The sequence below is a fragment of the Pan paniscus genome, chromosome 8 (genome assembly GCF_029289425.2).
Source record: "Pan paniscus chromosome 8, NHGRI_mPanPan1-v2.0_pri, whole genome shotgun sequence".
Classification (NCBI taxonomy): domain Eukaryota; kingdom Metazoa; phylum Chordata; class Mammalia; order Primates; family Hominidae; genus Pan; species Pan paniscus.
Genome location: NC_073257.2, coordinates 29,160,001 through 29,397,921, shown reverse-complemented (window position 1 = coordinate 29,397,921; position 237,921 = coordinate 29,160,001). Strand labels below are relative to the sequence as shown.

The 237,921-nt window shown below is 41.6% G+C and overlaps 2 protein-coding genes, 1 non-coding gene and 1 pseudogene across 6 annotated transcripts; 2 read left to right on the top strand and 2 right to left on the bottom strand.

Moving 5' to 3' along the window:
* Window positions 1-33,226: 33,226 nt before the first annotated feature.
* On the top strand, window positions 33,227-43,012 carry C1QL3 (complement C1q like 3). The gene is made up of 2 exons (XM_034930048.4): window positions 33,227-34,630; window positions 40,425-43,012. The coding sequence occupies exons 1-2, from the start codon at window positions 34,043-34,045 to the stop codon at window positions 40,602-40,604; spliced, it is 768 nt and encodes a 255-aa protein (XP_034785939.1). The 5' UTR covers window positions 33,227-34,042; the 3' UTR covers window positions 40,605-43,012.
* Window positions 42,598-118,034, bottom strand: PTER (phosphotriesterase related). 4 transcript variants are annotated; one of them, XM_034930047.3, is made up of 6 exons: window positions 117,892-118,034; window positions 87,744-87,822; window positions 70,089-70,568; window positions 68,307-68,572; window positions 49,972-50,112; window positions 42,598-44,075 (listed from the first exon to the last, which is right to left on the bottom strand). In XM_034930047.3, the coding sequence occupies exons 3-6, from the start codon at window positions 70,518-70,520 to the stop codon at window positions 43,865-43,867; spliced, it is 1,050 nt and encodes a 349-aa protein (XP_034785938.1). In that variant the 5' UTR covers window positions 70,521-70,568; window positions 87,744-87,822; window positions 117,892-118,034; the 3' UTR covers window positions 42,598-43,864. The 4 variants fall into 4 exon arrangements, with proteins under 4 accessions (XP_034785938.1, XP_063463353.1, XP_034785937.1 ...); XM_063607283.1 differs by lacking the exon at window positions 42,598-44,075 and adding an exon at window positions 76,735-76,862 and having other exon boundaries at window positions 49,480-50,112; window positions 117,892-118,010; XM_034930046.3 differs by lacking the exons at window positions 42,598-44,075; window positions 87,744-87,822 and having other exon boundaries at window positions 49,480-50,112; window positions 117,892-117,982.
* Window positions 78,765-78,926, bottom strand: LOC112441114 (U2 spliceosomal RNA; annotated as a pseudogene).
* Window positions 118,035-156,066: 38,032 nt separating the features above from the next.
* Window positions 156,067-156,171, top strand: LOC112441103 (small nucleolar RNA U13). Its single transcript, XR_003029079.1, has one exon. It is a non-coding gene; the product is annotated as a small nucleolar RNA U13 (small nucleolar RNA).
* Window positions 156,172-237,921: the final 81,750 nt, after the last annotated feature.

Below are 237,921 nucleotides of genomic sequence, written 5' to 3'. Positions count from 1 at the left end.
AGCTATGCTATAAGGCCATAGTCACCAAAACACTATGGTACTCGTATAAAAATAGGAACAGTGGAACAGAATAGAGCGCGCAGATATAAAGCCAAACACTTACAGTCAACTGATCTCTGACAAAGCAAACCAAAACATAAAGTGGGAAAGGATACCCTATTCAACAAATGGTGCTGGGATAACTGGCAAGCCACATGTAGAATGAAACTGGATCCTCATCTCTCACCCTATACAAGAATCAACTCGAGCTAAATCAAAGATTTAAATCTAAGACCCGAAACCATAAAATTCTGGAAGATAACCTGGAAAATCCCTTCTGGAAACTGGCTTAGGCAAAGACTTCATGACCAAGAACCCAAAAGAAAATCCAACAAGAACAAAGATAGATGGGACTTAATTACACTACAAAGCTTCTGCACAGTGAAAGACATAATCAGCAAAATAAACAGGCAACCCATAGAGTGGGAGAAAATCTTCACAATCTATACATCTGACAAAGGACTAATGCCCAGAATCTACAAAGAACTCAAATCCGCAAGAACGAAACAATCCCATCAAAAAGTGGGCTAAGGATGGGAACAGATAATTCTCAAAAGAAGATATACAAATGGCTGACATGAAAAAATGCTCAACGTCACTAATGATCAGGGAAATGCAAATCAAAACCACAATGAGATACCACCTCACTCCTGCAAGAATGACCATAATAAAAAAAAAAATACATGTTGGAGTGGATGTGGTGAAAAGCGAACACTTCTACACTGTTGGTGGAGTGTAAAGTAGTACAACCTCTATGGGAAACAGCGTGAAAATTCCTTAAAGAATTAAATCTACTATTTGATCCAGCAATCCTACTCCTGGTTATCTACCCAGAGGAAAAGAAGTCAATGTACAAAAAAGATACTTGCACATGCATATTCATAGCCACACAATTCCTACTTGCAAAAATAGGGAACTAGCCCAAATGCCCATCAGTCAATGAGTGCATAAAGAAAATGTGGTCTGTATGTATATATGTGTGTGTGTGTGTGTGTGGGCCATCTACCATGGCCCAAGGTAATACACACACACACACACACACACACACACACACCATGGAATACTACTCAGCTCTAAATAGGAATGAAATAATGGCATTCACAGCAACCTGGATAGAATTGGAAACCATTATTCTAAGTGAAGTAACTCAGGAATAGAAAACCAAACACCGTACGTTCTCACTTATACGTGGGAGCTAAGTTATGAGCATGCAAAAACATAAGAATGATACAATGGGCTTTGCTGACTTGGGGAAAGGGTGGGAAGTGGGTAAGGGATAAAAGACTACACGTTGGTTACAGTGTACACTGCTTGTGTAATAGGTGCACCAGAATCTCAGAAATGGCCACTGAAGAACTTATTCATGTAACTGATCACTACCCATTCCCCGAAAACCATTGAAATTAATAAAAAGTTATTACCTAAATCTGCAAAGGAGCCACTCATATCATTGACAAATGAGTGAAATTCCTATATATATTTCCTTTGTTGTTTTACTTTCCTTTTTTACTCATTAAGGAAAACATCAACCAACATTCATGTCAGAATTATGCTCCTTTGTCTTTCACACAGCACGGCCACAGATACAGGTATTCCTCAAAAGGCAACATTCTGAACAACTGGTTGGCTCACATTAGAATCCATTGTTGTTTCTGTCCACAGCATCATCATAATCTTGAAATGAAAAGACAGAAGGGCAAATGCTCTGCATTGCTTGTTGGTTTGTAACCAAACATCTACCATGGCCCAAGGTGAGTAATGGCAGGGGCTGAATAATGCAGCAGGGTTAGCAACACTGGGAAGACTGACCAGGATAAACTGTACAAAGTTTGGGGGACACGGCTGTGTGTATAGCAGATACTCACATCCCCACATCAAGCTTCCAGCTTAGTGATTAATGCTAGAGGGTTACACACTAACATTTACACCATGGAAACGGGCAAACCCTCCAAATCAGAGCTTGATTTTTAAAATTTTAAATTTAATTTTTTTTTGAGATGGAGTCTCTCACCCAGGCTGGAGTGCAGTGGCGTGATCTCCGCTCACTGTAACTTCTACCTCCCAGGTTCAAGCGATTCTCCTTCCTCAGCCTCCCTAATAGCTGGGACTACAGGCATGCGCCACCATGCCTGGCTAATTTTTGTATTTTTAGTAGAAACAGGGTTTTACCACGTTGGCCAGGCTGGTCTCAAACTCCTGACCTCAGGTGATCCACCTGCCTTGGCTTTCCAAAGTGCTGGGATTACAGGTATGAGCCACTGTGCCTGGCCCAGAGCTTGATCAATTATTTGATTTTTTGAGGCTTAAGAGAGTGATCGAGAAAGTGTTAATCGTGCCAATTAAACTAAAAACAAAATTTTTTTCAACTTGCATCTGAGAAGGTACCTCTAGTGAGCCTCCATCATGCAGGTTTACTCCTGGCTCCTGATTGTGAGACCTACTGCATTGAATTGTTCTCTCCTCTTTTTGCCTAAGGCTACCATTGGGCTACTGATAGGTGTGGCAACAAGCTACACCTAAGGATTAAGTCAGCACTCATAAAACAGTGTTACCTCTGTGAGAAACAGGGCCCACCTAGGGCACTAATCCACAGCCTAGGCTAACTGGCTCTTTAATACATATTCATACACAAATGTTAGATAAAGAGCTGGAATAGCAGCTCCACTTTTGTGGGTTGAGCCTTTGCATTTGAGCATCCCTTCCTCAACATTTTCCTGCAAACTCCAGCCATAAATGGCATATTATAAAAAGGGCGAGAAAGTTTATATTCTGTAACAGTCTAGGAATTCACTCCTTTGAGGAAGTATCTCTACTTTATACCAAGGTGTGCCAAGGAGACCAAATGAATGGGTTTCTGAATAACTATGGATAAAATATGTGTTTGAATGACGAGGACACTCAGTATATGCTTGTTCTCAGTGCTTGCTAATTCTGGGCTTTGTAGATTTAGTGATGCCAAGTACCTATTGAATGCATGACCTAACGGTAAAGGAGGAGGAAGTAGAGTTCTTCAGAGTCTCTGGAACTGGATCAGCTCCTGGCCCAGAGGACCAAGCACACAAAGATTTGTGGCATCATGGATTAGACGGCAAAGCTGGATTTGGGATTCTCAATTAGGTCAATGATCTGTCCAGCAAAACGTTTAACATGTTGTTTTACTAAATGCAAGAACACGTTTTCCTTTAGCAATTTATTAATGAGCTAAAAGCATTCTTAAAGTGGTGGAAGCTCACCAGATGTGCTTAGGGTCATTGTTTAACTAAAACAAAGTTATATATATACAGATTTATTCACGCACACATATATTGAAAGTGTCATATATATTTACATGCACGCAAATAGAGGCATGCATGACTCATGGGATGCTCTTATGGTTGGGATCTAACCAGGAATCAGAAACCATTTGAGTTTTTAAAAAAGAAGGAGTTTAGGCCTGGTGCAGTGGCTCACATCTGTAATCCCAGCACTTTGGGAAGCTGAGATGGGAGGATCACGAGATCAGGAGATGGAGACCATCCTGGCTAACATGGTGAAAACCCATCTCTACTAAAAGTACAAAAAAAAAAAAAATTAGCTGGGCGTGGTGGCCGGCCTGAAGTCCCAGCTACTCTGGAGGCTGAGGCAGGAGAATGGCGTGAACTGGGAGGCGGAACCTGCAGTGAGCTGAGATCGTGCCACTGCACTCCATCCTGGGAGACAGAGCGAGACTCCGTATCAAAAAAAAAAAAAAATAAATCAATTAAAGGGTTAAACTCATGCCTAGGTCGTAACACACTGTGCCAATTTACTGATTGGATTGTCCAGTTGCATGTCAGGGTCATTTTTTTTTTTTTTTTTTTTGAGATGGAGTCTCACTTTGTTGCCCAGGCTGGAGTGCAGTGGCTTGATCTCAACTCACTGCAACCTCTGCCTCCTGGGTTCAAGTGATTTTCCTGCCTTAGTATCCCAAGCAGCTGGGATTACAGACACATGCCACCATACCTGGCTAATTCTTGTATTTTTAGTAGAAACGGGGTTTCACCATGTTGGCCAGGCAGGTCTCGAACTTCTGACCTCAGGTGATCTACCCACCTTGGCCTCCCAAACTGCTGGGATTACAGGCATGAGCCACCATGCCTGGCCAACAGCCAGCATTTTAAGTTGATCAAAGTAGATGTTTCTCCTCGTTTTCCTAACTCAGGCCCAGGAAGCTGTCCCTTCACATTGTGTGTGGCCAACTTAGACTGGAGACCATCTTAGACTGGATTAAGACCATCTTAGACTGGATTAAGGCTGTGATCAGTTTCTGCTGCTTCCCTGCTTTGCTCTTCTTTTTCCCTCCGTGTTGCTCAGTGCAGTTTCCAACACCTTCACAAAGGGGGCAGAGAAGTGACGAGCCTTAAAGAGGGGCATGGAGGGTAGGGCAGGAAACTTATTTGACCAGTGCTGTCGAAGCTTGGCTTCATGTTTTCTGGGCCTGGCAGATGTTTAATGCTTCCTTTCTCTTGTAGACATGTGTATGGGTTTCTTGGAGACGTTTCCAGGGTTGGGCATCTCCTACCTACAGTTCCCTTGTATTTGTCTGTTTTCACACTGCTATAAAGAACTACCTGAGGACAGGCACCATGGCTCACGCAGGTAATCCCAGCACTTTGGGGGCTAAGGTGGATGGATCACTTGAGGCCAGGAGTCTGAGACCAGTCTGGCCAACATGGCAAAACCTCGTATCTACTGAAAATACAAAAATTAGCCCAGTGTGGTAGCAAGTGCCTATAATCCCAGCTACTCGGGTGGCTGAGGCACAAGAATTGCTTAAACCCGGAATGGGGAGGCTGTGGTGAGCTGAGACTCGGTAATTTATAAAGAAAAGAGTTTTAATTGGCTCACAGTTCTACATGACTGGAGAGGCCTCAGGAAACTTACAATCATGGCAGAAGGCAAAGGGGAAACAAGGCACGTCTTACATGGCAGCAGGAGATAGTAAGCACAAAGGTGCAAGTGCCACACTTCGAAACCATCAGATTTCATGAGATCCCACTATCACCAGAACACCAAGGGGGAAACTACCCCACGATCCAATCACCTCCCACCCCTGACACATGGGGATTACAATCTGAGATGAGATTTGGGTGAGACACAGAGCCAAACCACATCATCCCCTAATGAGGGAGAACGAATTTCTTTTCCCGCTGGTCTCTAAAAGGCTCCTTTCTCAGCCTCTGTGAATCTGCACTTCACCTCCAGCCTCTTTGCACTGAAGTTCCTTCACATTGTGTGTGGCCATCTCAGACTGGATTAAGACCAGCCCATCAGCACCCTCCCACATGATCCATTTCCAATCTGCAAGAAATCTTGTTGCATCCTTTGCTCCAGTAAACTCTCATGGAGCAGGGAGTGCCCAGCTCAACTGTTCCACCTTCTACTTGCCAGCCTGCTTTCCACTCTCAGGAGTTGCAGTCAGACACTGGGCCGCTGGGCCCCACCGTGCCACTCTAACTGTGGGGTCCTGATGGAACTCCACTGGGCTTGAAGTACAGGGCAGAGCCTCTCCATCTGCTCCTTGGGTGGGTGTGGTAGAAGGGGACACCTAGCACCCTAATTGCTCCTTTTACTCCTTCAATGTGGGTAGGGGCTTTGGAATCTTATAATACTTTTTGGTTTTCTCTTTTAAAAACTTGCAGCTTGGCTTGGCACTCAACTAAGCAATATCATCTATTTTATCTCAGTGCATCAGTTGAAATTTATTTTTTCCAGATGGGGAATCTTAGAACTAAGGGAATCTCCCGATTGCATGAAGAGAACATGCCCACATCTTGAGAGAAACGGATGGATCTTCCAGTGTCTACTTTTTTCTCCCATACTGAAACTATCCCAGATACAGCCCTGGGGATATCACTTGACTTTAGAGACTAGAATCCAACACCACACTCAACAACTTTCCCACCTATACGGGAATTCTAATAAACTTAGTAACTCGGATAAATGTCTGTGAGCATTGTAAAAATCACGTTTCATCAGCAAGCTGTCATAAGCAACTTTAGTTGACTTACAGCTCAAAAAAAAAAAATCAACTTCACTTTCCCTGCAGCATTCATGTTATGCCTTGGTGTTTCAAAGATTTCTCATGTCTCAACACTGAAACATCCATCTTGACTAATGGCAAAATTATACCCACAGGGTTTTACAAAAGACAAAAATCTGTCCTCATTTTCTATCAGAGTATCTCCTACAATGTTTCAGTCCAGTATCTTTGAAATACCATGTTTCATCAACTGTATTTATCCTTATGTAGCTGGTAGACCCCTTACATTTTATTTTCTTGTCTTACTGATGCAATTGCATATGAAGGCATTTTGTATGTCACAAATTAAGAGGAAAATAGCAAAGTTGTATCAGGAGAAGAGAAACAAGTTGTTCACAGAAGAAAACAAAAAGCCTACATAAACAAACTGCGCTTACTAAGTGGTTATCATAAAATACATGATTTGTTAACCTAGGCACAAATCCCCCTTTCCAAACTTGGATTCTGCCATTGTCCTATACATTTATTGTCACTCACATGTCATATTTTCCCCAAATACCAATTTTCAATCGGAGTTCCCCAATTATAAACACATTTCTCTCTGCTTGGAAAGACTTTCTCCTTTGTGGCCTGATATCCAGGGATTAATTCAAAAGTCTGTTTCTCACGTTTGGGCAGAATCGGTTTTTCTATTCCTTGTAATCCCCTAGAACAGAGGTTGACAAACTACAGTCCTGTGGGTCAAATCCAGCTGACCACCTGTTTTTATAAAGTTTTATTGGAACACAGCCACCTCATTCATTTACATATTATTTGTGGTTGCTTTCTTGCTGGTATGTAGAGTTAAGCGGTTGCATCAGGGACTGTTTGGCCCACAAAGCCTAAATATTAATTATGTGGCACTTGACAGAAGAAAACTGCTGACATCTGCTGTATTAGTCCGTTCTGGCATTGCCATAAAGAAATACCTGAGACTGGTAATTTATAAAGAAAAGAGGTTTAGCAGGGACATGGATGAAGCTGGAAACCATCATCCTTAGCAAACTAACAAAGGAACAGAAAACCAAACACCGCACGTTCTCACTCATAAGTGGGAGTTGAACAATGAGAACACATGGACACAGGGAGGGGAACATCACATACTGGGGTCTATTGGGGTGGGTGAGGGAAAAGGGAGGGAGAGCATTAGGACAAATACCTAATGCATGCAGGGCTTAACCTAGATGATGGGGTTGATAAGTGCAGCAAACCACCATGGCACATGTATACCTATGTAACAAACCTGTATGTTCAGCACATGTATCCCAGAACTTAATGTAAAATAAAAAAAGAAAGAAGAGAGGTTTAATTGGCTTACAGCTCCACAGGCTGTACAGGAAGCATGATGCTGGCATCTGCTCAGCTTCTGGGGAAGCCTTAGGAAACTTACAATCATGATGGAAGGCAAAGGAGGAGCAGGCAGTTCACACGGCCAGAGCAGCAACAATGCAAGTAGGAGGGAGGTGACACACACGCTTTAATGACCACATCTCAAGAGAACTCACTATCACAAGGACAGCAGCAAAGGGATAGTGCTAAACCATTCATGAGAAATCCAGTCACCTCCCACCAGGTCCCACCTCCAACACTGGGGACTACGTTTCAACATGAGATCTGGGCAGGGACACACATCCAAATGATATCACCTGCCCTAACACATTGCTTATGTACAATAGGACCCTTGTCATCCTGGATGGAGACTGTTTGCTAACTTACAAGTTCACCCCCACCCCCACCCCCAACAGTGATAGTCCTTCCATGTACAGACCAGGAAGAACAAGGTGTCTGAAAGTTTCAAGTTTTAGCTCTGCCACTTATGAGCTGTGTGGCCTTGAAAAAACTATGTAATCTGTCTGAGATGCTGGTTTCTCACTTGCAAAATAGGGATAATAATAACCACAAAGGTTTACTGAGAGGATTAAATGAGATATACCAAAAGTGCTTCCAATACTGTCTGGAACAACAACAAAAAAATGTTAGTGATAAGTAATCTTTTTATCCCACATACCATGGAAGTAGCCCACACTAGTAGAGTGCCTGAAATCTAGTGTCTTCTCCATAAAGTTTCCTGCATTTGTTGGCAGAGTGAATGAAAAAAGATATAAATATTCCTGGAAGATTAAAATAATGGAAAATATCCAAAGTCATAGACTGATTCCATGCACAAAGCAGAAGCTTCACTCAACATAAAGGAGGTACAATAAAGCAAAGACGTAAAAATCTTCATAGAAGCATGTCTTACTCCATTTGCATTGCTATAAAGAAGTACCTGAGGCGGGGTAATTTATAAAGAAAAGAGGTTTATTTGGCTCATGCTTCTTCAAGCTGTGCAAGCATGGTGCCAGCATCTGCTTGGCTTCTGGTGAGGGTTCAGGAAGCTTAGTGGTAGATGAAGGGGGAGCAGGCATGTCACATGGCAAGAGTGGGAGCAAGAGAGAAGCCAGACTCTTTTAAAGCACCAGTTATTGTGTGAACTAACAGAGTAAAAATTCGCTCATTACCATGAGGAGGGCATCAAGCCATTCATGAGGAATCCACCCCCATGACCCAAACACCTCCCACTAGCCCCACTTCCGACATTGGCGGTCCCATTTCGACATGAGATTTGGAGGGGACACATAACCAAATCATTTCAAAGGAGAAAAACAGGAAAGCTTTGTTAAAGAATATAAATCCTCCTTGAGTTACATGGTTAGTTTGTGTAAGACGGAAATCACAGAAATGTAGTAGGAAAGTCTACCCTCCACCCCGCTCTGCTATTCTGTTGAATTTGAAAGAAGGAAGACAAGACACCAATGTAATTCTCACCTGCAGTTCATGCTAAGTGAGGAGACTCCCTAAATCCTTATGTACCATGACTTTTTTTTTTGAGATGGAGTCTCGCTCTGTCGCCCAGGCTGGAGTGCAGTGGCGCGATCTCGGCTGACTGCAACCTTTGCCTCCTAGGTTCAAGCAATTCTCCTGCCTCAGCCTCCCTAGTAGCTGGGACTACAGGTGTGTGCCACCATGCCCAGCTAATTTTTGCATTTTTAGTAGAGATGGGGTTTCACCATGTTGGCCAGGATGGTCTCGATATCTTGACCTCGTGATCTGCCCACCCCAGCCTCCCCCATGACTATTGAATTAACCAAGTACATGTTATACAAGAAATACCCACAACTTGGCCCCCAAATGGGACTAGATACTCCTCCAGCTTGTGCTACACCCAGGGCCTCACCTGCCCATCTCTTTCCTAAGTCTATGGGTCCTATGCTCTTAATTCTGCAGCCTCTCTGCAGAACCCCAAGCCGTAGCACTGTAGCTGTGTCACTGGTAAGGGGAACTGTGCTCATTTGCCATGATTAGAAGATCTTTGAAGGTCTTTGGTAGTTTTCATCAAGGCATAAAAAGCAATTATTGCAATTAATGCAATTTACCGTGTGTTACTCTTCCAGAAAAGCTATTTCAGGGTAGGTCTGCCATCTGTCCCTTTCAGAGCGATAAGCCTTATCATTTAACACTGTCCAGAGTCTCAGGGTTTGCATGTAAAACCTCAGGGAGTATGCTCAGAAAAACCCACTCCAGCATTTCCTGTGGGGCTCTTCCAGGTCTCAGGTTCATAGACAGTCTTCACCTCCAATAACAGAAAAGCGTTTGTGTCTGGGTAGGAAGAAGAAAGAACGCGGTCTCTAAATGGATATTCAGACATTCGTTTCTGCAGAGGGAGCCCTCAACCAGCAGAGGGAGCTTACTTTTTGCCATCAACAACCCTTTCCCTTAACACAACGCTGATGCTTGAAGATGTAGTCTACCAACATTGCTTCTGACAACCAGGAAATACAGAGGAAACACCATAACTGGCATATGTTGTTGCACAAGCCAAGGGGAACAGAAGAGTTCTTGCCAAAGAGATCCAAGCTAAACAGGAAGGAAAGGAGACAAAATCACGACTCATAGTTTATATTGGGTGATTTTTCAAACATAAAAAATAATGGACATTGAAGACCAAAGTCCAACTATCACAGATCAAGTTAAAATCCACCTGCTATTTTTATTCTTTTGAAAAAAAAAAAAACCAACCAAATACTTGATTCCTGTCTTTGTCTTTTTTAGATGGATGATGTGGGGTTCTTGGGAAATATGAAGTGGTATAAACCATTTTAAAAAGTACAGTGCCAGCCAAATGGCTGGAAAACTCGTACTTTGCTTCTCACCAATCTCCCTCATTCCTCTCTAAAAAATCTGGCTGCAGGGCTGCTAAGTGTATCGTGAAAAGAGAAACAGGGCAGGCTTTCCCCCGTGAAAATAAGATTCACGAAGGCAATGAGAAGCAAACCAGCTTTTCTCCTCATTCACACATTTGGTAGAAGCTGCCATTTTCCAAGTTTGGCACCTTTTTCCTTTCCAATAACCAAGAAGATTTTATGTATAAAATATTTATGTATCTATCAAGTACTGCCTCTATGCTTTTTAATGACTAAATGTTTCTATAATTCTTAAAATCCTAATGCTTTGGTTTGTACACTGTCTTTTTTTTTTTTTTTTTTTTTTACTGTCAGCCATGTAGCCCTTGGGTTTATGAAAAGTTGCTGCCAAATAAATTTGGCTCTTTGAGATGATATTTGGAACCCTCTGCACTTGTTTATCAGGAGACAGGCTGTTCCCTCCTTGCCTACCTTCCAATGAGCCCAAGGGACTGGGGCAACAGTGTTTGTCTGAGGTGTAACGACAGCGTGTCCTTCTTCAGTGGAAAGAGCAGGGGTGGGGCAGAGAGTTATGTTGATTGTTCCTGAAAACTTTCCATTTTTCTTCCAATCGTGAGCTAATGCAGAGCTCTCGTTTACTTTTTAGATTTTTTTTTTTCCAAAAGATACTTCTGTACTAAAGGCTTTTATTTATGTGGTAAGGGAACTAGAGATGTCAGTTTCATTGTCAGTTTCTTAAAAAGACGGTTTTCTTCACAATGTTTGAACAGCGTGTCCACTGTAACATTTTATATTTGCTATCAGGCATTTGTTGACAAGATAGATATTTAAAAATTACTACCAGGGTTGGGTGTGGTGGCTCATGCCTGTAATCCCAGCACTTTGCGAGGCCAAGGCGAGTGGATCACCTGAGGCCAGGAGTTCAAGACCAGCCTGGCCAATGTGGTGAAACCCCGTCTCTACTAAAAATAAAATTAAAAAAAAATTAGCCGAGTGTGGTGGCGGGCACCTGTAATCCCAGCTACTCGGGAGGCTGAGGTGGAAGAATCGCTTGAACCTGGGAGGTGGAGGTTGCAGTGAGCTGAGATCACGCCACTGCACTCCAGCCTGAAGGACAGAGTGAGACTCTGTCTAAAAAAAATTACTACCAAGATGTTGCATTGAAGTTATTGGAATATTTGAAGCTTTCAAATTTTAAGTTATTGAATACTTGAAGTTTTCAAACAAGATTCAGTTTTGCATATCTGATGTGCAAATGAAATATAAATTGCAAAGTAGACTAAAGTTAATAGATATGAAAAATAACCAATGAAGAGATCATTATTGTTGTTACAACAATGACCCGCCTCCCTGCTTTTGTTTTCTTCACACCCTTCTGCCACTTCAGACTGATGAGCTTTGAAGAACACAGGTGATAACTGAGATTCACGTAAACAGAGTACGAAAGCAAGGCACCCCACATGTGCATATCATGGTCGCAGACAACTCAACCGTTCCTTCTGCAAGAGCAGCCACTGACTGGACCAGTGGCTTATCGGGGGCCCCACAGACAGCCCCAGAGCCACTGGGCACAACCCACAGAGTCCCACAAAGTGCCCTAGACAGCCTGGCCATAAACCTGTCCAATGACCTGACATGGCCTCAAACAAAGCACTCTTCCCAAAGTCGCTGTGGTAATGAACTAAACAAAGGAAATGAATTCTCTCTGGAATCGAAGAATACATAAAGGCAGGGTCAGTTAGGACCTACAGGAGAACTGAGAATCAGCGAAACAAGAAGCCATGCTTAAGAGAGAACATACAGACCAGATGAGAAAGCCAGCAGAAAGTCTATCTTTGAACACGCCTCACTTCCTAATGGCTTTTGCTCTAGCCCACGTGTGTTTTTATGCTCTATGCCACTTGGCTTAAGTTGCTTGAGGGAGGCTGTGTTCTTTCTTTCCAAATAATCCTAGCACCACAGGTGAGGACTACTGTAAATAACTCAATTTACTCCCTGGAACAGCGAGTGCTGTTATTCTTAAATATCTCATAAACGTGCCTTTAAACCTGTTGTATTAGTTCGTTTTCACACTGCTATCAACATACTACCCGAGGCTGGGTAATTTATAAAGGAAAGAGGTTGAATTTACTCACAGTTCCACATGGCTGGGGAGGCCTCAGGAAGCTTACAATCATGACGGACTGGGAAACAGACACCTTCTTCACAAGGTGGCAGAAGAGAAAAAGGAAACCTATGGAAACTGCCATTTATAAAACCATCAGATCTCGTGAGAACTCTCTCACTATAACGAGAACAGTACAGGTGAAACCGCCCCCACGCTCCAATCACCTCAACACCTGGGGATTACAATTTGAGATGAGATTTCAGGGGGGACACAAAGCCAAACCATATCACCTGTATAGAATAAAGACCACTTTTTATTTTCACTTAGTACTCTGTAGACTCGACTTCTGGTAATAGGGTATTTTTTGCTACACCAAGCCTATACAGATGATTAAACAGTTCTCTAAAGAATACAGTTACCTGGTGCATACCCACCTAGAGAACCAGGTGCCCCTAGAGACTTCTCTAGTGAGAATGGTGAGAAAAAATATGATATTTGTTTGCTTGCAGCTGTTTTTTTTTTACTTAGGTGATTTCAAAAATAAATTCGGAGGCCAGATGCAGTGGTTAACACCTGTAATTCCAGCGCTTTGGAAGGCTAGCTGGGAGGATCCCTTGAGGCCAGGAGTTCAAGACCATCCTAGGAAACATACCAATACCTTGTGTCTACTAAAAATTCTTTTTAAAAAATTAGCTGGGCATGGTAGCACGTACCTGTAATCCCATCACTCAGTAGGCTGAGGCAGGGGGATCACTTGAGCCCAGGAGACCAAGGCTGCTGTGAGCTGTGATTGTGCCACTGCACTCCCGCCTAGGCGACACAGTGAGGCCCTGTTTTGAACTCCTGACCTGAAGCGATCCTCCCACCTTGGCCTCTCAAAATGCTGGGATTACAGGTGTGAGCCAGCATGCTAGGCCCTCAGTACGTTTTCTTATAGCAGGTCTTCACAGCTGTTATGAGTTTACCAGGGCTGCCATAACAAAGTACTACAGACTGGGGGGCTTAAGCAACAAAAATATATTGTCTCATGGTTCTAGAGGCTGAAACCCGTAATTCAAGGTGTTGGCAGGGCTGATTTCTTCCAAAGGCAGTGAGGGAAATACCTGTTCAGGGTCTCTCTGTAGGGCTTGTGTACGTCCATCTTCGGGTTTATTCAGTATCTTCCCTGTATATGCCTGTGTTCCTATTTCTCCTTTTTATAAAGACACCAGTCATATCGGATTACAGCCCACCCCACTCCAGTATGACCTCATCTTAATTATATCTCCAATGACCCTATTTCCAAATAACTTCACATATTCTGAGATACTGTGGGTTAGGACTTCAGTATAGGAATTTTTTGGGGGGGGGGGTGGGGAATAGAATCCAGCCCCTAACAACAGCTTTTGTGAAGCTGGGTCTTCCAAAATTGTACATCAGACAAAGTCAGTTCCATTCTCCACCTACACTAAGATCCCTTCAATGAAAGAGTGAACCCTAATGTAAATTATAGAGTTTATAATAATGTGTCAGTATTGATTCCCCAATTGTAATAAATATGCCCACTAACGCAAAGATTAACATCTTTAATAATAGGGGAAACTGAGGCAGAGGAAGAGGGGAGAAGATACCTGGGCACTCTGTACTCTCTGCTCTATTTTTCTGGAAAGCTCAAACTGCTCTTAACAATAGTCTATTAATTTTTTTTTTTTTTTAGACAGAGTCTCCCCGTGTCACCCAGGCTGGAGTGCAGTGGCGTGATCTTGGCTCACTGCAGCCTCTGCCTCTTGGGTTCAAGTGATTCTCCTGCCTCAGCCTCCTGAGAAGCTGGGATTAAAGGTGCACAACACCAAGTCTGGCTAATTTTTGTATTTTTAGTAGAGATGGGGTTTCACCATGTGGCCAGGCTGTCTGGAACTCCTGACCTCAGGCAATCCGCCCGCCTCAGCCTCTCCAAGTACTGGGGTTAGAGGCGTGAGCCACCATGCCCAGCCCATTTTTTAAAAGGGAAAATCCTATGTTTTCCTTTTTTTAAAATGGAAAAAAAGAGCCCTTTGACTGGCTACAATGACTAGAGCCTCCAGGGACCTTGGGGAGTTGCTCCCTTCCTTCTGTGACCCCTCCTCCCGTTCGCTTCACTCTGCACCAACCATACTGACTTTCCTTCTGTTTCTAGAGCCTGCCAGTCTCGTTAAAAATCAAGTGCCTTACACGAAGTTGTTCCCTCATCCTGGAATCTTTTTCTCTCCTCAGATTCTCCAGGTCCCAGTTTACCTGTCAGTCTTCCCAGAGGACAATGCCCCAGCTCTCATTTTCCTCACTGAATTCACCATTGCTAGGTTTGATTCCTTCAACTATTACCTGTTTCTTCCTTTTCTGTCTCTGATTCTTGCTCTCATTGGGCCCCCTCTGTCTTCACCAAGACCTCCTGGTCTAAGCCACCATCTGACTTGATCCACAGCAACTGCCTTCTCACTGGTTATCAATAAGAAACTAATGAAGACAGGTGGAAGTCCTTGAAGATCTGTCCAACAATTTTGTTCTTTCACTGCAATCTGAACTTAATGAACAAGGATTTTTTTCCTCCCTATTTTCCTCTTGAACAGTGTTGCTGTAAACACACACACACACACACACACACACACACACACACACTCTGAACGCCCTTCTTCACAGAAAGATCTTCGTTCAGCATTTCCGATTGAGCATCTTGGAACTGTCAGGGTAACCGCCTTAGTTGATCTCAGCTGGTACAGTTGAGAAAGGTGATCCTGAGAACAGCAAGAATTTATGAGGCAATTTAGAAAGAGATAGATTTAAAAACATTGAGTGTTCCTGGTAGATTTGGGAGCACAGGTGTACTATCTTTGATTTGGAAAGAATTGCAAAGAAATGCTGTCCAACACTGTACATGAGCTGATGTGTTGGAACAGCTTCTACATTACCGTGGAGCAAATGGGCTTTAATAGGCGATCAGAGAGGTAGAGGAGGAGGGCAGAGTTTTTACGCTTTGTTTTCTGTAGGAAATCACCTCTATTTCTCAAAATACAATCACAGGGATGAGTGAGTTAATGGTTTTGTTTTGGTTTTTGTTTGATGTTTGTTTTGTTTGGGGTTTTGTTGTTGTTGTTGTTTTTCAAACAGCAGAAACAAACTCAAACCAGTTTAAGCAAACAAGCGGGGGTTGAAGGCAGGGACTCAGGAGCATCTAGTGGAAAAGGACAGAGATGGACATTGGCTCCAGGAAGCTCCCAAGCCTGCTCCCCTCTGCCCGACTGTCTAGTCCTCTTTCTCTGTGAACTGCCTGCCTTCCTCTGTTCCACAAGGTAGGCATCTGCTGCCCCTCTTCTATTGCCTAAATATAAAAATATAAGTCTTGCAGCCAGAAGAGGATGCCGTGAGTCTCTTGGTCTCAATCCAAGTTCCTGGAAGAAGTAATCTGCATGGTACAGTGTCCATCTGTGGTCCAGTCTACTATAGCCAAGATGAGGGGTGTGCAGAGACTCATGGTACAAACACTCCTACTTTCCCTCCGTGCTTTGCACGCTGTGGAGGAGAAATGAAGAGACAGGGAAGTGATATGATCCTCAGAGAAGGGAGCTGTTGGGAGCTCAATTAATATTCCCCAAGGGTCCCACAGAATGGGTATATGTGTCATTCATTCATTAAAGATTTATTGAGCCACTACTACAAGAGGGCAGAATTTCAGGCCTTAGGGACAACTCTCCCCTTTAGAAGCTGAGATGCTAGCTGGGAATCAAAACATGCATGCATGAAATTGTCAGGAAACATGTAAATAGGACCTTATTTAGGAAAATATTCACCAAGTCTCTGCCAATGGCAAGATACTGCAGGGTGTTAGGGAGCAAGAGTACTAAGCACTAGCACCCCTCCTTCTTGCCCAAGTTCTAAGCCAATTGAGAAATGAGAAAAAGCCAACAGAGACGAAAGCACTACCTCTATGACCAACAAAGGCTAGGTTGGAGGATGTAGTTTATAGCGGCAGGCAGATGGGCTTCCTTTTCTAAACCCCAGAATGAGGCAGGGATGGGCAGAGCTGGGCACAAATGGATGGGCAGAGCTGGGCACAAAGAATGATCTTCCAAAATCCATTCACTGAGCACCTTCGGCATGCCAGGCACTACTCTAGGTAAGGAGACACTGCAGTGAATAAAACTATGTTTCTGCCCTTGTGAACTTGATTTCTAGTGAGGGAATATAAACCCCTCTTCAAAAAAAAAGTTAGATAGTGATATATACAGCTGTGTTACTTTGCTCAGGCTGCCATAGCAAAGTAGCATGGACTGGGTAACTTAAACAACAGAAATGCATTTTCTCAGCTGGGTGCAGTGGCTCATGCCTGTAATCCCAGCACTTTTGGAGGCCAAGGTGGGTGGGTCCCTTGAGGCCAGGAGCTGGAGACCAGTCTGACCAACATGGCGGAACCCCATCTCTACTAAAAATACAAAAATTCACCGGGCGTGGTGGTGTGTGCTGTAATCCCAGCTACTGGGGAGGCTGAGGCACAAGAATTACCTGAACCTCAGAGTCGGAGGTTACAGTGAGCCAAGATGGCACCACTGCACTCTAGTCTGGGCGACAGAGTGAGACTCTGTCTCAAAAAAAAAGAAAAGAAAGAAATTAATTTTCTCTCAGCTCTGGAGGCTGGAAGCTGGGACCAGGGTGCAGGCAGGGTTGGGTTGTTCTGAGAGTCACGAGGGAAGGTCTGTTCCAGGGCTCTCTTCCTGGTGTGTAGATGGTCTTCTCGTTGCATCTTCACAAGGCCTCCCCTCTGTGCATGTGTGTGTGTGCTAATCACCTCTTTCTCATAAGGACACCAGTCATACCAGATCAGGGCCCACAAGAATGACCTTATTGTAATTTAAAGATCACCTCTCTGAAGACCCTGTGATCAACAAAGTCTAGGTTGCAGGATGTAGTTTTTAGCTGCAGGCAGATGGGCTTCCTTTAATAAACCCCAGAATGAGGCAGGGATGGGACACAGCTGGCACATAGAAGGGTGTGCCAAATACAGTCTAAAGACCCTACCTCCTTTACTTCCAAGATTGGGTTATAGAAAAATAATAATAAATAAAACAAAAAATAAAAATAAATAAGAAAAGACCCTATCACCAAATCACCTCCCTTCTGGAGGCTGTGAGTCTGAGATTGAGGTGTCTGTGGGTTGCTTTCTTGTAAAGTCCCTGTCCCTGGCTTGCAGACGGCCACCTTCTCCCTGTGTCTTCACACGGTTTTTCCTCTGTGCATGTCTGTGTCCTAATCTCTTCTTCTTAGGAGGGTACCCATATGACTGTATTTGACCTTAATTACCTCTCTAAAGACACTTTCTCCAAATACAATCACATTCTGAGCTAACTAGAGGTTGGGACCTCAACACACAAATTTGGGGTGAGGAGGTACAATTCAGCCCATAACATCATAAAGAAAAAGAAAGCAGTGTTATAGGATTTTGGCTGACGGAGCACTGTTTTACACGGAATGACCAGGGAAGACATTTCTGAGAAAGAAACATTTGAGTAAAAGCTTTCTTTTTGGTCGAGTGCAGTGGCTCACGCCTGTAATCCCCACACTCTGAGAGGCCGAAGTGGGAGGATTGCTTGAGACCAGGAGTTCGAGACCAGCCCGGGCAACATAGCAAGACTCTGTCTCTACAAAAAATAATGAATGAATGAATGAATGAATGAATGAAAGTTTTCTTGTGATGAATAAGTGCCTTGAGATCTGGAGCTCTTGGAGGCATTCTAGGTGAGTAGCATAAACAAGAACCTGGGCCTTGACATGTGTGAGAAATGCCATGGAAAGTAAGAAAATAGATCTGGGGGGCATAGAAGAGTTTTATTTTGTTTTGTTTTTAGTAGCAATAGAAATTAACGTCCTATGCAGGGTGATATGCTAAAGGTATAGCAATAGAAATTACAGTCAGAAGTCAAAGACTAAACAAAGTCATAGTTAGGTGATAAAGTACAGTTAATGAGAAGTTAGAGATTTGGGATTAATCTTGAGACAACTGGGTTGAGAGAGTCCTTTGAAGTTTCAGGGAAATGGGAGGAATCATGAACATGGTCTCATGGGAAGAAGAATCTCAACTCGGTACACAGAATGAATGAGAATTGGGGTAAACTGAAAGGCCAGGTGACGGTGCAGGAAGCTATTCTGAGGCCCTGTGTACGTGGTCATAAAGGGCTGCTTTAAATCGCAACGGTAGCTGGAGAAATACAAAACTGGAGATAATTTCAAAGGAAGAATTGACTGAGTCAAAACTGGCATTGACATCTCTTAGTTACGTGAACTAAGTCACACTCATTAAACTCCCTGGAAATGGTAACCTAGAAAGGAGCTATGCCATATCTACAGCTCATCTGATGCCACAATTAAAATGCATGAGGCACAGCAAAACTCGGATTGGAAAATGCTGAACAGGTCTCTGGTCTCAGGAGACTGCAAGTTCCCGGCCATGCTGTGATTGGAATTTTCATCATTCCTTCATCTCTCAGGCATATTCACACCTAAACCGCTTGTTATCGGCTAAATTGTGTCTCTCCCAAATGCATGCATTGAAGCCCTAACCCCCAGTACCTGAAAATGTGACTGTTTTTGGAGATAGGGTCTTTAATGAGGTAATTCCAGTAAAATGAGGTCCTATGGGTACCCTTCTAAGAAGAGAACAGGACACAGACACGAACAGATGGAAAACCACATGACGGGGGACACGGGGAGAAGATGGACATCTACAAGCCCAGAGATGGGCCCTAGAATAAACCAACCTGCTGACACCTCGGCCTCAGACTTACAGACCGTAGAACAGTGAGAAGATTAATTTCTGGAGTTAAGCCACCCAGTCTGTGGATACTTTGTTAAGGCAGCCCAAGCAAAAGATTACACCATTCTACTCAGTGGCCACTTCTGAGCATGCCAGGGGCTTCCAGGAACCTTTCTTGATCCTCTTTTCCAGTGATTTGGCTCACGGCCAATACATAGCTTCATTGCTTCCTCTTAAATCCATTTTCTCTTGCTCTGTCCTTTAGTAGAGAAAATGAATTCATATCATCCTCATCATACTGCATCATCTAATACATAACCACTGGTCACTTATGGTTATTTATTTATTTATTTTAGACGGAGTTCTGCACTGGTCGCCCAGGCTGGAGTGCAGTAGCGCGATCTCGGTTCACCGTAACCTCCACCTCCCAGGTTCAAGTGATTCTCCTGACTCAGTCTCCCTAGTAGCTGGGATTATAGGAATGTGCCACCATGCCTGGCTAATTTTTGCATTTTTAGTAGAGATGGGGTTTTACCATGTTGGCCAGGCTGGTCTCAAACTCCTGACCTGAAGTGATCCACCCGCCTCAGCCTCCCAAAGTGCTGGGACTACAGGTGTGAACCACCACACCTGGCCCACTTATGGTTATTTAAATTCCACTTAATCAACATGAAATACAATATAAAATTCAGATTCTTTCTTGCAGCAGCTACATTTTAAGTGTTCAATAGCCACATGTGACTAGTGGCTAACTTATTAGATGGCACATATAGGACATTTCCCTTATCGTAGAGAGTTCTCTTGGACATGCTATAGGAGAAAGCTTAAATCCCCTCTTTTAGAGCCCCAACCTGGTTGTATTTGTTAAGGTTCTTTCAGTTGCAAGCAACATAAACCTGCTTGAGGTAGATTTTTCTACTTTTTTAAAGGTGGAATAGGAAGGTAGTTGTGGGCCTTATTGGAAGATATAAATACCCCACAAGATCAAAAGGACAGCTGGAAGAACCAAGGGCAGCTCTGATGACTTTGGCAGCAGGCTCTTGTGGCCTTTCCTCTATGGAGCTGCCAGTGGTCTTCAGTTTCCATGTTTTTTTTGTTGTTTTTTTTTTGTTTTTTTTTGAGACAGATTCTCACTCTGCCGCTCAGGCTGGAGTGCAGTGGCGCGATCTCAGCTCACTGCAACCTCCACCTCCTAGGCTCAAGCGATTTTCTTGCCTCAGCCGCCCCAGTAGCTGGGACTACGGGTGCCCGCCCCCACACTTGGCTAATTTTTGTGTTTTCAGTAGAGACGGGGTTTTGCCATGTTGGCCAGGCTGGTCTAGAACTTCTGACCTCACGTGATCCACCCGCCTCGGCCTCCCAAAGTGCTGGAATTATAGGCGTGAGCCACTGCACCTGGCTAAGTTTTCATGTCTTTTTGTTCCAAGTCTCAAAAATCAGGAAAGAGAATCTGATCGGCCCACATTGGGACAAGGGTTCACTTGGTCAAATGTGGCTGGTGAAAATGTGGCAACTGGGTCCTCAAGGACAGAGGACAGCATGGCTACCGGTCGCCCATCCCAGTGTCTTCCCAATGATCCTGGAGAACGAGGAGTCACTCTGAGTGGGACCACAACCCCCATAAGGATCCAGGATACTGGATGAAGGTGTCCCTTTAGCGGCTGATCTAGAACCCTCCATTGTACCATAAGAACTGCAAATGCTTTGATCTTAGCTTTACACAAACATGCCATTTCTTTTTACTCATTTGGAAACAAACAATTATTGTGGCCTTACTTGGTGCACAGGTGCTGGTATAGATGTTCTGGGACATATAAAAGGGAAGAAGATATGTTTTGTTGCAAATATATCCAACCCCTGAATACAGACTTTTTCTATCCAAAACTGAATAATTTGAGAACTGAAAGGAGGCTGGCTTCTTTGCTGCTTCTTTCTTTAACAGCCTTAAGAAATATTTTTATGATTTTGCTGCTTCATCATGATGGAAAATGAAACAAAACAAACAGCCCTCGAATCTGAGGCCTTCCTTTCAAAGAATCCCGTTTACTTGAACAAGATCTTATTGTCAGAATCAGCGATGGTGTTTATATTATGCTCCTATAGCCCCAAATTTTTTGTTACTGAGAAAAATCCTATCGTTTTTCACTTTCATGAATAGTTCATCCAAAAAGATTTTTCCAACTCCAATCATGTACATTTTATTTAAGTCCATGAAGACACGCCTCAATCATCCCACTACCTTGGACTCTAGGATTGCAGCAAAATTCCTCCCAAAGACTTCGAGTCCCCTTAAAACAGGCTATCTACCACAAAGAAGCCAGTTCATTTCAGAGAACTGTTTAGATTAAACTCTCTCCTACTTTAAATTTAAAAATATTACACATGTGAGGGCAGGCACGGTGGCTCACGCCTGTCATCCCAGCACTTTGTGAGGCCGAGGTGGGTGGATCATGAGGTCAGGAGATCGAGACCATCCTGGCCAACATGGTGAAACCGCGTCTCTACTAAAAAATACAAAAATCAGCTGGGTGTGGTGGCGGGTGTCTGTAGTCCCAGCTACTCAGGAGGCTGAGGCAGGAGAATCACCTGAACCGGGGAGGCGGAGGTTGCAGTGAATGGAGATCGTGCCACTGCACTCCGGCCTTGCGACACAGCAAGACTCTGTCAAAAAAAAAAAAAATTACACATGAATAATTAAAATGATTGCATTTGTGGTTAAAAAATTAAATTATGAATGATTCCAAATTTAATAATCAGGAACCAAAGGGAGGAGTATATAAAGAGGATGACAGCCAAAATGAATCTCCTGGCTAACGAAAGAGTGGAGATTTTAATTTGGAGTTGCCCACTCCCAGCCCTCCACTCAGAGCACACATCCATCAAGTTTCTGATGAGTAAAAAGGACCGTGGTTTATCATGCCACCAGGGCGCTCATTAAAGATGACAGTAGATTTTGAGTTGGTGGAAGAAACTGGCACACAATAGCATGGCAGACTTTCACATTTCCTCTCATGCCTCCCTTCTGGCTAGTTCCTTTATTTCTTTCTCTCTTTCTTCTTTCTTTCCTTTCTTTTTTTTTTTTTTTTTTGAGACAGAGGCTCCTGCTGTCACCCAGGCTGGAGTGCAGTGGTGCGATCTCAGCTTACTGCAACCTCTGCCTCCTGGCTTCAAGTGATTCTCCTGCCTCAGTCTCCTGAGTAGCTGGGACTACAGGTGCATGCCACCATGCCCAGCTAATTTGTATTTTTAGTAGAGATTGGGTTTCACCATGTTGGCCAGGCTGGTCTCGAACTCTTGAGCTCAAGTGATCTGCCCACCTTGGCCTCCCAAAGTGCTGGAATAACAGGCGTGTGCCACCATACCTGGCTAATTTTTTGTATTTTTAGTAGAGACGGGGTTTTGCCATGTTGGCCAGGTTGGTCTCAAACTCCTGGCCTCAGGTGATCCACTCGCCTCAGCCTCCCAAAGTGCTGGAGTTACAGGCGTGAGCCAGCGCACCTGGCCTCCCTACTCATTATTTTTAATTGCACTGAAATATAGTGTAACCGTCGTTTCGAAGAGGTTCCAATTTTTCGATACGCTCACAGTGCTTCAACATCTTTCCATGACCATGACGGGATTCAAACACTGAACTTGAATATGCTGCCATGTTTGAAACTTGAGTTATTCTGAGAAAGCTTGTCTGTAAAGCCCTCAAATACAGCAGCCAAATCATTTTTCTCCCTCATTTAGATTCTCCTTTACTAATGGAAAGTACCCATATTTATTCTTGTATTTTCTTTTTTTGAGACGGGCTGGTCTGTCACTCAGGATGGAGTACAGTTGCACAATCATGGCTCTTTGCACCCTCAACCTCCCAAACTCACGCAATCCTCCCACGTCAGCCTCCCAAGTAGCTGGGACTACAGTCACATGCCACTATGCCTGGCTAATTAAAAAAAAAAAAATTCTGTAGAGACAGAGTCTCACTGTGTTGTCCAGGCTGGTCTCGAACTCCTGGACTCACGCTATCCTCTTGCCTCGATCTCCCAAAGTGCTGGGATTACAGGTGTAAGCCACCATGCCTGGCACATTCCTGCATTTTTTTCTCCCTAGCTCCATTCTCTTTTGTGTTATGTAAAAGTATTAACTTCCCCTGTTTGGACACGTAGTTTATTATTTTGTTAGAGCAGTTTGCCTGCTCTCTTTTGCTGATGGAAGAGTGTTACCTTTTGAGCAGTTTTTGGTCCTGGGTATTAATGCAACCATCCCAGGGATGGCAGTACCTTCCACTAAACCCATTTCCAGTTCATTTGCATTGCACAATATACATTTCCATATTTGTGTCTAGATCTAAGAGGAGCTGAAGATCATTAAAATTCTTACTATACTGAATGCTCAAAAATCTTCAGAAAATTCATTGGCTGTCTCAAGAATACCGTGATGCCTTTACCTTGCATATCCTTGTCTGTATTTTGGAGACTTTGAGCAATTATGCAATGACTTACTATAGGGCAAATTAAGGAGTTACTGGGGTTGAAATACATTTTCTAATTATAAGTTACAAATTAAATGTGAGGGGAAATGGCTTTTATATTTGCAGTAAGTAGATCAGTGCTTGCATATTCAAAGAGGGTGCATACAATTGTTAATTTTTTATTACAGTAGTTCCCAGCAGTGATGAATATCATTATCAAATAGTGTTGACAATCATTTTCTGTTTTCAAAATTGAAGATTTCATTGTGATTTCGTTAACTTCCTATTTGCTCAAGGTTGTGTTTTTATAATACAAGTAGTAACATTTTTATATCTGTAGTAATTCATGGGTCAAAATATTGTAGGCATGACTTGGGAACAAATCTGCCAAATTGTTTAATTTTTTTTTTCTGCAGCTAGTCACACACATTTGACTGATCTTTTCAAATTACTTACTGAAAAGAAACAGAAATGTGGAATTTATTTGCATTCGTTCTAGCTGAGTCTCATCACTCCAGTGATAGCATTTACTGCACTTTTGCTTTTTATTTGAAAACGAGTTGTCACTCCTTCTGGTGAAAAGTTCAGTCTCTGCTCTTCAATCTATCCCATCCATTCTGTTCTTGCTAATTGTGCATTTTCTTGGGGTAGTATTTGCCTCTTATTCAACATGTCAGCTTTCTTTGAATGAATTTCAAGGTGTTCTAGGAAATGGTGAACTGGGTAAGACTTGAACTGCTTTAGTTCCTCATTGAGAAACAATGAGCAAAAGCAGAATGAGGTAAGTGTTTTCAGGAGGAGACATTCAACGTGCTTGGGAGCACAGGGAAGAAAGATCCAGTGGTTGGCAGTTCAGGGCTCAGGGTGGAGAGATAGGGGAAGGAGGTGACTTTGCAGCAGGGTCTTGAAAGAGTGATAAGATCAGGAGGAGTGAGAGCCGAGCCTGGTAGCTGATGTCTGTAATTGTAGCTGACGTCTGTAATTTCTTTATTTTCTATAAAGCCACCTTTAATTAGTATCCATGATATTATTTTATATCCCTTACTTGATAAATTCTTCCCAGAATTCTGAGATAGGAAAAAAATCTCCTGTCTCATGAAAAACTGGAATGTTTATTTTAAAAAATCATAAGATAAGGGTAACTTGTAGTGTTTCCCTTTTTGCCTTGGCTATTGGGAAACTCAGAAAGTATTTTTATTTCTTATATAGCAGCTATCATCCTTGACATAGCACTTCTGGTACAATTCTTTCTTTTCCATGGCCCTTCTTTCAGCCACATAACTGTAGGTCTCTTATTTTTATTAAAAAAAAACTATTTTGTATGTCTAGGGTATAGACAAAATACTTGTCCACAAACCTTAAAGAGATGAGGTGAAGAACCTCATAGAATATCCACTGAGGTACATAATTTAGGTGGTTCATACGGCCACCATCTTGGGCAGAAATCTGTGAGAAAGTCATGTTCTCTTCCAGTGACCACAGTGCAATTTCTGCTTCCACCACACACATGGTGTGAGACATTTAGAAATCACAATAGTTAAACAAATCTCATCATATATTTAAACTATTAGAACCAGTTCCAAATATCAGCGGGTCTGCAAGCATCCCTTCGCATCACATATAAGGTCTGACCTCCAAGGCCCTAATACATTTTAAACTCCAACTCTTGTGCAAGTTATCTCTCTGTTCTTATCTTTACTTCTTTTGTAAAGAATTGACACTAAGCTGGCTCTTAATCTAACCTCTCTGGCAGAGTTGAAAGAGTGTCCATTCCTTTAGGGAAAGTGGGTCATAGAAATGCCTAATTTTCAGTCCAGGCTTGTTCACTACATCTAGGTTTCTTAAGTTTATAGAATATTTTGCAAGCTGGGCTATTTGTTCCCAATTCAGCCATTCAAATAAACAAACAAGTATTTAGCCCTAGTAAATGTGTGCTTGGTGCCTGGGTGTGGGAGTGAGGGTGGGGTTGGAGACCAGAGATTAAGAGACTTCGTATTTCTCTCAGTAACAGGAAAAGGGATGAGGGTATACGGCAAAAGGAGAATGAGGTAAGTGTTTTCAGGAGGAGAAATTCAACGTGCTTGGGAGCACAGGCAAGAAAGATCCAGTGGTTGGCAGCTTGGGGCTCAGGGTGGAGAGATAGGGGAAGGAGGTGACTTTGTAGCAGGGTCTTGAAAAAGTGATTAGATCAGGAGGAGTGAGAGCTGGGCGTGGTAGCTGACGTCTGTAATTGTAGCACTTTGGGAGGTGGAGGTGGGAGTATTGCTTGAGGCCCGGAGCTTGAGACCAGCCTGGGTAACATAGTGAGACCTCATCTCGACAAAAAAACAACAAAAAAAAAGAAAATGCCTGGTGAGGTGGCAAGTACCTGTGGTTCCAGCGACTTGGGAGGCTGAGATGGGAGGATTGCTTGAACCTGGATGCTGGAGGCTGCAGTGAGCCATGATCACGCCACTGCATTCCAGCCTGGACTGCAAAATGAGACACTGTCTTTAAAAAAAAAAAAAAAAAAGAGAGAGAGAGAGGGAGGAGGTGGGTTGAAAGAGTTAAGGGGAAGGCAAAATGAGAAATGACAAGGTGATTTAAGGTGTAAATACCCGATAACTGAACAATGGAGTAGAAGAGAGGGCCAGTTATGAAAATGAAGCCTGGGAATTTAGAGAAGCTTTGCGCCCATGGTGCAGGGCCTGGCACCAGGGAGTTAGACTTTCTGACAATGTGGACAACGAGGAAGGATATCATTGTTTCTGAGCTGAGTGGGCACAGGCTGTGAGCAGTTGATACAGGAAGATGACCACTGATGCCCTGTGTGACACAGTTTGGAGATGGGAAAGGCTGGAGGAAGGGAAATAGACAGCAAAGTCCACTTCTTTTCTTGCATGTTTTAAATTAAATTGAATTAAACATTACACATTAATGAGAAGATAATAGAATGGATATACCCAGAGAATTCATTCTAACCAGTGCAGTCAAACATCAGATTAAAACATTGGATTAGGGCCTTCTGGCTCTTTCAGAATTTCTGAAGGAAAGCTTGATTGTGTAGTTTAGATTTAGTGCATGATGTTTTAAAAAAATGTTTTATTTTTGAGACAGAGAGGGTCTCAGTTTGTTGCCCAAGCTGGAGTGCAGTGACACCATCACAGCACCAAGCCTGGCTAATTTTTTATTTTATTTTTCATAGAGATGAAGTCTCCCTATGTTGCTCAGGCTGGTCTCAAACTCCTGGACTCAAGTAACCCTCCTGCCTTGGCCTCCCAAAGTGCCGGGATTACAACCATGAGCCACTGTGCTTGGCCCAGTGCATTTTTGCTGAGGACACTTCTCCTAAAATCCCTTTTAATTCGCTCCTAATTTTTTTTCTCTTATCTGTTCAAGAACTTTTACAAAACTGCCACTGAGGCTGAATGCACCCTCATTCCCGGGGAACATGGGCAGAGGGCCAGTCGGTTGTCTGTTTCATGACAGAACAATGTTCCTATGTACTGGAGCTTTGGACAAAAAGAAACCATCATGGGTACTCAATATCTGACCCTCATTATGTAGCCATTGAGACACTCTTCCCACCTACAAAAACAAATTCTTAAGAGTAAGTGTAAAAGAAATAATATACGTATGTATAATGGAAGGCATACACACAAATGTAAACACATAATGGATAATGGATATTCTATTGGATAATAGACATGTTCAGGTAATCCCTTAATTTAATCGATAGTTTTAACTTTTTTTCACCCATTGATAACAAAACAAAAACCAACCAGCCAAAGAAACAAATCTTACCTCTGTCCTTGTCCCTGCAAAGTTGCTGGCTTACTGGAATGGTTCAAACACCGCAGCAGCAGGCAACAAAAGGCTAAAACTCCCAGGATCATTAGCATCTTAGAAGTGGCTAGAAAGGGGAGAAACCTCTTAACTGCTGATATGTAATTAGAGGGGCCTGTGTGAAAACATAGATGCCTTTGTGGGTATTGGCAGGTGTAAGGATTTCTACTTGTATCTTGACTAATCCGGGACAAACGAAAACTCCAAATCTCCACTTAAGTAGGACCAGCTTTCATGGACTTTTTCCACTTTCCAGAGCCAGAGATTAAGTTATTGATTAATGAATTAAAGCATGAATTGTTACAGCTGCTTTCAGTGGGAAACACTGAGGTATACAACTACTTCTATGGAACATACAGCCACTTGCAATAGGTTACTTTTGTCTTCTCTCTTCTCCTCCTGCAACTTATTACAAATCTAAAATACCTTACTTTTAGGATTATGGTTTCAAATTATATCTATTTTTACATGTTACAGAACTATCCCCAAGAGACTGCCTGCATTAGGGAAAAGCTGATACGTCTATTTGCACATAAGTACCCAAGAGACACGGTGTCTGTTTACAGGATGTGCTGCTCCTCGTTGAAGGTAACTTGCTCTGAAGCTACATTCACGTAGGAGTGGGGCTGAATACACTTTCCCATGGTGTTCATGTCTCCTCCAGCCTTATTATTTTAAGAGCCAGATTCTAGAAATATCAGTCGCTCTTGGCAAGTTCTGGCTCTGTTGGGGGCTCTCTGCAAACTCTGCTTTCAAAATGCGTGATGCTTCAGGTTTTTTGAACAAAACAAAAAAGTACAGTAAGACAACTACGATTCTCATCACTGCCTGCACAGTTGACAGCTTCTCACCTGACTTCCTATGATGTATCTTTTGTTTGAAAGTTCCCTGTAATCTAATGGCAGCTGCTTTTAGTTCTTTCAATTCACTTATTTTCCTTGTATGATGAGTTATCATGGCTATAGCTTAGGAGGACTTGCTAAGCTCTCAGATCTCATTCTTGGTAACTTTTCCTTTAATTCTACATCAAGTAAGGTCATACGGATTGAACATTCTATGTATGGCAGGTATAAAGTGTCACATCCATACTTGAGATTTCATCCTTTTCTTGACTGATATAGTTAGAATTTTGGACCAACATGAAGCCATACATTGTACATTGAGTCTTCTGTAATGTGCTGGTAACCATCTCCATTTAGCGGTTCAATAATTTTTGACAATACACCTGCCAAGCTAGCTTTCCAACTTGCCTTCTATAGAGAGTTTCGTGTTGAAAATTCCCTAGAGATGTGGCTATGACTTAGGTGTCTTTCAGAGTGACTGCTCTTCTGGTTCATGTACAAAGTGGGGCCGGGCTCAGTGGCTCACTCTTGTAATCCCAACACTTAGGGAGGCCAAGGCAGTTGGATAATTTGAGGCCAGGAGTTCGAGACCAGACTGGGTAACATTGTGAAACCCTGTCTCTACTTAAAAAAATTTATATATATATATAAAAATTAGCTGGTATGGGGTGCATGCCTGTAATCCCAGCTATTTAGGAGACTCAGGCATGAGAATCCCTTGAACCTGGGAGGCAGAGGTTGCAGTGAGCCGAGATCATGCTACTGCACTCCATCCTGAGTGATGAAGTGGGACCCTGTCTCAAAAAAAACCAACTCCCAAAACAACAAACAAACAACAAAACAAAGCAGCCCTCTCTGGTATGTTTGCTTTTTTGAGAATTGTTATCCACAGAAACAGTTCCTGAATAACGACCTCAATATTTTTAAGTACATTTGCAACTTGTCGACTTGCGGAATTCCCAGAGGACAAAAAGCATGTGTTAATACATCCTACTAGGTCTTACATCTGAAAACTTGGGCTATCAAAGCACAATGAATTCAAATGACCTTGATATAAAACTTTGTCTTCTTACTTTGGAGAAGAGTCATGTGATCCTTGTTTTGAGTTTTGAGTTTTGTTTTGCTTGATATTACAGGAGAGTACACCTTGGCAACTCTCCTGGAGAACTTTGGTGTTCCCCTCAGTTTTATCTAAGTCTAACATACTTACCGTTCATTTTATGCCATTTGTCTTAAGTCAGGCCCTTTGGTTTCAGCTTCCTTTACTAAGCCTTGCATTCTTCCATTCAATTCATAGGCATACACTACTCATTAGTCCTACAATATACTAAGTTGACAGTTGGCAGTTATTAGGCTCTTATTATAAATTGGGTACCATTTTAATTATATGCATTAACTCACTTACTCTTCACAACAACCCTATAATTTAGGTATTAGTGTTATTTCCACTTTACAGAAATGGAAATGGAGTCTCTGGGAGATTAAGTCACTTTCGCAGCTCCTAAATGAGGAAGCTAGTATCCAAATTAAGACCCATCTGATTCCAAAGCCATAAGGATATACAACTTCCCTACATAACTCCAGGCAGACTCTTTCTGGTTAGAAATGTACAATTCTTCAGTCAAAGGAGTATATGTTCTGAAATGAAATTTGGAGACCACAAAATTAAAGATAAATAGCAGATCTAGTCCCAATTTTTTTTTTTGTATTTTTTATGTCTGATTCTCTAGACAGTCCTTGGGTTTGTTAATTTATTATTATTTTTTCCTGTTCTAAGAAATGCTATTTCTGCTTAAGTGCTGCTGGATTTGGAAATCATTTTCATGACTAAATATTTGTCTGCCTGGTGAGAGCCCAGCGTAGGGCTGTGCTGTCCGTAGATACTCAACACTGATTAATGGATGGCCGTGCACGTCTGTGTGGGAGTCGTGTGCTTAGGATCTGCTCAGCTCTCCGAAAGCAACAGAAATGATGTGGGGAAGAAGAAAATCACAGGACTGTGATCCAACCACGATCACGGCTTTCTGGATTGGACTTCATCTTCTGGAGGGTCCACAAGGTCCAGGTACGGGTGCAATGGGAGTAGGGAGCCTGGTGTTTTCTTGAGAGATGGTTGGGAGATGCTGCAGAAATGAGATTCCAGGGCCCACTTCCAAGATTCTTATCGAATATGAGAGAAAACTTGGTTCTCTAATGAGGACTGAAGAAAATCAAATATTTTTTTAATTGACACGTTTTCTATTATTATATATATAAAGATGATGAGTAATATGCCATATCAGATGGTTTATCCAAACTGTTAGAACAAGAGCTGAAGCGCGAGTAACTTTGCAGAGAACCTTCTGGGAAATTCAAGCAGTAGAAAGTGTCAATAACCAGCCATAAGTTCATTTACTACCAAGTCATCCTTGAAAATTGTGGGGGAACCAAAATGTTCCCCCAAAGTGCACAGTGAGATACTTCTGGAGGAGAGGAAGGAGACCAAGAATTTAAATTTGCTTCACTACAGAGCCAAATATCCATGTGTTGCCCAGGCTTGTGCAGTTAATAGAAAGTCTGGGGTCAGCCACGTGGCCTGGGAGGGAGTGACTTCATGATGAATGATGACTGCTGAGTGCCTTTCTAAATCTCAGCAGAGCTTTAAAATGTGAGGGCACTCACTTGCAAAATCAAATTTGCTTTGGCGTCAGAGAAAGTAGGAGGAAAGCCTCAGTTACTAGAACTAGTATAGCCAGTCTCGGGCTGGGATGGAATATATCCATATTGTGTAGAGGGGAGTACAGCAGCAAGCTCATTGAATGGCACTGATCCTCCTGGAAGCTCTCTGTTTCGGTCTCATCGTCTGCATGAACAGAGGGTCCATTTCAACTCTAATATTTTATAAGCATTGATGAGCATTTTATGAGCATTTGACTCCAATATATCTTAAGCGTTAGTCAATGGGAAAACTCCACATAGCTTGAGGTTTTGATGAGAACTTCTCTATACATCTCTACCTTTTAAAAACTCCTTTTGTGTCACCTACAGAACTCTTCATAGCAATAGAGAGGCCTTATGAAATTTGATAATCTGGTGCATCCGAGTTTTATTAATATCCTACCCCCCCAGTGCTGGCAGCAAACCTCACCATTTTGTCCTCCAGAAGGAAGGTGACTTTTAAGAAGCAATCCAGAAGGTGTGTTAGGAAAGTAAGTATTATGGCCAGGAGACAACTTATTATGTGTTTGCTCCTTAAACATATGAAAATAAGGCAGCTCATGTGAACAAAAATATTATGGAAATATGTGTATAATTATGCCCAAGCAATAGGCGCACATTTATAAAACCACTACCCTAAAATAAAAGTTAAGGGCTTGAGAAGTGGGAAGGCCTATTTTCCAATACCAGGAGCAGTGTGGCTCTCTCAGTAGCCAGGAGGTGGAGACCCCCACCCCGCTGAGCCACACGGCACACCTTTTAGGGTTGATTCTCCCAGGCAAGGCCTGAAGGAGCTACTGACATTTCTCTTAAAAGAATCGATCAGTCTTTGTTTCCTTCTGTCTGCTCATTTGACCTTATTTTGTTTTGAAACAGAGAAGAAAGAAAGAAAGAACTAAATTGGTGGGGTGGACTGGAGTAGGCTGGGGGGCGGGGAGATTGAGGCACAGGGAGGAAAGGAGAAGTCCATGCTGTGACACCCACAGACAAGATCACAGGCTGCTGATCGTCACCCAGGATGTTACTGTTTGCTTGCTGTAGTCTTATTTGTTCCTGCTTTTCTCATTTCAGATTCTCACCCTGATGTAATAAGTCACCGTCTTCCCAGCCATCATCCTCGTATTGACAAGCAAATGTCACCCACGTTTGACTGACATCTGTTGCTCCTGAATGCAAAAGTATGATTTAGGAATCAATTCTACTTATTTATTTAAAGCCATTCTTGTGTGTCTTATGTATTTGTTGGTGGGGTAACTTGCCTGATATCTACCCTGGAGGCCTTCCAGTAATATGATAAACCATGCTGTTCCTTCTGCAGCTCACCCACTGAGAATGGGGGCTCTTCTTTCTTGTATTTCTCCTACTTCTCCCCTCCCTCAATGTACATTCGGGAAATCTGCTATGGAGCTTATAGAACTCTTTCCATACGCTAGGAAAAGACCTTGCCCAGCACTTGTGCAAAAGCTTCTTGCTTGATCTTTTGACGCCATTTTGACAAGTGATTATTTCTTGTACATTTAGCGACTTTAAGTAAACGCAACTTCAGGGCCATTGGCGGTATCCCCCCAAAAGACTGCTAGAACTGTAAGACTGTAAGTAGAGTACGTATGTATGCACTCACCAGAGTGCAGCATTTGTAAAAAGGACCAACCCCCTCCTCCCCCAGATGCGGTGGACATGTTCATTTAAAATCATTCAGAAATGTTCTTTGGCTTTTCAACATACCTCACTGTTCTTGGGGTAACATCTTATTCATTTAGAAGGCAGAGGAGGAAACCCATCAGGTTGAAAGAAAATCACATCTACCATCTGGAAAATTCTAAAAGGCCCTCCTTCTGTTAACAGTGGCATTTTGAAAACACCTGAAGCACTGATTGTAGAGGAGCTAGCAAAGAAACATTGTCAACTCAGCCACCCTCCTTTCAACCTTCACCTCCACCCTCCAACTGGGGCTGCTGGCAGTGGGGAAATCCGGGATTTAGGTGTGACCCTTGAGCTCTGAAAGCTGTCGCACAGCTGTCTCCCTCCCCCAGGTGGGTCCAGCAGGACCTGCCATCGCTTGGTTCAGCAAGGGAGTATTCAGAATCTCACTGTTCATCCATGTGCAGAGAGAGAAAAAAAGAGAGGCCGAAAAAAAAAAATCCCACATTGTCAGAGTAATGCCAAACTCTCTCTGAGTGGGATGAGCAGAGCAGATGCTGCAATGAGATGCCAAAGCGGCTCCCCTTCCTCTGTGCCTTGGGTGCCTATAAATTGCTCCGGCGCGCGTTTGTCAGCCTCCTCTTCTCCTGGCAGGTGGTACCCAGGCAGAATTCTGCCTTCAGTCTCTCTCTCGCTCCGCTCCCGGCCGTGAGGCGCTCGCCGCTGCTCGCTCGCTCCTCCGCCCCAGCTCTGAGCCTCGCCGTGCCGACCGTGCCCGCCGCCGCCGCCGCTGGGCGCACCCGGGGGACGCCCGGGCCCACGCGGGGCTTTGGGGTGCGCGTCTATTCGAGTTGTGGTGGTGGCAAAGGAGGAAGAGAGAAAGGAGGCAATAAAAAAAAAAAGGCAGCGGACGGGCGAACTGAGCGAGCGAAAGAAGAGGAGGAGGAGGCAGAAAAAGGCAACTTCAGACGGAAAGTTGGTGCGAACTGGCGCAGTCTGCAAAAACGGAAAAGTCGATCGCAGGCGGCGGCGGCATAAAAGTGTGAGCTGCCCGGGCGAGCTCAGGAGGCGGCGGCTGGCTCTGCCCTCCCGGTGGCCGCGCCGGCGCCGGCTGCAGCCACAGGTGCGAAGGAGCTCGCGGGGGGCGAGGGCGCCCCGCGCACCCCTCCCCCGGCCCCCACCCCGGGCTCGGGACTTCGGCTCAAGTCACTGGGCGCCCGCGCTCCCTCCCCAGCCGCAGCCTCCGCGGGGGGAGCAGGAGTCGGCAGCAGCGGCCGGCGCACGCACGCCCAGGGGAGTTGGGGTTCGCAGGGGGTTGTTTTCGGCTCTGAAGAGGTCCCCGCCCAACCTTCAAAATTCTGTCCAAAAGCAGACAAGAGGATCGCCCCGCGCTGAGCCGGCTGGTGGGCAGCAGGAGGCGCCTGATCGCCGCCGGGGCGCTGGGGGTGGTGATGGTGCTGCTGCTGGTGATCCTCATCCCGGTGCTGGTGAGCTCGGCCGGCACGTCGGCGCACTACGAGATGCTGGGCACCTGCCGCATGGTCTGCGACCCCTACGGGGGCACCAAGGCGCCCAGCACCGCTGCCACGCCCGACCGCGGCCTCATGCAGTCCCTGCCTACCTTCATCCAGGGCCCCAAAGGCGAGGCCGGCCGGCCCGGGAAGGCGGGTCCGCGCGGGCCCCCCGGAGAGCCCGGGCCACCGGGCCCCATGGGGCCCCCGGGCGAGAAGGGCGAGCCGGGCCGCCAAGGCCTGCCGGGCCCGCCCGGGGCGCCCGGCCTGAACGCGGCCGGGGCCATCAGCGCCGCCACCTACAGCACGGTGCCCAAGATCGCCTTCTACGCCGGCCTCAAGCGGCAGCATGAAGGCTACGAGGTGCTCAAGTTCGACGACGTGGTCACCAACCTCGGAAACCACTACGACCCCACCACCGGCAAGTTCACCTGCTCCATCCCGGGCATCTACTTCTTCACCTACCACGTCCTGATGCGCGGAGGGGACGGCACCAGCATGTGGGCTGATCTCTGCAAAAACAACCAGGTGAGCGCGGGCGGGCGGCGGGGAGGGCGGGGAGGGAGCGCGGGAAGGTGCGGGCGAGAGGGAGGAGACCCCGGAAATGGGGGTGGGAGCCCGCGGAGGAAGGGCGCGGCGGCCGGGCTCCCTGGAGCGACGGCAAGGGGGGACGCCGTCCCACCCTGGAGAGGCGGGGGTCGTGCGCGCAGGAGGGCGCCCCGCGGCCTGGAGAGGGCGGTTCTGGAGTCTGGGACCCTCGATCGGTGCGCGCGCCTGCGAGCGCGACCCTCGAGGGGCGGGAAGCCGGGAGCTGGGTCCCGGGGACAGCTCGTGCGCTGGGGAGTCCCGGCGCGGGAAGCGACCCCTGGCCGTGGGATCCTCCGCAACATAGGGTCGCTTACGGGCTTTCTGGGGAGTGGAGAGGCCTGGGGGAGTCCGGAATGGGCGTGGCAGGGTGACGGACTCGGGGGTGGTAGACAAAGGCCGGAGGGAGAAACAAGGGCCTCGAAGGAATGAGTCCAAGCAGGGCTCAGCCACAGCGGAGGAGCGACCGTGGGGCTCGCCGTCGCCGAGTCTTTGCGGTGTCCCAGGCCGTGAAACTCACATATAGTCAATTTCAAGGCGCAAACTCCAGTTTCGTTTTCAGCCAAAAAATAGCGGAGGGGAGAGGCAAGGAGTGCTGTTAACAAAAAGAATAGTTGAGATTCGGGGGTTCATGCGGTGAAACACAGCGCGCAGCCAGACTCAGAACCCAAACTCTCTATGGAGTCGGAGGACGCTCAGGCAGGTGGCCTGGGGGGCGACTGGTTCGAGCCCAGCCCCGGGTCTATCGGCCTCTGGACCAGCCGGCCAAGAGGATTTGATTCCCTGAGCCGGTCGGCGCCGCTACAAGGGCTACGCATGGGTCTGCAGTATTCTGCTGGGGCCACTTTACTGTGGAGAAATTCGAGGTCATTGCAAAACCGAAGCTTGTTTGATCTCTTAGTCAAAGGAGGAAAATAATATTTGTAACTACCTAAAAGTGTAATGGGACCTTCTGTGCACGCTGAATCAGTAGCCACTGAGGCAAGGCCTTGCAGCCTGCAGCCTGCGGTGTGGGCTGAGTTTCTTGGTTTTAACTTTGCTTATTGAGTGGCATAGGGGATGGCCCGCGACCCTGGCATCGCCATCAAGAGACCTCCTCTCCTGCAGCAACTTTGACTTAACGAGGTCTATTGGGCTTTAGGTAACTCGACCCCTGGACATTCAGAGATTCTTAGCTATAACCCAGGTTTCTGTTAAGCACCATTCAAGCAGGATTCGGAAGACCTACTTCAGTGTCAGAATTCTTTCAAAAGTGAAAGACCAAAAAAAAAAAAAAAAAAAAAAAAAAAAGTCCTAAATGCGTAAGAGAGAAAAAAGACAAAAAACGTCCTGTTCTCTACCCTATCCTACAAATAGCTTAAGGGACGGACCCTCAGGACACATAGAACAAAAAGAGGAAAAATGGCCACCAGGAGGCACTGACAGGGTTGTTTATTATAGTTATTATGCATGAAAATAATATTAAGATAAATAAAAATTATTCACAGAACAGTAAAACAGTTATAGGCAAATGGCTAAAACGGGCAGGACTCACTGTACCAGAATGGAGCTATTGAATCACCCTCACAAAAAGGCTTATGAACAGTCCCTCAGCAGGCAGCCATGAGACACCCCTTTATTTGCAAATTGGCTCTCTTCTGACTCAAAGGTCAGGTCTGGAAAATACAATCGGGCTGAAGAGATGATTTTTAGAGGTATCAATTAAAATGAAATGATTCCAATTTTATCAGCAAATGTGTAAAAATGCTCACATCTTTAAATATCTGGAAATTGCAATTGCATGAAAAAAGCAGGGATTAATACATTTAAATTAGTTTAAATGTTGATGTCTAGACTGCTGAGCCTGTGTATATTACACTGATTTGAAGAAAATAACACCATGTAGGTGTTCTATGTGCGTTTTGTTTTTAAAATTATTTCATTGTTTGGGGTGTAAAATCTTCCTTTGTATCACACTAGCACACACATTCCATGAGGATCAGGAAAAATAGTAAGGTAAAACAGCTGACCTTATAATGTATAAGGCTTTTCATTGGTAATATTAAGCTGCTACTTCTGCAAAAGGTATGCAACAGGTAATTCAGAAAAATAAATGTATAGTGGTAAACATTTTTTTTTTAGTTCAGTGTGGACTATTTTGGAAAATGGTTACTACACTACTACTGTTAAGGAATTTTATCTCTAGATGAGAACTATTTTGTCAAGTCCAGTCTGCAGGCAGTTACAAATGAGAAATCTTATAAAATCTTTTTATTAATTTTAAATAATACTTCGCTCTTGCTTTTCAATTATATTCTGGTCTGATCACTTCTTAGAATGGCACGTTCCCTCTCTGAGCTGACTTAATTTTTCATAAAACAGAAACTCAGAGATCCATGTCAGTGTAATGTTCTATGGATTAAGTGGATTTTGAGAAGCACAAAAATTAAACTAAAAATGCAGTTCCCTCTAAGAGAGAGAAATGCTTCTGGACTGTAACCATATGAGAGCCATTTTATTTATGCTTTGTGTAGAATGTAAGATCACAGATGGAAACATCAAAGACCAGTAAATTAACCTGATGTGCCACTTAACCTTTTGTTTATGATTCCACAGAAGTACAATTAAAATGAAATTACGAGAACATCAGTAGCAATTAATTAAATTACAAATGTCACCATAAATATGATCTCTAATGATAGATCCTCACTAATAAGATAATGCTAAAACTATGCAACCTATTGCAGACACAGAAACATACCCCTAAAATGACCGCAGCTCTCATACTCCCCATGAAGCCATCAACCTAAATTTAATCCTACCATTTGTTGAAAGCCCATGACAGTGCATATTAAAGGTAAAAGTTCAACTCAAATAGCTTTACATTTGGAAAGAGGAAATCTCTTTAATGTTGGTAATCCTTTTAGCAGAAAACGTGAAGAAAAATTGCTATTTGAATACAATCACTCTAATGCCACTATAATAAATAAGCCACTCGAATGAAAACTAATACTGTTTCAGGATTAAAAGCATAAAATAATTAAAGACCAGTTGGTACTCTTAAAAATTTATTAGTTATGGCACCGATGCCCATGAAATATTTTTAAAAGGATGAGTGGTTTGTGGGTTGGTATTCGCTTATTAGAGAGATCAATGACATGTCAAATTCATAATCTTTTTAGGGTTAAAGAAATATGGACTAAACACAAAGCAGAATCTAAATAGTTATCTTGTAATAACAAAAGATATTAGAGTAAATTCAGGTAGAAATCGGTCGATTGCGCTGAAGAAAGGATGGATCTTATTCCCAGACGGAATGCTGAAATCACTGTACATTTAGGAATCTGGAAACAGCCTCCAGGGTGAACACATTGCCTTCCTCAATAGTTTGATGGCTTGAAAGAATTGTTGAAGTCACTGAGCTGAATACTAGAGCTTGAAATTTCAAGTCCTGTTATATCTTTAGAGTATGATCAGGTGAGCAGCCATACCAAAATCATGCCAGGTACACTGGAGTATGGCAATTATTTAATTGGGACAGTCTTACGGTACAGTATAGGTTAAAACCTTAGAGAATTACATTCATTAAAAAGCAACCACACTGGCTTGATCCAACAAAGGTGGTGGAAACTGTGAGGGTAACCTTTCAGTCTGTGGAATCACTCTAATGCATTCGCAGGTTTTTGTGGTTACGCCTACTGAATAAAAATGGTGACGTTCCCTCGGTTTTGTAGTTACACCCTGGAGAATAAAAATGGCATTATATTTTTAAAAGGATTATTGTGTCTAAATCAAGTAATTTTGGTATGTCCTGTTTCTCCAATACCTTCATGTAGAAAACCATGTTAAAGCCCAGTAACCCTAGAACATGTCCTAAATACCCAAAGCACTGAATAAAATATGTCTGGTTATTAGTAATAGCTGAGGAGTATATTATGGGTTGATAACTAATGTATTACTAATATAGCTCATGAATACTTTGTTTTTAATTTTTTTCACCATTAAAAATCCAAAGATGAGAAAAAAACACAAGTCATAATAGCAATATCCTTCTTGTAGATTTGTTTCCCTGGGAATTAATGGCTAGATGAAATTAATGAATCAAAGCATTCAACTCCTACAAACTCATGATTAATCTTTAGAAAATATTATGAAGTCAAACTGCATCATTATTTAATGGTCAAAACGGACCACTTTACTAAATTGGCATATATATTGGAGTCAGTGCTTCCAAGCATAATTACATGGTATATTGCTTTCATTATATTAGTGCCTGTTAGTACAGTGTTAAGCAATTCTAAACCCTTTAAGCCATTTTCTCCTTTTGCTATGTGATACCCAGAAAGACATTTTAAAGATACTACTCAAATGACTTTACAAGTTCAGCAGTGTTAAAGAGTCTTCTCCTTTTTTTTTTTTTTTTTTTTTAACATTTCAGCATTAATGTGAGACTATATCACAAGAAAATTTAATTGGAAAACTCATCATTTAAATTTTGAAAGAAATGCATGGAAATTCTTGACTTCTGTCTCATTTCTCTCATTTTGCCAAGTGATAAAATCCAGCATATTGTACCCCAAATCATGCATTATTACATAGTGCAGGTTTACAAAACCACTAAATCACTTGCTATGTTATTCAGGGAAATATCATTATAGTGGAATAGAAATGAAACAAGCCACAAAGTAGAAGATGTTTCACTGAAATAAATCAAATCTAAGTCTGCCTGTTGAAAGATTTTCCAAGGCAGAATCACAATATATCTAAATGAATATGAAGCCTAATTTGAGCTAAGGATCTGACAGAATGTCCACAATGCATGAGATGATAGGCAATTTGACTGTTTGTAAATGTCTATCAACTCACTAATGAGATCACAGGCTTACCATGGGCAGATTATAAGCAGCCTCTGTCCTCAAATCAAGCCACATATTTAGAATCTCCTAAGTGTAAGTGGATATTCAACGAAATCATTCAAAAATTCTTGAAACTTGAGAGGCCTAAATGAAAATTTAGTCCTTTTTTTAACTTTTAGATATGTTGAGGTTAAATCCTTGATTTAAATGCACATGTCATAGTTAAGTAATAAAAAGACACGATGGAAAAAAGAACTCTGGAAACTCAGGTGATATAATCAAAGATGTATAAATGAGCTAAGCTTCTGAAGCAGCCTGGTAAAGGGGGCTTTACATGAATTAGATTTGGAAAGCCCTAAATCAAAAGACTTTTTCTTTTTTTTTTCTTTGTAAGTAGTAGAGGAGTTGGTATTTTCCTGGGTATTTTTAGCTATTACATATCTCAATTTTCTAATAATTGTGGTGAACAGCTGAACTTAGACTTGAACTTCTGTACTCATAAACAGCTGATTAGAATATTGTTATTTGGCTTAAATTAAAATGCAAAAAATACTATTAGTTTCATTTCAAAATGTGATTGGGCATAGGGATCGAAGGAGTTAGAAAAACGAGTGATACAGGAAGATAATAAATTGTATGCATAGTTTAGAATGTGTAGTTAGATAAGACTGCCAGAATGGTCCCCACTGAAGCACTATTTTGTCCCTTTCTGTCCTCCTTCTCACTAACGTAGCGGAAACTGCCACAGCACTATCCTCATAAAGCTCTGAGGTCAACATGGACTTTGCTATGCTAAATTCTGTACTATGGCAGCAAGTCAGCTTGTGATGCTACATGAATGGCAAAAAAGAAAACTTGAGAATTCTCGTTTACGCATCCTAATTCTTGTCTGTTTCACATAGGTGCGTGCTAGTGCAATTGCCCAAGATGCTGATCAGAATTACGACTATGCCAGTAACAGTGTGGTTCTTCATTTGGAGCCGGGAGATGAAGTCTATATCAAATTAGATGGCGGGAAAGCCCATGGAGGAAACAACAACAAATACAGCACATTTTCTGGATTTATTATTTATGCTGACTGATAATGCAGAAACTAAGCTTATTATTCTGAGTTTGAACACTGGATTCTTATGGCTAACGTCAGTGAATCAAGGATCCCAGGGGATGCCAATGGCAGGGCACCTCAGTTGTGTATATGTGGGGAAATCAAATGCTACCTGACTCACATCTGTATCACTCAGAAACATTATGTAAAAAATATCAAAGCAAGATAAGCAGATGTGTGATCCACTACCGCCAAAGCAAATACTCCTTATCGTTAGTGTCCATGTGAATGAAGTCCTATATAGATCACAAATTTTTATAGACAAATCTAAGACATTGAATTATTTCTTCTATATATATGATACTTTGGTGTACTGTGATCTTGCTGCTTTTATCCATATGTCAGCTTTGGTTCTTGTGAGTTTACCTGCTTATTATGATACTTGGAGTCCATTCATAGTGTGGGGAAGAATGATTTTTGCCCTGCAGGAGAAGGTCTAATTGAAATAATGCTGCTTGTCCCCAAAGAAATTGTTTGCCTTGTACTCTTGTTAACTTTAGAGCTAGACCTGGGAATGATTCAACTTCAAGCCTTAACCTGGAATTTTCTGGATTTGAGGGAATTCCCAAGCCTATGATCATTTTCACATTTTCTTTTTCTTATATGAATTTTCTTTTCTCTCTTTTCTGGTGATAGTCTTTAAAAATAGAGATTGACAGTGTATCATAGGATTACCCTCTAAGTGTGAAAATGTGTAATTATGTACGGTATTTAGAAAAAGCCCTTATGTGTCCATTTTGTCAACTGAATACATTTAGATTCACTGGGAAAGTCAGAGAAATTTATTCTTTAGTATCAAATCAAACCGAGGCTTTTGCCGTCTTTGGAAGAAAAGATTATTCATAACCCAATGCACAAAGGTTTAATTTGAGCTGCTGCATACGTCACCAAGGGGACACTAGGTGAGGCCTTCAAATGATTACTACAAGTCTGTGGCCTGAGGTTATTTTAAAATTAACAATTTCACATATAACCAATATGACAACAGAATGTTTATATTTTATACAAATATCTGCTAAACATGCACACATATACTCACACACACATATATATATTAGATGAAATGTTTTATATATGTATAAAACATATACATATAAAACATTTATATATATGGCTTTATTCCACAGGGCACAGTGGCTGTATAGCCTCAAAATTTTAATATAAAAAAGTGTATGCATATATACACACATAAACATGCACAAATTATTTAACTTATTTTGGGTTAAAATATATTTTGAATGACAATATATGGAGTAGCAAAAACAGTTAAAATGACTTCTCTTTAAGAGTTATCCAGAAAATTAATTGTATTAGGTCAAAATGCCCTTTATTTCACAAGTCTGTAAGTTAAGGCTATGGTTGCTCTATTACCATATGCCAATCAATACTTTAACTGCATTCTGTGACAGACTGTTAATATGAGGACTGCAGACACCAAGTGGCTCTCCTTTGCAGTGTTTATGAATTACATGCATTTGAGCTATCAATTTTTTTTTCTTTTTTCTCAGGTGGAGTGAAGCTGACAGTACAGTAGATTTGGAGAGTAATACAAATCCTTTCTTTCTGGTTAGAACACACTGCCAAAAGCCATCTCTCATCTAAGGAAAAGATTAAAAATGCATGTTGATATCTCCTAACTATCACACAACTTCCACTATTACAATGAAAAATCTGTTCCCCTTTCATTGCCTCTGAAAACTCTTTGACAAGTAGATTTCAAAAACAGAGATTTTAAAAATTTGCTTGCTTTACTGGTGAAGGACATTTGCATTTTTTAAAATTTATTTAAAGGAATTAGTTTGTTCTCCTGGCTCATTCCTCTTTGTTACTTTCTGTTCCAATACACAGAAAGCTTGATCATCTTTGATCAGCAGAAATATCTTTTATTTAGCAAAGCTCAACTTCCCAAGAGTTATGCATGGTGTGCCTATCTGAAGGTGGTGTTAGCTCTGTTGAAATGCCTGGGTCTGAGTAACTGTCGTGATTTTTATGATTAAAAACAGACTCTTCATCAAGAATAATGACTAATTCTAACTGGCCTTTGTGATATGTAAGATAACTCATAAATGAATTGCAATGGATTTTATTTCGAATTAACTATATATTTATCAAAGAGGAATTGGCAGCAAGGGTTTGGAGAATATTTTTAGGTACCAAATAGCATAGTGAGGATTCAACCAAAAGATGAATTTACAAGCAGCAGTGCCCATCACCTAAGTGTTTTAACTAACAGTTTTTAAAAATGTTTTATTTACACAAAATATCAGGGCTGGATACCTTTTAAAGAGGAGGCTCAAGTATCGGGCTGTCATTTCCAATAGATCTGACCTTTTCTTCAGATACATAAGCATTATTTTCTCTGTTTAGGTCCAAGGAAAAACAAAAGGTAAAGGAAATAAAGGGAATATATATAAGGCAAACATTTCTCTTTTTTTGCATTATATCTTACCAATTAATTAAATTGTGGCCTTTGTTATTATAAATGTAATGATTCATTAAACTATATTATGTAATATATTTTGACTTTTATGATTGAATTTTTATAATTCAGTAGTGTTATGTGTTCTTATACAAACTTTGCAAAACAGCAAAATGTATGGCAAAAATAGATACCGGAAAGCCAAAGATATCAAAATCATTTCATTAGAAGAATATAGAGATAGGTGAACAGTATAAAATTAACCTTTCAAAATATTTTTATCATTGTGAATTGGTAATTGTATTAGTCAGTATCCTTTGGGGAAAAAAGTCTCAAAATTTAACTTCCCTTGTTGCAGAAGCTATTTTACAGTGCCATATTATTCATTAAGCATTAATTAAAGAACAGCAGGATAATTAGTAGGATCATCAATATTACAAGAAACATTAGATCGCTCAAGAAGGAAATAATTTAACTAGAAACAGTTTAAATTTTCTCAAGTAGTGCAGCTGATAGATTAGGGAGAAAAACAACAACTCCGCTTAGGGGATATAGACTTTAAATCATTGTTTAGAAATAGGTACTTCTGTATTTATTTTGTTAAGGCAAAATAACAGGGCTCAATTAGGCTGAGTAACTCCCTAGAGGCACAGTTGTAATAGCTGGTCTCAGAGAAGGCAAACCCTCCTAGTTCTCATCAGAAGGAAATGATCTGTCATTAGTCCTAGGTAACTGATTAATATCTCACAGTGGACTGGAAACCGCTGAATGTTCTCTGCAAGTTTTATACTCAAGGTGTGAATTCATAAGCAACCATCCTATCTGAAAGTTAGCCATTGCTTAGGGTTCTCTATTAGAATCTTATCAAGCACATTCTCAGTTATACCTCTCAGCAACATTTTAGGAACAACATTGGTGAGTATATGAGAATAGCCGTGACCTCCATATTTCATCAGCCGGGTTTTCGTATGTATGTCATGTGCTACGAGAATTCGATCTTCATAGCCCTCTTCCACCAGGAGACGCACCCTGTGAAAAATGTTAACTCATTAGATGTCATTTGTCTTTCATTTTTGCTTTTCAGGATGCTTTCGACTTTTTACTCATTAACCAATTGTGCTTGTCGTAAAGATACTGCCTTCTACTGTGGCGTGTGTACTGAGAGACCTTTAATAAATATTGTGTGGTGACGATAAAAATATTGCTGCATCCTAGCAGGAACATATCCTTATTCCATGCACACAGAAATTTCTAACCTGTGATATTTATGACAATGCCTGGCAATACCGCATTAAAGATAGCTTCTAATAGGATGTACCAGTTTGGATGAATGACCATTTTGGCATTTCACTAAATAACTTTGTTCTGGATTTGTATTCAGCAATCCTCTCTCAAATGCCTCTCCCTGTGGGCCCATTTTTCAGATCTCATTCTTGCTCTCTCCTTTTATCTAGCAAATAAATATCAAGGACTATTTGCGATTAAAATAGGGAAACAAAAGGAATCTCACTACAAGTAAAATATTCTGAGAGCAAAATCAGTTGGTCTGCAAGTGAGGGGCATTTGATAAGCTACAAAGCCACTGAAAAAAGGTTGGTCAGTATTTTAACCATTTGCCCCTTTGAAGTCTATGGCAATTTTGATTTAGTTGTAGCCTCTTGAGCATTGGATTAAACTGACCAATACAAATATATTCTGTCTTCTTTCCGTGTCAGCAAGATTGCTAAAATAATAAGCTGTTCCTTTAAATTTATAGTCGGTGGACTAAAGAACAGCTTCCTGACTATTCTCTAAAAATGAAATCCTCTTTGCTTTGTTAAATGCTGGAATCTGTAGTGTGAGTCACCTCCTGACAGCCACCATCTGTACGTGTCTGGACTCTGGGCAGTGTCTGTCGTGACTTCCATGGGTCTTTGATGGTAGAAGATGCCACTCGCAGACAATGGCTCTTCTATGGGATTCTCTGAATAGTTTTTTTGGCGTCTAGATTCTAAAGTGGATCTAGACGGACGGACAGTGCCTTCCTCCAGAGGCTGATTATTTGAAAGGTATCTTTTTTGTTTCAAAAGCATTTCTTGGTGTCCTAGTACATGAGTCATATTTAATAACTACTACAGTGAGCAAAACGTGGGGTACTACACACACAAAAAAAACTCATGCACAAAGCCCTGCCCTCTGAGAACACATATTTTAAAATAAATTATAATGGAAGAATAGACTTTGTATCTGCAGGTCAAAGGAATGCAAGCACTAGCAGAGAAGAACCATGCCTGTCCTATAAGTGCATGTAATGACTTTTGTGCCACTACGATTTTTTGCCTCGTTGAAATTTGTATACTATCCTGAAGTTCTGATCTGCAGTTACTTTTGGAACACACTCAGTTTAGGGGAATTATCTAAGATAAGTTATACTATCACATAAAAAGACAAAGATTTGACAGAATGCATACACAATGCTGAAGCTTAGGGTGACAAACCTTGATCCACAACTGCAAAGAAGTATCACGGTATAGGAGGTTTTAGGAAACAGTTTCTCCCTGATATTTTCTGGGCATTTTCCAAAATTTTTGCCTATGTTTCTTATCTGATAAATATAATTTCTCACACTATAAAGGCAGATCGTGTGGATAAACAAATTCCTCTAAGATGTCTTGTGTCAGACCTTGAAACACAATGTTATCAAATCATGAAGTAGAATGAAAGAGTATAGAGGACAAGATACTCATACTTAAAACCGGGAATCCTTAGAACCCATTAAGTCAAGAATCTGGAGACTACTTATCTCATGAGAAAGATAACGTTATGGCTCTGGACACACAATCATATCCTGACTATGAAGAAAACCTGCCCTGTCCTGCTTACACTAAAAGATCATCTCTCCTGTTGTGCCATTATATGGAAGAACAGGAGTTACAGAGATGCTGCCAGAAAAGGGGGAGCCACTACAGACAAGAAGACAAAAAATCACGGTAATTATAGAAATACAAATGAGTTAGTGTTTGCAAACAAATATTAGAGAGAGACTACAAAGTGTGAAAAGGCAGAGATATAATAAGATTTGAGAAATGGAGCAGAAGATTGAAAACAGGTGTTAGACACAGAATTTCTGGTGCTGAACACCAGAGGTAGGCAGAAGCGTGCTTCTGTGTTCATGCACTTCAAGGTTTAAGACTACGATGGCTCAGAAAAGGACCCTGTGGTCCTTCCATGCATGATGAAAATCAAGTGTGCAAGACAGTGGGTACTGGAGCACACGCAACCCAAAAGGGCATTCAGTGCTTAACATGGGCTGTCCTTGGGTCAAGCGAGAATGCATGGTTTAATTTAAGGAAGATTAAGCACACACACATACACGTACGTATGGAATAGCACACAGGCATTATATATATACACACACAGATTTATATTATAATAATTTTTATTATTTCCATACATCCAGAATAGCTATACTTAGCACAGTAAAGGATAAACAAATGGCTAAAAGGAGCTAAGAAGGAATGCTGGGGGAGCCATCGGTCATCTGACACTTCTATCTCCTTCACAGATGCCCCTTTACGGATCTTCTTTCTCTTGTTCTAGAAGGTCTGGGAGCCTCATGCGAGACACAGGTGTGCAAAAGATGCACCTCACTACCACAAAGGGGCTTTGGAAAAGGAAGCCAATCCAGAGTGCAAAGTTCCCATTTCCAAGATGATTTAAAAAACATGCGTTGAGGCCGGGCGCGGTGGCTCACACATGTAATCCCAGCACTTTAGGAGGCCGAGGCAGGCGGATCACAAGGTCAGGAGATCAAGACCATCCTGGCTAACACGGTGAAACCCCGTCTCTACTAAAAATACAAAAAATCAGCCGGGCGTGGTGGCAGGTGCCTGTAGTCCCAGCTACTCGGGAGGCTGAGGTAGGAGAATGGAGTGAACCTGGGAGGCAGAGCTTGCAGTGAGGTGAGATTGCGCCACTGCACTCCTGCCTGGGCGACAGAGCAAGTCTCCATCTCAAAAAAAAAAAAAAAAAAAAAGAAAAAAAGAAAAAAGAAATAAAACATATGTTGAAGGCATTGATCAGGAAATCATGTTTTTGAGATTGTGAAAGATGAGAATGACTGAATGCACTGCCCTATTTTAAATTCCAGATGCCCTTAGGCAAGGAATAGTCTCCTCTGAGTATAAACTAACTACTAGGGCTTTAGGGGAACAGGTTCACCTGTATTGAATCGGGTTCCTGGGCAAGTAAATTAAAATAATAAAACAAAAAGAAACAAAGAAACAATACATCTACTTGTCAAATAACTGATCTGAGTTTTAAAAGAAAAGACAGAACTTCATTGTTCAAGACAGGTGAAGTCATTTGCTCATGTAGAGTTGAGAGTTGCCATCTTACTTAACTAATGCAACACTGATTAACTAGCTTTCCCTAACGATACTAAACTTGAAGCATAGTACTATTAATGAGGTGATCAAGGCAGAATGCCAGTACTTGGAGACAGCAGAAGGCATACAGACGTAAATGTGACTTCCCAGGGAAAGATCCTCAGGATGTCCCAACTATGACCACTGGCTCAAGATCTTCCCCTCAACCCAGTGTGCCTTATTCAACTAGCAATACTTGAATCTCACGGTTCCTGGACATCACTTCTCAATTCCAGCTTTGCTACTTCCATTGCAATCACTTTTCTGTTCTCATAATTATATTCTAGTTCTTGTTATCATAGGGAACTACTGCTCCCCCTCTGAAATCTCCATCTTCAGTTTCTCACTCCGATCATGTTACATTTTTCTACTTTTTCCACTCACTTCTTCTACTGTGTATATATATACACACACACACACACATATATATACACATACACATACAGTATATATATTTGAACATATATATATATATATGCTCCACCCACTTCATTAAAGCCTGCAGTCCAGTTATTTGCCCTGCTATGCTTTTCCTGTCTATCTGCCCATTCCTCTCTATGCTTTCTTCCCTCCAGCTTGGATCCCATGACCCTCATCTCAACCCCTCCATTGTTATCCATCTCTTTCAGATAGAATCCCAACCCTCAATCTCTTGAACTGTTCCCATTTTCTGCTTGTATGCACACAACTTCTCTGGTTCCACTACCAAAATGCAAAACAGTTTTGCTTTTGGAAAATAATCACCAAATCGTGTGCATTGGTGCCAATACACAGGCATGCAATCATGATTTCTAGACTCAACTAGGTCTCGCTCATAACAAATCCATGTCAAGATCTCTCTCATTGACCTGACAGCCATTCCTAGCCTTTCTCCTGCTCTACATGGTGCTGCCCTAAATCCACTCTTTGTTTCTCAGGAGATAACCATGTCCACCTCACAGAGACACTAGAGGACATGTGGCCATGTGTCCTCAGTCTCCTGTTTCCCTCACTAAGACTTCTGTTTGCATTCACCCCATCGCTGTGTCATGCCCTCTCATTTCCATGGAGAAAGCATCCTTTCAACCGACTTTTTATTTGTTCCCCAGATTCCATCTATTTGTCGCCTTAGGAACCTTGCTCTATATTTCTTATCTATCCAGAGTTTTTAAAGTCAACATCTATTGAACACTTCCATATTCTGCACCAGACACTCAGACAAAAACCTGGAAAACATTATTTCATGTCAATTCTATAGTAACCCTGTGGAATGGGCACCACTTCCCTGGACTCATTCTCTCTGGCTCTGTCTCTGCTCTTGCTCTTAAGTCACATAAACATTGCTCAACTCTTACTAGAAGCTTCCCTTGATCCTTTATTGACTTCTAACTCCAGACCCATCTCCTTGCTTCCCTCCACTGCCACGCTTCTTGAAAGAGTCACCTCAACATCCTCTCTCCTCTTCCTCACGGCCCACCCATTTCTCAAGCCTTTTCCACTGAGATTGCACTTACTGTTTATAAAATGTGAGCCTCCTAATTGTGAAATCCAATGGATGCTTTTCAGTCTTTATTTCCCTTGATATTTGTCACTTATTACCGGCATTCAAGCCCTTCTGCCCTGAGACTTCCGCTCTACTGACTTCCATAAGAATATATATCTCTCTTGTTATCACTTTGAAAACTTCTCCTCGACCTTTCCTTGAGCAACGGTTCCTACTCCATTCCTTAAATGTCTCTGTCCCCAGGTCTCTGTCCTCATCTTCTTCTTTGAGTGATGTCATTCATTCCCACGGTTCAACTATCACATACAAACCATATCTTAGGGCTTCACTGGGTAGCAACACTTAGATATTCCCAAACGAAAGTCTTCCTTGTCAATCTCCAATTTATTTCTCCTCCTAGGTATTCTAACTTGGTTCATTCAATCTTCTTATCATCATGTGACCAAGACCAAACTAGGTAGCTATCATTGACGCCTAAAATTTTCTACTTGATTACAAAGAATGACTCCTACAATTATCTGCTAGCATCACACATTATACAGTTTTGGAAGGTTGCATTCATTTTACATAATATTTAGTCTTTAGACCTTATACTTTTAGCATTTAACTTGAAATCACCTTTTAATGAAAACTTTTGATAAAGCACTTCAAATATTACTTGTAGGAAGTTATGGCTTTAGTGTGGTCAACCTGAGAGAGGAACAGCTTATTTCATGAGGGGTAAATAGAGGAAAATGTCTTTTGTTCTCTGATTTTCATGGCAGGGGTTGGGTATTATCTGTGTTTCCTGTCAGCTGCCCACCTGCACTGAACTTCTAAGGCTCTGCTAAGCTTTAGCCTACTTAGGATGACTCATTTTCTCCTTAAAATAATATAGAGAGATTTTCTCCCTGAAACAGCATAGATATATTTTTCTCTGCAAGTCTGTGGTTCGGCCTGCTTACTGTTTTCTGAATCTTTGCTAATACTTCCCTAGATATGACAATCAAAAAGGGCTAGGGAAAGGGAATGCTATGAGAGACTTTACCATATTTACCTTCTAATTCTTTTGTTATCATCAGGCATGTCAATATCTGGGCCGAGTTGGTAATGAAGTAGTTCAGTACCAAAGAGATCATATTCCAAGTAGCAGCCAAGTTGAGCAAACTCCAAGAGCTCCTTCTTATCAAGTATAGTCCTAGAAACAATGCGACAGATGAATTGTTATTATGAAGAGCCCATTTTCCACATGTACATACTAGAAGTTTTAAGCACACAATGTACAAGAACATAGTTGAAGTCAAGTAACAGACACTTCTGAAATGGCTCTTAATGATGTGAGTATAAAACAGTAAGTTCAATTTGTTACTAGAAATAACAGAACTTACTCATCTAAAAAGGAGTTTTCCCCTCTAAAGTACTTGGGTACTACAGACTTAGTGTAATGATGCTTCCATTTTTCCAAAGCAAGTTTGGAATTCTCCCTCAGAACTGTGTTCAGAATATGCCCCCACACTATTTTGAGAATCCTTAATGGGGTAAATTTTCATCCTCTAAGGACTGCTATGAACTGTGAAAACTATCAAAGGAAATCTGGCCTCAGGTCTGGTGAATTAGGTGAGTAATGCTAATCTGGGTAACACATGAGGCTTTGCCTTGTGGTAGCAGGGTGATTTTCTTGTGAAGATTGTAAAGTGGTTCTAAAATTAATTCTAAAGCCTTTAAAGAATATCATTCCAACATTTTCTTTAAGGCACAATACTCATACAGATATTTATGTTCTGGAGTGCTTATTTTTTAAATAAAATTTATTATTTTATGATAAATTTTATGGATATCTTCTCATTTCAATAGATGTCATATAAAGAATGTAACTATTTTAGGATGTAAGATTATGTAAATGAAAGGGAAACGAGAGAAATGTAAGACAAGTACAGGCTACAGACAAGCGTAGAGTACAGAGCAAGAGTAGATTATATCAAGAAATTTGCATTATAACAAGTAAAAAGAGATGCACTAAGGTAACCCCAAAATACCACTGTAGAGATCCAATCACACAGAGAGCTAAGAAGGAATAAAAACATCCTAGCAGAAGACAATATGGGAAAAAAAAAGTGAAGGAAAAATATACCCCATTAGACATTTCATGAAGGGAAGGAAGACATTGCATGAAGGGAATGAAGGAAAAATACACCCCATTAGACATTGCATGAAAGGAATGAAGGACCTAGAGAAATGTAAGGGATCGTTTCGGATCGGAAATTGGCGGGGAAATGAGTTGGGAACATTAGACAGTCATTGCCTTACTGGCTTTTTATCCATGCTGATATTTCTATTACTTTGGCAACTCCACGATGTGAGGATTAAAGCATTATTTTGTGGCAGGGTGCGGTGGCTCAATCCCAGCAGTTTGTGAGGCCGAGGTGGGTGAATCACTTGAGGTCAGGTGTTCCAGACCAGTCTAGCCAACATAGTGAAACCATGTCTCTACTAAAAATACAAAAATGGCTGGGTGTGGTGGCTCACACCTGTAATCCCAGCACTTTGGGAGGCCGAGGTGGGTGGATCACCTGAGGTCAGGAGTTCAAGACCAGCTTGGCCAACATGGCGAAAACCTGTCTCTACTAAAAATACGAAAAATTAGCTGGGTATAGTGGTGGGTGCCTGTAATCCCAGCTACTTGGGAGGCTGAGGCAGGAGAATTGCTTGAACCTGGGAGACGGAGGTTGCAGTGCGCTGAGATCACACTATTGCACTCCAGCCTGGGCAACAGAGTGAGACTCCGTCTCAAAAGACAAAAACAAAAACAAAACAAAAATTAGCTGAGGGTGGTGGCAGGCACCTGTAATCCCAGCTACTCGGGAGGCTGAGGCATGAGAATCGCTTGAAACCAGGAAGTGGAGGTTGCAGTGAGCTGAGATCGTGCCATCGCATTCCAGCCTGGGTGACAGAGCAAGACTCCATCTCAAAAAACAAAAAGCACTAATATGTGGCTGGGCGTGGTGGCTCACGTCTGTAATCCTAGCACTTTGAGAGGCCAAGGTGGGTGGATCATTTGAGGCCAGGAGTTTGAGACCAGCCTGGCCAACATGGTGAAAACCCATCTCTACTAAAAAAACAAAAAAACAAAAAAACAAAAAAACAAAAAAACACTATCATGTGTCCATGAATCTACTTCTAAGAGGTCAGAAGTATTTTCAAAGTTTTTTTTTTTTTTTTTTTGAGACAGAGTCTCCCTCTGTCACCCAGGCTGGAGTGCAGTGGCGTGATCTCGGCTCACTGCAACCTCCACCTCTCGGGTTCAAGTGATTCTCTTGCTTCAGCCTCCCGAGTAGCTGGGACTACAGGTGTGTGCCACTACTCCCGGCTAATTGTTGTATTTTTAGTAAAGACGGGGTTTTGCCACGTTGGCCAGCCTGGTCTCGAACTCCTGACCTCAGGTGATCCACCTGTTTCAGCCTCCCAAAGTCCTGGGATTACAGGCGTGAGCCACCGCACCTGATCAAAGCTTTTCTTATAAACCACAGGAGAACCAATTAAGCCTCCATGTGCCACAGGTGCAGGAAGTTTCTCCTTTCCTGTGAGATTCCTGGGAGTTGACTACTGACTTTCATTCTGAGCTATCATACCCTGGCTGGCTCCTTTTCATTTATTCACCAAATTAGCATAACTTAGAGTTCACGATGTTGTTTTAGGCAGGGAGGCTAAAAAATCTTTCCTTTCTACTATAAAATGTACATTAGTTCTGTGCTATCTTCTATTAATACTACTCATTTTCCATCTTCTTACCATGGAGACCATCTTTTGCTTCCAAAATTACTAGGCTGAAAGAATATGTGTTTTTCTATAGAAAACATATTCTGTTTTCCCCAAAGAACCATACTTGAAAAAAACAAAATATACACAATTAAAGTAACGTAAGCGGGAAGAGGTGAGTTTAGTATTTTTCCTTTTGAGTAAATTCAGTGTGTTAATTATCCAATATGGGCAGGGTACTGGGGGAGGGGAGGAGTCAGCATGGAAATGGAGCCACCAGTTACAGGTTGGATCATACTCTTATTTCTGCTCCTAATGTCTTTTTCTGTCCTTTGACCCAATGCCTCGAGAATAACTTTCCTAAATTTTCAGTGCTATATCGAGGCATATACTTAGTGAAAAGTCCGTGGTAAATGTAAAGCCTTAGAAAACTCTTTAGCCTTAGCTCCAATTGAAAATAAAAAGTAAAGTCACTTAGCATCATTATCATCATGCTGACAATTATGAGAACTTACTATGTGTCTGACATTGTGCGAAGTGCATTATATGTATTATCTCATTTAATACCCTCCATGATCCCAGCAGCTCTCAATTTTGAAGACTGAGAAACTGGGACTTGATTAGATAGTCACTCAAGGTGATGTGCTAGAATTTAAATTCATCTCAAAGTTAGAACTTACGCTGTAAACCACCATACTGTATGGCTTCTCCTATTGCTAAATATTGTTTTTTACTCAAAGGACATTTTCCAGAATTACAATGACTGAATGTGCACAGAGTGTGCTTTAATTTTTAATTTGAAATTTCCTCCCCGTGGTACCCTCACACTGCACTTGAAAAATGGAGAATTTACCATCAAAGGGTAGTATGGGGGGAAGAAAGTGAAAATCCCAGAAAGGTAAGAAAGGATTCACTTGTGGAGATTTTTAATTGCTGAGTCAGAGGGTAACTATATATAGTAAGCAGGATTAAATCTTTACAGTTATTTTAGACAATTTGAATGACATGATCAAAGAGAAAGGAACTATGGTAATCATGATAACTGCTTACTTTCTTACTATGGGGCGTGCGTGTGTGTGTGCATGTGTGTGTGTGTGTGTGTGTAGTTATTCATTTTTTTAACTGACATATAGTGATATGACCCCTTCTGGATAACTAAACACTAGTGTGAAGTCAACTAAGAAATGAATATTACAAATATTGGCTGAGCATGGGGGCTCACACCTGTAATCCCAGCACTTTGGGAGGCTGAGGCAGGTGGATCATTTGAGGTCAGGAGTTCAAGACCGGCCTGGCCAACATGGTGAAACCCTGGCTTTACTAAAAATACAAAAATTAACTGGGTGTGGTGGCACGTGCTGCAGTCCCAGCTACTCAGGAGGATGAGGCAGAAGAATCGCTTGAACCTGGAAGGCAGAGGTTGCAGTGAGCCGAGATCGTGCCACTGTACTCCAGCTTGGGTGACAGAGTGAGCCCCTGACTCTAAAAAAAGAAATATAAACAAATAAAAAATAAAAGATGAATGGGGACTGTAGGGACCCAATTCTCCAGATGCAATGAAATATAAATGTTACCCACGTTATAAACGTTAACTGAAGAATCTCACAATAAGCAGAGATGTCTTTCTAGAGGAAGACTAACACTGTCCCATAAGATTCATCCACACATGTAAGTTTCAAAAGTAACTCCTGGCCGGGCACATTGGCTCACTCCTGTAATCCCAGCACTTTGGGAAGCCAAGGTGGAAGGATCCCTTGAGCTCAGGAGTTTGAGACTAGCCTTGGAAACAAAGCAAGACCCTGCGTCTACAATGAAACTTTAAAAATTAGCAGGGTGTGGTGGCGTGTGCCTGTGGTCCCAGTTGCTCAGGAGGCTGAGGTGGGAAGATCATTTGAGCCCAAGAGTTGGAGTCTACAGCGAGCTATGATCGCACCGCTGCACTCCAGCCTGGGTGACAGAGTGAGACCTTGTCTCAAAAAAAAAAAAAAAAAAAAAAGTAATCCCTATGAATTCTTATCCGCTCAAAAACTTACATAAAGGGGCGTGACTTTGGGGAAGCTGGTTCCTCTGTTAAAATGCTCTTAAAAATTTCATGATCACACGTGAGGGGAGATTGCTTCAGAAGGGAAGCAATTAGGCTGATACTTTAGACATCAGGAAAATGCAGTTGAAAAAAGGGGCAAGGCCAGATGCAGTGAGTGGCTCATGCCTGTAATCCCAGCACTTTGGGAGGCCGAGCCTCTGGGAGGGTTGCTTGAGCCCAGGAGTTTGAGACGAAACACAGAGAGACCCTGCCTCTATAACACAAACAAACAAATAGAAAGAAAAAGAGGGGAAGAGCAATTTGCTGTCATAAAAAAACCAAGACATACATACATATATATGCAGTTTTTTTTTTCTGATTTTTTAACTGACATTTATTGATATGACCTCCTTTGGGTAACTAAACATTAATGTGAAGGCAATTAAGAAATGAATTCAGCTGCACACAGTGGCTCATGCTTGTAATCCTAGCACTTTGGGAGGCTGAGGTGGAAGGGTCACTTGAGCTATGAATTCCAGACCAGCTTGGGCAACATGGCAGAACCCCATTTCTAACAAAAATACAAAAAATCAGCCAGGTGAGGGTGGTGCACACCCGGGGTCCCAGCTACTCGGGAGACTGAGGTGGGAGGATTGTTGGAGCCCGGGAAGTCGAGGCTGCAGTGAGTCACGATCAAGCCACTGCACTCCAGCCTAGGTGATAGAGCAAGCGAGACCCTGTCTCCAAAATATAAATAAATAAATAAATAAATAAATAAATAAATAAATACATAAATACATAAAATAATTAAATTAAAAATAAAAAAGGGAATGAATTCCTTTAAATTCTTATTGACAAAGCAAACTGAGTGCAAAATTCAGGGGAAGAAAATAGTGTGAGTGATCACACAGGTTTTCAAAGGAAAGTCCTGAAAATAAGTAGTATGTGGTATGAGATATTAATAAGGGGTGGGACGGGAAACAAGAAAATCAACACCTGATAGTCATCAGGTATTTAATACAGCCCCAGCTCGTTTAATCCTTACAGAAGCTCTATGAGGAAGGTGTGACTGTCCCCATCTTACAGATGAGGACTTTAAGTCTCAGAAAAGATAAACTCAGGTCTCAACCTGAAGAGCTTCAAACAAACCCAAACTGCTTTTGTGTTGAGGCCATGTTCTTAAACCAGGCTGCCCCTCCAGGGGTAAGAACACCCAGGCACCAGGGCAACTCCGTTCCTCCTCCAAGGCACTCACACTGCGGAGACACACTCACCATCGTAGTGACATCTAGGAACAAGCACCTTGCGCCGTGAACCTCTTAACAAGGTGACTTACCCATGTGAAACTGACATTCAGCTGGATGGCTTCCAGGGACTGCCAAAGCACTACTGAAGTTGCATTTATGCAAGTGACTTTCTTTTTCGCTTGGAGAGGGTTGACCCCTAATGTCAGTATATTACCATGGGAAAATGAACTCTGTGTGCCATCCAGCAGATGAGGATTAAACAGAGGTCCTGTCCCTCCCAGTCACCAATGATCTCATAGCACATCTTAGAAGAGTGGAGGTGCTAACCTCAGCCAGTTTTCCTCATTCTGCATTCTATATCCATGAATACTTCTTGAGAGTTGTTTTTTATTTTATTTTTTTGAGACAGAGTCTCGCTCTGTCACACAGGCTGGAGTGCAGTGGCGCGATCTTGGCTCACTGCAGCTTTCATCTCCTGGGTTCAAGCGATTCTCCTGCCTCAGCCTCCCGAGTAGCTGGGATTACAAGTGCCCACCACCACACCCGGCTAATTTTGTATTCTTAGTAGAGATAGGGTTTCGCCATGTTGGCCAGGCTGGTCTCAAACTCCTGACCTCAGCTGATCCGCCAGCTGATCTGCCTGCCTAGGCCTCCCAAAGTGCTGGGATTACAGCGTGAAACACTGCGCTTGGCCATCCATGAATAATTCTATTCTTTCTTACGCCAATCTTTCCCAGCTTTTAAGGTCGGTATTTTTCACTTCTTCCCCTGAAAAGTCAGTGAAGTGATTGTGACACACAGAAGAGCTACCGCATTTCACACTGAAGAAAAGTCCCATCTTCAAGGTGGATGAAATGATTGCAATGTCATTTACAAAACATCCTGGGATTTCCCAGAAGGAAGACCAGATTTTGGTATCAAGTACTTGTTCATGTCATTCATATGATATCATTTCCTCTGCTGCATATTTTATACTTTTGCTCAACTAGTAAGTAACTTTTCTGTATATAAGAAACAGGCATAAATTTAGGGAAAATAAATTGTCATCAGCTAAAAAAAAAAAAAAATGGTGTCCAAAGTGATTTGGCTCTTTATTGTCAGAATACAGTTATCATATACCCAGTTTCTTAAGGCTGGTACTATAATGCAAGACAGGTGATTCTATTTTCAACCCCCTTTTATATTCTAGATCTTATCCATATGCTGAGGGGTTTAGTTTAATGTCAAAATGCACCCTGTGTGGGAGAAAGGAAGTCTGCATGAAGTGATAATTTAGACAAGGGTCTGTGGGCTCCCTAGCTAGAAAGAACTAAGGAGCAGAGGAAAGAATTTGATCCGTGGGTAGGATCAAGATAACAAAAGCACCTACCATTTGTCTTGGGCTTTACAGTTTCAAATAACTCTCAGGTATATTATTTCATTTCACACATTGAAACACACCTTCATAAATTAATTCAGTGAACATCTACTATCAGCTATCTTGTGCTATTCTCTGTGTTAGGAATATAGACACGAATAAGAAATTTAAGATGCTGTCTCAAGGAAATTAAAGTCTGCAGAAGGAAGATATTTAAGCTAATAATTATAGTTAAATGTGCTAAAAACATTTAAGTACAAATAAATACACAGTATTGCGAAAGAAGAATGAAGCACTTAATTTTTTTCACTTGATTCACTTTGATTCATTTGAGTTGAGTCTTAAAGGACACCATTTAGACAAATGTTGGTAGGGTTCAAGATGAATGATCCAGAGAGGCTGGGCATATGGCTCATGCCTGTAATCCCAGCACTTTGGGAGGCCAAGTCAACTGGATTACCTGAGGTTAGGAGTTTGAGACCAGCCTGGCCAACATGGTGAGACCTTGTCTCTACTAAAAATACAAAAATTAGCCAGGCGTGGTGGCAGGCGCCTGTAATCCCAGCTACTTGGGAGGCTGAGGTAGGAGAACTGCTGGAACCCAGGAGGCAAAAGCTGCAGTGAGCCGAGATCGCGCAACTGAACTCCAGCCTGGGTGACAGTGTGAGATTTCATCTCAAAAAATAAAAAAAATCCAGAGAACCACCTGCTGAGAGGCAAAAAGGGAGCTTGCTCTTCCTGAATATAAGGGTGTAGTTTATCAGAGGAAGGGGAGAAGAGAGGGGAATCATCCATCCATCTATCCATCCATCTATCCATCATTCCATTTAACAAGAAATTGTTGATCACCTACTTGCAATCAGCCATGAGCTGGGAAAGCAAACACAAATAACACCAGTCCCATCTTGGAAGAATTTCAGTATCTACTGTGGAAAAGAGACACGGAAACAAATACTTGCTATACAGAATTTACCAAGTGTCATGGTAAGAGTGCTGCTAGGAACTAGGTTGGCAAAGAGAAGGAGATATCAAACAGTGGTTGGCTGTTTCTGGAAAAGCTTCATAGAGGAGAAAACCCCTGGTGAATTGCATTCTGAAGAAAGATTCTGCTAAATAGATAAGGGGAAATAGAACATTCCTAGCAGAGAGAATAACATGTGTGAGATGCATATAAGGACAACCAATACAGGGCACTCAAAGACATGGTCAGTGTGGCTTTGGCCCAGAGACTGTGTGCATACTGGGAATAACGAGAGATAAGGTGGAGGGAGGCAAGGGAACCAGAAGACCAAGACCTTCGGATTTTGTGCCTGAGGCAAAGGTGACCCATTGGAGGCTTATAAGTCAGGATCAGGGATATAATTAGATTTGCCTTTGGAAAGATCTGGTGGATTGTGGAGGCTAGATCTGGGACCAAAACTAAGGGAGGGATTTGTGTTTGGAGACTTATGATAATTCAAATGATAAATGAGGGGCTGAATTCAGAGAACACCAGAGGAGTGGACAGGAGAGCTTGTATCTGGAGGTCTTTAGGCTAACAGCTGGGTAAATAGCGCTGTTATTAGCCAGATTACGGAGCACAGCAGCAAGAGTGAAGGATGAGGCATTGGCACCACAGGGACAGCCATGCAGGAGGAGAATCACAAGCCTGTCTTGCTTGGGCAACTGATTAGATGTTGGCACCATTAAATAACAAGAACAAAGAGCAGGTTGTGAAACTCACAATAGACTGGTGAAATAATTATGTCACGTATTAATGTCACTGCACAAATAAAGAAAGGAAAGCATGGGTGTTCTTTAAAGTGACCCACAATGCAGGTATTCCAACTCCTAATCCAGTGCCCTTTCCATTGTGCTGAGCTTTGATTTAATTGTAACTCATCAGCCATTTGACTCTGTGAATTCCTTGGGCAAGTGGTGGGCCTATGAGGGCAGCTCTATGTGGCTCATGGAACTAGCTCAGGCCCTGACATCTGAATTTATGCATCATAAATTGCATTCCCTGATAAAACTTACAGACTTGATCAAGTATGTTTTAAAAATGGGCATACAAATAAAATAACAACAGAATGCTTATATATACAACTGATTTATTGAAAAAATTGTTGAATTTCAATGACTGATCATTAAAAATTGCTTACCAAAAAAGTAATTGAAGGTTGGGCACGGTGGCTCACGCCTATAATCCCAGCACTTTGGGAGGCTGAGGTGGGTGGATCACTTGAGGTCGATAGTTTGAGACCAGCCTGGCCAACAAGGCAAAACCTCGTCTCTACTAAAAATACAAAATTGGCTGAGCGTGGTAGTGCACGCTTGTAATCTCAGCTACTTAGGAGGCTGAGGCACAAGAATCGCTTGAACCTTGGAGGTGGAGGTTGCAGTGAGCTGAGATGGCGCCACTGCACTCCAGCCTGGGTAAGACAGCAAGACACTGTCTCAAAAAAAAAAAAAAAAAAAAAGTAATTCCAAAAAATCTTTGTACTCCTCCCCCTTGAGTTTACCAATTTAGAACCAACGAATATTTGTATAGCTATGTGGAATTCTTATTTTTTTAAAGTTTTTCAACAACTACTTAAAATAATTACTAAACTCAGCTAGAATTATACACTTAATAACCTAAAATTAATTTTAAAATGTTTATAATGCAATATTTAAAAAAAGCAAATTACTATAATTGAGTGATTGTAACCTAATTTACTATACTCTAATTTGATATTAACATAATTTTAAAACATTATTCATGTATATTCTTACACTGCTAATGACAGCTCCACTGCAACTATGAGAGCTGAGAAATTCTTAATTGATGAAATTTAACTGATCTCAATTAATTAAAAATAAATTTAAATGTCAAAAATAGAAAGTAAATAGAGATGATGTAAGTTTTTAATGTGTGGTCTAAATATCGCCTATGATTAAAAATATGTAATTTGCTACTTCCACTAATAATTTGCCAAGAATTTTAGTTTGATCCAGACCCAAGCCAAAAATGAGAGTGGTACGTTGGCATTAATGTACTAGTTTATGACCAAATACGTAGGTATTTTAAAGATTTATTTTTTATGGGATTCTTTTTGCACGGAGGCATGACTTTTATTGAACAATATTTTTGATATTGGAGAATAACTGGGAATGAAAAATAAAAAAATTCAGTATGCTATTATCTATATTTTAACAAGCATCTCCCCCAATCACTTATTCAGTTCTCTGACTGCTTGGGTCGCTAAAGAAATGTTTAATGACATCATAAGGAAGGAATGACGTCACCCTTTCAATATTATGACTTAAGTGTAGGCTTAAGCAAAAGGAACAGATGGCTGCAAGAGAGAAAAACCCTTGTTTAAATTAGACTAAACCCAGAAGTTGGCTCCGAATTACAAAGTGTAATTAAAACTTTATTTTAGAATGCATTTCACAGTTTATACATCCCAGGAAGAGCTTTTTACCATATGAACTCTTCAGCTACCACATAGCACAAAAGAGGTTGCGTTTTTCATGTAAGGCGATACACGGTTCAGGGAATGACGGTATTGAGGAGAGTGAAGATAAATCTTATAGACCTGGCAATCCTATTTGTTAAAATGTCACATTTCATGGGAATGGTGTCAGAGTTATGAAAAATTGCTTTAGAAAAAAAATTACTCCTGGAAGGCTTTGGTGGGTAGAATGTACTGGATAGAGCACATGGCCAGCGTTTCCCTTTCACCAGGAAGGCAAGTCTGCCCAAAATAGTATAATTTGGGATACTCCACAATTAATTATTAATTATCACTATAACTTTATTGCATTTTATTTGGCACTATTTATGAATATAAAGAATTTTGGTGCATTTTACTTTGTCAAATATCTGCCTGGATTTCTTTCTGTTTCCTTTTTTCCTTCTTTCTTTCTCTCCTTTCTTTCTCCCTCCCTCCCCTTCCTTCCATCCTTTCTGCCTCCCTCTCTCCCCTTTTCCCTTTCTTCCTTCCATACCTTCTACATGTTGAGAGAAAATACATAGTAAGCAATAATTAGGGCAGGGGTGGGGAAAATTTGCATAACACTTTAGGGTTAAAAATAATTTTTCTGGCCGGCTCAGTGGCTCAAGCCTGTAACCCCAGCATTTTGGGAGGCCAAGGCAGGAGGATCACTTGAGGAAGGAGTTCAGAATTAACTTGGGAAACATAGCAAGTCCCCATCTCTTTTATTCTTAAAAATTAAAAAAAAATTGTTTTTAAGAATAAAAGAAACTCAGTGTCATATTCATAGGATTCTAGATGTTACAAATACATGCACATAGCATTCCAATTATTCTTAAACACCACTGTACTACTTAACTATATCACGATGTTTTGCTCAGTTTCAGTTTGTCAAACATTTGCTTGGAATTGTTTTTGAATGACTTCCCATTAATTCACGAATATTCACAGGGATTAAATGTGTGTAAGTTCCAAGGAAACCACATGATTATTTTTTGTGGCTTTTCACAGAAAACCTTAAGGTTAAAAATCACCATAATTATAATTAAATAATGACTTTGAAGGCAGAGAGTGGGTTGTTCTTCAGGCTACAACCCAGCGTCTGGTATATGGTAATTAGACATGCAAGTATTTGTGGAATGAATGAATGATGTGATATCCCACTCTCTTATTTCATCTAATTAAGAGCATGAAAAAAATATCAAAATTATAGCTTTCCAAGAGTTTGGCCAATTTGGCACGAATGATCAGAGGCAAAGGGAATAAAATGTGCTGTTGGCCGGTTCCCTAAATGTTTCCCTCTTGTTGTCTTTCAGAAACCCTTAGGTCAATTCCTCTACCTTCCTCAGCTAGGAATTTTCAAAGACAGTGATGCGCTATTTTCCTTCACTTAATTATCATTGTGCCCTTAATCAAACTCTAGGCCCTGGATTTCTATCAAAGCCCTTTGGCTTGTTGAATAGATAACCAAGTAGTAAAAAGATTCAGGCACACAGTACCTGTCTGTTGCCCCTCCAGGGGGCTCAAAAATTTAATCAGTAAATAGTTGCTACCCAAATACCTGCCAGCCATGCTATTTTACTCAGCTTTCATTGGTAAAGAATTTTGTTGTCATAAAAATACCTACAGCTACTCTAATAGTCCATTAAGGATAAAATCTCCTTGAAGATGAATGGCAAAAAGGATATATGTGGGGTGTTGTTTTTTTTAATCGCATCTAGCCTGTATTAGACAGGAGGCCAAGGCAGTGCTATCATTACACGTCACCTGGACACGTGGGTAGAGTTTTAACAGGTAGTAAAATTATAGTAAGTGATTGAAAGGCAGAAAGCCTTCATAGATTAAGACCAAGCAGCAACACTTAAGTGCCAGGTGCTCTTTTCCAATAAATGTTGACTTTGGGTGGCTGTAACCATCAAGGGCAGCCCCCTGCAATGTTCCCTAGGGTTAAATTCACAGCAACCAACAGGCCCATGTTTCTTAAAGGGAGCAGATGGTTAGGGGACGGCCTAGACACAGAAGCAGATTTATCTTGTCAAGCTGTTATCTCCTAGTAAATGACCTTAAGCAGGTCACCTATGGTCACATGACAACAATGTAGTTCAGAGGTCTCCTAAGGTGATGGCCATTCATTAACTCTTCCCTCTCAGGGTCCCAAATGCCCCTTTTGGATAGCCATGTAGCAATTTGTTGTTGTTGTTGTCACAATGAGTGTATGTGTGTGTGTGTGCACCCATACAAATGCATGAATCCTAATGAAGACTGTATATCTTCAAAAATATTTACCTGCTTCGATGTGATTGGGGGCACACTGTAATATTTTATTTTCGTATACTGAAATGATGGAAATACTACTTTAAAGGGGAAAAATAAACTGATCATGGGTAGGTAAGACTGAGGGTCAGTCCCATTGGAGAGTCCCAGCATTCTGGAGGGGGCTATGAAGCACAGCGATGGCCTGATTATCTTCCAATCACAAGGTAGCCTCAGATCTTTTTTTTTGGTTTTTAATGTCTGAAAAGGCATGATGGGGGAAATGAAATGATTTGCCCTTTTGTCTTGGTTTTTATTTTTTGGAGGCCTTGTTTTGGGGATGCAGGTCTGTTTTGCGAGGCTTCTGTGCATTTCGTTGCATGAAATACATGCCCTTTGTGATTTGCCCCCGTTACAGAAAGCTGAAGTCCTTGGCCTTTCAGTACGGCTCAGATTGTATGCACAGCCCTGCAGACCTCAGAGAGTCTGTGAGAGGCTGACCCAGTCAAACTTCAGCATGGCCACTGTCTTGCTGTGAACAGCCACTTCAAAGAGCTAACAATGCCTGCATCTGCCTCCCTGATTATTTTTTTCTGTTACTTTATTCGGTATGTTTTTCCGAATGCACTGCTTTTTCTAAAGCCATGTTCCCTAGCTGCCTCCCTACTGAAATGCTCATACTTTCATGTATGTCTTTTTCATGCACTGGAACCCTGAATAATCCATCAGATAGGTACAGAATGGATGGCTGCTCTAGCGATGGTCTCAGAATTTTCTAGAATGTTCTGAGTTTGATGTCAGGTCAACCTTTCCATTCTGTTCTGACCCATTCTAGAGAGATATATTGAAACTGCAGCCAAATGGAAATCTGGTAATGTATCTTTATTGTTTAACAGAAAAAAAATACATATGTGTGTGTATATACATAAATATATACATATGTGTATATATAGGTGTAGTGTATACATATATGTATATCACTAGGCAATAAAGAAAACATTTGCAATTTATATATTGTTTGATTTTATCAGCAGGGAAATACTACTGTGGTAGAAGTAAGGGTTTATTTCACATTTTCCAGTGAAAGCTTGTTTTCTATTTGTGCCAAGCATAATTTTCTAACTTACATACATGTCTAACTGTAAATAGATGGAGATAGAAAGCTTCTTCTTTACGAATCATCTTGAGCCAGTTTCAAGCAGTATGGCAGACTAGATGTTCACAGAAAACCTTTCCAGCAGAATGCATGTAAAATACTACATTATATTGAAGAGAGAGAAAAAAAACACCCTATTTTGAAATGCTTGGTTTAGCTGGTGGGAAAGTAACACTTACTTGCTCGCGGGACAGAGACAACAAGAGAGCTGAGAAAATGAGGAATAAGTTGAGACCTAGAGATAGCATTTGCCTAAAAGGTATTAATGAACCAAGTAAGACAGAGCTTGGGCTTGAACTGAGTAGGAGATCAGACTGGAGACATATAAAGGGCTACTCCCTTTATATGGAAAGCAACACCCTTGAGGATGAAGTAGGTAAAAACTTGCCCCATATACAGTTTTTGGAGATTACAGATGGTCCCTGGCTAGTTCGCCTTAATGCTTTTTGGACTTTACAATGGCGTGAATGCAATACACATTCACTAGAAACCGTACTTCAAGTACCCAGAGAAACATTCCGTTTTCCACTTTCGGTACAGTATTCAATAAATTACATGAGCTGTTCAACACCTTATTATAAAATAGGCTTTGTGATAGATGATTCTGCGGAAGTATAGGCTAATGTAAGGGTTCTGAGCATGTTTAAGGTAGACTACGTTAAGCTGTAGTGTTCAGTAGGTTAGGTATATTAAATGCACTTTCAGCTTACAATATTTTTGACTTACAATGGATTTATTGGAACATAACCCATCTTAAGTCAAGGGGTATCTGTATGTATCTTTCTCAGTCTTGTCTTCTAGTGAAAGGAAGGTAAGTTGAGAAAAAGTCTCCCTTGAGAATCCATAGCCCCATTCCTGCACTTGCTAAGCTGAGGGGTCAGAACTCATAGCACCTGTGTGGGTCTAAGTCTCTCAAGTCTAAAATTTAGTTTAAACAGTCACAAAAAGCTTTATGTGATTCCATCTACATGAGGTACCCAGAGTAGTCAAATTCATAGAGACAGAAAGTAGAATGGCGTTTGTCACAGGCCATGGGGAGTGAATACACTCAACATTACTGAACTGTACATTTCAAAATGTTTAAAAGATGATAAATTTTATGTTATGCACATTTTACCACAATTAAAAAATTTAGTATAAAGTGTCCCATGTAAGTAGTGCCACAACTGCCTAACAGAAATAAAAAATAAATAACCAAAAAAAAAAAAAAACAGGGGTAAGAGGAAACCAACCTAACACTCATAATAATTTCCAAGATGTCTGATCTTACAACAAAAAATTGTACTCTAAAACATAAGGAAATAACCTCCTATCAATGACAGCCAGAAGAACTAGTAAACTATATCAGAGTAAAAAAAAGGCAGTAGAAGTTAGATTTATCAATTACAAGTTATACATTGTATGTTTAATATTTTTTTAAAGGTTGAATTGAAACCATGTTGAAAGGAACATAAATGATCAAAATTAACCAAGCAGATTTGAAAAGTAACCAACTAGAACTTAATAGGTAACAGAAAAACTATGTAGTTCTCAACATTATAAACCAAATATATTGGCTAAGTGACAGATTGATTCCGTTGGAAAGAGAAGTAGTAATAGGAAGATCAAACTGAAGAAATTATAGCTCAGTGATGCACGTGGATGGAAATATGAAAGAGGTGTTAAGAAATACAGAGTATAGGTAAGAAAGCCCTACATATATCAAATTGGAGTTTGTGATACAGATGATAAATAACAAGTGAGTGAAACAATATTTAAAGAGATAATGGCTGAGGCTTTTCAGAAACAATGAAAGGTACATCCTTACATTCAGGAATCCCAAGGAATGCCAAGCACGCAATTAAAAGAAATTTATGACCAGGTACAATGGCATATGCCTATAGTCCCAGAACTCTGAGAGGCCAAGACGAGTGACTTGCTTGAGCTCAGGAGTTTGAGACCAGCCTCGGCAACAGGGCAAGAACCTATCTCTACAAAAAATATAAAAATTAGCCAGGTGTGGAGGCACATGCCTGTAGTCCCAGCTTCTTGGGAGGCTGAGGTTGGAGGATCACTTGAACTTGGGAGGTTGAGGCTGCAGTGAGCCAAAATCATGCCACTGCACTCCAGCCTGGACAACAGAGAGAGAGACTCTCTCTCTCTCTCTCTCCGTATATATATATATTTAAATTAGTAGAAATGCAGAATACTTGAACATGATAAACGATTATGTTCTAATAGACATATAGAACACTTACACTGTATAATAACTGCAGAATGCAATGCTTTTAAGAATCTAAAACATTTTATAAAATTTAAAGGTATTAGTGAAATACATTTTTGAAGGTATGAGATACTTCACAATGTTTAAAAAGTATCATCCTTACTCAGTAAATGTGCTACATATATCCCATATCATACAAGGCAACATTATAAAATACATTGTTTTAAATTCAAATTAAGCTGTCCAAGATGTTACACCAATGAGAGTTAGAATTCAAAGTTCTCACTGGGTCCAAAGAGTCTAGTTTTCACAGTCTGATGCATTGCCTCTGTGACCAGTATATAGAAGCATGCCTCTACTTTATCAGTGCAACCAGAAGATTCCTCAAGATAGCCAAGTATGGATCCTGATACCAACCCGGTTGCCAGGAGAATTACCTTTAATCCTATTGTGCCTCAGTTTCCCCATTAATACTGACTTCTCTGTTCTGCTATAACTACAACTTGTTTATATTTCCTGCACATGATTTCACAGTATTTTTTATTAAGTAAAATAATTTTTTTTTTTCTTGAGACAGGGTCTTGCTCTGTTGCCTAGGCTGGAGTGTAGTGGTATGATCATGGTTCACTGCAGCCTCATAAGGAGAGGCATTTTATCAATACATTTTGAAGGACTGTTAGTCTATGAAATAGCAATGTGTCTGGTCTGATAATCAGGATTTATCAATATGTTAATATGGCTTTACTCCAATAGGCAAGATAGAAGTAACTATAATATACTATTAGTCTCACTGGTGCTGCATTAATTCTATAATAAATTCAATTGAAGGCTAATGAGTAGCCTTAGCAACAGTTAGACTTGTTCATAAAATTAACAGCAGCTGGCATTTCTTCATTTAGTCATTCATTTTACTGTCCCCTATGCATCTAAAATAATATGTAGGGATTAAATGGTGAACCCCAACAAGATAGGTCCATATTCTAACTCTTGGAACCTCTGAAAGTGACATTATTTGGGGAAAAGGTCTTTGCAGATATAATTAAGTAAATGATCTGAGATGAGATTATTCTGGATTATCTGGACAGGCCATAAATCCAATGGCAACTGTGGTTGTAACAAACAGAGGAGAAGACATAGACAGTGAGGAAAAGGCTATGCGAAGACAGAGGCAAAAACTGTAGTTATGCAGCCACAAACCATGGAACAGCTGGATCTGAGGCTATGGAAGAAGCAAGGAAAGATTCTCCCTGCAGCCTTTGGAGGAAGCGGGGCCCTGACAAAGTTTCATTTCAGACTTCTGGCCTCCAGAACTTTGAGAGACTAAATTTCTGTTGTTTAGGGGCACCCAGTTTGTGATAACTTGTTACAGCAGCAATAGGAAACTAATGCATTATACTACCCAACACATGCTATACTTATTACTATTATTTTTTATAATTGCATTTTCCAAAATTCAGATGATTCAAACCACAAGTGACACAAATGTGAACATTTATATTTGTGGTTTTCTTCTCTGGGTGAAACCATTGACATTCCCTCCCTTTACATGTGTGATAACTTTATTACTCCAACTACTGGTAAACATTGAGCAAGTGGAATTGGCAGCTACTTTGATAGCATCCCATGAGACAAAGAAATGAAGTAGACAGTGACACCTGTTATGAGTTATAAAGGATTGAGTAAATTAAAGGAAATGACTTATGCAAAATATCTTATGTGAAATACCTAGGATACTATCTGACACAGAGGAGGGACACAAAAATGGCAGCATTGACTTTTATTCATGTCAGTTGTGAAACTTTATAAATACTACCTTCCATATAGTTAGTGGTTTTCTCTGCGTGATTAGTATTGCATTGACTGATTACTGTAGATTCTTAATTTGATCATGCATTAATTATATGGCGGTTTGCATCCATTTGTAAGACAGCCTGCTTACCTATCCAGGTGTGACATGACTGTTTTGGAGATGTCTGCACCTGCTTCTTGCAATATTCGGATAATCTGAAATGGTGCCCTGGAGCTCCGTCCAGGATGGATAATAACAGGACAACCAAGCTGAGCCTGGGCATGAGCTGTGGCCTGGAGAACCTTTCTTTCACTCTCAGTCAAAGGCCAGGAGCAACCAATTTCTCCAATAACGCCACACTTGATACTGGTTCCATCAGCTCCATGGAGAATTTCATCCATAAGGACATCGGTAAGCTAAGGAAGAGTGAGAAGGAATATATTTTATAGGTTGTGAAATTTATCAAAATAGATCCACCACAATATGTGAATGAATTTATTTATTTTGTCATTCATTCTTTTAAAAATGTATTCAATATTTATCAATTAATATTGGCCAAGGAAAAAGGCATTTTGCTGGCCAAATCAAAAATCAAAAGATTAGATAATATCATACCATGATTATTTAACAAGAAATTTATAGCTTTAGGAAGCTGGAGGGGGACAAAGTGACTTAATGAGAGTACATTCAGGATGAAGCAAAAAAAAATCTGTAACTTAACCTGGGGAGCAGCATCTAGAATATAGAAAGACCGCCAATGAATTGAATCTATGTCCCGTGTATCAAGTCATTCTTTTTCTTTCTTCTTTGTTTTTTTTAAAGAAGCAGAGGTCTCACCATGTTACTCAGGCTGGACTTGGAACTCCTGAGATCAAGTGAACCTCCCATCTCAGGCTCCCAAGTAGCTAGGACTACAGGCTTGCATCACCGCACAAGGCATCAAGAAATGCTTTAATTCTCTCCTATTTATTCCAGTCTTTTATCATAGACAGCATAGAAAATTCACAGCACACTATACTACTATTAGACTTTTGGGTTCACATGTATAGTTACCACTAAGAGTGGTTGGAAGAATATATAATCATCATCAGCATAGTCTTTAAACAACAAAAATACATTAAAAAAAATAAAGTCCTGGTTGGAAAATAATGCAGAAAAAATTTTGAAATACAAAATACTCTAGAGAGTAAGTGATCTTTTGCAAAGACTGAGCTGACACCCTATGCCTGTCATGCAGACAATGGAAGATACATACGAATATATACATATATGTGTAAACATGTATAAATAGATACATGTGTGTTTAGAAAGAGAAAACATACACGTGCAAAAAAGGTTTTGCACCTTATTCTTTTTGTCCCTAAACAATTTACTTCCTTCTGCCCATTCTTAAGACCATATTATGACAAAACACAGGGGAATGAATTTTCTTCCACCTCTCCTGTTTTGTGAAAGGAGACTGAAACATATTCACAAATGTGCCAAGTCTTTGACTGCCAAGTTTCACCCTACAGTGAATCTTCATTGCTGGTTATTATAAAATCCAGGGTGAAAAAAAATCGAGGTAGCATAACTGAAGATGGAAAAGTGAGGTTTACAAATAGACTGTGGTGCCAATACTGAGGACAGATATGATATACACAAATCTAACTATTATCACGTTGGATTTTCCAATGACCAGTGCACTAAGATCTCTTCCCTTGACACTTATTATTATTATTTTCTTTTTTCTTTACCACAAGGCTTGCTTGCAAAATTGGCACTTTCTTTATGAAATACAGTGTTACTAACTGGGGCCCCAACTGGCAGATGTCTTTGCTAGCTAGCAAATTTCCGTAGCATGCCCAGCTACCTCTGAACCCAGGGCATTTCCAAGGTTCTGGCTGTTCTGAATTTATGAACAAATATTGTCAAAGAACTTAGGCTTTTTACCTGCTCCACTGACATGGCCCTGGTCTCTGAGGAGTGAGTTGCATCCACATAAAACCCGGCTCCAGATATGATATGGACGCCAGTCTCTTCTGCAAGCCTCTTCAACGTCTGTGTGTCTCGGCTAATCCCAGTGGTTGTGTTTTCCACCAAAGCCCCTCCACCATTAGCTTTAAAATACAACAGTTCTTCCTTTATGGCTTCTGTCTCCTGATTTAATTGAAGGTTTTCTTTATGGGAATAGGCATTTTTCTGAATCCAATATAAATTTTTCATCACGATAGGTTCTTTGGAAATAGCTTCCTGGCACGGGGGAGGTGGACAGTAACAGCAGTCAAAGTTCATGGCCAAGTGTTCATGGGTCAGGGTACGGCCCAGTTTGCTTGGCTCTACAAGGCCCAAAACAGTTTGGACTTTTCCACTTAAGGAAGACATTTCTGATGGTACCACCAAGAGATGTTCTAAAAAGAGGATTTCTTTTTTCTAAAAACAAACAAACAACTACAATCAGAATATTTAACACACACATAAAGTCTTGTCCGTAAGGGGTGGGAGGCTGTGAACATATACCCATGTAAGAAGGCAAATCAATAAAACTGGAGATACGATCTTACGATCCTGCCGACTTCAGAATCTATCCCCACTGCAGATCTAAGTGACATGCGTGGTGTTAATTGCCTCCCACCCCTTCTACTGGGAGTCCTCTGCCTGAGTTAGTCCTAACCTTATCTACTGGAAATATTCTTTGATATTCAGTTCACTTTTCTTTAACTTAATTGTATCTCTTAATCATAGCTATGCATTCTTGGATAAATCAACAGTAATTGTAATTAAAAAAAAAGTATTCAGAATCAATAACTTACATCCAAACTAACCATGTATCAGTACTGTTTCATTTGTCACTTTTTAGCTAAATTAAATATCCTGAAGCAACTGATCTTTCCTCCTTTTTTTTCTTTTTGAGGGAGAGTCTTGCTCTGTTGCCCAGGTTGGAGTGCAGTGGTACGATCTCAGCTCACTACAACTTCCGCCTCTGCCTCCTGGGTTCAAGGGATTTTCCTGCCCCAGCCTCCTGAGTAGCTGGGACTACACACATGTGCCACCAAGCCTGGCTAATTTTTATATTTTTAGGAGAGGTGGGGTTTCCCTATGTTGGCCAGGCTGGTCTTGAACTCCTGACCTCAGGTGATCTGCCTGCCTCGGCCTCCCAAAGTGCTTGGATTACAGGTGTGAGCCATCACGCCTGGCCACAACTGATCTTTCTACTGTTCCACCACTACCCAAGCAAACAAATTTCTGTTGAAGGTCCATTATGTGTCAGAAATTAGAGCCATAAAGAAACAAAAGACAAGATCTCTGACTCACATGACTTCATAGAATATGCCCCTCCCCAAAACAACTGAGGAGCACACTCGGTTGAATAATGAAATAACAACAAGAAACGAACCTCTTCAGGTTGAATGCTTGATTATCTTGGGCACACAGAAACACAATCAAAAATACTGAAAAGCAAAGATTCTTAGCCATAATGAAAGCGATTGTGATTTATCGAAACTGAAATCAGCTATCTCTAAAAAGAGCAAAGCCCTCTCTATCCTCGATTTGCTTTCATTTGTAGCACAAATTAAGTGTTTACCAATGTCTATCAGTGATACCAAGAACTCCAATTCCAGTACTTTCCTTTAAAAGTACATTTCCTTTTAAAAATTTTGTTTAAATTAAAAATTAAATGGCCAGGTGCAGTGGCTCATGCCTATAATCCCAGCACTTTTGGGAGGCCAAGGTGGGAAGATCACATAAGGCCAGGAGTTTGAGACCAGCCTGGCCAACATGGTGAAACCCCGTCTCTACTAAAAATACAAAAATTTGCCGAGTGTGGTGGAGCATGCCTGTAATCCTAGCTACTTGGGAGGCTGAGGCAGAAGAATTGCTTGAACCCAGGAGGCAGAGGTTGCAGTGAGCCGAGATCGCGCCACTGCACTCCAGCCTGGGAAACAGAGTGAGATTATGTCTCAAAAAAAAAAAAATTTAAGTACATTTCCTAAATGAAGGGTTTATAAAGGAACAAGAGCTACTGAAAATAGTGAGGACAAACTCCTGCATGGCCAAGAGCAAAATCAGGACTCGAGTCCCAGACTCTGGGAACTGAAGAAAAGGAGCATCACGTGTTTCCAAGCTCTCAAACTGTTCCTTCAAATAATGTTCTGAAGTCATCATTTCCCCCATATCCCTTGAAAGCCTTCTTTGACTTCCATTTTTGTCATCTGTAAATTAAAATAACAAAGCACATTTCATAGACTGTCGTAAAAATAAATTAGATACCACAGGTAAAAATACCTGTAGATGCATTTGGCACACAGCCCATATTCAACAAATAGTAGCTTTGTTTTGCGAATTCTAGGAACTATTCATGTATTTCCTAGATTATTTCTTTTCAGAGGAAGTGGCTGATGAGAGGGGAGATGATTTGGGGGAACAACGGGAAAATTCGTGAAGGGTATAGTACACACGTAACACAAGGTGAAAACAACATCAGAGGTCAGAGGGTGACAGAATTATAGGCCAATTTATAGCAAGCCACTGCAATTATCTGGAACTCAGGTGTTTGTGATATATTGGCGTATAAGGCATAAATGATGGATTTAGACTTTTGGACAGAACTTAGGACTTGTGGCTAACATGGCCATTGATTTTGTTTGATAGTGCCTTTCTGGAAGCCAAACTTCTATCAGCTAGGCAATTCAAATGGTGGCTAAGAGAAAAGCAGGCAGTGTCTCTTCAGAGAATCACCACAAAGCTGCCAGGCACTATACAGGGCAATATTTTCCAATGATGATGGATAGGAATTTACTGTTCAGTGTCTTATTCCTTGCTACTGAAAGCAAGGAGTATGTCGTTCATGCCTTCCGTTGATGAAATCACAGTACCATTAATAATAGATGCAAACTTCCATATGGGTTAATTTGCCGTTTCTTTCCTTCTGGCTGACCATCTTACAGACATGTTCCAGAGAGTCACAGAGGGGCAGAAACTGAGCTAAATTGATAAAATGCTACCATTTTTGCTAGAAAAGTACCAAACTGCATATTCAATTGATGCATATTTGAAAGAGCAATGTTGGTACGTTTCAAGCTCACAAGCTGTGAGCCTTTCTGAAAAAAAAAAATCACTTAAGAAATGCCATCCCTTCTGGGAGATTCCTCTAATGCTCTCAGGCAGAACTGGCTGGCACTTCCTATGATCGCACACAATGTAACCTCCACTCAAAGGATAAGAAACGATTAAAGAACAAACTGTAGCCAACACTGCTCTAAGCTGGAATGTCTTTGAGTGGGGTGGAGTGTGTATCTAGAATACACGCTTCCTGTGCAGTGAGGGAACCCTTTTCCCTCTGCATTCAGCTTGGAGGTTGCTCTCTTCTCAACATACAGGCAAGGGGCTATTCATGGCCTTCCCCGATAGAGAAGAGAGTTCACAGAACAAGGAGGAAGGTAAGGAACGATGAGAGCAGCTATACCCAATGGTGCAAACAGGACTGGTTACCAACAAACAAAGCAGGCTTCTGGTATTTTCCAGAGTATGTCTGAGAAGCTTAAGCATCACTCACATACACCGGCACAGAAGCTAGTGAGAAAGTGGTAGCCAGAGCTACAAACACATGGGTCAAAAGTTCTGTTGCACTTCAAATGTGAAATTTGAACAATCTGAGGACTGAGGATAGACTGCAATTACTATTACAGCCTAGCCAAGGGGAACAACATTTCTAATTCTGATGCATCTAGAACTGAAAAAGCACAGAGGGTTTAAAGACAAAAAATAAAAGGGATAAGAGAAGAGAATCAGAGGGCAGTCCTCCACCACAGCTGAAAGCCAGAAACGATAAATAGGATTTGTCTTATTTAAAATACGCATGTTTAAAATATGTGTATTCTAAAACCATATGCATAAATCAACTTCTACAAAATATTTAGACAATTCACCTAATTGTTGAAGATTTGGTGTGCAGGACGGTAGTTTGGGGGCAATTTTAGTTTAGTTTCACTGAGAGTTCCTCACAGCTATTTCACCCTGGCCATTATACTTAAGATGATTCTGTCTATGTAGATTGAATATATTTTTCAGTGGCATTTTGAATTGCAGAGGGTAGGACTTTCCAGAACTCTATTTTACCTGTGAATGAGGAGAGCTTCTCTTAACTGCAATACACTGTCCTTATTTCATAAACATAGGCTCTTCTCCCACCCCTGACTCTGTTATACCCAGCCCTTGACCTGGTTGAAGGTACTCGTCTAACAATTTTAAATGCAATGGTCAAATCAGGTCAGGCACAGTGGCTCACGCCTGTAATCCCAACACTTTGGGAGGTTGAGGCAGGCAGATCACTTGAGGCCAGGAGTTCGAGACCAGCCTGGCCAGCATGATGAAACCCTGTCTCTATAAAAAACACAAAAATTAGCCGGGCCTGGTGGCACATGCCTGTCATCACTCGGGAGGCTACTCGGGAGGCTGAGGCAGGAGAATTGCTTGAACCTGGGAGGTGGAGGGTGCAGTGAGCCAAGATTGCGCCACTGCACTCTAGCCTGGACAACAGAGCGAGACTCCATCTCAAAAAAAAAAAAAATGCAATAGTCAAATTAGAAAATTGAGTTTTGGTGGATCAGTTTTCAGTTGACTTTCCCAACTCCTCCCCCAACCATGAAAGGTCTAATTCTTATCATATATCCCTTGTTTCATTTTACTCATAGTATTAGGTTGGTGCAAATGTAATCACGGTCTTTGCCATGACCGTGATTACATTTGCACCAACCTAATACTATGAGTAAAATGAAGTGATGGTGAAAACCAGAATTACTTTTGCACCAACCTAATAGTTTTGTGGCTCTGAAGAAACCCTAACTGACAAAAAAACGGGAAGGCATCTCAGGGTTTTCTGCAGACAATATGAAGTGAAGAGCCTGGCAGCCGTGTACGAATGGATGAAGGGAGGGGGCCCGTTGTACCTGCAGGGAGCCCCATAGGATGTCGCTATTATCCAGAAAAAATCAGGTAGTGTCTTGTCTGAGATGACACCAATGTAGATGGCAAGAAACCAGAAGCAGTAAGAGGCAGAGCAGATGGAACTTTCTAACTGGACTTGCTGGTACTATAAAAGTATCCTCCAAATAAATGGACTTCTAAGAAAAAAGTGCTGTCTGGCCCAAATAGATCAGCACTTCTATTTTTTGAAGTGTTACATCACAGAGCGCGGCTGCACTCTAGAAACACTGCACTTAACACTGACATTTGATTTGTGACAAAAATATTTTTTAAATGCATCCTTTTTTTTTTTTAAAGCTTGTTTGAATACTTTCATTGTGCATACAGGTTCAGACCTGCAATATATCTTCTTTGAAGCAGCCTGGGCCTGGACGCTGACCAACGGTGACACCAGGAGTCCCTCCTCGGACACAGTCATCATGCTTCTACTCTCTCAGCTATTTATGGTGTAATGGCCCTACTGCATGTGCATTTATAACTTTTAATATTAAACACTGTCAAAAGAATCAGTAACCATGCCTGAATGAAAAGAAAGAAATCCCACCACTTCAGGATACAGAGCAATAATGGGACCCAGCAAGTTCTTTAAACTGTGACATAAATAAAGCAAAACTGCTCAGAGACACAAATGAGCAGCTTGTCGTTGGAGGAAAATGTTGGGTTTCATTCCCAAGCTTTCCTTTTTTTTTTTTTTTTTTTTTTTCAAATTGACTAAGAATGTAAGAAGAAAACTTGAGGAAATTTGCAAATTCTAAACAATTACGAGGACTATGGCAGTGACGCACCCAGGAAGTGACAGTGCTGGGAAAAGGCCTTTGCAGACAGGTCAGCCTGGGAAAGGTCTCCTCCTCTGGGTCAGCTCAGGCTTTTGCCATCCTGCATTCCTTGATGTGAGCTGTTCATCTTAAACTGGTAAGTAAATCCATTGAAGCCATTTGAAAACCCAGAAAACACATCAGACTCCTTGAATAAAAAAAATCGGCTTGTGGCTTCATTAACTCTTCAATTTAACTTGGGCCAGTCAACCTCAAGTCACCAGGGTTGAGCAGATGGCCTTTGTGTAGACTGTGGTCTACAAACTTCTAACTGGTACCAGTGGCTTCCCAAATTTCTCTGTTTAGTGGCCAACTGAAAACATTTTTTTTTTTTCAAATGGGGCTGGGCACGGTGGCTCACGCCTGTAATCCCAGCACTTTGGGAGGCTGAGGCAGGCAAATCACCTGAGGTCAGGTGTTCGAGACTAGCCTGGCCAACATAGTAAAACCCCGTCTCTACTAAAAATACAAAATTTAGTCAGCTATGGTGGCAGGCACCTGTAATACCAGCTACTCGGGAGGCTGAGGCAGGATAATCGCTTGAACCCGGGAGGCGGAGGTTGCAGTGAGCCAAAATCGTGCCATTGCACTCCAGCCTGGGCAACAAGAGCAACACTCCAACTCCAAAAAAAACAAAAAACAAAAACAAAAAAAACGGAAACGAGGGAGGAAAAGGGAGAGGGAGGAAGAAAACAGTATTTCAACCCAGATCAAAGTGCAACATTACTCACTATAGTATCATCCTAGAGTTGGGACAAGTGCAATATTATTGTCAAGACACTGTCGGAATAACTGACCTTTAAATTTTACTTAATTTGAAAAACGGAGATCTCATCTCTGCCCTTTTCATTCTCAGAAGGTTCCACACTCAATGCCTTGAGAATGTTTGATGTAAAATTCTTGATTTTACTAGCAACATATATTCCTGAGAGTGAAACATACACCAAGTTACTTGAATACAATGGTTATCACCTGCTTTTCTTCATGAAGAACTCTCCACGTTGAAGTCTGTCCTCTGCTTTTTCTACAGGGGATTTTCTGTCCCATGAAACCCTAGTCATAGGTTGCCTCCCAGAAATAGTGATACTTTGAGCCAGCTGCACAACTGGTCTTTAGCTGTATTTGATCAGTAAAGCACTTAAAATTTGTATTACTTTTAAGTCCTGGCATACTACAGACAAATGTTTTAAACATGTAAAATATCTATATTCCTCTCATAGTTTCATCCGGAAGGCTATTCTTGAGGTGGTGTGGTCTAGTTGGTAAAATGATGGGTTCAGAGGTAAGAATCCATGGCTCTTCACTAAATAGCTGTGTGGGTTTGGGCAACTTGGTTAACCACTCCACACCTGTTTTTCCCGTCTGTGAAATGAAGGGGTTGACCAGATAACTTCCAGATGGCATCCATGCATCGGTGATTCCTTTAGCTTGAAATGGATATTACTGACCACCTATAGATCACTAACAAACAATGAAAGCTATACTTGCACAATGGATTTTTAAATGTATATTTTAGGCTGGGCACAGTAGCTCACGCCTGTAGTCCCAGCACTTTGGAAGGCCAAGGTGGGTGGATCATTTGAGGTCAGGAGTTCAAGACTAGCCTGGCCAACATGGTGAAACCCCATCTCTAAAAATAAAATAAAATAAAATGTGTATTTTATATGCATGTGCAGACATCTATCTATCTATCTATCTATCTATCTATCTATCTATCTATCTATCGAAAGACAGAATGAATTTCCATTTCACATCCTTCAAAGTTTAAAAGAAAACTCTAGGCCCAGCATGGTGGCACATGCCTGTAATCCCAGCACTCTGGGAGGCCAAGGCAGGCAGACTGCTTGAGCTCAAGGGTTTGATACCAGCCTGTGCAATATGGCCAGCCCATCTCTACTAAAAACACAAAAATTAGCCAGGCATGGTGGTGTGTGCCTATAGTCCCAGCTACTTGAGAGGCTGAGGTGGGAGTATTGCTTGAGCCTGGAAGCCAGAGGCTGCAGTGAGCCCAAATCACACCATTACACTCCAATCTGGGTGACAGAGTGAGACCCTGTCTCAAAAAAAAAAAAAAAAAGAGAGAGAGAGAGAATTCTAGGATGGAGGGGTGGTTTGAATAAAATCCCAATGCCAGGCACAGCAGCTCAAGCCTGTAATTCCAGGACTTTGAGAGGCTGAGGTGGGACAATTGCTTGAGTCTAGAAGTTTGAGACCAGCCTGGGAAACATAGCAACACCTTGTCTCTACAAAAATTAGCTGGGCATGGTGGTGCACTCCTGTGGTCCAAGCAACTCTGGAGGCTGAGGTGGGAGGATCACTTGAACCTGCGAGGTTGAGGCTGAGGCTGCAGTGAGCCTTGATCACACCACTGCACTCCAACCTGGCCAACAAAGTAAAACCCTGTCTTAAAAAAATAAAAAAGGAAGAACCCAAAACTTGGAGTCTTGGCTCCAGTGTTTTCTGGCTGTGTGACAGTGTAGCATTTAAAAGCTTCTCATGACTTAGTTTCCTCACTTGAAAACTGGAATATCTGCCTGATTAACCACGTAAGACTTGAAATAAAAAGCAAGTAAAACGATACCCAAAAGCACCACTTAAATAATAAAGTACGAAGTCGGGCATGGTGGCTCAGGCCTGTAATCCCAGCACTTTGGGAGGCCGAGGTGGGCAGATCACGAGGTCAGGAGTTCGAGACCAGCCTGGCCATCACAGTGAAATCCTGTCTACTAAAAATACAAAAATTAGCCAGGTGTGGTGGCACGCGTCTGTAGTCCCAGCTAGTCAGCAGGCTGAGGCAGGAGAATCGTTTGAACCCGGGAGGCAGAGGTTGTAGTGAGCCGAGGCTGTACCAATGCACTCCAGCCTGGGCAACAGAGCGAGGCTCCATCTCAAAATAATAATAATAATATACAAATGTTCAGGATTATGATTATTAAACTGATAAGAACAGACACTACACTTGATCTTTGCCAAAAGGCCAAGAAGCAATAGGATTATGATTATACATTAAACTTTGAATTATTTTCCAAATATTTGCTGAGTATCCTTGGACAAATCAGCGTAAACTTGTTCTTTCAAAAAAATTAGCAATAAGGGGCTTAAGTTTATGAACCAAACTGAAGCTGTAATTTGCTTATCCTCTAAATGAATTTCTTCATTTGAGGCCTGTGATTAAAAGTAGATTGACAGCTGCAATTGACATCACAACTCATTAGGTTTTTGGAAATGATGCACCAAAGTGACTACAGCTACCGGAGGTCCTCATTATCCATGGATAAGCAGTACTGGAAATGACGTTTTCGATGAATGTGCTTCCTACAATGGGTTAGTCTCCATGATGACCTTCAGTGCATTCCAATACTCAAATCCTTGTGTAGCCCCCTTCTACCCTGTACCAGAGCTGGTCTGTGAATCACTTTAACCAACAGAATGTGAATAAAGTGATGCAAAGCCAGTTTGGGACCCATATCATTGGAAGCAGCTTCTGCTTTTGTGCCTTGCAAAACCCGAGTTGCAATGTAAGAATCTGGCTACCTTCCTACATGGAGAAGAGGCCCTGAGACAATATGGAGAGAAAGAGAGAGTCTCCAGCCATCCCAGGGCCCCCAGTCATCTCAGCCTTGAGGCCGTCCCTGTGAAGGTAGCAGATAAGTGAGTTACCCTGGACATTCTAGTCCAGCCAAGATCCCAAATGATGTCAGGCCCAGCTAAATGCAACCGGCAGAATCTGACCAACCCACAGAATGATGAGGGACAATAAAATGGTGGTTGTTTGTAACCTCTGGCTTAGGGATGGTGCTATAAATGTGTGTGTCCCTCCAAAATTCCTATGTTGAAATCCTAATCCCCAGTAACAGTATTAGCAGGTGGGGCCTTTGAGAGGTGATCAACTGATGAAGGTAAAGGCTTCATAAATGGAATTAGTCCCTTTATAAAAAAGACCCCAAAGAGCTTCCTCCTTCCTTCCACCATGTGAAGACACAGCAAGATGTGTCACATCTGCAAACCAGGACATAGGCCCACCCAGACACCAAATCTGCCAGGGCTTCAATCTTAGACTTCTCAGCCTTCAGAATCATGAGAAATAAATTTGTTTTGTTTTGTTTTTTGAGATGGAGTCTCACTTTGTCACCCAGGCTGGAGTGCAGTGGTGCGATCTTGGCTCACTGCAACCTCTGCTTCCTGGGTTCAAGCGATTCTCCTGCGTCAGCCTCCTGAGTAGCTGGGATTACAGGTGCATGCCACCATGCCCAGCTAATTTTTTGTATTTTTAGCAGAGATGGGGTTTCACCATGCTGGCCAGGCTGGTCTCGAACTCCTGACCTCATGATCCACCTGCCTCGGCCTCCCAACTGCTGGGATTACAGTTGTCAGCCACGACGCCTGACCAAATTTCTGTTTTTTTTTGTAAGCCACCCAGGCTATGTTATTCTGTTAGAGCACCCCAAATGGGTAGGTGGTTTGTTATATAGCAGTAGGTAATCAAAATATAGAGACTAACGCCGAATAATACGTCATTTTTAAAGGGCTTAAGATTTTACACTAAAAAAAATCAAAATAAGTCATCATTATAAATATGCCCTAATGGTTAGAACAAAGAATTAGTTGAGTGTTAGATTTGGTGGGGAGGGAAGATCATTTTTCTGACAAAATTATGTGAGATGACATTCTTTTCTTGACTTTTGTACCCCAGTGATGAAAAAAGTTTTGCAAAAATATTTTTGAAGACTATCATTTTTTTTTAACCAAGATCCTCTATTAACTGGTTGTTATGCAGCTTCTTCTATTCTGAAGCACTTGTCTTGATACCATTCCTACCAATTTCTCCTCTTGGGCTGTTAAGGGTCTAACTCCCAGGTTCAAACAATTTTCCTGCCTCAGCCTCTCAAGTAGCTGGGATTACAGGCACATGCCACCACAACTGGCTAATTTTTTTTATTTTTAGTAGAGATGACATTTCACTGTGTTGGCCAGGCTGGTCTCGAACTCCTGACCTTGTGATCTGCCCACCTAGGCCTCCCAAAGTGCTGGGATTACAGGCCTGAGCCACGGTGCCCGGCCAGGTACTTTATTATTTAAGTAGTGCTTTTAGGTATCATTTTACTTGCTTTTTATTTCAAATTTCATGTGGTTAATCAGGCATATATTATTCCAGTTTTCAAGTGAGGAAACTAAGTCATGAGAAGCTTTTAAATGCTCCACAGTCACACAGCCAGACTTTGGCTTTGAAGGTATTTTGGCATTTCTCCAATATCTCTTTCAGCAGCTTCATGACAAACTGCATCTTTAAGGTTTTCAGTTTTAGTCTGCAATCTCTTTGCATCTTATTACTTGATATTTATGAGCATTTACAGCATTCGGCCAGAGACGAAGAAAAAGATGAGGAGATGCAAGGCAGGAACAGAAAGTGATATTAAGGACATAGGAATGCTTACAGGAGAACTAACTTTTTTTTTTTTTTTTTTTTTTTTTTTTTCAGACGGAGTCTCACTCTATCACCCAGGCTGGAGTGCAGTGGTGCGATCTCGGCTCACTGCAACCTCCGCCTCCCGGGTTCAAGCGCTAGGAGAACTAATTTTTAATAGTGAGTTCATTTGTGCATAGATTTGGTTTATCTAAGTAACTTACTAACTGGGGTGTGGTGGAGAGGAGGACTCATAATGAATATATCATGAGGTTCCACAGTGCATCCCAGCACTGCGTGGATTTATCTTCCTTTGACTTCATCAGGGGCTTCGTCAGGTTAGAGGTGGGGTGGGCAGAAGGCCTCCTTTCTTCCCAATAGTTACATAGTATCTAGTGTTTATTTTGCATCAGTGAGACTCAACTGAGCCGAATAAAGAGAAGGAAAGTATCACAACTAGTTTATACCTTAATTAAAGAATGAAAGAGCCAAACGGTTTATTCCAAAGTGAATAAAGTACAATGTGCTCTAACTCTAAAATTCCAATAAAGTTTTTTCCTTTTTTTTTTTTTTTGTTTTTGGTTGAAGTTTGCAAGGAAATTGGGTAAGTAATGTGGAGAGCTACGCCCTAAGACCTACTCGATTAAATTACTCTACAAATAATTACTTTATCTTTTATGTCCAGACAACATGAAGTCTGGTTTAAATGTTGACTTCTTAGAAATGAAGAGAATAGAAGCTAGGTACATAAAATTCTCACTTCTACAAACTAAACCTGAAGCACAGTGTATTTTATTTGTATAAATTCCAGAAGGCATAACATAATAGAAAACTGTTCAAATTTCAAAAAGCTGTCCAGAGGTCCAAATGCCAAAGAAGTAAAGTATTTATTAGGAATTACTATCCTCAGATAAACCCCAAAACATGGTGGGGGAGAAGGACTGTATTAGTCTGTTCTCAGGCTGCTAATAAAGATATAACTGAGACTGGGTAATTTATAAAGGAAAGAGGTTTAATGGACTCACAATTCCATATGGCTGGGGAGGCCTCTCAATCATGGCGGAAGGCAAATGAGGAACAAAGCCATGACTTACATGGCAGCAGGCAAGAGGGCTTCCACAGGGGAACTCCCATTTATAAAACCAGCGGATCTCATGAGATTTATTCATTACCAGGAGAACAGTATGGGGGAAACCGCCCCCGTGATTCAATTATCTCCACCTGGCCCCACCCTTGACACATGGGGATTATTACAATTCAAGGTGAGATGTGGGTGGGGACACAGTCAATCCATATTGGGCATACATGATTCCAGTTTTATCATGGGATAAATGCTAAATCATAAAAATAATATCTATATAATATTTAAGGAACTTATACTAGCAATGCAAGAAACGCCAAATAACCAATTGCAATTTTTTATTTATAGATATCCAGCTTCACATTCAAGAAAAAATCTTTCCATTTAAAATGGTAACTTAGTCCTTAAAAGTTAGCAGTAGTCATATTGTGGGAATCCAATAGAAAGCATCACTTGAGAGACAGTTACAACAAATCCAGCCCGTTCATTGACTCGTTTGTGAAAACAGGAAGATTGTAGTGAGCGTGGAGGTATGACAACCTCCTAGCCACACGCTGGCAAAAGTGCAAATTTGCCCAACTTGTCTGAAAAGTAATTTAGCAGTAAGTATCCCAAGTCTTAAAAATGTTGCTCTGCTGGTGAGAATCTGTCTTAAGGGAATATTTAGACATGTGTAAAAAAGATTTATACTCAAAGAGTCCATTATGGCATTATATAGAATGGCAACAAAATGTCTTATAACATAGGAATGTTTACATATAAACAGGATGGAACATTATGCAACCATTCAATTATATTTGCAAAGAATATTTAATGACATAGAAAAATGCTCTTATATTCTGTATGCTCTTTGATGTGAAGAAAAAAATGAGGAAAATAAAGAAAAATGCTCTTATTACCTGAAAAAGTAAAACACAAAACTAGTTTAAGTATTTTAAGTACAATAACAATTTATACGGAGTGTATGTATCTACACATAAATAGGACTTAACAGCCAGAGACACTAAAATGTGAAGCTCATCTTTGAGCAGGAGGAGTGAAGATCGACCATTTTTTTTCCTTCATTACAATTTAATGTATTTTCCAGTTTTTAATGTTTATAACATTTATAATCAGTAAAAGGGAGTAAAATGGGAAAAGATCAATGTTACTAGTGTAAATCCATCAGATGCTTATACTAATGTCACAGGTAAAATAGTAACATATACATTTTGAATCCCCCAACCAAAACACACAGGCAGGCAACGAGTTATGAACTCAAGAGCTATTTCAAATTCTTTATTATCACAAAGTTGCTAATTGCCTGTCTTGCCTGAGACTTGATATTGTTCCTGTGCAATATTTCAGGTCAAATTACATGCCTTTCTAGTGCTATGGTTCATTTTAATTCAATTCAAGCTGTTTGAGGTAGTCTATCGCCGACTGATTTTGACTTTGGTGGAAGTCTTGAAGCCCAGTGACAATTCTGGAAAAAGCTCCATGGGCTGAATAATTCTTATCACAATTAAGCCAGACCAGGAACAAGATCTCATTTGAACACACTCATGTGAGGGGTTAGCAGCGGAAATGGAGGCGGGGGTGTTGTGAAGGGAACTTCCTAATCATAAATTAGGAAGTGTCAGTCATCACTTTTAAGTTAAAAAAAAAAAGAATTAAGAACAATAAATTTTAAGTAAAGATAAACCATAAAAATAGAACCATAGAAAGAAACCTTTTTAAAGAACAGAACCACAAGAAGAATTTTTTTTGTTTTTTTTTTGAGATGGAGCCTTGCTCTGTCGCCCAGGCTGGAGTGGAGTGGCACAATCTTGGCTCACTGCAACCTCCACCTTCCAGATTCAAGTGATTCTCCTGCCTCAGCCTCCCAAGTAGCTGGGATTACGGGCACCCGCCACCACACCCAGCTAAGTTTTGTATTTTTAGTAGACATGAGCTTTCACTCTGTTGGCCAGGCTGGTCTTGAACTCCTGACCTCAAGTGATCTGCCTGCCTCGACCTCCCAAAGTGCTGGGATTACAGGCATGAGCCACCGCTCCCTCCCAAGAAACCTTTTTAATGGAGGGCGAAAAGCCTCAACAAGATGAAATAAAAAGTTACTATGGATTTGATAAATATGTATTAAGCAGTTAATAAGTGTAAGATGTTATTCGAGGCAGGCAAGGTCTATGGGAGATATAAAGATAGATAAGAGTCCTGTGGCCTCACTTGGAGGCTGGGAACCAACAATAATGCCTTTTGTTCATTGACTAAGCTTCTACTATGTGTTGCTTAAAGCACTTTACATCTCTTATCTCAAATTCTCATGAATGCATTTCTGGCTTGATATTCTATGAGGAAAGTAAGGCCAAGAAAAGTTAAGAAACTTGCCCCTGGACTGAAAGTCTGCAATTCCAACCCGAGTCTGTTTAGAGAATGCCAAATATTGACTACGAACAGCACTTCATACACAGTTCTGTTAAGATTAATTAGACCAGTTTAGCCGACAATGACAATAGATAGCAACCTTATTGTAAAATTACCATGTGCCAAGCCCAGCACTTGGTAATTTACATGACATTTCTATATTTTTCACATTCTCTCTGATGCAACATCTACAAATGCTCTTATTTAAATTAAAAAAAACAAACAAACAAAAAACAGCCAGGCACGGTGGCTCATGCTATAACCCCAGCACCACTTTGGGAGGCTGAAGCCGGAAGACTGCTTGAGCCCAGGCGTTCACAATCAGCTTGGGCAACAAAGTGAGACCTCATCTCTAGAAAAAAAAATCCCAAAATTAGCCAGGCATGGTGGCATGCACCTGTGGTCCCAGTTACACAGGAGGCTGAGGCAGAAGGATCACTTGAGCCTGGACTCGAGGCTATAATGAGCCATGTTCATGCTCTCAGAAACAAACAAACAAACAACAAAATGAACTCAGATTTCATCCAAGACTCCTGCCTCACCCACACCCACTCAGTTTCTAAATCCTGTAAATTCCACCACTTTAATAGCTCTTTGATTCATCTTTTCCCCTTCATTCTCACAGTCACGATCTTAGTAGGAACCACCATCATCTTACAGATGGATTCCAGTAAAAGCTTCTCAGCAGTCTCTCTGGCTTTGCAATCCACCTTAGGAAGCCTATATAGCGCTCTTTCTAAATCGCAGACATGAATGTGTGTCTCCCTGAGTCTTCTTCTAATCTTAAAAAACAAATCTGAACATAGAGCCTGATAGTACCCTGTGAACCCACTCTGCACTCACCTGCCCTTTCCTGGACTTTTCATCTTCTCCCCTGTCCCAAGGTCTCTGAGCAGGTTTCTGCCTCTTTGCTCTCAGCTTGCAAATCCAGCCCACTCCCACTCTGCCTCCCTAACCCTTTCCCAGTCCTGGCCAACTTCTACTCGGCCTTCAGCACTCTTCCTAACTAGAAGATTGTCCTGTGGTTCCTCCTTGTTGCTCAAGCAATACAGGTAAGATGTCAATTCTAGGTACTCTCATAGCACCTCAATTTCACCTTAATAATGCACTTCTTCTGATTTTTGTTTTTTGGCTTTTTTTTTAAGAGACAGGGTCTCACTCTGTCACCCAGGCTGGGGTACAGGGGTATGATCGTAGCTCATTGCAGCCTCAAACTCCTGGGCTCAAGTGATCCTCCCACCTCAGCCTCCTGAGTAGTTGGGACTACAAGTGCACGTTGCCACACCCAACTATTTTTTTTATTTTCTATAGAGAAAGGGGTCTCCCTGTGTTGCCCAGGCTGGTTTTGAACTCCTGGACTCAAGGGATCCTCCCACCTTGGCCCCCAAAGTAATGGGATTATAGGCATGAGCCATTGCACCTAGCTACCTTCTTCTGTTTTATGTCTTTTCCATCAGACTTTGAGCTCGTTGCGGTGAGTCACATCTTCCTTGCTCTCAGTCCTCAGTTCCCTGCAGTGCCTGGTACATAGTATGTATTTAGCGAACATCTAGATGCTTGCTTGTTTTAGTCCAGCTTTATCCACAAAGGGTTTGAGGAGACTTGCACAAAGGAATCATACAATAAAGTAAGAAAACAAAAATTAAAGCAGAAGCAAAGAATTATAAATAGAAGTGGAATTAGCACTAGAAAAGAACAACATAAATGTGTAGTTAATAGAGGTTAAAAGTTATTAAAAAAAAAAAAAAAAGAGCTAAAGATTTTCCTGGAAGTTTTTTGTTTTGAGATGGAGTTTTGCTCTGTCACCCAGGCTGGAGTATGGTGGTTTGATCTTGGCTCACTGCAACCTCTGCCTCCCTGGTTCAAGTGATTCTCCTGCCTCGGCCTTCCGAGTAGCTAGGATTACAGGTGTCTGCCACCACACTCGGCTAATTTTTGTATTTTTAGTAGAGACGGGGTTTCGCCGTGTTGGCCAGGCTGGTCTCAAACTCCTGACCTAAAGTGATCCGCCTGCCTCAGCCTCCCAAAGTGCTGGGATTACAGTCATGAGCCACCATGCCTGGCCATTTTCTTGGAATCTTTATTTAATATATTTCTGACAATAGATAATTCTGAGATCACAGCACAGCCCTTTTATGGAATATCACATTATTTTCCCAAATCGGAAGAGCTAAAAATTATTAAAAAGCATGGAAAATGTTTTTCCAAAAGTGTTTGGGCTCTGGATTTTGAAGCCAGGTTTGTTTTTTCAACTTTCCTGTATCTTCACACTCCAAGTTCTCAGAAGGCAGCAAATATACTATTTTATTTTACTATTAATATTTTTTGAGACATAATTTTACTCATGTAACCCAGGCTGGAGTGCAATTGCACACTGCAACCTCCATCTTCCAGGTTCAAGCAATTCTCCTGCGTCAGCCTCCTGAGTAGCTAGGATTACAGGCACCCACTACCACAACTGGCTAATTTTTGTATTTTTAGTAGAGACTGCATTTCACCATGTAGGCCAGACTGGTCTCGAACTCCTGACCTCAGGTGATCCACCCACCTCAACCTCCCAAAGTGTTGGGATTACAGGCGTGAGTCACTGAGCCCGGCAGCAAATGTGCTATTTTAGATTATTCTCCTGTACCCAACTACATAGGAATACATAGCCTTTTTATGTTTTGTTTTTGTTTTTTTAACTTTCCCTTAATATCCACAGTAGTGCCCTCTTATCCAAAGAAAATCTGTTCCAGGGCCCCCAGTGGATGTGTGAAACCGCAAATCGTACCTAACCCTGTAGAGACTGTGTTTTTGTCCCATATATACATACTTATGATAAAGTTTAATTTATAATTTAGGCACAGTAAAAGATTAACAACAATAACTAATAATAAAATAGAAGAATTATAACAATATGCTGGAATAAAACTTACGTGAATGCGGTTTCTCTCCTCTCTCTCTTTCTGTCTTAAAATACCTTAATATTTTCAGACTGTGGTTGACTACACGTAACTGAAACCACAAAAAGCAAAACCATGGATAAGGGGAGAGTAGTGTAAGAGCCAGAATCTTGAGCATACAAAAAAATAACAGCAAGTGACTTCATCTCCAAAGACATTTCCTATCTGCATTGGTGAAAGTCAACTGAAAATCAGAAAACTAAAAATACTTAGTAAAGTTACTGCAGGTGACTCATGGCCATAGGTCTTCCTTTATAAGAAGTAAAACTGGATAATGGCTCTTAGGTAAATGTTTTAAATGTATAGACCATCCTCAGGAATTTCTTGCTAAGGCCGTTTAATTTTTAAATAAACTTTGAATCACAGAAAGGCTGTATGATTCAGTTGCACAAATAACAATACAGTATATCTAAAAGGTATTTCCTACACAAGTCTCCCCAGGTCCTTTGAAGATCACACGGTAGACTCTCCAAGAAAAGTCTTGATTTTGGCTACTATGTTTTGTTAATCCAGAGTTGAAAAGAATCAGGCCAGGTGCAGTGGCTCATGCCTGTAATCCCAGCACTTTGGGAGGCAGAGACAGGCGGATCACTTGAGGCCAGGAGTTTGAGACCAGCCTGGCCAACATGGCAAGACCCCATCTCTACTAATAATACAAAAATTAGCTGGGCGTGGTGGCCCATGCCTGTAATCCCAGTTACTTGGGAGGCTGAGTCACGAGAATCACTTGAATTGGGGAGGCGGAGGTTGCAGTGAGCTGAGATGGTGCCACTGCACTGCAACCTGGGTGACAGGGCAAAATTCTGTCTCAAACAAACAATCAGTGCAGATACCTGTTTTTAGATGGTCTAACCTAGCCTGTTTGGTGTAAAAAAAAAAAAAAAAGGTAGTTATAACAGAAAAAGGTCTGACAGCCACTAGCAGGGAGCTCAGAGACTTTTCCATTCTGACTCTAGCCCTTGCCTTGCTCTGGTCTGCTGCCTGCCTGGACACCTGCCTGGGAAACTCAACACCATAATTGATGAAAAGGAGAGTTGTACTTGTAACTAGATTTTGTTTTGATAACTAACTCCATTCCCATACTTGGAACACTAGGTACAACTCTAAGCTATAACAGTGATATGGTTTGGCTCCACGTCCCCACCCAAATCTCATCTCAAATTGTAATCCCCATCATCCCTACACATTGAGGGACGGAACAGATGGGAGGCGATTGGAGCATGGGGACAGTTTTCCGCATGCTGTTCTCATGATAGTTAGTGGGTTCTCATGAGATCTTATGGTTTTATGAGGCAGTTTTCCCTGCTGTCACTTGCCCTCTCTCTCCTGCTGCCATGTAAGACATGTGTGATTCCCCTTCCACCACAATTTTACGTTTCCTGAGGCCTCCCCAGCCAGGCAGAACTATGAGTCAATTAAACCTCTTTCCATTATAAATTACCTAGACTTGGGTAGTATCTTTATAGCAGTGTGAGAATGAACTAATACAAACAGCAATTGCACAGAGGCAGATGCTCAATAAATGTCTGCTCAACCAATGAGCAAATATTTAGTTCTGTTCTATCCACCCTTCAATTCCATACTGATGGAATGTAATTTCAGCCACAAGCAAACCTATATTTTCGTTGGCATTATGTCCTCTTTATAGGCTTGTGACCAATGATCTTTATGCTCCTGAAATATTAAGAAAAACTGCTTTGATTTACAGATCTGAGGGGGCAACTTCGGTCTTAAGTTCTCAGGGCATAGGAAGGGAATTCAAGGAAATCAGCTTTCCAAACATGTGCTAATTTCACCTGCATACATTTCAATTTAATGTTGCAAATGTTTCCTGAGGATCTACTAACTTCAACTGAAGCTATGCAGGGAAACAAAGATGAAAAAGAAACAATCCTGGCTCTAGGAGAGGAGCCACCAACACAGTGCCTAGCACATATATGGTAAGCATTCAATGAGTCACTCATTGTTTTTATATATTCATAGGATACTTATGATACAAAGCAGAGTGCAGTAAATGTTAGGAGAGAGGTACTGATATGGTTTGGCTGTGTCCCCACCCAAATCTTATCTTGAATTGTAGCTCCCACAATTCCCATATGTCATGGAGGGACCCAGTGGGAGGTATTTGAATCATGGGGGTGGGTCTTTCTCATGCTATTCTCGTGATAGTGTTTAAGTCTCACGAGATCTGATGGTTTTATAAAGAGGAATTCCCCTGCACGAGTTCTCTCTTCCCTGCTGCCATGTAAGATGTGACTTTGCTCATCCTTCCCTTCCCACCATGACTGTGAGGCCTCCCCAGCCATGTGGAACAGTGAGTCAATTAAACCTCCTTTCTTTATAAATTACCCAGTCTCAGGTATGTCTTTATCTGGAGCATGAAAATGGATGGATACAGGTACAAAGCAAGTGCCCTGTGAGATCGGTATGGACAACATTCACTGATACTGGAGGAATGAGAAGGCTTCCTGGAGGAGGTGGCTTGTCACAGAGACATTCTGATGATATGAGCAATAAGGAGCATGTTTCTAGACTTTAAAGCATCCCGTAAAGGCTGATTGTAGGTTGTACATTAGCTTACAGTGAAAAATACTGACACAAGGGCTTGGCCCAGAGGATGAGAACTACATAAGAGCGATCATTAAGTAGGCAGTTGGAATACAGGTTGAAAGCTGGAGAAACCGGAGACCAGGAGACGAGTCAGGAAACGCAAGCCTAAATAAATACTGTTTTCCCCCCTGCTCCAACTTACAAAAGTATTGTAATAATTATAGTTTGAAAACAAAATAGGAAAGCCTTCAAAGCTGAGTAAAACCAGCATGACCTGAATACTTAACTGATCTCTCGAATGTGTTTATTGACAGGAAAAAAGTTAAATCAAAATGCTTGGAACAATTAGAAAGTTCCTAGGAATTGAATTCTGAACTCTCAGGGCCACAATGATGACCACTATTAATAAAGTATTGTATGGATGTGTCTTCATAAAACTCTGACTATATTAAACCCTCAGCTTTCTATATTGCTGGTTTCATTACCTTCAAGAGATTATGGAAGATCAGAAGTGTTATCTGCCATAATAATGCTGTGTGTTTCTCTGAAGAGCTTAGATCCTCTACACACTTTAATTAAATCTCCTAATGTACCGGTGAAGTAGGCAAGGGATCAACAGAAGGTGAGTCATCAAAAACAGTGGAAGACTGGACCATCGGATGTACTTTGAGATGAAATCCACTTTTATTATTATTGTTCCCATTTCACCTATGAGGAAATGGGGTTATTATTGAGACAAGGATGATGAGCTGTATTCCACTTTCACTAAAGGCAGAATCCACTGCTATAGGTTCCTTAAGCATCCTGTGGGAGACCTTTAAAAACAGTATAACAACCATGACCTCTGAGATTTCTCCTTTGGGCGTCGACCAACACTTATTAATAAACACCTAAAATGTGGGCCAAAGAAAATATGCATTGCCCGGGCGTGGTGGCTCACGCCTGTAATCCCAGCAGTTTGGGAAGCCGAGGTGGGCGGATCACCTGAGGTCAGGAGTTCGAGACCAGCCTGGCCAACATGGTGAAACCCTGTCTCTACTAAAAATACAAAAATTAGCCGGGCATGGTGGCACCTGCCTGTAATCCCGGCTACTCAGGAGGCTGAGGCAGGAGAATTGCTTGAACCCGGGAGGCAGAGGTTGCAGTTAGCCAAGATCGCGCCTGCCATGGCACTCCAGCCTGGGTGACAAGAGCGAGACTTGGTCTCAAAAAACAACAACAAAAAAGAAAATATGCATCACCTGTTTCTTATAAAAGAACACAGGACAAGAACCCCAATTTATCATGATAATCCCAATTAACATTTATCATGATAATCTCTTAGCTTTAATTAAGTGGTTTATCAGGAGCTTGGCTGAGTTCTTCCCTCTGTCTCCAAGTTTCCCTCAGCTAGAGAGATAAGTGAGCAACAGTATTTTTTTTTTTTTTTTAGACAGAGTCTCGCTCTGTCGCCCAGGCTGGAGTATGGAGTGCAGTGGAACAATCTTGGCTCACGGCAACCTCCGCCTCCCGGGTTCAAGTGATTCTGCTGCTTCAGTCTCCCGAGTAGCTGAGACTACAGGCGCCTGCCATCAAGCCCTGCTAATTTTTTGTATTTTTAGTACAGATGGAGTTTCACCATGTTAGCCAGGATGGTCTCAATCTCCTGACCTTGTGATTTGCCCTCCTCGGCCTCCCAAAGTGCTGGGGTTACAGGCATGACTCACCACACCCGGCAGGCATCAATCTTAAGGAGGTAATGTTAAGAGTAGATTATGTGGCCGGGCATGGTGGCTCATGCCTGTAATCCCAGCACTTTGGGAGGCTGAGGCAGGTGGATCACTTGAGGCCAGGAGTTTGAGACCAGCCTGGCCTACATGGTGAAACCCCGTCTCTACTAAAAATACAAAAATTAGCCAGGAATGGTAGTGCATGCCTGTAATCCCAGCTACTCAGGAGGCTGAGGCAGGAGAATTGCTTGAACCTGGGAGCCGGAGTCTGCAGTGTGCTGAGATTGCATCACTGCACTCCAGCCCGGGCAACAGAGCGAGACTCTGTCTCAAAAAAAAAAAAAAGAGTAGTTTATGTGGAAGACACAGCACAAATCGCAGGGCTGGAAAAATTGCAAAGACGAGAAAACTCACAACAAGTCTTAACTCTTGGTTCTACCCTTAGGATACTGCTATAAACAAACCCTAAAGTCAGACTCAGAAAAACAAACACACACGCCACCATCATATATGATTTAATTTGTAAACCAACTGTACTTCTTATAAAGGAAATAAATAAAGGAAGTAAACCACTTTGACAGATTATCCACTGCTCTCTCAATCCAACCACCTCTCATAAAGTCCTAGGAAAAGGCTGGGCATGGTGGCTCACACCTGTAATCCCAGCACTTTGGGAGGCCGAGGCGGGTGGATTGCTTGAGGTCAGGAGTTCAGGACCAGCCTGGCCTTCATGGGGAAACCTGATCTGTACTAAAAATACAAAAATTAGCCAGGCGTAGTGGCAGGCGCCTGTAATTCCAGGTACTCGGGAGGCTGAGGCAGGAGAATCGCTTGAACCCGGGAGGCAGAGGTTGCAGCGAGCCGAGATCATGCCATCACACTCCAGCCTGGGTGACAAGAGCAAGACTTCGACTCAAAAAAAAAAAAAAATCCTAGGAAATATGGTCATGGCTTCCAGTAAAACAGAGACCCGAGTTTGAAAAAAAAAGTCATGAAAAAGATAAATGTTGTTATTTTAGGTAATGATTTGGTATCACTCAAGTCTTAAAAAGTAATGGAAATGCATATAATGAAACCCTAGGGCAATATGTGGTTATAAAATAGGTATATTGATTCAGAATATGCTTAAAATGGTTTGATGATTACAAAAATGAAAAGACAAAATCAAAATTTTGTTGAGAGTTTGTGGAACTCCAAGTTTGAGAAAAATTGCTCTAGAGGTCGCCTTTATTAATGGTCTAGGAAAGAACTCAAAGTAACAAATTTTGTCTGGTCCTAAGAGAGTGCGGCACCTGACAGAGAGAAGTGTTTTGGGGAAAGAATAGTATTTGATGTACTAAAAGTAAGGTAACAAACAGCTAATTTCAACTCCTGAAAGCTGATTTACTACAATGGGGTCAAGGGCAAATGTGTAATGACTACATGTGTCATAGAGCAATAATCACTCTTTCCTGGTCTTTGAGATGGCTGAGAAAATACTCTAACTGAATTGTAAATTCTCTAGCAAAAAAGTCTCGCAAAAATAGAAAAAATCTCCACTATCAAATAACAAATTTTAATTAACTCATATGTATATATAATTATATATGTAATTAAATATAAAGGAATTTAATTATATTTAATTTGCTAAAATTTCATTTGCTTATATATTTTCCCCATAAAAATAAGCTGCAGTAAAATATTTGGAAAGGTTCCTCTAGTACCATAGCTTAATTGAGCACCTCAATCATTGCTATCACCTGCTTCCTAAGAATTCACAGAAAATCACATATTTAAAATATTATTTGACACAATGATTTATCTATATACTTATATAATTATGCAAGTGCAAAATCTCCTTTCACTGTAGTTTTAACTGTAATTTAACAATATTGCCGATATATCAAATGACTGTAATTTTCGGCCAGGCGCGGTGGCTCATGCCTATAATCCCAGCACTTTGGGAGGCTGAAGCAGGTGGATCACCTGAGGTCAGGAGTTCGAGACCAGCCTGGCCAACATGGTGAAACCCCGTCTCTATCAAAATTACCAAAATTAGCCAGACGTGGTGGCGGGTGCCTGTAATCCCCGCTAATTGGGAGGCTGAGGCAGGAGAATCTCTTGAACCCAGGAGGTAGAGGTTGCAGTAGGATGCCTGGGCAACAGAGTGAGACTCTATTTAAAAAAAAAGACTGTAGTTTTCATCTCTTTTTGATTAGACTTATATCTGCAACTTTAATAATTTTAATACATTTCTTAAATAAAAAAAGAAAGTTTAAGTCAAATTACAAATCTACTGCTAAAAAATGTCAAATTATTAAATGTCATCCAAGTAAGGACTGGTTTTAAATTTAGGTTAATGGTTTTTAAAGTAGGTAAAATATATTATTAAGTATTAAAATGTATAATGCTTAAAATAAAAATATTTGCATTTCAATTAATGTTAAATACTATTTGACTTTAGAATTTTTGAGCTGGAATAAACTATGGAGATCGTTTAATTTGATGACTTCATTTTTAGATGCTAAAATGGAATCCTTAATCTTTTGAAGGTCAGATAGCCTAAACTAGAACCCAGTCTCTCAACTTGTCCAATGTTTGTTTTACTAAGCTATGTAGGTATTTACTATGAACATCAAAATTAGTTATTCTTGTCTCTATTAATAAAGAAGTATTAACCCAAGGTAACATCACATCTTAGCCTAAAAAAGAGGCTATGCTAACCCAGGACCAGAAGACCTAATCTCAATTCCACTGTTCACTGAATGACACGAAACAAGCCCTTTAACTGCAGTGTGCTTTCCTTTTCCCAATTAGAAAAATAAGACTCTAGTAATTTAAATTGTCTTCTTCATTTAGTCATTGCAAGAAGGGGTAATAAAAATAACCCTGGGCTGGGTGCAGCAGCCCCTGCCTGTAATCCCAGCACTGTGGGAGGCCGAGGCAGGCAGATCACCTGAGGTCGGGAGTTCGAGATCAGCCTGACCAACATGGAAAAAACCCCATTCCTACTAAAAATACAAAATTACCCAGGCATGGTGGCGCATGTCTGTAATCCCAGCCACTCAGGAGGCTGAGGCAGGAGACTCGGTTGAACCCGGGAGGCCGAGGTTGTGGTGAGCCAAGATGGTGCATTGCACCCCAGCCTGGGTAAGGAGAGCAAAACTTGGTCTCAAATAAGTAAATAAATAAATAAATAAATAAATAACTCTGAAATATACAGCATATCTAAGTGCAAAGCAAATACTTACTAACAAAAACTCAACTATATTTAGACCAAGGAGCAAGAACTAGTTTGAGTCATAATTAGGAGGGAACACATACGAGCTGCTGTGTAACCTAAAAACGTCTGAACTAGCAGATGCAGGGGTGTATCTAACAAGTCCTGTAGTTCCTAAATGTTCCTAGTTTTTAAAAAATAATCAATATTTATCTAAACCGTACAATAATTATCAGTTTGAGAACAAATTAGAGCCCTATGATTTCTCAAAGGCCCCATTGATTCCTTAAACAGAGACAAACGTGGAGTAGCTACAGCACTGCTGGTAGAATCTGAAGAATTTACTATAGACCCACCCTGTAACTGATATATGCAGAGTATAAACCTTTGCAAGTACGGTTCTCTAATAGTAAAATATACTTGCCCAAGTGACACGTAAAATCGTCCAGCTTGAGCTGACCTTTAAAAAACAAACAAAACTTATCAACTGGAATATCTTGGATAAGAAATAGATCTTGCGACTGGAAGGGGTGAGAAGAATCACTAAGTGGGTTTTAAAAGTGTTGTAGAATGCAAATTTTTGAAGAAAAATACATTGATACTATGCATGGAGAATAGTCTGAAAGAAAATACCCAGAGATGCTAATATAGGTCATCTCTGGGGGTAGAATTTTTAAGGCTTTTTAAAAATCTTTTTTCCCTTTGCACTTATCTGTTCTGTCTGATTTTGAATATGGACTAATTTTGTTGTATATAAAAAAGGTTATTATTCATGGAAAAAATTGTGCTTTAGTCTCTCGTATTGAGGGAGGTAAGGTGCTTTATGCTCACTTCAAAAATGAAACAAAAAGGCTGTCAATGTTAGTGGTTGTGATAGGAATGGAAATTGGACTCACGCTTCTTGTGTCTTGGTACTGTTTTTGGTTGCTTTAGAGGACCAGCAGAGAGGGAGCAAATCTGGAGAAGCAGCTTCAGTGACAGCTTTCACACCCAGTAAATACTAAAGGGCAGAGTTGCAAATGGTTTCTAGATACTTCTAAGCTTACACTCGCCATGCACTCCTTCCCCACAACTTTCATTCCTGGATTGCACGTCTCCGTCTCAAATTTAAACAAGCATTGCTTTCAGTGTTTAATTACAATTTAATGGAAATATGACTTGCATTCCAATTAGCTTTTGGTTTTCACATCACGAATGTGCATCCAAGTTATTGTGTCATTATAATCTCATGTTCTAATGGCTTCATAATGCAAGTCCCTGCAGGGTTGAATTAGTAGTTTCCTATGGTAATCGCCCATCACTATAATATCATAATCGCCTAAGCACAGTCCCCACATGCATACACTGCAATCACTTTGACATTGTAAGAGCATTTTAATAGTATTAGCATAGATTCTCCAGAGAAATCATCTCATTGTCACTGCATTACCACGTAAGATTAATTGTGATGGAGCCAAGTTGTGATATGAGAGCTTAAAAAAAAAAAGTGCTGGGCAGCAGCAAAACATTTCACCTCTCAAAAGTTCAACCCATTTTGCAGTCAGGTCTTCCTACAATCCTTAATTGAATATAAGGTCCTTCCACAAGATAATAGGGTTTCTTTTGTTTTGTTTTTCTTTTTGTTTGCTGACAGTTCATACAACAGTAATAAATTGGGTCAGACCCTCTCTACCGTAGAGACAGGAAAAGCAGACATGGTGCCTGTCTTCAAGGAGTTTGCAATTTAATCAGGTTTCTAACAAATTTTATACAGCATGTAGGTAAATGGAATGAATACACTTATGATAAACAAACTACTTTGAGGGCCCCGCGTGGCGGCAGATGCCTGTAATCTCAGCACTTTGGGAGGCCAAGGCAGGTAGATCACCTGAGGCTGGGAGTTGAGACTAGCCCGGCCAACATGGTGAAATCCCGTCTCTACTAAAAATACAAAAATTAGCCACCACACTACAGGTGTGGTGGCACGCACCTGTAGTCCCAGTTTCTGGGAAGGCTAAGGCAGGAGAATCACTTGAACCTGGGAGGCAGAGGTTGCAGTGAGCCAAGATCAGGCCACTGCACTCCAGCCTGGGTGACAGAGTGAGACTCTTTCTCAAAAAAACAAAAACAAAGTACTTTGAAGTAACTGGCATTACATAGCGGTGAGAGTAACTAAACACGGCTTTCCTAAAGAAAAAATGCTTAATAATCAACTAAAGGGGCCGGGCACGGTGGCTCATGCCTGTAATTCCAGCACTTCGGGAGGCCGAGACGGGCGGATCACGAGGACAGGAGATCGAGACCATCGTGGCTAACACGGTGAAACCCCGTCTCTACTAAAAAATACAAGAAATTAGCTGGGCGTGGTGGCGGGTGCCTGTAGTCCCAGCTACTTGGGAGGCTGAGGCAGGAGAATGGCGTGAACCCGGGAGGCGGAGCTTGCAGTGAGCCGAGATCGCGCCACTGCACTGCAGCCTGGGCGACAGAGCGAGACTCCATCTCAAAAACAAAAACAAACAAACAAAAAACAACTAAAGGGTTAAACGTATTAAAGGGTTAATGACTATGAGGCAGAAATGAAGCGCATGTAACTCGCTGAAGCCTTTGTATTCACTAATTCACTCTGGGAAGAAAGAAGGGTGTTTTCATGCTGCTGATAAAGACATAACCGAGACTGGGTAATTTATTTAAAAAAAGGTTTAATGGACTCACACTTGCACGTGGCTAGAGAAGCCTCACAATCATGGCAGCAGGCAAGAGAGAATGAGAGAGCCAAGTGAAAGTGGAAACCCCTTATAAAATCATCAGATCTTGTGAGACTTATTCACTCCCACGAGAACAGCATGGCGGAACCCCCCCCCCACCCCGCCCCATGATTCGGTTACCTCCCACCAGGTCCCTCCCACAACATGTGGGAATTATGGGAGCTACAATTCAAGATGAGATTTGGATGGGGACACAACCAAACCATATCAGCCACCAAAGACACTAGCAATGGACACAGCCACAGCCCTATCCAAGAAGAGAGCAACAACAGGTAATGCGCAGAATTCTTCTCCCCTGCGGGTACCTCTACTGCTTTCAGTGGAGAGAATGGAAGGTGGGACCTTGTTCTTTATTGCTAAGAGAAGAACAAGCAGAGCTATTCTTCTGAAGCCTGAGACCAAGAGCCAGAAAAAAGGAAACTCCTATGCAGAACAGCATTGCCCAGCTTCCAAGAGTCTCCTTGTTTGCTTTTCATAGTTGCAACAATGGTGCAAAATGACTACCCTATGTCAATGACAAATGATGCACACTGCGGAGACTGGCAGGATATTGTGTTCATCTGAGGGGCCTCTAATCTCCTGGCATTCTCTGGGGACACCACAGGAGAACTACAGAAGGATTATCGTAACTCTTAAAGAATCATCTCTGCTCAATGTTTAAGTGAGAACAGGATCACAGACAGCATTAAGTACAATGGATGGCCCATAGCAGGATTCTGTAAATGTTTATGGATGGATGGATAAATGAACTTGACTGGAAAGAATGTACATATTTTAGAGCTGCTTTGAGTCTCAAAACACAGGTGAACAGATTTAGAATATGTACTCTCTGGTAGCATTAACAGAAGAATGAACAACTGGCAACGTCTTTTGCACTGTGAAAACTCACTTGCCTTCTTGGTTATGGCAAATCACAGCATTCCGGGGATGATGGTTGTTCATTTTCCCTGTCTCAGTTTCTGTTGGCCTGGGAGAATTCAGAATTACTTGGATGCTCGGTTTCCAAAAAAAAAGTAATAACACTTTTTAAATTGGAACACACTAAGTATAAAGATGTGTTCTCTAAGTGCTCAAAGTGACTTTTACCAACAAGCTGTGGAGCAATCCAGTATAAACCTATTACAAACACAAAATTAGCTGTCTTTCCTTTGAAATTATTTTTCACTTCATAGGTAAAGTCTCTATGGCACTTGCTATTTTATTCTTGAGTTCTTGTTTAGGTATCAGATGAAGTTAAACCTTTACCTCTTGGCTTGCTCTTTTTATTTTTTGAGAGGGTCTCGCTCTGTTGCCCAGGCTAGAGTGCAGTGGCATGATTGTGGCTCACTGCAGCTTCAGCCTCCCAGGTACAAGTGATCCACCTCGCTCAGCCTCCTGAGTAGCTGGGACCACAGAAATATGCCATCTCACTTCACTAATTTTTTTATTTTTAATAGAGACGAGGTATTGATATGTTGCCCAGGCTGGTCTCAAACTCCTGGGCTCAAACGATCCTCCTGACTCGGTCTCCCAAAGTGTTGGGATTATAGGCATGAGTCACTGCACCTGTTAATTTGTCACTGACACATGATAATCGTTTTATACCACGGTTGCAAATATGGAAAGCAAACCAAGGAAACTATTGGGGCCAGGGCAGTACTTTTCTGCTCAGAAGTTTCTCTTTTTTCTGGCCCTTGGTCTGATGCTTCAGGAGAACAGCTCTGCTTATTCATTTTTGTTTGTTTGTTTTGTTTTGAGACAGGGTCTCTCTCTGTCATCCAGACTGGAGTAAAGTGGCATGATTATAGCTCACTGCAACCTCTGACTCCCAGGCTCAAGTGATCCTCCCACTGCAGCCTCCCTAATAGCTGGGACTACAGGTGTGTACCACCATGCCCAGATAATTTGTGTATGTTTTGTAGAGACAGGGTTTCACCATGTCCCCCAGGCTGGTCTTCAACTCCTGGGCTTAAGTGATCCACCTTCCTCAGCTCCTCAAAGTGCTGGGATCACAGGCATGAGCCACTGCACCTGGCCAGTTTAGTCTTTAGGTAACTTATTTCATACAGTTTTCATTATGCATTAATATGAAAATGTTCTTTTATTACATTTGATTATCAGCTTTTATTATTTCATTACTATATAGTACTTATTATCAGTTTATTATTATATATTAGTATTTATTGTTCTATTATTTATTGTTATTAGACATAATTGTAGATTAAAAATCAAGAACTTGGAATGTTTAAATGTACATATACTTACTTGCCATAAAAATGGAAATTATATTATGTATGTCTTGACATTGCTTAGAAAAATATGTTTTTCTCTCTTGTTCACGTATATTAGAAACACAAATAATTCCTGATTCAATAGGCTAATTCTCTAATTCAATAGGTTAATTTTTTTTTTTTTTTGAGAGTCTCACTCTGTTATCCAGGCTGGAGTGCAGTGGCGTGATCTTGGCTCATTGCAACCTCTGCCTCCCGGGTTCAAGCAATTCTCATGTCTCAGCCTCCTAAGTATCTGGGATTACAGCTGTGCACCACCACGCCTGGCTAATTTTTTGTATTTTTAGTAGAGATGGAGTTTTGCCATGTTGCCCAGGCTGTTCTTGAACTCCTAGCCTCAAGCAATCCACCCACCTCAGCCTCCCAAAGTGTTGGGATTACAGGCATGAGCCACCGTGCCTGGCAGGTTAATTTTGTATTTATACGAATAATAGTAGTTATAAAGTATCTTCTGTGCCACCAAAAATTAATGTTAACTTACTGTATTTCAAAAATGGCTTAGAAGTGGAGTTTGTTGACCATGGAATTTCTGTAATTTAAAATAAAAGTGGATGCTATTTCATTGTACTCCAAAAAATTGTCTCTCTCACAAAAAAATGGACACAGATGGGATGACATAATGCTTTCTGAACATATCACTATTTCCCCAAGAGGAAGAAAAGCTAAAACTTTACCAACTGCATAAATGTGACAAAGCTGATATGCCAGAGGCACGTATTTGGGCAAATCATTTAGTCTGAGGACCTCACTTTTCTCATTAATAAAACAAGGGAGTGGAACAAAGTGATTTCTAAGCTTCCTTCCAGATACAAGTTCTATGAGTCTATGTGGAGAGATGTTACATGGGCTCTAAATGACCTCTCCAGAAGATTCTCCATTTGTTCACATCTGTTTAAATATTAAATGAATGGGGATATATGTATAGTAGAAAATCAGACAGACCATTTTGTTACAAGGAATGTGAAAAGTATTGATATCTTTCTTTATATGAATTTTTTCTGATGTCCCATTAGGCAAACCATACTTAAATGAACCATATTCCAGTATTTACTTTACTATAAACTTAGTATAAACAACAGATTATTACTAACAGATGCATGAAATAAAAATACTTCACAACCCAGAAGTTCCAGATTGTTAATTATTTATTATCATTCTTCATACTGCTTGTGAGTAAGAATAGAGGCAGAAGTATACAATAATGGTGTCTTTATAGTAGCCCTCAAATACGTGATGCTGACTGCCTAAGCAACTGAAGACGGCTGGCTATATCCCAAATAAAATTTCATATAATCCACTATCTAGGCATATATGTATTATATATATGTATATATGTGTGTCTGTATATATGCACAATTTTTAGTTTCCAATAATCACAACACAACTACAGAAACTACTCTGAAAATTTTGTGCCAACTTAACCAAGAATAATTTTATTCTTTAGTAGATGGTGAAATAAGTGTTAAAAAAAAATCAATAACCTGGCCAGGTGCAGTGGCTCATGCCTATAATCCCAGCACTTTGGAAGGCTGAGGCAGAAGAATCACTTGAGCCCAGGAATTCAAGATCAGCCTGGGCAACACAGTGAGACCCCACCTGGACAACATAGTGAGACCCCATCTCTATTATATTAAAAAAGAAGAAGAAATGGCTGGACGCAGTGGCCCACGCCTGTAATCCCAGTAATTTGGGAGGCTGAGGCAGGCAGATCACTTGAGGTCAGGAGTTTGAGGCCAGCCTGGGCAACATGGTGAAACTCCGTCTCTAAAAAAGTACAAAAATTAGCCGGGTGTGAGGGCATGCCTGTAATCCCACCCACTTGGGAGGCTGAAGCAGGAGAATCACTTGAACCTGGGTGGTGGAGGTTGCAGTGAGCCAAGATCATGCCACTGCACTCCAGCCTGGGTGACAGAGCAAGACACTGTCTCAAAATAATAACAATAATAATAAATGAGGAAGAAGTAGAAGTAGAAGAAGAAAAGGAAGAGGAAAAGGAAGGAGAAGGAGAATCATCAGCAGCAGCAGCAGCAGGAGAAGAAGAAGAGGAAGAAGGAGGAGAGAAAACAAAAAGTCACAGCTGGGCGCAGTAGTTCATGCCTGTAAATCTCAGCACTTTGGGAGGCTTAGACAGATGGAGTACTTGAGGTCAGGAGTTCAAGACCAACCTGACCAACATAGTAAAACCCCATCTCTACTAAAAATACAAAAATTAGCTGAGCTGAGCATGGTCATGCACACCTATAGTCCTAGCTACTTGGGAGGCTGAGGCAAGAGCACTGCTTGAGCCTGAGAGGCGCAGGTTGCAATGAGCCGAGATCATGCCACTGCACTCCAGCCTGGGTGACAGAGTGAGACTCAATCTCAAAAAAAAAAAAACAAAAAAAGTCAATAATCTGCTTGGCTTTTTTCAGTGCTTTCAAAAACTGTGATATTATATATATGTATATGTATATATGTGTGTGTGTGTGTGTGTGTGTGTGTGTGTGTGTGTGTGTGTGTATCCCACTGGTGGTTCAAACTGATTTTAGGTGATATATGGGCATTTAAAACTTTTTTAAACAAGTTGTTATTTATTTTAATGTGTTTTAGAAAAAAGAAAGTAATCAACATTGCAAGCCTGTGATTTCATAGATATTATTGTTTAGGATGGACCTAAAGTAAAAAAAGTGGATTGGTTTAAAGAAAAACTATTAAGTAATTAGTGGTAAAGGTAGTACACAGGCATAGCCAACACTCTGGAAGATGATACGAGCATAAATCAAGTTTCACAAGAACTGATGAAAATTATACTGAGTTTCCAAAAATTAAAGGGCTTAGCAACATCTCCACAATGTCTTGTAACGAATTCATTTTATTTCATCTATTAAAGAAGTCCTTTTCTGGGGGGTAATAACCCTCCCAACACGTCAGATATATAGACTGACTTCTAATTAGGCAGAGAAAACTATTGTCCAATTTTATTTTATTTATTTATTTACTTTTGAGATGGAGTCTCACTCTGTTGCGCAGGCTGGAGTGCAGTGGCACAATCTTGGCTCACTGCAACCTCTGCCTCCCGGGTTCAAGTGATTCTCCTGCCTCAGCCTCCTGAGTAGCTGGGATTACAGGAGTGCACCACCACACCCAGCTACTTTCTTTTGTATTTTTAGTAGAGACAGGGTTTTGTAATGTTGGCCAGGCTGGTCTCAAACTCCTGATCTCAAGTGATCCACCCACCTTGGCCTCTCAAAATGCTAGGACTACAGGCGTGAGCCACCACGCCCAGCCTATTATCCAATTTTAACTCTCAAACCTTGTGATGGTTAATATTGAGTGTCAACTTGATGGACTGAAGGATGCAAAGTATAGTTCCTGAGTATGTCTGTGAGGGTGTTGGCAAAGATTAACATTTGAGTCAGTGGACGGGGAGTGGCAGACCCACCTTCATTCTGGGTGGGCACCATCTAATCAGCTGCCAGTGCAGCTAGAGTAAAGCAGGCAGGAGATGACAGAGCAAGCTTGCTGAGCCTTCTGGACTTCATCTTTCTCCCGTGCTGGAGGCTTTCTGCCCTCAAACATTAGACTCCAAGTTCTTCAGCTTTCGGACTCTTGTACTTACACCAGTGGTTTACCAGGGGCTCTTGGGCCTTTGGTCACAGACAGAATTTTAAGCATGGAGTTCTTTAGTGCGTTTTGGGGTTTCTGCAGTTGACTGCTTAATCTAAAGACATCCAAAAATGCTAAGTACTCTACTTCTAATAGTATGGAGAATGCTGATAGTCCTTAGTGCAAACTGTTTAAAGAGTTATGCAAAATAGATGCATTTGATACTCCTGATTCACCACTCATGAGGGGCAAGGGGTTTAGTGACTCTGTACATAATACCTTTGACCATATGTGGAGAACCAAGGAATACAATAAAGTTGGTTGGTTGCTACTTAGTTCGCTGGACAAGGTAATGAAAGCAAAGGATGAGTTCAGGGATTCTAACTTCCAGCTCCAGAAGCACATACTGAGCCTCTTCTAAGATTGCCCTGAGGGAGAGTCTTATCTCCTGTAGACAAAGGGCTGAAATTGTGGAAAATCAGACACAAGCTTTTATCATGTGAGTGGCTGATCTGCAATGAAAGGTGGATGCTCAGTCTCATCAGATGTCTCCTGTCAAAGTGAGGGCATTGACTGGAAAAGAATGGGACCCTGCAACTTGGAATGGGGACATGTGGGATGACCCAGATGAAACTGGGGACACCGAGCTTATAAACACTTATGAGCCTTTTTTTTTTTTTTTCAACCAGAGGAAACAGCTTCCCCATCCCCAGTGATGGCAACATCCCCTCTTCCACCCATACTGCCATCAGCCTTTCCACCTTTGTCTGAGGAGATTAACCATGCACTACCTGAGGCAACAGTGATGGCCTCTCCTGAGGCAGTTGCCAGGCAACACAATGTCAATTCTCCTCAGGACCCACTCCCAATACCCGTTTGCTTCTAGATATGTAACTAGACTAAAGTCCCAGTAGGCCCCTAGAGATGAGGTTCAGAGTATGACCCATGAGGGGGTGCGCTACATTCCGGAAGAATTGCTTTACTTTTCTGACTTATATAGGCAGAAATCTGGAGAACAGGCATGGGAATGGATGTTAAGGGTGTGAGATAATGGTGGATGGAACATAAAGTTGGATCAGCCTGAACTTACTGATTTGGGCCCACTAAGCAGGGATTCTGCATTTAATGTTGCAACTCAGGGCGTTAGAAAAGGTTCTAATAGTTTATTTGTTTGGTTAGCTGAAATGTGGATCAAAAGATGACCCACTGTGTGTGAGCTAGGAATGCCTGATTTCCCTTGGTTTAAGGTAGAGGAAGGGATCCAAGGGCTTAGGGAGATTAAGATGCTAGAGTGGATTAGTCACTTTAGACCTACCCATCCCAGCTGGGAGGGCCCAGAAGATATGTCCTTCACCAATACCTTGTGAAATAGATCTGTGAGAGGAGCACCTGCATCCTTGAAGAGCTCTGTGATTGCTCTTCTTTGTATGCCAGATCTTACAGTAGGAACAGCAGTCACTCAACTACAAAATTTAAATGCAGTGGGAAAAACTGGATCCTAAAGTGGCAGAGGGCAAGTGGCAACACTCAACCATCAAAGACAAGGTGGGCATTGTTACTGTAATGGACAGCAGAAGCAAAGAGGCGGAGGTTGCAGTGAGCCGAGATTGCGCCACTGCACTGTACCCTGGGCGACAGAGTGAGTGAGACTCCGTCTCAAAAAAAAAAAAAAAATTATTGTTGAATCCCTTATCCAAGAGTAGCTGGAAGAACATCTTTTAATAGAGTTTTAGCTCAGGTCTGAAATACAGTGGGTCCAGTGGATCCCCGGACTCATCAAGAGGTAATTTCCCTAGTACCAGAATGCAGAATTGGCTTAGACATACTTAGCACCTGGCAGAATCCCCACAGTGGCTCCCTGAATGGTAGAGTGAGGGCTACTATGCTGGGAAAAGCCAAATAGAAGCCATTAGAGCTGCCTCTACCTAGAAAAATGGTAAATCAAAAACAATACTGCATCCCTGGAGGGACTGCAGAGATTAGTGCCACCATCAAGGACGTGAAAGACACAGGGGTGGTGATTCCCACCACATCCCTGTTCAACTCTCCTATTTGGCCTGTGCAGAAGACAGACGGATCTTAGAGAATGACAGTGGATTACTGTAAGCTTAACCAAGTGGTGACTCCAATTGCAGCTGCTGTACCAGTTGTGGTTTCATTGCTTGTAAAAATTAATAAATCTCCTGGTACCTAGAATGCAGCCATTGACTTGGCAAATGCCTTTTTCTCCATTCCTATCCATAAGGCACACCGGAAGCAATTTGCCTTCAGATGGCAAGGCCAGCAATATACCTTTACTGTCCTACCTTAAAGGTGTATCAACTCTCTGGCTTTGTGTCATAATCCTGTTCAGAGGGACCCTGATCGCTTTTTCCTTCCATGACGTATCACACTGGTCCATTACATTGATGACATTATGCTGATTGTACCCAGTGAATAAGAAGTAACAAACACACCGGACTTATTGGTGAGATATTTGCATGCCAGGGGATGGGAAATAAATCCGACTAAAATTCAGGGGCCTTCCGCCTCAGTAAAATGTCTAGGGGTCCAGTGGTGTGGGGCCTGTCGAGATATTCCTTTTAAGATGAAGGATAAGTCGCTGCATTTGGCCCCTCCTACAACCAAGAAAGAGGCACAATGCTTAGTGGGCCTATTTAGACTATTGGAGGCAACACGTTCCTCACTGGGTTGTGTTACTCCCACCCATTTATCAAGTGACCTGAAAGGCTGCCAGTTTTGAGTGGGGTCCAGAACAGGAGAAGTCTCTGCAACAGGTCCAGGCTACTATGCAAGCTCCTCTGCCACTTGGACCACATGACCCAGCAGATCCAATGGTGCCCGAGCTGTCAGTGGCAGATAGGGATGCTGTTTGGAGCCCTTGGCAGGCTCCCATAGGGGAATCACAGCAGAGGCTTCTGGGATTTTGGAGCAAGGCCCTGCCATCTTCTGCAGATAACTAGTGTCCTTTTGAGAGACAGCTCTTGGCCAGTTACTGGGCTTTGGTAGAAACTGAATGTTTAACTATGGGTCATCAAGTCACCATGTGACCTGAACTGCTTATCATGAACTCAGTGCTTTCTGACCCACCTAGCCAGAAAGTAGGGTGTGCACAGCAGCATTCCATCATCAAATGGAAGTGGTATATAAGTGATTGGGCTCGAACGGGTCCTGAAGACACAAGTAAGTTATATGAGGAAGTGGCTCAAATGCCCATGGTCTCCAATCCTGCCACCCAGCCTTCTCTCCCCAGCCTGCACCAATGGTATCATGGGGAGCTCCCTATGATCAGTTGACAGAGGAAGAGAAGACTAGGATCTGGTTCACAGGTGGTTCTGCACAATATGCAGGCATGAATATATGCAGGCATATATATAAATACGATGTATGGTGTAAAGAATATGGACCAAGACCTTATAGTCAGAGATAGTATAGCCACTTACAAAGCTTTCCCATATTTATAGATAAAAAGTCTAAAATTTAATACATCATTCTTCGTATAGAAACAACTTATAAAAAATTGTCCTTAATGCTAATGTGAAATTGTTATGTTATATAGTAATAATGAATGTAAACCTATTTTGACCAAGGTATTACTAACACAAAAATAAAAACAGAGAAGTGAAAACAGGTTAACAAAAAAACTGGTGTCACTACATAATGCATTACGAAAATTCCACATAAAAAATATTTTACAGGCTTAGTGCAGTGGTTCACACCTGTAATCTTAGCACTTTGGGAGGTTGTGGCTGGAGGATCACTTGAGGCCAAGAGTTCAAGACATTGACCTGAGCAACACAGTGACACCTTATCTCTACAAAAGTAAAAAAAAAAAAAATCAGGTGTGGCATGCGCCTGTCGTCTTAGCTATTTGAGAGGCTAAGGTGGGAGGATCGCTTGAGCCCAGTAGTTCAAGGCTGCAGTGAGCTATGATGGCACCACTGCACTCCAGCCTGGGCAACAGAGCAAGACTCTGACTCAAAAAAAAAAAAAAAGAAAAGAAAAAAAGGCCGGGTATGCTATCTCATACCTGTAATTCCAGCACTTTGGGAAGCCAAGGGAGGCAGATCGCCTGAAGTCAGGAGTTCAAGAACAACCTGGCTAACATGGCAAAACCCTGTCTCTACTAAAAATACAAAAATTAGCTGGGCATGGTAGCACATGCCTGTATTCCCAGCTCCTTGGGAGGCTGATGCATGAGAATTGCTTGAACCCGGGAGGCAGAGGTTGCAGCAAGCCGAGATCGCACCAATGCACTCCAGCTGAGTCAACAGAGGGAGACCCTGTCTCAAAAAAACAAAACAAAACAAAACAAACAAACAAACAAAAATGTCTTACAATCTTGGTGGTCTATCAAAATAAAAAAGAAAGAATTTAAAAATTAAGCCTTTTGACCTCACCATGGCAACAATAACGAGTAGCAACAGTCCATGAAATGTTTCTAATGCTAAGAAACTGCATATGTTCTATAATATATATAACAAATCTAACAATTAAATTCAATACACAAATGGGACTATGTAGAGTCTTCATGGAGAACATTTTAAACTTGAACTTCTAGCTTGAAATAGTTTGATCTCTCTATCCAACTACACTAACAGGCAAAGAGTGAAAAGATAACACTTGAGAGGAATGAACATCAACAAGGGGCACTGCACCAGCCTGACCAACATGGTGGAAACACGTCTCTAGTAAAAATACAAAAAAATTAGCCAGGCATTGTGGTGCATGCCTTTAATCTCAGCTACTCAAGAAGCTGAGGCACAAGAATCACTTGAACCCGGGAGGTGGTGGAGGTTGCAGTTAGCCGAGATCACACTGCTACACTCCAGCCTGGGCGACAGACCAACTCTGTCTCAAAAAAAAAAAAAAAAAAATGTTGGGGTGGGGTGGCGTGCATTGCACCTCTATTTGTAAGAGCCTTCTCCCCACCCCCGAACATTCAAGATCAACTATGGTTGCAAGTCAAAGTCTCAGTAATGTCAGTATTGGAAATAGCAAATTCTTTACCACTTATGCACTGAGCTGCTCCAAAATATCTGGCACACAGGAGAAAGAGAAACACTCTTGAAGATGCACTTTACTAAATGATAACGGGGCAAGCTCAAAGCAGCACCACAGCAAAAGGGAATCATCTATGCCAGGCCTGACACTTATGCAGAAATGTGAGCGAGACTCACAGGCCCAGGACAACTTCTCATCCTAGATATGGAGGCTGAGAGGACTTGGATGGGCTTTGGCCATGTCAGCCCCTCAGGAGGCAGTGTCCTCTGAAGAACACCCAGGAGAGAGCATGGCTTCCTTGGTGTCAGCCTGTAGGATCCTTCCTACAACAGCAGGGAATGTTTTCAGAGAAGACATTGGGCAGAAGGCACTAGCCACGCATGGTGCATCAGTGCATCGGAGACAAGTGGCCTCTTTGTAAGTTTCTGTGTTCACTGGATTTGTGCCATGGCTAATAGGCTCTGAAATCAAAGACTGAACTTGGAGACACTGCAGCCTGAGAGCCTGGGAAATGCTAACTGGGAGAAAGGCACTGACTCATGGAAGTAATAGACATGTCATATGCCAGAGAAGCATAAATAAAAAATGTCTCAAATAATCTAGGCCAAAACTAGGAAAGATGCTCTTCCAGCTACTCTTGGATAAGGGTTTCAATAATAATTTTCTTTTTTGTTTTTGAGATGGAATCTCACTCACTCTGTCGCCCAGGCTAGAGTGCAGTGGCGCGATCTCGGCTCACTGCAACCTTCGCCTCCCAGGTTCAAGCCATTCTCCTGCCTCAGCCTCCTGAGTAGCTGTGATTACAGGCAGGAGCCACCACGCTCAGCCTCAACAATACTTTTCTACAGAGCGATTGGTAGTTAAAACCATACTCGACTTAATATTGTCTAACATAGGCATGCATACCTCATTTAATGTGTCCCTTATAGAGGTATCGAATTTTGCCTCACAGGAGGCCATATATTTCACTCATTTATTCTCCTTTTTAAAAAATAACTTTTATTTAAACTTTTTAATATGGACATTCTCAAAAATTCGCTAATGTAGAGAGTGCAGTGTAGTGAACCCCTACTCATCCATCACACAGCTTCAATAATACATTTCCACTTAAAACAGTTTTAAAGAGAAAAGTGTTTTACAGCCCATTCAAAACCCCAAGTTTTACTTATATACTCTTACATACCCACGTAACAACCCTCTAATATTTCTGACTACCAGTTTACTATGTAAGATTCTTTTAAGGATTAAAAAAAACCCTATTATTCTATTCTGAGGGAACATTGTAAAAGCTCGTCAGAAGCAAAGATAGTATGCATTATAGATATGGACAGATAATGTCAAACTGAGGCCTTCTGTGCCTTCACATTCCCCAATATTTCTTTGAATATAAGAGCTTTGCTAGCTGGGTGTGGTGGCTCATGCCTGTGATCCTAGCATTTTGGGAGGCCGAGGTGGGAGGATCACTTGAGCCTTGGAGTTGGAGACGAACCTGGGCGGGCAACAGAGTGAGACCCCATCTCTAAAAAAAAATGTTTTTAAATTAACCAGGTGCATCCCTGTGCCAGGAGCCAACCTGGTCTTCCCGAGGGGTAGTGCCCCAGTGAAGACAACAGCACGAGAATAAAGTTCCCTGTAGGTCCTCTGTCCAAAAAAAAAAAAAAAAAAAAAATTAACCAGGCGTGGTATTGAGGTATTGAGCACCTGTAATCCAGCTACTTAGGAGGATCGCTTTAGCCCAGAAGCTCAAGTGAGCTATGATCACCACCACACTCCGGCCTGGGTGACAGAGCAAGACACCATCTCAAAAAAAAGAAAAGAGGCCGGGTGCGGTGGTTCATGCCTGTAATCCCAGCACTTTGGGAGGCCGAGGCGGGTAGATCACGAGTCAAGAGATTGAGACCATCCTGGCCAACATGCTGAAAATATACTAAAAATATAAAAGTTAGCTGGGCGTGGTGGCACGTGCCTATAGTTCCAGCTACTCGGGAGGCTGAGGCAGGAGAATCGCTTGAATTTGGGAGGCAGAGGTTGCAGTGAGCCGAGATAGCGCCAAGGCACTCCAGCATGGCAACAGAGCGAGACTCCATCTCAAAAAAAAAAAAAAAAAAAAGAAAAAAGAAAAAGTTTTTAGCTTCCTAGGCTCACATCTTTTCTCAGAGATCTTTCTGTTTTCAGTTGATAGTATCGTGATAATTGTAAGACACAACATATTTAAGCAAGATAAGCACAAGATACCACTTTATAGAAAGAGCAGATAGGACCACAGCATACTCTAGCGATCCTCTTGCCCTTTTTGATGGTACATGTAAGTACATGGACTCATCATAGTAAGTTTCTGATTCGGAGAGGAAATTTTTGGTAAAAATATGTGCGAGTTGTTACAGCAAATATTTGGATGTTTGTCATTCAGACTGCAAGGTACGCTTGATTATGTACATTTTTTTCTTAACTGCTTGATGAACTCTATCCAATTCATTTAATAATGTTGCTTCCCTTTTTACCTAATTACATAAATGTTTAAAGTCACAAGCATTAAGCTCTCCTCCAAGTAATGTTAGTTAAAAAGAAGTTCCTGAACTGAGGAGATTCTCCAAAGATGTGTAGTCATCACTTGGAAGGTCAAATTTAACAATCAAAGAAAATAACTCCAAAAACAGTAGCTTCCAAACAGACCATTACTATTGCAGGGTAGCATTTTGGGCTCAGTTGTATCTCCCTGCAAAATTTGTCTGTTGCAGCCCGAACCCTCAGCACCTTAGGATGTGGTTGTATTTGCAGATAGTCTTTACAGAAGTAATTAAGTTAAAATGGGGTTGTTAGGGTAGGTCTCAATCCAATAGGACTGGTGTCCCTATAAAAGATCAATACACAGACATGCATAAAAGGGAAGACGGCCATCTACAAGCCAAAGAGAGAGACCTCAGAAGAGGCCAACACTGCTGACACCTTGATCTGGGACTTCCAGCTGCCAGAGCTGTGAGAAAATAGATGTCTGTTGTTTAAGCCACCCAGTTTGTGGTATTTTGTGATGGCAGCCCTAGGAAAACAAATATAGTGAGTAATCAAGGTCATCTAATCTAAGCTACAGAAATGGCCCTTAATTACACCTGGGGGCTCTAAATTTTATTTCATCTTATTTTTATTTTTTTTGAGACAGAGTCTCACTCTGTCACCCAGGCTGGTGTGCAGTGAGTGGCACAATCTTGGCTCACTGCAACCTTCGCCTCCTGGGTTCAAGCAATTCTCCTGCCTCAACCTTCTGAGTAGCTGGACTTACAGACGTATGCCTGGCTAATTTTTGTATTTTTAGTAGAGATGGGGTTTCACCATGTTGGCCAGGCTGGTATCGAACTCTTGACCTCAAGTGATCCGCCTGCCTTGGTCTCCCAAAGTGCTAGGATTACAGGCATGAGACACCACACCTGGCCTGCAGGCTATGAATTTATAAAGTGAGAAGAAAATCTGTCAAAAGAGCTGGCCAGGCACATGCAAGTCAACCTAATTCTTATTTACTTATTTAATAGAGATGGGAGTCTCACTGTTGCCCAGGCTGGTCTTGAACTCCTGAGCTCAAGCAATCCTCCCGCCTTGGCCTCCCAAAGTGCCGGGATTACAGCATGAGCCACCGTGCATGGACAACCTAACACTTTTAAACAAATTCTGATGGCAATCAGATGACAGCTCAGGGCATGGGCTCTGACCAAATAAATCTTTATTTCAATTTCTCAATTACATGGTCGGGCTTTATCTGTCCTCCAAACTGTTAGAGAGCAAGACTGATAACATCTAACCTTTCAGATATGCAAGAATGTAGGAGATGAGACATGTCGAATTGTCAAGGCATAAACATGAGATAACTTTGAGAATTTATGAAAATTTAAAAAATGTTTTTAAAAATCAACAAACAAATAATTTTGAAAATAGTAAGCCACATCAGGAAAGAAATTTTGTGGGTACACAGTAACACCAAGGATTTTGTGGTCGCAATGGGCTTTCAGTTACATAAAAGAGCACGAAATTAACAATATTTACCAATATTCTCTTCAAAGTGCTCTTCACACACCAAATAATTACCCAATTAAGCCACTGCAAGATAAGTTGCTATTACTCTGGATTTAGTAAAAAGAACTAATAATTACTCTTTTAACAGTTTCTGTGAAGAAAGAACTCAGTGTTTACCATACACAAGTGAGCACATCCCACCTGTTTAATAAGTAGGGAACAGGAAAAAAAAAAAAGGCTGATTATGTAAGTGAATTCAGTGGAGGACACAGATGACTAAGAACCACCACCTGTGAAAACAGAGAATTTAATATGTAAAGCAGAGACCACCATTGGCAAAAGGCTATTTATGAATACTGCCAATACTTAGCATTGCCAGCTGACAATAGAAGATCTTCGGTCATGCCCCGAACAACATAATTCATCACACTAGTGCTTGGGCCAGTCATGTCCAAGCAATTTATCATCATCATATCACTCGCCTGACTATAATAAGGGGAGAACTTTGATTGTTAACCTCTAGGGAGACTGGATTTATAGCCAGTGTCCCCTAAGAATGCAGCACAGCTCTGTCCAAAGCACAATGCTCCCGGCTTGCCTTCTGTTTAACTCAGAATAAAAGAGTGAACACACTGCCCCCAGGACATTAACAGCAAAACCTAAGTCTGATACTCTTAGATCCGAAATCAGATAGCCAGGAAATCATATTTAAAATACTCTTTGAAGCTGCCTGAAAAAAAACTATTAGTCAAGGGTAAGTACGGATGATTCATTTCAAATGTCCTTCAGTGACAAAATAATTTCTGAAATGTATCCACTGATAACTGCATTTGGGAAGAATCATCTTTTCACAACTCACCCACGAACATTCCTCTGTATTGGAAAACTTGGAAGTGCACTGAAAATTGTTAAAAATATATAAATTGTGTTTTTCAAAGTAAAAATGAAAGCCTTGATTCTTATCCCTTCCAGGCATACAGCCTTTACCTATTTTACACTTTAACATGGTCTGCCCTTACAGAATGCAATTAAACATCTAAATGCCATTTTTGCCACTTTTGATTAAAATCACAAAGCAGACTGGAGCATGATGGGAACAGCACACCTGCCATCTCCCACACAGTAAAAGGAGCATGATTCACAGGACAAGCCTCTTTCAGGGCCCTCCCCACAGCTCCCAAGGTATCTGGTAAACCAGAGCCAGAAATCCCCGCATACATGCAGCTTATCTGATAATATTCATTACGCAGGCTTGACCAGGCTAGGCCACAGTAACACTCAAATCCCCTAATCTCAGGGTCTGACCACAACAAAAGTTTATTTCTAGCTCATCGAATATGTCTAACACAGGAAGGCAGGGGGCTCCGCTCACTGTCCTCTATGACCCAGGCTGAGACCGCTGCCTCTATCTGGATGGTCACTGTGGCAGAGGGAAAGTGATTGTGACAAATCTTTCACTGGCTTTTAACACAGTTTTACCTGGAAGTGACACAGGTCACTCCACTTGCGTTTCATTAGCCAAACAAGTCACATGGACATACCTGCCTGGAAGGAGACAGGGAAATGGCTAACATTCACAGCTCTCACGCTGAGCAGGCACAGAGGTATTTGTACTCAGGTGGTTATTGTTTTGACAAATTAGGTACAACCACAGAGCCAGTTTATGCCAAATGGAACCAGATATTTTATTTTTCTTATTCTTTTTTCTTTTTTTTTTTTTTTAAGAGATGATATCTATGAATGAGAAGCCTTTTGTTATAAAAGCGTTATTAAGGGCCGGGCGTGGTGGCTCATGCCGGGAGGCTGAGGCAGGTGGAACACCTGAGGTCAGGAGTTCAAGAGCAGCCTGATCAACATGATGAAACCCCATCTCTACCAAAAATACAAAACAATTAGCTGGGCGTGGTGGTGCATGCCTATATTTCCAGCTAGTTGGGAGGCTGATGCAGGAGAATCACTTAAACCCGGGAGGCAGAGGTTGCAGTGAGTCAAGATAGGGCCACTGCACTCCAGTCTGGGCAATAGAGTGAGACCCTGCCACACACAAAAAAAAAAAAAAAAAAAAATCTTGTTAGGAAAACCTGGACCACTGAAAATACACTAGAAAGAACAGCTAAAGAAAACAGAACAAAGCCACATTTGATGTATGAAAATATATTCAACAACTACCTCAGTCAAGTTCATAGGGATACTGAGCAGACTCGAGCTTGATCAGAAATTCTCAATATTATTACTATATGGCTTACTAGGGCATTTAATAGATTTGAAGTTGGCTGGGTGCTGTGGCTCACGCCTGTAATCTCAACAGTTTGGGAGGCCGAGGTGGGAAGATCACTTGAGCCCAGGAGTTTAAGACCAGCCTGGGCAACAAAACAAGACCCCCCATCTCTACAAAAATAAATAAACAAATAAATATTTTAAAAAGAAGATATTTAAGGATAAACATTCCTCCTGTATGAACACTTTAAAGCACATGGAAGCAAAGGTGGACATTTACCAAGCTCCTCTCATGCTATACAGTTCATCATTTTGTCTTTAAGCTTAAAACTGAGACAATCTCTAAAATCCTTGCATCAGGGCTGCTTACTCAACTTAAAATAGTCACAGGGATCCTATGGCCAAGTCCTGGCACTGAGTACACGGTCATGTACCTCTCCAGATTCTAAATGATCTATTTTTGTGTTCTCTTACTCTCTGCTTCTATTTGGCTCAAAATTTACTGACACTTCAAAGGATATTAAATTGCATTTTTTTTCAGAAATGCTTCTCACTTTAGCCATATTCAAGGTATTTTCTGTCCTTCACAGGGAAGGGGAAATTTGCCCGGTGAAACTGATCTTTCCCTAAGTCCCTCCAGAAAAGCCACTGTCCTGATTTTCCTCCTGTCTCACTAGCCACCTTCTGGCTGGATACTCCGCTACTGACCTCCAAAATACATATTTATTGATCTTTGATTGAATAAACAGACCCTTCCTGACTACCTTGTAATTTCAGCAGCAAATATGACCCAAAACTGGAAGACCCTCTCAATCTATTCTGGTTTGAGGGCTGCCCAATTAAAAAGGAAAAAAACTGGCCCAAAATATCATTAAATGGTAAAATCAGGATCTTATCCTCATAAATCCATAGATTATTACATCCACTAGCGACCTAGAGACCACTTACCTTTTTTTTTTTTTTTTTTGAGACAGTCTTGCTCTGACACCCAGGCTGGAGTGCAGTGGTGTGATCTCAGCTCACAGCCGCCTCTGCCTCCCAGGTTCAAGCAATTCTCGTGCCTCAACCTCTCCAGTAGCTGGGATTACAGGCATGCCCACCACCATGCCCAGCTAATTTTTTGAAGAAAAGAGGTTTCACATGTTGGCCAGGCTGGTCTCGAACTCCTGGCCTCCAGTGATCCACCTGCCTCAGCCTCCCAAAGTGCTGGGATTACAGGCGTGAGCCACCGTGCCTGGCCTGAGACCACTCACCTTAATGTGTCTAGAAAAGAGGCAGGCCAGGTGCAGTGGCTCACGCCTGTAATCCTAGCACTTTGGGAAGCCGAGGCAGCCATATCATTTGAGCCCAGGAGTTTGACACCAACCTGGACAAAATGGCAAAACCCCGTCTCTACCAAAAATACAAAAAAATAAAATAGAAAATAAAAACTAGCCGGGCGCGGTGGTGTGCACCTGTGGGAGACTGAGCTGGGAGGATCACTTGAACCGGGGAAGTGAAGGTTGCAGTGAGCTGTGATAGCACCACTGCACTCCAGCTTTGGTGAAAGAATGAGACCTAGTCTTAAAAAGCAAGAGGCCGGGTGCGGTGGCTTACGCCTGTAATCCCAGCACTTTGGGAGGCCGAGGTGGGTGAATCACAAGGTCAGGAGTTCGAGATCAGCCTGGCCAGTATGGTGAAACCCCGTCTCTACTAAAAATACAAAAATTAGCTGTGTGTGGTGGAGCGCGCCTGTAGTCCCAGCCACTCAGAAGGCTGAGGCAAGAGAATCGCTTGATCCCGGGAGGCGGAGGTTGCAGTGAGCCGAGATCGCACCACTGCACTCCAGCCTGGGCAAGGGCGAGACTCTGCTTTAAAAAAAGCAAAAGAAAACCAACTTGTAGAAAGTCACTGAGCTGGAACCAGAACTAGAATAGGGCTCTACTCTTTCTGGGTCCAAAGTTCTTTAAATCAGCAACCCCTCTTACTGCCTATGTAAGGGTATACCTTTAATTCCTGTTGACTTGTGATGTACAAAGAATGAGGTAGTCTAAGAGAGTAACAGCACACTGGCTGTGGAGTCAGAAAGACTCCACCTCTAAACTTTGTTTCCATCTCTAAACTTTCCAGCAGTGTGGCCTAATTTTTCTGTACCTTAGCTTTGTCGTTATCACTAGAATCCTTCACAGGGCTGCAGAGTGGATTAAGCAAGAGTGCACAGGACTCAGACATATGACCGCTGGTAATTAGCTTTTACAAACCGTCAAAAAATATAGACCTGTAATGGCAGTACTTTGGGAGGCCGAGGCAGGCAGACTGATTGAGCCCAGGAGTTCGAAACCAGCCTGGGCAACATGGCGAGACACTCTCTACAAAAAATACAAAAATAACCGGGCATGGTGGCACGTGCCTGTAGTCGCAGCTACTCAGGAAGCTCAGGAGGCTGAGGCAGGAAGTTCGCTTGAGCTCAGGAGGTCGAGGCTGCAGTGAGCTGTGATCGCGCCAAATGCACTCTAGCCTGGGAAGCAGAGCCAGACCCTGAATCTTAAAACAAAAACAAAAACAAAACAAAACCGCTTATTAAAGGAGGCTTAGCACAGCTACCCGATGACGCCCCCGGGCATTGCTGTCGAGCCGCAGGGAGCTGGCGCCGCACGCGACTGGCGCTCTTTGCAACGTCCCTCAAGCACTTAAGGAGAGGCGGCAGGGCCCAAGCGCAGCGGTTAGAAAATCCTTCCTTCCGGCAGGACCCTCGCGTGGAGCTCTGCAGCGAACCCTGGCCGCGCGGCCTCCGCCGTCGGGCCCCACTCTTCCTACTGAGCCCACAGTTCCGGCTCCTGCTCTGACTCCAAGAAGCCTTACCTCGGGTACAACGCGCTGCCTTCTCCCTGGGAACTTCCGCCAGACCAACTTCCCTGGCCTTTTTAGTCTCCCCTGTGCCCTCCCACTTCGCCCTCTGGTTCTCTCCCCGCCCCTGGCCCGAGGTCACGCCCTCACCGAGTCCTAGGACACGCCCCGTGGGTCCTTGCCAAGCCCTACCTCTTCGTAGGACACGCCCTTCAAACCCTTGCCACGCCCCACCCTGGTCCGGGGCCGTTCCCCGCGTTTTTGCCTGGCCACACCCTCCTGCAGGCGCTGTCTGACTGTCGGTAGTTTGGCTGAATGAGAAAAATTCGGGGCTAGATCCCCAAACGGAAAGAAACTGTTGCATTTTCCCCAGATCCCAGTTCTCCATAGAACAGTCTGGAACAAGGGAGCATTCCGTAGCTCTTTTAGTTTTCCCCAAGAATAAATCGGAGGTGGTGCTCTGGCAATTTGATGTCACAGTGGGTTCTGGATCCTCATGCTGCATACGGAGAACTTTGGTTTTTGTGCTCCCACTTGTCACTGTTTCCTGCCCCGGTGCCGCGTTTCCTTCTCTTTAGAATTAGAGTGCCGTGCTAGAGCACTTGAACTGGCCCTGGTACTTGCTGTGACTGAAATAAACTTAGTATGTGTGAGTCTGTTGGCAAAACATGATGCTTGGAGCAGCTGCCACAGTAAAGAGTCATACCTTTAGGTATTGTAGGGGGCCAAGGGCAAACCTCTCCTTCGTCCTCTGAAGGTTTGCTGAAAATCAACTGACAAAAGGCAGTTTCACAGTAGAAAAGGCATACAAATATACTAGATCTTAACTTTATGTGATCCGGGAGCCTTCAGAATGAAAACCCAAAGATGCAGGGGAAACGGTCCATTTTTTCACTTAGGTTCAATAAAGTATGGACCGCCATGTATTCAGCTGGTGCAAAAGTAATTGCGGTTTTTAATGGCAAAAACCGCAATTACTTCTGCACCAACCTAATAGATACTACGATGGCATAAAAAGGGTCTGATCTAATGCCAATAGACTAAGTGAGCAAGCCCTGTCTGTTTAGATTCTTTTTGGCTTTTCTGTGCAGTGTTCCTTCCTTCTGGGTATAGAGCAGGATCCTTTCTGGAATGGGGGTCTTATGACCTACAGTCAAACAAAGCAGGGCAGAGAATTTCTTTACGGCCAGTTTTGACACAGAAAGGCAGGGGACACGCAGAGTCAAACTTTTAGGTTTTATGCTTGGCTTTGGGGATGGGGGGTTCTGGCTTCTGTGAATCACCTTGGGGAAGAGGGATTCCAGTTTCTAGAATGAGGGGCCAGAGGCAGGAGGACATGAGGTTAGAGAGAGCTGCTTCTAAGGCCTTCATTTTGGGGTATCATTTTCTGAACCCCAACCATATTACGCTGTCATCAATTATTATTATTATTATTTTGAAATGGCTCTGTTGCCCAGGATGGATTACAGTGGTGCAGTCATAGCTCACTGCAGCCTTGAACTCCTGGGCTCGAGGGATCCTCCTGCCTCAGCCTCCTGAGCAGCTGGGACTACAGGTGTGCACCACCACACTCAGCTAATATTTGTAATTTTTGTAGAGATGGAGGTCTCGCTATGATGCCCAGCCTGGTCTCAAACTCCTAAGCTCAAAGGATCCTCCCACCTCAGCCTCCCAAAGTGTTAGGACTACCTGCATAAGCCACAGCACAAGGCCTAGTCAATTAATTTTATCCTGAATTCTGAGAAAAAAGAGAATAGGTATGCAGATGGGCAGAAGCTACAGATGTCATTTCAAAGGAAAGTAGAGTTTTAATAATAATATTAATAGATGATGTTTATCGGGGCCAACTCTACCAGGTTTTGTAATAGGTGTATGTTATTTTGTTTAAGATTTTGAGCAACCTGCATGTGGCAGGAGCTATTTCCCTCCAATTACAGACAAGAAAACAAACTTAGACAAGCACCTTGTTCAAGGATAGGACTAGGGACCCAGATTAGTTGATATCAGTCACTACACTTGCCTTCTTAGTAAAGAATGGGGAATTTTTTTGGTTTGTTTGTTTGTTTGTTTTTGAGACAGAGTCTTGCTCTGTTGCCCAGGCTGGAGTGCAGTGGTGCAATCTCACCTCACTGCAGCCTCCATCTCCTGGTTTCAAGGGATTCTCCTGCCTCAGCCTCCTGAGTAGCTGGGATTACAGGCACGCCCCACCATGCTCAGCTAATTTTGTGTAATTTTAGTAGAGATGAGGTTTTGCCATGTTGGCCAGGTTGGTCTCGAACTCCTGACCTCAAGTGATCCACCTGCCTTGACCTCCCAAAGTGCTGGGATTACAGGCGTGAGCCACCGCACCAGGAGAGAATGGGGTGCTTTGATAGGAGATTAATAGAAATAAATTAATTCATTTAAATCAGAAAAAAAGGAGGAGAAAAGGATATACAGGTCTCGTTCTCTGTTTTTTGTTTTTTAAGGGTAAAAGTACAAGAAGTCATTTAGAAAAGGGGTTGGTTGGTAAGGGACAGTCAGGGAGAAGATACTGAGGAAAAAATTGGTTCTTAAGGAGGGTGGCTGGGTAAATCCTAGAAACAGAAAAGGGATAAAAATAGGGCCCAAGAGTAGGAAAGACAAGAATAACTGTAGGGGTTAAGAACTGCAGAGGCATGAGTGCTGGGACGGTTGGATATTAGTAGCAATGACGGGCTCACACTGAGATTCTGTAATGAGGAGATGGATCCAGGGAGGCTTCTGGAGTGATTTCAGTGCTGGCTCCCACTTTGTGTGTGCTACAAGCATGGAGCTGTATAAATGTGTACCCGACAGTGGGTGGTAAGGAGAGGCTCGAAAGTCCATTATTTATAATGTTACGTATTTTAGTAGTCTATGCTGCTAGATGTTAAATGATACATGATGTCCTTGTTAAAAAATGACTTCAGGCCAGGCGCAGTGGCTCACGCCTGTAGTCCCACCACTTTGGGAGGCCAAGGTGGGCAGATCACTTGAGGCCAGGAATTGGAGACCAGCCTGGCCAACATGGTAAAACCCCATCTCTACTAAAAATACAAAAATTAGCCGGGTGTGGTGGTGCATGCCCGTAGTCCCAGCCACTCAGGAGGCTGAGGCATGAGAATTGCTTGAACCTGGGAGGTGGAGATTGCAGTGAGCTGCGATCATGCCACTGCACTTCAACCTAGTGACAGAGAGAGACCCTGTCTCAAAAAAAAAAAAAAAAATTGAAAAGTAAACTTTAGTTTTTCTTTATGGAAGTTACTAAATTCTCCACTGCCCACAGTAAATCCACTGAGCAAGATTTGTGATGGATTTCAAATGCAGGCTCTTATTTCTGTGGCTTTACTCCTTAAAAAGATACTAGTAAAAAGATTTTATTTCTTTCTTGAAAGAAGCAGCTACAAAGAAACTTCAAATTAATATGCAGGAGATTTATTTCAGGAACTTTCTCAAATTATTGCCTACAGGTGTGTTCAAAGAAAGGCAGAGGCCAGGTGTTGTGGCTCACGTCTGTAATCCCAACAATTTGGGAGGCCAGGGTAGCAGATCCCTTGAGGCCAGGAGTTTGAGACCAGCCTGGCCAACATGGTGAAAACCTATCTTCCCTAAAAAAAAAAAACAAACAAAAAAAAACAGGCCAGGTGCAGTGGCTCATGCCTGTAATCCCAGCATTTTGGGAGGCCGAGGCGGGTGCATCACAAGGTCAGGAGTTCAAGATCAGCCTGGCCAAGATGGTGAAACCCTGTCTCTACTAAAAAACACACACACACACACCCACACACACAAAACTAGCTAGGTGTGGTGGTGGGTGCCTGTAATCCCAGCTACTCGGGAGGCTAAGGCAGAGAATTGCTTAAACCCGGGAGGCAGAGGATGTATTGCACCAAGATCACGCCACTGCACTCCAGGCTGGGCAACAGAGCGAAACTCCATCTCAAAAAACAAAACAAAACAAAACAAAAATTAGCCAAGGGTCATGCCGTGCACCTGTAGTCTCAGCTACTCAGGAGGCTGAGGCAGGAAAATAGATTAAACCTGGGAGATGGAGATTGCAGTGAGCCAAGATCGTGCCACTGCACTCCAGCCTGGGAGGTACAGCGAGACTCCATCTCAGAAAGCAAAAACAAAAACAAACACAAACAAACAAACAAAGAACAGTAGAGAAAATCATGTAAATCCAATGCACAAGAATGGAAAACTTTTTAGCATATAGCACCTGTGTACATACTGTAATCCTATTTCACTAAGCACTGTTGTTAGTTAAGCACTAAATGCTATTGAATCTTTTAGAAAGTAAAATAAACATTCTTCACTACTGGACTCAAAATCTACTAGCCCTGGGATAGGCAGACAAGAATGGGTGAAAAGGGTTCTTGAGGACGTTCTGCTGTTAAACATGATAATCTGGCATCAAGCTTGTGCCCAACTTTATTTTTCAGTCTTTCTTCCTAGAGAAGCTTAACTTGGAAATAATTTTTGAAACCGAGAATATCAATGTACTGTCGTATGTCTGTGATGAAGTAGCAAAGTTGAAAATCACATTATTAAGGAACCGAGTTTCCAAATCGATCTCTCAGTTAAAGGTTTAGTTCAAATGCACTCTCATTTCTACAGTACTTGCTTCTCATTTTCATAGTATCTTTGAATTTTGACAGTACCTGTACCCGGGAACACTAAATTGGCAAAAAGAATGAAATCAAAAGCAAACCTCCAAATCCCCTGCTATTTGGGTTAAACTTCTAGAAAACACCCAGGTTTTCATCACCCTAGTTAGTTGTTTTAAATATTTACACAAAAGTAGTCTACAGAAACAATCTGGGGAGGGCAAAATAGAAAATAATCCAGATAATTATCAGATAAGCAGCAGGAAAAAAAAGCAGGACCTATGATGTCAATTCTATCAGTGATGTTGCTGTTAGGTTTTAATTGTTAATTGGAAGCTGAAATTTACAGTGCTGCAGAGATTTTCTTGGTTTAATTTTGAGTCATGGTGTGATAAACCATTCCTATCATTTATAGGACACCTATTAGATACTAATGTCACAAGAGAACTAGAACAGAACTTTGAACACACAGATCGTTTTCTATCAAATTCCTATTCTTTGTACCCCCCAGAAAATACAACTAAGTATTCAATGTATATTATTACTTCACTTAGAAGCAAAGGAAAAGTGAAATTTAAATCATTCTAGATCTTTTTTTTTTTTTTTTGAGATGGAGTCTCTCTCTGTCGCCAGGCTGGAGGGCAGTATCGGCTCACTGCAACCTCCGCCTCCCGGGTTCAAGTGATTTTCCTGCTCAGCCTCCTGAGTAGCTGGGACTGCAGGCATGCACCACCATGCCCAGCTAATTTTTGTATTTTTAGTAGAGACGGGGGTTTCACCATGTGGGCCAGGATGGTCTCGATCTCTTGACCTCATGATCCGCCTGCCTCAGCCTCCCAAAGTGCTGTGATTATAGGCGTGAGCCACGGCGCCTAACCTCATTCTAGATCTTAAAGAGCCAGATTGAGAACACACAACCCCGATACTGAGTGAACCTTTCATCCAGGACTATGTCTCCATCAGTACGTTTTTACAACCTTTTGTAGAAGCCAACTACAAGTTTGTCTTAAAAAATATTTTGACTTTATAGCTGCTGTGGATAATGGGCAGGCAATTCCTCAAAAAAATCCATCATAATTGCCATGTGATCCAGCAATTCCACTTCTTAGTGGAATTCTACCAAAGAAGTAAACGCAGGAGCTCAAACAGTCTTTTATAGCATTATTCACAATAACCAAAAGGTGGAAGCAACCCAAATGTCCAACAGATGAGCAGATTATTAAAAAAAAGGGGGCATATAGGCACAATAGAATATTATTTAACCTTAAAAAAGAATAAAATTCTGGGCCAGGCGCGGTGGCTCATGCGTGTAATCCTAGCACTTTGGGAGGCTGAGGTGGGTGGATCACCTGAGGTCAGGAGTTCAAGACCAGTCTGGCCAACGTGGTGAAATCCCGTCTCTACCGAAAATACAAAAAATTAGCCAGGTGTGATGGCGGGCCCCTGTAATCCCAGCTACCTGGGAGGCTGAGGCAGGAGAATCACTGGAACCCAGGAGGCAGAGATTGCAATGAGCTGAAATCACACCATTGCACTCCAGCCTGGGCAACAAGAGAGAAAATTCATCTTTAAAAAAAAAAAGAAAGAAAGAAAGAATAAAATTCTGATAATGCTGGAGCTTAGATGAATCTGGAAGACATTTTGCTATGTGATATAAGCCAGACACAGAGCAGACATTGTATTATTTCACTTCTATGAGATACCTTGAGTAGTACACTTACAGAGACAGAAGGGAGAAAAGTGGTTACCAGGGGCTGAGGGAAGAAGAAAATGAAGAGCTGTTATCTGTTTGGGATGATAAAAAATTTCAGAAGAGCAGCAGTGTGGGTACTTGTACAACAATGTGAATGTACCCATATTGAACCATACTTCAAAATGGTTAAAAACAAAAATAATAAAAGGTTAAAATAGTAAATTTTATGTTGTGTATAGTTTGCCACAATAAAAAATATTTGACTTTAGATGGCTGTGTCGATAACCAGCAATAACTCGAATTAGAACACCTATTACTCTCACTAATATTTGCTAGTGTTAAAGAAAGGGTCAGAATTTTAAATTATATCATCATTACTTAAAAAAACTTGTTAATCAAATCACTTTGTTGATATATATATATCTATATATAATATAGATATATATAGACATATACATATTATATATATTATATATAGACATATGTATTTTATATATATATAGACAGAGACTCACTCTGTCACTCAGGCTGAAGTACAAGGCTCAATCTCAGCTCATGCAACCTCTGCCTCCCAGGTTCAAGCAATTCTCCTGCCTCAGCCTCCCGTATAGCTGGGATTACAGGCACGTGCCACCACGCCCAGCTAATTTTTGTATTTTTAGTAGAGACAGGGTTTCACCATGTTGGCCAGGCTGGTCTTGAACTCCTGACCTCAAGTGATCCACCCACCTTGGCCTCCAAAAGTGCTGGGATTACAGGCGTAATCCCCACCTAAGTATTTTTTAGCTTAGCAATTTCTTTGGGTATTTGTAATTGTGGCCAGCCTACATATTTTTTAGCTTAGCAATTTCTTTTGGTATTTGCGACAGAGACTTAATGGTATTTGGTGACTGTGCTCACTGAACCCGTTTCCCACTACTCCTGGACACATAGCTATACTACATTTCCCAGTCTCCCTGGCAGTTAGGTCTGTGTTCCTGCCACCACATTCCAGCCAATGGGATGTGGGAGAAGTAGACATATTCCTTCCAGAACCAGCCCATCAAAACCATCCTTCCTCTCTTTGTTCATCTGTGGGCTGGCTAAAGAGAATTCTCTAGGACCTGTAGAATGCAGCTGCAGGAGGGCAGGGGGCTATATTTGAAGAGCTGTGTAGAGCAGAACCCTCCTACCAACCCTAACATCTGATATAAATATAAATGATATAAATAAAAGATGTAGGCCAGGCATGGCAGTGCACACCTGTAATCCCAGCTACTCAGGAGGCTGAGGCAAGAGAATCGCTTGAACCCAGGAGGCAGAGGCTGCAGTGAGCCAAGACCTCACCACTGCACTCCAGTCTGGGCAACAGAGAAAGACTCTGTCTCAAAAAAAAAAAAAAAAAGAGAGAGAGAAAGAAAGAAAAATGTAGTTTTATTGTGGTAAGTCACTGAGATTTGGGGATTATTTGTTACAGCAGATAGCCTACCCTAATTAATATGGTATTTGTCCTAGTAAGAGAATTTGAAGAACCTGTATGCAAATTGAAAACCACCTTTCTTTAGCAAGCCATTAATAACTAATATTAAATAGGTCCCAGGATGACTTCCAAATCCTTGGGAGAATTATTTAAATACTAGAGGCATCTATTAGCACACAATAATGTGATTATTGGTCTCTAATAAATACAATGTTGAGAGCTGGATTAATTAAACAGAAGGAATTAAACCCTCAAAATGATGGCCGGGAAGCTATTTATTAACTGGAAGCTCGAGCATGTGTGTCTGTGAAGAACGCCAAATGGTGGTGTTCTCATTGTTGAAAAACAATGTGGTCTGCAACCAAACATTGCAAGGATAACTTGAATTTCTAAATCAAATTCCTTGACTTTTTATCTTTAAATAATATGAATAATTTGTTTTCATTTGAAGGTCTTCTAAAGAAAGTTTTCTGCCATGGAGTCAGTTAAAACTTCTAATCAGAAACTTTGTTTAATACTGTTTTTAGGCCGGGTGCAGTTGCTCATGTCTGTAATTCCAGTGCTTTGGGAGGCTAAGGCAGGAGGATCACTTGAGTCCAGGAGTTCAAGGGCAGCCTGGGCAACATAGGAAGAGCCTGTCTCTACAAAATGGAAAAACTAGACATTAGGCAGGCATGGTGGCACGCACCTGTGATCCCAGCTACTCGGGAGGCTTAGGTGGGAGAATCTCTTGAACCTGAAAGGTCAAGGCTGCAGTGACCCGTGATTGTGCCACTGCACCCCAGCCTGAGCAACAGAGCAGAGACCCTGTCTCTTAAAAAATAAAAAAAAGTCCTGTTTTTGATTGCACTATGTAAGGAACACAGGTCTTGGCAGCTTTAGTTACTAAAGAACTCCTCTGCATGTGTAGTTTGCAAAATTGTGTCACTTAGTAAATATTACCAGGATATATAAAAATATCTGGGATATATAAAAATATCTAGGATATATAAAAACATCTAGGATATATAAAATTATATATAAAAATAAAAATCATAGATACAATATATAAAAATTATGTTGCAGCTAAAATAACCAAAGAGTTTGATTCAATCTCCTAGCTAGAATAAAGGGGAACTATCAGAGTCTTGTCTTTGGAATGAATCTCCTGCCAGGGTGTGCTGCATCACATGGATTCTCTGTGAACACGGGGGACCAGGCGGTGTAGACCAGTCCATTGGAAAGTAGCTCTGCCGTCAGATAGACCTGACTTCAATTTCTGGCTCCTCTCTTTTCTTGCTATGAGAACTCTTAATATCTCTGAGCTATGGTGTCTTCATATAAAGTGGGGATATTATTACATTGCCCTGGCCAACTCCAGGTTGTCTCAAAGATCCTTTTCCCTTTTCTGTCACACAACTAATTTAGTGAGGTTCATGGCCTCCCAGTTAAAGATGACATTGCCCAGCCTCTCTTGCAGCTAGGCATGGCCCTGTGACTAAGAAGATTAGGTGCGTATCCCACCCCACTGGGAGACGATGAGAATTGAAGAAGCTGCCTGGAAGCCAGAGTTTAAGTGTTGAGGATGGCAGAAACCCTGTACCTTCGTAGGACTGGCGTGTGAATTAAATGACACACAATATGAAAGTGTCTTATTTGGGGTCTTTAGAAAAACACTGTGGAGTTTGCCAGACAAGAGAGGGTAATTAGGATTTAAGTACAGAGAAGTCAGAAATAGCAAACAGAATTGAGTAAATAATGTGATTTTAACCGAGGTCAGGAGTTCGAGACCAGCCTGGCCAACATGGCAAAATCCCATCTCTACTAAAAATACAAAAATTGGCCAGGTGTGGTGGCACGCAGCTGTAACGCCAGGTACTCGGGAGGCTGAGGCAGAAGAATTCCTTGAACCCAGGAGACAGATGTTGCAGTGAGCTGAGATCGCACCACTGAACTCTAGCCTGGGCAACAGAGCATGGCTCCATTAAAAAAAAAAAAAAGCTGGCTCACACCTGTAATCCCAGCACTTTGGGAGGCCAAGATGGGCAGATCACCTGTGGTCAGGAGTTCGACACCAGCCTGGCCAACATAGTGAAACCCTATCTCTAGTAAAAATACAAAAATTAGCCAGGCATGATGGTGCCGCACCTGCAGTCCCAGCTACTCGTGAGGCCGAAGCAGGAGAATCGCTTGAACCCGGGAGGTGGAGGTTGCGGTGAGCCAAGATCATGCCACTGCACTCAAACCTGTGCGACAGAGTGAGACTCCGTCTTAGAAAGAAAAAAATAGTGCTTTTAGACAGGAGGGTAGGTGGGACTCAGGGTGTGGTAGCCTCAGCGATCACCATGCAGGGAGCATCTGCCAGAAGCCCAGGATCCAAAGGTCGGAAGAAAGGATCCAACACCGCGACTGTGGGCAGGAAAACCAAGTTATCAGGGCCCTGAACCGAGAGTCTAGGTGCAATGATTTAGGAATCTCTGTCAATATAGTGGCAATAACAATAATAACAGTGACAAAAATAACTATCATTTATTAACAGTCTGTGCGCCAGTCTCTATTCTAGTAGTGCTTTTGTAAACATTTTAAAAGTTTACAGGCACATAATCCCCGTTTTACTGACGCTCAGATATGTGAAGTCTTTTTGCTCAAGGTCTCATAGCTAATAAATGGCTAAGTCAAGATTCAAATTGACATGGTTTGGTTGTGTCCCCATCCAAATCTCATCCTGAATTGTAGTTCCCATAATCCCCATGTGTCATGGGAGGGACCTGGTGGGAGGTAATTGAGTCACGGGGGCAGTTACCCCCATGCTGCTGTTCTCGTGATAGTGAGTGAATTCTCACAATACCTGATGGTTTTATAAGGGGCTTTTCTCCCTTTTGCTCAGCAATTCTCCTTCCTGCCACCATGTGAAGAAGGACATGTTTGCTTCTCCTTCACCATGATTTTAAGTTTCCTGAGGCTTCCACAGACCCACGGAACTGTGAGTCAATTAAACCTCTTTCCTGTATAAATTACCCAGTCTTGGGCAGTGCTTTGCAGTAGCATGAGAACAGACTAAGACAGTAAGTCCAGGACGAGCTGACTCTAAAACTCAAACTCTAAGCACTGCTTAGTAGTCCAATCCCAGTTATTTGGGAGGCTTAGGCAGGAGGATCGCTCAAGATCAGGAGTTTGAGACCAGCCTGGGCAACATAGTGAAACCTCATCTCTTAAAAAAAAAAAAATTAGCTGGACATGGTGGCAGACTCCTATTGTTCCAGCTACTCGGGAGACTAAGGCAAGAGGATTGCTTGAGCCCAGGAGTTCGAGGCTGGAGTGAGCTATGATCACGCCATGGCACTCCAAGCTGGGAAACAGAATGAGACCCTATCTCTTAAAACAAAACAAAACAAAACAACCCAGTAATCTAAGTGAAGTGTTTGGCACAGGGCATAGCAAAGGGATCAACAGATGTTAGCTGTTATCTAGACAAGGGATTGTTAGGTACAGATCAGCAGAAACAGAGTGGAAACTCACCTGGAGACCCTGTGAAGCCAGGCTCCTTATATACTGGTGTTTGCGTGTGCGTCTGTGTGTGTGTGTGCGCGCATGCAGTCATGTGTGCATGCATGGGTGTGTGGAGGGGAGGCCAGTGTGTAGGTGGAGGGACACAGTGGGAGGTGTTCTGGTGAGTAAGGAAACTTGACTCATATCAGAGAGTAAAGAAGTGAGGAGTCAGAAAGCAAAGGTATTCCTAATTTCAAGCATTCTTTTTTCTCTCCAATTGTGCAGAGAAGGAACCAGATGCTTTCATAACAAGGAAGCTGGAAAGAAAAGCTAACACTCTTCCTGATTATCACAAAATGAGAGATGTTTAGAGCCAGAAGAAGATCTTAAAAACAATCTAGTGTCCAACCCTTTCCTCTTGGAAGGAGGCAAAGGACATTCACTGGGATTTTTAAAAATCACCATCTGCGGAGAAATAAGCAAACTCAAAAGGGCTTTTAATGCAAAGAGCCTGAAGTCTCAGAGAGAGGTTTTAGAGAAGCAGGGTGAGTCAGAAAGCACTTCATAATCACAGCATATGTGTGAGATTAAGGTTAGAATACGTGTTAATAGGAACAGATGTAATAGGAAAACTTTCATATTAGGCTTTGGCATGCTTTTTCTTAAGATTCGTTAAACTGTTTAAAAATAGAGTATTTCATTATTCTGATATTTAGATGGTAATAGGATGTGAGGATGATTGGGTCATTTTCATAAAGAACTATCTTTGGCTGGGTGTGGTGACTCACACCTGTGATCCCGGCACTTTGCGGGGCTGAGACGGGAGGATGGCTTGAGCCCATGAGTTTGAAACTAGCCTGGGCAACATAGCAAAACCTCATCTCTACAAAAAATAAAATAATTAGCAGGGCTAGATGCAGTGGCTCATGCCTGTCATCTCAGCGCTCTGGGAGGCCAAGGCGGGCAGATCACCTGAGGTTAGGAGTTCAAGACCAGCCTCACCAACATGGCAAAACTACGTCCCTACTAAAAATACAAAAATTAGCCAGGCGTGGTGGCACATGCCTGTAATCCCAGCTACTTGGAGGCTGAGACAGGAGAATCGCTTGAACCTGGGAGGTGGAGGTTGCAGTGAGCCGAAATCACACCACTGCATTTCAGCCTGGGTGACAGAGCGAGCCTCCATCTCAACAACAACAACAACAACAACAACAACAAAACAAAATAATTAGCCAGGTGTGGTGTTGCATGCTGTAGTCCCAGCTACTTGGAAGGCTGAGGTGGGAAAATGGCTGGATCCCAGGAGTTTGAGGCTATAGTGAGCTATTATCGCCCCACTGCGCTCCAGCCTGGGTGACAAAGCAAGACCCGGTCTCAAAAAAATAAAAAGAAAAAAACACTATTTTTTTAATCTAAGGAGCATAAATGTGGCAGCTCTTATTTGAGGGCAAGCACACAGGTTTTTTTTTAATTGATACAGATGAATAATGCAATATATATTATGTAATTTATAAGGCCTAGTAATAAGGTAAACAGCTGTGAAGCCAACCCAGCATCGTTAATGCCATTGATGTTCTTTGCATATCTCCCCACTGCCACATTTCTCACCTCCCCATTGCAGGCAGCCACCCCCCTGAATTTTATGTTAATTATTCTTTTTTTTTTTTTGAGACAGAGTCTCACTGTCATCCAGGCTGGAGTGCAGTGACGTGATCTCGACTCACTGCAACCTCCGCCTCCTGAGTTCAAGAGATTCTCCTGCCTCCGCCTCCTGAGAGGTTGGGATTACAGGTGTGTGCCACCATGCCCGGCTAATTTTTGTATTTTTAGTAGAAATGGGGTTTCAACATGTTGGCCAGGCTGATCTTGAACTCCTGACCTCAGGTGATTCATCTGCCTCGGCCTCCCAAAATGCTGGGATTACAGGCAGGAGCCACTGTGCTCAGCCAATGTTAATTATTCTTCTGTTATTTTTAGAGACATCCGGTACTGCAGGCCTTTCACCACTACCACCTCCTGCAGGCAGGACACAGAATAGTGGGAAAGTGTTACCTTTGAAAATCAGACCTGCAAAGTGACAGCAAATGCCATTTTTCTTAACACAGTTTTGCTCAAATTTAAGTTGTCTTTAAAGTTAATGACGGTACTTTGCAGACATGGAACATAAGACATAAGTCACTTATAAAAGTTCCTTCAAGCGCTAGAATCAACAACAGTATTCAACACATAGTATGTCAGTTAGCCGCTATAACAAATCAATACTCTTGACTTTTTCTAAGCTTTTTAGGGATAAAAATTCCCAAAGGGCTAATTTCTAGAGTAATTACCTATTGAAAGACTGTTCTGTGTTTGTCAGATTTTTTTTTTTTTTTTTTTTTGGTAAAGGTGGGGATCTCACTACATTGCCCAGGCTGGTCGTGAGCTCCTGAGCTCAAGCGATCTTCCCGCCTTTGCCTCCCAGTGCTGGGATTACAGGTGCCAGCCACGGCACCTGCCTACGTTTGGCAGATTTTGAATGATTGAGAAGAGTTCCTGGCTCGCTCCTCTGCTCCTTAAGTTAGAGATCCCAAGGGTTTAGTGGTGAAACTCTATATTGTAGAAACAGAATGACTCTGTTTTTGTAGGCACAGCGTGGGCTGGGAAAATTCTTCAAAGAAGGTAAGACCTTGATAGGGGCAGTTCTGGCCACACTGGCTTCCCTGTTGAAGTTAGAACAGGGGCAGACCAAGAGCCTAAGCACCAAGACTTCAGGATCTATGGGATCCACCGCAAGTCCCACTGAACCTTCAGAACCACAGTTAACCCCATGGTGTCCAAGGAATATTGCGGATAATAGATCCTCCATCTCAATACTGCTTGGACTCTCCCAGTGAAACATCTTGACTCAGGTCATTCAACAGAAAGAAACCTGAGAACTAGAGTCCGAGAGCAAATGATGATTTGGGATAAGAAGGCAGGTGACTGTCAGAGTGTGGAGTGCAAATGAAGAGGAGAAGAAAATGGAAGGCAGTCCTGGCTTTGTCTTTCTCTCCAAATAGTAAGTCAGTAACTAAAGACAATGATGTTAAATAACTTGCTTTATTCTTTTGAGTATTTTGATATCAATGGTTTGAAAAGGAATATTGGTTGTGTCTTATTTTGCAGCTAATTTTGGCACATTTCTCTCTGCCTCTAGTTTTGTGTTCCAGTAATAACACTGGCAAAGGTGTCAGAATGCAGATGCCGGTGGCTACTACGTGCCTGCTCTGAGACAGTTGTTTATGTTGTGCTCTGTTGAAATGCTACCATGAGCTGCTGAGTGTTGCCGTAGAATTTCTGTACCTGATTAGCAGGTTGGATAAGTTTCCTTTGCCTGGCTTGAGAGTTGCGCTTTGCTAATGAATTGCATGAACACCTAATGTGGTTCTTAATGGCTCACACCTGACCTTGTAGTTGCACCTGTACCGAGTGATTCCTGTGGTTCTGTTCACATTCAAAATCCTTAACCAGCCTTATTTAAAGATGGCTTCCTGATTGGTAGGGGCATAGACAGAAAGGCAAGGAGAGAAAAAGGTGGAAAAGACAGGATTTGAAATTAACCAGGGACTTCTTTAAAAGGACAAGCTATTATTACTCACATTATTTATTATAGTAATAGAAGACAACCTAATTTTGTTTGGACATCAGGCAAATTCAATATTTTACAAGAAATCTTGTAGGAATAAGGTATCATTTGTACCCCTCAGAGATGGGATTATTGCTTTCCTTCTGGCATGGATGCAATCATAGAAATGTTTATTTCCCTAAATTTTTTGCTTGCCTTCTTTCCTCTTTTAGATAACAGGACAGCCTGGCTTATCAGCATAAAAAATATTTCTGTCAGCATCCAGAGAACACCAAGTAAGTGTAAAAGGAGAGCAGTTATGTCAGCCTGCACTTTTAACCTAAGCCTAGACACCAAGGGCTGCCGTAAATTTAAAAAAAAAAAAGTCTCAGTCTGTCACACTAATTAACAGATGATAAGGTACAAATATGTTAGCACATCATATAACAGGCAAATTGTGCCTCTCGACAGGTGATAGAAACCGCACATGAAAATATTTAATTGAATGTGAGTATTAAGGTGGAAAACATGACTTTAGGTGGGAAGAAGAAAAAAAACCCTCTTGCTACAGCAAGTCACATTTTCCCTTCATTTGGAAAAGGATGCAGTTCAAAATAACAGTCCACGTGTGTATCACGTCTTCGTTGAATTATGATACTGACATGATCTGCTCATCTCCCAAAATAAAAGTGCTATCACCACTTTCTTTTGAATTTATTCAGTTATACTGAGAGGTGATGTTGGAAAGTTCTCTTAGGATCAAGTGAATCCCTAATCTCTTTAAACTGAGAAACTTAATTTTAAAATTAGAATGGTATTGACATGTAAATTCGGGGTCTTGACTAACACTTCACTTTACAGAAGAAATTAATATTTTCTGGGGGTTCTATTACAGGTGCTTTTCCTTGGAGGCAAATCTGAAACTCTCGTCATAAGAATAAATTCCAAATACAGAATTAAAAATTGTGTGCTTTTGAGTAATGGTTTTAAAATAAGGAAATTAACCCATTCTCCATAGAGAAGCCGGGGAATTAAAATGTGGTTGTTAAACTTCAGAGCACTGGAGAGTCACAGAGTATTGTTAGGCTGTAACTTCATATTTCTGAAGGTCTCCACTATTTTGCACACTGTAATTACATCAATTGACAGTGTGCTGCAGGAAGAATCACATTTGGGTGACTTCCTTAGAAGCAGCCTGTTATAGCTGGCTGCCTCTGGAAATGAAAAATGGTGGATTTTACTTTTCTGGTAAGGGTAGTTTTAGGCAAAAGATTTGCATCCACAAAAAAATGTCTTTTGACTGGGCGTGGTGGCTCATGTCTGTAATCCCAGCACTTCTTTGGGAGGCTGAGGCAGGAGAATTGCTTGAGCTAGGAGTTCGAGGCCAGCCTGGGAAACATTGTAAGTCCCTGTCTCAAAAAAAAAATTGTTTAAAAAATTAGCTGGGCATGTTGGTGCAGGCCTGTAGTCCCAGCTACTCAGGAGGCTGAGGTGGGAGGATTGCTTGAGTCTGGGAGTTTGAGACTACAATGAGCTATGATAAGCCCACTGCACTCCAGCCTGGGCAATGGAGGAAGACCTTGTCTCTATTTAAAAAAAAAAAAAAAAAAAAAAAAAGCCAGCCAGGCACAGTGGCTCATGCCTGTAATCCCAGCACTGTGGGAGGCCGAGGTGGGCAGATCACGAGGTCAGGAGTTTGAGACCATCCTGGCCAACATGGTGAAACCCTGTCTCCAGTAAAATACAAAAAATTAGCCAGGCATGGTGGCACACGCCTGTACTCCCAGCTACTCGGGATGCTGAGGGAGGGGAATTGCTCAAATCCGGGAGGCGAAAGTTGCAGTGAGTTGAGATCGCGCTACTGCACTCCCGCCTGGCAATAGAGCGAGATTCCATCTCAAAAACAAACAAACAAACAAACAAAAAACCTTTAATGTCTCCCACCATTTTCCCAATGCACTTCCATTTCTGTCTTTTTGATGATTCTCACACATGCTCTCTGTTCTCCATTGCATGCTCTCCTCACTCTGGGATTTCTTGTAATTTTTACTGGGTAGTGCTGTACATGAGTTCAGCTGCTCAGCAATTTTCCTCGTCGACGCCCCAGCGCTCACTAGGTATCACCATTCTCTCTTAATCACACCAACATGAAAATCCCCTGTTGCTGCAAGTTTCAAGTTTTTTTTAATGAAAAAAAAAAAAAAAAAAAGCCTTTTACCTGTAATCCCAGCGCTTTGGGAGGCTGAGGCGGGAGAACCACTTGAGGCCAGTAGTTTGAAACTACCCTGGACAATATAATGAGATTCGCAAATCTACCAAAAAAAAAAAAAATTCGTGCTCAATTATTTATGCAGGATAATGTATTCAGGAGTTGCCCATCTAGTTAGGATATTTGCATACTGCCATGGTCTGAATAATTGTGTCACCCCACCCTCAAATTTATACATTGAAACCTAGTCCCCAGTGCAATCGTATTAGAAGGTGGAGATGTTGGAATGTGACTAGGTCATGAGAATAGAGCCCTCTCATGTGGGATTAGTGTCTTTATAAAAGAAACCCCGAAGAGCTAGCTAGCTCCTTCCACTGTGACAGGTGACAGTGAGAAAGTGCCATCTATTAACCAGAGAATGAGCTCTCACCAGACACCAAATCTGCTGGTGCCTTTAATCTTGGACTTTCAGGTCTCCAGAATTGTGAGCAATAAATGTTTTTGTTCATAAGCCACTCCATTTATTCTGCTTTTGTTATAGTAGCCCCGTCAGACTATGATACATACTCTCAGTTGTCACCTGGGAAAGACGCCTTTTTTAATCTGAGTAAAACCAATCTCATAAGACATATTATAAAACAGTGTCCCATTGCCAATCAAGTTGGAAACATACTGCCTATTATGTCACATTTTTTGGAGATTTGTAATTCTTAGTTTTTCCAAACGCCAGTAAGTTTTACAGTAAATGCAACTATTTCTTTAAATCTAGGATTTCTTTACATTCATGGACATTAATGAACATCTGTCTGTGTGTTGGTTTTTTTCTTAGTATGACATAGATTAATGCTCTGTGGAGTACACACTTAGAGATATATACTGCCTTCATTCAAAGTAGTGATTTGTCTGATGGTATGGGTTTCAGATACTGTGATGACAACTTGGGATAAAGTTTTTTTTGTTGCGCAGGCTGGAGTGTAGTGGCACAATCTTGGCTCACTGCAACCGCTGCCTCCCATGTTCAAGTGATTCTCCTGCCTCAGCATCCCAGGTAGCTGGGATTACGGGCGTGCACCACAACACCTGGCTAATTTTTGTATTTTTAGTAGAAATGGGATTTCACCATGTTGGTCAGGCTGGTCTCGAACTCCTGACCTCAAGTCATGCACCTGCCTCAGCATCCCAAAGTGCTGGGATTATAGGTGTAAGCCACCATGCCCACCAGGATAAAGTTGTTTTTTGTTTTTGTTTTTGAGACGGAGTCTTACTCTGTCGCCCAGGCTGGAGTGCAATGACACGATCTCGGCTCACTGCAGTCTCTGCCTCCTGGGTTCAAACGATTCTCCTGTCTCAGCCTCCAGAGTAGCTGGGATTACAGGCGAGCGCCACCACGCCCGACTAATTTTTGTATTTTTAATAGAGATGGGGTTTCACCATGTTGACCAGACTGGTCTTGAACTCCTGACCTTAGGTTACCTGCCCACTGCGGCCTCCCAAAGCGCTGGGATTACAGGAGTGAGCCACTGCGCCATGCCAGCATAAAGTATTTTGAAGTTAGAGAATCTTTCAATACTTCTAAAGTCAGACTGTGTAAATAGTTGTCTATTCCATAAATGTGGTGTTAGCTTTCTTATCCAGTTTACCTTAATCAATAATCACTTCTGTTTATTTGGTTAATTCAAACAAATCATTTACATATCCTTTACCCGTTCTTTTAGCTGCTCATTCAAGACAGAGGACTGTGTGGCCACAAAGAAAAGCCTCGTCATGTTTCTTCCAGCCAAATGTTGACCATTTCTTTTCACCCAAAGGAGACAATCTGTAATAACAAGGATCGTTGCTCAGAGTGTGTCACTCCCACGAAACATAACTCTGAAGGACCAGCGATCATTGTTGGAATCTGGAAGACTGAGAGAGGCAATCTGTTTCCCTTTGCCCTAGATCAGCTCTGCAGGAGATGCTCTGTGGATGTGAGCTGGGAGCTATCTCAAGGACTCCAGTTGCCATTGCAAAGCTGCACTGTCCGAGCATGTATGCATAGGAAATGGCTTGCTTTTATTTAGAGGCGTTTCTTCATATAATTTGGGATTAGGAATAGAGAAGTGACATACGGTGTTGACGAAAAGAGTCAAACTCTGTAAAACGTTTGAAGAGATTTATTCTAAGCCAAATAAGAGTGACCATGGCCAGTGACACAGCCCTCAGGAGGCCCTGAGAACATGAGCCCTAGGTGGTCAGGGCACAGCCTGGTTTTATATATTTTAGGGAGGCATGAAACCAATCAAATACATTTAAAAAATGCATTGGTTTGGTTCAGAAAAGTGGGACAACTCAAAGTGTGGGGCTTCCAGGGTATAGGTAGATTTAAACATTTTCTGGTTGACAACTGGTTGAGTTCATCTGAAGACCTGGGATCAAGAGAAAGGAAATGTTCAGGTTAAGATAAAGGATTGCAGAGACCAAGTTTTACTGTGCAGAGGAAGCTCTCAGATAGCCGACTTCAGAGAGAGCAGGTTGTAAAATGTTTCTTATCAGACCTAAAAGGGTGCCTGTCTCTTAGTTGATTATCTCCTGGACCTGGAAAAGAAGGAAGAAAAACAAAGGGGAAAGGGGATTCTCTATAGAATGTGGATTCTTCCCACAAGAGACTCTGCAGGGCAATTTCAAGGTATGGCAAGGAAATATATAGTGAGGTTAAATATTTTGATTTTTTTCCTTGTGTCATAATGGTATGCCAGAACCAGATTGGAAAGTAAGTCACGATATATAGGATCAAATAAAACCCATCTGGCTGGGCACCTGTAATCCCAGCAATTTGGGAGGCCAAGGCGGGCAGATCACTTGAGGTCAGGAGTTTGAGATCAGCCTGGCCAACATGGCGAAACCCCGTCTCTACTAAAAATATAAAAATCAGCCAGGCATGGTGGCATGTGCCTGTAATCCTATACAATTTGGGAGGCTAAACAGGAGAATCACTTGACCCTGGGAAGTGGAGGTTGCAGTGAGCCGAGATCGCGCCACTGCACTCCAGCCTTGGCAACAAAGCAAGACTCCATCTCAGAAAAAAAAAAAAAAAGACATCACTTTGGAGATTCCCAGGATTTCAGGAGTTGCAGGACAGGAAACAGGGTTGAAGACCAAATAAATGTATATTTCATAATATCACATTCTCTCTCCAGCAACTCTGTCTGGCACATGCTCGCACTCTTAAGAGAATTAGAATCAACTGGTCCTCACATAAGATAGCATCAATAATTTTATTCCTCTATAAATTGGGAAGAGATTAGAAATAAAAACCTTAATAGAAGCACAAGCATGTGTTAGTTTAAATTACTCTAGGGTGTGTAATTTCTAGTGAAAAGTAAATAGTATGTACTGGTTTACAAAGGAAGTAATCATGGAATAGTTTACTAAAGAAAAGTAGATTCATCCATCACACAGTACTTTTCTTGAACATTATTTAAGAATTTATGGGGAAAGATATTGTTCTCCAAAAACCACAACAAACAAGAAATGGTAAAAATGGCACACATTAGAAGCTTAATTTTGTTCTAAAACAATGTAAAAGACATTAATATTTGTCTGTATTTCCTTACACTTTAACATGACTTTCCTCAGGCCTATAATCCCATCACTTTGGGAGGCCGAGGCAGGCGGATCACTCGAGGTCGAGAGTTTAAGACCAGCCTGGCCAACATGGTGAAATCTTGTCTCTACCAAAAAATACAAAAATCAGTCAGATGTGGTGGTGCATGCCTGTAATCCCAGCTACTTGGGAGGCTGAGGCAGGAGAATTGCTTGAACCGGGGAGGCAGAGGTTGCAGTGAGCCAAGATCACGCACTGCACTCCAGCTTGGGTGACAGAGTGAGACTCTGTCTCAAAAAAAATAAAAAAAAAAACAAATAAATAAATATGACTTTTAAAAAATATTGCTCAGAACTTTCAAATATTGCTCATAAAAACCTTAATTTTAAAGATGTACAGGTCAAATTCTGCTAAGTGAGAGTTTTGATAAACTCCACTCAATCTGTTTACTGGAAAAATATACTGGGCATATAGTAAATTTTATGGATTATCATAGTGTGAAAGTATTATATAACATAAATACGAAGCAGATCAAATTGCTATTATTATACTGTAATTCAAATTTCTTTTGGGGGAAAAGTTATAAGAAAGCAAGCTATTCTGATTAGAAAAGGTAGGTCAGGTGTGGTGGCTCACACCTGTAATCCCAGCACTTTGAGGGGCCAAGGCGGGTGGATCACCTGAGGCCAGGAATTCGAGACCAGCCTGGATAACATAGTGAAACCCCGTCTCTACTAAAAATACAAAAATTAGCCAGGCGTGGTGGTGCATGCCTTTAATCCTAGCTACTCGGGAGGCCGAGGCAAGAGAATCTATTGAACCCGAGTGGCGGAGGTTGCAGTGAGCTGAGATGGTGCCACTACACTCCAGCCTGGGCCACAGAATGAGACTCCATCTCAAAAAAAAAGAAAACATAATAAAACGTAACTGTGGCCCCATGCCATTATGCCAACGAGCCTCACAGTGCCTCTGTCTCCATGCTCCGGTGAAAGAACTGGAGTTTTGAATGCTCATCCTCAAACACTGGCTGACCCTAGATTCATGAGAACAAGCTAAATAATATTTTCTACCTTCTAAGAAAAGAGTTAATGCATTTGGGAAAGTTGTTCAATAACAAGGATTGAAATGAAAATGTTTTCTGTTTAACCCAGAGTTAAACAGAAGTTTATCATTGTTAAAAATTACAAAGCACATTCAAACTGACCACAATACCTTTTAGTGAATATTTATACTAACCCAGGGGAACAGTGACTTTTCAGAAAAAGGATACCACAGGAAAAAGGGTTGGCATAGGATCACCTGGGCCTATGGGTTATAATGCATATCAGTGGGTTCTGCACCAAGAGATTCTGATGCATTGATTTAGGCTTAATAATTTTCCCAGTCAAAAATCATGACCCCTTGGCCAAGTGTGGTGGCTCATGCCTGTAATCCCAGCACTTTGGGAGGCCGAGGCAGGTGTACCACCTGAGGTCAGGAGTTCAAGACCAGCCTGGCCAACAGGGCGAAACTTCTTTTCCACAAAAAATACAAAAAAATTAGCCGCGTGTGGTGGCCCATGCCTGTAATCCCAGCTACTCGGGAGGCTGAGGCATGAGAATGGCTTGAAACCAGGGGAGGAGGGAGGTTGGGGGAGCTGGGGGTCAGAGGTTGCAGTAAGTCAAGATCGCGCCACTGCACTCCAGCCTGGGTGACAGAGGAAGACTCCATCTCAAAAAAAAAAAAAAAAAAAAAAAGAAATCATGATCCCTGACTGGGGCTGTGACTTATGTCCATAATCTGAGCACTTTGGTAGGCCAAGGCAGGAGAATTGCTTGAGGCCCCAAGTTTGAGACCAGCCTGGGTAACATAGTGAGACCCACCCCCCCACCCACCTCCTCACCCTCATCTCCACAAAAAATACAAAAATTAGCCAGGCACAGTGGTGCATGCCTATAGTTCCAGTTACTCAGTGGGCTGAGGCAGGAGGATTGCTTGAGCCACAGAGGTCTAGGCTACAGTGGGTCGTTATTGTGAAACTGTACTCCCAGGCTGGGAGGCAGAGGGAGCTCAAAAAACACACACAAAAAAGCAAAAACAGATGAAGCTACCCCTCCTATCCTCACCCCCACCCCAACTCCCTCTGATGGTTTTCATGCAAGAGGTCTGCAAATGCACTTTGAGAAACTCTGCCTGTATCTTATTGCCAAGTTGTTAATATTTATCTTTATAAAATGTATCCTAAATATATGCATGCAGAATTCTGGATCAGAGATAGATTTCATATCAAACACCTCATAGTAAATGTAATAAGTGCGCTGGTACCCCTAGCTTCAGTCTTACTCCTGAGGTAACGTGATGAGAGCCAGGTCAATTGTCCTACAGGAGAAGGCAAGAACAAGGAAACTGATTTCTCCTGTTCCTAAAAGGGTAGGAGGCAGTTGCCCCCTCCGCTCCTGAGAAAGTCTCCTCCTTATCCAGTCCTTTTGTGTGGAAATAAAATCTAGCCAGAAGCTGGATAGCTTGGGTGTCTCTGCCTTAATGATCTTGAGACTTCTTTAAATTCCCAGCCTTGGCAGGATGTGGTGGCTCACACCTGTAATTCCAGCATTTTGGGAGGCCAAGGCAGGCTGATCACTTGAGACCAGGAGTTCGAGACCAACCTGGCCAACATGGTGAAACTCCATTTCTACCAAAAATACAAAAATTAGCTGGGCATGGTGGTGCAGGCCTGTAATTGCAGCTACTTGGGAGGCTGAAGCATGAGAATTGCTTGAACCCTGGAGGCCGAGGTTGCAGTGAGGCGAGATTGCACCACTGCACTCCAGCCTGGGCAACAGAGAGAGACTCTGTCTCAAAAAAAAAAAAAAAAAAAAAAAAAATTCCCAGCCTTGTTTCTCTCTGAAATGCAGATACCTAGAAATGCAGTATTGCTGCTTCTCTTGCAACTTGGGCTCAGCCTAAGGTACCTACTCAGGCTGTAACTCTTTGGTTCACCTGGGGAGATAAGAGAAGTTAGTACTGTTTCAGATCAGAACAATTAACTAGACAAATGGCTACAGATGAAGGCTAGGGCTTCTTATAGAAACACTGAAAAAAATTCAGGGAAGTTTTCTTTTTCGCCTCTTATTTACCAGGAGGAGAAGGAAAGAGAAACTTTCTAGCTGATCAAAGCTGCAGTAGAAGAAATTCTTTCACGTGGACCTTATGATTTAGCAAATTCAATAGTGCCTGTGCTCTATTGGGATGGGTTATGGAACTTGTGTAAAACCCTGGTGGATTTAAGCTGTAAAGCAGCCATTTTTATGAATGGATATCCAGTAACAACAACTGTCAGGAAGGCAGGAAGGCAGGTAAGAAGGTCTAAATAGGAGGAAAAGGAGACTAAGCAACAAAGGACAACGGAGCCAGTCCAGGGGCCCAGTATGGTGGCTCATGCCTGCAATCTCAGCACTTGGGAGGTCTGATGTGGGAGGGTCACTGGAGCTCAGCTCAGGAGTTCAAAATCAGCCTGGACAACACAACAAGACCTCATCTGTCTTTTAAAAAAAAAGAGCCTTTTCTTTCTTTCTTTCTTTTCTTTCTTTCTTTCTTTCTCTTTCTTTCTTCCTTCCTTTTTTTCTTTCTCTTTCTCTCCCTTCCTCCCTTTCTCTCTCTCTCTTTTTCTCCCTTTCTCCCTCTCTCTTTCTCTCCCTTTCTCCCTTCCTCCCTTCCTTCCTTCCTTTCTTTTTTTTTTACAGGCAGGATCTCACTCTGTCACCTAGGCTGGAGTGCAGTGGCAAGATCTCAGCTCACTGCAGCCTCCTCCCCCCAGGTTCAAGCGATTCTCCTATCTCAGCCTTCCGAGTAGCTGGGACTATAGGCACTCACCACCATGCCAAGTTAATTTTTGTATATTTTGGTAAAGACGGGGTTTCACCATGTTGGCCAGGCTGGTCTCAAATTCCTGACCTCAAGTGATCCACCCACCTTGACCTCCCAAAGTGCTGGGATTACAGGCATGAGCCACCGCGCCTGGTCTGCATTTTCATTTTCATTTTCACTGCCACTGCTGTTCTTAGGCAAACAGCCATTTACGCCAATGAATGCTATGCTCTTAATGCCACTCAGGCCCCAGGAAAACACTTCTGGACATCTCCTTCTCTACATCCTTGAAACAAAATGCCACTCTACCCAATGCCGTGAATGTAGGTAGCATCCCTGCCAACATTAGAGATGAATACTGCTTCAGAGCATACGGAAAAGAAGGAGCAAAAGAACTTAGGTAGGAGAAGTGCAGAATTAACTAGTCAGATCCACCTCAGACACTATCAATGCAATTTATTCTTACATAGGAAACGACATTTCTTAGCAGAAATGTTGACTATCCAAGGATCAGGCACGGTGGCTCATGTCTGTAATCCCAGCACTTTGGGAGGCTGAGGAGGGTGGATCACCCAAGCCCAGGAGTTTGAGACCAGCCTGGGCAACATGGTGAAACCCCGTCTCTACAAAAAAAAAAAAAAAAAAAAAAAAAAAAAAAAAAAAATTTGAACATCTGCTTTACTTTCCTGCTTCTTTTCATGTTCTAATTTGCACTCCTGAGGATGCTCACAAATTAGTGTGGTCTTTGCTATAGTGACACATGGCAGTTGAGGACATGTTTGCTTTATGAATTCATGTTACTCGTAAATTTGTAAATACTTAGGTCTAGTCTGCCGTTGTCATCTCCGGAAATTGGATGCTACTGCCATTGCCACCAAAAATTTTGAGTCATTTGGTTCTCAATTCTGAGTGAAGAGTTTATGTATTGATAGATCAAGGACCAATAGACCCAGTGCCTACCTGCAAGGGATTTGGTATTGTGGGGCTTCTATAGTAGAATGTGGACTTTTTCTCCTACCAGTTCCCAAATGGTGCCTATTGCCCAAGTATAGAAAAAGGCCCAGATAGTGTAGGCAACCAAAAAAGCAAAATGAGACAAAATGAAAAGACAGTAACAAGTCTGCAGCACCCTGTAATTCACATTGTGCTATGTGAGCAGTAGGACTGTGCTGTAAGTAAGAGTGGTGGGTATATGCGTAGATATTGATTACTTTTCTTTTAAAAATCTTACCAGGAGGGCCAGGTGCAGTGGCTCACACCTGTAATTCCAGCACTGTGGGAGGCCGAGGCGGGCCGATCACGAGGTCAGGAGATCGAGACCATGTTGGCCAACATGGTGAAACCCCATCTCTACTAAAAATACAAAAATTAGCTGGGCGTGGTGGCACGTGCCTGTAATCCCAGATACTTGGGAGGCTGAGGCAGGAGAATTGCTTAAACTAGGGAATCAGAGATTGTAGTTAGTTGAGCTCGCACAACTGCACTCCACCCTGGTGACAGAGCAAGACTCTATCTCAAAGAAAAGAAAAAAAAAAGATCTTGCCAGGAAAGATTGCTACCATTGAAGATAACAGGTTTTACACTTTTTTGATTCTCTGCTTCCAGTACATTTTTTGAAATTAAGCTTCTAGCTGGTCCTATCTTTTCTTTTCTTTTCTTTTTTTTTGCTTCATTTTCTTTATTTTTATTTTTAAAATTCTATCTTGGGAACCATGAATAGTCTTCGTAACCACTTTTCCAACACAACGCACAAGCTCATTTGCTTTATATATTTTCTCAAGGAAGTTACTAGGTGATATGTGTCTGTCATCTGGGCAGCTGTTAAAAGTACAGATTACTGATTTACGGACATGAAAATTTAAATGTTATATACAATTATGCATCACTTAATGATGGGGATGGGTTCTGAGAAATATGTCATTAGGCAATTTCATCATTGTGTGAACACTATAATATACTTACACAAAACCGAGATGGTGTAGCGTACTACACACCTATGCTAGATGCTACAGCCTGTTGCTTCTAGGCTACAAATCTGCATAAACTCCTGACCTTAAGTGATCCAAGTGCCTCGATCTCCCAAACTGCTGGGATTATAGGCATGAGCCACCGCACCTGGCCAAAACATGCATATCTTGATATACAATGAATCTCTCTCCTCTATTGTATGCGTTTTCATGCTCCCTCTCTATTTCTTTGCAGACTTCCATGTTTAAGTAAACAGATGTTTCATGAGACACATGAAACAGAACCTCATACTTCTGTGGTTCTTCATATAAAAACAAAACAGCATCAACAACACAAGGTAAGGTAAGAGAACATCAACAAATATGTAACAGGTACCTTTGCTAATGTAAACCAGAACTGTGTAAATAGGGATGGTGTGAGCTATGCATTTCTACAAACACAGAAATTTGGTGCCAGATTTCCATGGCATCACCCTCTAGATCTATTATTATTCCCTTCCATTTGAAAAAAGCAAACATATTTTTTAAATTCACAAATATTGAAAATTTGGACTTACTCTTCCTTATCTCCTCCATCATGAATGCAGCTGTTCATTTTAAAACATCAACATCCAGGCACTGCTTTGCAGCAACTGTTCTTCAAAAGAACGCCAGGTTGTATGAATGTTGAGTGTGGATTTCCTGGGCACACTGTTGATCACAGGAATCTTCCACCAGCAGATTGGTGGCTTTTGAGGCTTTAGAAAATGTGAAATTAGTCCAGGTTACTTCCTTACTGCAGTTGGTGAGGCTTTTCAGCTCATAGGAGATAAGATGTTTAATGAGGCAGGGCAAACAAAGAAACAACATTGAGTGCTGAGGTTTCAGAACTTCTCAACTTTTCCCAACTTCAAGGAACTTCACCATCAACAATGCTACAATGTTCCCAGCACACAATCATATTACCTCACTCCCTCCTTCACTCCTTCACCAAATCCCAGACATGATTCAGATTCTGCAGGTCATATAGCTGTGTGTGTGTGCATGCGCATGCGTGTGTGTGAGACAGAGACAGAGAGAGAGAGAGAGAGAGAGCAAGAGCGAGAGAGAGCATGCAGGCACTGGTTCCTTAATCATGTTGATAACTTCTTTTTTTTCTTTTTTTTTGAGACAGTCTTGCTCTGTTGCCCAGGCTAGAGTGCTGTGGTGCAATCTCAGCTCACTGCAACCTCTGCTTCCTGGGTTCAAACGATTCTTGCGACTCAGCCTCCTGAGTAGCTGGGATTACAGGCGCCCGCCACCATGCCCAGCTAATTTTTTTGTGTTTTTAGTAGAGAGGAGGTTTTGCCATGTTGGCCAGGCTGGTCTCGAACTCCTGACCTCAGGTGATTCATCCGCGTCAGCCTCCCAAAGTGTTGGGTTTTATCTCATGTGAGTACACAGAAAAAGAATTTTGCTTCCTTGAGATTTAGTACCTAATATTAGTCATAATTAAAATTAAAGTGAGAAAATAGAAATAATTTACCCAGTTGGTTTTGAGTCACACACAGTCAATTTTGGGGTGTGTCCTACTTGTGAATATTATGGGAATACATTTTAAAAGCAAGAATCAAAGTAGCTCACAGCCATTTATCCTAGAAAATGTAAAAGGAAGCCATATTCTTTCAAACGCCTTGTTGCTATGGGAAGTTTCGTGGTGATATGCACCCTAAACTGTTTTCAAAAATGAAACAGACAATGCAATAAAAGTGAAGTTCTTTGTTTTTCTACACATTTTAAAAAGAGGTAGCGTTTGATCATAAAATGTCTAGGATTTCTCTTCTATTAACATGAAAAAGAAGTTGTCTTCATTTGTGATTTTTCTAGAGGCAAGACCTCCTTTGTAGCTGTTCAAAAATAGAGTGATAAAGCTGGATATAACAGAGATAACATACATGACACCTAAAAACAGGCACAGAGGGAGACACACACAGGAACTGAAGTGCCAGGGCTGAAGACACGTGCACAGAATGCTGACTGCAGGAAGTACAAAATTCGATGGATTATTGCCAGATTCTCATTTGTTTAAACTGAAACAAAGGCAGAGAAACATTTAAGAGAGTAGAGAAACAAGATACTATCAAGTAGGAGCCCAACCTTATGTGCAAGGCAAATGAAAGGACTCTGTGACCAACATGATCAAAAGCAGCTGCCATTTTTAACACAAATAAGATCCGAAAATGTTGGTGGAGCTGCTTATACATCTATTCTGACTCCCAGAGAAAGACCCTATTAAGTCAAACTAAATTATTCCAAGTGCCTTAAAGAGATGGCTGTCTGTTTTAATTTTCCTGACATTCCTCGGTGTGGCTTGGTCTAATAGTGATTGTATGGAACTATTAGGAATGCATCTGATAGAAAACTGCAGTTGTCAGCTACTGCTTTATTATTCTGATGCTATACAATAAGTTTTCTCTTGACCATTGTTACAGTAAAAGGATATATTGACCTATCGTCTTACACCCTAATTAAGCAACAATGAAATTTTATAATAATATTGGATTCAAAGGGAAGATTGTATTGAAGATTGCATTTATCTTCAAACCTTACCCCATTATCGTTAGTGTGCTATTCTAGACATAAAGAAGTTCACTTTAAAAATGGATTTAACAATGCAATGCATTTTGTTCATTATTTTTTTAAAATCTAATTCCTTAAATTAGCTGAGTTTTTAACACTTACTTTCCCTTTAAAAATGAAGGCTAGAAAAACTTTATATCTGGCAAAGCCATTTGGTAGGCACCTTTTTTTTTTCTTGTATTACATAAATAGATGCTATAGAAATGTCACATTGCCCTAATAATATATTTTGATTGTTTAAGTGATGAACCAATCTCAGCAGATACAAATTAACCTGAAAGAAATGAGGGGTTCTTTTCCAAACAGAGAGACCACTTCGAAATTAGTAAGAAAATCGATGAGGTGAAATTAGTCAGCTAGTGAAACACAATGAAGCAAAAAAAGGATTGATCACAGCTTGATTCATTTGTATTTATTTTAGGCACACATACTTTTATTTCCATCTTTGTACTTTCATAATTTGGTATTTCCTGGCCCTGACCGTCATAATCATCAAGCTCCTTGCAAGAGCCAGGTGATCTGTGCCCACTGCGTTCCTGCCTGCTTCTCCTGACCACTCCTTCTGTCTCAGTGCCGTCAATTTTGATTCTTGTCCTAGTTTATCAAATACTATTTCAGCTCCAACTGGCCCTCTGTTTTTCCTTTCAAATTGGAAGCAATATATTTTCAATTTCTGGTGAAAACAGTACCTCCAGCTGCTTATAGGGTCTTTACACACAATATCATTTAAGCAGCAACATTTCTATAGGGAAGTTATAATTATTCTAATTGTTTTCATGTAAGAAGCCAAGAGTCAGAAAGGAAAATGACTTGCCAAAAAAAAGTATCTCATTGCTGCTAAGTGGCAGGGGTAGGATTTGAACCCAGGGCTGTCCAACTTTGCAATAAATGCTCTTTCCCCCTTGTAAGCCACACCTTCTAAATAGAGACCCTGAAAACATTTTGGTGGATGTCTCGGTCTGTTTGGGCTGCTATAACAAACTCTCATAGACGGAGTGGCTTATTAATAGCAGAAATTTATTTCTTGCATTTCTAGAGGCTGGAAAGTCCAAGGTCAAGTCTCTGGCCAATTCAGTGTCCTGGTTCTTAGATGGCCACCCTCTTTCTGGGTCTTTCTATGGTGGAAGGAGTGAGGCAGCTCGCTGGGGTCTCCTTGATGAGGGCACTAATCCCATTCATGAAGGCTTCACTCTCATGCCGTGATCAAGACCCAATCACCTTGGGGATTAAGCTTCAATCTATGAATTTTAGGAGGGACACAAACAGTTCATTTATAGCAGTGGAATTGTTGGACAAGTGCCTGAGAAAACAAAATGGTCTGTGGAGGGACCATGTAGGGGGGAAATAATGCTTAGGGTGATTGGCTAAGGATAGGATGGGTTAGCACATTTGGAGGTGAATCCTGAGATATTCAAGAAGTTGGTGGTGATAGCAGCTGTGTCTTTTGGGCTACCTGAGTGGATCGCAGAGTGCCCAGCAGTGAAAACCAGAATCAGCTCTAGTGCAGCAGTCCCCAAATTTTGGCACCAGGGACCAGTTTTGGGGAAGACAATTTGGGTGGGGAGAGACAAGGAATGCTTTCAGACTGATTCAAGTGCATTACATTTGTTGTGTACTTTATTTCTATTATTATTACATACTCACCATAATGTAGAATCAGTGGGAGGCCTGAGCTTGTTTTCCTGCAACAGTCCCATGTAGGGGTGATGGGAGACAGTGACAGGTCATCAGGCATTAGACTCTCATAAGGAGTGCACAACCTCGCTCTTTCATATGCACAGTTCACAATAGGGTTCACACACCTGTAAGAATCTAAAGCTGCTGCTATTCTAACAGGAGGCAGAGTTTAGGTGGTAATGTGAGCAATGTGGAGTGGCTGTAAATACAGATGAAGCTTCTCTCACTCACCTGCCACTCACCTCCTGCTGTGTGGCCTGGTTCCTAACAGTAACTGGTACTGGTCCCTGGCCCAGGGGTTGGGGACCCCTGCTCTAAGGCAGCCGTTCTCAACCAGGGGTGATTTTGTGCCTCCCTCCCCCTGCCCTGGGAACAGTTGACAATTCTAGAGACATTTTTGGTGTCTTAACTTGGGTGGAGGGTGCTACTAGCATCTAGTGGTAAAAGTTCAAAAATGCTGCTAAACATCCTACAATGCACAGGATAGCTCCCCATAACAAACACTCATCCAGCCCAAAATATCAGAAGCACTGAGGGTGGGGATCCCTAGGCTAGGGTGATCCAAAGATATCAGAGTAAGAGAATGGTGCTTCAATACGGTCCATTTCACTGCCCTAATTTTTCTATGTGTGGACAACTGATTTCATTATTTTCAATGAGTTGGATTTAAATTATTTTAAAATGAATGAAGCCATTTTCAGCTTGTTCATTTCTGTTGGGTTGATAGCTATTTCACTGCTATGCTATAGATGCAAAGTGTTTTCTAATGTATCTTGCTTCATTATTCTTCAACCCTAATGACTTTGAAGTAACTACTAACTTAAAAACAGCACTTTGGGTGGGCGTGGTGGCTCACGCCTGTAATCTCAGCATTTTGGAAGGCCAAGGCAGGAGGATTGCTTGAGCCCAGGAGTTCGAGAGTAGCTTAGGCAGCATAGCGAGGCCCTATCTCTACAAAAAATGAGTGGTGCATGGTGGCGCATGCCTGTAGTCTCAGCTACTAGGGAGGCTGAGGCAGGATGATTGATTGAGCCCAGGGGGTCCAGGCTGGAGTGAGCCGTGATCGCACCACTGCATTCCAGTTTGGGTGACAGAGCAAGACTGTCTCAAAAAAACAAAAACAAAAACGAAAACTCAGCACTCCACTTTGTCTGTGATGGAGGCAACATCTTCACTCTTTGCATTGTTTTTAAACCAGAGGTAGAGCGATTTTGAGAGAAAGAGAGACTGAGAGAGAGAGAGAGAGAAAGTACTTTATTTGCAACCCTCCTTCAGTTTGTGTCAAGTCCCATAAAAATCAGGGAAGGCATGATGGCTTCTGACAGGAGACAACTTCTCAGAATGTGGTATCACGCTGTCCAATCTTTAAGAGAAGATACTTCTTCATTCTCTGTAGGTTTCTTTTCAAAACACCACAATGAAATCATTCCTTTCTCCCTCCAAGATGGAATCTAAGATCTAGCAGGGTATCAGCGGCTCATATATTCATCAGCCTCTTTTATTTTTTGAAGATAAGGTTTCTTCTGTGTCGAGTATGAAAAGGCATTTTAATGCTATCTCTCTGACTTATTCTCCTGTGCACTTCCCCTTCCATGCTCACATTATTCTCGGTAATATCCACTCTTATTTCTTTTTAAATAGTGTGGCTTTTGATCAGGGTAGACTCTGGTGGAAATGATCAGGGAGGATTTCATAGAAATATTGCTTCTAGCGAAGGCTTTAATTCCCCCTCCTAACAGACTGAACGAGAACAGTGTTTGTCCTCTTTCAGTTCCTCGGCCCAGAGAATATTTACTGCTCTTCTTTATCAAAATCTCCTGCTCTTGAGGTTCTTGAAAGATGAATCTGAAATAAAGTATTGTTTTCCCATTCCAGCTATTGATAGGCCATTCCGTGTGAAAGGATATTGATTATGATCTTGGATAGAGAATAGTGCAGAAGAACAGAAGGAGTGATTCTCTGCTACTTTTTTTTTTTTCCCTGACAATTTGCTGCCTCCACAAAGCAGTCACTTGGCAGCGTCTCACTTGGGGCCCCAATGTCCTCATTTGCTAGAAGTAATGCAAGCTGCCCCTTCAGTCCCCCACCTCTATGCAAGGTACCTGATGTTCCACAGATAATGGCGCATAGTAACTACAAGATTCTCAGGAATTTCAACTACCCAACACAGTTTTACTAAGCACTCATTAATAACCAGATTAAAGAGGCTTGAACACAATTGTTTACATGCATAGAGTCTGCTCCAGGTCTGCATTAGTGAATATTGTTGTCATAATTAAGTTCAAAAGGCCAGACCATTAACCCATATTTTAAGGATCAAAGGTCAAGATGAGGCACATTGCAGTTAAGAGGAAAACTTCTTATTTTTAGGTAACCCCCTAAACTAGAACTGAGCCTGAGGGAACCACAGCCTGGCTGGAATTGTCACACTTTGCTCTTCTATGTAACTACGGTAAAGTTCATGGTAAAGTTCGTCTCTTTCTGCATTTCCCTCCTACCCACCTTTCTGCAAAAGGATTTGCTGTAATCCGATAGGCACTCTATCTCCATATACAATCTCCCCCATTTGACCTTTCTCTAGCGATGTTTCATCTTTGTTCTTCTCATACTTATTGGGCACTAATTAAATACTAGGCTTAAACATTCTGACATTTCCAGAATGTAGGTACCAGTATTAGCTCTCATTTCACAGGTAAGAGGCTGTGATTTGGATACTTAGCACCTTGCCCAGAGTTACCCAGTGAACAACTGGTGCCACTAGACCTTGAGCCCTTAGACTTTTGAGGTAGGAGCCAGGACTTGCCTCAGGAAGTGGGACTTGACTCTGAAGACAGGGTTCTAACACTGGGCCAAATTGAGGACTAGTTAAAACAGTGACAGGCCGGGCATGGTGGCTCACGCCTGTAATCCCAGCACTTTGGGAGGCCCAGGTGGGCAGATTACTTGATGCCAGGAGTTCGAGGCCAGCCTAGCCAACATGGTGAAACCCCATATCTACTAAAAATACAACAACATTAGTCAGTCATCGTGGTGTGTGCCTGTAATCCCAGCTTCTTGGGAGGCGGAGGCACAAGAATTGGTTGAACCCAGGAGGCGGAGGGTGGAGGTTGCAGGGAGCCGAGATCGCGTCATTGCACTCCAGCCTGGGCGACAGAGCGAGACTCAGGGACAGAGCAGAGGCAGCTTTCCATAAAGCACACCCACCAGTGTGCCATATCAGTTTACCATTGCTATGTAGCACCCAGAAGTGATCGCCCCTTTCCATGGCAATGACATAATGACCCAGATGTTATCACCCATTTTCTAGAAATTTCTGCATAATAGCTCCTTAATTTGCATTTAATTAAAAAGTAGGTATAAATAGGACTGCAGGACGGCCTCTGAGCTGCTACTCTGGGCATGCAGCCTATGGGGTAGCCCTGCTCTGCAGGGAGCAGTGCCTCTGCTGCTGCTGTGCACTGCTGCTCCAATTAAGGTTGTTAAGACCCCTGTAATCCCAGCACTTTGGGAGGCTGAGGCAGGCAGATCACAAGGTCAGGAGTTCAAGACCAGCCTGACCAACGTGGTGAAACCCTGTCTGTACTAAAAATACAAAAATTAGCTGGGCGTGGTGGCACGCGCCTGTAATCCCAGCTACTCAGGAGTCTGAGGCAGGAGAATCGCTTGAACCTGGGAGGCAGAGGTTGCAGTGAGCCGAGATCTCACCATTGCATTCCAGCCTGGGCGACAGAGAGAGACTCCATCTGAAGAAAAAAAAGTTGCTAAGACCACTGGTTCACCTTGAATTCTTTCCTGAGTGAAGCTAAGAACCCTTCCAGGCTAAGCCCCAGTTTTGGGCTCACTTCTCCTGCATCAGCTTAGCTGCAGAGTCACTTAGGTCTACTGTATCTGACAGACTGCTGTATTCTTCCGTCACCAGAGAAATGAATCAGTGTTCGATGCACATTTGTTCTCTGAATGATCTTTGTCATTATGGCTGTGGAAACCTAGAGACAGTATGAGCCACCTGTTTACCCTTGTGGATCGCCAAAGATCACCCTCCCAACTATAGTGAATGGACAGTTCTTTATGTTCTTAGTAAAAAGAACTGAGTCCCAACCTCCTTATTCTGAGGCCTGCAACTATAGTAAAGAGTTGTGAATGTGGAATCGAAATAAAAATTTTGGGAGAATGGTAAGTTCTTTAAAAAAAAAACAAAGTGTGGACCAGGCTCATGCCTATAATCCCAGCGCTCTGAGAGGCCAAGGTGGGAGGATCATTTGAGCTAGGAGTTCGAGACCAGCCTGGACAACAAAGTGAGACCGCATGTCTACAAAAAGTAAAACAATTAGCTGGGCATGGTGGTGCACACCTGTAGTCCCAGCTTCTCAGGAGATGGAGGCAGGAGGATTGCTTAAGCCCAGGATATCAAGGCTGCAGTGAGCTATGTATGATTGTGCCACTGCACTCCAGCCTGGGCAATAGAGTGACACCCTATCTCAAAAATAACAACAATGACACAGTGCATGATACATTATGGATAATTCTGTTTATTTACAAACTCATACTTAACATGATATAATGGAGAAACATGTTACTATCTCTAAGAGAAGTATGAAGTAGCTTTCTTTTCCACTTCCTGACATCACTTACCAGTGGTTTTGACATTTTAGTTTCAGAGAATTTTACTGGGCCCTAGGTTAATGTCTGTTACTTCACACACATGTTTGTTGTCTCATGGTGCTTGAGTAAAGCGGTTTTTTTTTTTCTTCTCTGGTCCCTAGATAGACCTTCATTTTGTTTAGAGAAAATTGAAGGCTCCTATTGCTAAAAATAAGAGAGATGACTTGATAGTTAAATGTATTAAATAAAAACATTATACTTGGCTGAAAATGAGACTAGCAAGACATAAAAAATACCATTATAATATTTTCCACTTCTCTTAATTTGACACTAAACGGCTTGCTTTCCTTTATACATAGTCAACATCAGCTCACCAGAAGGTTTGGTAGTTAAGAAACAACCTGTTAAATATTAAAGCTGTATCTATGTAATGGAATGTTTTTGGTGTGGCTGTGTTCTAAATATATCCTATTAAAATACTGTTCTACAGAGATATTTAATTACTGACATCTAATCATGCTACTGCTGCTTCTTTAACCAAGCGAAAATATGAAGTGCTAGAAAGAAAACAGTTTCATTTTAAACAGCAACATTTTATTAATCTCAGCCATAAAAGCAAACTCAGATCTCCAAATGAAATCAAACCATTTTTAAAGACAGCATTTTTCAGTTTGGTAATCCTTGTGTAATGCGGAGATATATGGCTATACTTCAGGCGTTAAAACATTCTCACAAATAATGCACACAATAAAAGTTAATTATGCTCATTTATTACATCAAAATAAAATCTAAACTATGAAATTCACAAGGGGAATTTCGCAGTCAACTATGGAAGATTATTTTAGATGTTTATGACCATAACAGTTTTAACACCGTAGACAATTTAGGAAGACATTAAGACCATAAACAGACAATAATAATGTCTTTCACTTGTGGAGTGCTTTCACAAATTCACGAACATTACCTCATTTTATCAAAACAGCAGTTCTGTGAATTAGTTGGGGAAAATATTGTTATAATCATTTTGACATATGGAGAAATTGAAGCCATGGAAATGTGTGTGTCTTGTTTTAGTTCACAAAGTAAGTAGCAAAAGTGGAATTATAATCCAAGACTCTTAATTTCAATTTTTGAAAATTAGAAACCATGTTAAATGTTAATAGTTTTTAATAGTGGTTTCTGGTGTTCAATCTTATGCTTTTTAAAATTAAGAAGGTACTATTTAAAGTGATGTGGGCTGGGCGCGGTGGCTCACGCCTGTAATCCCAGCACTTTGGGAGGCCGAGGCGGGCGGATCATGAGGTCAGGAGATCGAGACCATCCTGGCTAACATGATAAAACCCCATCTCTACTAAAAATACAAAAAATTAGCTGGGTGTGGTGGTGGGCACCTGTAGTCCCAGCTACTCGGGAGGCTGAGGCAGGAGAATGGTGTGAACTCAGAAGGCAAAGCTTGCAGTGAGCCAAGATCACACCACTGCACTCCAGCCTGGGCGACAGAGCGAGACTCTGTCTCAAAAAAATACAAATAAATAAATAAATAAATAAATAAATAAATAAATAAATAAAGTGATGTGGCAAAAATGAATTCATCAATAAATATTTTCCCTCAGTGCAACATACTAGAAGTTCTAACTTCATACAAAGACCACAAAACAACTACAAAGCCATTTTGGTTCGAAGGTAGTATTGTGGGGGGAAGAAGCCTATTTATTGATTTTTCTCCTCATTCTCACTAAATAAATTTACTCTTACAAACACGTTAATTTTTCCCTCTGTTTTTTAATTTTGGATATGGAATCTTGCTCTGTCACCTAGACTAGAGTGCAGTGGCATGATCATGGCTCATCATAATCTTGACCTCCCAGGCTCAAGTGATCCTCCCACCTCAGCCTCCTGAGTAGCTGGGACTGCAATCACGTGCCACCATGCCTGGCTGATTTTTGTATTTTTTTTGTAGAGATGGGTTCTCAGTAAGTTGCCCAGGTTGGTCTTGACGTCCTGGGCTCAGTAATCCTCCTGCCTTGGCCTCCCAAAGTGCTGGGATTACAAGCAATAGCCACCGCACTTGGCCAAACAAGTTAATTTCTATCAAAGAGAAGAGAGTGACTCTTTCTTCCTAGTGTCTGTGAATACATTCACAAGAGGCAAGTAGGAAGGAGAAATGATGTACCTTCAATGCTAAAAGGAAAGTTGCCCCTGTTAAATACTGACATGATGATTTGGTCCATGTTCACAATGAAGGAGTCAGGAAATTTAAAGTTTGATCTTTGAATAAGAAATGGGATATACCACTCTCTTATCCCAGCTATCAAGATATTCAAAATAAATAAACTGACCAGCTTTATAATTTCATGACTTTGGATTAAAATGTCACCCACTAATCTACTGGGTAAGAGTAAGAGACAGCCCAGCCAAAGAGATGGACAATCAATCAATATCCATGATAGTGAAATACGTGAATTCAGCTTTCTGATTTTTGGGTTTTTTGTTTGTTTGTTTGTTTTTTGTTTTTGGTCACGCCGCACGTGAACCCATGAATTCCGCTTTCAGAATGTTTAATCTAACCTGCTTTGAACAAAATTGTGAATTTTATTTTTTTGAGACTGAGTCTCGCCTTGTCACCCAGGCTGGAGTCCAGTGGCGTGGTCTTGGCTCACTGCAACCTCCATCTCCTGGGTTCACGTGGTTCTCCTGCCTCTGTATTCTGAGTAGCTGGGATTACAGGCGTGTGCCACCATGCCTGGCTAATTTTCATATTTTTAATAGAGACGGAATTTCGTCATGTTGGCCAGTCTGGTCTCAAAATCCTGACCTCAGGTGATCCACACACCTCGCCCTCCCAAAGTCCTGGAATTACAGGTGTGAGCCATTGCACCCGGCCAAAATTCTGATTTAATGATGCTTTTGTAGTTCATGGGCATGACCATCGAGTGTTTACATGCATGTGTGAGATATGACACCTTCTGAACCTTGTTACGGAGTTGGCAAGTTACCCATCTAACCTGAAAAAAAATTCTTATTTAACCTTTCTAATTATCTAGACCAGTAGTCAACCAATATCTTATGTAAAGTGCCAGACAGTAAATATTTCAGGCTTGCAGAGCCTAGAGTCTCCATTGAAACGACTCAACTCTGCCATTATAGTGCAAAAGCAGCCACAGCCAGTGTGCTAACAAATGGATCCCTCCGCCTTTCAGTAAAACTTTTTTTTTTTTGAGATGGAGTTTTGCTGTTGTCGCCCAGGCTAGAGTGCAATGGTGTGATCTCGGCTCACCGCAGCCTCTGCCTCCCGCCTCCCAGGTTCAAGTGATTCTCCTGCCTCAGCCTCCTGGGATTACAGGCGTGTGCCACCACACCCAGCTAATTTTTGTATTATTAGTAGAGACAGGGTTTCATCATGTTGGCCAGGCTTGTCTCAAACTCCTGACCTCAGGCAGCCACAGGCTGCAGTTGGCCAACCCCTGATCTAGACAGGTTGGATTTTGTTGTTTTATCTATGAAACTTTATGACAAAATGATGAATTTCATTGTGCTTTTTCTTCCAACCATTTACTTTGGCCTGTTGATTTTACTTGCTTGTCAAATAATAGCCTTACAGCAAAATTGTCCTTGCTCTCTTTTTCCCTTAGTTTTCTTTGCCACGAATATTCAGTTTAATTTATTGAACATCTGCTAAGTCATAGGCAACATTCTAGGCCCTGAAGAAACAACTTGAAGACCCAAGATACCTCGCTCTGGGGGATAATAGTCTTTTCTTTTCTTTATTGAGCTGGAGCCTCGCTCTGTCACCCACTCTGGAGTGCCGTGATGCGATCTTGGTTCACTACAACCTCTGTCTCCCGGGTTCAAGCAATTCTCCTGCTTTAGCCTCCTAAGTAGCTGGGATTACAGGTGTGTGTCACCACATGTGGCTAATTTTTGTATTTTTAGTAGAGATTGAGTTTCGCTGTGTTGGCCAGGCTGGTCTCCAACTCCTGACCTCAAGTGATCCACCTGCCTCGGCCTCCCAAAGTGCTGGGATTACAGGCGTGAGCCACCGTGCCTGGCTGATATTAGCCTTTGAGGGTGACTTCTGTAAACAAATTGTCCCTTAGTGTTATGCAGCTGACATGGACATTTCTAAATGGAACACTGGGCTCACAGCGGGTAGACAGAATTATGGCCCCCAGAGATGTCCATGTCCTAATTCCCAGAGCCTGGGAATATGTGACTTTACGTGGGAGAAGGGACTTTGAGATGCACTGTGGATCTCAAGATGGAGAGATTATCTTGGATTATTTTGGTGGGTCCAGTATCATCAGAAAGGTTCCATTCAGTGAAAGAGGGAGGCAAGAGAGTTGCTGCAGAGAGGGAGATGAAACTTGGTAACAGAGATCAGAGTGATTTGAGGAAGGGACCACAAGCCAGGGAATACAGGCAGCCTCCAGAAGGTGGAAAAAGCAAAGAAACACATTTTCTTCAAAAGCTTTTAGAAGGAACACAGTCCTGCCAACACTGTGATTTTAGGACTTCTGACCTCTAGAATTGTTAGGTGAGGCGAGATGGCACCATTGCACTCCAAACCTGTTAAGTCATTAGGTTTATGGTAATTTGTTACAGCAGGAGTAGGAGTAAAGACGGGGGCCAGGGAGTGAGGTAATTCTGCTGAGCAGAATGGGAAGTAGATGATGGGAGACCAGCACAGTGGTTAACGCCTAGAATCCAAGCGCTTTGAGAGGCCGAAGCGGGAGGATTGCTTGAGCCCGGGAGATCGAGACCAGCCTGGGCAACATAGTGAGAACCGCTCTCTACAGAAAAATTTAAAATTTAGCTAGATGTGGTGGCGTATGCAGGTGGTCTCAGCTACTCAGGAGGCTGAGGTGGGAGGATTATTCGGGCCCAGAAAGTCGAGGCTGCAGTGAACTGCGATTGAGCCACTGCACTCTAGCCCAGCAACAGAATGAAACTCTGCCTTAATAATAATAATTATTATGTAATTATATTTAATTTAATTATTTTTAAATTATTTTAATTATTATTATTATTATTATTCTTGAGGGAATGGTTCTTGAACTAGTTTTGAAAGATAAGGTTGTGTTCTAGAGGAGAAAAGGGTTTGGGTGGCAAAGGCCTTTCCAGGCAGAGTGAGCAATTCAAGAACAGATTCAGAGGCACAAAATAGGCTGGTGTCTTTGGGTAGTTTTGAGAAATTTGCTAATTCACTTGCTAATTTAACATCCTGGTTTTGTCCAAGCCGGGCTACAGAGACAAAACCTGGAGAAGGGGATCAACTTCTAAGTCACTGTGAGTGGGAAAGCAGTACTTCCCTCTTATGCCCAAAATCCCCTGATGTCACAGCTGGAAGAAAGCGGGCCATGCCCATGCCTCTGTCCCCTGTCACTGAAATTTTGCAGCTAGAGGCTACTGCCCTCAGCTGTGTCGCTCAGTCCTCCCACCTTGATCATCTCTCAAAGGAGCTTGCAGAAATGATAGGGAGAAATGTTGCAAGAAGTGTATTTGTAACTGTAACGTTAATTCATTTAATAAACTCTTTTGGACCAAAAAATAAACTCTGGATGCCTACCTTAAAAGAAAATACAGCCACATACCAGGAGAGTGCTTACATGGCTAAACTGCTGCTACTTTTCCAAGTGGATTGCTGTTCCTTCAATATAAAAGGCAAAAATGGGCCAAGCATGGTGGCTCAGGCCTCTAATCCAGCACTTTGGGAGGCTGATGTGGGCAGATTACCTGAGGTCACGAGTTCGAGACCAGCCTGGCCAACATGGTGAAAACCCATTTTTACTAAAAATACAAAATTAACTGGGCATGGTGGCACTTGCCTGTAATCCCAGCTACTGGAGAGGCTGGGGCAGGAGAATTACTTGAACTTGGGAGGCGGAGGTTGCAGTGAGCTGAGATCATGCCACTGTATTCCAGCCTGGGCAAAAAGAGTGAAACTTGGTCTCAAAAAAAAAAGCGATTGGTGTTTTTCATTGAGCACATTATCAGCTCTTTGCCAAAAATAACTATGTACCTTATACTGGGCTCATATGTGAGATTTTTCCCACCAAAGAAAGGCAATCTAGAGTTTCGGTCATGCAGGTAGAGGTGTTTGTTTTCAGAGTTCTGCCACTGACCATTGGTTGTTTCTGTTTTTGTCATGAAAAAAAAAATGCATGAAACAAAGATTAATCGCTCATTTGAGCAATGACTTTGCTCTGATGATACTATTTAAGACACGAAAGTGTATTTGAACTGTCGCATTTCGAACAAGGGATCTGGCTCCAGGAAAATACTTCTCAAGTGGGACCAGTTCTGATTCAGGCAGACACCATCAAAATAAGGAAGCATAAAGAAGAATAAAGAGCCAGGCTCAGTGGCTCACACCTGTAATCCCAGCACTTTGGGAGGCTGAGGCAGGCAGATCACCTGAGGTCAGGAGTTCCAGACCAGCCTGGCCAACATGGCAAAACTCATCCCTACTAAAAATACAAAAATTAGCAGGGCATAGTAGCACGTACTTGTAGTCCCAGCTAACTTGGGAGACTGAGGGAACAGATCAAAACCCTGTCTAAAAAAAAAAAAATAATAAGGATAAAGAAAGAGATAATTTATGAGTGTTTAGCTCACACATATGCTCACTTTTCCTTTCTTTTTTATATATATTTTTTGAGACGGAGTCTCACTCTATTGCCTGGGCTGGAGTGCAATGGCGTGATCTCAGCTCACTCCAACTTCCGCCTCCCGGGTTCAAGCGATTCTCCTGCCTCAGCCGCCAGAGTAGCTGGGATTACAGGCATGCACCACCATGCCTAGCTTTTTTTGTATTTTTAGTAGAGACAGGGTTTCACCATGTTGGCCAGGCTGGTCTCGAACTCCTGACCTTGTGATACACCTGCCTTGGCCTCCCAAAGTGCTGGGATTACAGGCGTGAGCCACTGTGCCCAACCACTTTTCCTTTCTTAAATTGAAATTCTCCTGTAATTCCAGAACTTTGAAAGGCTGAGGTGGGAGGATCACTTGAGCCCAGGAGTTTGAAACCACATTGGACAACATGGTGAAATCCCATCTCCCCAAAAAAAAAAAAAAAAGAAAAAGAAAAAAAAAATTAGCTGGGCATGGTGATGTATACCTGTAGTCCCAGCTACTTGGGAGGCTGAGGTGGGAGGATCACCTGAGTCTAGCAGGCAGAGGTTGCAGTGAGCTGAGAAGGCACCACTGCACTCAAGCCTGGGTAACAGAGTGAGACTCTGTCTCAATAAATAAATAAATAAATAGTTGAAGTTCTGCTTGCTAAGGTTTAGTCCAGAATGCTGTATTTGAATGGAAGCTACTAGAAGATAGGAATCATACCTATTCATGGTTGCATCTCCCATAGTTCCTAATACAGTATTTTACACATTCTAGGTGTTTAAGACAGTGAACAAATGATGAGTGAATGAAAAGATGAATTAGGAATAAAGAAATGAACAGGTTGTCCTGCTTTATCCTGGTAGATTTGGATTGGAGAAAATAATGGAAACATCAATGGCATTTTAACCCTGCTACTTATTGCCATATTTTATCGCATTTACCAAATTATCCTGTTATATTAGATTTCTTTTGTGCTGATTATCCTGTTGTATTAGATTTCTTCCATCACGTGCTGACCCGCTGGTTAAAAGACGAGCACCATTTTTTCTAGGAATTGCTGAACAAAAGCCCACCAGATTCACATCAGGTTAGTAGGTCTTTAAACAGGAATTCAATCCGACCCTGGCAAACCATTGAAATTCTGATGCCTTTCCCCATCCAGGTCTGTGCTGTGAGGGAGGATATCACATTGCTGAACTTGTAATAAGATTCAGTCGTTCTGATAAATATAAATTATTTATCACTTACTCCCCATGTTATGGGCTTGATGGTATTTAGAATTATATTACCCAGCATCATAAGGCTCCCTTTCCCGCATCTCGCAGTACTGAGCCCCTCTGGTAAAGGGAAAAATTGGCACATGTGGTATAAGGGTGACAGGCTTTCCAACAGATAGATGAAGTGATTGTATCATTTAATCCCAGCCACTTACTGCATCAGCCTTTATGAAGGAGAGAATCACAGTAGCTATTTTTCCCCTTCAAGGACATAAGCCAAGGGATAGTAATCTTTGATGATTGAGGTATCGGTTTGACCGGTTGGCAAAAATGCAGCAACCTTCACCAAAAGCAGAGTACCGTAGGAGCTATGTGGGTTGTTATTCTTCCACGACTGCCTCATGAGGAACCTTCTGCTAGTTCAAATCAGAGGGCATCTGGAAAGAGGTCCCCTGGCAGATAGCTGAGCATCTAATTCCAGGGAGAGAAATATGAGTGCACTAGGAAAGTAAAGATCAAGGTACAGTGACTTGCTGAGCTTATTAACTCCAACACCCTTATAGTTGACCTCCAGAGTCCAGCAGCTCTATTCCTGGAGGTGAGCAGCATTTAGCAGAAACTAGACATAAAGCAGAGAGAAAGTTGGGGGTTTTGTCTGATAATTTAAGACTCTTAGAGCTGGAGCCATTCACCATCAAAGATGCTTGTAGGTGACAAAGAGACATTCGTACTTTTAAAAAATACAAATGTAAACTGAAGCAATCCTGGGCTTGGGACTTGCCAAGGTATTTACATCTCTCCTAAAGAAAGGCAAACAGGATCAGGGTTCAAGATCATTTAAGCAGAGACAGAAAACAGCCGCCTCAGGAATCAGGGAGCTGCATATGTAATTCAGGTAGACAGTATGAGCTTGTGCATGTCCAAGATGTACACACTGATAGAACCAAGGATAGATACATTAATTAGAAAGGAGGTTCTGGCTAAAAGACAAGAAAAATGAAATAATCAATATGTCAAGGGGAACTTGTTTGCAGTGATGGATGGAACATATGGTAAGTGGTGACCCCTGGAAGGCAGTCAATATTGATGGAGTTAGACGGTCATTTGGGCGCTGTTTACAAAGAGGGTGGGGCAGAAAGTTGCTGCCCTCTCTGAATGAATAGACTGCAATGCTTTGGAGAAGCCAGTCAAATCTTGATGTGGAATAGATTTCACGAATAAGCAATCTTGGGATTTCTCTAGGCTGAAACATATTCATTCTAATAAGTCCTTCTTGGCACAATTAGCCTTTCCTTTCCCTCCTCACATTGTCTTTTATTTTATTCTGTGTTCTTGTAGCAGGAGAAAATTACCCAACTGCCTCTCATAATGCTCTCCTTATAGAATGTAAGCTCTGTGAAGGTGGGGGGATTTGGCTTGATTTTCTTCTCCCCTGCTTTATCTCCAGTGTCTAGAGCAGCATCTGGTGCTTAGTACATGCTCCACCCATATTTATTGGAATGTCTGCCTTTCCCCTCTTGGTTTTTCTTTCTACTCCTCACTGCTTTTCCCATGAATTTTATTTATTTATTATTTATTTATTTATTTATTTTGAGACAGAGTCTTGTTCTGTTGCCCAGGCTGGAGTGCAGTGGTGCAATCTCGGCTCACTGCAATCTCTGCCTCCCTGGTTCAAGCGATTCTCCTGCCACAGCCTCCTGAGTAGCTGGGATTACAGGCGTGCGGGCGCGACGACACCCAGCTAATTTTCGTATTTTTAGTAGAGATGAGGTTTTACCGTGTTGGCCAGGCTGGTCTCAAACTCCCAACCTCAGGTGATCTCCTGGCCACAGCCTCCCAAAGTGTTGGGATTATAGGTGTGAGCCACCGCGCCTGGCCTCTACTCCTCATTGCTTTCTACTCACTTTCCTGTTTCAACTTGCTTCCAGAAACCTGAGCTAGCTAGGATAAAAACAAATAATAGAAACCTTTCTATGGTGCTGAAAGCATCTCAGATTTATTGACTCCCTTCCCTAAACACTCTCAGTAGAAAGAATCCATTGGGTAACAATTCTGGCTGAGTCATCATTCAGTCTGTGCTTGATTACCTCCACAACAGGGAGCTCACTTCTATTCTGAATTCTCTATTGCATTTCTGGAGATTTTGAACAGTTTCATTGTCTTGTTTTACATTTAATGTGATATGCCTTCTTACAACGTTCACATACCCGTGATCTTACCTAGCATCAACCCAGTAAGTCTATGGACAATCTATTATTTGAAGAAAGACACGTTCCCATCCCCCACCCCCAAGCTAAACATAGTAGTTTATGGATTCCTCATCATGCTTGAAATCCACTTTTGGCTCCATGGTAACCTGAGGATGTCTCCTTTTAAAGTGTCATGCTCAGAGATGAATCTGTTTAAATAAAACAGTGGTTTGACCAGCATAGAATAGAGTAGGATTATTTCCTTTCAAGAACTGAAAAATCACACATATATGAATTGCAGTACCAGTAAGGCTCAAACAAAACTTTTTTGCAATGACATATTAAAAAGCATCCTCAGCCAGGCACGGTGGCTCACGCCTATAATCCCAGCATTTTGGGAGGCTGAGGCGGCCAGATCACTTGAGGTCAGGAGTTCGCGATCAGCCTGGCCAACATGGTGAAACTCCGTCTCCACTAAAAATACAAAAAAAAATTAGCTGGGTGTGGTGGTGCATGCCTGTAATCCCAGACACTTAGGAGGCTGAAGTGGGAGGATTGCTTTAACCCAGGAGGTGGAGGTTGCAGTGAGCCAAGATCATGCCACTACACTCCAGCCTGGGTGACCGAGTGAGATGCCATCTCAAAAATGAACAAATAAACAAACAGAAACCATCCTGATGCTTTTCCTTTTCATTCATGCTTCTGTCCGTTCCATGATCTTACTTGTTTTTGGTTCTTAGGCCAGCCTGTGAGGGTTACTTTGCAACCTGATCATTATCTATTTCTGGGTATTTATTCCTTCTAGATTTATATCATCTGCATAGTCCTAGGTCTGCATTTTCCTAGGTAAGGTGAGCACGTATACTAGGTGTCCATCCAAGCTACTGATAACAGGGTTGAACAGGACATCCCCAGAAAGCAGCATCTTGCCATCCCACTAGAAACCTTGTTTCAGGGTTTATGACTGTTATCTACTTTCTTCAGGAGGGTAGTATCTCTCTGTGCAATAGATACACATTCAGCTAACATTAGACCATCTCATACACCTGATCTTGCTGAAATTGTGACATGTGTTTGAATAGCATGTTCTTCAGCTACAATTGTAGTGTATCTATCAAGAAAGAAAATGTGGCGGGGTGCGGTGGCTCATGCCTGTAATCCCAGCACTTTGGGAGGCCAAGGTGGGCGGATCACTTGAGGCCAGGAGTTCAAGACCAGCCTGGCCAAGGTGGTGAAGCCCCGTCTCTTCTAAAAATACAAAAATTAGCTGGGCAGGCTGGCGCACACGTGTAATCCTAGCTTCTCGGGAGACTCAGGCAGGAGAATTGTTTGACCCCAGGAGACGGAGGTTGCAGTGAGCCCAGATCACACCACTGCACTCCAGCCTGGTGACACAGCAAGGCTCTGTCTCACAAAAAGAAAAAAAAGAAAGAAAAAGTAAAAGAAAGGATGAAGTCCAACAGAGCTTAAAGGGGAAAGGAAGGAAGGAAGCAAGGAAGGAAGGGAAGAAAATATACAAGCCAGACACTTGCCCCTTACTATGGAAGAGAGGTGAAGGGTGGAACTCTCAGTAGAAAATTGGACTTCTGGCCACGTGTGGTGGGTCACTTCTGTGATCCTAGCACTTTGGGAGGCCTGATCACCTGAGCTCAGGAGTGCGAGACCAGCCTGCTCAACATGATGAAACCACATCTCTACAAAAAACACAAAAAAATTAGCTGGGCATGGTGGCATGCACCTGTAGTCCCAGCAGGTTGAGGCTGCAGTGAGCCAAGATCATGCCACTGCACTCTAGCCTGGGTGACAAAGTGAGACTCTCTCTCAAAAAAAATAAAAAAATGGACTTTTTCTGAGCCAACTGGAATATATATGGAATCCTGAAAACTATTTGATCAGTTCTTCATTTCAGGTTGCATCCATAAGCAGGGGCTCTTAAACTAAATGGAATTCAAAATCAGTTGGTGGAGAGCTTGTTTAAAAAGCAGAATCCTGAACTCCACCTCCGAGGTCCTGAGCCAGTGGGCCATGGTAGGCCTGGGGAGTTTGTGTTTTCATCGAGGTTCCTTAGGTGGTTCTGTTGCTGAATGCCAGCGGTTCATTCTAGGTTTGGTTGCTCACCACACAGAAAGCCAATTGCTGAGACAAGGAGACTTGCCAGGAAGAAAGGCTTTACTATGGGTGACATTAGTTGGAGAGACACGGGAGGTGAAACCTTAAGACCCTCTCTACTCTGCAACCCCTCTGACTACAGGCAGGTGTTTATATAGTGGGGAAGGAAAACAGGAGGGGTAGGGAAGACAAATTGGCCAACAGCCAGCAGTTGCATCTCATTGTCTGGGTGCTGTGATCTGGAAAGCCTCAGTTTCCTGATACCATCAGGGAGGCCTGGTCAGTTTCTAAGACAGGAACTCAAATTAGGCCGGGCGCTGTGGCTCACGCCTGTAATCCCAGGACTTTGGGAGGCCAAGGCGGGCAGATCACGAGGTCAGGAGATCAAGACCATCCAGGCTAACACGGTGAAACCCCGTCTCTACTGAAAATACAAAAAATTAGCCGGGTTTGATGGCGGGCGCCTGTAGTCCCAGCTACTCGGGAGGCTGAGGCAGGAGAATGGCGTGAACCCAGGAGGCGGAGCTTGCAGTGAGCCGAGATGGCGCCACTGCACTCTAGCCTGGGCAACAAGAGCAAGACTGTCTCAAAAAAAAAAAAAAAAAGGAACTCAAATAAGACAAATGTAAGTTTCTCAAACTTCAAGTCTATGGGAGGATTGGGCCCTGTTCAGTTCTGATGCAGTTGGATGATAGACCGCATGTGGACAAACAGCCACACTGAGCCATGCAGTGCTTCACACTTGGCTCTTGCTCTCTAGCCCCCCAGTCCCCACCCTGCTCTCCATGATGAGGCTCCCCCAGAACCCTTGCAAATGCTATTGTGTGTGTGTGTGTGTGTGTGTGTGTGTTTTTTTTTTTTGAGACGGGATCTCTCTCTCTCACCCAGGTTGGAGTACAGTGGCATGATCCTAGCTCACTGCAGCCTTGAACACCTGGGCTCAAGGGATCCTCCCTTCTCAGCCTCCCTTGTAGCTGGGACCACAGATGCTCACCACCATGCAGGCTAATTTTAAAATTTTTTGTAGAGACGGGAATCTCACTATGTTGCCCAGGCTAGTCTTGAACTCCTGGGCTCAAGTGCTTCTCCCACTTTGGTCTCCCAAAATATTGGGATCACAGGCATGAGCCACTGTGCTCAGCCCATGTTTCTGCTCTTCGCTTTTACAATTCTTTCTCCACATTTAAGTTGGCCCATCCTGTGATCTGTTCATTTGCAGCCTACCTTCCTAATACACCTAAATGAGGTTACATGTGTATAATTAAGGCTTTTTTTTTTAAAAAATTTTTTTGAGATGGAGTCTTGCTCTTGTCACCCAGGCTGGAGTGCAATGGCATGATCTCGGCTCATTGCAACCTACACCTCCCAGGTTCAAGTGATTCTCCTGCCTCAGCCTTCCGAGTAGCTGGGATTACAGGCACCTGCCACCACACCTGCCTAATTTTTTTTTTTTTTTGTATTTTTAGTAGAGACGGGGTTTTGCTATGATGGCCAGGCTGGTCTCAACTCTTGACCTCGTGTCCACCCACTTCCGCCTCCCAAAGTGCTGGGATTACAGGTGTGAGCTACAGCGCCCGGCTGTGTATAATTATGGCATAAACTACAAGTGTTGGTAGAGATTGGGCCAGGCATCTCAGCAGGCTCAGGTGTGGCATATTAGAGGATGGGTTAAATTTTGTATAACCTGTAAGCAATGCCATTATGTGGTTGCCTTCTCTACATTTACCCAGGGACAGATCCAAACTTATAGCCTGTGAATCTGGTGACATTCATATCGCTTATTGGACAATGACTACTGGCCAGTTACCTTACATTTATTATCCTTTTTAATCATCATACAAGGGCACATCTGGGATTTGTAGGGCCTGAAGTTTGTACGATTTGGGAAGCTTGGTTTAAAAACACGGACAAAGCCCAGGTGTGGCCACTCATACCTGTAATCCCAGCACTTTGGGAACCCAGCATGGGTGGATTGCTTGAACCCAGGAGTTTGACACCAGCCTAGGCAACACGGTGAAACCCCGTCTTTACAAAAAAAAAAAAAAATACAAAAATTAGCTGAGCATGGTGGCACATGCCTGTGATCCCAGCTACTTGGGTGGCTGATGTAGAAGGATCGAGGCTGCAGTAAGCCATGGCCATTGCACTCCAGTCTGGGCAATAGAGTGAGACCCTGTCTCAAAAACAAATAACTTCCCCCTGCAAAAAAAAAAAAAAAAAAAAAAAAAGAAAAGAAAAGGACAAATACAGGATGAGGTACAAGGCCTTGGAAGAGACCCATGTAAGTGCGCAGTCCTGGTGATTAAGTTTCATTAGCATCACTGCAAAGTCCCCTGGGTCTTTGACCAATGCTAAGAGGCAGTGGCGTAAAACCTGTGGTGCAATTAGCAAAACTGACTCAGCAAGCTTGAACACCTTGCCGGGTATCATGCAGTTGAATATGGTAGAAGTGGGAATTGAAGCCAGGTGTGCCTCACTCCAAAGGTTACACCCCTGCTGCCCTGACAAGTAACAATGGGCCTCTTCCAGTGAAATGCTTCCGTGGTTGCCTGCTGCTCTTGGTTTTGGTGTCATCTTGTTTTACGACTTCCCTACACGTCCTGATTTGAGGACAAGAACGAACGAGAAGATTTAAAGTGAAAAAGGACATTGAGTTGATTTGAATGAGAAATATATCTGCAAGGAGGTATGTAGATGAGTGTGTTCTGTCTCAGTCTCTCTAATCAATTTCCAAAGGATTCACTAAATTATGGGTCCAAGAGTTTATTTCTTTTCTTTTCTTGCTCTATCCCAGGCTGGAGTACAGTGGTGCAATCTTGGCTCACTGCAGCTTCAACCTCTTGGGCTCAGGCGATTCTCCCACTTCAGCCTCCTGAGTAGCTGGCACTACAGACTTGTGCTATGAGGCCTGGCTAATTTTTTTTTTTTTTTGAGACGGTCTCGCTCTGTCGCCCAGGCTAGAGGGCAGTGGCGCAATCTTGGCTCACTGCAACCTCCACCTTCTGTGTTCAAGTGATTCTCCTGCCTCAGCCTCCCAAGTAGCTGGGACTACAGGTGCTCACCACCATGCCCGGCTAATTTTTGTATTTTTAGTAGAGATGGGGTTTCACCATGTTGCCCAGGCTGGTCTGAAACTCCTGACCTCAAGTGATCCACCCACTTCAGCCTCCCAAAGTGCTGGGATTATAGTCGTGAGCCACGGCGCCTGGCCAGCTAATTTTTTTGCCTTTTCTTGTAGAGAGGAGGTCTCACTATGCTGCCTAGGTTGGTTTTGAATGCCTGGGCTCAAGGAATCCTCCCGCGTTGGCCTTCCAAAGTGCTGACATTACAGGCGTGAGCTACCTTGCTCAGCCAGGTCCAAGGGTTTAAACACTATTGTTTTCTTTTGCATTTTGTTTTGATGAAATAGCAATTAGAACTAAAATAGAATTTTGTTATTTAAGAATATTTAACACAAAGTCTTGATAAAAAGATTGCTTGTGAATGGGAGGGAAGGGAGAGATAAGTAACTCATATTTTTTGAGAGATTATTGTGTGCTAAGCATATAATCCTCAATGTGAACCTTTGGGATAGACACACAAATCTCAATTTCGCCAGTGACTGAGGGGACTGAGACTCAGATTAAGTAAATAGGTCAAATCTATACTATCACAGCAGGGAAGAGGCTGCTATTTGTTTTAAGACAAAATTTCTACAAAACACCATGTCAAATCCACATGTATTTTAACAAAAGTTAATTTAACCCAAGATAGTGGTTTTCTGCAAAAGAAAAAAAAATGAGTCTCATTTTCAGATATGAAATATGATTTATCCTGTATGGTATTGCATCACTGACATTTTTAAATTGCAGTCTATTTAAGGGGTTAGTTAAAAAGAATTTGAAGGACCTATTAACACACGCTACAAAAATGTGACAGAAGACTAAGAGAACAGACAATCCCAATTTCTAATTGTGAAATCAGACCCTGCTTGGGTTCAGTGCGGATTTGCAGCAAGCTCATTAAAGTCCTGTAAGGGACCATCTCTCTACTCAGAGCTGACTGCGTTGAGCCCCTCTGAGAAACGATGTGATTGTTAGCCCAAGTCTGACATATAGGGCTATATGTCAACCTCTGACCTTACAAAGGTGGGAAGTTTCCTTGAGGGCTTAGAAAATATTTCTCTGCCTTGATCATCGGTAGAGAACTGTTCCTAGATTATTCTTGACACAAAAGGAAAGTAATCGTTGTGAATGCAAACTGTGAAGTTCTTTGAATACACAAAGTAATAAAGAATAGTATGTCTGAGCCATACAATAGGTAATAATGGGAATGCAAACCTTAACTTCTGCCTGGAACAATTTTATTCCAGCCTTATTCAGTGAGAACATGCCAATTTCACACAATAGTAAGAAACTATAATTTTGGTCTCTTTTTGGCACACTGGACATATACATTGTATTATAAAAATTATACGATAGAGGTATATTTTCTCTTACAGATTTCCCCGTTTATATTTCCTTTTCTTTTTTGGAGACAGAGTCTAGCTCTGTCGCCAGGCTGGAGTGCAGTGGCACGATCTTGGCTTACTGTAACCTCCGCCTCCCAGGTTCAAGCAATTCTCCTGCCTCAGCCTCTCCAGTAGCTGGGAACACCAGCATGTGCCACCATGCCCAGCTAATTTTTGTATTTTTAGTAGAGACGGGGTTTCACCATGTTAACCAGGCTGGTCTTGAACTCCTGACCTCAAGTGATCACCCACCTAGGCCTCCCAAAGTGCTGGGATTACAGGTGTGAGCCACTGTGCCCAGCCCCCTTTATATTTTCATCTTTTCAGAGGATGTCTCAAACAAAAGTCACCAATTTACTTAGGGTCAATATAGCAGAAAAAAATAAAGAGTTTGTCCCTTAATATAGTCTCTGCAGAATTACTGTCAAATCTAACAATTCATAATGATAGTAGTGTTGTTTAGGTTTCTATTGCTTTCTTTTCATCATTTTCGTAGGATCATGCTTCCTCGATTTTTCTCAGACTGTGTTGCTAGTGGTTCACTGATTTCATCCCAGCTGCAATTCTTCGGATATCTGTCAGGACCCTTTCCAGGGTCTGAGCAGGTCTTATTTGCAGAGTGCTCACTCGGACCAATGAAGCAGAGGCAGCCAGCTGGGCGCATCAGCAGTTGGCATGCCTTCCCCACTCGGTTTCTAACCATATGCCTCGTTCCACGTTTTGGCACGGGCTCCGCGCGTGTGTGTAGGAGCAGCCTAATGGACAGCTGCAGCCTACTCGAAGGAGGTAACCCTTCTGAGATAATCAGATCTGCTTCCTCCACAGCTCTGTGAATTTTACCTTGCCCCTCCACAGGGCGAGAGTCTGTGATGATTGCCATGGTGATCAATTTGTCCCCTGGGAACCAGCTAGAGACCATCACACTGATTCTATGTAGGCCATTAGGTAATGCTGAGAATCTTGGAGAGAATTGCATTTTTCTATGAAAAGAATCCCTGTGGACGACCGGTGCGAGGTTTAATTGGACTGTATAGTTAATGCTGACTGAGAGGGGACAAAGGGTCCGGGGAAATAGTCACAGAAGTGAACTGACTGATGGGTTAGTCATATTCCGCTCCATTGTTCTTTTTTAGATATTTAACAGGAAGGAGGTGAATCTCAGTGTTTTAGGGCCAAAAGCGAGGACCTATTTGCAAGTAATGGATTTGCAGATAACAAATAGTTGGGAAATTTTTAGAATACAGCATGCATTTAGGACTTCATTGCTAGGACACCTGAAAAGTAATTGTTGCTTCTTAGAGACAAATTACTAGACATCAGCTCGGCTGGAGACCACATTCCCTTTCTTCCCAGTTCTTGCTGAGATTTTGCCATAGACCAACTAACCACTCATGGGCAGCTTTCTGGACCTTAGGAACCTCATCTCTGTCTTTGCAGACATTGTTCAATCAACCTTGTTCTGATACTGGGAACTCCATTGTGGGGTTGAGCACCGCAGTCCTCTGTGAGCTCCTTCTGAAGTCTTCAAACGTGATTTTAGGATGGCTACCTAAGCCATTAATGAGAGTTATGTGGATTCATAGGCATGACCAATTTGTTAATATCGCTACAATTTGGTGCATGCTGTTCTATGCTGTGTCTGTAGGCCCTCAAGTAAAAGTCATCAAGGCGACTTGCCCTGAGTGGTCATACAGTCGATTAGAGGAGGGAGGCAAGACTAATATTAAAGTCGTCTGGCTTAAATTGAATGCACTTTATGGTTACAGGCTTGCATTGGCTTTGCTTGCTATTCTTGGCTGTTCAGATTTTCTAACTTCAATGTATATTGGACTAGTCTTACAGAGTTCCATCTATGCTAATTCCTATCTTCAAACTCTCTTTTTCCACTGGGATTTCCATGCCTAGAAAATAAGAATGTCAGCAGAGAAGAAGAGCATCCCATTCTGGAATATTCTAATCCAGTGCCAAAGCCTCTCCCTACCACGCAGGTTTCCACAGTCACCTTAATACCATTTCTATTCAAGGCTCTCCACACTTCACCTTCCTTTATACCTTCCTGTACCTCAGCCCGTGGTTTATATTTATCTCAGATGCACACATACAAGGTGTTATTTATTAAGAAACAGGGTCTTGATCTGTCTCCCAGGCGGGAAGTACAGTGATGTGAACATGGCTCACTGCAGCCTCAACCTCCTGGACTCAAGTGATCCTCCCACCTCAGCCTGCGCGTAGCTGGGACTACAGGTGCATCCCACCAAGCCTGGCTAATTTTTAAATATTTTGTGGAGACAGGAGTCTCACTATTTTGCCCAGGATAGTCTTGAACATTTGGCCTCAAGTGATCCTCCTGCCTTGTCCTCCCAAAGTGCTGGGATTAAAGTTGTGAGCCATTGCACCCAGCCCACAGGGTGTTATTAAGTTGTCTGAGACCCTGCTTGGAGACTTCTTCTCCCCCAGAACACTGAGCTGTTTCTCTTCCATCTATCACTAGATGCTGTTACATCCGCTAGTTTTCCCTGCAGCCCCCCTCAAGAGATGAGAGTAAAGCTGACCATTCCCTTTACAGGGAGCAAGTTAAACTCAGCGGCCCCTTTCCTTGATGCCATCTTGATAATCTATGTCTTAATTTATGTTATCAAGATGTATTCATTTGAACAGCTACTAAGCAACATGTTTTAGACCATTTCTGATAAAGTTTTCCTCTTCTATATTCCTATAACTGATGATCTTTGTCAGCCTAACAAAACTAGCAAAGTATTATGCACTAAATGTGTAACAAAGTAATGTGCTAGGTAAAAACTAAGAACATGTAATCACTGCAAATGCACATATACACCAAATAAACAGGACCTAAACAGTCACGCTTAATGGACATTTAGTAGATGCTTCCAGAAGATGATGGTGATGATTCATGAGATTTGGTTAAGCAAATCACAGCTGCTCAAAATATGATTGAAAATTCCTTAATTTTAGCTGATGGCCTCAAAACTATTTGGATTGTAGATTTTATTACTATTACTTTGTTGTCTAGCAACTTTTCTGAATTTGTCTGTGAAGTTTTATTCTTTCTCTTAAAGGTCAACCTTTTTTTTTTTTTTTTTTTTTTTTTTTTTTGCATTTTCCTTCTTTTTTTGAGATGGAGTTTCATTCTTGTTGTCCAGGCTGGAGTGCAGTGGCCTGGTCTTGACTCACTGCAACCTCTGCCTTCCCAGGTTCAAGGGATTCTCCAGTTTCAGCCTCCTGAGTAGCTGGGATTACAGGCATGCGCCACCACTCTGGGCTAATTTGTATTTTTAGTAGAGACGGTGTTTCACCATGTTGGTCAGGCTGGTCTCAAACTGCTGACATCAGGTGATCTGCCCACCTCAGCCTCCCAAAGTGCTGGGATTACAGGTGTGAGCCACCATGCCTGGCCTCCTCTTTCTTTTATTTTTGATTCTTTTTCTTTCTAAAACTTAATTTCTGTTTCATATTCATTTTCCCATAGCTTCAGTAGTTCCTGCAAAATGTTGTTGTCATAACTCAGCAACATCCGTTCATCATTTGTCTACATTCTGGTTGTGATAGCATTCTCCCTTGGTGCAGACACTATAAGAAGCAAAGGAGAAAACAAATGCTTGACTCATTAATCATTTTCTCAGTCTCCACGTCAACTGAGACCATGACAAAGGTTAATCATAAAGCAGGTGTCCATCTGTACCGGTCAGTGCTCATGAACAGCAGTCATCAATGAGTCATCTCTGAATCAAGAACTTCTGTAGGTGATTGTGTACTTTTCAAATAAAGGTCAACCATTTGGGCTAGGTTAAAACCACTGGTGGAGCCAAGGTGCAGAAAGTCATGTACAAGTCCAAAAAATGGACATAAACATTAGCTTACAGTTGTTTTGAACCTTTGCACTCTTTTAAAATAAGGTTCCTTATTAAAAGAAGCCTTTTAATGGGGAAGTTTAGTAAAGTTTCTTTAACACATCTATTTCTTTGCCAAAGAACTTGATGGACTAAGGGTAGTTTCAGATGGCTCTAAAATTTCACTTTCAAAATTCGTTAAATTGTATTCAAGTTTGTTTTATATCTTATGAGACTCTCCACCTTATGAAAATTTCATCACTTTTTAAAGTTAATTCCGTTAATCTTCCAAGTCTTTCTTTGATCTTATGAGATATGAACTAATGTTATAAGTTCTCTGAAAAAATGTTTATATCTGTTTAAATTCCTCATTAATTTCTATTGAAATATGCTTAAAATGTTATAGAAAAATTTCATTTTTTTAAAGAAGTACATATCAGACAAGGCTGTATTTATTTTTAACAGGCTTAAACATTGTATCTGAATTAAAAATTTTAAAAGAATAATTGGAATGGGTTAAGAGTTGAGATAGGGCCAGGTGCAGTGGGTCACACCTGCAATCCCAGCACTTTTGGAGGCTGTACTGGGGGGATTGCTTGAGCCCAGGAATGGTTGAGACTAGCCTGGGCAACACAGTGAGACCCCATCTCTGAACAAAATTGAAAAAAATAGCTGGGCGTGGTGGTGGTGGTGCATGCCTGTAGTTCTAGGCTGAGGAAGGAGGATCATTTGAGCCTGGGAGTTCAAAGCTACATTGAGCTATGATTGCACTGCACTCCAGCCTGGGTAACAGAGCCAGACCCTATCTCAAAAAAAGAAAAAAAAAAAAAGAAAAAAGAAAAAAGTTGACTTACAAATGAAGTTAATGGAGGAAAGCTGTTTGAACCAAAACAGCAGGCACAGGTATATCCAACAAGCAAAAAAGGGAATGATAAGGACAAGGAGTTCTGAAACTAGCAGACCTGATCTGAAGTCTAGGCCAAGCTCTAACTGGCTGTGAGACTTGGGGCAGGTGGGTGCGCTGCTCTGAGTTGTGCTCACGTGTGTAACGGAGGTGGTGATGATGATGCCGCCTGGCTACCTTCCTAGGGTCTTTCTGAGGAACACAGGAGCAGAGTGCTTAGCTGCATGCTGCACAGCATGGACTAAATATTTTATTTTTTAAAGTTTGCTTATTCACTTTCTGCTTTCATGTTTAAAAACTAGAAAAAAGCTTTTTCTTTAGAATGCTCACTAGAGGGTCAGGCGTGGTGGCTCACGCCTGTAATTCCAGCACTTTGGGAGGCCAAGGCAGGCAATCTCTTGAGGTCATGAGTTTGAGACCAGCCTGGGCAACATGGCGAAACCCAGTCTCTACTAAAAATACAAATATTAGCTGAGTGTGATGGTGCATGCCTGTAGTCACATAGTCCCAGTTACTCAGGAGGTTGAGATGGGAGGACTGCTTGAGCCTGGGAGGTTGAGGCTGCAGTGAGCTGAGATCACAACACTGCACTCTACTGTAGCCTGGGCAACAGAGCCAGACCATGTAAAAAAAAAAAGATGCTCACTATGGGTGGAAGATATGACTCAAGATACTCCCATGCTTAAGAAAAAAATGTAATGATACAACTAAGGCCTGAGATGTAAAGGAATCACCATTTTCGTCTACTCTGGGTGAAATTGAACCTAAGTCTTTTTTTGTTTTGGTTTTAATTGACAAACGAGGATTATATATACTTACCAGGTACAATGGGATGTTTCCATACATGTATGCCCTGTGGAATGAGCAAATCAGGCTAATTAGCATATCCATCACCTCAAATATTTATCACTTCTTTGTGGTGAGAACATTTAAAATTCCTTTCTATTTAGCCTCAATACTAGAGGACAACTAACTAAAAATCTACCCCCCCAATTTTTTTTTTTTTTTGAGATGGAGTTTTGCTCTTGTTGCCCAGGCTGGAGTGCAATGGCGTGATCTCGGCTCACTGCAACCTCTGCCTAATGGGTTCAAGCGATTGTCCCACCTCAGCTTCTGAGTAGCTGGGATTACATGTGCCTGCCACCATGCCCAGCTAGTTTTTTATTTTTAGTAGAGAAGGGGTTTTGTCATGTTAGCCAGGCTGGTCTCGAACTCCCTACCTCAGATGATCCACCTGCCTCAGCCTCTGAAAGTGCTGGGATTACAGGCGTGAGTCACCACACCCGGCCTAAAATCCCCGTTTTAAGATTTTTATTTATTTCTATTTTTTTTAAAATATAGATGGGGTGGGGTGGGGGGTCTCACTTTGTTTTCCAGGCTGGTGTTGAACTCTTGGGCTCAAGTGATCCTCCTGCTTTGGCGTCCCAAAGTCACGGGATTACAGGTGTGAGCCGTTACAATCTGCCTGTTTTTAGGTTTGAATGCCTTTAGGTGGACCCAGCCTTTCCAGTTGGCCACAGGCTCCATCACTTCCTCTTGTCTCTCCTTTCACCCATTTCCCACGTTTCTCCAATCTCTTATCTGTTCAGACAAAGATAAGTTGTGGATTTAGTTACATCAGTTTAAACATTTTTGTTGGTGGGGGTAGTGGGGCGAGGTTCTCTGATCTAAGCCCGACCGTGAACTTGAGAGAAAATAATCACAAATCTATGCCACAAATAAATGTAGGTACTCAGAATCCCCAAGTCTACATCCACAATCATAAACAACTGCAGTGATGGCTAACACACGCCCTTCAGGCCCCAGCAAATTTTACCCACTTTTTTTTTTTTTTTTTTTTTAAGACAGAGTCTTGATCTGTCACCCAGGTTGGAATGCAGTGGTGTGATCGTGGCTCACTGCAACCTCTGCCTCCCAGGTTCAAGCAATTCTCCTGCCTCAGCCTCCCAAGTAGCTGGGATTACAGGCATGCACCACCACGCCCAGCTAATTTTGTATTTTTAGCAGAGACAGGGTTTCGCCATGGTGGCCAGGCTGGCCTTGAACTCCTGAGCTCAGGCAATCTGCCCTCCTTGGCCTCCCAAAGTGCTGGGATTACAGGCATGAGCCACCACGCCCGGCCACATTTCTTGCTGCTTCACCTTGAAACAAAAGGGGGCTGTATTTGATTGCCCTCGAGGATTGCCTATGAGATTTGTGGGTTTGCTGACTGTGCAGCTGGTTGCTGCTTGGGAGGGCTGGGTTGGAGAGGGACCTGGGTACTTGGACTGTGCTTTACGGGTTTTTTTTGTTTGTTTGTTTTTGAGACGGGGGCTTGCTCTGTTGTCCAGGCTGGAGTGCAATGGTGCGATCTCAGCTCACTGTAGCCTCCACCTCCCGGGTTCAAGGTATTTTCCTACCTCAGCCTCCTGAGTAGCTGGGATTACAGGCATGTGCCACCATGCCCGGCCAATTTTTGTATTTTTAGTAGAGACAGGGTTTCACCATGTAGGCCAGGCTGGTCTTGAACTCCTGACCTCATGATCCACCCATGTTGGCCTCCCAAAGTGCTGGGATTGCAGGTGTGAGCCACCATGCCCGGCCAATGGGACTGGGCTTTGAATAGTGGATGTACCTAATTAATGGGAAGACAAAAGAATTAAGTTACCAAAGTTTTCCTCTCAAATGGTATACACCCAATAGATTCTTGTATAGCAAGTAGAACCTAAAAACTGAGAACTCAAAGCTAAAAACTGAACCTCAGTAGAACCAAGAGGTTAGTTTTTAGTTTTCCTTCCTTTCCCCACTCATGGTTCTAAAGGTACTAAGCAGTATGGAATTTACAAGACAGGCGGGCATTTGCAGAGGAGCATTTTGTTGCATTAAATGAGTCATGTCATTCTTCAATTTCTACATATAGTACGGGAGCAGTGGCTCACACCTGTAATCCCGGCACTTTGGGAGGCTGAGGTGGGCTGATCGCTTGAGCCCAGGAGTTCAATACCAGCCCGGACAACAAAGTGAGACCTCGGCTCTCCAAAAATAAACAAAATTAGCCTGGCTTGATGGTGTGTGCCTGTAATTCCAGCTACTTGTGAGGCTGAGGCAGGAGAGTGGCTTGAACCCAGGAGGTGGAGGTTGCAGTGAGTTGAGATAATGCCACTGCACTCTAGCCTGGGCAACACAGCAAGACTGTCGCTAAAAAATAAAAAATTAACTGGGTGTGGTGGCACATGCCTGTAGTCCCAGCTACTCAGGCTGAGATCAGGGTGGGAGGATCCCTTGAGCCTAGGAGGTTGAGGCTGCCGTGATCTATGATCACACCACTACAATCCATCCTGGGTAACAGAGTGAGATCCTGACTCAAAAAAAAAAAAAAAAAAAAAGTTTCTACATGTATGTAGGCTTAGGAGTGTAAAGCAGATATAAATTCTTTACAATGGCAATTAAGTGAACATTGAAGTCTAGAATTACAAGTAGTTTCATTTTTATGAGTATACTTAATGAGATTGAATTAAATTTTCAAAAACTATTTAAATTTAGTTAATTAAAATTGTCATATACATTAATTATAATGTGTATTTTCCCTTGATTTTAATTAATCTCTATTATGGAAGAAAACACCTTTTTTAAAAGAACATACAAATATTTGATTTTTTGCATTTATATTAATTTACCTTTTAGATAAAATATGCTCAAGTTTTGGACACAATTAAAAAATTTAAAAATTCTTTAGGTGATGACTGATAATTGAGCAAAAATTATGTAAATATCTTCATTATAATAGCATAATTATTGATTTTTGTGGAAAGGCAAAGAAACTATGAAATTATAATTTATGAAGTATATATCATTATATTATTACTCATCTAATCATCACTGGTGCATTGACAAAATATTTGGACATATACAAAAATAATTAAATTCAGCCACCTTCTGTTTTACTGACTTTTAGTTACATAAAATTCATAGCTTAATATACTGTTTTTTATTAAGATATATTTGTGAAGGCGGGGGAACAATAAATAATTTTGTAGATTTTTGGCTGGATTTTTAATGTGAAAATATTTAAACAAATGTTATATCTGTCTACATTTGTCAACTTAACCTTCTATTTCCCAGATGTTAGCAGCAGGTCTAGAATGAGGCAGAGTAGAGCATCTAAAGGGAGACAGTTACTCTCATTTCCCTACTGAATTCTAGAGAAGATTTTATAGAAACATGGCAGAAATTACTTTGTACTGACCTCACAGAAATTGACCCATGTATTTCTGTTTGGTTAATTGTGGTTCCATATTCAAAGTTCCTTGACTCAAGAAGTTGCTGTGTCTCTCATATTCCTTGTCTATAAAAACAGACACTCTGATAGTAGAATTGCATCAAATACTGATCAAGAAAACAAAAAGGAATTAGAGGGTGGAATTTATAATAACCACTCTTCTTAAAAAAAAAAAAAGTGGGGTTGATGTCTTACTGTGGGGAAACTTAGAGACATTTTAGAGGTGTCATTTTTACTAAAATTGTGCTTAGATTTTATGTCATTTTAGCGATGAACATATTTATGTACTCTTTCTCTACAAAAATGTTATGTACATACTTGGGTATTTACATGAAAATGGAAGCACTCTAGATGAGTTAGTAACCGTCTTATCATATGAGGTATGCATCATACTGTTATTATGTGAATTTGGGATTAAAATACATTCAAAGTTCGTTCTTTACAGAACTTACCAACTCAGTTCTATTTTTTCCTTGTAAGTATTTAAAAACACACAGCTTTTTATACTATGAAAACACACATTTGTAAAAATGGGATTGCGTCTGTGCTGATGTTAAAGTTTACTGAATTTTTCTCACTTGACTGTGAGTGAAATTAATCTGGAGAGTTTTACGTGGGGGCCATGTGACTTACCTCTGGGGAAAAGTCTTGAACTTTTCTCCCTAGAACCTGAACACGAATGTCTGTCACTCTTGTAGTTATTTCGAGACCCGCCTCTAAAAGATAAAGTGTGGCTTTGAGCAAAACTGATCTCTTTTCCTAACAGCTGCTGTATTTATGGGAAAATGTCCCTGCCTGTGACTATCCGATGATTCTGTCATCTTATCTGTTGAACACTTGAGTAGCTTGACATTGATGATTTCTCATGTTTCTTGTGACCTTCGGGGCTTCCTTACTGGAGGCTTCAAGGATAAAGACCTCAGTTGTAAGCTCCTTAACTCCTAGAGAGGAAAGAGCCTGCTTTTATCTTTCCATGTGTTCCAGATACAATACTTTAATTTTCTAAGTGTCCAACAGTCAATGAAGTGCCTTTGCCTGCAGTATTGATTCCATCAGACACCCAGAAAGCATGATTTATAAATACGCAATGCCTTTTTCTATTCTTAGGCGAATGGAATCTACAGTAAGTATAATGAAGATTAGACACTCATGAGACTTGGTGTCCAGGTAGACATATTACACATTTTAAGTGCTGATGATCAACTCAGAGCAGAAGTTTTGTGAAGTGATCCAAGGACATGCACTTGTCGTCAGGATCACCCATATCACTTTTGTTTTACTCTCTTTTTTTTCCTTAAGCTCTTTTGGACTTGACCTATATAGCATTTAAAGATATAAATTCCTGGCAGTGTGCTGTGGCTCACATGTGTAATCCCAGCACTTTGGGAGACTGAGAAAGGAGGATTGCTTGAGGCCAGGAGTTTGAGACCAGCCTGGGCAACGTAGGGAAACCTTGTCTCCACCAAAAAAAAAAAAAAAGAAAAGAAAAAAGATTCAAATTCCTAAGCCCACTCTTTATCTACCAAATAAAAACTGGGGGGCAGTGAGAGGATGGAAAGAGCTGGAAGTTACACTCTTTATGTTCTACTTGCCTCTCCACATTCATGCTTCTGTCCTTACTTGGTACCCAAGAGGCTGGTCTGTATGGACATGACTGAGCACCTTGCCTTCTGGCTTCCAGGTGTGTTCAGCAAAGTGGGAGGCAGAGCAGGAGACAGGAGGGAGTGGGGAGAGTGAGTCTGGATATTTCTCTCTCCTCCCCGCACCTCTCCCTGCAGGTCATTTCTAGCTGGCTGTCTCCCTCCTAAAGATTCTATCAAGGTAGTACTCTCTACAAGACTCCTTTTTAAATTAAGACAGAGTCTTGCTTTACTCGGGAGGCTGGAGTGCAGTGGCACCATCATGGCTTCTTGCAGCCTCCATCTCCTGGACCTAAGCTATCCTCCTGCCTCAGCCTCCCAAGTAGCTGGGACCACAGGCATGCACCACCATGCCTGGCTAGTTTTTCAAACCCTTTTTTTTTTTTTTTCCATAGAGATGAGGTCTCACTATGTTGCCTAGACGGGTCTTGAACTCCTCCACTCAAGTGATCCTCCCACCTTGGCCTCCCATAGTGCTGGGATTGCAGGCATGAGCTGCTGCACCCAGCCTACAGGACTCTTCTTTATCCTGGTGGCCACTTCCTTCCTTGTGCCTGTGGTCTTGGGGCTGTTAGCCCTCTGTTACTGCACTTTCTCGTACAGTTTTCTTACACTCTGCTTGTGTCTTTAAAATAACCCCTTTATTAAATTCTCCTCAAATGACCTAATTTGTGTATGTCATCTCTTGGTACTTTCTGCTGGAATCCTGATACAGAATTTTAAATATTCATTTAAAATTTGCAAGATCTCTTTGTTCCTGAAGATAGCATGTTGCTATATATCTTCTGAGTACACTGAGTTTATGTAGAATGAGTTCTCATTCTGTGCATGCCTATAAATGGTAATTTTTAAAAATTTTTACTTTTGAAATACAATTTATTGCACCCATTTTAAGTGTACAGTTTGAGTTTTGAAAATTGTATATCGCTGTGTAATCATCTTGACAATCAAGTTAAAGAACATATCCATCACACCAAAGAGTTCTCTTCCCTGCCTAGCTCCTCTCTATACCAGCCCCAGGCATAAACTGATCTGCTTTGTCACTACAGATTAGTTTTGCCTGTTCTAGAATTTTATATAAATGGAAATGTATAGTATTTATTCTTTTAATTTTTTTGAGACAGTGTCTGAAAAGACCTGTAGGTGACAGGTGCACTAAAACCTCAGACTTCAGGCCAGGCGCGGTGGCTCACACCTGTAATCCCAGAACTTTGGCAGGCCAAGGCAGGTGGATCACCTGAGGCCAGGAGCTGGAGACCATCCTGGCCAACATGGCAAAACCCCGTCTCTACTAAAAAATACAAAAATTAGCCGGGCATAGTAGCATGTGCCTGTAATCCCAGATTCTTGGGAGGCTGAGGCAGGAGAATCGTGTGAACCTGGGAGGTGGAGGTTGCACTGAGCCAAGATTGTACCACTCCACTGCACTCCAGCCTGGGCAACAGAGTGAGACTCTATCTCCAGAAAAAAATAAAAATAAAAATAAAAATAAAAAAACTCCTCAAACTTTACATTACACAGTTGATCCGTGTAACCAAAAACCGCTTATACCCCAAAAGCTATTGAAATAAAAACATAAAAAATAAAAAATATATAAATACCTGTCTGTGCCCAGGCTGGAATGCAGTTGCACAGTCATTGGTTCCTCTAGTCTTGAACTCTTGGGTTAAGAAATCCTCGTACTTCAGCCTCCCAAGTAGCTAGGACCACAGGTGTGTGCCACCACATCCAGCTAAATTTTTAAATTATTTTGTAGGAACAGGATCTCTCTATGTCGCCCAGGCTGGTCTTGAACTTCTGGGCCCCAGGGATCCACCTGTCTCAGCCTCCCAAAGTGCTAGGATTATAGGTGTGAGCCACTGCACCCAACCTATTTATTCTTAAGTCTGTTTTTCTATTCAGCATGTTTTTGAGATGTATCCTTCTTGTGTGTCTATCATTGGTTTGTCTTTTTTTTATTGCTCATTAGAATTCCAGTGTATAAACAGATCACAATTTGTTAATTCACTTGGCTATTAATGAATATTTGAATTATTTCTAGTTTTTGGCTATTATAAGTAAGCTGGTATGAGCATTCATGAATGTGTTTCTGTGGGTATGTTTTTATTTTTTTCCATAAGTATCTGGGAGTGGAATGGCTATATCATAAGGAAAGTATATATTTAGCTTCATTAACTGAAACTTTCATAGTATTGTTCTTACAAACCATAAATATATTTATCCATTGACTTAAATCCTATTTAATTTCTCCCAGTAGCATCTTACAATTTTCGGTATCGAACTTTTACACATCTTTTCTTAGATTTATCTCTAACTTGTTATGTTTGTTGATGCTATTTTAAATAGCATAATTATTTAGACTCTATTTTTTGTTGCTGATCTTTAGAAATACAATTGATTTTTATAAACTAATCTTGGAACCAGCGACCTTGCTGAATTTATTTACTATTTCTAATAATCTTTCTTTCTTTTGCATGTTGTCTGTGAAAATCATTTTAACTACAAATAATGAACAATTTTTTTTGCTTTCTAATTCTAATGCATACTTTATTTTTCTTGCCTTATTACACTAGCTAGACCTATATGATTTTCAATAAAATTGCTATTAACATCTTTGTCTTTTTCTCAGCATGGTGAAAGCTTTGAATATTTCACAATTAACTATGGATTTGGAGGAAACATTGCCAGATTAATGAAGTCTCTTCTATTAATTTGGTAAACGTTTCTTTCTTATCATAAATGAGTATTGAATTTTCACAAATGCTTTTGGGGGTTTATTTACCTGATTATCTTTTGTAGAACTGTAATCTGTAGATTCATTTAAAAATTCATTTTTTAAGAACCTACTGGTACTTTATGTCTCCACCATCGTTTGGATAATTATTTAATTTGCTTTCTTACTTATTTGCACATTTTCCCCAAACCACTGAGTAAACTCTTATTACGATCCTGAGTTTAAAGAAAGGTATTTTTTTTAATTTACATTTTATAATTTTTATAAACTTTGACTAAAATCACTTTTCGATTTTTTTTTTTTAATAGAGTCTCACTCTGTCACCCAGGCTGGAGTGCAGTGGCAGGACCTTGACTCACTGCAACCTCCGTCTCCTGGGTTCCAGCAGTTCTCCTGTCTCAGCCTCCTAAGTAGCTGGGACTACAGGTGTGTGTCACCTTGCCTGGCTAATTTTTGTAATTTTTTGTTTTTTTTGTTTTTTTTTGAGACGGAGTCTCGCTCTGTCGCCCAGGCTGGAGTGCAGTGGCGCGATCTCGGCTCACTGCAAGCTCCGCCTCCCGGGTTCACGCCATTCTCCTGCCTCAGCCTCCCAAGTAGCTGGGACTACAGGCACCCGCTACCACGCCCGGCTAATTTTTTGTATTTTTAGTAGAGACGGGGTTTCACTATATTGGTCAGGCTGGTCTGAAACTCCTGACCTCAGATGATCCACCTGCCTCAGCCTTCCAAAATTTTGGGATTACAGGCATTAGCCACTGAGCCCAACTGCTTTTCATGTTTTTTTTTTATGGGTAATAAAAGCATATGTTTTGCAAGGTGTGGTGGCACACGGCTGTAATCCCAGCACTTGGGGAGGCTGAGGCTGGAGGATCACTTCAGCCCAGGAGTTTAAGACCAGCCTGGGTAACATAGCAAGACCCCTTCTCAAAAGAAATGTATATCTAAGCTCTCAAACCTATTTATATTTTTGATTTGTTACAATCTGTATGAGTTGTTTTATTACTGTGAACCTACAACTCAAATAATTATTACACCTAATTGTAGAACGAGTGATTAACAAAGTAAGTGTGAATTATATGTAACCAAAAATAGGGAGATAAAAATTGGTAAAAATATTCTTTCAAAAATATATTGTTAAGTTCTTATTTCTAGTGCACTCAAAATGTGAAATTATTTGACCTTTGGGCTCAGTCTGATGCTTATTTTCAGAGGCCCCATTCAATGGTAAACAGGTTCTCAGATGGAGATGAGCTTCCAGGAGGTTTATTAGGAAATTTACATGTAAGAAAGGTAGGGAAGCCAAATGGGATCAATGGAGAAGTCCAGCTGCAACACAGCCATAATAGAGAGCTCAGTGATTCCCACAGGAACTTCTAAACTGAGATGTCTTCAGTGTCACCCCACCTTGAGGCAAGGAGTCAAGACTTGCCACTCCTCTTTGGGGCAGTCACTGGAAATGGGCTTCCCTCTGGAAGGCATGCAACCTTTGACCAAGGGCAGTTCCTGGAAAAGGATCAGTGCTGGGGATTATGTCATCAATATTTCCAGCAGTTGGACAGTGAGTCCTTCAATTCTGATGGGGAGATCTGGGTAGCACAGCCCAACGTCCACTACACCTCGGTGTTTAAGAAGATAGTATATTAGGCTTGGCATGGTGGCTCTTGCCTGTAATCCCAGGACTTCGGGAGGCTGAGGTGAGAGAATTACTTGAGCTTAGGAGTTTGAGACCAGCCTGGGCAACATAATGAGACCCCATCTCTACAAAAAAAAAAATTGTTAAAAAGAAGATATGATATTAAACTAAATAATTTAGAATTGGGTTAATCCATCTTTCTTTCTTTGTTTTTGAGATGGAGTCTCGCTCTGTTGCCCAGGCTGGAGTGCAGTGGCTTGAACTTGGCTTACTGCAACCTCCGCCTCCTGGGCTCAAGCGATTCTCCTGCCTCAGCCTCCCGAGTAGCTGGGACTACAAGCACACGCTACCGTGCCTGGCTAATTTTTGTATTTTTAGTAGAGTTGGCGTTTTGTCATGTTGACCAGGCTGGTCTCGAACTCCTGACCTCAAGTGATCTGCCCACCTTGGCTTCCCGAAGTGTTGGGATTATAGGCATGGGATTATCTTTCTTGATAATGCTTTGATTTTGTTTATATAGTGACCTACAATAGTTTCTACTGTGCTATGGTATAAAGAGGTGGAAATGAGAGTTGGAAGGCTGTTTTTTTCATTTTGTTTTTTTCATTTCAGTTCTGCTATTTTGCACCTCTCTGTGTACTTTTAAGTATGAAGTATGGTTACTTAAGGCATCTGCATCTTGGTTTTTCTGTTAAATGAAAAGAATAGTATACTTTAAAGTCGAGAGGCATGAGAAATTCGTAAACTGTTACCTTATACTTTGCTTTTGTATTTTTGCCAAAGAATTTTCCAATAGACGTTTGTAGATTATTTACTTTAGTTATTCACAAACCAAATCTCATGGAGCGACTTGAAAAATATTTAATTGCACTATTTTAGAAGCTGGGTGAGATGGCTGATTCTAAGGACCTCTGAATAACTGAATTAGTCTCACATATTGACTTTCTGTATAATACATAGGAAACTAAAAGGCAATGGCCATTTTAATAGGACAGCTACTTGAACTCTGAAGAGCCCTGCCCTAGGGGTTAGTATTCTAGTTAGTTTCACAGGAAAGCTATGTCCTTAATAGAAGACCAAATGGACTCTGAAAGTTGATATTATTACTATTCAGGGATGCAGTTTTGCACTCAAACACAAATATCAACATAAATAGACACATGGAGTAGTCCATGCTAGTGAGTTACTAATTTCCAGGAAAACCTCCTAAAATTTCCCTGCTGAAGACCGCATGGCGGCTCTTCTTTGAGTAATCTTTTCCTTGTCTTATATTTGCAGTAATCACTCTTTTCCAATGGGACATATGTGGTCGTCTTTCTTTTTCTGTGGCATGATTATCAATTCATAAGCAGTGGCTGTTTGAGGCTGAATTTTAATTTCCCCTGGACTAAGCTGGATATTTTTCCTGTAGCTGATCCTTAAAGAACACAGCGAACCTGGAGGCTGCAACTAGGTTCAGAAGGTGAAGTGCAGTGGGGGAAATCCACCTGGAGTTAAAAGAAACAGCTAGTTGATTTGTCTTCCTCGCTTTGTTATTCTATGTGACTGTGAGATGTGTTACATCTCCTAAAATGTCCACTACATGTACTTTCTCTCCCCCTCCCTGCCCCTGAAATGACATTATGAGATTTCCTCTTGTATGCGAGTTAGTTAATAGCTAAATTTCATCAAAATCAATTTGTGAATAAGTAAACACCTCATAATAAATAACCCACTTTCGAAGTACATGTTTTCTGGGATTGATCTAACAGCATCCAATAAGTTCTGCCAATATCATTTCACATTAACTTCTGTCATATTTAAATGCTTTTATAGGCTAATGGAGCGGTTTGTAATTTTGCCATACCTACGCTATTACTCAGATACATGGCATATGATGGATAAATAAGACATCCTCAAATGTATTTGCAGTAAATGTTCGCTGGGGTTTTCCTGTCTTACTGCCCCCCACTCCCAGAAGCTACCCTGGGAGATGAATGTGCCAGGATAAGTTATCTGGGGCTCATAAAGTCTTTTCCAGAAGATTGAAATAAAGTCAGTGCTTGCAGAAGACAAATCAATTGTGACATTTCTGAATAGAGTGCGATGCATTTAATTAGCACAAGACATACTAGCAAATGCTGAATTACCCAATAAATCACTGGATGCTGGAACCCATACAGAGCGGGGAATCAGCTGTCTTGTGAGATGTACAGCAAGTGATAATAGGGAATCTGGCCATTTGTATTGTCACTTAGCCTCATTTTCTGCTAATTTTTTCTGTGTAGACATTTGCTCATAGAGCCCCTGTAATTATTCTAAACTATCAGCAAACTCTGTCCCCACCCAGTCTGAGAACATTTTACAAATATTTGCATTTGCAAAGGACATTCACTACTGTTGATGTGATATGGCAGATGTGGCAGTAAGGTCCTCTGTAGAGGGAGAGAGCGTGCAGGTAAAAATCTTCAGCACGGACATACTGAAAAAGCAACTAACGGGGTCATTGTATTGCAGTTCATTGAAAATATTGAAGGTGTTGCTTCAGTCATTTTTAAGTCTCACAAAGATATCTATCAGTTTAGGCAGAAAAGTGGCTCACTTTAATGTTTGACACCTTTGGATTTTTTTTTTTTTTTTTAACCTGGAACTTAGATGCTACTTCAGTCTGTCTTTGAAATGCTGCAGCTCGGGAGCATTAAGGCTTAAATCCAATGTTTTGGAGATAGAGAATCTGGGAGAAAATTGAAAATGAATTCTAAATGAGTCTTGCTGGCTCTGGAAGGCAAGGTGAAATGTTCCCTCCGGTGAGGGGCACTTTATGGATAAATTGGTGATTGTCCTAGTGAAGCTTGAATTGAGTAGGTTGCTGTGATGGAAACATTAAGGTAGCTTACCTAATGAGCACCAGATCTTACAGAAGATGCCTGCTACATACCCATTGCACTCTGCTTTGATACCAGGTTAATTGGTGACATTTCATAGGTAGGTAAAGGTAGATCCAATCAGGTTTTCATTTATAAAAAAATCTCAGGTCTGCAAAGCTGGAGTCTGATATTCTGGAGAAGTGAGACTCCAGAAATACCAGCATCATTTATCTGAAGGCATGGGAGTCTAGCTTGTGTTATTGGGGCTTATGATCACGATGCAGAGAGGAGAAAAAAAACTCTCAGAATAACCAAAGAAGGCTTTGCAAATTATGCAACGGCCCTTTCCTCCCCGCCCGTCCCCCGCACCCATCCCAGGCATCCTAAAACATGAAAGGGAAAGAGTTCTCCTTACCCCAAGGAATCAACAGGGATGGAGAGGCAGACAAAACTAAAAAGATGGAATTCGTAGGCAACCAACAATAACTGCTGCATGGACACTGTCCAAATGCATCATCACCCACCAGTACCTTTCTTTGTTTTTCTTTCCTTATGTTTTTCTTTCCTTATGTCTTGCTCTGTTGCCCAGGCTGGAGTGTAGTGGCACCATCATATCTCACTGCAGCCTCGAACTCCTGCACTCAAGCAATCCTTCCGCCTCAGCCCCCCAGTAGCTAAGACTATAGGCATGCACCACTATGGCTGGCTAATTTTTGTATTTTTTCTAGAGACAGAGGTCTTACTGTATTACCCAGGCTGATCTTGAACTCCTGGTCTCAAGCGATCCTCCTGCCTTGGCCTCTTTTTCTTGTTTTCCCCATCACTGCTTGGGGAAGATGACGTCCACATCCCCAGGCAGCTGAATCTTGATTAGGGTACACCTGTCCTGACAATTCCCTTTCCTTAGCCAGTGTCTGGTTGAGGAAAGGGGACGTCAGATAGTTCCGACCAATGGGACGTCTGGGGAAATCTGTTGGACAGTTTCTAGGACAGTTTAATGCTTTAAAATAGAGGTACAGAAAGAGAAATAGTCTTTTCTGTCTCTGAATGAATTTGAATATAGAGAACTCAAGCTGATGTAGTCATTTTTAGCAATGAGAGCACAGGCCCCAGGACCAAAGCTAGCACCCTGAGGGTAAAAGGACTCATAGGGTGACCAACCATCCAGGTTTATCTCAGACTAAGGGGGTTCTCAGGACTTCTCATTTGAAGTGCTAAAACCAGGAAAGTCCTAGAAAACTGGGACAAGTTGGTCACTCCAGAAAAGAAAGCGTTGGATGTTTGATGATATCATCACTGCTAAGTTAAGCAGCTCTGTGGAAGGTCTACCTCTAGGCTTCAATCCTTGTGACAAGTGTCTTTATTGTTCATGCCATTCTGAGCTGTGTTTTATTTTATGCAGCTGAAAGTGTCCTAATGGCCAATATAGAAGGAATTGTGTTTCAAATAAAAGCCTACACAAAGAGCTGGATGTGGTGGCTCATGCCTGTAATCCCAGGACTTTGGGGAGCTGAGGCTGTAGGATAGCTAGAGCTCGAAAATTCATGACCACCCTGGGCAACATAGTGAGACCTTGTCTGTACTAAAAAATAAAAATAATTAGCTGGGTGTGGTGGTGTGACCCTGTAGTCCTAGCTACTGGGGAGGCTAAGGAGGGAGGATCGTTTGAGTCCAGGGGTTGGAAGCTGCAGTAAGCTATGATGGCACCACTGCACTCCAGCCTGGGCAACAGAGCGAGACCCTGTCTCAAACCCTACAAATATGAGTGGTGCTATAGTAATAGGAAGATAGGGTCTTTCACATATGCTCTTCTTAATCTTAAACATTTCCTTTATAGTTAACTAATACATGGATATTTATTAAAATGTGTTTAATAGAGATTAATAGTTCATCACCAGCCATATTATGTTGCCTTATTTTAAATTACTACTCTCTGCTCTTAGAGTGTGATGAATCCTTAGACATACAAATGACCATAAAGCAGAACAAGACTGTATTATTGGTGAAATATCTTTTACATCAGCAGCAATAAATGTCAAATGAGCAGGTACGAATTCAAAATGTGAAATAAAGCTTTCATTAGCAGCTTCAGATGATCAAAGCAGCAAGCAGCTTAAGCACTAACAGAAAAGAGACCTCAATATTATCATGTTTGAAAACTTAGATTACTGTCGATTCACCATTAGCTTTCTTTCTTTTGAGACAGAGTCTTACTCTGTTGCCCAGGCTGGAGTGCAGTGGCAGGATGTCAGCTCACTGCAAACTCTGCCTCCCAGATTCAAGTGATTCTCCTGCCTCAGCCTCTGGAGGAGCTGGGATAAAGTGCCTGCCATCATTCCTGGCTAATTTTGGTTTTTTTTTTTTTTTTTTTTTTTTGGTAGAGATGGGGTTTCACCATGTTGGTAAGGCTGGTCTTGAACTCCTGACCTCAAGTGATCCTCCTGCCTTGGCCTCCCAAAGTGCTGGGATTACAGGTGTAAACCACTGCACCCAGCCACTATTAGCTATTAATTGTCTGGAGATTTCTTACTCTGTGCTTCCAGGGAGAAGGGTGCTACTAGAAGTCTGTCTCAAAGTCTAAGCAACCATGAGGCAGAGACTTGTCTTCTTCAATGTGTCCCTTACTTAATTTTATCACAAATACTGAGGAGTTTATTTGTAGAGTGATTGTTAAGTACTGGCCTTGCACATGACCTCAGACAACCAATTTCATCATCTCTTTAAACACAGAAGAATAGTAGAAATTCACGCCAACAGAATTGCTTAATTGCCTAGGTATCATTGTAACTGCAACTTGGAAAAAGCCCTAGAGATAATTGGGCATTATAACATTTGACAATAGAAATTCTGTTCAGCCTGGTGCAGTGGCTTATGCCTGTAATCCCAGCACTTTGGGAGACTGAGGTGGGAGGATCACTTAAGCCCAGGAGTTCTAGAGCAGCCTGGGCAACATAATGAGACCCTGTCTGTACAAGAAATCATGAAAATTAGTTGGGTCATGGTGATGGGTGGCTATAGTCCCAGCTACTAGGGAAGCTTAGTCAGGAGGATTACTGGAGCCCGGGAGACCGAGGCTGCAGTGAGTCATGATCATGCCACTGTACTTTAGCCTGGGTGACAGAGTGAGACCCTGTCTCAAAAAAAAAAAAAAAAAAGTTACTAGAAGTTTTGGTCCAGGATTCTATCTTAGTACCTTGGGATCCATTTCCATCCATTGCTCCTATAAAATGTGCGATGATACCACTCGAGAAATGAGGAAATGGTGTTGGCAATAGGACCATCGGCACACTGACAGCACTCAGCTGTTAATGTCCCTTTGTCAGAGCTGGATGGTGGCAGATTTCAACGCCTGGTGAGTTGAGGCTCTGAATCAAAGTGAACCGCTAGGACTTGTGATCCACAATCAGGGATGACAGCATCTAGGGGAAATCCGCAGCGGACAGAAGGAGGTCTCACGCTCGGCAGAAGGATATATAATTGTACCTTGTAATTTTTCCAACTTTAATTGGACAATTCTCCTTTTAAAAAGATAAGAATGTTTAAAGGAATCCAAACTAAGCCTTTCTTGTGTCTTCATATTTTCCTTTTTCAGACCAAAACAAACCGAAACCTGCTAGCAAGAGTATCTGATTTCCACAATAATGTTTTCAAAAATTGCTGGTTTTTTTTTTTCTTTTTTTGTTTTTTTTTAAGATGAGGTTTCTCTGTGGGCTGGTCTCAAACTCCTGGGCTCAGTGGATCCTCCCGTCTCAGCCTCCGTAAAAGCTAGGGCTATAGGCACTCACCACGCCCAGCTAAGTTTTATTATTTTATCTTTTATTTTTATTTTTTTATAGAGATAGGGGACTTGCTATGTTACCCAGGCTGGTCTTGAACTTGGGATAAAGCAATCCTCCTTCATCAGCCTCCCAAAGTGCAACAATTACAGGCGTAAGCCACTATGCCTGGCCCAAAATTGCTGCTTTGTTATTATTAAATTTATGACTTGCCTTGCCTTGCAGTAAGGCTGTTTCTTGCAAAAACTTTTCTCTGATTAAAAGATGTGGTTACAAATGCTTGATTAATTTGTCATTCTTCACTTAATGTTTCTGGAGAAGCTTCACTCTGCCTCTCTAATTCTCTTTAAGAATGAACCCACCAAGCACTCTGGGTATACCCCATAATAAGAACATATTCCTCTATAAAAGAACCAGAAATTAAACATCAAATATCAAATCAAATGTCACTTCTGGAAATATTTAGGAAAGGATCATATAAATCATTTATAATAGCCTCCAAAAAAAATTAGAAGAATTCTGAATTTTCATCTAAACCAGCATGCCCTTTTTTCCTTGAAATGAGATAGTGATGCATAGATGCTTAGACTTAGAGCATGGCTTTTGAGATCCTGCAGACTCTGAATTCAAATCCTTCACCACTTGCCTGTGTGACATGCGTCAAATTACTTAAATTTTCAAATCTTCACTTCTGCTCATTTGAACATTGGAGTCATAATACCAACCAAATGGGGTTTTAAATTAGATGATGTAAAGGAATTAGCAGTGTCCAGCACATAGTGGTCAATAAATGGTATCAATGTAATAATAGTGTAACCACCCAGTGGGTTCACCTTGCCTGCTGCCTAGACAGAGCCAATTTATCAAGACAGGGGAACTGCAATAGAGAAAGAGTAATTCACACAGAGTCAGCTGTGCAGGAGATCAGAGTTTTATTATTACTCAGATCAGTTTCTCTGAGGATTCAGGGATTAGAGCTCTTCAGGGTAACTTGGTGGGTTGGGGAAGGCCATTGAGTTGGAAGTACTGATTGATTGGGTCAGAGATGAATCACAGAGAATTAAAGCTGTCCTCTTATACTGAGTCCGTTCCTGGGTGGAGGCCGCAAGATCAGATGAGCCAGTTTATCGATCTGGGTGGTGTACTTGATCCATCAAGTACAGGATCTGCAAAATATCTCAAGCACGGATCTTAGGAGCAGTTTAGGGAGGGTCAGAATCTTGTAGCCTCCAGTTATATGACTTCTAACCCATAATTTCTTTGTGCGTGTGTGTGTGTGTGTGTGTGTGTGTGTGTGTATGTGTATGTGTGTGTGTATGTCAGGGTGTTTCTCTGTTGCCCAGAGAAGTGCACTGGTGTGATATCAGCTCACTGCAACCTCAGCCTCCCAGGCTCAAGTGATTCTTCTGTCTTAGCCTTCTGAGTAGCTGGACTACAGGCCCATGCCACGACGCCTGGATAATTTTTGTATTTTTGGTAGAGATGGGGTTTTACCATGTTGGCCAGGATTGTCTCGAACTCCTGACCTCCAGTGATCTGCTCGCCTTGGCCTCCCAAAGTGCTGGGATTAGAGGCGTGAGCCATTGTGCATAACCCAGATTTGTGCTATCTCTAACTCCACAACCTGTTCACTTGACTCCATGTTGCTCTCTCAAGCTCTGCACGTTGACCAACCAGCTAATCTCCTTGTGAAATCGTCACCTTTATCACATATTTTGGAACATTTTTCTTATTGTTATGAGTCTTGTAGCCAATGCATTTTGCTATTGCCATTGGCTATTTTTGTTTTCCTAGTTAGAGATTCGATTATCCTTTTCAGATACATGTGATAAATAACACAAACAATTCTTTCTCCCCATGACAAGTCATTATCAATATCAGAGAGATAAGAAAAAAAAACAATCAGAACTTTTTCTTGCTTTTCTTCCCCTGGGTCATTTTAAAGGAGAGAATTAACTACTCTGTTAGTTGCCTGGGACAGCCATAACAAATGAACAAAAACTGAGTGGCCTAAAACAACGGAAATGGATTTTCTAACAGTTCTGGAGGCTGGAAGTCCTAAGTCAAGGTGTTGGCAGGGTTGATTCCTTCCAGGAACTCTTAGGGAGACTTTGTTCTAGGCCTGTCTCCTGGCTTCTAGAGGTGGCTGGCAGTCCCTGGTGTCCCCTGGCTGCGGATGCGTCACTCCAATATCTCCCTTCATCTTTACCTGGCCCTCTTCCCTCTGTATCTCTGTGTATCTTCTAGTCTTCCTCTTCCTCCTCCTCCTCTTCTTCCTTCTTCCTCCTCCTCCTCCTCTTCTTCCTCCTCCTCCTCCTCCTCTTCCGTTGTTGTCATCTTGCTCTGTGGCCCAGGCTGGAGTGTGCAGTGGCGGGATCATAGCTCACTGTAGCCTTGAACTCCTGGGCTCAAGTGATCTTCCCACCTCAGCCTCCCAAGCAGCTGGGACCACAGGTGTGCACCACCACACCCAGCTAGTTTAATATTTTTTTGTACAAATGGGGTCTCACTGCGTTGCTCAGGCTGGTCTTGAACTCCTAGGCTTAAGTGATCCTGTTGCCTCAGCCTCCCAAAGTGCTGGAGTTACAGTTGTGAGCCACAGGCCGAATCTCCCTCTCCTTCTAAGGACACTAGTCATTAGATTCAGAGCTCACCCTAATCCAAGATGACCCCGTTTTAGCTTCATTACACCTACAAAGAATTTATTTTTAAATACCATCATTTTATGACTTTCCTAGTGGACATTAATTTTGGAGGGACACTAATCAACTCAGCACAACCACAAACAAATGTTCACTTTTTAAGAAGGGTAAGTAATTAAAGTGAGTTGGTAGCAGTTTTCTGAAGAATCTGCCACTAAAGTGGCCCTTTGTATTTGCCTCTATTATAGTCTGGCCATTGTACCACAACGTAGCAGTCTCTCCTTGTGAGGTATCACCCAGAGTTCTTTGTCTCATGACCAAGAGAATTAAGAAGCCAGGACACAAAGGGTGAGGTTGGAGCAAAAGTTTAATATGCAAAAGAAGAAATCTCTCTGCCACAGAGAGGGCACCTGGAAGATGGTTTCCATTTTTACAGTTAACTGCAAAGGCTTTTTATAAGAAACCAATGAGGGTGGGCATCTCATTTGCATAAGGTGCAAGTTTCTGGTAGCTCCACCTCCTGGTGGGCATGTGGGCCCTTAGCTTCAGTTACTCTATATTGCTTTGTTCCCCTTACCATGCGTGTGTTAGGGGACGGAATTTTCCAATGTGGGCATGTCTGGACAACTCGTCTGTGTAGCCTTTATCTGTGTGGCTCTAGGCAAGTCTTAGGCAAGCCCCCCTGTGAAAATTCTCTTACCTGTGCCTGCAAGCTGTTCTTTTGTTTAAAGAATTCAACCAAGGACCCGCCCTCACTGCCTGACCAGTTTCTTCTTTTCTCCTCTCTCAACCCCTCCCCCATTCTCAGATTCCCATTGTCATCATTATCACCCCACATAAGATTATAGTGTACAGAGCTAATGTTTTGAAATGTGTAATTTGATCTGTTTTGCTTTCTCAAGTACATACATAAATGTGGCTCTAACTGGCTTGGGGCATGTATCTTCTGGGGGTGGGAGATGGGAGATAGAGAAGAATTAGCAGTTGTTGGCTGGGCGTGGTGCCTCACGCTTGTAATCCCAGCACTTTGGGAGGCCGAGGCAGGCGGATCACCTGAGGTCGGGAGTTTGAGATCAGCCTGACCAACATGAAGAAACCCCATCTCTACTAAAAATACGAAAAAAAATCCCGGGTGTGGTGGCTCATGCCTGTAATCCTAGCACTTTGGGAGGCTGAGGCAGGCGAATCACTTGAGGTCAGGAGTTTGAGGCCAGCGTGTCCAGCATGGCAAAACCCCGTCTCTACTAAAAATACAAAACTTAGGCATGGTGGCAGGCACCTGTAATCCCAGCTACTCGGGAGGCTGAGGCAGGAGAATTACTTGAACACGGGAGGTAGAGGCTGCAGTGAGCCGAGATCGTGCCATTGCACTCCAGCTTGGGTGACAGAGCAAGACTCTGCTTCAAAAAAATAAAATAAAATAAAATATAAAAAAAAAATAAAAATGCAAAAAAAATTTGCTAGGCATGGTGGCGCATGCCTGTAATCCCAGCTACTTAGGAGGTTGAGGCAGGAGAATCGCTTGAACCAGGGAGGCGGAGGTTGTGGTGAGCCGAGATTGTGCCATTGCACTCCAGCTGGGCAACAAGAGTGAAACGCTGTCTAAAAAAAAAAAAAAGGTTTGTTAAAGGAATAGAAATCAGGTCAGCTTTTGACTTTCAAAATAGGCCTTTATAGTCAAAATTGTATTGTTAACTTACTTACTTGTTGGAAAGGAAATTACTAAACTCTTTTTGCACTAATCTTTTTATATTTTGGCACATTAATTGCTAAACCAGGGATTCAGCTCACAGAGTACTTGTAAAATACATAGAAAATACCAGTATCTGTGATTAATGCTTAGCTAGGCATCTGGAATTGGCAAGAAGGAGGTGTATAAAATCACCTCTGTTTCCTGTGTTATAGGAAGAAAATTGGGAGAGAAAGGAGAGTTAAACAAGATACTGGTCAAAAATATCTTTCAGGTAGGATGAAAAAGTTTGTGATAGACAATCATTTCTGCCATAATAAAGTGGGCAAATTTAAAATCTAAATATTTTAAAAGCCAGCAGAGGGTGCAAAGAAATGTAAAGGAACGGTTACTGGATGTCACCACTTACCCAAAATTAGCCTTTGGGTTGGAGGTTTCCTTAGTATTGTCTCTTCCATGGTCCTTAGATGTTACTGAAAAGGGGTCCCAATCCAGACCACAAGAGAGGGTTCTTGGATCTCAAGCAATAAAGAATTCAGGGAGAATCCGTAAAGTGAAAGCAAGTTTATTAGGAAAGTAAGGGAAGAAAAGAATGGTTACTCCATAGGTAGAGCAGCCCTGAAGGCTGCTGGTTGTCCATCTTTATGGTTATTTCTTGACTATATGCCAAACAAGGGGTGGATTATTCATGCCTTCCCTTTTTAGACCATATAGGGTAACTTCCTCATGTTGCCATGGCATTTGTAAACAGTCATGGTGCTGCTGGGAGTGTAGCAGTGAGGATGACCAGAGGTCGCACTTGTTGCCGTCTTGGTTTTGGTGGGATTTGGCTGCTGCTTTTCTGCAACCTTTTTATCAGCAAGGTCTTTATGACCTGTATCTTGTGCCTACCTCCTGTCTCATCCTGTGACTAAGAGTTTCTTAACTTTCTGGAAATACAGTCCAGTGGGTCTCAGCCTTATTTTACCCAGTCCCTACGCAAGATGGAGTTGCTCTGGTTCAAAGACCTCTGACAGAACCGCATTCCAGAGAAGGGTAAACCTTTTCTTTTTTTTTTTTTTTTTCTTTTTTTTTTTTTTTTTTTTTGAGACGGAGTCTCGCTCTGTCGCCCAGGCTGGAGTGCAGTGGCCCGATCTCGGCTCACTGCAAGCTCCGCCTCCCGGGTTCACGCCATTCTCCTGCCTCAGCCTCCCGAGTAGCTGGGACTACAGGCGCCCGCCACCACGCCCGGCTAATTTTTTGTATTTTTAGTAGAGACGGGGTTTCACCGTGTTAGCCAGGATGGTCTCGATCTCCTGACCTCGTGATCCGCCCGCCTCGGCCTCCCAGGGTAAACCTTTTCTAGGTGAGAGAAAGCTGTAGCCAATTTCATCCCAGGGCAAATTAACAAATTAGGACATGGACAGGCCAATTATTTGATCTGCCACAGGCAGAGGACTTTCTGGGGGTAATGAAATACCAGCAGAACTGGAAACCATTGTGGGTAGGCTGGTGACAGATTAGAACATAAAGGAACTTCAAATGCACAGCTAGTTTTTCCTCATTCCTGTTTTTCCCCCTCCCTCAGAATTTTGCTGAGTGTGAGTGGCTGTGGGAAGCTGAGGAAAGAGCTGGAAAACAGAGATTGATTGATAAACACGGCAAATCTTGCTGTTAAGATATTTGAAACCAGGAGTGAACCAAAAATAAAGAGGCAACCCAGCCTTAACCCAGCGCAGTTCCTGATTGGATCAAAGTAATCAGTTCCTCACCTTGGTTGCCAGACAGAAGAAAGGGTATGTCCTCTCCAGGGGAAAATATTACTTAAGTTTCCACAGTTTTAAAATAATAATGTCTGAGATACAATTAAAACAGTATCTGAGACATGCAAACAATGATGAGAAATGAGCCAAGAGGAAATATAGTTAAGGGAAGTTGACTCACAGATGATCCAGATGTTGGAATGAACAGATTAAAGACTTGAACAATTATAAATATTTTCAAGAAAATAGAAAAAATGAGATAAATGAATGAAAACGTGGAGAGTTTTAAAAACTATGAAATGCTAGTAAAAAACCAAATTGATACTTTAGGATTAAATATGCAACATCTAAAGTTAAGGATTTATTCAATGGACTTCACAGCAAACCAGACACAGCAGAAGAAAGGACCAGTAAACTTGAAGATAGAGAATAGAAATGATCTAAACTGAAACAGACTGAAAAGAGAATGGAAGAAAATAGCATTTGAGACATGAAGGACAGTAACAAACAGTTTAATACATGTGACTGAAATCACCAGGGTGGTGGGTGAGGGAGGAGAGAGAGAGAGAGAATAAATACAAAGAGATAATGGCTCAGCCTGGGCAACACGACAAAACCCTGTCTACGACAAATTAGCCAGGCATAGTGGTGCACACCAGCTACTCAGGAGACTGAGGTGGTGGAATCACTTGAATCTGGGCGGTCAAGGCTGCAGTGAGCTATGATCCTGCCATTGCACTCTATATTTTGTTCAATGGTTTGGGCAAACCAAACCAATGGCTCAGGGGCAATAGTTTGTTGCCCCTGAACCTGGGCATCAAGGGGAGACCCTGTCTCAAAAAGAGAGAGAGAAAAAAAAGAGATTTATGGCTGAATATTTTCCAAAATTGATGAAACATACTAACAGACTGAAGATGCTTATCTAACCCCAATCTGGACAAATAGAAGGAAAACTACACCCTGGCAAATCATCAAATTGCTGAAAGCCAAAGAAAAAATCTTAAAAGCAGTCAGAGGAGAAAAGATATATTTTATGCTGGGGAACAACAAATGGTTGAAATAAACCTCTCATCAGAAGCAGTGGAAGTCAGAACACAATGGCATTGCTTCTTCAGAGTACAAGTTAAAAAAAGCCCCCAATCCCTGCCCATCCAGAATTCTATATCCGGCCAAAATAAAATTCAAAATGAAGATAATGATTTAGAGAAACATGAGCTGAGAGAATTCTTTGTCAGCAGATCCAATACTACATGAAATAATATAGAAAATATTTTAGGCTAAATGGTAAATATTCCCATCTGTTGAATAACAGATGTACAGGAATGAATGGAAAGCAGCATAAAGGTAACTTGAACATATTTGGAAGATTATTGGCTATTTTAAGCAATGATAAAAATGCAATGATAAAAACATATTATGTAATTTATAACATATAAAGGTAAAATATATGATACCAGCAGCACACAGGGCAGGTGAGTGAAACTATAGTTTTTGTATTGTACATGAAGTAATAAAATAATTCAAGGCAAATAAATAAGGATACATATAATAATGTCAAGAGTAACCATTGAACAAAATAAATGTATAGCTAAAAAGTAAAAGTAAAGTAAAAAAAAAGTTTTTAATCCAAAAGGAGGCAGAAAAGGTTGAGCAAAGGAACAAAGAACAGAAGGGATAGCTGGTAAACAAATAGCAAGATAGTAGGCCAGGCACAGTGGTTCATGCCTGTAATCCCAGCAGTTTGGGAGGCCAAGGCGGGTGGATCACGAGGTCAGGAGATCAAGACCATCCTGGCTAACGTGATGAAACCCCGTCTCCACTAAAAAAATACAAAAATTAGCCAGGCGTGGTCGTGGGCACCTGTAGTCCCAGCTACTCAGGAGGCTGAGGCAGGAGAATGGTGTGAACCTGGGAGGCGGAGCTTGCAGTGAGCCGAGATCGAGCCTCTGCACTCCAGGCTGGGTGACAGAGCGAGACTCAGTCTCAAAAAAAAAAAAAAAAAAAAAAAGCAACATGGTAAACTTAAACTATATCAATAATTAATTGTATTAAGTGCAAAAGGAATTAATACTCCATTACCAGATTGTGTCAGTCCGAATAACAAAACATCACCTAACTGTATGCCGTTTACAAGAGGCATACTTTATTTAGTTTTTTTTAAGAGACGATGTCTTGTTCTGTCACCCAGGCTGGCAAGCAGTGGCGTGATCATTGCTCGCTAAAGCCTTCAACTCCTGGGCTCATATGATTCTTCCACTCCAGCCTCCCAAAGTGCTGGGATCATAGGCACGCACCACCGTGCCCAGCTAATTTTTAGCTTTTCTGTGGAGATGCAGTCTTGGTATGTTGCCCAGGCTGGTGTCAAGCTCCTGGCCTTAAGTGATCTTCCTGCCTCAGCCTCCCAAAGTGCTGTGATTACCGGCGTATGCCACTGCACCTGGCCAAGAAGCACATTTTAAATATGAAGATACTGATAGGTTGAAAGTTAAAGAATTGAAAGTAAAAGCTATGTAAGCACTAACTCTAATAAAGTTATTGTCTGATATGGCTATATTAATATCTGACAATACACTTCAAGATCAAGAACATTGTAAGAAATAAAGAGGAATATTTCAAAATAATAGCATGGTAATTTCATAAAAGTACCCATAAGGACCCCAAATGTGTTTGCTCCTAATAACATACCTTCAAAATTCTATCATCTCATGTGAGCCATCAGCAGGATGTGACATAAAGTATCACACATTCCGATGTCAATTGAGAAAAATGACGAGACAAGTCTCAATCATTTTAGGAGGTTCTTTTGCCAAAGTGAAGGATGCATGCCCAGGAGACAGATCTATGCCTTTCTCCAGACATGATTCTGAGGACTCCAAATTTAAAGGGGAAAGGGCGGGATATTGAGAGGTATACGATTTTCATGTAAAAGGGGAATAGGGAAAAATAGTAATTCCTGCCTTTGGTTCAGTGAATCTGCATTTTTTTTTTAGCATAAGATGACATAGATAAATGGGGCAGAGGAAAAATGCAGGGAATCTGCCTTTTACATAAGATGACCTAGACTACATGGGGCAGGGGAGCAATCAGATATGCATTGTGTCTGGTGGACTGGAGGTGACTGCACCTGTAAGGATAAGATGCCAATTTACATTGCCATGGTGAAGTTTTAACAGAAACACCTTAAAAGATCTTGCAGTTCACTAGGAATTGCCTTGTGGGCAAAATATGGGGGAGGCGTGTAGCTTTTCATCTCGTAGCCATCTTATTTAGGAACCAAAAGGGGGTGGGCAGGTTTGCGTGACCCAGTTCCCAGCTTGACTTTTTCCTTTGGCTTAATGAGTTTGGGGTCCCGAGATTGAATTTCCTTTCACATCTCCTTGATACCTTTTCTTCACATAGCTTGCAGGGCAGCGTGTGTGTTCATGGTTTCCTCACTGGTTAGTACTTTTCAGTCTCTTTTGCCAACATCTCTTCTCTTAGACTTTTTGATACGAGTGTGTTCCAGGGTTCAGTCCCTATTCCTGTTCTCTTCTGAGTCTACATTCACTTCATTGATATTCTCATCCTGGGTAACAGTTTTAACTATTATTGTGACACTAACAACTTCCAAATTTTATATCTATAGCCCAAACTTCTCTCTCAAATTCCTGACTTGTATAGCCAAATACCTATTTAAATCTCTGTTCAGTGATCTTATATAATCATCTTAAACTCAACTCGGCCAAAACTGAACTCCAGTTCTTTGGCTCCCGCTGCAGGCTTCCCATATCAGCTGAAGACAACTATATTCTTTCAGTTGCTACATCTAAAATCCTTGGAATTACTAGTGATTTAGTTTCTTCCTTTCACAGCTCACATGACTCTATAATGAAAATGTATTTAGAATCACACTTGTTACCATCTCCATTGTTACCATCGTGGTCCAACATACCATGAACTTGAACTGGCTTTCTGCAGTAGGGTTTTAGTTGACTTCTACCCGTATACCCTACTACACAGAGTTCTTTCGATATAGAAATATATTTCTTTTTCTTTTTTTTTTTTCTTTGAGATGGAATCTCTGTCTGTCACCAGGCTGGAGTGCACTGGTGCAATCTCCGCTTGCTGCAACTTTTATCTCCTGGGTTTAAGTGATTCTCCCGCCTCAGCCTCCCAAGTAGCTGGGACTACAGGCATGTACCACCACATCCAGCTAATTTTTGTATTTTTAGTAGAGACAGGGTTTCACCAAGTTGGTCAGGATGGTCTTGATCTCTTGACCTTGTGATCCACCCGCCTTGGCCTCCCAAAGTGTTGGAATTACAGGAGTGAGCCACTGTATCTGGCCAGAAATATATTTCTATATATAAATATATAAAAGTATTTTTTTGAGATGGGGTCTCACTCTGTTGCCCGGGCTGGAGTGCAGTGGTGCAATCTGGGCTCACTGCAACCTCTGCCTCCTGGGTTCCAGCGATTCTCCTACCTCAACCTCCTGAGTAGTTGGGATTACAGGCACATACCCACCACACCCAGCTAATTGTTGTATTTTTAGTAGAGATGGGATTTCACATGTTGGCCAGGCTGGTCTCGAACTCCTTACCTCAGGTGATCCACCCACCTCAGCTTCCCCAAGTTCTGGGATTACAGGTGTGATCCACCATGCCCAGCCTAGTTCTAGTATTTTTTTATTGAGCTGAAATAAACATGAAACTAGATATTTTAACCTGTACAGTCCAGTGGCATTTAGTACATTCACAGTTGTATAATCACAGCCTCTATCAAGTTAAAAGATATCTTCATCTGAAAGGAAAACCCTATACCCACTGAGCAGTCACTCTTCATTTCCTGCTCCCTCCAAACCCTGGAAACTATCAGTTGCTTTTTCTTTCTGTGGTTTTGGTTATTCTGGATATTTTATTTAAATAGAATTAGACAGTATGTGATCTTTGTGATTTATTTCACTGATCATGTTTCCTTTTTCTTTTTTTAAAGTTTTATTTATTTTTTTTTGAGACAAGAGTCTCACTCTAGCACCCAGGCTGGAGTGCAGTGGTGCCGTCTTGGCTCACTGCAACCTCTGCCTCCTGGAATCAAGTGATCCTCCTGCCTCAGCCTTCAGAGTAGCTGGAACTATAAGCGTGCACCAACATGGCTGGCTTTTTTTTTTTTTTTTTTCTTTTTGGAGAGATGGGATTTTGCCATCTTGCCCAGGTGGGTTTCGCCATCTTGCCCAGGTTGGTCTCAAACTCCTGGGCTTCTGCCCGTCTCAGCCTCCCAAAGTGCTGGGATTATAGGCATGAGCCACTGCGCCTGGTCTTCACTTAAGTTTTGGAGGCTCATTGATGTTGTAGCATGTATCAATACTTCATTCTTTTTCACGGCTGAGTGATACCTCAGGGTATGTCCACACCACATTTTATTTACCCATTCATCACTGATAGGCATATGGCTTGTTTCCAGCTTTTGACTATTGTGAATAGTGCTACTGTGAACATTTGTGTACAAGTATTTGAGTATCTGTTCTTAATTCCTATTGTTAATATTTTCTTATTTTGAAACCATGACGAACATATAGAAAAATTTAGGCACGTACAATGAACATGAATTTTCCTGAATCATTTGAGAATACATTGCTGTCCTTATGCCTCAACGCTCCCTAATATCTTAGCAAGTATTTGCTACCAACAAGGACACTTTCCTAAGTAACCATGGTACAGTCACTAGTCCTCAGATCTCATTCATATTTTCCTGGCCAGGTGCGGTGACTCATGCCTGTAATCTCAACATTTTGGGAGGCTGAGGTGGGTGATTTCTTGAGTCAGGAGTTCGAAACCAGCCTAGGCAACATAGCAAAACTCCATCTCTAAAAAACAAGAAAAAAACCCCACAAAAATTAACCAGGCATGGTAGTGCTCCTGTAGTTCCAGCTACTTGGGGGGCTGAGGCAGGAGGATTGCTTGAGTCCTGGAGGTCAAGGCTGCAGTTAGCCGTGATTGAGCTACTATACTCCAGCCTTGGCAACAGAACAAGACCCGGTCTCAAAAAAAAAAAAAAAGTTTTCCCATTGTTCTAGTAATAACCTTTATAGCAAAATGATTCAGTGCAGAATCAGGTTGTATTTATTTGTCACATCTTTTTAGATTCTTTCAGTCTGAAACAGTTTCTTTGATTCATCTAACTTTGACACTTTTGAAGATTATAGGCAGGTTATTTTCTAGAATGCCTCTTAACTTGGGGTTCTGATGTTTCTCCATGATTAGACTCAAATTATAAATCTTGGTCAGGGGCTGGGCGTGGTATCTCATGCCTGTAATCCCAGCACTTTGGGAGGCTGAGGCAGGCAGATCATGAGGTCGGGAGTTCAAGACCAGCCTGGCCAACATGGTGAAACCCCATGTCTACTAAAAATACAAAAATTAGCCGGGCGTGGTGGCACATGCCTATAATCCCAGCTACTCAGGAGGCTGAGGCAGGAGAATTGCTTGAACCCGGGGAGGTGGAGGTTGCAGTGAGGCAAGATCATGCCACTGCACTCCAGCCTGGGTAACGGAGTGAGACTCTGTCTCGGTGGCAGGTGGAGGGGTGCGGGGTGGAAATCTTGGTCAGGAATGTCCCAGAAATGGTGTGTGCTCTCAGTTGACACATGATCTCATTTTCTTCCATTGCTGATAGTGTGCATTCTTTTCCCACTTGCAATTAGCAAGGATTTTGCAGGGTTAATTACTGTAATTAATAGTTTTAAAACTATCTTAATATCCCAATAATCAAGCTTTCATCAATTTATCTGTATGGACTTGTGATTTCCTATTTTATTCAATGGGTTATTGATTCTTACAATTATTATAATACTCAAATTGTCCCATATTTGGCCAGTGGGAACCCCTTCAAGTTAGCTTCTATGTCCCTTTAAGATGTCATTCTTTTAGTGCTTCTGTGATCTCTAGTACAAGAAAAATGTTCATTTCTTTTTTTTCTTTTTAACTGTTTGTTGAAGTTCTTTTTTTTTTTTTTTTCTTTCTTTCTTTTCTGAGACAGGGTCTGGCTCTATCGCCCAGGCTACCATGCAGTGGCGTGATCTCATCTCACTGCAGCCTCTGCCTCCCAGGCTCAGGACATTCTCCCACCTCAGCCTCCCCAGTAGCTGGGACTACAGGCACATGCCACCACCTCCAGCTAATTTTTGTATTTTTTATACAGATGAGGTCTCACAGTGTTGCTCAGGCTGGTCTTGAACTCCTGGGCTCAAGTGATCCACTTGCCTAGGCCTCCCAAAGTACTGGGATTATAGGCATGAGTTACCATGCCTGGCCTCCAGATTCATTTTACCCATTCCTTGCACCAACCCTGGAATCAGCCATTTCTCCAAGGAGCCCCCCATTCCTTATAGTGAAATATAGTACTTAGCACTTAGAACCCATGATCTGGGTACTCGGAGTACTCATTACTACTGGGGTGTCACTGTTCCTAGTTGCCTCAGTGGACAGAGTCAGGGGATGTATGTATGTGTATAAACACACACATAGGTACCTTGTTTATTTCCATTACCATATATATTAAAAACCAAGAGCCCATACTAATTACTTCTAACACCACGGGCTTTATTATCATTTTCTCCCTTTCATGTTTTTTACTCTTTTCTGTAACCATGAGAAACTTGGCTCCCATTATCTATAATATATTTCACTGTTTGTAACCACTTTTCCATCTGCATTTCCACCTGCTCCCTTCATAAATACCCTCCTTACCCAACTTGGGCTTAATTCCACTTTCTGGGCTGCTCTCCCTCCCACCCCTCTCCCACACACAGATGCTCTCCTCATCCAGCTTGGGCTCTAATTCCCTGCACCAGACCACTCCTCTATAGAGATTCTGTCTGCAGATTCCCTCTGCAGACCTTCAGCCTCTGCTTCCTCATACTGGGCCACCCATGTGGTGGTTGCCACCTGCTTGGACGCAATGCCAAGGCAACCCTCCACAAAGCAGCCTTCCTGGTTCTACTTCACCTCTGGCAGCCCGGGTTGGGCAGACTTCCAATCAGCATGCATACTGTCTTCACCCTACTTGGGCTATGATACCTGTCCGGGTCACCAAGAGTCCATCCCCCTATTCTTTTTTTTTTTTTTTTTTGAGATGGAATCTTGCTCTGTTGCCCAGGCTGGAGTCCAGTGGTGCAATCTCAGCTCACTGCAACCTCCACCTCCCGGGTTCAAGCTATTCCCCTGCCTCGGCCTCCTGAGTAGCTGGGACTACAGGTGCGTGCCACCACACCTGGCTAATTTTTATATTTTTAGTAGAGACGAGATTTCACCATGTTGGTCAGGCTGGTCTCGAACTCCTGACCTCAGGTGATTTGCCTACCTCGGCCTCCCAAAGTGCTAAGATTATAGGCATGAGCCACCATGCCTGGCCCATCCCCCTGTCCTGCTGGTAGCAATGCCTACCTTGCTTTGTGTTACCTAATGGCTTATGGACTGAATTTTTCAAGATGAGGAGGAAAGAGGGAGAGGCATCAGAATGGTCCTTTAAAAACCCACATCAAATCAAAACTGTTATAGTAATTTACATTGCTATGAGGCATCTCATTCCTCTGTATCTTCCTGAAACGGTTCCCTTCTTCATTCAGAGCAAAAGCCGAAGTCCTCATGATAACATGCGTAACCCCCCTGACTGTTGCCTTTTATCTTACTAATGTCCTCCTGCCCCTCTACTCTCCACATGCTTTGCTTTCAGACACCTGGCTTCGTTCCTGTTCCTCAAGTATGTAAGGTAGACTCCTAACTCAGAGTGCTTTGCTGTAGGTGTTCTTTCTGCATCAAACATTCTTCTCCCAGGTTCTCTTTCAAATACCTATGCAAATCTTTTTTTCTTAGTGAGACCTAACCTGATGTATTTGTTTGGTAGGGCTTCCATAATAAAATACTGCAGACAGGATGGCTTCAACAACAGAAATTTATGTTCTCACAGTTCTGGAGGCTGCAAGTTCAAGATCAAGGTGCCAATGGGGTTGGTTTCTCCTGAGGCCTCTCTCCTTGGCTTGCAGTTGGCTGCCTGCTTGCTGTGTTCCCACACAGCCTTTCCTCTGTGTGAGCATCCTTGGTGTCTCTGGTCTAATCTCCTCCTATTGTAAGGAAACCAGCCAGATCAGACTAGGGCCCATCCTAATGGCACTATTTTAACTTACCTTTTTTAAAGGACCTGTCTAAATAACAGTCACACCAGGAGCTAACTACAGCTTCACATATGAATTCTATTGTGTCCCCTTTAAGGGGACACAATTCTGCCCATAACAGCTGGCCACCTAATGTAATGTTGAAATTTACATAAAGCTGGCACTTGTAATTCCTGTTGCCTTGTATTTTATTTTTATTTCTATAGCTCTGATCAACTTCTACCATAGTATATAATTTGATCAATATATATGTATTTTTATGGTCTGTTTACCCCTACTGGAATATAAGTTCTACAGAGGCTTACAACAGTGCTTAGTACATAGTAAGCATGCCATGCATAGTGTTGAATGAATGAATGTAATTAACATATCCACTTGCTGTTGATGAGCATTTGGGTTATTTCCATTTAGTGCTATTATGAACAATGTGCTGTGAATATTATTTAAAATGTATCCAGGAATACATATGCACAGGTTCCTATGTAGTTTATCTGTATTAGTCTGTTTTCACACTGCTGATAAAGACATACCTGAGACTGCACAATTTACAAAAGAAAGAGTTTTAATGGCCTTACAGTTCCACATGGCTGGGGAGGCCTCACAATCATGGTGTATGGTAAAAGGCACGTCTCACGTGGAGGCAGACAAGAGAAGAGAGCTTGTGCAGGGAAACTCCCATTTTTAAAACCATCAGATCTCATGAGACATATTCACTATCATGAGAACAGCATGGGAGAGGCCTGCCCTCATGATTCAGTAACCTCCCACCAGGTTCCTCCCATGATATGTGGGAACTGTGGGAGTTACAATTCATGATGAGATTTGGGTGGGGACACAGCCAAACCATATCAATATCCAAGAGGAGAAATTGCTGAGTCACAGGACATGTATATTATATTAGTTTTTTAGAATTACCTTAATAAAGTACCACAAACTATGTGACTTAAAGCAACCAGAACTTTATTTTTTTCACATTCTGGAGGTTACAAGTCTGTAGTTAAGGCGTCAGCAAGGTCATGATCCCTTTGAAAGCTCTAGAGAGGAATCCTTCCTTGACTCTTCCAGCTTCTGGCACTCCTTGGCTTGTGGCAGTGTCACTCCAATCTCGGCCTCTGTCTTCATGTGACCTTCTTTTTCTCTATGTGCCTGTGTCTCTACATCTGTGTCTCCAAACTTCATTTATTTACTCTTTTATAAGGATATCAGTCACTGAATTAGGGCCCATTCAAATCCAGTGTGATGTCTTTTTAACTTAATTACATCTGCAAAGACCCTATTTCCAAATAAGTTTATATTCACTGATACCCAAAGTTAGGACTTGAACATTACTTTTTGGGGGAAATAAATTAAGCCACAACACGTGTTTATCTACCTTAGTAGATAATGCTAAAATATTTTCTAACGGTTGTGCCAGTGAACACTGCTACCAATGATCCTATTCCTCCATACCCTTGCCAACACTTATTGTTATCAGACGTTATAAGTTTAGCTCATGTGATGATTTTGATAGTATCTCATTTATGGTTTAATTCTAGAATTAGGTTGTCAAGTTTCACAAAATAACTGTTGTATTTTGATTTTGATTATATTATAAACCAGTTTGGTAACAATTAATATCTTTATATACTGTCTCCCAATTCATGAACATAGTATATTATGCCATTTATTTAGCCTTCTTTAATGTTGCTCAATAAAGTTGTATAATTTCTCCATTAAAAATAATTTAGGCCCAGATACTTCTTTCTCTAGTTTAGGTTCAGGCATTGCAGGCAGATCTGCCCTGCAATGCAGCTAAAGTATTACCTGGAACTAACCTGCAGTTAACCTGGAGTGCAGCCACAGAAAATTAAAATACGTGGCATGCCATTATCAGACAGAGGGGAAGATCTGAGGTTTAGGGTTCTCATGCCTTTCCATAGCCACTCTCATTTTTATCCTGGTTCAAATGCTGGTAAGCCATGGCTTGTGACTGGCCTACATAGTAGGGAGAAGGGGCTGGGAAGCACAGGTGAGGGGCAGGCAGGTCACTTGGCAAGTGGATTGAAAATTTGTAGCTGGAGCAAGTCAGAAACAAGGCCAAGTGGACTGGAGTGTCTTCCCAGGTTCTAAATAGGCTCAGAGAGATCACATAGCACATTAGATGCAGAGTTCAGCTGCAGATTTTAGCTGAGGAAGCAACCTGTAGGTGGACAGAGGACATTGGCTCTGAGATTAGTGGATGCAGGCCATTGCCTACCTGAGGACTGACATGAAGCCCTTCCCTCCCTTCCCAACACATAGGGCACTCTCCTCCCCCCACATACCTGAACATCAGCTTAGGAAGAACAGCAGAAGACAGGGAAAGTATCTGAGAGATTCAGTGTCTTCATCCTGGAGATACTAAGCAATAGATGTAAGAGCTGTTTAGATTATTAAATAGGCCTACTTTTAAACCAGTTTAGACATTTAGTTTATTTCTTCCCTGGTAACCTGTGGGTGCGGGAAAAAGTCTAAATTAAAGACCAAATTTAGCAAGACATCATCTTTGCATATATGAGTTATAAGCTCAAAAATTGGAGCCCCACTACTAAATCTTCCCACCACTCTGCCTCTTTTGCCACTGGCTTTTTCTGCAGATTGAAGAATTCATTAAATGGGTTTATTCTGTTGCTCTAGCTGAGTATATGGAGAGGCTCCCTTTTCTTAATGAACGGTGCATCAAATGCAAGCATTCAGTGCTCTTCATAACACTGCCCTAGGCAGTGCACATAAGTGCAGTCCCCACTACCTTGCAACAGGACCCTCGCTCTGTATCTAGTCAGACTCCACTCCTTCTGCACCAGTGTCCCAGAATATTCCATGTTGTTTCTTTCCAAGTCTATGGCCATAATGTTTTCCTTGCTTAGTATTCTCTCCTACTGAAACACTCTGGCTTCATTTGCAGCCAATTTTAAAACCAGGGCTGGGCATGGTGGCTGACACCTGTAATCTTAGCACTTTGGGAGGCTAAGGCAGGAGGGTCTCTTGAGGCTAGGAGTTCGAGACCAGCCTGGGCAACATAGCAAGATCCTATTTAAATAAAACAAACAGGAGGAAAAAAGAAGTAAAAATCAAAAGGGACTTTCCAATAAGTATAATTTGTTCTAAAGTCTTAGCCACTTTAGAACAGGGCTATTGTTTTCTAGTATACATGAACTTTATCTTCTCTTTTTTTGAAAACCATCTTAAACCATTTTCTAATTCCCTAAAACAGCATAGGAGTATGTAGAGGATAGAAATTCAGTATGTAGCTAAAAGTGAACTAGACTCTTACAGCAGTAGAAAAGACGGGGAAAAAAGGAGGCTTGGCTGGGCATGGTGGCTCTTGTCCATAATCTCAGCACTTTTGGAGGCCAAGGCAGGAGAATCCTTTGAAGTCAGGAGTCCAGGAACAGCCTGGGTAACATAGTGAGACCCTGTCTCTCGAAAAAAAAAAACTTCAGAATTAGTCACCATGCTGGTAGACACCTGTAGTCCCAGCTACTTGGGAAGCTGAGGCAGGAGGATTGCTTAAACCCGGGAGTTTGAGGCTGCAGTGAGCTGTGATTGCACCACCACTCTCCAGCCTGGGCCACAGAGTGAGACTCTGTTTCTAAAAAATAAAGTTAGAAAAATTAAACAAAAGGTATCTTCTACTTATTAGGTGTAATTTTAATTTTTTCATTGTTGCTGACTTTAACTTGTAATGAGCGGCATAGAATTGTTTCCACGCTCCCAGGAACATCTGTATTTCCATGTGCCCAAGTAATGACAAGATTGTCCTTGACTTACCTTCATTATCCAAATAAAGTATTTGGATCATTTATACCTGTGTCCCTTAACCAAGGGGAGATGTTAATATTATTATTTATTGAGTATTCACAACACTCTAATGAGGTATTAGTCACCTTTCTTACAGATGAGGAAAACTGGTATTGATTCGTTATTTGTTGAAACTCATACAACAAGTGAGGAGGAATAAACATTTGAACATAGGTTGTTTAACTCTGAAGCCTTAGGCTACAAAGTGCCTATATAATAAACTAACATTGAGAACTTAAAAAACTCAGACAGAGGTTGGGCGCAGTGGCTCATGCCTGTAGTCCCAGCACTTTGGGAGGCCGAGGTGGGTGGATCGCCTGAGGTCAGGAGTTCGAGACCAGCCTGGCGAACATGGTGAAACCCTGTCTCTACTAAAAATACAAAAATTAGCTGGGCATGGTGGCAGACGCCTGTAATTCCAGATACTCAGGAGACTGAATTTCTTGAATCTGAGAGGCAGAGGTTGCAGTGAGCGGAGATCGCACCATTGCACTCTAGCCTGGGCAACAGGAGGGAAACTCTTTCTCCAAAAAAGAAAACCAAACAAAAAAACTCAAAGACAAGAGTGCTAGTGATTGCTAGAAACTAAAAGAGGGTTCAGGGGAGAAGTGGGTCAGCTGAGCAAAAGTTCAGCTTTGTTTGCTGTGCTCTTTGGTCCTGTAGTTTCACTGGGTGTGAAGGTTCTTGTGTGAGTTTTGAAGGCACAGAGTACTCTGCTGAGAAACTTTTTCTTAAGACTGTGTTAAGTTTTTCCAGACTCCCTTTTATTCTTATGAAATAAATGGAAATAGGAGGCCAAGTGCAGTCTCTGGTGTCCAAATCCCAGCACTTTGGGAGGTGAAGACAGAAAGATGCCTTGAGCCAAGGAGTTCAAGATTAGCCTGGGTGATGTAGCAAGACCTCATTCTACAAAAATTTAAAAGCATTAGCTGAGCATGATGGTGTTTGCCTGTAGTCCCAGCTCCTGGGGAGGATGGGATGGGAGGATTGCTCGAGCCCAGGAGTTTGAGGCTGCAGTGAATGATGATTGAGCCACTGCACTCCAGCCTGGGTGACAGTGAGACACTGTCTCTGGAAAAAAAAAAAAAAAAGAGAAAAAAGAAACAAGTAGAAATAGTCTTATTCGTATTTGAGGGCTAATAAGCCTGAAATAGAAAGGCATCCAGTGATTTTGTGATATGCCATTTCATGATGAACAGTTAAGTGAGAAAATAAGAATAAAATCTAGATGTGACTCTCCACTGTCCTACATCCAGGAAACTCCTGCTCTCCCCATGCTAAAGCTAAAGATTCACAACAGGGTCTTTCTTCAAGCTAATATGATATTGTGATTTATTTGTATACTCATAAAGTTAAACATTAAAAAAATAAAAGTAGTGAATATTTATGAAGTAACTAAGCAATTTTGGCCAATGTGGGTGCATTCAGAAAGACGTCAATAAAAGAAATCATTCATGACAGTAAATGAATCTCCATGACTCAAGAGAGTGGTAGAAACAAAATTAGATGATGGTTTCGTTGTGTTAGGATTCACATTAGTTTTTCTGCTTGTTAGATATACGAGGTTCAAGACTGTGAAAAATGTGAAGCAAATGATTTGCTGCTAAAGTGGTAGGGGCTTGAATTTTTTTTTAAGAGGAGCCTAGGGTTTCCCTCTTCTCTCTGTGCAACTCTAGGGACTCCATGGAGCCAACCCATTCAATCTTCCTGACTTAAACATCCATGCAACTGGGGCCTCTTGGATCCCCAAAGCCACAAATGAGGCAAGAGTGGGTATGGGACTGCCTGCTTCCAGGAAAATCAGCTCACCTGGGGAGGAGGCAAGACTCAGTAATTCCAAACTCCTTAGGACCCCACAGGAGTCTAGAGGTCTTTAGTGGCAACCCAAAAGACTTAAGGAACTAATTATTTGTATTAAATGAGTATTTAGCTTATGTGTGTTCATTTAAATATGTACATATTAACATATAATGTTCTGATGTTCATATTAAGTGCTACAAATGTAGCATGCTACATGAATACCTAGTACTATTTAAAAAAAAAACAATAAAAATGCTTCCCCAAATGCTCATAAAACTTTTTGATTCCCTCCATTCAAAAGCAGACTGTAGGCCCATTAAAAAATGTGGCAGTACTAGGAAAACTCAAGATGCAATTTTGGAAAATTGGAATGAAATTTGCAGTCTTTTTTTTTTTTTTTTTTTGAGACAGTCTCTCACTGTCTCTCTGACTAAAATGCAGTGGTGTAATCATGGCTTATTGCAGCCTCGACCTCCTGAGTTCAAGCATTCCACTAGCCACAGCCTCCCAAGTAGTTGGGATTACAGGCATGCGCCACCACACGTGGCTAATTTTTAATTTTTTGTAGTGATGGGGATCTCATTATGTTGTCCAGGCTGGTCTCAAACTTCTGGGCTCAAGCAGTCCTCTCACCTTGGTCTCCCAAAGTGCTGGGATTACAGGCATGAGCCACCATGCCTGGCCATAAATTTGCAGTCTTTGAGAAACAAAAAGTAGAAGTTGTCTTCTCACCAACTTATGCGAGATGGAGAGTGAAGGAGACACACACCAACTCATTGATTCGCTCAACATGTATGTACTAAGCCCCTGTGCTGCTCCAGATGCTGAAGTGACAGAGGTGGGGCAGATGCTGCATTCCTGTTCCCACAGGGTTTATGGTCTAGTAGAGCAAGCACTACAGCAGACCAAATAACCAATTAGAAAAAGTGGCTGACTCATTTAAGCAACACTTATGAAGCAGGCATTGTGGTTAAACCTGGAATAGAGAACTGGGAGTTCTTAAGCCACAAATCTATAATTCAGTTATCCCACCTGCATTTCATAGGCAAGAGAAAATGTTCCCAGCTCATCCTACCTATTGTATAGACACCTCTATTTTATGAAAAGGATTATATAATTTTGAGGAAGGTTTTTTTTTCATGTGGTTGTATTAGATGTTTGGTGATAACGGTTTGGCTGTGTCCTCAACCAAATCTCATATTGAATTGCAGCTCCCACAATTCCCCCGTGTTGTGGGAGGGACCCGGTGGGAGATAATTGAATCATGGAGGCTGTTTTTCCCGTACTGTTCTTGTGGTAGTAAGTCTCACGAGATCTGACGGTTTTATCAGGGGTTTCCCCTTTCACTTGGCTCTCATTCTCTCTTGCCCACCGCCATGTAAGATGTCCCTTTGCTCTTCCTTCATCTTCCACCGTGATTGTGAGGCCTCTCTAGCCATGTGGAACTGTGGGTCCTTTAAACCTCTTTTCTTTATAAATTACTCAGTCTTGGGTATGTCTTTATCAGCAGTAAGAGAACTAATACATTTGGGCGAAACTCAAGGCCAGTGTTTACTTTGCTATGTTTTGATTTTGGTACCTTGGCAAGACGAGGAATTTTTGGGGGGATTATCCTTCTGAATATTTCTTTCTGGTTAGACATACTATGTATACTGTCCTATCATAATCATCATACTCTTCTGTTAGTTTTAACTTTGAAGTTAACATAGGTTAAGTTTTCCTTAGTTATGAACTAACTTACCATATATCCCATTACTTATAATGGCATCATGTTATACATTTATGCCTTTACAATATCCTTTCAAATACAATTTAAATTTGATAGTATAAATATTTTTGGCATAGGGAAAAGCATTTTTAACAGGTGGGTGGCATTTAATCTATTTTATTGAGATAGCATGGGCCCAGAAAGCTTGCTGGAATTTACAAATATGATTAGATTTACGTTTCACTTTGTAAACCAGGAGAATGACTAGTTAGAGCCACGACTTAAAGCCATAAGGAGTAGTTAGTGATTCAGATCATGGAAAGACTGGAATGATCAAAAGCAAACATCCTTCTCCCTCCTCATCCAGAGTTCAGGGGGTTAAGTGCTATTTGTCTCTCAAGGATTTCTTGGCTTTAACTCCATCTTTGTAATGAAGAAGACAATTAACATCTCTCTTCATTCCCTGTTAGGATGTAATATATTAATTAGCAAAATCACTCAATTAACAGCACTTGGTAAAACATATCACTGGTTTCTCACCTTTCCTGGTCTGTTTGAACACATAAACAAATGTCACATTGAAGAAAATGTCTAAAACCCCTAGAATGCATATTTATTCCTGTTTCTACTGCACTAAGAATAGGTGTCCTGGTATTTTAAACAAGGACTGGTACAGCATGCAGATACTGGCATGATCTATTTACTATTTTTATTTTATTTAATTATATAACATAATTGTAAGCTTGTACTCATAACTATGCATACCTAGAAATGTCCTCTCTTTTTATGTATTCTTGAGGCTTAGAAGGGCTACGTAACTGCCTAAGTACACCACAGCTGTAGTTAGTAGTAGAGCACAACTTTTAACTTAGAGTGTTTTTAGAGTCTGAGTTTTTTTTTTTAACCTACTCGAAGGACTCCTAGGAATGCATAAATGTTACAGAATGATCAGAGTTGTGGTTAAATATTTATGTACCATGTTGATGTTACTCATTTTAGCGTTATTTAAAATAGTGAAAAATTGGAAAGAGCATTAATGTCCAACAGTTGAAAAAATGGTTAAATAATTTATGGTAGAAGAGAATATGATTCTACCATTACAAATTATGCTTTCAAAACATGGAACCATTTGAAGACACTTATACTATAATGCAAAGCAGAGAAGTAGAATTAGGTGACAAGGCAATAGATACAGTATGAGTATATATTTTTAAAGAAAATACACACATACACATACATAAAAATATATAGGAAAATAACAAAATTGGAAGTAAATAGACTAACAGGTGATCAGATACTATGTCCTGATTTGGGGTAAAGAGTGATTTTAATACTCTTCTGTAAACGTATCTGCATTTTTCTTCTTTTTTGTGTAAATTTAATGTGGACAACATGATTTTATGATATGTACAGTGAAATGATTACTATAGCTAAGAAATTTAACATATCCATCATCTTACATAGTCATTTCTTGTGTGTGTGTATGTGGTAAGAGCACCTAACATCTGCTCTCTTACTAGGTTTTCGGTAAATACAGTATTATTAACTGTGGTTCTCCTGCTGCACGTTCGTTCTCTAGACTTATTTACACACTTTGACTCACATCTTTGCCTTACCTCCTCCTCCACACCCTAATAACTGCCACTCTACTCTCTCTATGTATTTGACATTTTTTTGAGTCCACATATAGGCCATACGCAGTGGCTCATGCCTGTAATTCCAGCACTTTGGGAGGCCAAGGCGGGCAGATCACCTGAGGTCAGGAGTTCGAGACCAGGCTGATCAACATGGTGAATCCCCATCTCTACTAAAAATACAAAAATTAACTGGGCATGGTGGCATATGCCTGTAGTCCCAGCTACTCGGGAGGCTGAACAGGAGAATCCCTTGAGCCCAGAAGGCGGAGGTTGCAGTGAGCGGAGAGTGCGCCATTGCACTCCAGCCTGAGTGACAGAGGGAGACTCTGTCTCAAAAAAAAAAAAAAAAAAAAAGGAAAAAAAACAAGAGTCCACATATAAATAAGATCATGTAGTATTTATCTTTCTGTGCCTGGCTTGTGTCACTTAGCATAATGTTCTCCAGATTCATCTGTGTTGTTACAAATGGCAGACTTTCTGTCTAAGACTGAATTACATTATTCCTTACATATATTATATAATATATATTCCTATATATAATGTGTATATATATATATACACATAAATATATATATGACATTTTCTTTTCTTTTCTTTTCTTTTTAGATAGAGCCTTGCTTTGTTATCCAGGCTGGAGAATGCTGGCGTGATCATGGCTCACTGCAGACTCAAGCAACCCTCCAACCTCAGTCTTCTGAGTAGTTGGGACTACAGGTATGTGCCATCATGCCTGGCTAATTTTTTTTTTTTTCTCCTTGTAGAGACAGGGTTTCACTGTGTTTCCCTGGGCTGGCCTGGAAATCCTCAGCTCAAGTGTTCCTCTCACCTCAGCCTCCCAAAGTTCTGGGATTAGAGGTGTGAGCTACCACACCTGGCCTAAACATTTTCTTTATCTGTTCATCTCCTGCTGGTTAGGTTGTTTGCACATCTTGGCTTTTGAAAATAATACTGAAATGATTATGGGAGTGCATGTATCTCTCTGAGATACTGATGTCATTTTCTTTGGATATAAGCTCAGTGGTGGGTTGGCTGGATCATATGGTAATGTACAAGGGTTCCCTTTCCTCCACACCTTGTTATCTATCAACTTTCTGATCATAGGCATTCAAACAGGTGTGAGGTAATATTCATTGTGGTTTTGAGTTGCATTGCTCTGATGCTTAGTAATATTGATCATTTTTTCTTGTACTTGTTGGCCATTTGTACGTCTTCTTTTGAGATGTGTCTGGTCAGTTCTTCGGCCCGTTTATTTTCTTATTACTGAGTTTTTGAGTTCCTTATTTAATTTGGATATTAGCCCCTTATTAGATGTATCACTTGCAAATATTTTCTCTCATTCAGTCAGTTGTCTCTTTACTTTGTTGATTGTTTCCTTTACTGTGTAGAAGCTTTTCAGTTTGATGTAATCCCACTGGTCTATTTTGATTTGGTTACTTGTGGTTTTGGGAGTCACATCCAAAAACTCATTGCCCAGACTAATGTCATGGAGCTTCTCCCTTGTATTTTCTTCAACTATTTTTACAGTTTCAGGTCTTACACTTAAGTCTTTTATGCATTTTGAGTTAATTTTTGTTTATGGTGTGAGATACAGGTCTAATTTCATTCTTCTGCACGTGGATATCCAGCTGTCCCAACACCATTTATTGAAGAGACTTTTCTTTCACTATTATGTGTTCTTGGCACCCTTGTCAAAAATTAGTTGACCATATATGCATGGGTTTATTTCTGTGCTTTTTATTCTCTTCCATTGGACTATATGTCTGTTTTCACATCAGTATCATATTGTTTTGATTACTAAAGCTTCGTAATGTACTTGGAAATCAGGGAACGTGATGCCTCCAGTTTTGTTCTTCTCAAAATTGCTTTGGCTATTTGGTGTCTTTTGTGGTTCCAAATTTTGGAATTGTTTTCTGTATCTATGAAAAATGCAATTGGAATTTTCATAGGGATTGCATTAAATCCATAGATTGCTTTAGGTAGTATGGACATCCAATTTCACATCTTAAGAGACTAGAACAGCAAGAGCAAACTAAGCTCAAAGTTGGCAGAAGGAAGGAAATAATGAAGATCAGAGCAGAAATAAATGAAATAGAGATTAGAAAGATAATAGAAAAGATTAATTAAGAGTTTTTTGAAAAAATCAACAAAATTGACAAACCTTTATTTAGACTAACCAGGAAAAAAAGATGAATCAAATGAATTATGAATGAAAGAGGAGACATTACAACTGATACCACAGAAAAACAGTTACATGAGAGACTACGATAAACAATAATGACAACAAATTGGGTAACCAAGAAGAAACAGGCCCAGGAGTGGTGGCTGATGCCTCTAATCCCAGAACTTTAGAGACCTGAGGTGGGAGGCTTACTTGAGGCCAAGAGTTTGAGACCAGCCTGGACAACATAGCAAGACACTGTCTCTACAAAAATAATAATAAAAAGGTTAGCCAGCCATGGTGGTATGTGTCTGTAGCCCCAGTTGCCTGAGAGGCTGAGGGAGGAGGATCATTTGAGCCCAGGAGTTCGAGGCTGCAGTGAGCTATGATAGTGCCATTGCACTCCAACCTGGGTAACAGAGTGAGATCCTGACTCAGAAAAAAAGAAAAAAACCTAAGAAGGAATGGACAAATTTCTAGAAATCCGCAAAACCAAATCACGAAGAAACAGAAAGTCTAAACAAACCAATAATGAATAAGGAGATTGAATCAATAGTCAGAAAACTTCCCAATGAAGAAAAGTGCAGGACCAGATAACTTCATAAATAAAATCTTACAAACATCTAAAGAATTAATACCAATTATCTCAGACTCTTCCAGAAACTTCAACAGGAGGGAATGCTTTCATATATGCATGGGTTTATTTCTGGTGGTGTACATGTCTACATGTGTGTTGGTCACCCCACACCAAGACCAGATAAGGAAACTGCAAGAAAATTAAGGGCCAATTTCCCTGATGAACACACATGCAAAAACCCTCAACAATATACCTGCAAACCAAATTGAACAGCACATCACCAAGATCATATGTCATGATCAATTGGAATTTATCCCTGGGATGCAAGAATGGTTCAATATATGCAAATCAATAAATGTGATACACCACATTAACAGAGTGAAGAATAAAAATCATAAAATTATCTCAGTAAATGCAGAAAAAATTGGAAAGAATGTAACTTTTTTTTTTTTTTTGAGACGGAGTCTTCCTGTGTCGCCGAGGCTGGAGTGCAGTGGCGCTATCTCGGCTTACTGCAAGCTCTCCCTCCTGGGTTCACGCCATTCTACATCAGCCTCCTGAGTAGCTGGGACTACAGGTGCCCACCACCGCGCCCGGCTAATTTTTTTTGTATTTTTGGTAGAGACGGGGTTTCACCGTGGTCTCGATCTCCTGACCTTGTGATCCACCTGACTCGGCCTCCCAAAGTGCTGGGATTACAGGCGTGAGCCACCGCGCCCAGCCGAATTTAACATTCTTTCATGATAAAATTGGAAAGAATTTAACATCCTTTCATGGTAAGAACATCCAACAAATTAAATCTAGAAGAAATGTACCTCAACAAAATAAAGGCCACATATGAAGAGCTCAGAGCTTATATCGTACTCCTAGGTCATTCTTGATGACAATAGCCTGCCACAATTTTCTTGCAAGACTTCCACTACCTAGTATTTTATTTGTTTGCTGTCTGTCTTCCGGCAGTAGAACAGGGGCATTTCTTATCTTGTTCACTGCTTTATGGCTAGTACCAATGAAAATGATTAACACAGAGCAGTTGCTCAAAAAACATTTGTTGAATGAATAATTAAATTCGAGGGCAAACAATATACTCTCTGGGGGTAGAGGCCATGGGAGAATCATCTCTTCATGATTTATAATACCTATGATATTATTTTCAATATTTGTTGAATGAGAGAAAGTTCTTCAAATTTAGCCTGTGCTGCTATGATTTCATGTAAGCTCACTTCAGATGAATTGCTCTGTTTTCAGAAGAAAGTACAGTAGAACCTTTGTCTTTATGAATTTAATGTCTGTGATTGTCTCTCTTTAAAGGTGATCTGGAAGTTCATGACATGAAATATTTTTCAATTTTTTCTAAGTTTTTTTTTTTTTCTTGAGATGGAGTCTGTGTCACCCAGGATGGAGTGCAGTGGCTCAATCCTGGCACATGGCAACCTCTGCCTCTGGGGTTCAAGCGATTCTCGTGCCTCCTGAGTTGCTGGGATTACAGGTGTCTACCACTGTGTGTGGCTAATTTTTATATTTTAGTAGAGACGGGATTTTGCCATGTTGGCCAGGCTGGTCTCAAATTCTTGACCTCAAGTGATCCACCTGCCTCAGCCTCCCAAAGTGCTGAGATTACAGGCATGAGCCACTGCACCTGGTCAATTTTTGCTGAGATTAATTTGAATCCTAAATGCTAGTGAACAGGACTGAATCCCTTTGAGACAAATGTAGCCAAAAGCCAATGTGCAACCCAGGATGTGTGCATTTGGAAGTGGGCTGGGGTTCAATATATGACCTCGTGTGCGCATGAAATTTTTTTATTCTGCCAGAAAATGTTTCCTGAACTGACAACAGCTTCAAGAGCTGATGAAGTAAAGGAAGGAGACTAAAAAAGAAGTACTAGTTCTTAGCCGGAAAATAGACCTTTTTGGTTAGAGTGAAATGTTATATTTATGGGTGACTAGAATCTATGATATCAAGCCAGACATATGTTCTTTATGAGAATGTTAAAAAGCAGAATTTATAAAACAAATTGAGTAAGCATCTCAGGTAGGACAGAAACTGATCATTGAGTGAGAGTTAAATCATTTACATATAATTTTTCAGCTATATGCAACTGCATTGCATGGGGAAAATGATATGTGGTTTATGAATTTGGGGATTTTCCAGGGTTTTAGGAAGTCTCTGATAAGTTAAACAATCTATTCTTTAATGAGCTAACAGGGAGTTGGTATCTTCAAAAGCAATAGATGGAGATTAACCTATACAAAATTAATTAGAATATAAACACTGGCAGAATTTAAAGACAGAAAACTCTCTGTTCCCGTGGTTGAAGGATCCATTTCTTTGCTGTTTCCCGAAAAACTCCTTTCATGTTTCCTTCTCATCACTGTGTTCTGTTGATCCTTGCTCCTCAATTCTCCTGCCAGCCATTTTCCCTGGAAATGTTCTACCATTAACAAGTGTCTGACTGTTTAATGTTCTCTCTGAAAGTTCAGAAAATGACATAGACAATGTCTAATTATTAGCTTGCACAGTATGACCAGCGTCAACATTGTTACATTTTGCATAATTTTATGGGCAGAATCTGTTTTACTTAAATATCATCAGACTAATTTACTCTGGATCAATGGGCAGGCTGATAACAATTATAAGATGATTGTGTAGACATAACCTATTATAGGGGCATATCCATTTCATCCTAAGTGATCAAAAAAGAAGTGGCACAATGTTTTGATGTATTAACTGGTGCGTTTTATTACACTATTTTTTGAGATGGAGTCTCACTCTGTTGCCCAGGCTGGAGAGCAATGGCATGATCACAGCTCAGTGCAGCCTCAAACTTCTGGGCTCAAGTGATCTTCCCACCTCAGTATCCTGAGTAGTTGGGACCACAGGTAATGTGCTACCACACTTGGCTAATATATTTTTATGTTTTGTAGAAATGGGGTCTCCCTGCATTGCCCGAGCTGATCTTGAACTTCTGTGCTCAAGTGATCCTCCTGCCTTGGCCTCTGGAAATGCTGGGATTACAAGGTTTAAGCCACCGCACCCGGCCACCTGGTGTGTTTTACATTGTTGTTGTTCCCTTGCATTTCTTGCCTTTATCCTTATTCAGTCAGTGGTATGCTGCTGATTCATACGTCCCAGTATTATCCTGTAATATTTGGAAAAGTTGGTATGAACTAAGAGTGCAGGAGTACAAGTCTTAACTTTGGAGTTTGAAAAGCTGAAACCCAAGCATAAAATTTCTTAATTTAGAAGAATATACAGCTAGGCAATTTTTCTTATTCCTGGAAATAGACAAAGATTTCTTGGATTGAGGGATGGAAAATGATATCAATAGTTGAGGAGGAACAGGAGAGTTGAACTATGTGTCTTTGAGAATGGGATCATTACTTTATCTCCATGCCGGACTGAAAAACCCTGGACTAGGGATGAAATCAGATTAAAAAAAATTCTGGTAATTTTGGGAAATCTGAAAACAGAGAAATTTTGCCCTGTGCTCCCTGGATAGAACCCAAGAAAGCAGCAAAATCTCAGGTTGCTTGCCCTATGGGGATTGTATTTAATCATTCACACACTGATTTGTCTGTTCAACAGGTATTTTCTTTGTCATTGATTGATGGATTGATTGAGAAAGGGTGTCTGTACTCCAGCTCTGTCACCCAGGATAGAGTGCGATAGTGTGATCATAGCTCACTGCAACCTCAAACTTCTGGGCTCAAACAATCCTCCCACCTCAGTCTCCCAAGTAGCTAGGACTACAGGCATGTGCCACCATGCCTGGCCACTTTTTAAAAAATTCTTTTGTAGGGGCAGGGTATTGCTATGTTGCCCAGGCTGGTCTTGAACTCTAGGTTCAAGCGATCCTCCTGCCTTGGCCTCTCAAGAGATATTTTCTGCCTACTAAGTGGTAGTCACTGTGCTTAGCACTGGAGACAGCCATATATGGAACCATGGCCTAGGAACAAAAAATCAGTAGCACCTAATCATTCTCAACAGACCTCTTTGTCTACAGTTGGCCGTGTCAAGCTGACAGTAACTCCATTCCCTCCAGTGTCCAGGACAAAACCTTGGTATCTTCAACTCATCTTTCTCCAATCCTATAAGAAATTCTGATGGCTCTACTTCAAATATACCCAGAATCTAAACACTTTTCCCTACCTCCACTGCTACTGAAATCGCTTCTAACTGGTTTCCTTTCTTCAACCCTCTTTCCTTAGTGTGGTCTTAACATAATGACTAGAGCAGTCCTTTTAAAATCTGTTAAATTGGGCTGGGCACGCTGACTTCCTCTTGTAATCCAAGCTATTTGGGAGACTCAGGCAGGAGGATTCCTAGAGGCCAGGGGTTCGAGGCCAGCCTGGGCAACATAGCAACACCCCATCTCTACAAAAAATTTTTAAAAATACTAGCTGGACATGGTGGCACATACCTATAGTTCCAGCTATTCAAGAGGCTGAGGTGGGAGGATCACTTGAGCCCAGGAAGTCAACGATGTAGTGAGCTATGAATGTGCCACTGCACTCCAGCCTGGGCTATAGAGTGAGACCCTGACTCAAATAAATCATAAATAAATAAATGATCAATACATCAAAATATGTCACTTCTTCGGTAATTGTCCATTTCTCTCAGAGTAAAAACTCAAGCCAGTCTTCCCCTCTCGGTTGCCTTCCTGAATGGATCCCTTGATTTTATCACCCTTGCTCACTCCACTCTGCCATGTTGGCCTTCCTGTTGTTCTTTGAACAGGGCTACTCTTGCGTTCGGGCCTTTGCACCTGTCATTCCTTCTGCCTGGAACGCCCTTCCTCCAACTACTAACCTGACTGTTCTTCACCTCTTCCAAGTCTTTACTCCAATATCACCTTCCTGATGGACTCCATCTTGACAAGTCTATTTAGAATTTCAAGGAGCCACCCAACCCTGAATTCCTAAGTCCTCTTCATCCCGCTCTACTTTATTCCACAGCACTTCCCCATTTCTTATATACTACATAATTTCTTACTTATCGTTTTGCCTGTTATTTGCTGTTGATTTCCTCATCCGAGAATGCATGTTCATGAGGTCAGAGATTTTTCTCTGTTTTGTTCACTGTAGTTGCCAAGAGTCTAGAACAGTGCCTGGAACACAATAGGTTCTTGGGAGATATTTGCTGCTATAGATCGTTGAAAGAATTGTTTTATAGAAAGGTGCAGGAAGCCCTACATTGATTGTTCAAGCACTAAAAAATAGCATTATAATAGTGGAAGGTCTTAGCTTTGTAGAGTTTCCTGTCCTTGGAGAGGCATGAGAGAGGGCTCAGAACTGGTCAAGAAAGAGCTCAACCTGAGAGATTGAGGGGTGAGAATGGGGCATCATGGCAGTGAACAATATGTATGGGTGATTAGGACCCAAGGAATGAGAGTGATTGGGGAAACTGAGTGGAGGGCAGGGTGGACATTTGTTTACCGACAACCAGACCACTTACACCATGTTAGCACTCTGTAAGCCCTCTGTTATGAAGATGTAGCTTTGGGTACAGGCTGATTAATATTTCTTCTTCTGGTGTGTCTTAGTCCATTTGCATTGATGTTAAGGAATACCTGAGACTGGGTAATTTATACAGAAAAGAGGTTTATATGACTTACAGTTCTGCAGGCTGTATAGAAAGCATGGAACCCATATCTGCTTCTGTTGAAAGCTTTAAGGTACTTCTATTCATGGTGGAAGCAAAGAGAAGTTGGCATGTCACATGGTGAGGGAGAGAAGAGGTGCCAGGCTATTTTTAACAGTCAAATCTTGCAGGAACTAATACAGCAAGAACTCACTTATTACCATGAGGACACACCAAGCCATTCACGAGGGATCCACAGCCATGACCCAGATGCCTTCCATTAGGCTCCACCTTTAACACTGGGAATCAGATTTCAGCATGAGATTTGGAGGAGGCAAATATCCAGATAATATCAACGTAGAATAGAGATAACAAGAAAAAGTTACTATGACACATAGAAAATGTTACATGGTTTTTGTACTTGAGTTGTAAGGACTGAGATTTATGCTTCATACCAAAATAGCTTGGCCAATCTCTGTGATTTCTCAGTAAACTTGAAGCCAGTGAACTCATGTCATAGCAGACACATGAAGTATGAATAAATGCAAGATGAATAATGGAGTAGAGAGAAAAGATGACTTCCTTTTATCATTTTTGTGTGTATGGGCAAAAGTCAAGTTTTCATGTCATGCACTGTTTTAAAAGTCTTATTAAGATTTTCTGATTGTGGTAAAATTTCTCAACACCGAGAGGATATTTTATGTATCCCTATGTTCTGCCATTGCTTGTTCTAACAGGCATAGTATACGTACCTGGCAGACAATCAAGTGGGAAATTCGTTTCCATTTATGCATTTAAGAAGCACCAAATACCTACCCCATGTGAAGAATCCTCTACAAATGAAATGCACACAAGCTGAATTGCCAGCAGCTTTATGGATGCATCTGTCTGTATTCCTCTGGGACATTGAGAATAACATATCCACAGTGGAACTCATCTTCAACCCCCAAATGCACTTGTTTGCTCCTTAACTTGGCTAAAGTCATCACTGTTCTTCTAGTTATCAAGCCAGAAACTCTGCAGTCCTCCTAGAATAGCGCTACTGAAAATATTCTCTGAAATGAATGCTTGACCACAGATTACCGTAATAAGATTAAGAACAGACATTGAACATAAATGAAACTTTTAAAGCAACTTGACATTTCAGCAATATCCAAGCACATGATCATTTTTCCCTTTACTTTACAGAAGTATTGGTCCACAATGGGTTAGAAATTCTAAAAATGGGACTCCACCAAAATGATTTGAAAAGCCCTATTCTAGGCCATTTCTTTTCCCTCACTAAGAAGGCATACATCCTGAAATACCTCCCAAATATATATCAGATCATTTCCTTCTTTCCTTTAAGTTTAGGCTCTTCCTTTCTTCCTTTCTTTTTCCTTTTCCTTTCCTTTCCTTTCTTTCCCCTCCTTCCCTCCTTCCCACCTGGCTGCCTTTCTTTCTCCCTTCCCCTTCCCTTTCCCCTTCTCCTTTTTCCTTCCTTCCTTCCAACAGGGTCTCACTCTGTCACAGCCTGGAGTGCAGTGGTGTGATCACTGCTCACTGCAGCTTTGAATTTCTGGGCTGAAGTGATCCTCCCACCTCAGCCTCCCAGGTAGTTGGGACTATAGGTGCACACCAGCATGCCTGACTCCATATATATTTATATATATAAATATATATATAAATATATATAAATATATAAATATATATAAATATATAAATATATATAAATATATATAAATATATAAATATATATAAATATATATAAATATATAAATATATATAAATATATATAAATGTATAAATATATAAATATATATAAATATATAAAAATATATAAATATATATAAATATATATAAAAAATATATAAATATATAAATATATAAATATATATAAATATATAAATATATATAAATATATAAATATATATAAATATATATAAATATATAAATATATATAAATATATAAATATATATAAATATATATAAATATATAAATATATATAAATATATATAAATATATAAATATATATAAATATATATAAATATATAAATATATATAAATATATATAAATATATATAAATATATATAAATATATATAAATATATATATATATAAATATATAAATATATATGTTTATATATATTTATATATAAATATATAAATATATATATATTTATATATTTATATATATTTATATATTTATATATATTTATATATTTATATATATATTTTTATATATAAATATATATAAATATGTATATTAATATATATAAATATATATAAATATATAAATATATATAAATATATAAATATATATAAATATATAGAAATATATATAAAAATATAGTATATATAAATATATATATAAATATATATAAATATATAAAAAATATATAAAAATATATATTATATATAAATATATATAAATATATATAAATATATAAACATATATAAATATATATAAATATATATAAATATATATAAATATATAAACATATATAAATATATATAAATATATATAAATATATAAACATATATAAATATATATAAATATATATAAATATATATAAATATATATAAATATATATAAATATATATAAATGTATATTTATTTATTTATTTATTTTTTTGAGATAGGGTCTTGCTTTGTCACCCAGGCTGGTCTCAAACTCCTGGGCTCAAGTGATCTTCCCATGTCAGCCTCCCAAAGTTCTGGGATTACAGATGTCAACCCCTGTGGCTGGCAGGCTCTCATTTTTTACCTGAGCTATGACAATGGCCAGCTAACTGTTTTTTCTTCCTCAAGGCTGTCCACTCCTTCTCCAAGCATACACCATATTACCTCGAAAGTAGTATTTAAAATGTAAATGCCATCACATGACTGTTCTTTTAAAATTCTTCTGTGACTCTCTACTAGCTACAGAATGAAGTACATTTTCCTTCGGATGATTTCCAGTGCCCTCTGCTATGGTTTGATGTGGTTTATGTGACCCCATCAAGTCTCATGTTAAAATTTGATTTCCAGTATTGGTGGTGGGGCCCAGTGGGACGTGTTTAGGTCATGGGGATGGGTTCCTCATAAATGGCTTCGTGCCATTCTTGTTGGAGTGAGTGAGTTTTCACTTAGTTCCTGCAAAAGCTGGTATTTGAAAAGAGCCTAGGACCTCCTCTTCTTTGTGGCACTTTCTCTTTCACTGTGTCATTTGCATACACCAGCTCCCTTTGGCCTTCCATCCTTAAGTGGAAGCTTCCTGAGGCTCTTATCAGAAGCAGATATTGGCGCCATGCTTCTTGTACAGCCTGCAGGACCACGAGCCAAATAAATCTCTTCTCTTTATAAATAACCTAGCCTCAGTTATTCCTTTAGAGCAATGCAAATGGACCAAGACACCTCCATAATCTGGCCCATTTCCATTTTTTAGTTTTGTCTTCTGCTACTCTCTACCGTTTAGTCTATATACCATCCCTATAAAACTTTTTGGGTTTACTAAACACACTTGGTTTTTTCAGACCTCTGCAACTTCAAACATTCTGTTCTATATAACCAAAATAACTGTCTGTATTTGCTCCTTGGAAAAATCTTTTTCTGTAAAACTTCACTCAACAGAATCCAGTTAGGATTGGGATAATGGGAAGCAGGACAAAGTTAGTTTATTGGTACATCTGGGTCAGAAGTGAAAAGGAGGGCAAGTGCCTCAGGGCAGGGCAGGAGAATGTCCAAAGCTTGGGTTGAGGGTGTCTGAGTCACACAGCAGCAGGAACACCTCTGGGTGAGTCCAGATTTCAGAGACAAGAATCATGTCAAATCTAACCAAGAATAAGTTGTGGTGGTGTTGAGCAGCAAACTCCAAGGTCAAGAAAAATGTCACAAAACATTGCCTAGCTGTCACAGCTGGGGAGCACAGCAGGATACTGACCGAGGTACCATCTGAAGATGGAAATGCAGGCTCCACCTACACTTAAGTCTGCTAGATGCTTTATTGGTGCTGCGGTTGATTTTTGCTTCTACATATGCAGAGCTTCTCACGCTGGGCTGCTTTGTATCAAGAAATCTGATCTATTCTGCTCAGATATCACTTCATTTCATCTTCTTGCTATAGTTTGCTTATGTGTATAAACTTTTAACCTATTCATATGCCTGTAAGCTTATTGGCTACTAACTCTCTGTATTGGGTTGCATTTATTTATTTACATATTTGCCACTCTGCTAGTCAGAGAGCTTCTGGAGTGGGAGCCTGCCCCTTGTTTATCTCCCTATCTTCATTGCCTAGCACTGTTTGTTGGTGTATAACTGGCATCTAAGCAGATGTTTGTCGAATGAATTATTAAGTGAATACACAAGTGCTAATTTGTGATATTCAAGGAGCTAGATGTAGAGCAACCTTTTGGCTGCCTTTTAGTACATTTTACAGTTGACTGTAAAATCTAGGGCAGAGTCTCACCCAGGCAGTGAGCAAGTTTCCAATGAGCTCTTTGGAGGGGAAATATCATCTACGATTAGTACACTTCACAATATTGACTTGTTCAGGACAAAGACGCTCTGAGTTAGATTCATATGAGAAACGGAATTGTCCAGGTTATGGATGAATCTAGTCAAGGGGTCAGCAATTTTTTTTTCTGTGAAGGTTCAGAGAGTAAATATTTTAGGCTTTGTAGGCTATACAGTCTCTGTTGCATCTACTCTAATTCTGAATTTGTAGTGTACAAAATGTCATAGCCAATGTATAAATAAATGAGTGTAGCTGCATTCTAATAAAACTTTATCTACAAAACCAGGTAGTGGGCCAGATTTGGCCTGTGTGCTATAGTTTGTCCGTTCCTGATCTAGTCAGTTCTTCCAGTATTTCATTACCAGAAGGGGTCTGAGTGTGGGAGAAAAGGATAGACAGTAATGGTTACTACATACACTGAGCTTGATACTTAACATTATGTCATTGATTTTTTGCTGCACTTGGTAAGATGTATAGTATTATTCCATTTGATAGTTGGAGAAAGTAAAGTTCAAAATATCTCTGTGGCTTGATAAGATCACATAAACAATAAGTGATAAACTCCCTTTTTATTTTATTTTTCTTTTTTGAGACAGGATTTTGCTCTGTCATCCAGGCTGGTGTGCAGTGGAGTAATCACAGCTCACTGCAGCCTTACCTCCTTGGCTCAAGCAATCCTCCCGCTTCAGCCTCCTGAGTAACTGGGACCACAGGTGTATGCCACCACAATTGGCTAATTTATTTTTATGTTTTGTAGAGACAGAGTCTCCCTACATTGCTCAGGCTGATCTCAAACTCCTGGGCTCAACTAATCCTACCACCTCAGCCTCCTGTGCTGGGATTACAGGCATGAGCAACTGCTCCTGGCTGGTAAACTCTTTTGATTTCAACCAAATCAAGCTGAGTACAAAACTCATGTTTTCTTCATTAAAATACACTGTCTCCATTTCACTGTCAATTGACTCATTGTGAGAGAAATTGTGGCAAGTTTAAAGTTGTCTTTTGTCAATCAGGAGAGGTGTGGCTGTAATATGGTAATGACCCCAGTAATCTCAAGCACCTTAAGCACCCATGTGGACTGTGAAATACACACTGTTATGAAAGTGGTTTGGATCTTAGGGCCACACAGATATTTTGTGTGTGTGTGATTCTGATGAGTTTCGTCCATTTCCACAGAAAGTGTAGGCTGAGAACAGATCGGGTTCTTGGTGATACTAGTTGTTCATCTCAGAGCAGCAGGGTCTCTGCTTCCTGTTGTCCTCACTCTGAGACTCAGGCTTGGGGACCTTCACCCCAGCTACAGGGGTATCCCTGCTACCTATGCTGGGGGAAAAGAACAGGGCAGACCATGTGTATATCTTATAGGTGTTTCCCAAGAATTGGTATACATTAGAGCCACTCACCTTCACTGGCTACAGTAAGTCAGATTTTTTAAAAATTTAACTTTAAAGTGGGCAGGTAGCTGGCCATGTACCCAGGATAAACATAACTATAAATATAAGCGAATTGGCTGGAGGCAGTGGCTCAAGCCTATAATCTCAGCACTTTGAGAAGCCAAGCTGGGTGGATTACCTGAGGTCAGGAGTTTGAGACCAGCCTGGCCAACATGGTGAAACCCTGTCTCTACTGAAAACCCAAAAAATTAACCGGGTGTGATGGGTGCCTGTAATCCCAGCTACTTGGGAGGCTACGGCAGGAGAATCGCTTGAACCTGGGAGGCAGAGGTTGTGGTGAACCGAGATCGGTGCCACTGCACTCCAGCCTGGAAGATAGAGTGAGACTCTATCTCAAAAATAAACAAATAAGTTAATAGCACTGATAACTACAAAGAACTTTTTTTTGCTAAGTAGATTAAATGTCAAAAGTTATTCTATCTGAAATTACGCCAATGTGTGTGGGAGAGAACGGAGGTCCAGACGCCTTCAGAACATATTAATGTTAATATCACCTTATGTGTTAATTACCAAAAACGTTCTTTCCTGACTCATTTACTCCATTATATATTTGGACGGTGAGTACCTTCTCCAAATATTTTGACAATAGGGAATGGAGGCATTCCACAAAGTATTGGATGTTATTTAATACCTTGTGGAATTGCTGTCAAGTCAAGGTTTAAAGAAACTTTAGTAATGTTCAAAGAGGCATCTATATGACAGTGAAGTTCTTCTACATGGAAAGGGTATATGGAGATAATATAGCCAATGTGGAAACTAACGTTAATTAGGGAATTGGGTAAGGGTAAACTTGGCTCCTGGGATATGGAGCAAACTTCTGTCTTCAGTTAACACCATACAATTTTACCAACAGAGCTGAGTTCTTTGTAACTATGTATAAATGCACCTCATGCTATATCCTCCTGATCCCTAGAGCATGAGTAACTGCTAGAGAACTGGAGGGTAATTTGCAAGGTCTCTAAGCCTGTTATTGATTTTCACTGAGCCTTTTTCACTGGTTAAAACCCATAAGTGGGCTGTTCACACATCCTGAGAATATGGATTCTTTCATCACTAGGGCCACCAGCTGGCTAGAATCTCCAAGAGACTTCAGGCCTCATGCTGATCATCATGCTGCTTCTCTCTGTTTTCTGTTAATGCTTAGGAGGGATGGGTGGGGGGATTGAAGGCAGTTGAGCTTCCTGCCTCCATCCAAGTGCTGAAAAGAAAAGGACTACATATCAGGGTTCATGTTTCAGCATGAAGATGTTGTGTGAACTGATTCCACATATACATCCCTTCAACTTCTCTTTTCCAGGTCAGTGATGCTGAAGGAATTACCCATGTTCAGTTGAAGTGGAAGTCTGAGATGATTCCAAGTTTGGTCTATCTGATTCTCTATACTGTGATATAAAATATATTAGGGTGGACATGAGTGCAGAAATGGTGGCCATAGGTTATGGGGTCTCTTTAGAGCAATGAGACTTTTGACTGAAGAGTTCTTTAATTAAAGTTTTAGGAAGGACAACTGTTTCCTAGTCAGTTTGAGAATCCAAGTGATATGATTTGGCTGTGTCCCCACCCAAATCTCAGCTTGAATTGTAGCTCCTGCAATTCTCACACGTCATGGGAGGGACCTGGTGGGAGGTAACTGAATCACTGGGGCTGGTCTTTCTCACACTCTTCTCATGATAGTAAATAGTCTTATGAGATCTGATGGTTTTATAAAGGGGAGTTTCCCTGCACAAGCTTTCTCTCTTCCCTGCCGCCATGTAAGATGTGCCTTTTGCCTTCTGCCATGATTGTGAGGCCTCTCTAGCCATATAGATGTAAATCCATTGAACTTCTTTTCTTTTCTTTTCCTTTTTCTTTTCCTTTCCTTTCCTTTCCTCTTTCTTTCTTTCTTTATCTCTCTTTCTTTCTTTCTTTCTTTCTTTCTTTCTTTCTTTCTTTCTTTCTTTCTTTCTTTCTTTCTTTCGACAGAGTCTCACGCTATGGCCTGGGCTGGAGTGCAGTGGCATGATCTCAGCTCACTGCAACCTCCGCCTCCCTGTTTCAAGCGATTCTCCTGCCTCAGCCTCCCGAGTAGCTGGGATTACAGGCACCCGCCACCATGCCCAGCCATTTTTTTTGTATTTTTAGTAGAGACAGGGTTTCACCATGTTGGCCAGGCTGGTCTTGAACTTCTGACCTCATAATTCGCCTACCTCAGCCTCCCAAAGTGCTGGGATTACAGGCATGAGCCGCCACACCTGGCCTAAACCTCTTTTTCTTTATAAATTACCCAGTCTTGGGAATGTCTTTATCAGCAGCATGAGAGTAGACTAATAAGCCATTAAGTGAGTTAAGCTTTTATTGGCTCTACTTTGGACTTACTCTTGATTCTTAGACTATTTCATCATCTGTCTTTTAATTCCTGTAAATGTAAGAGGGGTAAGTCCATAGAAACCTGTCTTTCTTATTGCAGCATCAGAAGGCCAAGTAAAAAAACTTCTTTAGTAAATATTCTAATGTTTCTCGGTCAAAAAATATCACAATCCTATAAATCATACCGCCATAAGAAATGTCCCGCTGGGTCTGACCAGTACTGCATCCAGCCAGCATCTTGTCCTTGGCTGTGATTGTAACCAACATTTTTGAGGAGAGTTCAGGATAGTGCCCTTTCATGAAACCCATTCGAAATGCACCAAATATATTTTTTTTTTTTACTGGAGGTTTTGTTGCTATCTACTTTTTTCTGAAATCATGTAATAGATTCATAAAAGTATAAAGAGGTATGTCTAAATCCTCTTGAGATTGTTTTTTGTTTAACACATGATTTGTACATTGTATAGGACAACACCTGTTTGACCTCTCTTACTCTTAGAAAAGGAGAAAAGAAGGGTCTATTGAACTAGGAATTGGGTGCTGTATTTTTCTGTTTGGTCATCTAGATTCAGAATTCTCCTTTCTCCACCTTGCTAGTCTTCCCTGGGAGGCTGGCCTTTGTAGATGTAGAGGACATCAGCCACTCTTTTTTGTCTCCTGATTTCTGTTAGATTTCAGCCAATGGGAAGCACTGGCAGGAAAGTCAAGTGTAGGAGGAGAGAAAAGTCAGGGTGTTTATTCTCCTGGTTCCCTCTCTCTATAGTCTAAGATAGGCAGGGGCCCTATTCTTCTACCAAGGCTATGGCTCTTGTCAGGCAGCCCTGTCCCACAGCATGAGGTCTCACTGAGTTCTAGCACTTGCTCCCACCCCTATCTCTTTAGTCCTAGGCCCAGTTTCCCTCTGTTGCTCATCCCTGGGTGCCTCATCGTCCCTTCTTGGGTACCCTTAACATTGGCTACCATGCTGCACATAGCCACTTTAACATATCTCTCCAACTTCCCTCTGTGAATGAGGCATCTGTTCCCTGCTAGGCCCCTGACTGATGCAGGGTGGTTTGTACCTTCTGTTGGGGTGCTGTGCCATTTAGGGTGGGTGCAGAGATACTGAGTGATGGAGATAAATTGGTTTTATGTCCCAAGGACTGGTTTTGTTGAGCTCTGCAGAGTATCTTCTGATGGAAATAACCAATGGTGGTTTTTCTTTTCTGTGCCTTGTTGGAGAAAGCATATTTAGTGCCTTTCTATATGCCAAAGAAGAAACTGAACTGAATGCACACTTGAATAGTGTATTAGTTTCCTATTGTTGCTGTAATAAATTACCAAACACTTGGTGGATTAAAACAACACAAATTTATTATCTTACATTTATAGAAATCAAAAGTGGCGGTCAGGTGCATTGACTCACGCCTGTAATCCCGATACTTTGGGAGGCCAAGGTAAGAGGATTACTTGAGGCCCCAGGAGTTTGAGACCAGCTTGGGCAACATAGTGAGATGCCCATCTCTACAAAAAAATAAAAATAAATAAATTAGCTGAGTGTGGTGATGTACACCTGGTGTCCCAGCTACTCGGGAGACTGAGGTAGGATTGCTTGAGCCTAGGAGTTTGAGGCTGCAGTGAGCTATAATTGTGCCATTGCACTCCAGCATGGGTGAACAGTGAGACCCCTGTCTTTAAAAAAGAAAGAAATAAATGGGTCTCACTGGGCTAAAATTAACATGCCAGCATGGATGCTTCCTTTGCAGGGGTGAGGCTGGAGGAGAACAATTTGCTTGCCTTTTCCAGCTTCTAGAGGCTGCCACATTCTTGGTTCATGTCTCCCTTTTGTCTTCAAAGCCAGCAATACCTGGCTGAGTCTTTCTCACATAGCATCACTTTGAATCCACCTCTCCTGCCTCCCTCTTTCACTTATAAGGACTGTATTAGTCCATTTTCACACTGCTGATAAAGACCTACCTGAGATGGGGTAAATTATAAAGAAAAAGAGGTTTAATAGACTCCCAGTTCCACCTGGCTGGAAAGGCCTCACAATCATGGCAGAAGGCAAAAGACACGTCTTACATGGTGACAGGCAAGAGAGAGAATGAGAGAGAAGCAAAAGTGAAAACACCTTATAAAACCGTCAGATCTCGTAAGACTTATTCACTACCACGAGGCCAGTATGATTCAATTATCTCCCACTGGGTCCCTCCCACAATGCATGGGAATTATAGGAGCTACAATTCAAAATGAAATTTGGATGGGGACACAGAGCCAAACCATATTAAGGACCCTTCTGATGACACTGGGCTCACTTGGATAATTCAGAGTAATCTCTCCAGTTCAAGTTCAGCCTTAATTCTACCTGCAACATTCATTTCCCCTTACCATGTAACGTAGCGTATTTATAGGTTCTGGAAACTAAGACCTTGATGTCTTTGGAGAGGGGCCATTATTCTGCCTATCAGACAGACCTCGACAATGTTGAAGGGGATGCAACTCTATAAAACTAAACATTATGCTTCTGTTCCTATGCAAACACAGAGGCAGGGGGAAGAGTATTAGCTAGGAATTCAGGAACTTTAAAGTGGAGGGCATACATTTTGAGAGCTGCTCTACCACCAACCAGCCATGAGAACTTGAGAAAACAAGATTTGTCCCAGGCCAACTGAAATTTCTTTCTGTCTTTCTGTCTGTCTTCCTGTCTTCCTTTCTTCCTTTTTTTTTTTTTTTTTTTGACAGTCTTGCTCTGTTACCCAGGCTAGAGTGCAGTGGCGTGGTCTTGGCTCACTGCAACCTCCACCTCCCGGTTTCAAGTGATCCTCCTGCTTCAGCCTCACAAGTTGCTAAGATTACAGGTGCACACCACCACACCCACTAATTTTTGTAGTTTTAGTAGAGATAGGGTTTCACCATGTTGGCCAGGCTGGTCTTGAACTCCTGACCTCAGGTGATCTGCCCACCTTGGCCTCCCAAAGTGCTAGGATTACAGGTGTGAGTCACTGTGCCCGGCCCTGAATTTTCTTCTAACTCCAACAGATAGTGATTATTTTATTTAATAGACAAAGGAAATACATTTTAATTTCTAGTACTTGGAAAGAAGGCTAGAATTTCTCTTATGAACTTATGATTATGGTAGAAAAGATTCAATACTCATGACCAATGTGAACCAATGTCTTTCCAACACTGCCTGCAACACATTTAAATTAAGAGTTATGGCCGTAGTTATGGGATCAAAAATAATGCTCACATTGGCCAGACGCGGTGGCTCACGCCTGTAATCCTAGCACTTTGGGCGGCCAAGGTGGGCAGATTGCTTGAGCTTAGGAGTTTGAGACCAGCCTGGGCAACATAGTGAGACCCTGTCTCAGATAAAATAATAATGATGATAATAATAATAATAACAGTCACATTGACCTTTGAGTCTTTCCTGTACAGTTTCCCTACTGAACTGCATTGACTTTGTTAGAAACTTGGTCTCTATTTATACAATGATATCATTATCTTTTTTTTTCCTTTACAGATATACCTTTTGCTTTCACAGATATTATCTTTGCTTAAAACAAGAACATGTGTTTGAAATAGGAATTGTATTCCATAATAAAAGACTTTCCCAAGGCTTACGCATTGGCTTTCACCTCCAGTCTCCACAATAGGAGCCAAAAAGCAATGTGAAAGTGAGAAAATAATAAGACAGAACAATCCTAGAGCATCCCAAGAAGCAGTGCAAAACGCTTTTCAAAGCTAACATATACATGTGAATTGGGTGACATTACATTACGTCTACGGATACACGGTGAGCTGTGGCCCTTGTTCAAAATGCATGGAAATTCAGAGCCATATCTTCTGCAGTGAGATAGTCCCTGGGAGTTTAGAACACACATATTTTTTTTAAATGATATCAGACCTATTTCTCCAACCATTTATTTTTCCCTTCCAAAAACCATAGTAATAATGTTTTCTAGCAACATAAAAACTGCATTGGTGCCAAAAAAATTGCAACAGCATATGCTAATTCAGTGCTATAGTAACTTCACATCTTGATAATGCCTTAGAAATGAAAACAGCCCTCAGATTGGATCTGACCCTCTAAGCAAATCCTAACTAGGAAGGTAAGTTGTGTTGCCTGTGTCAAAGTCCACAACTCTATCTCCTGTTCAGGGACGGACAAGATCCCTGGGTAGCACTCTGTTGAACTCAAGAGAAGGAAGAGGCCACAAAAAATGTCAAAGATGAGCGAAGAAGTATACATGTAATATCTGTCATGTGGACATATTCTGTTACTGGCTCACAGACATGTCCTGACTGGTTATTAAGATCTTTAAGATTTGGGGGCAGCTGCATGATGAAAATGTAGGCACTCTCAGCTTTCAGAGTGTTGTGGGGTTCTCTTCCCTGGGTCTTGAAAAGCAGAATAGATTTTCACCTTTTGGGTGTTCTTTGAGTTAGTCTCATCCTGCCTGAAATGCACACAGAGAAGAAAGAGTTTCAGGGTGGAGGAGATGAACTGAACACTTCGCAAACTACTGAGGACCACTGATTATATCCAATCTGGACAGAAAAGCCACCTTTTTCTGATACATGTACATAATGTCATGTGATGTGGGAGCAGTAGAAAAAAGTGATGCACAGTCTCCGGGGCTGTCAAGGAGGTAAGAAGCCAGATGGGGAGATGAGATGTGAACATGAATAGAGAGCAAGGCAGCGCCTGATAAGCATCTGCTGAGACCAAAAGATGTGTTTTCTATATCTTACTGTGTTTATTTATGGAAATCCCATTCATCCTATGAAGTCCATCCTCCACAAGGCTGCCTTTGATCATGCTGAGAAGTGATGTTTTCCCCTTTCGTATCTTTACCACTTGTAAGGAATGAAAACATTTGTGTGTGTATCTTAATTTCCCTCCTCAATGGAGACATTTCTGGAGGGAAGGGAGGAAAATTAGGTTTCTGGTTTTCTCTCTGTATCTATTTCATGTAACATCTTTAGTAGGAGTCCAATAACCTTATAAAATGAAAAAGTGAATACATTCTTATTTTGATTGATTGATTGTTATAGAGACAGGGTCTTACTATGTTGCCTGGGCCAGTCTTGAACTCCTGGTTTCAAGCGATCCTTCTGCCAGGGCCTCCCAAAGTGCTGAGATTGCAGCCGTGAGCCACTGTGCCTGGACAAATTTTTGTAAAATGAGTAAATAAGAGGCGTAATAAGCGTAAAAAAGTGATTGCTTCTGCTTGAAATATTGAGGGAAGGTTTTATGGGAGAAGTTGTATTTGATTCCCTTTGGGGATCATTGTAAGGGTAGAGCCCTTGCTGACACATCAAGTTCATGGCACCAAAAAGTAAAAGATCTATAGCTCTGAAGAGACATCCATAAATATTGTCATGTTCCTTCTCTACCACCAACCCCCCAGCCCTAACACACACACACACACACACAAGAAGAGTGAGGATTTCTGACTTACAGTTTAGCACAGTGCCTAGCACATGGAAGATGGTCAGTAAAAGTTGAATAAATGATTAAAATGCTTTGATGAAGAAATTCATCTCAACAATATATTGGCAATCAACAATCCTTCCTTTTAGAAAGAACAGATGGAGTTTTATTGAGACGTATCTTATAGCACAAATATTTTCTAATTTTAATCCTGACAACAATGCTGTGAGGCTGATATTATTCCTGTTTTTTGTTTGTTTGTTTGTTTTTTCCAAGACACGGTCTCATTCTGTCAT

What these genes read in the sequence shown, in the direction of transcription:
- C1QL3 (XM_034930048.4), top strand. Translation starts at nt 34,043, where the DNA reads ATGGTGCTGCTGCTGGTGATCCTCATCCCGGTGCTGGTGAGCTCGGCC. An exon ending in ATCTCTGCAAAAACAACCAG is followed by an intron (nt 34,631 to 40,424) that starts GTGAGCGCGGGC and finishes TGTTTCACATAG; the next exon opens with GTGCGTGCTAGTGCAATTGC.
- PTER (XM_034930047.3), bottom strand. Translation starts at nt 70,520, where the DNA reads ATGTCTTCCTTAAGTGGAAAAGTCCAAACTGTTTTGGGCCTTGTAGAG. An exon ending in GGGCCATGTCAGTGGAGCAG is followed by an intron (nt 68,573 to 70,088) that starts GTAAAAAGCCTA and finishes ACTCTTCCTTAG; the next exon opens with CTTACCGATGTCCTTATGGA. An exon ending in GATAACAAAAGAATTAGAAG is followed by an intron (nt 44,076 to 49,971) that starts GTAAATATGGTA and finishes CATTTTTCACAG; the next exon opens with GGTGCGTCTCCTGGTGGAAG.